The 245657-nt window shown below is 40.8% G+C and overlaps 6 protein-coding genes across 9 annotated transcripts; 2 read left to right on the top strand and 4 right to left on the bottom strand.

Annotated features, from left to right (window-relative positions):
* The first annotated feature begins 17187 nt into the window (after positions 1–17187).
* Positions 17188–143660, top strand: atxn1a (ataxin 1a). 4 transcript variants are annotated; one of them, XM_052135426.1, is made up of 5 exons: positions 17188–17351; positions 59287–59473; positions 136470–136549; positions 136651–138532; positions 139979–143660. In XM_052135426.1, exons 4-5 carry the CDS (start codon positions 136781–136783, stop codon positions 140540–140542), a joined length of 2316 nt encoding a protein of 771 aa, XP_051991386.1. In that variant the 5' UTR covers positions 17188–17351; positions 59287–59473; positions 136470–136549; positions 136651–136780; the 3' UTR covers positions 140543–143660. The 4 variants fall into 4 exon arrangements, with proteins under 4 accessions (XP_051991386.1, XP_051991385.1, XP_051991388.1 ...); XM_052135425.1 differs by having other exon boundaries at positions 136470–138532; XM_052135428.1 differs by lacking the exons at positions 17188–17351; positions 59287–59473 and adding an exon at positions 111249–111343 and having other exon boundaries at positions 136470–138532.
* Positions 143661–151948: 8288 nt separating this feature from the next.
* On the bottom strand, positions 151949–160283 carry gmpr (guanosine monophosphate reductase). The gene is made up of 9 exons (XM_052136218.1): positions 159924–160283; positions 156384–156503; positions 156062–156145; positions 155617–155790; positions 155428–155509; positions 155182–155288; positions 153713–153755; positions 153213–153372; positions 151949–152985 (listed from the first exon to the last, which is right to left on the bottom strand). Exons 1-9 carry the CDS (start codon positions 160008–160010, stop codon positions 152805–152807), a joined length of 1038 nt encoding a protein of 345 aa, XP_051992178.1. The 5' UTR covers positions 160011–160283; the 3' UTR covers positions 151949–152804.
* A 180-nt stretch (positions 160284–160463) lies between these two features.
* LOC127650669 (tissue alpha-L-fucosidase-like) lies at positions 160464–165852 on the bottom strand. Its single transcript, XM_052136251.1, has 8 exons — positions 165271–165852; positions 165054–165188; positions 163561–163698; positions 163273–163378; positions 162987–163187; positions 162553–162743; positions 162129–162228; positions 160464–162010 (listed from the first exon to the last, which is right to left on the bottom strand). The coding sequence occupies exons 1-8, from the start codon at positions 165621–165623 to the stop codon at positions 161879–161881; spliced, it is 1356 nt and encodes a 451-aa protein (XP_051992211.1). The 5' UTR covers positions 165624–165852; the 3' UTR covers positions 160464–161878.
* A 2706-nt stretch (positions 165853–168558) lies between these two features.
* Positions 168559–178249, bottom strand: zbtb8b (zinc finger and BTB domain containing 8B). Its single transcript, XM_052136498.1, has 4 exons — positions 178149–178249; positions 176020–177068; positions 175751–175908; positions 168559–169498 (listed from the first exon to the last, which is right to left on the bottom strand). The coding sequence occupies exons 1-4, from the start codon at positions 178196–178198 to the stop codon at positions 169181–169183; spliced, it is 1575 nt and encodes a 524-aa protein (XP_051992458.1). The 5' UTR covers positions 178199–178249; the 3' UTR covers positions 168559–169180.
* A 21180-nt stretch (positions 178250–199429) lies between these two features.
* heyl (hes related family bHLH transcription factor with YRPW motif like) lies at positions 199430–208623 on the top strand. Its single transcript, XM_052136367.1, has 5 exons — positions 199430–200020; positions 201740–201806; positions 203710–203793; positions 203905–203986; positions 204459–208623. Exons 1-5 carry the CDS (start codon positions 199941–199943, stop codon positions 205067–205069), a joined length of 924 nt encoding a protein of 307 aa, XP_051992327.1. The 5' UTR covers positions 199430–199940; the 3' UTR covers positions 205070–208623.
* An 18369-nt stretch (positions 208624–226992) lies between these two features.
* On the bottom strand, positions 226993–228527 carry LOC127651067 (uncharacterized). Its single transcript, XM_052136773.1, has 2 exons — positions 228323–228527; positions 226993–227928 (listed from the first exon to the last, which is right to left on the bottom strand). The coding sequence occupies exon 2, from the start codon at positions 227895–227897 to the stop codon at positions 227067–227069; it is 831 nt and encodes a 276-aa protein (XP_051992733.1). The 5' UTR covers positions 227898–227928; positions 228323–228527; the 3' UTR covers positions 226993–227066.
* Between the last annotated feature and the right edge of the window lie 17130 nt (positions 228528–245657).

Genomic DNA, 245657 nt, shown 5'->3' with positions numbered 1-245657 from the left:
AAAAGAAGAGCCACTCCCTGTTGTTTGGCAGTCTCCTGGCCCGAGTAGAGGATTGACCAACCCTCATGATGGCAGGAGCCATAACCGGTCCACAGGACATCCTGAATATCACAGAGATTGTAGTATTCACCAGTCCAGATCCCGACAAATGAGTGGCAGCCTCTCCTCCGCAGTGAGCATTCTAACGTTCCATGTGGCCATCCGAAGTGGTTTTTTGTTGTTTCTGGAGGAGCCCCGAGGGTAAGAATTCAGTCTCCTGGCTCCACCAAATGGGGTATGGCCAGGAGACATCATAGACGCCTGTCCCCCTGAGGCCTCCGGCACAAGCTTAATAATTTCTTTACATAGTAGTTTTGTGGTAGTTACACACACACACACACACTTAACTGCACATATTTAGTGAACCATTTCTTGAAAGGCACATACCACTGTATTTATAATAATATTTGTCTATTGCCACATCAGGCAAGCATGAATAGGTCACCAGTGCTTAACTCGCTTATCCTTTAAAATTCCTTCATCCCACCACTAAACATCAGTTCAGCCCATAGACCCCATTGACACCCGGTCACCTCCAGTCAGTCCAATGGAATTTAAAGCTGCCACTGAGAAAGATGATTCCTGCTTTGTTTGCCGTTATTTCTCTCATCCATAATTCAGCAACCCCTTGCTCGACCCCTCTTTCATGGAAACGCACTCTGCATACTGTAGCGTGCTGATGTCACTCAGCAGTGTAAGAGTGTCTACATGTACTGTGCATTTGTGAGAAAGTGATGGGGGTGTTAATGTCTCTTCAGGGCTGCTCTCTCCATATGTCAATATTTAACCAGCAGCTCTATCTTTTTACTCTTTTTCTCTATGTTCTGAACACAAACACATAACAGACCTGAGTTCCTACATTAGTTTTAATATAACTTAGTGAGCTTTCTGAAAAGTGAGCATGATATCAAAATGGACCATATTTACTTTCTCCATCTATGTTCCTGGTCTTATAATGCACAACTAATCAGTGCATGTTAGTTCAAAGAAAACAATGTTTGTCTTTATAATCTTTTACCATATGTAATAAACTGCTCTGCCTTTGAAATGACCTTTATTTTTTGGCTGATGTCACTGAACCCTATTATCCGATTGGATAATGTTAACCACTAGTCCTCCATAATCAGTGTTGGGTGTTGTATGATTACAAAGCAATTAGTTAATTTAATCTATTTACATTTTTAGCTTGAAAAGTTCTTTTAAATGTATGTAATCATCTCAAAGTTAATGACTATCAATGAAGTTGACACATTTTATATTACTTGGGTTACACATATTTCCAAAATAATATTAACGTAGAATACATGTACCGTAAAACATGAATTATGTTCATGTGCATGTCTTTATCAAGTTCGGTTTTCACTTTTCACTGTCCAATCAATTCCTGATGGATGAACTTAAAGGGGTAGTTCACCCAAAACTGAAAATGTACTCACCCTCATGTCATCCCAGATGTGTATGACTTTCTTTCTTCTGAAAATAATTAAGATTTTTAGATGAATATCTAAGCTCTGTATGTCCTCACAATGCAATTGAATGAGTGCCAAACATTTTGAAGCTCCAAAATCAATAAGGCAAGACAATTTATTTATAAAGCACTATTAAAAACAACAGTTAGTTGACCAATTCTTATAAAATATGCAAAAAGTAAAACATACCGTACACACCGATATTATACAACACAGACGTCTAACTACTCAACATAAAACAACAAGATTTCAACATGTCATTAAACAGGGTTCGATATAAGTTGCCAGGGACAAAGATGAGGAATAGAGATTTAAATGTGGAGGCAATTTTGATGGGCAAAGGCAAACTGTTCCAGAGCTTCAGGGCCAACACTGCAAAGGCACGGTCCCCCCATAATTTACATCTAGACCTAGGAACAATCAAGAGGTTCTGGTCAGAGGACCTAAGTGATCTGAATGGTGAGTAAAATTGTAGCAGATCTGAAATATAAGATGGTGCAAGGCCATTTCAAGATTTAAAAACATTAAAAGTTACTTCTAACGAATTGTGTTCATGCAACATGGTTTTTACTGCTCATTTAACTTAATTTAATTAAGTTAATGCAACACATTTCTTTAGCTTTTAGTCTCAATATTTCATTTCATTGTGTACAGTCAAATTAAGTGTAATTTCAATGTAATTTTACACAAAATGAGACAAGTATCAGACTTGATAGTGTTTAATACAGTATACTGTTATGCTTGGCTTTAGAGGAGTTTCTGTCATGTTGGATATTTTTGGAGATTTCCATTGTGGAAACAATGGAGCTAATGGTTATTTCGAGCATGGGTTCTCTACCATTGAATTGTCAATGTGTAGTGCTTTTCTCATGAAGCAAATACTGTGGGGTTATCCCAAGTCAGTTGTTATACTTACTGACTTGGGATCTGTCAACCCCCAGCTGCATCATACTTGTAATACAGTTAAAAATGATAATATGTTTATTGTTATCTAACAGTTACTTGAACAGATCAAATTTAAGTTAGGGAAACTCAAATAATTTATGTTTTGCTACACAAAATATTTCAGTGGAGCCTATTTTAATTTCAATTTAGAAAACGTATTTTCTTTGTGTGGAACCAATGTCCACAATATAATATATTTAAACCAACAAATTATTTTATGTGTTCCCATACCTTTTGACCAAATAATGACCATTATTTTTCCATGGCTTTAAGACCTTTTAAAAACTATTTTAAAGAGATTGAACTCTTTGCTCTTGATTGAACAAAGAGCCATTCTAGCAGATTAAATATTTTAGAACTGAGTATAACAAGAAACATTTATGAGTTTTTAAGATTTAAATACATTTGAATTAAAACTTTTTCAGGCCTGCAAATCACAGTTTTAAAGTTTCCTTATAAACTCAGCAAAAAATTACACTGTATTTTAAAGATAATTTTGAAAAAATCAAAATAAATCATAAACAATTAATGAACATACACCTGTGGAATGGTCGTTAAGACACTAACATCACTAGCTTACAGACGGTAGGCAATTAAGTTACTATTAATAAAAACTTAGAACACTAAAGAGACCTTTCTACTGACTCTGAAAAACACCAAAAGAAAGATGCCCAGGCTCCCTGCTCATCTGCACAAATGTTCCTTATGCATGCTGCATGGAGGCATGCGGACTGCAGATGTGGCCAGGGCAATAAATTGCAATGTCTGTTCTGTGAGATGCCTAAGACAGCGCTACAGGGAGACAGGAAGGACAGCTGATCATCCTCACAGTGGCAGACCACGTGTAAAAACACCTGTACAGGATCAGTACATACAAATACCACACCTGCGGCACAGGTACAGGATGGCAACAACTGCCCGAGCTACACCAGGAACACAAAATCCCTCCATCAATGCGCAGACTGTCTGCAATATTCTAAGAGAGGCTGGACTGAGGGCTTGTAGGCCTGTTGTAAGGCAGGTCCTTACCAGACATCACCGGCATCAACGTCACCTATGGGCACAAACCCACCATCACTGGACCAGACAGGACTGGCAAAAAGTGCTCTTCACTGACAAGTAGCGGTTTTGTCTCACCAGGGGTGATGGTCGGACTCGCGTTTATCGTCGAAGGAATGAGCGTTACACCGAGGCCTGTACTCTAGAGCGGGATCGATTTGGAGGTGGAGGGTCCGTCATGGTCTGGGGAGGTGTGTCACAGCATCATCGAACTGAGCTTGTTGTCATTGCAGGAAATCTCAAGGCTGTGTGTTATATGGAAAACATCCTCCTCCCTCATGTGGTACCCTTCCTGCAAGCTCATCCTGACACGACCCTCCAGCATGACAATGCCATCAGCCATACTGCTTGTTCTATGCATGATTTCCTGCAAGACAGGAATGACAGTATTCTGCCATATCAAGTGAAGAGCCTGGATCTCAATCCCATTGAGTACGTCTGGGACCTGTTGGATCGGAGGGTGAGGGCTAGGGCCATTCCCCCCAAAAGTGTCCGGGAATTTGCAAGTGCCTTGGTGGAAGACTGGGGTAACATCTTACAGCAAGAACTGGCAAATCTGGTGCAGTCCATGAGGAGGAGATGCACTGCAGTACTTAATGCAGCTGGTGGCCTCACCAGAGACTGACTGTTACTTTCCATTTCTGTTACATGTCTGTAAAACTTCTTCAGTTTTTGTCTTAGTTGATTAATATTTTTATGTTCATACAAATATAATTTGCTGAAAATAAAAGCAGTTGAAAGTGAGAGTGTAGATAATGCCAGAAGTATACTACGCATCACTTCTGCATCAGTTCAAAGGGACCTGAAGGTTAAAAAGTGTTGTCTCTCCAAGGACTTAGACAAATTATTATAATTTTTTTGGTTCTACTGGAATTGCAAGGTTCCTCACCCAGCCTCATTTCCATGTGCATTTGCTATTGGGGGCATTTACCATCCAATTGAAGATCAGAATGCTCCAAGGAGCTGGAAGGTTCTGAAGGGGATTTAACAGTCTATAGCTCCTGGATTTCTCTCCCCTTGAGTTGTTGGGTGTGGTATGATAAGTGGAAAATGAGTAAGCTTTGATCTGCTGGGCTTTGCAATATTCAAATGTCATCGCTTGCTTGCTCTATCTGGCTCTCTGATGGAGAGGGGCAAGATTTCTTACTGACTCACCACATGGATTTTCCAACCACTAATTAAGGCTAAACTTTCTAAAGATCATACTAGGCATAGCAATATTATAGCTAATCGGTCTGTGTCAAACAAGCTGATTAAATTGGGTGCTCTAAATACTATGATTTGAAACACGCCATGTCTAATCTGGGAAATACATTCCTCTTAGATGTCTCTGAAACCAGTTATATTGACAATTTTTGGTCTCTAAGGAAAATAGTTCCAAATAAAGCTAAAGCAGGATCAGTCGTTGCAGGCTGCCTCACAAAACACAGAATTTCAGCACTCTTTTTGAACTTTTGTAATGCTACTTGGCCAATCAGATCAAAGAGCCAGAATTACTGTTGTACAGCATACTACACTAAGGTTTAAGCTACACTTTCATCAGATAAATATCTGCCAGTGAATTCCCGGCTCTGTTTGTGCCTGCCTGTCAGCTCATGTCACACCAGTCTGGTGGGGGCGCTGTGCCAGATATTAAAGGAAAAGGTTCTGGTCAGTCCCAAACTTCCATTCGTGCCATTTCATAGTTTTGTTGACTTCACTTTTATTCTAAAATGTGGAAAGTAGTAATTATAAAGACTGAGTTTGTGTGTCAATTTTTTTTACTCTTACTGAAATGAGCACATACATTATTTATATTTATAAGCAGACAACAAATAAAAGCTCTTAAGATTTTTTTTTACAGGACTTAAATAACACTTGTTCATATAGGCACATTGAGCGTTCTGAGACTGTTCAAGCTGTGGATTTAAGGATATTGCCTATAATAAATCCCACTCTTCATTTGTTGAGTTTGCAAACACATTTGCTTACAAATGATCATGGTGCACTATTATAAAGATCATGAATACAAGTAAAGTCCCTTTCAAGTGAATTCAGTCCATTCTATGGCCAGCAAACCTGGGCAGCTATTTGCTATACAAGCGGCATAAAACTTGAATGTTGAAAGACCGAAATCTCCAAAACAGTTGGTCAAGATTACATTCAATTAATAGGTTTCAAACCAGCAGTAAAACTACCAATGGTATCAAAAATTGTGCTTTGTAAACTCTACGCTACACAATTTTTATTTTTCAGGCTGGTCCAGTGAGTTGACTGACAGGTGATGCCTGTATCTTAAAACTGATTGGCTGTTTTACCTGTTAGGCAGGACTTCCTTTTCTATATCTGCCATATAGGGTGTTCAAATTTCTCTCATGCATTTTAATACAAGTGCTCTGTCTTGGGATAAATATTCTCTGCAGAAGGGGTTTGAATTTGTGATGTATCGCCCACAATCACTATAAGACAATCTCACTTTCAATAAGTTGTTATTATGAGGAGGACGGGGATGGATAAAGAATAGCAGCTGATAAAGAAATATTTTTCACTATCAAGTTTGTACAACAGATGAGTCTAATTTAACGAGACATTTGTGGGCAGTTTCTGTTTGCTAAAAGATCAAACTACAGTATGAGATTTCTATTATTAAGTTCTCTATCAAGATTAACTGTGAAGTGAAGAGTGATTTATTTTCTGTCAGATATTGCAGTCACTGTCATAAAAAGGACATCATCATCACTGGTTTCATGTTATTAACATTACTGCTCGCTATGGCAATCGTCACAAGATATTGCGCATCCCTAAGGTGATTTTGTTTTTTAAATGTGAAGAAAAAAACAAACTCTTAGGCGAAAAATATACTTTACTTTATAGTGTTCAAAAGCAGATACAAGCACTTGGCCAACTTGTGGTCCCCTGATCGAGCCGGGATGTACCGCATACTGGTAAATATTAAGGACAATATATACCAAGCCCTGGTGGATTCTCGTTGTATTCAAAACTTGATTCACCATGGTTTGGTTCATGAAGTAAAACACAAGGTGATGGTTAGGTGTGTGCATGTGAATGTTCACGAATATTCAATTCTGAGGGAAAAAGCATAGAGTGGAGGCCAAGGTAAATTCCTGCTTACCCTTCCACTGATTTTGGGGTACCTATTGGCTGGGGTTTAAAAGATTATTAAAAGCGTTGTTTGTGGATTGGTACTGTAAACCGGAATCTCGGTGTGCGATGTGTGACACGATGGCTGGAGAGGCAGAGCCAGGGCCATCCACATCTGATCAGTGTCAGTATGAAGCAGGATTGGAGTCCTCCGGCACTCCCGCCCTGAGGGAGTTTCCGGAGGGGGATTTCCCTCTAGAGCAGTCACATGAAAAATTGATGGCCAGCAGCTCCAGTTTGATGTCGCCCTCACATATCCGTATTTTTCAATTATTAGGGACCGGTTGTATCGAGTAACACAGGACAATCAAACCCATGTTAATAAAACCCAGTTATTAGTCCCGAGGAGCTCTGTGGCGGGTCTCCTAGGGCAAGAAAGAACACTGCACTGGTTAATGACCCACTTTTATTTATTGATGTGAGCAGATGTTGTGCTGCATTCCACGAATGTCAGTTGGTGAATCCACCGGCCACCCCAAGAGTGCCATTGTGCCTGATACTGTTAATTGAGGCCCCCTTCACAAGAATTGGTATGGACCTCATCAGGCCATTAGAGCGGTCAGCATGTGGATATATGTTTGTATTAGTTCTGGTGGATAATGCAACGTTATATACGGAAGCGGTGCCTTTACGTAACATCTCAGCATGCAGTGTTGTGGAGGTACTATTCAAAATTATTTCCTGGGTGGGGATTCCGAAGGAAATCCTCACCAATCAAGGCACAACCTTTATGTCTCGTACACTGTACAAACTTTATGAATTGCTGGGGATTCAATTGATTCGAAGTATGGTATCTAGGCTTCCACTTGTGTCATGGGCAGGTATGGCCTCAAATTGATAAGACTGCAGTGATAGCAGCCTGCCCACGTACCAAGACCAAAAAGGAGGTGATACAGTTTATGGGGCTGGCTGGCTACTACCAAAGGTTTGTGCCTAGTTTATCTGATGTCACCAACCCCTTGACTGATCTCAATAAAAAGGGGGCACCAGATCCGGTCCAGTGGGTGGAGGTGTGCCAACAGGTTTCACGAGAGTGAAATCTGCACTCTGCGGTGGGCCACTTTTACATGCTCCTAACTTCTATCTCCCCTTCATTTTGCAGATTGATGAATCAGAGAGTGGGTTGCTCTCACAGTTGGCGGGCCTTCATCTTCTGCTCGGATCACACCCCGCTTCAGTGGCTCTACCGCATGAAGGATACGACACGCGGATCAACAGTCGGGATGTGGTCATGTGTCTGGCAGTGGGGAGAAAGGAAGCGGTAAGGACCATCACCTGGTGTCTGCTGATATTAAACACATGTGTAGTCCTTAGAAAGGTCTCTTTAGTGTCCTAAGTTTTTATATCTGTGACCTTAATTTCCTACCATCTGTAAGCTGTTAGTGTCTTAACAACCGTTCCACAGGTGCATGATCATTAATTGTTTATGGTTCAATGAACAATTATGGAAAAATTTCCATTTTAAACCCTTTACAATAAAGATCTGTAAAGTTATTTGGATTTTTACAAAACTATCTTTAAAATACAGTGTCCTGAAAAAGGGATATATTTTGCTGAGTTTATATATGAACTATAGTCATATTGTATGGATTAAGTATATTTATATGAATTGCCTGTAACTTTGGGTGCACAATGGTCCGAATGCAGGAGGTTGTGTAAAGTGACAGGGAGCCTGTATTTAAAAAGAGTAATAAGTATATATTTGGTCTGTAAAATAGCAAGTGCTTTAGACAGAGAGGACTTGTTTTGAGAGAGACATAATGTCTAGGTTGTAAAACCTTGCTAATGTGTTTTGAGAAGACCATCCTGCTGCAAAACATGTCTTGTAAGTTGTGTACTTTAACACCAATTGGGCAATTCGCACCCTGCGACTCGTAAGCCAGGGTAACCGTATCAACGATCCAATGAGAAAGTCTTTGCTTGAAGACGGACATTAATTTGTGCTTCATCCATCACACACAAAGAGTTGGTAACAATCTCTGTTGCATTCTTTGAGAGAAGATTGTGTATTTTGGCTCATAACGCCGGTGCGTCTTCAGACAGAACCGTGGAAGACAGAACACTGTTGATGTGCATTGGGAAGCGGATGTGCAAAATGTGTGAGCTTTGGGAAAGCCCTTTATTAAAAAAGTGTGAGCATCACTGTACTCTTTTTGCAATCGCTCTGTGTTCATACATGATATAGTGCGCCGCTCACCATTGGGAAGCGGTTGTGTATAATGTGCGAACTTTATTGCAAGTCATTAATGTGAGAAACAGAAAACAACATATTGAACAACATTTTGAAAAACAATATTCCTTTCCCGATAAACCACAATGGGGAAGACTGGAACAGTATTTTGTGTCAGGAGCACACAATGCTGCACGTAGGGGTTTTTCCTGTCTGTGCGGGGCTTGCACTGAGGTGGCTGCCTTTGTTTGGGTCACGGCTTGCGTGGCTTACCAGCGGCTCAGCGGCAACAGATGGCGGTGCTGAGGCAGCAGGTGTGGGGATTTTAGCTGGACGCCGACCCGAGACAGAGCAGGAGCAAGCCAGTTGTCATGAATTACTGCTCCGTTTTGGCATAAAATGTCTCATAACCTGTAAGTGTTGCTGAGTCATGATGTAATCTATCCACAGCGTCTCAGAAAAGGCTGGCTGGAGCATCAAAATAGACTGGCTTTTCCTCCATCACGCATTTCTGTGAGGGTCAGCCAGATGTGACTATCCAAAACCACCAGGTTGCTCATTGACATTCCAATGGCCTGTGCAGTGATTTTCGTGCTAAGTATTTAGTGGTCAAGTCAAGTCAAGTGGTTTTTATTGTCGTTTCAACCATATACAGTTAGTACAGTACACAGCAAAACGAGACAACGTTCCTCCAGGACCATGGTGCTACATAAAAACAACAAAGGACCAACATAGGACCACATGAGACTACACAACGAAATAAAATACCTATATAAACTACCTATATATACCTATATAAAGTGCACGTGCAAACATGTGCAAAAAGTACAGGACAGTACATCAAATTACTGACAATGAACAGGACAATAGACAGTGCAGCGCCGACCAGTACTCAGTAGTGCAAAAAGATGACAGTTTCTAAAATGTAAACATAACATACTATGAGATAATGTTCTATGCACATAGCAGTTATTTAGGTAGCAGACAGTTATAAAGTGACAGTTATTAAAGTGCAACTCAGGACACGTGTGTGTCAAACCAGTCTCTGAGTATTGAGAAGTCTGATGGCTTGGGGAAGAAGCTGTTACACAGTCTGGCCGTGAGGGCCCGAATGCTTTGGTACCTCTTGCCAGACGGGAGGAGGGTAAAGAGTTTGTGTGAGGGGTGTGTGGGGTCGTCCACAATGCTGGTTGCTTTGCGGATACAGTGTTTTTTGTAAATGTCTTTGATGGAGGGAAGAGAGACCCCAATGATCTTCTCAGCTGTCCTCACTATCCTCTGCAGGGCTTTGCGGTCCGAAACGGTGCAAGTCCCAAACCAGGCAGTGATGCAGCTGCTCAGGATGCTCTCAATAGTTCCTCTATAGAATGTAGTGAGGATGGGGGTTGGGAGATGTGCTTTCCTCAGCCTTCGAAGAAAGTAGAGACGCTGCTGGGCTTTCTTGGTGATAGAGCTGGTGTTGAGGGACCAGGTGAGGTTCTCCGCCAGGTGAACACCAAGAAATTTGGTGCTCTTGACGATCTCCACAGAGGAGCCGTCGATGTTCAGCGGAGTGTGAACATCGTGGTGCGGAGATCTTTGAACATCTCTGGATTGTTGCCTTGCTTGTCCATTTGTTTTCGGAGCTAGCTTTGAAAACCTGGAGCACCGTCATCGCGTGGAGTGCTGAACCTGCTTGTTTGCGTGATATGAGCGTGAAGCGATAAATGTGTTCCGCAACTGCTTTTAGGTCTTTGAATAACGTATAACATGCAAGTAAGGGCAGCTAGTGGACTTTCTGGTGCCCTTCTAGGGTAAGATGGTGCCCCCCTAGGTAGTTGGTGCCCTACTCAGACTGTGTTGTCTGCTTATAGGGAGTGACGTTACTGCATTCGACCGACCTTGAAAGGACGCAAAGCATCACCTTTTCAGTGGTGCATGCACTCTCCTCGCCCACAATGGGGGAAGGGGCAGCAGCGTCATCCACTGACAACTCACCAGATGCAGCAAGAGACAAAACATCATCATGCCCAGCATCAGAACCGGCAAATGTGACAAGTCAGCACACTCCTACAGAGGGTTGAAGCTCGTTACGCACATGCTGTATCAGCATAGATGCTGTACATGGTGATTGAGATCTACCTTTAGACTCATGCCCTCACAGTGAACCTACCTGCTGACATGGGTATATCGACGGCAAAGTAGTAGAGAGCTTCTAAACGAGAGATGATTCGCTGTCGTGAAAGAATAAAATTGAGGAATGGTGTTTGTGGGCCTGCTTTTATAGAGGACAGCTTTGCGCCTAAAAGGGCCAGGCTCAAACATCATACCCAATATTAGAATATTGCCGTTATTGTAGAGAGGTTTCAATTAGGTTGTGTAGAAGGACACTCCCCAATGCATTAACATAACACAATGTCAAGTGTACTGAGTCGTAAGGGAACTGCTTTTATTCAACTTTCACAGCAATAATTCTCCCTGTGACCAGTAGAAGCAAGTGCGTAGATTTGGCTTGAATATTGGGGGGTTGCAGCGTGAAGTATCTACATGTTTCCATTGATCATGGTATGAACATTGGGGGGAGGGGGTTTGTAATTGCTTGTTTTGATTATTAGTAACCCCAACCCCCTGGCAGAACACTTAGTAAAAAAGCATCTGACAACAACCCTCTTACATTTTCCACAGACATGCTTAGAGGATTCAGATCACATTTCTTCCTCAGACAACCCAAACTCTTCTCAACTACAAGAAAGCTGTGGCTGCGAGAATAGAGCAGAAATAAGGAATGGGAATCAACATGTCCTTCCATCATAGTGAATACAACTTGACAAGATGCCTACTGAGCATGACTGTGCTTGCAGGCAGAGATGACTGGCATAAAGTGCATGGCTGATCTACAGATGAAGAACTGACATGCCAGGGGAAGAAGGAGTGCTGTGCATAGTGTGTTTTGGATTTGAAAGGCAGGTATTCAGAGCTTGGGTGTGGTTCAAAAACAGATAGAGACAACTCAGCCTGTCGGTATTAAGAGAAAGTGGAATGTCAAAATGCGGCCCATCTGTATCCCACATTTTCATATTGAATGATGTTGCATGGATTTTTTTTGGCAGGCAGTTCATGATTGTGTGATCTCAGCCTGTGGATGTGGGTTGGAGAAGCAGTGGCTGATCATTCCGGCACTAAGTTTAAACTGCAGCAGGCCCTCAGGGAGGGACCTTTCTTCCCCTCCACACAGAAGATCAATAGCCCAGCCATGGAGGACAGCCTTACCACTTGTGCACACATGCAAATGCAAGTACACACATAGAAAACACTTGCACACAGTTATCTTAGAAATGTTCTGACAGATTTACCATTAGACAACTGATACTAGATTTGCCTTAAACCACAGCATCCCAACAGTATATTGGGGGATTGAAAACAAACTGAAAATGTCCTGGTCCTATTTTACTCCAAATAAAAAATAAACGAAGAAAGTAATTATATTTAACATATAGAAAATTAAGCCTATTTTTAGGGCAATTACATTTTTTACATTGTGACATTAATTTAATTAAAGTTACATACATTTTAACTATCATTTCTCACTAACACAATGCAACAATAGATGGCCATCATGATTTTCTCATTAATGCAATGTGAAAAACATGATATTTAATTATTTATTGAAATAATATTCATTCATATTTAAATTGTGAATTATACAGAACATATCATATTAGCATTTCATTGCTACTACCTTCATTTTCACAGATTTTAATCAGTACTTTTAAAACAGTATCTTTTTTACTGTAATACTGTACAGTAAAAACATTATGTGTTATGTTAAAGGTGCAGTATGCAAGATCCAGAAATTCTTGTTATTAATGACACCTGTGGCCATTAAGTGAAATGCAGCCAGCTACCTGTTGCTCTTGCTCCTGCACACAATCCATAGGCAAGCATCGACCAAAACAATGACATAACGTACAAAGAGGCTGAAGGTGATTGACCAACATCATGCTGACAGATGAGGTAGTATAATTAAGATTACACAGTTATGATGGTTTTACCACAAACTTTGAGATTGCGTATTATATTTGACTCTCCAGTGCTCGAACAGGGCTAAAAATAAGGTGTGGATATAGGTCTGACTATGCAAGACTGTAGTTTGAAGTAATCACTTTTCTTTGCATGATACATTGACTGTATTTATACGATAGCCTATGTCGGCATTAGCTAGCTAGCCAGCTTTATCAACAGCTGTTTGCTAAATTTGGTGGATGATGACAGTAGCTGTTTATAAAATAGAATGTACATTATAAATATGTTGACACAATTCAGTATTGATGTTATTCCATCACAACTGTCATTTTGATATATTGATGCACTATTGTTTTATAATAATAGAATGTTTATATTTTCCAAGTTACGTTACACTAATGAATGGAGATTTCGCTGAGTTTGTTTAGGAGTTGGTGCTGTGCTGGGAGCCGGACAATTGCTGGATTCCATCTCTAAGATAATTTTACCTTCTTTCAGGAGCCTTGGATACCTCTGAATATGAAAAAGGCCAACGGCAAATTGGCGAACAGAATTTGCATGTCCAGCTCTAGGACATACAGGTATAAAAGGCGGGATGTGCCTCTGTTCAGTCAGGTTCTGCACTGAGGAGCCGAGAACAAGGTTCAGCCATTACAGTGGCTTGGTACAGTGTTGTGGCAAGGGGGACACAACGTCTCGTTCCCTCCATCAGGACATGAGCATCAGACTGCACTTAACCCTCCCCGATGCCCCACTAAGACGTCATATTGTTTTTATTAGGTTCCCGACATCCAACCAAGGATTCTCTTAGGGGGTGGGAACAAGCGACGTGAGAAGCATGGGAGCAGGCCGCACCATCCGTGGCCTTTTCTCTATGTAAATGATCTGCACATATATAGCACCTTTTTTAACATTAGCAGTATTCAAAGCACTTTACACTGTGTCTCATTCACCCATTCAAACACAAATTCACACACCAATGACAGCAGAGCTGCCATGCAAGGTACTAGACTGCCATTGGGAGCAGCTTGGGGTTCAGTGTCTTGCCCAAGGACAATTTGCTCTATCACCTGAGCCACAGCCATCCATAGAGTTTCTCCATGTTTCTCCTCATAAAGTGTTAGATGAGGCTGGGGCCATGTAACTATAACACACATCGGGAGAGGCGTTCTTTTCCGACTCATATTCTTTCAGGGGGAAAAGACCCCGTAGAGACCACACCCTGCCCAGGTTGGGGGAGGTTAAATGTGGCGAATACTTCACATGGGTTTTTTAGGCTACATGTGGAAGTGGCACGGTGGTAGATCCTACCTGCTGAGAGGGAGGAGTTGCTAAAAACACAGCGACCGGGGGGCAGAGAGGACTGCGCAAGGGAGACGTGGGTCCGCCGGTAGGGGGACCGTACCACGGAAAATACACACAGGGGGATTAATCCATGAAGGCGAATCCTGTGGAGCACCTATTCCATTACAGTGTAATTAGTACCCGTTGTGGGTCTGGTTGGGAATTCCTCCACTGAATATCAGAGCAGAGGGCTAGGGAGGAAAAGGCATCCAGGGAGAAACAGCACATGTGATCGTCTCAGTGAAGGGGAAGGGCGCTAGCGCAAGTGGTACACCTGGTTAGTTGTTCTGTGTTACAGAGTTCTACATGCTCGGCCTGAGAAAAAACAGGTCGAGACGGACTCAACCCGGAGATTGTAGAATCTCGCAAAGGTATTGGATGTTGCCCAGCCTGCTGTTCTACAGATGTTTGCTAGAGAGGTGCCGTTGGCCAGTGCCCACGAGGATGCCAAACTTCTTGTAGAGTGTGCTCAAACCCGCAAGGGGGCAGGCACGGCCTGGGTCTAATAGGCCAATGCAATTGTGTCAACTACCCAGTGGGCAAGCCTCTGTTTGGAGACAGCCGTCCCTTTCCGCTGTCTGCCAAAGCAAACAAAGAGCTGCTCAGAGAGTCTAAAGCTCAGTGTGCGGTTCAAATATGTACGCAAAGCACGTACCGGACACAGCAATGATAAGGCTGGGTCTGCCTCCTCCCGGGGCAGTGCTTGTAATGTAGGTTCATTACCTGGTCCCTGAAAGGGGTCATAGGAAATTTGGGCACATAGCCCGGTTGTGGTCTTAGGATGACATGAGTATCTGCCGGACCGAACTCCAGGCAAGTTTCGTTGACAGAGAACGCTTGCAGTTCTCCATCCCTCTTGATGGATGCGAGCACAATCAGGAGGGCCGTCTTCTGGGAGAGGGCACTCAGCTTAACTGATTCTAGAGGCTCGAAGGGGGTTCTCTGAAGGCCCATAAGTACCACAGAGAATTCCCATGAGGGGAACAGGCATGGCCTGGGAGGGTTCAGCCTTCGGGCACCTCTTAGAAACCTGATGATCAGGTCGTGCTTTCCTAGGGACTTATCGTCCACCACGTCTTGGTGAGCCGCTATAGCGGCAACATATACATTCAAGGTGAAGGGATACAGCCACCCCTCCAGCTTTCCATGTAGGAATGAGAGCACTGACCCGACTGCGCACCTCTGTGGGTCTTCAGAACGGGAAGAACACCAATTTGCGAACAGGTGCCACTTTAGGGCGTAAAACTGCCTGGTGGAGGGAGCTCTGGCTTGGTTGATGGTGTCTACGACAGCTGGTGGTAGACAACTCAGATCTTTCGCATCCTGTCCAGGGGCCAGACGTGGAGGTTCCAGAGGTCTGGGCGCGGATGCCAGAGGGTGCCCTGTCCCTGAGAAAGAAGGTCTTTCCTGAGGGGGATTTGCCAGGGAGGCGCTTTCCCGAGGAGCATGAGATCCGAGAACCAAATGCGGGTGTGCCAATAAGGGGTCACTAGAGTGACATGTTCCCCGTCCTCCCTGACCTTGCACAGCACCTGTGCAAGTAGGCTCACTGGGGGAAATGCGTACTTGCGTAGCCCCCGGGGCCAGCTGTGTGCCAACGCATCTGTCCCGAGGGGACTTGCCTTGAGTCGGGGTTTATGACCTATACTAGGACCAGTCACCGGGGGCAATCGAGATGTTTTGGCTAACCATTTTTTGACATTATCAAAACATAACAGGCAGATTTGCAGTCACAACACTTTATTTAAAACGTGACAAGTAGTATAAAATATACAGAATGACTTGTGACGAAATCTAAGTGCTCTCATATTGATTATGACTTCTGAAGACTTTAACTAAAGCCCTTGAATGCAATACTTTTATGAATATTTTATATAAATGTATCTCTGAAGGGAACTGATTGTCTTCAGAAAGGTTTCGATGGCATTTTCTTTTCATCTTACCTCCGTATAATGCCTAATAAAGTATTGTTTATAAGCGCAGGTCTGCTTTGTGTACAGGCGTTATTGTTATATATAACACATTAAACAATTCATATAAAAACAATTATGTAACGATATGTATATAAGATCATCTTTTCATAGCAAAAATAAATATTTATAAAAAAATGAACCTCTATTTATTTTAGTACTGTGGCTTGAATCGACTTGACTTGAAACTTATCAGGACTCGACTTGAATTGCTTGATGTGAGTCACTGACTTGACTTAACTTTACTTGCTTGATTTGTCTGCACTGCACTTGAGACTTGACTCGAGACTTGATGGTTAAGACTTGAGCTTGCTTGTGACTTGAACATGTGTGACTTGCTGATATATATATATATATATATATCAGCAAGTCACACATGTTCAAGTATATATATACTTGAACATGTATATATATATATATATATATATATATATATATATATATATATATATATATATATATATATATATACTGTATATAGTTTTAGAAGATTTAACCACTGAAGTCAGATTAATTTTATGCTGCCTTTATGTGCTTTTTGGTGCTTCAAAGTTCTGCTCACAATTCACTTTCTTTGTATGGACCTACAGAGCTAAGATCATATTCTAAAAATCTTCATTTGTGTTCAGCAGAAGAAAGTCATACACATGTGATGGCATGAGAGTGAGTAAATTATTTTATTTTTATAGTTTCATTTTTGAGTGAACTACTTGAAATAAGAAAATGTTATCAGAAGATGTGTACCATCACGTGATCATATATTCATATTTGTTTATAGACTGAGGGCTATTCAGTATTCTTGTACAATACAACGTCTATTATATCAGTAGCAATTACATTATTGTACTTAAAAACCTCATATAATATGTTTGTTTATGGAGCCACAAACGTCAGTTTTTTTTTTTCTGCGTTTTTTTTTTATGGAATAACCTCCGATCCATCTGCCCTAACTGGGCCGGCCAACTGCTCCATATTTGGAGTACACACACTCCTACTCACACACACTTACGCTCGCACGCACGCCTCCACACACTCACTCTCTCGGTCACACACCCGCACACTGGAGGTTGTGTTACGGAGCGCTATTAGCTCCGCTGCAGCAGACATCATTGTACTAGCGGAGGGGAGACGTTTCCACCGGCAGTGCGCGATAACGCACGGAGCCCTGGCAACACCGAGAGCCTCGCGCTTCCCTGCCACCTATACCGTACAGTAAGTGCATGCATTGTTTTTTTAATCAGCACCAAACATTCTGCATCCTTTGGATTGTGTTGCTATCTGGGGATAATATGGCTGGGAACTGAAGTACGCAGGAGGAGTATGACGTTTATTTAAAAACCTTTAAAAATATTTACTGTGACATTTGCACTGATTGTTATCTCAACATGTCTGTGATCGACTGGGCGAGACGTGCACTATGTGGTATTTGTCATGTCGATTAAAAATTATATAACTACTTTGAAGTCGCGCACGGGAAGCGGGGCGATTACTTGTGCGCCGTGAGACCGAGCATTGAGCGCTCTCGCTCGGGCTGGAGCAACTGCTCCACTCCGCCTCCTCTTATATCTTCTGGTTGACTTTGACTGTGTATTTTTAAACCGTAATTTAAACAGAAACCTAATGTCCAGTCAGTTGTATTGTTTTTTAAGAGACTGTCACTTGTCGTAGCTGTGCGCACTTCTGCTGAGTCAACACTGTTTCTGGAAGGGTTTTTATGTGAAAACACAATCGCGGAAGTGTTAGGATGTTGAGTTTAGTTTCAGCCCGTTCGAACCGTTCAATTCACGGTGACACGTCTCATGCAAGTGTATTATTATCTGTATGGAGTATAACCCGTACTAGTAAAACTAAACAAGGCTGTGTCTCAAACCCTAGTGAGATGCCTACCAAAGCGGCATTTGTGGGCATCATATCGTATGATTCCTCAAAATGCTGCCTTTGATACCCCAAAATACTCCAAACGCGCCTTTGATACCCCAAAATACTGTCTGTGTAGGAAGCTTACTGTCTGGGAAACACAGTCATTGAGTAAATCCCGTTGTGATGTCACTTAGTTCATCTCTGCTGGTTATATAATGAGCTGTTGCTGTGTATATCTCATGTGTTTGCGATGCTGGTAGTACTACTGTACGCATTTTGACCGATGTGCAACGCCGGCTTTGGTTGCTTTATTAAACCAAACACTTTTTCGGTGGTTATGTAAACAGTTTGTGGAGTCAGCCCGAGGCACATATGATATTTATTTTAGGAGTATCATTATACAAGTCTACAATACTGTAGTACTGTACTATACTAAACTATACTATACTATAATGTACTATACTATAAGGTACTATACTGTACTATACTATACTATACTTACTATACTATACTCTAAGGTACTATACTGTACTATACTATACTGTACTTACTATACTATACTATAAGGTACTATACTGTACTATATTATACTGTTCTATACTATACTTTACAACACTATACTATACTATACTATACTAATACTATACTATACTTTTATTTGTGCACCATACTTAATTATTCAGCTTATAGTCTTAACTTTAAATGAACATAAATGTATTTATGGCTCATGCATGAGTTGCAGCATATACAGTACTGTACTTGCACATTAATGCAACATTATAATATACTATACTATGCAAAATATATCGTATGAACTGAGTTCACTGTGCACAGGTTTTTCACTTCTAATATTATTATACTATAAAATGCTATACAGTATAGTACATGTACAGTAGGTTACATGTCTACTAATCTAATATTTTACTATATACTATAATAATATGTACCATACACTATTCATCTCATAGACTTTGAATTTGAATAAGTTGAATGTGCACACTTATGGCTCATATTACAGTTGCAGCACATAATAAATAATATTGTACTATAATATAATACACTGATTTTACAATTTTGTAAAGTACATTTAAAAGTATACTAATACTATACTATACTATACTACACTATACTGCACTATACTAAAATGATCTGTACCATACCATACACTATTTGTCTTATAGCCTAGACTTTGAATTAAGTTTATTGTGGACATTTATGGCTCATATGACAGTCGCAACATATACTAAAAAAATATTATACTGTAAAACACTATACTGTACTGTGTAGTACATTTACAGGTATACTATACTATACTATACTATACTATACTATACTATACTATACACTATTCTATTCTTATATTCTGCAAAATATAGCTGCCACAGTTCAATTCAGTTCATTGTGTGCAGGTTTACAGCTCATAGGACTGTTAAAATGTAGCAAAAAAAATGTAATGTAGAGGCATTGTTGTTCCTGAAGGGCTGAATAAACAGTACACACAGTACATAAATAAAGGCAGATTTTTTGCATGGTCACTGTGCTTCAGTTTCAGTGTTCTGCTGAGTATTGTTGTTGCATGCTCAGTTATCATGCTTATTATTAGTTTACATTTCCAAGGCTCTTGGATGATTAAGAAATCCTTGGGCTTTTAATGAAAATCCTATTGTTTCTGAGAGTGGCTGGATTAGTATTTCCTCTTTTTCTGTATGTTTGTAAAACATTTCCACCCGCACGGGCTGCCCTTTGCAAACTTGTACTTGGGGACTTAGCTGTCTGCTCTGATTATGCAGTGAATTATTTTTCAGAGGGTTTTGCGTGGAAGGGAATTGCTCAGTGCTTCATAACTCAGTAAGCAAATCTCTTTTTGATGGCCCCAGCACCATTTATTGTTAAATGCTAATGAGTAGTAGTAATTAAGACACCAAGTATGGCCTGATCACAAATGCTCTGTTGTGTCTGCTCATTTGTTCAGTTTTTTTCGACAAACTACACGCACACACCTGCCACTTCTGAAGTGCCCATTTTTTCCTCTTAAAACTATGACAAAGTCTGTGGAGTTGAGTTTGCCGTACACAACTGAGCTTGTGATAGGTGCAGGTAAGTCTAAATTTACATGCTAGAGTGCCAATGGAGGGACACACCTCTACCTGCAGACACTGCTTACGTAATACTTCTGTGATTGACAGAGACAGTATCTGCCAATGGGTGAGCAGAGCCAGCTGGACCAGAAATTTGTTTACACATTGAAGGGGTGGAGCTGGAGTCAACCAGATTTCACCCTTTGTTGGAAAATGAGTGTTAAGTTAGGCCTATCCAGGCAAGCTCTCAAAGTACACTCCTTCTCAGGCCATGAACTCTAGATCTGGGCCACAGTGTTCTGCAGCATAAAAGGCAAATTCATGTTATGGACTTTTTTTTCACCATTACTCAACATTAAGAGCTCTGACTGTCTTGGCTAAAGCTGCCTTCTTGGATTGGAATTGGAGGAATGACAATCCACTAGAGATGGGTTACTATGGCCAAGTAGTTATCCAGGAACCGACTAGATGATTAGTGTCCTTGTGCATTGTCTGCACATGTGCCTGTCATTGACTGTCCTAAAGAGTATCACATAGCAGTTTTTGTGTAAGGGTGCGAGTCGAGTATGCTTGCCGTACATACGGGAAGGGGGGGTTACCTGGCTACATTGCAGATCTGATGAAACAGGTGTAATAAGAATGTAGCAGCTTGTGAAATGTCCTTGTATTTATAAGTATAATGTTTTACCATCACTCCATGCTGTGTGAATATGTATGTTGTTTGAGAAACAAGTGTTGAACTGAGGTTGGCTAATGCGCTAACGCTACCTACAACACATCACATGCGCTTGAAACATCACTTCCATCAGCTAATAAATTGCGAGCGCTTCCATGTAGTAACAAATTGTTAAGTGTTCCATTTGGAAAATTGGACACTACACGGCTGAGTGCATAGTATATTTTGTAAGTGCACAGTGTATAGTGTGTCATTTGGACACAGCTTTTGTCTTGTTGGCTAAGTTAGCGCTAGCTAACTTAAAATTGAATGGGACAAGCCTTTACTGTCGGCGTGGTGCAAAATATGCTTTATTGATTTATAATGGGATCTAGGCTATTTGCTTTTGATGCAACGTTCACTTCCAATGTAGACAGGGTGTTTGGCAACCCACCGATGAATCGATTTTGAAATGATGTTGTTTTGCACATTCCTACAGTCCACGTTTCTAGACCTTGAATGTAATACTTCAAGGAGACATTACATTGTAACACTTCTAAGAGTTCAGCGTCCTTTCACAGTGTCAAAGTCTAGCAGTAGGGAGAGACTATAGGGAAGGGAATGAGGAAAGGAAAGGGAGGAGATGGGGATTGAATGAGCAATGCTGTTCCAGACCTTTATAGTTCTTTTCTTTCATCTAAGCTCTATTCATTTGCTCTCTCTCCATGGGTGCAGTACATGTGCCTAACCTGCTTTTGTACTCCAGCGCTCAAGAGCTTTTTTTTATATTGAGATGAAAAACATTCCTTTCTTCAGTGAGTGGATGTCAGTGTGCAGGCTGCTCATCTTCCGTGTGACTCCCCGTGACGGAGAGAAGCTTTCGTTTTACCTCAGAACAATGCAATGATTGTAAACTTGCTTGAAACTGTTCAGTGTTCAGCAGAAGTGTTGACTTCTCAGACTGTATTTGCGTATTGCATAATGTGGAGCTTCAGTCTCATTAATGAATCTCTTCATCCATCCAAAAGCAGTTGATTCTGTTCATTATTTGAATAGTTAAAATAAAGCACTTGTATGAATAAATCACATTCAAGCCTCTAGAATTCCTGTCAAATCAAGCTCTACAGTGCTGCATTAGCTCAGAGAGTAACATACATATGACTTCTAGACCGGCAAGTTATTTTAAGTATTTGAAAGTCAAGAATAATAGGGTCATGCCTTTAAGCGGCATGGGCATATTGTAATTTCGAGTTATGTGCATGAAAATGACTTTCAGATTATCTTTTTCTGAATTATCGTTGATGAGTTTATGAGCTGTGATTTCAAAAGCGTCAACACCAACAATGGCCAAAGTCAATTCTACAGTTGATTCAAGTGACTGATTTGCAATTTCCAGAGCCATACTTCAGTAATATTAAAGTGTTGCTTACAACAGCACTGAAGTCAACTAATGTTCAGCTGATGACTCACCCTTCACATCTTGTGTAATGCATTTTTTTGTTTACTATCATGCATAAATAAGTCATATACATTCTAAAAAGCGATGCAAGCATATTCAGTTTGCTTATTTCCTTTACAACAGAAACAAGGGCCTGTCAGTTTGCTCATTGTTTATTTGTTAAGGCTACATCTGTATTATATTTCCGACTTGAAGTCATTATCATTATATTGACTGCCTAATTTGGAAGAAGAAGCTTACCAAGTGCACTTGAATGCAGTATTGGGTCTTGTCAGTCAACATATCTGAGGCTTTATAGTGAAGATGTGACAGAGTCAGATATAAAGGGAATCAATGCCTGAAGTCCTGAATGGCAGAGTGTGAATTGTGGAGCAGCTCTGTGTCAGTGTGGGGGGACGATGACCCCTCTATGGGTCGCTGTCCTCCTTTGGTGTGGATATCAGAATGCTAGCTGCTCCCTCTGGGCATATCCAGACAGTAGAGCCACTATTGATGCCACTCTTTATCCATGGAATTAACAAAGAACAGCAAAGCTTTTCACTCATGTGCAACTGGTTTGGAACACAGTGAAAAAAAAAACACTCTTGAAGCCAGTCTTGTTACTGAAAGCCTTAAGGAGCACAATCATTGTCTTTAATGCAGTTCATCAGCGATAAAGAGGACGATGGTTCTTTGTATAACTACCCTCAGGAAAACGCCAGTCTGAAAAGCTCAATTTGCAATGGATATTGCAAAAACATTATGTATAAGTCAATTATTGAGGCAGTATACAAAGCTAGTTCTCTGTGTGCTTGATGTTAGTGTACATCCATGTCTCTCAACCTTTTTATCACAACAGTTGGCCTTCATTTATATTTAATGGTATTCACAGTGAAGGTTTTCTCTTGAATTGCCTTTCTTGTTATGAGGAACTTGGTGGGAAAACATGATAAAACTGCCCACCTATTTTTAGACTTTATATTGTCAGTTTCATATCTGTTATAATTCTTTTAGTATTCAAATGTGATAATGTGCTTGTATATAAGTGTGTTACAGCTGAATATTTTATCTCTTCTCTTGCTTCAAAAGAAAGCAGAGTGTTCTTTCTTTCTTTCTGAAATGTATTACATTATGCAGCTGCAGTAATTTAGCTTGTTTTGCATATACTTGACAAACAAAGGACAGTTGGAAGAATTTTACCAGCTTTAGAGTTACAAACTCTAACAAATATTAAAAAAATATGACCATTCTTTCGGTGGCAGAATGCCATTCTTCCTGATGCACTTGGCAGATAAATAGGACCAGTTGGACCTTCAGACCCCCACTTCAGATTCTGTGAGGATTGGCCAACAGAGGTCTGAAGATTGCTGGATGGTGAATGAGTGTTCTCATTGTCAGGTGAAAGTGATGGATAGGGACCTGCCAAGCAGCACATGTCTCACAGTGGGTATCAGAATGGAATACATCCAGCACAAAGGAGGATACGCAAAGAGAGAGGAATTCAATAACAGGAAAACTGCATGGATACAAACAATCTGTTGAATACCAAAATCCACCCTTACCACTGTTATTTTTGGCATGATATATTCTTTCCTTATTATTCATGCTTTATTATTTAGATGATGTGCAATACCCAGGCCTGGCTCCAAAAATGAGCTAACAAAAAAGTACCACTGAGTGCTATAACACCACCATTTTTGGACATGGTACCCTGGTAATACCATGTTTTATAACAAGCTCAGCCCACCCTTGCAACTCCTGCCCCCTTTCTTGCATGGGGTACAGTACAGTAAACATACCATCGTACAGCTATTGTGTCAAATGGTAATACCATGGTATATTGGTACAGTATATACCATAGGATTGTTTTTGGATGGAATTTGAGTGGTACAAGTCCAAAAAACCCAGGGTAACAGGGTAACATGGTACTTATTATTTATTTTTTGCTACTGACAATTATACAGCACACCCTTAGAGACCTATGGCCCATCTTACATCTTACAGCTTCTGCTGGGCCTTGCAGTCCCTAGCAACCACTCACCTTAGCTATCGTGTGGACAGAACATGAAATTTGTGGAAATACACAAAGTTTTTGGGCTGGGTGCAGGGACTTAGGGAATTTATTTCAAGCTGTACTTAGTGCAGTTACAGTAGTTTGAAGGAATTTCCTGAAGTTAAGGTTGGCCTTGAACAGATGAAGTGTGGTTATGATGAATGGGAGACACAACAGAGAAAAAGCAGGGTGATGCAAAGCAAAATACTGGGTGCTGAGATAAAACAACTAAACAGCCACCCCAGTTCCATCCCATTTCCCCTCTTTAGTGATGTCATTCGATCGGTGGAGACTTGCCGGTGTTTAGAGGGAGAGACACTCTCCTCCTCTTGTGGAGTTATCCCATAAAGTCTTTCCAGAGAGGCTCTCTGAGGAGGCAGCCAGACAAGCATTCCTACATCTCACATCTCTATTGCTCATTTATTTATGTTTTTTCACAAATCCCTCCAACAATATGTTTCTGAGCTTGTGTTCAATGTGGGAAAACCCTAGACAATGAAACAGGGACTCAAGCCATATACAGGGACCAGAACTTGGGGTGGGCTCTTTTGATTTGGGCCAGTGAGTAACTACCTAGCAACCATTCAGAACACAAGTAACCACATACCATTGCGTTAAAAACACTTCAAAAACCTTAGCAACTGCATAGAAATGTCAAACACAAAGAACAATATGTCGTCATGGTGGCTACTTTTGCAAGGGCAATCATCGCTTATAATGGTTAAACGCTATTTTAGATCTTAGCTTAAGAACTAAGCTCCAAAAACCCTGTCAGTGATAAATCTGAAGGTTCTAGATAAATAGGCCATCTCCTGGACTTTTGTACAGAGTCAACAGCTGTCAGTACGCTGAAACAGCTTTGGGATGAGGAGGTTTGCAGGTTGAATGAGCAGCAGGCACTGTTCTGATCAGCCTTGACACAGATGAATGAGGTTAATCTGAAGGCCACCGTGTAAAATACTATAACAGGTTTCAACAGTGACAGAGAGAGTATTTACCCAAAAATACTGCATAGGGAAAGTCCAGCTATCTAATTTTGTATGGTACTTCTCTCTTTATCATTACCCAACCTAAACTGCCATGGCAGAAACTGAATGCAAAAGGGCAAATGGTTCTACAAGGCATGAAAATGTTATTGATTTTGGAACAAGCTATACTTTGCAATCGCTAACCCTTGTATACTTTTACCAGGGGTTAAATTATGCTGGAATGATCAGGAGTGGCATATCCAGACTTTCGAATAAAAAAAGAAAACAACATTGGCAGTTTGTTTGTCATTCCATTTAATTTCCTGTATGCTCCAGTTCAGTTTTTCCATTTAAAAGTCTTAATTTAGTGAGGGTACTTCCGTAAGATCTACACTTGTTCAAAAAGGTCTACTCTTCCCAGCTTGCACTTTGCATTGGTTTACCAGGAACTTGAAGCTTGTCTGGATATTCTGAAGAACATCTCTGTGTTTACATATCTGACAGAGTATCCATGAGGTCATCCAAATCAAGTTCATGGCCATGAGGTCACCCCAATAAAGTTCACTGGGCCATGGCATTGCGTATCAACAGAAGTGTCATACAAAACTAGGCTGCAACAAGTCTGTTATGAACCATGCAAATGATATTATGTTGTCAACTCTTTGAATTTACCATGATGGGGAACCATTTATGTACTCTGTACTAAGGACATAATGGAAATCCATATTGAGCGTTGTAAAATAAAGTCTCATTGTAGCTGTCACTGGATATCGCCTCTTGAACATTTTTTCCCAGACACACAAATATATACTACAGCCTTGCCTGTGCTGCTGTTAAACATTTCATGTTATGTCCAGAATTGCTATTTATTTATTTGATTATTCACAGTTTGAGAGAAAGTGGAGGAGCCTTGGTGGGAAAGGCACCGAGAGGGTTTGTTCAGCAGTAAGGTTTCTTGTCCAACAAGGAGCATTTTGAATGCAGCCTGGTATCCATCTCCTGAGAAAACACCTTCTAATAACAGAAAACATTTCCTAGCTAATTGCAGAAAGGCCCTTGCTGTCCTCACATTCTTAGCTACCCCTTCCTTGACAATTGTGGGTGGGGCATATTCATTATCCTATAGCATGAGTATTTTTCTATAATCTAAAAAGCGATGGTTTGGTTAAAGGGATAGTTCACCCAAAAATGAAAATTCTCTCATCATTTACTCACTCTCATGCCATCCAAGATGTTTATGACTTTCTCTATTCTGCTGAACACAAATAAAGTTTTTAGAAGAATATCTCAGCTCTGCCGCGACCCTGTACACAGGATAAGCGGTTGACGATGGATGGATGGATGGATCTCAGCTCTGTTGGTCTTCACAATGCAAGTGAATGGTGACCAGGACTCAGAAGGCCCAAAAAGGACATAAATGCCACATAAAAGTAATCCATAAGACTAAATGTATTTAAATCCATACCTTCAGAAGTGAAATGATTGGTGTGGGTGAGAAACAGATAAATATTTATGTAACACTGTGGTGTGGAAGTGACTTTCACTTTTACATTAAGCCACCTACTGGTTGGGGCTGGTAAAACGTGGTGATTTATTGTAAAAAAGGAATTAAATATTGATCTGTTTCTCACCCACACCTATTATATCACTTCTGAAGACATGGATTTAACCACTGGAGTCATATGGATTACTTTTATGTTGCCTTTATGTGATTTTTGGTAAATGATGAAAGAAAATTATAAAATAATTTTCATTTTTGGGTGAATTTTCCATTTAAGTGGTTAAGATCCATGGTGATTGATATTTATTTATTATTAGTTGGACTTGTTCCTGGATCAACATTTCTGTCAAACAGATTTTAGGGTTAGGGTCAGGGGTAGGGTCAGGGTTAGTGTTAGGTCTGGGTTTGGGCCTTGGACAACATTCTTATCAACCAGTAATTTATCTGTGATTTTAGGGGTAGTTTAAGGTTAGGGCTTGGAATAGGGTTAGAATTATATTTTTTTGACACAAAGATGTTGATCCAGATCAGGAACATGTTTTTCTTGACAAAGTCACAGTCACTCTGGATTCTTCTAGTTTTGCTAATGTGACATGACATGTCAGTTCTGAGCTTTCAATGCAACCTTCAGTGTGTGTAGTGCTTTACTAACTGGATGTTAATGTATGTAAATTAATGATGTGCTTATAAGTAGATTGGCATGGTATGACTGAGTGAAGCACCAGCCATGGATGTTACTGTAAACCAAGCCAGTCTGACACCTTCCCATGTTCATTGCGATAGTTGTAATTATTGTTAATGCCTTTACGAGATGCATAATGGCACTAGATGCAAGCTGCTGCTTTTCATGGATCTCTCAGACTGTAGGACCCAATCAACTTGAAGGAGTTATGGTTCAATACTTGCTATTTGACAATGGGCAAAGAGATGACCTTAACAGGATGCCCATAAACAGGGAAGCACCTTGAAGGAGATCTGATTGTAGGTGGATCATAGAGAAAGTGTTTCTGAACTATGCTTTGGTGACATGTTCCACACCAAGGCAATTTGTTGGCCATTCTGAAAGGACAGTTCTTTTGCTGAGCATTCTCCTGTTGTTCTGGAGATTACATCAGCAATAGGCATACCAGAATGGGGCTGGAGGTTCATCTTTTTTCTGTTGGAAAAGGATTTGAATCTGTTGCCTGTGTTCTCAGGAACCTATTCATAATGGTTTCCACAACATTTGAGTACAAGCCAAGCTCTGGATTTTTCCTCTCTGCTGGTTAGGGAGAGAGTCCGGGGTTAAATATTGGGCTGTGTTGTGGAACAGAACAGCACTGTATACATTTTAGTATTTGACTTTGAATGGCTTCACAGAGGAGCCAGGGTTTTTTGAGAATTCTCTAACAGAACCCACCCTTGGAGAAACATTATATGGTAGACTCACAATTTCAAGGATAGACTGCTTTGAGCACAAAGAGATTCCTTGCCTTTTATCTCCAAGGCTTCACACTTTCAAGTCCAAAGACAAGGGAACATAACTGTTTCCAAATACTTTCCTCTGTGAAATATTTTTGCAGATGATGTCCTCTAGACCTTTGTCTTACTCCCCAGAAGTTGCTAAATTAGCAAGTTCTTATTAAATTCTTGCAACAAAAACTCTCCATCTCAAGTCTGTTTGCCAAGTGTAGCACACAACCGTTTCATAATATTTTGCTGCTTTACTACTTTGGTCAGATATGTACTGCTCAGAAAAAACATATCTTATGTACCAAGTCACATGTTCAGAGTCTAACTTTTCAACCTCTTTTGTTTGAATCTCTTACAATTAGTCACTATGACCAAATGACTCAAGAGGCATTCACACTGAAATAGATCTGAAGTGACTACTCAACTGGAATTCATTCATTTTCATAATAGTTGGTGGTTTGAGGCAACATAAGTGACAAAGACATGAGTGTTAGCAATGCAGCGAAGTTGAATTAGTTAAAACTGTATGCAAATGACCAGAAACGCAATGTGTTAACTACTAATGGGAGTGCATTAGAGGTCAAGTGATTTGCCAGTAGAGTAGGAATTCTTACTAGCAACCAACTAAACAGCGACTTGCTATGTGATCACATTTACTGATTGCCAGGAGTAAAATGCCCAAGGGTATTTGTGACTGATAAGAATTGTTTTTACATTAGTTAGGTCAGTTGAAAAGCTCTGTAACACTGCATCTAATTTGGGAATTCATCTTATGGGCTTAGCCGTATCCATTGCTCTGTTAGTTTCAACTGTGCAGCGTTTCTCTTATAGTTAATTAAAAGACCCTATATCTTTTTTGCGATTACTTATCAATTGACCTAGTGCTTCTCTGTGCTTCTGCAGGCCAGACTGGCTCCTTTCCCTGGTTACATTAATTTTGAATGGGACGGTGTAGCCTAATAAAGCAGAGCTGTGTTTGTGTGTTTTTAATTATGTGAATGGGAGGGGGAGAATATTTCTTCGTTTCTACCACTGCAGTTGATTTATTTTTATTTTTTTCATCTCCTATGCCCCACTTTCTATCTTTCATCTTCAGAATGTACTGTCAAGGATCTTTATGCTTGAGTGGGTCTGTGACACCTTGTGTTTATATGTGCACATTGGTAAAATGCATTTGAACGTGTTTATCTTGTGTCTCAAACAAGTGTGTACTCTGCAGTTCATAGGGGGAAGAGTCTGCAGGGAAGAGTTATTTTGGGCCTCTTGTGTTTGATTCTGTACGTGTTGTGCAGGCTAGAGGCAACATTGTGAGCTTCAACCAATATGCTGTATGGAAAATAGTTGGGTCATTGGTGAGACTAAAGCTGGGAGAGCCCCTTATCCCTGGTACCTAGCAGCAGTCTGATAGCTATTAACTGTAGGGTCAAAGTTCAGTTGCATTACATACAGGGTCCAAAATGAACTTTTTACCATATCAGCAAAATAGCATTTTTTAGAAAATATGTAGATTTTTGGGGAAAATATTTTAAATATATATTGAGAAAACGTACTGGCCATACATATTTTTACTAGCCATGAAACTGTATTATGCATTATTTCCTGAAAACACATATTTATGTGTCCATGAAAGCTGTTATACCATATATTTGCATCAGACAGGAGGTTATTGTTTCATTTGGATTTACATTGACATTTATGCATTTGGCTGACGCTTTTAGCCAAAGCAACTATGTGCTTTAGCCCACTACGCCACCACCACTCCTTGTGCAAGGGATTTGCAGCATCCCTTGCAAAAAAAAAATTAAAAATGTCAGGATTGTGATTTTGTTCCTCATTGTTGGATTGTGATTTTGTTCCTCATTGTTGAATCGGTGGCTTAATGCCAGGAATGCGTCACTACATGAAGTTCTAGAGAATGTACATATAGTGCATAGTGAATAAGACATTTACTGAGCACACATGAAGTGCTTTTATTTGAAGTTGCACCAGAGACTATTTATCAGTGATGGGGCACTTCTATTAAAGTGAATGTGAAAAATTTGAATGCTGAACTGCAGCCAACAGTCAACAGATGTAGATAGGAAGTCCTGACTTCCAGGTAAAAGATCCAATCACATTTTAGATACAGACATCGCCTGTCAATCAACTAGAGAACGCGCATTAGCTATAAAAGCTGGGAAAATTGTGTGTTTTTGTCTTTTAGCATAATCCGAGGTAAAGAAGCACCATTTAGGATACCAGTGATGTCAGATTTTACTGCTGATTTGAAATATGTTCTTTGATCGTAATCTTGCTGCACTGTCATGACTGCAAATAGCCTCCTGAGAGCAACAGTGGACTGACTTGCTAGAAAGACTTTGGTTGCACTCACAGGCTTGTGCGTATCCAGCGCGAGCAGCAATCTCCTGACAGTTTAAATGGCCTTGTTGCCTGCTTGGATTGCCCTCATGATTTGTGAATCTGAGGAACTTTTGATCCTGATCCTGAAGTTTTGATTCTGGCTAATAGAATACACACTTCAGAGGAAGATATTAGATCGACAGGAAGAAAACTATGGTGAGGTTTGTGAAATACATATGTTTAAATGCAATATCTGCACATTTGCAGATGGTATATAAAATAAGCATTATTTATGTTTGCCTTTTATCATTAGAAAAGTGACAGGGAACTGTTGAGGACAGACTGTTAGAATACATGCTTCAGAGGAAGATTTATATTAGTTTGATTGATATTTTCCTTTTTATCATTAGACAAGACAGTTGAAAGTTACAGTGATCTGTTGAGGAGAGAGTGGGAGAATGAAACAGGCGAGCACTTTTACGTGCTCAAACGTGTCTGCCGTGGCTCTGATATGCGGACGGTTTAAATGAGACTGTGTTGCACACCGGTCTATTATTGTAGAAACACGATGGCACATAACAACAAAATTAACTGTGACTGGTCGGTTACTGGTTGTTTACATATCTCAGTCACTTCACGTGCAAGCAGGCGATTCTCTGCACACTCAAGAAACAAATCGGCCAAACGGGAAAATTTATGGGCCGATTTATTGGCCTCAGCATTATATCGGTCGACCACTCAAAAAACAGTGTCAGAATATCATTATTGTGTATATTGCAATATCAACCATGTATTATTTAGTGATTCCTAGAAAGTTTACAAACCAAATTTGGACTTGGCAAGTGTTCATTTTGGACCTGATTACCTGTTTTACATATAAACAATTAAAACAAAAATGGAGGGTGGGGCTAGGTCGTGATCCTACACACCCGGTCCCGTATTAGGCTAATCAAGCCCCCGAGAGGGATAAAGGTCGACTGCAGAGGGTTGTGCGGGAGAGAGAGATCGTTTACGGACATGTCCGTCATGTGTTTGTTTATGTTGTCTTTTAATTTGATCATTAAACTATTATTTATATTGAAAAGCCGGTTCTCGACTCCTCCTTTCCATTGATCACTTTACAGGGTCATTTCATTCATGATCACATGGACCGAAAACAATGACGCAGTATTGAAATATCTAATTTGGTCTTAGTATGGTTCATTATTTGTTTTGGTTTGTGATATTTCGAAATTCAATATATCGTTCCATCCCTAATTAATAGACAACTGCCCTATCCTTTCTACAAAATGTCTTTGCTTTTTTCCTCACACATACACATCTCTCTTGTTTTCAACCATGGCTGTTGTTGATCGCAGAGGGCCTGCGTTCCCCCATGGGATTTGAGAATGTTTTAAGGACTTGGTGTGTTGGCTGGGCTCCAGATGGCCTCATATCTCACCAGATATCCTTAGACCCAGTGTGCATGAAGGAGCAACAGTGTTGAACAGCCATGAATGCAAGAAACTCTCCAGTGTGAGTCTGTGTGTCTGTCTCAGCATCCATTATTACATAAGCATTGTCACCGCAAACAGGGACCTGTAGAGACAACAAATGAGGGCCCCTGACATGTCTGGTACATACACTCACACATTTTACCTAGTCTATTCATGCACACATTTGTTTTTTAAACGATACACATCGCAATTCATGTTTCTCAATTCAATACATGTTTGAGAAAGTGTGAATTGGCATTATATTGTAAATCTCTCTCACACAGTTCACTTGAATTTTCTCCAGTGCCTCATAGAAGCATCTATTTCTGCACTGACAAATGTCGGTTTCAAAGTTAACTCTTTTTAACCTGCGTCTTGAACTGAATTTAATAATATGAGTGTGCACATAAAATAAAAATATCAATGCAAGGATCTAATCTATTAGATCCAATATTGTGAGAAAAAGAAAACCACTGACCTACAACAAAATGACTATAGTAAAGCATTTTTCACCTTAAGCCTGCAGGTCTTGAATATCCATCCTGATAAAAATCACAAGGTTGGTCACATGACATGTATGCTCAGGTCACCGGGTAGCTATTTGAAATATAGCTTCGCTCTGTTAAACAGGTTCTGTCTGAAGAATCACTCGTATCTTGTGTTGTCACCCCACCGTCAACAAGATTATTTTGAGGGTCATTTCATTATTTCTTATTTGTTTCCTGTATTTTTGGCGAGGGAGTTCTAACTGCTGTTGTGCTGTTATATATATAAGAGTCTTCACTGATTTTGAAAGGTTTCGGGACCTTTAGTTCAGATCTAGGGCACTCCATGGATGCAATGTTGAAAAACTGTTTGCAGAGGAGTATGGGGAGGCTAAAAGGTTTTGCTGTCTGACTCAGAAAGGAGATTTTTTAAATATTTTGGTCACTTGGATTGAATCGGCAAGTCCAGATGCATACCCTGTTGACATTATACTAGGTCTGGGCAAATATATTGAATACTAATTATATAATCGAGATAATTTTGCTGAAGATGTCAAATTTACCAATTTCGTGAATATTGTGATGATTTTGATGTGCTTTAATTTGGCCGTTCAGTTTCATAGAGTGCATCAGTAGAGTAATTACATGATCCTTCAGGGCTGTAGAATTAATCAAAATAATGAGTTTGTCATATGTGATTTTTATTCCACAAAAGGCTGTGATTTAAAGACAGAAGTAAATAGGACAGTAATATTATACTTTTGTATAACGCAAATTATTGTTTGAGACACGCATTATATTATAATAATAAAACCTGACGTGTCACACAGTAATAATTTTGTATTATGCAATGTTCAAATGAGGTTTCAAAAATAATTCAGTGAAGTAGTTTTGCACTCCTAATTCACAAAAATGTATTAGTAAAAATGTTTAAGGATATTTTAAATAATGCTTTTTATTAAGCTACTTTGTATCATTTTAAATTAAATATAAATATAAAGTGCATATCAGTGAAAATTATTGAATTTCATTCTCCCTTGTGTTTATTTAATGAAAAACTAATTCTTTTTAAATAGATTTTTATTTAATGTCTTTATAATATTGAATCTACTTGGCTATAATGTGTGTTTGGATGAAATGAAGTTTTTTCTGATTAAAAAATACAACAACAACAACAATAATGTCCTCATAAACCACATTTATTGCATAATACCCATGTAATTACCAGTTTGTAACCTAAAAAAAGTCCTCGGAAACCACCCACAACCACTATTGTGAACAAATTTCAAATTATAGCAAAGTGCACACACACACACACACACACACACACACGTGCGCGCGTCAAACTCTTTTATTTTTTACATACGGTACATATACATGTGGTGCATATGCATTGAATTTATTTTTCTAAAGGTCACCTGTAGTTAAAAAAAAAAAATATAACACTCTACTACTTGATAGACTTGAGACTAATAAATCAAAAGACAATACATTTTAAGAAATACAATAATAAAGAAATACAAATGTGTGGTATGTAGAATTATTGAAACAGAGAGATAAAGGAAAGGGAGGTGAATTGAGATACATTTGAAGTGTGTATTTTGGATTGTGATACCTTGCAGCTGTAATACCTGCATTATACCCAGCATGATGATTTGCCCATGGTATTACCCTTTACTAAAGATCTGAGTGAGTTTGACTGGGGCACTGGTGGGATAACGGTGGACAGACGCTGGTAAAAAGCTGATGGAGAGGTGGGTTAACTCAGAGTGATGTTCTAGCAGAGTGGCGGAAAGCCAGAGCTGCAAGAGAATCTCATTGCATGTGACAGTGTTGTGAAACAAACCAGCAGCAAGTTAGCAAGTGAATTACAGTAGCAGAGGCCTGGTGCCTGGGAATGGACTGACTGCTGGTGTGTGCGAGTATGTGCTTGTGTGTGTGTGTGTGTATGTGGAAGGACTGTGTGTTGGCAGATTCACAAGTGTGTATGATTATGAAGAAGTCAGATATGGTGCATGCAAACATGTGTATGTTAATAAGCTATTGTGAGTGTATGCATAGATGAAGTTAGAATAAGTTTTAAATTACCCAATATAGCAGAATCTTAACTCTGATTGGTTAACCCAATCAGAGATCTGATTCTGCTATATTGGGTAAATTCCAAGCTCTCTCTTCAGCAAAAGGACCTCTCTGGTCTCATAGAGACACGTTACTATACCTATATTTTTGCTAAAAGATTTAGCAAAAAGATGAACTGCATGCATTTTAAGCAATACATGAAAGCCTTTTCATAAATAAGTCTTAAATGTACAGTACAGTACAGAAACTTCTTGACTATAGACCTTATTCACGCTATTGTCATCTTTGATTTTTAATGGGAATGAAATCAAGGCTGTGAGGGATAGACTTACAGTCTCTTCAATGGCACGAACAGTATAAAGCTGTATAAAGCTTCTAGATCACATCTGATTTTCCAAGACTCATGTTGTCTAGAGTTCTTTTTGTACTGAATGTTCTTGGACAGATATTTTATCAATGTTTTGTCCACAGAACGATCCAAAAACACTTTAAACTGCAGTACAGCCCATTGAAGAGACTGTAAGTCTATCCCTCACAGCCTTGTTGTCATTCCTATTAAAAATTACGCAAAGATGGTGCTCGCGTGAATATGGTCTATATTCCAATAACATTTTGCTCTGCAAAGCCATTTGATTGAGTCAGTAAACATCTTCAACAAGAATACCCTAACCCAGGTGCCCTTGAGATGAACTGTATCTGAATGAAAACATTTCATAGATGTATTAAGTTCAGCAAATGCAATACACATGTCATAAAAGATCTAGGTTCACTCAGTCTTATGATCATCTGTGGACTGGATGATTAGATTATACTGTAGGTATTCCCTCAGAGCTTCGGCCTTATATTACTCCTGCATAAGGCTCTGCATTACATTAACATGTCTGTGACGCAAGTAGGGATGTGCACGAGTAGTCAAATATTCGAATATTCCTTATGCAATAATTATTCGAATAGTAAAAATACTATTCGAACTTCGCAAAGTTTTGCTTTGCTGGTCATATATACAGTGAGATGCATGTTAAATCCTGAACACACAAACTAAAACCGGCAGTTATAACAGAATGCACTGGGTGGCGCTGTTGAGTGCGGACACAAGTTGATCATATTTGTTGAGCGAATGGTTCTGTCATTACGTTCAGATGGACACCAGAAAAGCGGGTTATTGTGAGAATGTGGCTTACTGTGAGAAAGCTGGTTCCCTTCCGAGGGAACTCGCACTGCGTCGTTGAAAACGACTCTTTGGGGAACGCTCCTTAGCGTGCGCCTCTGAAGTATGAATGAAACTATTCCAATCTTGATTGGTGTTGCGTCATGACGTAACATGTGACGGCATAACCGGATGCATAAAAGTGACGCCGGCACACATACACATTAGCTTTCGCTCTTCAGCAAGCGCTCTATGTTGAAATTGTTTGTCTTATTTGGTGTTGTTTGTCTGATTTAAAAATATTATGGCCACCGAACAGTTCAAGAAGTGCGTGCACCCCTGCCCTCGTTTCATTACGGGTAGGGACACGCACGCTTTATGTGTGAACTGTTTGGGAGCGCAGCACGCACAGGCAGCTCTCGAGGGATCTGCCTGTAAAAGTTGTGAAGCACTACCCATGAGAGTGCTGCGCTCCCGGTTGGCGTGCTTTGATGAGCACGGTCAGGCTCGCGTTCCCCACGGTTTTGGTCCCGCGTCTGTTGAGGCAGCGCGGCGATTGAGATCGCGGGGTTCGCAGCGGGATTTTGCAGATGAGAATGAGACTGCTGCGGCACTTTCTCATTCTTCGTTTGAGGATCCCGAGCCTACTGTGTGTGGTGCAGAAGCCCGCGTCGCGGCTTCTTCTGCCCATGATCAGGTCCCGATGCTTGAGCTCACTGCTTCCGAGGAAGTGGATATGCTCAGCATCGATGCGGACGACCGTGAGCCAAGCACGCCGGTTTTTGGCCAAGCTTATGAGGAGCTGATTGAGGTTATGACGCGTGCCGTGGCCAGACTGAATATCAGCTGGCCACAAAATGAGCAGGGAACGCAAGTTGAAAGCAAATTAGACGTGCGTTTCCTGCGGCACAGATCACAACCTCAGCGCCGGGGTTTGCCGTTTTTCCCCGATCTCCACAGAACGAGATCGTGGGGTAAACCGCATTCGTCCCGTATCTCCAGCCCCAGTGTTTGATTACAGAACGATGTTTTGGGGGCACGGGATATGGGCTAAAACCCCGGCGCTGCCTAGTAAGCCCTGCAGAGATACATCTGCTTTAATAAGTAGGGCTTACATGGCGGCACACAAGCGGTGTAGGTTTCCCGCCGTCTCTGACGCTTCGGGCCACATCAATTTCCACCGAACGCACACTGTATGTTCGTGTCAAAAAAAAAAAAAATATATAAAAAAAAAAAAAAAACAACAAGCATCAATTGTGGTCACAAGAACCATATCGACTAAATCCTGCCGGTCTCTCGCTTCAGGAAGTCGAGAACAGTGCTTGAAAAACACCCGGGAGGCTGGTTCCCTTAGTTGAAGCTTCGGGAAAGAGGTCCTACCGAGGTGGTAGAACCTCGGAGGGCTGCCCCCCACTGCAGAGCAACCGAGGTTGCTCTCGCAGCGGAGTCCTCAGGAAATCGGTGTCGGTTCCCGCCGTCTTTGACGCTTCGGGCCACATCAATTTCCAGCGAACGCACACCGTGCCGTTCGTGTCAAAAAAAAAAAAAAAACAAGCATTAATGGTGGTCACAAGAACCATATCGACTAAATCCTGCCGGTCTTTCGCTTCAGGAAGTCGAGAACAGTGCTTGAAAAACACCCGAGACCAGCCTCGAGAGGCTGGTTCCCTTAGTAGAAGCTTCGGGAAAGAGGTTCTACCGAGGTGGTAGAACCTCGGAGGGCTGTCCCCCGCTGCAGAGCAACCGAGGTTGCTCTCGCAGCGGAGTCCTCAGGAAATCGGTGTCGGTTCCCGCCGTCTCTGACGCTTCGGGCCACATCAATTTCCAGCGAACGCACACCGTGCCGTTCGCGTCAAAAAATAAAAAACACACATCAATTGTGGTCACAAGAACTGTATCGACTAAACCCTGCCGGTATCTCGCTTCAGGAAGTCGAGAACAGTGCTCGAAAAACACCCGAGATCAGCCTCGAGAGGCTGGTTCCCTTAGTAGATTTTGTTGAGGCATGGAATCATCTTCCCAACATATCTGCATGGGTCCTGCATATAATAAAATCAGGGTACAGACTGCAGTTCGGGCACCACCCCCCCAAATTCTCTGGGGTGGTGCAGACTACAGTGGTTCCGGAGCAGGCTCAGGTGATGGAACAAGAAGTGCAATCTCTGCTGCTGAAGGAGGCCATAGAACGTGTTCCTCATTCAGACAAGGAGTCCGGTCTTTACAGCCGGTACTTTATAGTTCCAAAAAAGGATGGGGGGTTGAGGCCGATTTTAGATCTCAGAGTTTTGAACCGGCCTTTGAGGAGGTTCAGGTTCAAAATGCTTACCATTCCTGTCATCGTGAGTCAGATCAGATCCGAGGACTGATTTGTCACGATAGATCTAAAATACGCCTATTTTCATGTACCCATCCTTCCATGTCACAGGAGGTTCCTGAGGTTCGCTTTCGGGGCGAAGCTTACCAATATCGGGTTCTTCCGTTCGGCCTAGCACTCTCTCCCCGCACATTCACCAAATGTATGGATGCAGCTCCTGCTCCTCTGAGACTTCAGGGCATCCGCATACTGAATTATATCGATGACTGGCTCATTCTGGCCCAGTCTCGAGAAATGGCGGTTCGGCATCGAGATGTCGTCCTTGGCCATATTCGAAGTTTGGGGTTGAGACTCAACACAAAAAGAGTGTGTTACAACCATCCCAGTGCACAACATTTCTGGGTGTTGTGTGGGACTCGGTTACGATGCAGGCACGCATGTCTCCTGCGCGTATCGAGTCCCTTATGGCGATGGTGTCCGGGTTAGAGCTAGGCCAGGCCATCACTGTAAAGCAATTTCAAAGACTGCTGGGCCTCATGGCAGCGGCATCCAACATTGTACCGTTGGGCCTTCTACACATGAGGCCCCTCCAGTGGTGGCCGAAAGCCAAGGGGTTTTCCCCAGCGGGAATCCATTTCGTATAATCAGAGTAACGCGCAGGTGCCTTCGTTCTCTGCTAATATGGAAGAAACCTTGGTTCCTGTCCCAAGGGCCAGTGTTGGGAGCGTCATGTCGCCGGAAAACCGTTTCGACAGACGCCTCCCTCACTGGCTGGGGCGCGGTCATGGACGGCCGCTTTGCCAGGGGTCTGTGGCAGGACCATCATCATTCTTGGCACATAAACTGTCTAGAGATGTTGGCTGTGTTCAGGGCTCTGAGGAGCTTCCTTCCAGACATCAAGGGTTACCATGTCCTAGTACGTTCGGACAATACATCAGTGGTAGCTTATCTGAACCGACAAGGAGGACTCAGATCGCGCCCTCTGTGCAGACTGGCGCATCAGATAATTCTTTGGTCCCAAGGGAAAATACTGTCTATCAGAGCAATGTATATTCCGGGGTTCAGAATCAGGGAGCAGACATCCTGTCGAGGCAGGGGCTGAGGCCCGGGGAATGGAGACTTCATCCAGAGGTGGTGAAGTTGATATGGGACAAATTTGGACCATCAGAAGTGGATCTGTTCGCGTCTCGAGAGACGTCCCACTGTCCACTTTGGTTCTCCCTCTCACATCCAGCCCCACTGGGGTTGGACGCCATGGTACAGGCTTGGCCGAGGCTTCGCCTGTACGCATTTCCCCGATCGCTCTGCTCCCGGGAGTCCTGGAAAGGGTCCGCCAAGAGGGCATCAGTCTACTTCTGGTTGCCCCCATGTGGCCGGCCCGAGTATGGTTCTCAGACATAATTTCACTCCTGATAGCTCCGCCATGGCAGATTCCTCTGAGGAGGGATCTGTTGTCTCAGGCGGGGGCACAGTCTTCCACCCTCGTCCAGAGCTGTGGAAACTGTGGGTCTGGCCCCTGAGGGGGTTCAGTACCTAAATGCTGGTCTATCAGTGGGGGTGGTTGAAACCATACTTAGCTCTAGGGCTCCGTCTACTAGGAGATTATATGGCCTCAAGTGGAATGTGTTCTCCACTTGGTGTAGAGAACATGAAGTAGATCCAGTTAACTGCCCGGTGGCTTCAGTTCTGGAGTTTCTTCAAGATCGTTTCTCTGCGGGTCTCTCCCCTTCCACACTCAAGGTGTACGTGGCTGCCATTTCGGCGTTCCATGCACCACTGAGTGATGGGCCTCTGGGGAGGCACCAGCTGGTCATTCGTTTTCTCCGTGGTACATGGAGGATGAGACCGACAACCAGGTCCAGGGTTCCTGCCTGGGACCTGGCGGTGGTTCTCGAAGGGTTATCCCTGGCCCCCTTCGAACCCCTTCAGTCGGCTTCGCCCAAGGACCTGACGTTCAAGATGGCTTTTCTCTTAGCTATTACCTCTCTAAAGAGGGTGGGTGATCTTCAAGCCCTGGCAGTGACGCCAGCTTGCTTGGAGTTTGCCCCTGGCGGAGTTAAAGCCATTTTACACCCGAGACCTGGCTATGTGCCTAAGGTGCCGTCTAACACGGCACGGTCTACGGTCCTGCAGGCTTTTCATCCTCCACCTTATGTGTCGGCAGAAGAAGAGAGGCTCCATTTGCTCTGCCCTGTCAGAGCTTTGAGCGTTACCTCGAGAGGTCCTCTTCTTGGAGGAGGTCGGACCAACTGTTAGTGTGTTTTGGGTCACCTAAGAAGGGGCTCCCTGCCTCAAAACAAACCATTAGTAATTGGATTGTTCAGGCTATTATCTCGGCCTACAAGGTGCGCAATTTGCCTTCACCTTTGGCCGTGAGGGCTCATTCAACTAGAGGCATGGCGTCCTCTAGGGCTCTCTTATCGGGAGTACCCCTCCAGGAGATCTGTGAGGCAGCCGGTTGGGCTACCCCGCACACTTTCATCAGGTTTTTACAGTCTGCACCTCCCTAGTACGCCTGGCGCACGTGTGCTCTCGTCCTAGCTGAGTGCCTGAGTTCAGTTTCACCCTAGGGCAGGCCTTTTTTCGGTGCGTGGCCTAGTGGGCATTCGTTCCCCAAAGAGTCGTTTTCAACGACGCAGTGCGAGTTCCCTCGGAAGGGAACGTCTCGGGTTATGACTATAACCCTTGTTCCCTGAGAAGGGAACGAGACACTGCGTCGTCCTGCCACGCCCCTCAAGGCCTGAGAGCGGCTTGCTTCATCGCTAGGCTAATGTGTATGTGTGCCGGCGTCACTTTTATGCATCCGGTTATGCCGTCACATGTTACGTCATGACGCAACACCAATCAAGATTGGAATAGTTTCATTCATACTTCAGAGGCGCACGCTAAGGAGCGTTCCCCAAAGAGTCGTTTTCAACGACGCAGTGTCTCGTTCCCTTCTCAGGGAACAAGGGTTATAGTCATAACCCGAGACGTTTCCTGTTTAAATGTATTGGATAAGCGGTGTACACTTTACTCTTGTATATGTGCAGCTCGTCAGAAAGCATAAACGTAAAGTGTAGTAACGCTTCTGTAAACATCAAACATGGCATTCGAGAAAGACAATGCTAGCTGGGGTAAGGGACATCCCATCATTTAAACTGGTGTGTATAAATGAGTATAGTTTACTGAGCACATGGATATGCTTGTTTTTTTTCATCAAAAACATGACATGAGATACAATATAAACATGTTAACTATTATATGCCGAGTGTTCATACTCGTCCTGTACATTAACTGCGTCAGTCTATTTCAATAGCGGTTTCTTTTTCTTCAGTTTGCGTGAGCTTAAATTCTTTCATTCTGTTCTTTTTTTGTTTTCACGCATTGCTTGTTTAAATATAAAACAAAACATTAGTTTTTTTATGAGCTTAAATATTTGAATACCAAATTATTGATAAATGCCCATCCCTAGACGCAAGAGTCAATTGAGAGTTCACTGGAGTGTCATTGTCTTGTCATAAAGTTGTTATGGGTGGTGTGTGTTCTCATTATCTGTGTTAGCTTTGTGCTGCGTGACTGGCTGATGCACACAGGCAGGTCAGAGGTCGGGCCATCTGTGTTGAGCAAGTGAACTTTGAGCAGGCCGATAGAGGTTTGTGCTCAAAGTTATGTAACCGCCACTGAGCCAACCGTGTGTGTCACAGAAGATACGTAACTTCTGGACTCCTCCATTCATTCAATAGCTTCAGAGTTCCCACAGTCCCAAAAAAACAGGAAATATCAGGGAATTTAACATTACCAGGACTGTAAAAGTCATGGAAATTTCTATAAATTTGGAAACACTTTAGTTTTCTCACAGTTTATCTCTGTTAAAGGAATAGTTCTCTCAAAAATTTTAATTTGCAGATAATCTACTCATCCTCAGGCCATCCAAGATGTATATGACCTTCTTTCTTCATCAGAACAGGACTTAAGATTTTTAGGAAAGTATCCCATGTTTTTAGCTTCATCAAATGCAAGTGAATGGACACCAATTTTTGATGGTCCAAAAAGCATATTTAGGCAGCAGTAAAGTAACCAGTCAATGAATTAATGTCTTCTGAAGTTAATCGATACATTTGTGTGAAAAACAAATTGCTTATTTTTAGAGGTATTTAAAAAAATATATTTTATCCACATTATTGTTAGCAAGCACATTTAATACAACCTTTTAATTCAGGGCACAAGCTGAATAGTCGGAGCAGAAGTGAGAGCAAGTCACACATGTGCATGTCTCAAGTCTTAACGATCAAGTCTCAAGTGCATTGCAGACAAATCAAGCAAGTCGAGTCGAGTCAGTGACTCATCTCAAGCAAGTCGAGTCGAGTTAGTGACTCAGCTCAAGCAAGTCGAGTCGAGTTAGTGACTCAGCTCAAGCAAGACGAGTCGAGTCAGTGACTCACCTCAAGCAAGTCGAGTCGAGTCAGTGACTCACCTCAAGCAAGTCGAAGTCGAGTCAGTGACTCACCTCAAGCAAGTCGAAGTCGAGTCCGTGACTCATCTCAAGCAAGTCGAAGTCGAGTCAGTGACTCAGCTCAAGCAAGTCGAAGTCGAAGTCAGTGACTCAGCTCAAGCAAGACGAAGTCGAGTCAGTGACTCACCTCAAGCAAGTCGAAGTCGAGTCAGTGACTCACCTCAAGCAAGTCGAAGTCGAGTCAGTGACTCACCTCAAGCAAGTCGAAGTCGAGTCCGTGACTCATCTCAAGCAAGTCGAAGTCGAAGTTAGTGACTCAGCTCAAGCAAGTCGAAGTCGAAGTCAGTGACTCAGCTCAAGCAAGACGAAGTCGAGTCAGTGACTCACCTCAAGCAAGTCGAAGTCGAAGTCAGTGACTCACCTCAAGCAAGTCGAAGTCGAGTCAGTGACTCACCTCAAGCAAATGTCGAAGTCGAAGTCAGTGACTCACCTCAAGCAAGTCGAAGTCGAGTCCGTGACTCATCTCAAGCAAGTCGAAGTCGAGTCAGTGACTCAGCTCAAGCAAGATCGAGTCGAAGTCAGTGACTCAGCTCAAGCAAGTCGAGTCGAGTCAGTGACTCACCTCAAGCAAGTCGAAGTCGAGTCAGTGACTCACCTCAAGCAAGTCGAGTCGAGTCAGTGACTCACCTCAAGCAAGTCGAAGTCGAAGTCGCAGTGACTCACCTCAAGCAAGTCGAGTCGAGCCTGTGACTCATCTCAAGCAAGTCGAGTCGAGTCCGTGACTCATCTCAGGCAAGTCGAAGTCGAGTCAGTGACTCACCTCAAGCAAGTCGAAGTCGAGTCCGTGACTCATCTCAAGCAAGTCGAGTCGCTGATAAGTTTCAAGTCAAGTCGAGCCAAGCCACAGTACTAAAATAAAGAGGATCATTTATAAATAAATATTTATTTTGCTCTGAAAAGATTAACTTATATACATATCTTACATAATTTAAGAAATTATTATTTCTTAAATAATAACAGTTAACTTAGTGTATGTAAACTTCTGACCCATTGGAATTGTGATATAGTCAATTAAAAGTGAAACAATCTGTCTGTAAACAATTGTTGGAAAAATGACTTGTGTCATGCACAAAGTTGATGTCCTAAACAACTTGCCAAAACTATAGTTTGCTAATATTAAATCTGTGGAGTGGTTAAAAAATGTGTTTTAATGACTTCTGACTTCAACTGTATAACCCAAGCCCCTTTTTGTCCGACTCAGCATTGACGAACAGTGGTTTAATTTCACTTAGTGTTCAAAAGAGGATGGGGACAGTCTGATGCTCGGTCTACTTTCAAACAAATCATTCTGCACAGATAATAATGTCAATGCTCATCTGAACTTGAACAAGTTAATGCGTAACTCGCGTTAGAATAGACCAGTGCCGAAACAACGCCTATTTTGAACAAAATCCTAAAGACTCTAAAAATGGAAAATAATATGTCTCTAGCATGAATGCCAACAAAGTAACCAAACATCTAATACTTCACTATACTCACCTGCTATTATTTTATTAATGTGTTTCATGGTCTAGCGAGGTCTATTAAGTTGATGCCTTTACGTATACTTCACTGACAGTGGCAGTCCAACACCATGGTGGGGCGGTTGTCACAGTGATCATAGCAGACATTTTTAGGTTTCTTTTAGTAGACCATTGCGGGCCCCCTCTCACACACCCTATATAGTAAATATTGCCATTAATGATTAAGCGAAAGGTATTAAAATAATACTGTTGCACCTTGAATACATGAGTGTACACAATTTGATCATTTCATTTTAATCATAAAACAAACAAACAAACAAATAAAAAAAAATAAAAAATCAGACATTTTAAAGGTGAGAAACATTCTTTACTAATAGACTGCCAATTTGAACCAGTTTGGCCATTCTCTGTTGATCTCTCTCATCATCAAGGCGTTTCCATTCACAGAACTGCCACTTGCTGGATGTTTTTTGTTTTTGGCTCCATTCTTAATAAAGTCTAGAGACTGTTGTGTGTGAAAATCCCAGGAGATCAGCGGTTAAGGGAAAGTTGAGGTAAAGCCATTTTAGCCTCTTTTTTTGTAATGTAAACACAGCTGCTTTTTTGAAGGGGCAGATGCCCTTGGCGTTATGAATTCTTTACAGAATGAAACACAGGAACACACACAGTTATGCCAATAAATGGGAGTGGTGATGGTCATGTTGTTTATAGGAAATTAAAGTTATTTGTAAATATTTTTTTTTCTTTTAGCATTATTTTCTGCTACTCCAGATTGTTGTGAAATACGCCTAGTTGTATGTCCTAGAATTAATTTGGCTGAGTAGTATCTCAGTCAGCCAATATAATACTGGATAATTCATAGAAGTCAGTGTACCAGTTTTAATAATTTGTTGTGTTAAAACAAACCATTAATCTCTAAATATCGTGACTCACAGGACACATTATTATCGGCATACACGAGATATACTCAAACTGCCTGTGTAGGACAGGTGCCATTTAATGAGTCTATAATGTGAATTACATTTTACGTCACTGTAGAGCTCCTCTGCTGTTCATTTATGGGAAACAGAAAGTCATCTTTGTCAAAGAAGGTGGGGAAGTGACTCTTTTTAGTGTTACCTAGATGCTTTACAGTCAGAAGTGCAGCTTAACATATAAAATAGCACGAACCACCATCAACAGGGAGAGATAAGTAAAAAGAGTCATTAGTGGTGATTCCTTTAGCTGCAGTGTTGCTATTGCTGGGACCTAAAGTATGTTTAGATATTTTTCAAAATCCTTAAGACTTTTCCTCTTCTACCACACAAAACTTTAGTATATTTCTCAGACAATGTTTGCTCTGTACATGATAAAATCATGTGGCTTATCGAGGAGAGGTGGGCTGTGACTTTTCTGAGTGTTCAAACTTAAGGGGTGGACACACTAGGCTTTGAGCACACACATTTTTAGCAGACAATGTGATGGGCTTCTGGTGTAAGTCAATAAAACATAACAAATAATATTATTAAAATTTTTTTTTAAATATATTGTCTACTCACTTTCCTGCAACAATACAACATGCAGCTTTAAAATATGTATTCTTTGTCTTGAGCCAAGAGGTCAGGGTGTGACATTTCGATTTTTGATTGGCCAGTGGCCACACATCCTCTCGTATGGATTTGCGTTTCAGCGTTCATCAGGCTTAAACTTTGGTATGCAGTATTGTACTGAATTTCTTCACATGTCTGCTAGGATCACTGTGACAACCGCCCCACCATGGTGTTGGACTGCCACTGTCAGTGAAGTATACGTAAAGGCATCAACTTAATAGACCTCGCTAGACCATGAAATACATTAATAAAATAATAGCAAGTGAGTATAGTGAAGTATTAGATGTTTGGTTACTTTGTTGGCATTCATGCTAGAGACATATTATTTTCCATTTTTAGAGTCTTTAGGATTTTGTTCAAAATAGGCCGTTGTTTCGGCACTGGTCTATTCACAACACGAGTTACGCATTAACTTGTTCAAGTTCAGATGAGCATTGACATTATTATCTGTGCAGAATGATTTGTTTGAAAGTAGACCGAGCATCAGACTGTCCCCATCCTCTTTTGAACACTAAGTGAAATTAAACCACTGTTCGTCAATGCTGAGTCGGACAAAAAGGGGCTTGGGTTATACAGTTGAAGTCAGAAGTCATTAAAACACATTTTTTAACCACTCCACAGATTTAATATTAGCAAACAATAATTTTGGCAAGTTGTTTAGGACATCTACTTTGTGCATGACACAAGTAATTGTTCCAACAATTGTTTACAGACAGATTGTTTCACTTTTAATTGACTATGTCACAATTCCAGTGGGTCAAAAGTTTACATACACTAAGTTAACTGTGCCTTCAAGCAGCTTGGAAAATTCCAGAAAATCATGTCAAGCCTTTAGACAATTAGTTTCTGATAGGAGGTGTACTGAATTGGACGTGTACAAGTGAATGTATTTTAAGGACTACCTTCTTCAGTACCTTCAATACCTCTTTGCTTGCATGGGAAAATCAAAAGAAATCAGCCAAGACCTCAGAAAAAACATTGTGGACCTCCACAAGTCTGGTTCATCCTTGGGAGCAATTTCCAAATGCCTAAAGGTACCACGTTCATCTGTACAAACAACAGTATGCAAGTATAAGCACCATGGGACAATGCAGCCATCATACCACTCAGGAAGGACATTCTGTCTCCTAGAGTTGAACATAGTTTGGTGCGAAAAGTGCAAATCAATCCCAGAACAACAGCAAAGGACCTTGTGAAGATGCTGGAGGAAACAGGAAGACAAGAATCTATATCCACAGTAAAACGAGTCCTATATCAACAAAACCTGAAAGGCTGCTCAGCAAGGAAGAATCGGCCATAAAACAGACTACAGTTTGCAATTGCACATGGGGACAAAGATCTTACTTTTTGTAGAAATGCCTTCTGGTCTCATAAAACAAAATTAAACTGTTTGGCCATAATAACGTTTGGTTACGTATGTAACCTCCGTTCCCCGAGGGAGGGAACGACACGTTGTGTCGGAGAAGCGACTTTAGGGGACCCATTCCAATCTTGCCATGTGCTGAACCGTGTACGTGAACTGCCGATACAGAGGCGGGCAGGGATTCATCCAGTGCCACGCATCGTCTGTACCCGGCTACACATACCCTTCCCCAATGCCCCATACGAACATCGGGATCCTTCTAGTTACCCTGAGAGGGGAACAAGACGATGTTTGCCGACATGGGAATGGGCCAGCCTGGCTGGGCCTCTTTTCTCTCTATGTTTCTCGCATAGAGTAATCACGGCCGGGGCCCTTACACGCATATAGGGAAGGGGGTCTTACCCAGACCCTGCGGAGACCACACCTGCCCTTTTTCTTGGGGAGGAAAAGTGGTAGACACGCCACACGGCCGCCTTAGGGCTCGTGTGGAAAGTATGGTGCAGTGGTAGATCCAGCCTCGAAAGGGGGAGTTGCTACAGCACGGCGACCGGGCAGCTGTAACTGCCTAAGGGAGACACGGGGTCCACTCGTAAGGGGACAGAACCGTGGAAATACACACAGGGGGAGTCCGAGCAGGAGGCCTTACCTGTGGAGCACCTATACCAGTACAGGGTAGCCATCAGGGTACCCGCAGTGGCTTGGGTCGGCGAAGTTCCTCCGCTGAACCGCGGACCTGGAGGGCTGGGGAGGAATTGACCAGGGTCCCGACTCGGAGTGGGGCTCCTGGGAAAAAAGGCGCACTACTTAACCTTGACGTCAGGAAAAGGGTGCTGGGCGCAAGCGATCCACCCGGCCGGTCAGTCTACGTGTTACCGAGTTCTACGGGCTCAGACCTGACAAAACACGAGACGCAACCGACTCAACGCGGAGGTTGTAAAACCTCGCGAAGGTGTTGGGTGTTGCCTACAGATGTCTGCTAGGGAGGTGCCCTTGGCCAGTGCCCACGAGGACGCAACACCCCTTGTTGAGTGAGATCGGACCCGCAAGGGTAGGGGCACGGCCTGGGTGTGATAAGCCAGTGTGATGGCGTCAACAACCCAGTGGGCGAGCCTCTGTTTGGAGACGGCATTCCCTTTCTGCCGTCCCCCAAAGCAGACAAAGAGCTGCTCAGAGCGTCTGGTGCTCTGTGTGCGGTCCAGGTAAATGTGCAGGGCGCACTGGACATAGCAACGAAAGGGCTGGGTCTGCCTCCTCCCGGGGCAGCGCTTGCAGGTTCACTACCTGATCTCGGAATGGTGTGGTAGGAACCTTGGGCACATAGCCCGGTCGCGGTCTTAGGATCACAGACGTATCTGCCAGACCGAACTCCAGGCAAGTGTCGCTGACAGAGAACGCTTGCAGGTCCCCGACCCTCTTGATAGAGGTGAGCGCGATCAGCAGGGCCGTCTTAAGAGAGAGGGCCCTGAGTCCAATTGATTCAAGCGGCTCGAAGGGGGTCTCTGGAGTCCTGCCAAGACTACCGAGAGATCCCAGGAGGGAACTAGGCCTGGCCGGGAGGGATTCAACCTCCGGGCGCTCTCAGGAACCTGAGGATCAGGTCGTGCTTACCCAAAGACTTGCCGTCTACAGGATCGTGGTGGGCGGCAATGGCGGCAACATACACCTTGAGGGTGGATGGGGACAGCCTCCTGTCCAGCCTCTCCTGTAGGAACAGGAGCACTGACCTAATCACGCATCTCTGCGGGTCTTCAGTTCGGGAAGAACACCAATCTGCGAACAAGCCACTTTAGGGCGAAGGTGCCTGGTAGAGGGGCTCTGGCTTGTTAATTGTATTCACAATGGTCGCGGTAAGCCGCTAGCTCTTCCGCATCCCGTCCAGGGACCAGACGTGGAGGTTCCAGAGGTCTGGGCGCGGGTGCCAGAGCGTGCCCCATCCCTGAGAGAGGAGGTCCTTTCTCAGGGAATTCGCCAGGGAGGAGCTGTCACGAGAAGTCTGAGTTCCGAGAACCAAGTCCGAGTGGGCCAGTAGGGGGCCACTGACGTGACTCGCTCCTCGTCCTCCCTGACCTTGCACAGCACCGGTGCAAGAAGGCTCACTGGGGAAATGCGTGCTTGCGCAGCCCCGAGGGCCAGCTGTGTGCCAGCTGCCTGTCCCAAGGGGAGCCTCTGTTAGGGCGTACCAGAGCGGGCAGTGGGAGGTTTCCTGGGAGGCAAACAGGTCTACCTGGGCCTTGCCAAACCGTTCCCAAATCAGCTGAACCGACTGGGGTGAAGCCTCCACTCCCGCCGGGCAGGCGTTGTCGTGATAGCGCGTCCGCTACGACGCTGAGCTTGCCGGGGATGTGAGTGGCACGCAGCGACCTGAGTCGCTGCTGGCTCCATAGGAGGAGACGGCAGGGCGAGTTGTGACATGTGGCGGGAGCGTATGCCGCCTTGGCGATTTATGTATGCCACCACCGTGGTGCTGTCCGATCTCACGAGGACGTGTTTGTCCCGAACTAACGGGAGGAACTTCCTGAGAGCGAGAAGGACGGTCAGCAACTCCAGGCAGTTGATGTGCCAACGCAGCGGGGCCCCTTTCCAACGGCCCGCTGCTGCGTGCCCGCTGCACACGGCACCCCACCCGGACCGGGAGGCGTCGGTTGTGACCAGAACGCGTCGGGACACCTGCTGCAGGGGCACTCCTGCCCATAAAAAGCCGAGGTCTGTCCAGGGTCGGAGTGTTTTGAGGCAGGCGGGTGTGATCCTTTCCCGATGCGCGCCGTGGTGCCATGCTTGTCTCGGGACTCGAGTCTAGAGCCAGTGCTGGAGTGGTCTCATATGCATCAACCCCAGTGGCGCGACCACCGCGGAGGACGCCATATGCCCCAGGAGACTCTGGAAAAGTTTTAGAGGTACCACTGTGCCTGGCTTGAAGGAAGCGAGGCAATCCAGCACCGTTTGAGCACGCTCGCTCGTGAGACGTGCTGTCATTGAGACTGAGTCTAACTCCAACCCGAGAAAAGAGATGCTCTGAACCGGAGTGAGATTGCTCTTTTCCCAGCTGACCTGAAGCCCAAGCGGCTGAGGTGCCGGAGCACCTGGTCTCTGTGTGTGCATAATAACTCTCGAGAGTGTGCTAGGATAAGCCAGTCGTAGTTGAGAATGCGGATGCCGGCTACTCGTAGCGGGGCAAGAGCCGCCTCTGTGACGCGAGGGGACAGAGACAGGCCGAAGGGGAGGACTTTGTACTGAAACGCCTGGCCGTCGAACGCGAACCGTAAGAAGGGTCGGTGTCGTGGCAGAATTGAGACGTGGAAGTACGCGTCCTTCAGGTCTACCGCTGCGAACCAATCTAGATGCTGAACGCCAGCCAGAATATTTCTCTGCGTGAGCATTTTGAACGGGAGTTTTAACAAGGCCTGATTGAAAACTTGCAGGTCCAGGATTGGTTGTAAGCCGCCGCCTTTCTTGGGTACAATGAAGTAAGGGCTGTAGAAACCCTTCCTCATTTCGGTTGGAGGGACGGGCTCTACCGCGCCCTTGGCTAAGAGCGTCGCGGTTTCCGTGCGCAGGGAACAGTCATGCTCGCTGTGTACTGTGGAAAAGCGGACGCCCCTGAAGGGGGGCGGGAGCCGGGCAAACTGAATTGCGTAACGGAGTCGAATGGTCCGGTGCAGCCAGCATGATGCGTTGGGAAGCGTAAACCACGCTCCCAGCTCTGCGTAGGGGCACCAAAGGGACGAGTATTTTGGACGTACCGGGCGGGCCTCGCAGCGGGCGGAACAGGTAATGCAGCGTCGGGCGGCTTCGTTGCGGCCTGAGGCTGGGGTGCCGAGAATAGACTCAAAGCACTTACCTTGCTCGCGCGCACCCGGCAGGGGGCGGGTTCGTGACTGAGGAGGAGGTCTGCTGGCGTCCTCTGGACTCGTCTGAACCGGCCGGCCAGGGGGCAGTCGTAGGCAGGCGGAAGGCGGGATCGCTGCGTCCGGTGTACCGGGACTGTCGTAATCTGAAAGCAGATTGCCGTGAGAACGGCATTTGCGGGCCAGGTGACCCAGAGGCAAAGTAAATAGCTCTTTTATTGAGAATTTGGGTACCACAGCCCCGCCAGGGGTGTGGCAAATGAAAAACAAAGGATTCTCCACCCGGCCCTCCACCAGGGGACGGAGCGGTCTTACCACCTCCGGAGCTAACGTCTTCGGCTCTGGGTCGACTGTCTCAGGAACGCTTGGGAGCCTTCCGGGTCCTAGAGGGGGTTTGTGAGACAGGGGGCGTACACCGCCTGTGGGGTGCTCGACGCTGGGGCTGAGAGCTGGGCCCGGGTTGGGGCGGAGCAGGAGCTGGTTTCTTCGCCGCAGGGGGACGCCCTCGGCGAGCAGATGGGGCAGGGCCCGTAGCGGCAGGTGTGTGGCGGGGCATGATGTGAGAGATAGCCTCCGTCTGCTTCTTCACCCCGGAGAACTGTTGGGCGAAGTCCTCGACGGTGTCGCCGAAAAGGCCAATCTGGGAGACAGGTGCGTCTAGGAAGCGGTTCTTGTCGGCCTCACGCATATTGACCAGATTGAGCCAGAAATGGCGTTCCTGGACCACTAGGGTGGCCATTGCCTGTCCGAGTGCCTGTGCTGTGGCCTTCGTTGCTCTCAGGGCGAGGTCAGATGCTGAGCGCAGTTCCTGCAGTACATCAGGATCAGGTCCACCCCCGTGCATGTTTCTGAGTGCTTTGGCCTGGTGGACTTGCAGGAGGGCCATCGCATGCAGGGCGGAGGTAGCGCGTCCAGCCGCACTGTAGGCCTTTGCGTTGAGCGAGGATGTTGTCCTACAGGGCTTGGATGGGAGTACGGGGTGACCACGCCAGGAGGTAGGGCTACCGGGGCATAGATGGTACGCAACTGCCCTATTGACCTGGGGAATCGCCCCGTATCCGTGGCGCGCTCCGCCGTCGAGGGTGGTGAGAGTGGAGCGGGTGGCACCTAGACAGGCGGAGATCGGGGCTCTCCACGTAGACGCCAGCTCGCCATGCACCTCTGGGAAAACGGGACCGGGGGGATGCGAGACCGCGAACGGCGCGCTGCCCCCAGGAACCAGTCATCCAACCGTGAAGGCTGTGGGGAGGATGGAGGGTTCCAATCCAACCCCATGCTCACTGCGGCCCAGGAAAGCATGTCAGACATCTGAGCGTCGGCCTCAGCCTGGGCCTGCTGGCCCGAAGGCGGCAGTCCAGGGGAGTCCTCGGCATCAGACATCACACTCTCCGATGCAGCGGCGAGCTCATCTGCTTCGGGCTCGGGAGAATAGACAGCCGGGCCGTGAGGTGAGCCGCTATCGCCGCGAGCGTAGACAGGGACCAGCGAGCGTGTAGGGGAACGGGAGGTTCGCGGGGGGCTAGCTGGGGTGGCTTGCTCTCTGTTGAAAGCAAGCCGCGACCGCAACATGGTAATGGTCATGTTCTCGCAGTGAGAACATGAGCCATCCGCAAACGCCGCCTCGGTGTGATCGCGGCCCAAACACACGAGACAGCGCCTGTGGCCGTCTGAAGCGGAGAGCACTCTACCGCATCCAGGAACAACACAGGGGCGGAAGGGCATCTTGAAAAAGACACGTCTTGAAAAGGACGTTCAACGCCGCTGTGTTTTGCTCTTTTAGAGAAATTCACTCTTTTAATACACAATATGTGTGTGTGTCTGCGCTGTCGAAGCGCTCAGGGGCAACAATGCACGCCGTGCAATGAGAAGAGAAAGCCGCTGTTGTGCGCCGTCAAGATCCAACAGCATGCAGATCGTCAGAGGAAACAGGAACGTTTTAATGGCATGTAACTCGCAGCAAACTGCAGACAGACCATCAGCTCAGAAGAAATTTTCTGACTAAACTTCCGTATTTGCCGTACGTTTAAAATACGTATTTGTATTTAAATACCCGTATGCGGGGGCGGGGTATGCAAATACTGACTGCCAACTCTCATTGGCCCTTCTCAATAGGTCAGAGGTGAATATCGGCGCTGAAGAGAGACCCCTAGTGTCGCTTCTCCGACACAACGTGGAGAGAGCGACAGAAGGGGAACCATCATTATGTTTGGAGGAAAAAGGATGAGCTTTCAAGCCGAAGAACACCATCCCAAACGTGAAGCATTGGGGTGGCAGCATCATGTTGTGGGGGTGCTTTGCTGTAGGAGGGACTGGTGCACTTCACAAAATAGATCGCATCATGAGGAAGGAAACTTATGTGGATATATTGAAGTAACATCTCAAGACATTAGCCAGAAAGTTAGATCTCGGTCACAAATGGTCTTCCAAATGGACAATGACCCCAAACATACCTCCAAAATTGTGGCAAAATGGCTTAAGGAAAACAAAATCAAGGTATTGGAGTGCCCATCACAAAGTACTTACCTCAATCCAATAGTACATTTGTGGGCAGAACTGAAAACGCGCGTGCGAGCAAGGAGGTCTACAAACCTGACTCGGTTACACCAGTTCTGTCTGGAGGAATGGGCCAAAATTCCAGCAACTTATTGTGAGAAGCTTGTAGAAGTCTACTCAAAATGTTTTATCCATGTAAAGCAATTTAAAGGCAGCACTACCAAATACAAACAAAGTGTATTTAAACTTCTGAACCACTGGGAATGTGATGAAAGAAATAAAAGCTGAAATTATTCTCTTTACAATTATTCTGACATTTCACATTCTTAATATAAAGTAGTGATCCTAACTGACCTAAGACAGGCAATATTTTCTACAATTAAATGTAAGGAATTGTGAAAAAACAAAGAGTTTAAATGTATTTGGCTAAAGTGTATGTAAACATCTGACTTCAACTGTATGTGAGTAAATTTGTGTCTTTATGTTTTTGTGGCTTTTGTGATTGTCCGACATCTAAATTGCATGTTTTCAATCAATTCTAAAGTTTTTTAAGCACACCCCTGTTTGTGGAGCTAATGATCCAGAGTAGGGTTGCACCAGCTGTGCGTAAGTTCTCATGTAAGTTAGGACGTAAAGTTCACACTTTAGGGTTTAGTAACAACTAGTTAGTTTGTAACTAAGTCAGTGCTTAATTTGGTTGCACCACCTGTTCTTAAGGCAAGACTTAGCTAGTTTTTAAGCTCTCCGTAAAGTAACGTGTAGTCGCATAATATGACGTTTACTTGTATTGATCCAATAAACAGCCTTCAAATTTGACACAAAAGTGTTAAAAAGCCGTGAACTTCAATTTGATCTTGTTACGGTTGATGTTCAAACCTTGTTTGCTCACATAACTGTCAGCTGTAATAAATTAAATCCCCATTGAAATATGACTTGTAATAAAACAAGATTTCATTAAATGTAAATTATGTAAATAACAATATTTAATAACTGTATCTAAAATGAATAAGGGGCAACAAATATATAATTACTTATACTATAATAGGCTGGAAGAATAGACATTTATCCATTTTAATAACTTCTATCTATTGTATATGTTGGAACTTGACACCGGGTGGAGTACATAGGAAAGTGCACTGTTAGATCGGTTTCATGCTGAAGTAGTACGTTTTTTTTACATAATCTTTTCTCCAGTAAATATAAACAAGTGTAAATGTCAACATCATACTGTATGTCGAAATGACTGATGCCTGTCAACTAAAACATGAGCTCATTGATGTCATTAAATGAGTCTGATTTTATTCCATCCGTTACGCCTGGTCTGAGGCTTCCGAAAATATTTAGTTTATATGAAGGGTTACGTTCTACTTAAGGTTAATGGTGCAACGCTCAAACATTTAGTAGTCCATAAATTGTGACTTAGTGCCCATTTACGCCACAACTCACATCACTGTTTCATTAAGTAGATCTCATAAAAACAGCAAAAGAAAAACGGCAATGCTGAGCTTACGGTCATGGCTAAACTTTGTGTTACTTTTGAGGTCTTCAGATGTGCAATCAATTAACACGTTATATTTTTAAAGAACATTTAATGTGCACACATTCTGTATTCTAAAAGTTCTACACTGGTTGAACATCCTGTGACCTTCATGTTACCACAGTGACTCATATGCTTCTGCACACTAGTGTTTGTTTTATTTTGTGTGTTGCCCTTTCATTCTGATGTGAGATCAGCCTGCACATCTTGAAACCAAATGCAATTTAAATTTCGAACTGATGTTAGAAATCCTTTAGCATCAATGCTCATGTGACTCTTCTACTCATAGGAATATGGGTTGCTCTGCCCTGGTTGCCACAGGTGATGGCATCTAAACAAGATTACTGTGGTTAACCCAGACAAAATGCAGCACAACAATATTTAAAAGCACAACAGGTACAAACACATTGTCTATTGCCTTGCCAAAGAGTGACTCCACTCTGCCTCTTGATTTGGAGTAACATACAGTATCAGACCAAAATTAGACAACTTAAGGCATCGTTCAGCCAAAAATGAAAATTCTGTCATCATTTACAGAACACAAAAGGAGATGTTAGCTAGAATGTTAGCCTCAGTCTCCATTTACTATTATTGTTTGTATCTGGAACATCTCCTTTTGTGGTATTTGTGATTTGAAACAAGAATTAGACTTGACAGAAATTAAACATTTCAAAGGAAAAAGGGAGAAATGGTTTTGGATTTGTGCAAACAAAGAGTGGTTGCCATGTCGACAGGCATCTATAAATAGTGTCCAGTGTTTGTTTTGAGAATGCGGTCTCCCACAGGGGCGTCCGAGACCCTGAGAGTGATTCTGATTAAATAGCCATTCCTCATCATAGCGGTCAGCCCTGGGATGTACTATTAAATTGGACTAAGAGGTGGGGGGCAGACTTTTTTTCATGGGTTGCAAAACAAACCTTGTTGTGTAAATACACAAAATTCACATGCTTGCACTTAGTTTTACTCACTTGCATATGATGAAATGTATGCTTGCTAATGGCAGAGGGTATTGTTCGCATGCAACAGCAGAATTTTTATGAAAGAGAAACATGCAAAAATAGCAGACAATCTAATGTGGGTGCGAATCATAAAATTCAGAGGCACAGAAGCGAGCTAAAATTGTGTGTTCCATTCTGTTGCTGTTCTAACTGTACAGGAGGGAGGGGTCTAAAGAGAAAGTTGGTGTTTTTAAGAAATTTAAGTTTTTGTTGTTCAGATTTTAGATTTGTGTTTTTAGTATGAGAAATGGAAATCCCAACCCTAAGACGTCTTTCTGGTTTATACACTGCAAAAAATGAATTTTTCTCTTATTTTACTGTAAAATTATCTAAAAAATTTTAAAACATGATTTATTTACTTGTCAAGCAAAATGGCATAAGATATTAAGTCTTGTTTTATTTGAACTTTAGACTTAAAACTTCCAACGGGGTAAGAAATATACATTTGTTTTCCCTTTGAATTAAGTTTATTTTTCTTTCTCCATTGATAAAAAGTTTTTTCTGGTTTTCGGTTAGATTTCTCTCAAAATGAGATTTAAAATCTTATGCCAGTTTGCTTGTCAAGTAAATGTAAAAAATACAGTAAAAATTTAAACAACTTTACAGAACAGCTTGTACATTTTACAGTTTGAAATTCTGTTAAATTTACAGTAAAAAAAATCATAAAATGTATATTAGCCTTCTGAAACTGTATAAATCTTCTTTTAAATTTAAGGTGTTTGTTAATCACTATAGTAACTACAGAAGCGCACATGATGTCATGAAGTTCATCAATAGTGGCTCTTCCATGAGCATTGACCAATAAACGTATAGAGACAGTGCTCAGTGTCACTCACACAAACACTTAATACCATCAGGGTAACGCATGTGAAATTTAAATAATGCAGTTAACATAAACTAAATTACATGAAATATAAAACAGGAATGATGGTAGCATTATGAGTATTTCAGAACACAGAGATCTACAGAAGATCTACTATTTATTACTTAGCTTAAAGCTGAAGAGTGTAATGTCTGTGCTACTAGTGCCACTAAAAATAATCTTTTTTTTTAACACTTTCACCGTCTGCTATTGGTCAAACAAACAATTAGTTCTGCCCCAAACTCATGCCATTGGGTGAATCACTTGCAGGCACTCACACCAATTATGCTTAATAAACTAACAATGAGTATGGTCATGTTAACATTTAAATGGCTTTGCTTTATTGGGATAAATTCATAAAACGATTTAAGCAAAAAACAATTGGCACATGTACATTTTTGCCCATTATCCCAATTTAGAATGGCATGTAAACATCTTTACCTTCGTTCTTACCAGCTTTTCCAATGTGTGCAAGTGTTGTGCACATGCCTGTTTACGTTTTGATGGGAAAAGCAAATAATCCGATGATTTAAAGCTAGCGTAAATGCTAGGAACATTCAGACCAAACAAAAACCTAAAAAGCATCAAGAATAGAGGAGAATGCTGGTGAGTCGAGATGCGTATTTAAAAGTGACGTGGCACAATGGTCAAAGATGTCCATCTGCCTGAAGTTTACATAGGAAAACAATTGAAAAACAGCACAGACTGATGCAAAAACATGTTCAAGTATGTTCAAACTGCCCCTTTAGGTGAAATCAATCTACAAATGGCTTACTTTTAGTTATTTTTCTTTTATTTAGAAAATGTTGATGCTAATTTGATGCTAACACAATATAGTGACAGATAATATATCACTGCCTATACACATAGTGAACATGCTAAGAAATAAAATATTATATAAATGTTAAAGAACATTTCTATCCTCAAAAGTTTTATTATGTAGTAACCATATTTTAAAAGCAACAAGGCACTCAAAACCATGCTCAGTGTTGGGCACGCTACTTAAACAATGTAGCCAGCTAAGATAACTACAAGGGTACTACCATGGTACTTCAACATATGATTACCATATTCACATACCATTTCATTGATATGGTGCTTCAAGGGATTGGCACATGTCCAATAATCATGGTAATGCCATGGTACTTTTTTTATGTGTTTTCAGCATCAAATAAAAAAAAAAAATTATTTACTAGGCTACTAATTGTTTTGATACTCCAGTAGTTGTTTGCAAGCAGCACATACTGAATGTTAATAAAGACCGTCTTTATCACTGGGAAATGACAGGGCACATTTGCTTCCATTGATTGTAGATAAATATCCACTGCAACCAGTGTTGTCTATGTTTTAAAGTATTCTGTTAGTGTGTTGGTGAGTGAGAAACCGCTCCAAAAGATTCAGTGCATGCATGAGCAATCTGAGTGTTTCGATTGAGTTAGACCATTTTGCAATCACATGTTATTAATTCATTGTGAACAACTGACTCGAAAGAGTGATTCATTTGTGAATCAGACATTTGTAGTTCTGATTCAAAACTAGTAAACACCAGGTACACGGCATGATGTAGCGTTGTAGCTTAACCCGCTACCTAATCAATAAAATTACTTTGCTCAAATTTTTTAAGCTCTAAAAATTACAGACAGTCAGCATAAATGCCATCGATACGACTCGGTTAAATGAATATCTTTTAAAGTGATACAATCACTTTTGGTGCAAAAAAGATCAATATTTAAGTCATTTTTAACTCTACATCATCACTTCCAGTAAGCTTCATGAGAGGGTGGAGATCACGGCATCTCTCGTGTGACGTATTACCGTTGCCATGATACCGACGTAATCTCACATTCTCCACTTGGTTGAGACATCCAGGATAAGAACACAAACGCACCATTGTGAGAAAAGAAACAGATAAATACAGATCTTAACCAAAACCAACCAAGCTACTATTTAGTGTTTCTTCAACACAATTGTAAACATTTACATTTATGCATTTGGCAGACGCTTTTATCCAAAGCGACTTACAGAGCCCTTATTACAGGGACAATCCCGTTGGAGCAACCTGGAGTTAAGTGCCTTGCTCAAGGACACAATGGTGGTGGCTGTGGGGTTCAAACCAGTGTCCTTCTGATTACCAGATTACCAGTTATGTGCTTAGACCACTACACCACCACCACTCCTGCAGTAAACAGCGCTGCTCTTCCGGCTGTGAGGCACGTGCGTCATTTCACATGTTTAAAAGATGGATTAGTATGAATGATGTTTCTATTGACTGTCTGCTGATTTTTGGAACTTCAAAAATTGGATCACCATCCACTTGTATTTTAAGGACCTACTGAGCTAAGATATATTTAGAATTTTCTTCAAATGTGTTCTAGTGAAGAAAAAAAATCATACACACCTGGGATATCATGAGAGTGAGTAAATAATGAGAGAATTTTCATTTTTGGGTGAACTCTCCCTGTAAGCTAATAGCATCACTTTTTGTAGTGAAGCTATGCCCATCCCTCACCATGCTAAAGACTATTGTGAATATAGTACTGACAGTAGTACTGAAAGAGTTACAGTCCCTTTGTTTAGCTCTGACTATATTTACAATATGGCACAGCCTCTTCACCTTATTGCTAAAGTGTAAACTCCTTTGTCTTTGAATGTGGCAGGGAATGGTGAGGGTAGTTGGAGCCAGAGAGACGCAGATGTGGACAGACGGAGCGGGAATCACGAACCATCCCCTCAGACAGCAGCTGGAGAGATTGAACCAAACCCCTCACAGTGTTTTCAACAGGACACTTCTGTTCAATTAAGAACCTGCTACCTGGTCGACCTCCACCTGTGTACTCCTGTTGGGTAAGACAGCATAGTTTACTTTCTTTTTTCTTTTAAGAAGATTTTTTTCTTCTTATCATTTTAATGTGGCTCTTTTAATGTGATACGTTCTCTAAATGCCCATAATATTTAGTTTTTTTGTTAATTGAGATTGCTGTCTCATAGCTCAGGAGACTTCAGATCTCATTGCAAGTTTTTTAGTTTCAACATTGTCTCTGATGTTTCTCTTAAAATTCCAGAAGAATTTAAAAATAGACATAAATGAGTATATGCCTGCAATATAAAATATATTTGTTTATAAATCCATTAATTCAGAGTTCATATTGAAATCTCTGACTCCCAATTAGTTTCACATAATAATGTAAATATTTTCTAAACTGATTATGCAAAAAAGCAACACTGTTGATTTACGATATCAAAGTCGGATTGGAAGAGAATATGTGGTATTGGTGCATCCCTACTTTGTAGGAGAAAAATCTTAGAAACAGGGAACTTCAGCAAAAGACTCCATATTTGCTCTCCATGTAATATCATTGCTGTGTAGGAGAAAAAACGATTTAAATAGTAGTGATTTTTCTTTCCGATGTGTTGTGTTTCACTTGGGGCAACAGCAAAAATGAGGATGTGTACTTATACGGATAAATGGGTTTGGTGTTCACCAGCCATTGTTTCATGTTTCTCAGGAGCGGCTGTGTGTAAAGATGGACCAGCCTCATCACACAACTGTGTGAAAATGTATCTATTTTCCTCCCCTCTCACTCGATACTTTGATAACTTTTTTATATCTCCCTTTCGCTGACTCATTACAGTCTGAACACTGGACTTCCTCTTTTTCAAAGTGCTACCAAAGTTCACTCACTCCTTTGTCTTTTAGCCCTATGTCCACTTCTCCATGTTGCTGTCTCATATTTTGTCTGGAATGCTCTCCATTTTATTGTCTTCTGAATGTTTTCCACAGACCATTCTTTAATGTTCATCTGTGACGAACTCCTTTTTTAATGTTTCTCTACCATATTTCCTATATTTTGTTCTGCTTGCTGCCTGTCAGTGAATGAGTCATGACTAGGCCTGAATGGAATCTGTGCCTGCAGAATTCTGCTGAAAGCTTCAAAGATTTCCAGAAAATTCTTGAGAAGTTTTACACATCCAACACTGTTCATTTATTTAATATTTGGGCAAATAAGATAACACTGTCAGCCACTAACAAAAGTGTGCTTCTTGACTTTTTCAGCTTTAAATCCATTCTGTGTGGGCCTTGTCTTGGGATACCTTTTCATCAATGAACGTTTCAACTCCATTATATATATATATATATATATATATATATATATATATATATATATATATATATATATATATATATAAAACAAGCAAAATAAATATACTTCTTTTCCTCTAAATGCATAAGACAGTGGAATTCATTTTTCTTTTCATCTTCTCATCAAGCTCCAGTTCAGAATGAAGAGCAGTTTCCGGCCTGTCAGAGTGTGTTAGTTGACATACAGACTGCAGACTGAATGTGAATCTGAAATGTCTTTGGGATTGGCTGTGTGTGTATGCATGTAGTGTGTCAGTAGGTACAGGATCTGATGGTGGTAGAGCTGTAGTCAGGCCCAGCAGTGCATGGATAAACCCGTCACGAGTGTCTGTTCAACTCTGGGTTCTGACAGAGATCTCTCTCTGCCTTGCATGCCATTTCACACTCCCTCATTTTCTCCTTCAGTCCCCCTCATCTGTTTAAATGGAAATCCACTCAGAGTATCTTTCCCCTTCATTCGGTCTCACTCTCTCTCTCCCACACTTACACCCTCCTCCTTCACGCCTTATCTCTCATCCTCTTATATTAGTCTTCAGCAGTCATGATTGCTAGAAAAACAGCACCTTCTTCCAGAATGTTCTGCTCAAAATATCTTTGATTTCAGTTTTACAGAGAGAAAGACATTTCATGTCATTTTGCTCTGTATTTTACGCAATACATTTATACTAGGGCTGTCTATTTAATGTGTTCATTGAGTGCGATTAATTATATAATAAACCGTGTGTAAAAAACACAATTAATCATAGGAATAAATATGTAATAAGGAATATTCCTTCCGAGCAATTCAAGTTTGAAGTACCTCCTGTATTCTCCAGGGGGCAGTATGTAAAACTTCTATACGGAGAACAAACCACACTCACCAACAGCAGACAGCACAAGATGAGAACACGATCTTGCATTCAAACACAGCTTGATGGAGCGCAAAGATTTCTACATTTCAAATTATGTTTAACTTGACACAGCGACCTAAAAATTGTATGTTTATGACATGACGCAACAGAGACTCTCCAAAAGCATCTGTCCCATGTGTGCACGAGTCCTTAGACAAGCCCTCATAATAAATCTATCTCGGACTGATTGAGGAATTCAATTGCAAAATGGAAATGTGATTAATTCGATTAAGTAATCAGCATACTATGTAATTAATTGGATTAAAAAGTTTTAATTGATTGACAGCCCTAATTTATACATCAAAAACTTTTTATGATAAGCTTCAATTTGCACATGGAATGGCATGTTTTTTTTCTTCAGTAAAATTAAGAAATGAAAATGTGGCTTTTTTTTTTATATATATAATTTACAGATTAATTGATAGATTAATGAAACGTATAGAATTAATCGAGTTGATCGAGTTGGGAGCTACTGTAGTTACATTGATATAGCAAAATGCTAGCATCATGAGGGTTAAGGGTTAAATTCCCAGGGATCAAACATACTAATAAGATGTGTACATTGAAGTACATGTAAGTTGGTCTCATAGAGTCATGTTACTACAGTATATCTACATTTTTGCAAAAAGATTTTTATATGGCTCGTAGCACTTATCGCAGCAGTTTCCTGTTGAAATGAACTCTAGAGGCGCTACAACAACAATGTCTTTCATACAAAATCACAAGTTAAACAGCAGATTATCAATTCAGAAACACTTACTTTTTGCCCTGTTTCTCACACAATGCTCTCTTATGACAACCAACTACATTTACAAGCTTGTCTGAGTGAGATCAAATTGAAACTAATAGAGTGTTGCACTTACATGCAAATGACCTGGAGTCTTGGACTGCATACCAGGTGACATGTAAGTCGAAAGTGTCATAGAAGCACCACAGACTGATAAAGTAGCTTTAACAATTGTGTTTTTCACACTTCGTTTTATGACACTGTCTCCACACACAATAATTTCTTCACAGTCACATATTTTCAGGCTGAAAATAAATGAATGTAAATGGTGGTATCTAAATTCCTGCAATCGTCCTTCCTCATGGTTTTTTATTACCCATGTTCTCTTTATTCTCTCTCACTTTTATTCTCATTCTTGTTCTCTCTCTTCTGATCTATAATACTAAACAATGAGTTAATTACCTCAGTCAGAGCTCATATATTTATTCATACACTCTCTGGCACTCTGGTAATTACCAAAAGTTTGTAGAGTGTCGAGCTGAAAGGTTCTGTCCCCTCAAAGGGGCTGTTCACATCTTCATAACAACACTGAGTGCCCCTTATTCATTCACTGACTCTTTATGGGAAGTGAATGAATAAGGGAAAACCCAGTGCTCTTAAGAAGAGGTGACTTATCATTTCAGTTTTGTATCACATGCAAGTCATGTCTGCCTCTCATAGATAAATGTTTACCATTTACTCTCAAGAGCTTTTTGGAATGAGTGACTAAACCAATCTTTGCATCACCATTGTTTACAGCAGAGATGTGTTTGGAAAAGGATGTGAAAACTGGGACATTAGTCAGTTGTGTTACTGCCTGCACGCTCAAGGTAGAACTCCATAGATTGGCTTATTTCCATTTAGTCCATCCAGAAGGGTGTCTGTGTGCCTATGCAACAAGCTCCACGTCAGTCCTCTCCACAGCTCTCGGCACAAACTGGATAACAATGCAACATGTCTATAGAGATACTCTGTACAAAAAGCATTACATAATGATCTTTGATATCTACAGCTTATTGGGAGCTAATTTCTGCTCTGTGGCTGAATTGCATTAACGGAGGGGCGACTGTGGAAAGAATAGCTTTGAACGGCCCAAGAGTCAGCCTTTGAGTTTTAAGGTTTTTAACGAATTTTACATGTTGTCGCACTCTTGGCTGTTACCCGGCAGCTGCGACTTACAAGCTCTCTGGCAGCTTAACACTACTGTGTGCTCGCTCTGTTCATCCGTGATCCATGCCGTGAGATCTGCAGGTCGTAGCAGTTTGTTGAATCATTTCAGCAGGGACCTCTTTTTTGGACATTTAATTTTTTTCTTGCACTCATTCTGTTTCAACTGTCTGGTAGAGCACAATCCTGCTGATCCATACGATCACTCTGGACTATACTGTTGACTTGGGCTCCGTTGGTGTTTGTAGTAAGTATTTTGTGTTTGTTGCTATATTGTTTGGTTTGCTTGTTTTGCTTAAACGTACTTTTATGTTTGCATTGTGTGAAAGCACTATATAAAGTAAACATGTTATTATTATTGGTATTACTAGTGATAGTAAATCGGTCAGTTGCAAGACACAGGTTGTCATGGCTGTCAATCAAATACGGGGTGACCTTCTAAATGTAAAATGAAACAGCCTTTATTGGGTTACTGATATTACTGGAGTATTTATCTAATCTGAATGTACATTATTTTTCTATTTCTAAAAAATACTTTTGTGTAAAACTTTTTTAAATGGCAAAAACGTAATGCACCTTTGAACCCACTCAGAAAAGTTGCAACTTCACATTCATCCCCTTTACAGTATCCCCTCTACAGCTGCAGTATACACATTCAGACAGACGTCTTTGGTGGTTGTCTCCCACCATTTTTTGCATGTCCTGTCACTAGCATTGTATTTTTAAAATTGCTTTTCAAGCCCAAAAACAGCCCATTTTTAAAACATTCTGTTCCATTTCAGGCTAATCTCACTGTGAATTTGGCTACAGTAGGTCAAAGGTTTTTCAGCTGAAATCAGTCTTATCGAAATTCGAACCACTGCCCCAGTGGCTGAAACTGGAAGCGTTGTTGAACGAATAGGCATGTGTGAGCTCCACTTTCCGGTTTAAATATCCACAGTGGCACCAAAAGCATGTGGTAAAGCGAGTTGCTTTTTTGTTGCAATGCAGATTTATTAACCATACACCCTAACCCAAACCCCAACTCTAAACCTAACTCTCAGTGGAGTGAAAATGAAATCCTATTATGAAAATGCAACCTCCGGATTGTGCACATTATTGATTATTTGAACTAATGACTTCCTTGTTTTCATGGGGCCATACAGTTTTAGGAAACGATTTGCTTTAAACATGTTTTATTTATTTATTTGCATGTTTACTAGGGGCTACTAGTTACAAATCAAAATGGGAAATGAAAAATGCACACCGCAGTTGCACTTGGGTCTCAGGAAGTTAATGCAAGTGACAATCCTTATGTAAATGCCGTATTAGAAACCTATCCAAATGGAATACTTGACTAGTCGTTTAGGCCACAAACTGACTAGTTGATTTTGGAAACATTTAGTTTAGCTTATCCATCTGTATTTCTCTCTCTGTAGTTTATACAATTGTGCTGTTGAGATGTGGATGAATGGGATTTGAAACCGGTATTGTGGGTAAGACGAGGCCAGTGTCACGTGAACAGACCTTAACCTCTTTTTTTGTTTCTGCTGTTTTTTTAAATGTGGGTTGTGTAGTATCACTGCTTATACAGTTTGCAGAAACATGCTGGATGCACTGAAGCACTGTCATTTCCTACATGGCCTTCCTGATAAAGATAAAAAGGAAAGGTCAGCAGTGGGCAGGATGTCTCATAGACAATGTGTAATGTGTTCAGAGGGGCTGCTGTTTACATGGAAGATATTATCAAACAGGTTTTTCATTCTTGACCTTTGTTCTCCCAGATACTGAAACAAAACAATTTAAGCATCCTGATATGTCATGCCTTGCAAATCCACCTATAAGGAATATTATATTACTGTTACATCTTGAAATCAATGACTACTATATCTGGATTATAATTAGATTTACAGTGTATTATGTTTCCTGTCCACTTTTTCCTTACTAGTGTTGTATTACATTTTATATGCATATCCTCTATAAAAAGTCAAGTTAATTAATTGGCCTGAAGAAATAGTTGTTTGATATGTTACAACAAACTGGCATTTAGTCATTGCCACTTGGACCATATTGTCTGCAAAATTAATTTGTCAACCATTAGTCTACAATAAGTTTATTTGGGAAAATGAACTGTACTGTAATTATTATTTTTCTGTAATTATGTAATAGTTTCATCTGGGTCAGTGACATTGGCCACTACACAGCAAGAAAGAAGAGAACAGAGCAAGTCTTTCACCAAGGCAGGGAGTTATGATTCATTTCTCATGTGAGATTTTGAGGAACAATAAAAGGGAAGCCTTTGGTAAGAACACATCAGGTCTTTCTGCACTTTGAAGTTGTAAGAGAAAGGCATGTGACAGATAAGGTGCAAGGAGGGGGAGGTGATGTGTTTATCATAGGCAGAGTGTGCATGTGAATGTTTCTCCCAGGTCGGACAACTTCCATAATGTGCGTCAAGATGCTGAAGTCACTCTGATTGACAGATTCTAGTCTGATGGATCCACAGAAGGAGAATGTCTCTACTCAGTGTCACTGCTTTGTCTAGCCTTAGCCTCTTTTTTCTCTCTCACTCTCCATCTATTTTTCTTTTCTGTTTCTATGTTCCAAAACATTAAGGCATCTTGCTGACGTGAAGACTGTAAACTGATAATACGGTACACTGAAGAAAAGTTGCCTCCAAAAGGCAGGCAACATAATTATTCTGCCTTGAAAGCAGGTCGGACAGAAGAAGAAGCAGACAACACACAGGTATCGATTTGGGTCGAATTTAATGGAAAATTATGAAGCACAGTAGAATTTTGTGCAGCCTCTGAAGTCCTTGCTGGACACTGCCGTCAGAATCCAAGCAGCGGCACCATTGTGTGTTGAATGTATTTGTATTTGAAAGCAATCACAAATGCATTGCAACATGAACAAATAAATCCAAGATACAGGGCTCCAGACTGCAACTAAAACGGCAGCAAAAAATTATATAAATGATCATTTCGACAGTAATTTAAAATCTAGTCGCCATTGGTGTCAGTCTGGAACACTTTGTGTGCGTTCATATGTTTTTCCCCCTTTCTGTTGAGATGAGTTTGCGGCAAGCAACAACAAACAGTGCGAGCCATGATGTCAGATTCATAGGCAAATGACTCCTTTGAACCATTTTTATGAATTAGCTGAAAAGATTTACAAAACAGGTTTAAACCAGAGATTATGTAGCAGAGACAGGGAGAAATTGGAACCCCCAGTGGTCAAAGAATGTAGAAATGTCCCGCCTTTTAGGTAAAAAGGCTAGTCACATTTTAGATACAGACACTGCTGTCAATCAACCAAGAACACGCGCGCCCATTTTATTGTGGGTGGGGGTTGGGGGGTTGTGGCAATGTGTTTCGGTGTCCACTTCTGCATATTGTAGCCCCTTTCAGCATATCGCCACACTGTTTCACGACCCCCTTCCACTTATCATGGCCCCCTTCTTCATATCGCGTGCCGTTTTGCGGCACACCGGGTAAAGTCCTGGTTCTCCTGATGGCCAGTCCGCCTCTGTAGTCAGATTTTACTGCTGATTAGAAATATGTTCTTTGATCGTAATCTTGACCAACCGTTTTGGAAGTATCGGTCTTTCACCATTCAAGTACATTGGAGCTTGCAAGCTGCTTGTTTACATAGAAAATAGCTGCCCGAGAGCATTCCTAAAATGGTTGCCGAGTGACCTGACTTGCTAAAAATACTTTGTTTAAACTCAAGAGCTGAGGTTAGCAGTTTGAATGAGAGTGACTTTCTCAGAGTAAAACTGGATTCATTTTACTGAAAGAATGTGTCGTTTTTGGAATGCAAACCTGAGCATGCACATACAGTATCTGTCACACCCTTGTGAAAATACAAACATTGCATAGCATTGTTTCATCAACACATACAAAACATAATTTCACAAATTTACACATAGCGATCCACACATAGTAATTGCTAGAACGTGTTTTCAGTAGGCCCTAATCCATTTTTGGAAAATCATGCCCCCTCTTTCTCTGTTCCCTTGCTTTCTCTTTTGTCCTTTTACATTCATACAGACAGTGAGCGAGGGATCAGTTGAGTAGCTCTCTGTGGTTGAATGATTCATCCCAGCACACACACACAGATAGGGAGAGATTCTGATGCAGATATTTTTAGAACGCGTTGGCAGTGGGATCCAGGGAGATATGTGTGTCTGTGTGTGTGTGTGTTTGTGTATGTATATGTGAGTTAGTGAGTGAGTACTACAGACAGAACGTGATCAGAGAAGTAATGTCACATCAGAGCACAAAGATAGTGAGTCAGTGAGTCTGCGCTTCTCCTACTATTGCAAACTCACAACCAGCAGACACCACTGTACAACCACAGAACTCATTATAGATGACACTGACTAACCATGACTCATCTCACTTTACTGAACAAATGAATATACAGCAGGAATGCCAAAATTTACGCCAATTTTATGCAAAATTGTATACGATGAATACTGCCTTGCCACAAATGGAGGAGCTAGCACATATTACAGAGACCATATCAGCCCGCTAATAGAAATACATTTCAATTAGCATGGATGTACTTCCAGTTTTACTTGCGGTAGTTAAATCATTATGAGTCATATGTCAGATATGGAGCTTAGTCTAGGCAGCCATTCTTTTGTAAATGAGCCCAGAGACTAAATAATCAAAATGCCTTTCTAGTTCATCCCTGGGCCCATTCTCATAACTAAACAACAGTGGAAAAAAAGTATTTTTTAAATATATTTTTGTCTTGTTTTCCAGCAAGCATCTTAAAATAATGTACATTTACTTGAGTTGAGAAGTAAAGTGGCATAAGAAATAAAATATCCATCCATCCATCCATCGTCAACCGCTTATCCTGTGTACAGGGCCGCGGGGGGCTGGAGCCTATCCCAGCTAACATTGGGCGAAAGGCGGGGGACACCCTGGACAGGTCGCCAGTCCATCACAGGGAGAAATAAAATAAATAAATACATATAAAATACTATTTTAATAACGGTGTAGGAAAATATACTTGTTTTTCCTTTGAATAAAGTTTATGTTTCTTACCCCATTGGTAAGAAACTTTATTTTCAAGCTTTATTTTCTTGCTTAAGAGTAAAGATTGTCAAATCCATGTTAACATTAATCCATTTAATATTACTGATGTTCCATAACTATTAATGGAACTAATAGTAATAGAACTATTCTGGCAATGATTTGTGGCAAATTGTTTTGTTTGCTAAAAATGGACCACATATTAACTGGCACTTCTGCATACTTTGAAAAACAATTACGTTACGAAACTGAAAACATATTAGAGTGGATGTGGCCTACATTTCTCAGAAAAGAAGACTTAAGGCCCCTGCATACTCATGTAGAATTATTCTTCTTTATTTGTTCAGATGTTAAAAGAAGTTTGAAACAGATGAGCAATGACTTACTGTTTACAAACATTATAACAAACAGGTGTTTAGAACAACATTAACATATGAGGACTACATGTTTAACATCAACTAATTTGACATTAAAATGTGTTATCAATGACTTCATGCCTCATTCTATAAGTAGAAGTCATATGAGATCAGTAAAAGAAGCTGTTTTAACTACTCAATGATTTGAAATAATATACAGTACTGTGCAAAAAGTTTTAGAAACTTGTGAAAAATGTCACGTTGTGAGGATGTCTTCACAAATAATGCCTTAGATAGTTCTCCTAGGTACACCTGAGCACAGATAGTATGTTCCAAGCTTCTTGAGACCTTGCTACAGATCTTCTATCTGTTTAGGCTGTCTCAATTGCTTCTGTCTCTTCATGTAATCCCAGACTGACTCAGTGATGTTGAGATCCAGGCTCTGTGGAGGCCATATACCATCTGTCGTAGGGCTCCTTGTTCTTCTTCTATTAAGTTCTGTTTGCAAAGGGAATGTTGTATAATATATGTATAATATAAATAGATATTTCCTACTGATACACTAAAAGCAGAATATATCAAATAACCATTTTAAGATAAATGTTTTCTGAAAAATATAATGTGCCTAAGACTTTTGCACAGTACCGTATATTTGCAGATGTGTAATTTGTCTTGTGTCCATTCTACATTCATGGCGCTTATGTGCCAACATGTTATACATGGCCATAATATGCTGATTACACTCTGTTATTCTAATTTATGATGACACTGACACTACTGCAATTGCAAAGATGGGTGTATAAAAGAGTGTTAATGGGTAGAATACAGACAAGGAATGATGATAGGCATCTTGGGCACTTAAGAGTGTTTGAGAAGATTTGATTCCTTTTGTAGACTAATTAAACGAAGAAACAAACAAAAAAAATGTTCTTGGAAAATGTCTGTGCAAACAATCGTACAGATGTAGATACATTTGCACCAGCTTGCTAATAACTCTACACACCAGTGTTCACGCGTTGACTGAGCTTAACTGACTGAACTGAGCTGTCAGCCTCAAAGTAGGTGGAGCTCCAGGTCACACCTACTGATGACATTGACCAATGGCAGAAAAAAGGTGTTTAGCAGCAGGTAAGATGTTTTCTGAACTTTTTTTTTTTTTTTTTTTTTCTTGTTTTTAATATGTTTACACTTCAGTACATTTTTACTGGAAAACAAAAACCCTGAGTAAGAAAATTCTTTTTTTGTAGTGAATACGTAGAGTACTGTGGCTGATTTTTACTATTAATGCTTATGCATGCAGCAGAGACTCATCCTATTGTCATTCTGATGGACGACCTGTTCTCATCAGCCAGATGAATTTATTGAGTCTCACACTTTCTCAGGTGTTCCACTTCAGTCATAAATCTATGAGTGAGTGAAACTTGTTCAGTGATTGAGAGTGCACGGTTTGTAGGTGTAAATGCCAAGTCTGTGTGTCTGCATTCACACTTGAACATACATCCTTGCATACAATACCTTGCATTGTATTTAAGAACATCTATTCAGTAGAGAAGAGCTCTCTGTTCTGTGATACAGTAAATAGAAGTGTAGTTTTCATTGTATGCAGTTGGTATGTGTATTTGAACTACAGTTATTGATTGTGACGTAACCATGACAAGTGTCAAGAAAAGAGAAAAAAGAAAAGGAGGATGTCAGAGTATGATAATGTATTCTAACTAGACTCAATACAACAAGTACTTTGTCCAAATTGAAAACAAAAATGATACACAAACTGATAAAATCACAACCAATTAGAACTTGTTTGTTTAATATACAGTAATGTTGATTGGGATTTTGGACCAATGATATTTCGCCATGGGTGTGGTTACCAAGTGTGATGCCACAGCAATAAATTCACCAACAAAATCTCCTCTTGCTTTTCACAGTCTCGGCTGGTTTGGACAAAGAATTATTTATATCAAAGGAATTTATTTGAAAGAGTTGGTTAGAACATTGTGTAAGACTCCCTTGCTTAGCTCATTCCAGACCCCTGCCTGTCTCTTAGTTCATGAAGTCTCACTATCAACACAGAAAATGTACACTCACCAAACTTCCCTAGACTTTATCCAGTCATGCCTCCTCGCATTTCACCCTGTCTTACTGTCAAACCTGTTTTGCGGTTTCTATACCATTCAAAACACATTTCATCACCCGACATTGAGGAGCACCTTGGCTCTTATCAGTATTCTGTTCTTTTGGGTGGTTTTTCTGCCGGTTTCTCTCCTGACAGTCTTGGCTAGTACAGGGGCAGGCTGCTGTCACTGATAAGGCAGGTGAAAAATGAGCCAGTCGCTGCCTACATCGGTTTTACATTTAAAAATGGCTCAGGCCATCTTTTGGCATGCCGGCATGAGAGATTCCCACTCCACACTATTGGAAATAAATCTTGCTGAAATAAGCTCTTCGTAACTGCCCCATTTTCTTTGGTGGATTGATGGAGAAGTTACACTACATGGCCAAAAGTATGTTCATCAGAGTAGGCTTTCCACTAGAATGGTTCCATTCAGACACAAGAGGTGTTGGCTCATACTTGACATTCATCCCAAAGGTGTTCATTTGGGGTTCAGATCTGGGCTTTGAGCAGGATAGTCCAGTTCCAGACCTTTTCTTTATAGAACTTGATTTGTGCACAGGGACATGGTCATACTGGAACAGAAAAGAAACCTCTCTTGACTGTTTCCACAAAGTTGGAAGCACACAATTCTTTGGAATGTCATTGTCTGCCTTATCATTAAGATTAGCCTTCAATGGAATTACTGGTATAGTCAATACCCATTAAATAGAAGGGGGTGTCCACATAATTTTGGGAATGTAGTGTAAATTTGGCTGAGAGGATAAGAAATTGAGGTGCTATTATAAGAGCCAGAGATGAGTTGAGTCACAATTGTGAGGACTGCCACACGCACAGCAAGAGTTAAGAGAGGAGTGTTGTTATTTTATGCTCAACTCATCTCCATGGTCACAGGGCATATTGGAGTGCTAGAGCTGTGTTGTGTGATTGCAGCTACTCCCTGATTGCGGCATGACTGAAGAGAGAGAGAGAGACAGAGTTGTAGGAACCTCTTGTGAACACTAATATAGTGTGCAATATGGTTGAGACCGTACAGCAATGGAGCAATTGACGACCAATCCATCAGAAGTCTCTCATCCAGCATGATCCGTTTCTCTGTTTCTCACGTTTTTCTATTTATTGGTCATCAGCTTCCTCATTTGTTATTTTGTTCTATCCCTAAATTGATTTCAAGGAGACCCCTTTCTGAGCGTTGTCCAATTCCAAGATCCCATAACTAGTCCTGTGGCTATGTAAAGCACGCGAGGACACTATAGCATGTATGCCCAGTGGCATTATGGTGTCATTAGGGGCCTTTATAGTAGTCGTCAGCTCTGAGATATTGGATATGATGCACTGCACAAATTATGTGCTGTAGTCTAGCATGGGGATATCTGTTATATTTAATAGTTACCTTCAAGTGCTGCTTGCATGTTGCTATTTTTGAATGTTTAAAGTCAAAATGAAATGAAATTGACCTCACTGAATGGAATTGCAAAAATAAACATTGTTTAAGTCTGCTGTTAATCGAACTCGCGCCATTGGTTGAATTTAAGTTGTTTTGTCAGACTGGACTGTTAATTTTATAGCATCACAGATACAGTGTTTACAGTTTTCAGGAAAATGTACCTACAAATGACATACTTATAGTTGTCTTTAAATATTAAGCTGGGATAGGAGGAAGCGTTCAACAGAAAAAGTTACACTATTCATCCGTAATATATTGAAATTTGTTTCTGGTTTTAACTATGCATGATTCAGAGACAGAACAATGTTTGTCTTCATAATTAATCATCAAAATGTAATAACCTTCGCCTCTGTTTGACATTTCAATATTCTATTGGTGACACGTCTTAAGGTTAGATGTAGATGTGGCAAAAATAGCACCCGATAAATTGAGAATACTCAAAACTTTTGTTGTAACCGATTACCCAAGAATATTTACCTTATGAGCCAGGATTCAAACGCTGGTCGCCCGCAATGCATCAGCACCACATGTCATGAGCGCAGCCCACTAGGCTATGGCTCTGACATCCATAAATGTAAAAAAGAAGTTGGTGACCTCAGACGCTGCGTGACTTTGTATGCTCATAAATTATGATGCAGTTGACAATGTTTACTCAAAAACATAGACTCAAATAAAATTAAAACATCATTACTCATTAAGAAAATGTAGACGTTTATTGTTGGGTCAACTAAATAACTGGTTTTGATTGCTATTGCTACACCGATAATGTTTATAAGTTTGTAGTACTGTTCGGGTTTACAGTGCAAATATTGATCGATTTGAAAAAGAAGTTCAATATTTGTTATTTTTGGCATTTACATCTAGCTCCATTGTTGTATGAAACGTTTTTGATATCCAATCCACTGGATAAAACTTAGTCCCATCCTACGTTTTTCTTCTTCTCGTTGGATATTTACTAGTTTCACTCAGAAATATGTTGCATTATGAAAGTTAAATGGGGTGTTTATCGTTTCATGTTGACTTTCAGGGTTTCCATAGTTTAGTTTTGAATCTAATGTACATTAGTCTTGATATGACTAGTGAAGAACTAATCTGCAATGGTGCAAAAGATTACAAATATTCCTAGCAGGCCAATGCTGGGAATTTACACCCAATGATCTGATAGGTCACAGTATCTTTGAGGATGTGGCCCAGGCAGTCAGTACAGTAAAAAATGCCCAGTGCTGTTTAAATCTTCGGCTTGATCTCTGTTCTCATAACCCCCATCCTCGTCTTGCATGGTCTCAGTTCATATGCTAAACATTAAGCACAGGCCTTTTTTAAACACATGCTGAATGACCACAGGGCCTGGTACTGCCAACTCATTTCCTATTTAACTGTGCGCATGTACGTATAATACGTGTTCAGTGAGTATCCTGGTCCAGGAGGAATTGAACCACACTCATGTGACGAGAAACAAGCAGGGATGAGGTGGGGGCTTTGGGGAGCACAGGAAAAATTATGAATGTCCTCATTTGGTCAGCTCATTAGATAATGCGAACTGCACTCAATGTTGGTTTATCGCATTAGGTTATTGACTGTGCTTTGAACAGCATATGCTGTATCCATTGTGTGTGTGCTTAAAATCTGTCTCTATGCGTCGGCATGAGATCTGTGTGTTTGGAGAGCTGTTAAATTTAGACCTAAAAATACAAGCTGAGTTCACAGCTGCGATGGAGGTTGCACATGTATTAATTTCCTCATAGGGTGCAGGGTTTGCTGCAAAGCATGATGAAGGGGAGAGAAAAAGAAGAAATGGTGAGAAATGGGAATGCCTGTAGGGAGAGAACGATTGAGAGATGTTCATTGTGAAGTCTCTTTGACAGTGTTCTTGCTATTTTTTGCAGTTTCTATGTTACATTTGCAGTATTTATGTATTTATGTATATCAGCATTTCTCGGATAAGCTCGCTATTGATTCAAAGAATGTTAAATACTGTAACTGTACAAGGAACAAGCAGCATGTAGCATCCCAAAGCTCTGTGATGAGGACTTGGTAGAAATATTGATTTTCTAATCACAATTTTAATTTGAATGATCCTGATATTGATTCTATAAACCCAAGATCAATTATTTAAAATTAAACTGCATACTTTAGGCCCTGTACTTAAATGTTAAAATACATGTTTTCATAATAAACGAGTTAGAAGGTTCCCTGTATAATTTACAGGATTAACTAGGATTAGCTATATGTAAGTAAAATAGACAATATAACTTAAATAAATCCAAAGGAATTAAAGTTTAATTAAATCGGAATTGAATCAAAACCTTGTAAATCAGAATCGAAACATTGAAAATTGCATCTGCAATTGATACCTAACTCATGCTATGAGGATACCTGGTGATTCCCAATAGGAAATGGGGACTTTCTAGAGGAAAATCTGGATGACTCTAAAGACCCTATGACTTGAATTGGGTCCCTGATGCACGTTTACATGTGAATTTGTGTTGTTAAGCAATAAAAACAACTCAAACTGTCCTTTGACCATTCTTGTCACTGTGCGCGAGGATCTCTCATTCTCTCATGACTTTAATTTTGAGTTGTTTCTCACCAAAACCTATCGTATGTCTTCAGAAAACTTGAGATGACGGATGAGCTGCATGGACTACTTTTCAAATACTTTGTTACCTTTGTTAAGCTTTAAGTTAGGGCTGGGCGATATGACGATATAGGCGGTGGTGACAATATAAAGTGTCAGTCGACAGAGATTTTGCTAAATAGTGTATATCGCGATATGTAAATATCAGTGTGCGCAGCGTGACCATGTCTATCAGTGGGCATGCTTCACGTGAAACTGAAACCAGGCTTGAGCAGGAAATGAATTCGCTGGTTATTTGTGTGCGCTCGTTTAATGCCAGATTCACTGAAGGCATTATGCATATCAGGCAACGGCGCAAACACGCCCACAAATGCGTGGCTGATTATTTGCAATTCTAATTTTGCGGGCTGGTTCTGAGTGTGCTTCAGCGGAGGAGGCAGAAGTCCACCATGATCTGACTGACAAACTGCCAGGACAGCATCACTGTGATCCAGACACATGAATCATCTCTTTAACATGCCGAGGTGCGCTTGACTACACCGCACATATGAACGTCTCCATCATTTGATTAATTTTTGCTGATGTGATCAAAAGAAAAGTTAAGAAATGAAGGAGAGCTTGTTATTAAAACAGGTGTGATATCTGGTTCACAAAAGATGACACAGATTAGAAAACAATTAATCTGCAAACTATCACGTGAAGATAATCACTTGTGGTAATACAAATAATCTGTTTTAACACCTTAAAATTAAGCACGCTAAAGAATATTATGAAAGCCAAAAGATGCACTCCGCATTAATTCTGTCGTTTTAATCTTTTTTTTGTTGTTGCAAGAAATGTTTATATATATATTTTACATTTATTTTCTGTAAGACGTGTTATTTTCATTGTGCATTTTCTTTTTTACTAAAATTATATAATATTTTCTTTGTTACTTTTGCTTTAAAAAGATCTTGAGTTTCTTGAGGAAAGTTTATAATAAATCTAATCAACAAACATATCAGACTGAAATGTGGCATAATGTGAAACTGAGTATATGGTAAGATTGATTTAAAACTTAGTGTTTGTTTTATTTTTAACTTTGTCAAATTCTAAAAAAAAAAAAAGATTAGATTATATAAGAGGAATTAGTTTTCATTTAAAAAGTATTTATTTCACTGACTAGGTTTTCCAAAAATAGGCATTACAATATAGTTATTTATTATGTTAACTGATTTTTATTGGTTTTCCAAAAATAAATTACTATATTGTGATATTTATATGATATGATATATAATTTAGGTCATATCGCCCACCCTACATTAAGTGGTCTCTATCAACTGCCATTGTATTGAAAAGCAAGTGAATGTGCATTGTTAGGTGTCTCCGCTCTACGATCTCAATATCCCACTCCTCCTCTTAATAGTTTTTTTTTTCCCCAACTGATCATTCTGTACATGTACTGTATTGGCCAGCATACAAAAAGGTCTCTGCTTGCATATAATGATCTGAACCTATAGTGGAAATGCATTTCTCTGAATCTATAGAGGAAAGAATTCTTCTCTCGTTCTAATTTTCTCATATACTCTGAGCAGAGGTCTGCTTTCAGTCAAGGTTGTGGTTTATATGTGGTTCTCCATCCCCCCGCAATAGGGCAACAGTCAAAAGCTCAATAGCTTGTTCTGTAGCTGCCCTGTTGTCAGTGTAAGCATAACTACCCATAATTACACTGACCCATTTTCAGTTCCCTAAAGAACCTTTCAAAGAAAGTTCCTCATAAGAACCATTTTAAATAACCTTTAAATAACAAAGAACCTTTTGTGCAATGGGAAGGTTCCATGGATGATAAAGGATTTTAATGGAACCATGCATGCTAATAAAGACCCTTTATTTTTAAGAGTGTTGAGGGTTGGCTACAGTCAATTATCACCAATTATTGTTTGATCTAAAGCTCAAATGGCATATGTGTGGTAAACAAATTAAAAGATTAAGCTTTAATCAAAGTTAAAGGAATAGATCACCTAAAAATTTAAACTGTTTTCATTTACTCACCCTCATTCCGAACCAGTATGACTTTCTTTCTTATATGGAACACAAAAGAAGAGGTTACACACCACTGTATGCAATAACAGAGCAATAGACTTGCATCAGTCTGACTATTTATACTTATAATTTACATTTCCTCTGAAACACTTAAAGATGTGCATATACAGTCACATTAATTAATCAATATTTGATTACTTCACATGACTGATCACCCAAAGACATTGCCATGATCTCGATACTCCACCAGACTTAGGCACGGATAAATGGATCAGGATGCTTTGCTGAAGGCACTGAAAGGACCGTGAAGAAGTAGAACACATTGATTAGGAGAAAGCGAGTCTGAATGCTGAAAAAACGGACTAAACTTTGGGAGTAGCATACTGGCACTTAGGCCTGCCGTTAATGAGAAAATGGGAGTTAATATTGCTGCAACAGCAATGAATCTTTATCATTGCATATATCATGGAATCATAAGTGAAAGTTGTAATATGGTAAAAGTGTGTATATAATGTGTTTAATGAATTCTTTGTTGGAATACCAAATAATCTGCTTATTTTCCCATACTGTGAAAATTAAGGGGTGACTGGTGTGGCCATTAAGCTCTATAAGCATACCATTGCTTATAGATGCAAAGATCCAAGATGGCGGCGCGGTAGCACGCAGCGGCCACTCCGGATCCACAATGGTGCTATTTTTGTTAAAAAAGCCCGACTTTTGCAACACATGGACATCGGAGCAACCAGTGTTTGTGTCTACCATCGCCAGACACTACTCAAATATAAGACTCATGCAAAAACCAAGCTGCATGATGACCTGCAGGAGGCGCTACGCGTACTCGGCTTGCTGCGGAGACCAGGCCTCCAGCCCTCGGCGTCGCCTGATGCCGGTGGCCGGGGAGAGGACGTCGTAGCGGTGTGCGAAAGCGGAAGCGCTGAAAGAGGGCGGGGTCCATGCTAGGCTAAAACAAACCCTAGCCGGCCGGCTCTCCCGCCTATCCTGCTCTCAAATGTTTGCTCCTGGACAATAAACTGGACTATATCCGACTCCAGCAGGCTACGCAGCGTGAGTTTAGAGACTGCTGCGTCTTTGTTTTCACGGAGACGTGGCTCAGCGACAGAGTTCCGGATGCCGCCATTCAGCTAGATGGGCTCGCCTCGTTTCGCGCCGACAGAAATACAGCTCTCTGCGGTAAGACTCGCGGTGGTGGCTTGTGTGTTTACATCAACACGGAATGGTGCAAGAACTCTATGCTAGTCTCTAGTTACTGTTCATCGCTGTTGGAGCTTGTGACTGTTAGATGCAGACCTTTTTATCTACCACGGGAATTCACCACTGTTTGCATAACCGGAGTTTACATTCCCCAGCTAACGCTAAGGAAGCGCTCTGTGAACTGTATGGGGCTATGAGCTGAACTGCAGAACGCTCACCCCGACGGACTGTTTATTGTCGCCGGAGATTTCAACCATGCAAATCTCAAGACAGTGCTCCCTAAATTCCATCAGTATGTGGACTTTGCAACGAGAGGGGCTAACGGCTTGATCTTGTTTACACAAACATCCCAGGCGCTGCACGGGCGGAGCCCCGCCCCCACCTCGGCTACTCAGACCACATCTCTGTTATGTTAATTCCAGCATACAGACCGCTCGTCAGACGCACAAAACCGCTTCAGAAGCAGGTGAAAACCTGGCCAGCAGGAGCCATCTCTGCTCTTCAGGACTGTTTTGAGTGTACTGACTGGCACATGTTCAGGGAGGCTGCAACATATGGCGATTCTACCAACTTGGAGGAATACACTGCATCAGTGACCAGCTACATCAGCAAGTGCATTGATGATGTCACTTTCTCCAAGACCATCACCACACGCTCCAACCAGAAGCCGTGGATGACTGCGGAGGTGCGCACGCTGCTGAGGTCCCGAGACTCCGCCTTCAGAGCAGGCAATAAGGCAGCCCTAAGAACAGCTAGGGCGAAACTGTCACGGGCAATCAGAGAGGCAAAGCGCACACACGCCCAGAGAATCCACAGTCACTTCCAGGACAGCGGTGACACGCGGCGCATGTGGCAGGGCATCCAGGCCATCACCAACTACAGGACAACATCAGTTGCCTGTGACAAAGATGCCTCCCTTCCAGATGCGCTGAACGACTTCTACGCTCGGTTTGAAGTGCAGAACGACGTGATGGCGAGGAAGTCCACCCCTCCTCCCAACGACCAGGTGTTCTGTCTTACCACGGCAGATGTGAGGAAAACTCTACATAGAGTCAACCCACGGAAGGCTGCTGGACCAGACAACATTCCTGGCAGAGTGCTCAGAGGATGTGCAGACCAGCTAGCAGATGTTCTTACCGACATCTTCAACATCTCTCTGAGCAGCGCCGTTGTTCCAACGTGCTTCAAGGCCACCACCATCATCCCCATGCCAAAGAATTCTTCAGTGTCCTGCCTCAATGACTACCGTCCCGTCGCGACTTACACCCATCATCATGAAGTGCTTCGAGAGGCTCGTCATGAGGCAGATTAAGACCCAGCTGCCCCCTCACTAGACCCACTGCAGTTTGCGTGATCGCTCAAACCGGTCAACGGACGATGCCATCACCACAACCCTCCATCTGGCCCTCACCCACCTAGACAATAAGGACTCATACGCTCGAATGCTGTTCATAGATTTCAGCTCAGCATTCAACACAATCATTCCCCAGCACCTGATTGGAAAGCTGAACCTGCTGGGCCTGGACACCTCCCTCTGCAACTGGATCCTGGACTTCCTGACTGGGAGACCTCAGTCAGTCCGGATCGGGAACAGCATCTCCACCACCACCACACTGAGCACTGGGGCCCCCAGGGCTGTGTGCTCAGTCCACTGCTGTTCACTCTGCTGACTCACGACTGTGCAGCAATGCACAGCTCGAATCACATCATCAAGTTCGCCGATGACACGACCGTGGTGGGTCTCATCAGCAAGAACAACGAGTCAGCATACAGAGAGGAGGTGCAGCGGGTGACGAACTGGTGTAGAGCCAACAACCTGTCCCTGAATGTCGACAAAACAAAAGAGATGGTTGTTGACTTTAGGAGAGCACAAGGTGAACACACTCCGCTGAACATCGACGGCTCCTCTGTGGAGATCGTCAAGAGCACCAAATTTCTTGGTGTTCACCTGGCGGAGAACCTCACCTGGTCCCTCAACACCAGCTCTATCACCAAGAAAGCCCAGCAGCGTCTCTACTTTCTTCGAAGGCTGAGGAAAGCACATCTCCCAACCCCCATCCTCACTACATTCTATAGAGGGACTATTGAGAGCATCCTGAGCAGCTGCATCACTGCCTGGTTTGGGACTTGCACCGCTTCGGACCGCAAAGCCCTGCAGAGGATAGTGAGGACAGCTGAGAAGATCATTGGGGTCTCTCTTCCCTCCATCAAAGACATTTACAAAAAACACTGTATCCACAGAAGCAACCAGCATTGTGGACTGACCCCACACACCCCTCACACAAACTCTTTACCCTCCTCCCGCCTGGCAAGAGGTACCGAAGCATTCGGGCCCTCACGGCCAGACTGTGTAACAGCTTCTTCCCCCAAGCCATCAGACTCCTCAATACTCAGAGACTGGTTTGACACACACGTGTCCTGAGTTGCACTTTAATAACTGTCACTTTATAACTGTCTGCTACCTCAATAACTGCTATGTGCATAGAACATTATCTCATAGTATGTTATGTTTACATTTTTAGAAACTGTCATCTTTTTGCACTACTGAGTACTGGTCGGCGCTGCACTGTCCTGTTCATTGTCAGTAATTTGTTGTACTGTCCTGTACTTTTTGCACATGTTTGCACGTGCACTTTATATAGGTATATATAGGTAGTTTATATAGGTATTTTATTTCGTTGTGTAGTCTCATGTGGTCCTATGTTGGTCCTTTGTTGTTTTTATGTAGCACCATGGTGCTGGAGGAACGTTGTCTCGTTTTGCTGTGTACTGTACTAACTGTATATGGTTGAAACGACAATAAAAACCACTTGACTTGACTTGACTTGATTGTGCCCTTGAACAAGGTACTTGTGTCCTTTGTACACCTGGTATAAAACATTGGCCTCCCTGTTGCTCTCTAAATGTACTTGAATTTTAATTTCACCACAAACATAAAATGTTGAGCAGAATGTTCATTTTTATTCCGGTATCAACTGAATTTCAAATGTGTGCACTTCATATAGTTTGTCTTAATGCTTTTGGGATTTGTGCATTTATACAAATGGTTGTTTCTTTGAAAGTCATACCAAACTGGCCAAGTTTAATCCACCTTTTTAAGCATGTGATTGATGTAGTCTCATACATTTCTGTCTATCTCCAAAAGTAGTGTGAGTGATCAGATCACAAAATGTTTTGAATCCCGTTTACACCTGTCCGCTGTCCAATTGTGAATGGATCACCATAGATGGATTTTAATACCATGTTGGTGCATCATTTGTTTATTGGTCCAGCAATGTACACGTGTGCTCCGGTGTAGATGTAGCCCAAAAAAAACTTTCAAAAGGCCAAAAGTTAAAATTGGATATGCCAATCCATTTATTTTCAAACTATAACTCAAAGTATCCTCAAAATAAACACACCGACTTTACCCTGCACATGGTAAAAAAAACAATAGACCTCACTGTGCGCCACACCTGTAACAATTAGTCCTACACTTAAATAGGTTACCATGGCTACCCTCAGCACCGCCAATAGTCACCAGTGAAATGGCTGCAACACAACCGGGCCCTAATTGATTATGGCTGTACAAAACATAAAAATTACAATTATGTACACATGGACCCATATACATAAAAATTCAGAATCAACTAAATGACAATGTAATTACCTTATAACAAAAATAAACACCCTTTTTTCATAATTAATATGTCACATTTTTATGCTGATAGTTAACCATTTTCAACCAATAGACACAGTTTTGACACTGGTCTTTCAATAATATTTGTGTTTGTTTTGATTTGAACAGATCTGACCATGCCTGCTTTGTCAGTTCTATCATCCAGGAATTTTGTGGGGCAGTGGCATCTGTGATCAAGACGATGTCCCCTGTTACAAGATTTCATTTTGTTTCGTTCCAATTTTGCCTTTCCTGTAATGCAGCAACTTCCTTGGTCAAATTTCCATTGGGCCATCATAGGAATCGAAGAAAGTCCTTGTCTTCCTCTGCCGCTTTGACTTGTTAAAACATGGATTTTACATCTGACATAAAGGCAACAAGTTCTTGTCTGAATCTTAAGAGCACTCTTATTAAGGAACTTGTAAGGTCTTAACCTAGGTTACTCCAGGAGTATTTTCCATGTATTAAAGGGATAATTCTCCCAAAAATGAAAATTCTCTCATGAGTTACTCATCCTCATGCCATCCCAGATGTGTGACTTTCTTTCATCTGCAGAACACAAATGAAGATTTTTAGAAGAATATTTCAACTCTGTACATGCATACAATGCAAGTGAAAGGGTGCCAAAGTTTTAAGCTCCAAAAGTCCAAAAGGGCAACATAAAATTAATCTGTACGACTCTGGTGGTTAAATCTATAACTTCTGAAGCGATATGATAGGTGTGGGAAAGAAACATCAATATTTAAGTCCTTTATTTTCCTTTACTTTCACTTTCTCCTTCTACTTTTGGTGATTTACATTCTTCTTGCATATTGCCCCCTACTGAGCAGGGAGGAGAATTAATGATAAAAAAATGACTTAAATTTTGATCTGTTTCTCATCCACACCAATAATATTGTGTCTGAACACATGGATGTAACCACTTGAGACATATGGATTACTTTTATGCTCCCTTTATGTTGATTTTGGAGCTTCAAAATGTTGGCACCCATTCACTTGCATTGTATGGATGTACAGAACTGAAATATTCTTCTAAAAATGAAGAAAGTTGTACATGTCTGTGATGCCAGGATAGGTGAGTAAATCATGAGAGAATTGACATTTTTGGGTGAACTATTCCTTTAAGTGAAATACCAGGTTCTTTGTATAAAAGATTTGGTTTGGCAGCAGTGGCCACAAGTAGAAGACATCAGGAATACCAGGAACCCATCTGGGTAGCAAGTCTCAAAGCTCCATTGTGGTCAATATAGCCAGACCACTATTCACTCTCCCTATATTTGTCTATTTGTCGCTGCCTGATGGTGTGGTGTAGTGGCACTTAAACTCCCACTCAACTGGACTGTCTTCTCTATCATATGACTAGTGTATAAACAGATGCACTGTGTCCACAAACATTATCCACAGGCCAAAGCTGATCAGCTTCCTCCAGAAGTACTAATGCTTTTCAGTTGTACTCTAACTCCCGCTGGTGGTCTAGGTCTGTTTTCAGGAGGTATGGAGAGTGAGAGTACTACATCTTTCTTCTATAGGACACTAGTGTGTAGCAAAGCTCATAATGAAAGCTCAGTTGGTCAGAGCCTAAAATGGGCCATAGGTCTGCTCTGACAGCCGTGGACAGCATGGAAAAACAATGCTAAATGCAAATAATAAAATGCAACTTACCATATAACAGACAGTGTATATTTAGGGAAGCAAAATAAATAGGCTTATCAACTTTTAAAAAGGAATACAAAATGTTCGCCAATATATTTTGTCGTTGACGACATTAAAGGCCTTTCATCCAATTCGTACAGAAGCTAGACATTTTGGCAGATGCCAACATGGACGGGTTGCTTGAAATGCTGCTTAAACGAAAAATGAAAAACGAATTTAAGTAATTTAATATATATATATACGTATAACCCAGACTACATTAAATAAGGTTCACATGTAATAAGGATAAACATGGCTTGTGTTGGCAGCAGTAAGGTGAAAGATTTTCTGATGAAATCGGGTTTTTAGTTTCTGTATTTTAAGCTGTATTTCGTCATGCAAATAGCCACAGAATCTGGCACGGAGTTAAAAAACAAACAAATAAACAAAATGATGAAATTGGTCTGTGCATACCGAAATTTGAATTACTTCTGTACCATAGGCCAAAGCTGGAAGTGTTGTTGAACATATAGCTACTTGTGAGTGACAGTTTCCGGGTGAAAGTAGAACTAAATGCGAGTTGTATTTTTAGTTGAAATTATATAAATACAGTGAACAAGAATGCATATTTTATTAACCCTGCATCCTACACCTAACAGTCAGTTGAATAAAAATATACTTTTTTTTATGGGGTACACGATTACTATCTGTTTTTTTATGGGGACAGAACACAAGTTTTAACAGAAAATTGTATGTAATTGATTTGCTTTTATAAAATGATAAGCTTCACATTTTTACCATAATACCCACTGTAAATGCCTCACTGTAACCTCAAAATTATTTTTTTTGTGGTAATCAACATTATGCCACAAATGCTGTCGAATGAGCTTAGCTTGTATTTAACCCAGAATATACAAGTCTTTTTGCATTCTGCCCCACTACAAGCCAAGCAGAAAAACATTGCATTTGTGTGTGTGTGTGTGTGTGTGTGTAAGCTTGTGTAATTGATTTGTGCGCAAGTGTCAGATTTGTGCAAGAGCATCTTGATTTGTGTGTGTTACGTGCTTATAGGCGCATGCTTTGGTGTGTGTCTGTGAATGTGTAGCGGATTCGATTGATTGAGAACTAAAAGCCCCGCTGAGGGGAGCAGACAGCTGCGGGGAGGGAATAAGCAGTGTGCTTGCGGAATGTGTGGGCCTTAATGTAGATGTATTATCACAAGCACTGGCCCATTAATAATGACATGTGTAATTTGCTGCCTCTCTTGTGCCCTTCCTCCTCCTGCCCAAAATGGGATAAAAAGCCATGATTGGTGCGTTCTGTAGAAAGCTGTTTGTCAAACTGTGGATAGCCTTAATCTGTCACAAATAGGAGAACGACACGGGTAACGCTAACTGATTATGTCACGTCCCCGCACTCCCACACGGATCTTCATACTAGTCCATTTAGAGCAGTTTAACTGTTGGTCCTACTGGGACTTTTGTGTGCAATTGAAACATATCAACTGGCAGTAATATGAAATCCATTTAAATGTGTTGAGCATTTCCTACATTGTTTTAGTGTAGACTGTAACCACACCTAATTGGTAGCAGATGAGTGTTGGATTTTGTGAGAGATGTTCAGCAGTCTTTCAGTATATGTAAATGTGCATTTTGTTTAGAAAATGCTAAACTAAATTAAGGTTTATGCTTAAAACAAGCCAAAAAAGGTAATATACAAAATACAATTCTGAAGTACTTTAAAAGTATAGTTCACCCAAAAATGAAAATGCTTAGGGTTAGGCTTAAGGCCCAAACATACTTCATGCAAGTATTTAAATGTTGACACAAGCGGTTCACCAACGCATGGTCCCGTTATACATACATTACTTGCTGTCTTGCATTGCTCTGGTGATTACAAACCTTGGACCACAAGGGGGCGTAAGAGTTTTTTAAGGCGCCACGAAACCGGATGTGGTGGGGGAAACATGCTGACCATTGAGGAGTGTGCTTTTGTGTTTGCGAAAAAGATGACAGAAAAATATGTTTATATAATCAAAATTTTCAGCAAGACTCCTCAAATTACTTCTCCACCATAACAGTTGTTGATTGAAAAAATGTAATCCACTGTAGTGCCACTTGCTGCAACGCTAAGAATACAACACGTATTCACGATTGGATTTCTTCTGAAGACATGGATTAAACCACTGTTGGTGTTGGTGGAGTCTTATGGATTACGTTTATGCTGCCTGTATGTGCTTTTTGGACCTTATGAGTTCTGGTCACCATTCACTTGCATTGTAAGGACCTACAGAGCTGAAATAGATACAAATCTTTTATGTTCAGCAGAACAAAGAAAGTCATGCACATCTGGGATGACATGAGGGTGAGTAATTGATAAGAGAATTCTTTTTTTTTGGTGAACTATCCCTTTAATCTTATTTTAAAGGTGCAGTAATTGTGTTTTTATAAAATATATGAATCAGGTTCAGAAAATTAACAGGGGGTCTATGTCAGGAATAAGAGAGGCTCAAGACCCAAACGCAGAGTTACATTTAATTAATTTATTAATACAAAGAAAAGGACAAAAATCAAACCAAAAACTCTAAGTAAGTAATCCATACTGGGGAAGAAGGTAAACGGTGCACAGCACCAACCAGACCAAACAGGAACAATTTAGGGGAACCGGACCGCCAAGCAATGTGACCAAAAAACACATACATGTCTGACTAGATCAAAAGACTGGAAACAACACGTACTAGCACTGGACAGAAAACACGAGGAGATTAAAATAGGGAGAGAAATCAACAGGTTAACAAGACCTGTTAATAATGGGCAAACAAGGAGGCGGGGTATGGAGGCCTCAGGGCAGAGTTAGGGTCTGGCGGCCTGGGAGGCAGCCTCAGGGCAAAGGCGGGGTCTGGTGGTCTGGGAGTAGGCCTTAGGGCAAAGGTGGGGTCTGGTGGTCTGGGAGTAGGCCTTAGGGCAAAGGCGGGGTCTGGTGGTCTGGGAGTAGGCCTTAGGGCAAAGGCGGGGTCTGGTGGTCTGGGAGTAGGCCTTAGGGCAAAGGTGGGGTCTGGTGGTCTGGGAGGCAGCCTCAGGGCAAAGGCGGGGTCTGGTGGTCTGGGAGGACGCATCAGGGCATAGGGGACAGAGAACTGGGTGGTGGCCACTAGACATGGGTTAGAGTACTGGGTGGTGGCTGCTGGACAGGAGTCAAAGGACCCCGCCTTAGACCTGAGGCCTCATCTGCCACTCCGCTGAAGCAAAACTTGCATGTTGAGCGTCTTTATAGGATTTTATATATCTTTAATGCAGTTACTGTATATTTAATGAGTTATAGCTTTATTAAAGTTCAAACAATAAGGAAGCAGATCATGTAAATAACTCCAAACTCCAAAACTGGCATTTCTCTATGTGGTCAGTTTTCTTCTATGAGTTGCGCGAATGTCCCGATCTAAGGGGGGAGAGATTGAAACTGCACCCAGCTGATGCACACTCTGTCACAGGGATGCTCTTCCCCCTCATGCGTGCTTGCTGCAGCTAGATTATAACGTGATGGCTGGCGACTTTTTTGAATCATTATATATGTCACTGTGCATTTTTTATCGTGAAGAAAATTGGCAATATGCAGCTTCATTTATATGAGAAAGGTTTTTTTTTTAGTTAAAGATGGATTGAAGTGAACAGAAATGAGAGAGACGGTAGTCTTAGCCCCTTTATACACAGCAACAAAATATGTTTTTGATTTGTTTTTCAATAAAAAATATCTAAAACTCCTTTTAAAACAGGAACAAATCTCTTTAGCAGCTATATTGCAGAAGAAAATTAGAAAATCTGAGAATGTTGAATATAATATTAAAAAAATACAAATATTTAAAAAAAATATCTAAAAATCCTTTAAAAAAGATGCATTCACCAGCATATAAGATATTTATACTTGCTTTTAGAGAATAGATCTTGAATATAAGTATACTTTGTCTTTACTGCACTTGCAGACGTATGAACAAAGTGAAAAAATACACTTTTATACAAAATACACTTACTGTATATTTAAGATACATTCTCTTAAAGCAAATCTAAATATCTTATAGGTTGCTTCTCAAGTAAATTAATCTTGTTTTAAGGATTTTTAGACAATTTTAAATGGAAAACAAGACAAAAACACTTTATAACAATAGGAGTTTTTGCAGTGAATTGTTTTACTGAATTCAATGTAATAAAAATATTTTTTTCCCTTTAATTCAGTGAATGTCATTTAGAGGTATTTTTAAAAGAGGATTTTTTCCTCTATATTGTTAGTAAGCACGTTTAATACAACAATTTAAGTAGTGGCACAAGCTGAATAATCGGTTAAAAGCTAACGATTAATCGTTGCTATAATCGTAGAATAGTCGAATAATCATTCTAATAATCGTTAGATTAATAAATTATCAAAATAATCCTTAGTTGCAGCCCTATCGCCAATACAATGAGGCAATATACTGTACGCCCATGCCAACTGACAAACAAGATGCCAAACAAAGCGATGCCACGCATTCTCACACTAAACGAAACCTGAGCGTACATCATACAACAGGCGACAAAAACAAGACAGGACACCTGTGTGAGAATTCGGTCATACACACACCCGACAACTTAGACCGAAATAACCGAATCTCAGCACAACATGAAGACAGCCCGCAACCCGGGCACGTAACGCAACGTGTTCGCAAGAGACAAGTAAACTATTGAAGCCAAGATGACATAAACGTAATTCACCCACCTTAATAACAAATAGACATGGAGTCCCAACAGAGACCAAAACCGAACCAGATAGGAAGTCAGGATCCAGACCTAGTGCTCCCGACATGAAACAAGACAGACCGAAGAGCACACTGCAGGGAATACAACCGAAACCGTGCGCGCACACAAAGGCAGACAACGAAACACAAGACAGACATGGGACGATAATGCCATGTGATTAAATAGAAGTATTTGAGATGAAAAGGATTACTCACAGTATATTTTTAATGATTATGATGCTCTTGTAAAGGTAAAAAATGCCCCTGAAAATGAAAGCCAAAAGGCAAATATTGCCCCGTCAAGTTAATTTCTGACACTGATGAATGTAAAAGAGATAGTGTATGTCTTTGGTCCTGTAACTGGTCACCATTTATTTTAAGCTTTTGACCAACTTTAATCAGCTTATATTTTCACTGTTTCATTTAAAATGGTCCTGTGGTATGACATCACATGTCAACTTCCCAGAAGTATTTTATGTCAAAAAGGCATTCAAAAAATGACTTAGTGGCCCTTTAAGTTGAGAGAGCTTTATGGGAAAACAAGACAAAGATAATAATTAATAGGATTTTTTGCAGTGTGCAGAACAATCCTTTTCAGCTGTGGAAGTGAATTTGAGTGTGTATGATTTCTAGAAAGCATCTGTTCTCGTGTGTGTGTGTGTGTGTGTGTGTGTGTGTGTGTGTGTGTGTGTGTGTGTGTGTGTGTGTGTGTGTGTGTGTGTGTGTGTTAGGTATGTACCTATGATGGGGATAAAGTGCATGGAGCAAAGGTGCTGTTGACTCAGCCTTTTAGACTTAAGTTTGTGAAACCATTTGGTTTCACCTGCTTTCTTGGACTAGCAGTGATACTAAGCAAGCTATGTGCAAATGTTTGTAAAATGGACGAGCGTGCTGTAGGCTGCTATGATTCGCTGCCCACAGAAAGAGTAAAACCAGCTGGGCTCCTAGTCAAGGTTGAATGTATTGCAAATAGACTTTATTCACGCTGGCATCATCTTTGATTTTTAATGAGAATTATAGTGAGGCTGTGAGGGATAGACTTACAGTCTCTTTAATGGCACGGATGGTATTAATCTGATTTCCCACAATTCTTGCTTTTATACTGAATGTTCTTGGACAGATATTTTATCAATGTTTTGTCTGCAGAATGATCCAAAAACACTTTAAACTGAGTACAGCCCATTGAAGAGACTGTAAGTCTATCCCTCACAGCCTCGTTGTCATTTATATTAAAAATCAAAGATGGCGCTACTGTGAATAAGTCTTTACAGCATCGGGCGGAAGGATTGCTCCACGTCAATGGCTATCACTGCTAATGTCCTCTAATTTGTGCCTGCATTAAAGTGTGGGGCAGGGACTGCCTAGTACGGTTAAGTATTAAAAATATACTCTTAAAGTCAGCCTTACCTAACATATTTCTACGTATATGTGGCAGCATAATCATGCAATCATTTTACATTTTTTCTTTATTTCTTAAAACTTTACCGTTCATCTGCACAGAGAGACTCTGTGAATGCTCTTTGAATGCTCATAATAAGGAAAAAAAGACACATGGGACACACATTTTGGGTGTAAGCATAATTATTTTATACTATATTTTAGTGATACATTTTAGTTCTAAAGGAATAATAAGTGCTGTGTATTTTTATTCAATACAGCATTCCTCTCATTTTTTTTCTTTTTTAAGTTGACGCAGTATATTCTGGAATTATTTTTTTCCATGAATAATACATGCAAAGCTGCCTTAGGCCATGACCACAGACTCCACACTAATCCGTTTTCTTTTGAAAATGCCTTAATTTTTGCCATGTTTACACCTCTCTTCTACAGTGAAATTCTTCCTCCACTGAAAATGAACAGATTTGAATATGCTAACCTGTAACCACATAAAATGATGTTAGGAATTTGAAAAGCAAGGTTTCGAACTTAAAGGGACAGTTCACCCCAAAAAAGTAAATTCTCATTATTTTATCACCCTAATTTCAACCCAGATGTGTGACATTCTTTCATCAGCGGAACACATATTATGATGTTTAGAAGAACATTTCAGCTCTTTAGGTCCAAACAATGCAAGTGAATGGTGATCAGACCTTTGTAGCGCTAAAAATCACATAAAGGAAACATAAAAGTAATCCATAAGACTCCAGTGGTTAAATATCTTCAGAAGCAATTTAATAGGTGTGGGTGAGAAACAGAACAATATTTAAGTCCTTTTTTACCTTAAATATCCACTTTAACTTTCAACTAAACAGGCACAACATGTGACTTTTAGATGTAAAATTGAAAGTGAAATGGAGATTTAGAGATTTATGTTTCTCACCCACACCTATCATAACACTTCAAAAGACATTCATTTAACCACTGGAGTATTATGGATTATTTCTGATTCCTTTATGTGATTTTTGGAGCTACAAAGGTCTGATCACCATTAACTTGCATTGACTGGACCTACAGAGCTGAAATATTCTTCTAAAAATATGAATTTGTGTTCTGCTGATGAAAGAAATTCATACACATCTGGGAGTAAATGATGAGAGAATGTTAATTGTTGGGTAAACTATCCCTTTAAACTGATTAGTGTGGACATGGCCTTAGTTTTTAGCCAAAACGAGGTATCTTAGAAGGTAGTATACTGTAACCACCGGTATAGTCACATCCACACTAATTTGTTTTTGTCTGAAAACTTTTTATGTTTTTAAGTTTTATGTTTCCTTGCATCATTATTTTCCAAAGTATGCAGTAATGGAGAACGTTTTCTAAATGCCCTGTTTTCATGAAGGAAAATGCTGTTGCAATGTGAATAAGTGGTGTAAATGAATCAAAACTAATGTGTTTTAAAACGAAAACGGATTATTGTGGACATGGCCTAAGGCGCCTGCCTTTTTTGAAAAGCTGTCACATGGGAAGCGCACCTACTGTATGATGCCTTAAAATGCTGCCTCTGTAGGTGGCTCATTTGGTTTTGGAGCAAAGCACTTGTATCAGAGTGACTATCGTTCAAAGTACATTCACCTGATACAAGTGGAAAAACTACAGATGTGGTCTTTTACTTAAACATGGCCACTGATACGCATGCAAATTCTGACATGCGCTCTTACGGATGTTCACCCGTTGTAACACTCTCTCTCATACACACAAACACACGTGTGCATGCTCACACACAATAGTTTAGTGTAAGTAATCCCCCCTGCTGTTTCAATTAATGAGTCATCATAAACACTCTTGTGGCAGGCCTCATTGGTGCACACACACACACACACAAACACACACTAGTAATGAGAAATGAAAGCACACTGCCTGACAAACACACATGCACACATAAACGCTGTCTTAGCAATTATGGTTACGATAGTGACTGCCACATAACACAAACACATTTGCTCACATGTATGTATACACATACAGACGCAACTAAAGCCAGCAGCATGATTACCCACAGCAGGAAAACCACACGGCATATGTAAATGAGATGCGAGGAAGGTGTGAGAGCACGGCTTTCATGCAAATGTAATGGAGACCTCAAAGACAGAGGTTATAAATAGACTCGCAGTATGTGGTTGCCTCACTACGTCGCTCTTAAAGCGATACGCTCAAGCCATTCTCGCAAGTGTGAACACTTCAGGGCTATTCAAAGGATGATTTTGGGTTCACATCTGTGAGTGTTCAAATCGACAAGTAACCCATTTAAATGGAGGCTTGCAAAGTCCAACGTTTTCGTATCATGTGCAGTTTGTTCAAAAATAGTCAGACTTTTACTCTTTTTGTAAAGCTGTGTGTACACTGTGAATTGTTTTTTGTTTTTTTTCCTTTTCTGTGCTTTACATTTGCAACTAGTCAGATTGTATGGTATGAGTGCAATAAGGTCCTGCATAAAAGCCAAGGTAGACTGCAATTTATACTGACTTTGATGTCAGATTGTACAATATACATCTTAAGCCCCGTACACACATGCAGTGTCTTGTGTCTGATGTCGCTAGTCTCTGTACTGTGAAGTCGCTAGTGGGCGTTCCTACTGCTGTCATTCTAACGTTATTGGTGGACTGCACATCTGGCCATATCTTTTGAAAATATGAAAATCTAAGTAAAACACACATTAGAGCAACCATGAGGAGGTTACCCCATGTGACTCTACCCTCCCTAGCAACCGGGCCAATTTGCTTAGGAGACCTGGCTGGAGTCACTCAGTATGCCCTGGATTCGGACTCATCACTCCAGGGGTGGTATTCAGCGTCAATGCTCGCTGAGCTACCCAGGCCCCCTGGTCTGAGTATTTCTGTAACTGCTGATCTCCTGGGATTTTCACACACAACAGTCTCTAGAGATTACTCAGAATGGTGCCAAAAACAAAAAAACATTCAGTGAACGGCATTTCTGAGGATGAAAATGCCTGTGTTGATGAGAGAGATCAACAGAGAATGGCCAGACTGGTTCAAACTGACAAAGTCTACGGAAACTCAGATAACCGCTCTGTACAATTGTGTTTAGAACTGATTTGGCAGCACGAGGGGGACCTACACAATATTTGGCAGGTGGTTTTAATGTTGTGGCTGATTGGTGTGTGTGTATGTATGTATATATATATATATATATATATATATATATTACACATATACACAGAGAGAGTTTACAAACTAAACATATTAGTGCGGACATGCCCTAAGATTTATTGTGTAGCATATCTCACTAAGCGTTCAAAGATCAAAGATTGCTGATTTTGTCCTAAACAAAATAAATATTAGGATTCCCAAAATTGGTCTTGACAGCAAAGTCTTGGCCAAAATTGTACAGTGCATATCAGCCTCAAAAGAGAGAAAGTTGAAGAGGAGGAGGAGAGGAGAGAGACAAAGAGAGAGAGTGTTTATGATAGAGAGGTAATAAGGCATGAGATGTCATTACGTGAATATCTCAAATAATGGCTGCGAGTTTGCCAAGCGTGCGCTGTAATGTAAGCATTATACAGTACACCCATTAGTCTGTTCTCCTAACAGTGTCAGGCTTTGGGACGCCCATAAAGCTGCTTGTAAAAATGTCATATTTAAATGTATTGTTCATAATGTGATGTGACTCTCGTTCTCTTGCATTCTCATGTGCTGGGGTTTTCTTAATTTGAAACATTTGGTTTCTCTCCTTTGTTTCACTCACTTCATGAATTGGAGGTGTTTAATAAGCTTTTCTGAGGTTTAGCCAATTGTAGTGGTCTAAACAAACCAACCGCCTACCCAACCACTTCAAACCATTTGTATACAAACTAGATTTGTCATTGCAGAAAGTGCAGAACTTGAAGGTTTGATTCTACATTCAATAAGTCTACATGCGCAGTTCTAATTGAGTTACAGCAGGGTTTTGTGTTGTCAAGCTACTGTCTTCTTCTGTCTGTACAAGTATACAGTACATGACATGATATATAATTGAATATTTGAAGAAAGGACATCAGCTGAGGAACCTTAGGAGCATATGCATTGCAATGCTGAGGCCAATTGTGGCTCTAGGTGTACACATGCTGGACAAAGCCAAGCTCTGGGTAGCCCCACCAACAATTAAATTTTATTGTCACTCTAACTGTATCACTGTACCGCATATATGTTTTGATTAGCTGTGATTTTGCCACTTTGGGCAGTATTTCCACTTTGAGTGCTGGCAGAAAAATTACTTCTTGCTGGAAAATCATTGTGTCGCACATGGTTAGGACTTTAATGTTATAATAGGGTGTTTTACATACATTAGACCAGAGGAACACAGCCATATGTGTAACTAAAAGACTGGGAAAATGTTTTTGATAACGAAATCTCTCTGTTGTCAGGCTCAGCAGCACTTGTTCAAACACAAACTGAGACCATATGGTAGCCTAACCACATGGAGTTATCATACAAGGGGTTCTTCCCATGATGAATTCCACTGATCTGCATTGGCTTCAAAAATGATCAGAGCCTTGACTTCTGTCGAGATGTAGTTTGCCGAACTGTTATCCGTTGTTTTAAATGTTGTATGTGTAAATGTTGTGGTAATGCTTTGCTCTGTAGAATATAGTCATTATGATTTACTGTTCATAGTGTGGTTCTACTCCATCTTGAGATCTGATTAGAAGAGACACTCCTAAGTAAAACTGACAGAAAATCAGTGTTAAACTCAGTATAAGAAAAAAATGATCTCTGATCCTAGGACAGTTCTTGATTCTTCCCCACCCCCTTTTTTATATTTGTATCCACTTTTCTCCCAATTTGGAATCCCCAATTTCCACTACTTAGCAGGTCCTCTGGTGGCATGGTTACTCACCTCAATCCAGGTGATGAAGGACAAGTCTCAGTTGCCTCCGCTTCTGAGACCGTCAATCCGCGCAACCACTAATTGTAACCAGAAGGAGGTTACCCCATGTGACTCAATCCTCCCTAGCAACCGGGCCAATTTGGTTGCTTAGGAGACCTGGCTGGAGTCATTCAACACACCCTGGATTCAAACTCATCACTCCAGGGGTGGTAGTCAGCATCAATACTCGCTGAGCTAAACACCCCCCCACCAACCCCCTTTTTAATTTTTTTTGGGATGCAGTGCTATACATTACTTAATATACTGAATATACAATATATTATTCTGTATTAGGGATGCACCAATATGAACATTTCTGCCTGATAAAATTTTAACAACAAACTATATTCAAAATATTTTGCCACATTTTGTAATCAGATCCAGACTGATGTCACATTGAAATTGGAAAACTTTAGGGTGACTTTTCTTTAGCTAAAATTGGTCTGTGCTTACTGAAATTCGAAACACTTCAACTAATGACCAATGTGGTATGTCTTAGGCACATGTGAGCTCCATTTCGGGATTTAATGTCCATGGAGGGGCGCAATAACAAGTTGTTTTCAGCTTTACATGCTGTATTCAGTGAAAGGAATGCATATGTTATAAACTGTACCTCCAACCCAAATCCCAAACCTAAACCACCTATCCATCAGTGGAGTAAAAATGTAAGGGAATAATTTTAGTAGGAAAAATGCAATATAAGAAATGTGTAGTATAATACATTTAAATCTATCTATCTATCTATCTATCTATCTATCTATCTATCTATCTATCTATCTATCTATCTATCTATCTATCTATCTATCTATCTATCTATCTGTCTGTCTATCTGTCTATCTGTCTATCTGTCTGTCTGTCTGTCTGTCTGTCTGTTCTTTGTACTTTAAGCTGAAATACAATGCCACCTGGTGTCCAGAAAAAGAATAGCATCAGAAGCTTCCTTTTTTAATCTTATTAATATGTACTTCTGAATAAATGAAGTCAGTTATCTATATATTAAACTGTTAATGTAATATCCTTAAGGTATTCAAAATGTATAGAGTTATTGAATATTAATAATTCTGCAAAGCCCTTATTAAAGATCAATTATGTGTTTTTTTTTGCTAGCAAAAAGCAATAATCTCCTTTTTGAGGCTTGTTTCACCGTGGGGGGTCGGTAGGAGCAGCGCTCGGTCCCATACAGTTCAGGCTCCTATGGACCCCCTAGGAGTCATCAGGGGCTTTGTACGTTTAAATATCTGCAACAGACTTGCGCATCTTTCCTTTCGTGTTCTACCACTCATTCCCTCTCTTTACATTCTCCCACTTTTCACTCTGTATTTTGCTCTATCTTTGTATCCATCTGCTTGTGTACCTCTGTAGCTTGATTCTGTCTTTTGCTTAGAAATGTTGCTTTTTTTCAACAGTATTTAAATATTTTTTGTCCATCTGTTTTTCTCGCCCTCATACCAGTGTGGTTTGAGTGTGTTTCTGAGCTTGTGTGTGTTTCAGGGCATTTGAATGGGTGAGTTAGTAATTGGAGATGTTCTCAAAGTGTATAGAAATAATCACACACACACACATGCGTGCACTCACACACACACAGAAAGCCCACGCATCACAAGCATATTTGCTTGGGTGCTTGATTAATTTGCTTGTTCTCTCATACTGCTGATAAACAGATCTGAACAGGTCTCAGATTCGGCATTTCATTTTCTCAGGGTCTGTGCCAAGCCATTTATATTTTTTAACTGTAAATAACAAAATCAGTGCTCTGTGTGTCTGAACCATTTCATCCAGTGCCAAAACACTGTGCAAACATTGTGGTCAAAAAGAGCACAAATGTGCAATCTCTTAACATCTTTTCTGCAAAAATTCAAAATGGGATTTTTTTTTGTTGTGGGTTTTAGTCCATGTCTGACAGCTTTGAAGTCATCAATACGCTAGTATACACATTAAAGATGACAATCTTTTTCTTCCAATGAAACGGACCAAGAATATTCATCTTGCGCTCACAATTATTGTCCAATAAAAAATGTTCACCTTTCTTTGCGATCCTTTTCATTTATTCACAATCCTGTTGTTGTACAGGTGGCGGCAAACAAATCTTGACAAAAAAGGAACCATTTCATACAGGTGTCAAATGAGAGCACACACCTATTATGCAAACAACTTGCCGTGATTCGTTGACAATAATGCCAGTCAAGTTGGCAGAGAAAGGGAGCACCTATGAGGCCATGCGCACTGAGTGAGAGAAACAGAGAAAGACAGAATTTAAGAGGAACGAGATCAGTGGGGGTACGACACAGAAACCTGAGAGAAGTGCCTGCCCCTTACACTATCCACTTACTGAGGCATTTGTCTCAGCTGAGCTGATATGCTAACACAGGCAGGTGAAATGCAGGAAGCACAAACCTATCTCTCCATCAGTCCGTCTGAATGACCCATAGAGCCCAGGTCTGAATGAACCTGTCAAGGATTGAATTTTACTATTTTGAGTGTAACGAAAAGCTTTGAGTGGCTTTATAGGCAGTTGTAAATTATTTTGTGTGTGTGTCGTATTGTCTGCTTTCTCGTCTCTCTGTGTGTGTGTGTGTGTGTGTGTGTGTGTGTGTGTGTGTGTGTGTGTGTGTGTGTGTGTGTGTAGAAGAGATATCCTCTTCTACACCTATTGTTTTACCTCTCCAGTAGTTTAGCACAAAGGGGAGGTATTGAATGATGATTGTCAGTTGAATGACAGGCTTTGTGATTGTTAATGTCAAGATTGTGCTTGCCATGATTTATTTGTGTCGATATCTACAGTACAGGTGGGGAGTCAATGGGCACCTACCCTGGTAAAGGTTCTCAGGATTATCCGGGGTGCTTTAAGGTGGTCTGAATGTCTGATGAATCTGCTAACAAGTCTTATAATTAAAGAAATATTGTTGTGCTAGTAGCACTATATTTTCAGAAAACTGACAATATGTTTTGTATTGTGTGGTACAGAAACATAACAGTGAATGGTATATGTATAGTATGGTACAGTGAATGTAAAAAAATCATGCAAAATCGTTTTTTCTCACAAATTGCCCAATTTACTGTGTATATTATGTAAAAATATAAAAAATAGGGTATTATTTTGAGTTAGTACTATGAATAAATAAGCATACTGTATATTAGTAGCCTACATACTGCATATGTAATGCATACAGTTTGTGTAAATATGAATCAATATCTAAATCTTAAATATAAATGTTAAATCTATCATTTCTTTATATGTTGAAATGAAATCTGTATATTACTGTATTTATTGTGTCAATATACTTCTTGTATATTATTTTGTGTAAATACTGTATTTATTTTATACACACACACACACACACACACACACACAACAACAACAACGCCATTCACCACTAAGTGGTGGTGACGCTTGTGCCAGGCTATGTGCAGGTTTAGGCCACGTGAAGTTTCGAACGCCCGCTGGCAGGAGGTCACAGGACAGATCCAACAGGTGACACGGGTCAACTGATTGAGATGACTGGCTGATGCACCACCTGTTCCCCCTAATGTGCCAACTTGCTGTGCTTTAGCCACCCGGCTCTGCTCGTTGTTGTAAGCATCGCTCCTGGAAGGTGACTGCCTCCAACTGGCCAGCAGCATCCTTCACAAGCCTCCTCAAAGAGGCCGATCTTGGCACCGCTGGTACCAGTCATCGGCAAGTCCACACAGCTCCACATCCTCCTGTACCACATCACTCCATCTCTTCTCCAGCCCGTGCTGGGTTAAACCCAGGATGGATCTTAGGCAGGCCAGCCTAAATGTTTCTAACCGGCGAAGATGTTCCATTAGGGGGGTCCACGTTTCGCAAGCATAGAGAACGGAGGGAATGACCTTGGCCGAGAATACCTGAAGCTTCGTGCGGAGTGACAAACCGGGTAGCTTCCACACAGTGTTACGCAACCGATGAAAAGATAATGCAGCTCGACTGATTCGGAGTGAGACCTCTGCTGTAAAACCGGAGCTGGTCATAAGCACACTGCGCAGGTATGGAAAACACTCCACTCTCTCCACAACTGCCCCATCACCAATTGGGAGCTGTGGGGGTGGAGTGTCCGATGGTACATAATACCCAGGCAGGTGCTTAGTTTTGGTTGGGCTGATGGTAAGGCCCCATCTCTTAGTGACAAGCTCCAGGTTCATCAGCAGCGCCTCCAACTCCTCCTCTGAGTGAGCAGCAATCACCAGATTATCAGCATACATAATATGGTTGAGCAATAGGGAGCCATCCCTTGACCTCACCCGGGCATCGATCAACCTCCCATTATATCTGTACCAGATGGAAATTCCTCCAGGACAGCCATCGAAGGCTTCACGAACCACGTGGTCGAAATAGAAAATGAAATAATGTGGGAGCCAGAGGACATCCCTGTCACATTCCAAGGTGAACAGGGAATGGCTCCGACTCCCGGTCGTGTAGTTTTACCCGGGCCTGATCGTGAAGGTCCTTAATGATCACGAGCAGCGGGTCTGGGACTCCGAAAGCACGAAGAACAACCCAGAGCCCACGCCTACTGATGGTATCATAGGCCTTGACCAGGTCAATAAAGCAGAGATGTAGGTCTTGCTGGAATTCCATACACCTCTGCTGTAGCAGACGGACAGAGAATATGGCATCTGTGCAAGACTGCCCTTTCCTGAAACCACATACAGTATATATTTTATATATATATATATATATATATATACATACATACATACATACATACATACATATACACACACACACACTGTAAATAACATGTCCATATATAATCCATTTATACTGTATAGTGTAAATATGAATCTAAATATAATTAATCTAAAATTTGTTAAAATGTAAAACTAAATCTGTTGAACTAAATTCATTGAGTTATCATTAAAGTAAATAATTACTATACAGCGTAAAGAAGAGAAATGAAAGATTAAATCACTTAAGACTCCTTCAAATTGTACTGTACATGCTGTAAAATCTATTAATTTTATACATAACAATCAGTAAAATGATGTAATATTGGCTTCTATATATATATACCATATTTCTCTGGTTGTCTCCTTTCATATTTTCTCAACTATATCATTATAGCTAAAGATAACATTGTTTTAAAAGTTTGTCCACTATTTATGTATTTTTTGCTAAATTTGACACAATTGGACCATTTTTTTTAAAGATTCTTTATTTTACATTTAGTACCCCATAATATATGGTACTGTATACTTTGCTATCCCCCCCATATAAATATTGTTTTTCCCTTGCTGAATAAGCTAGTTTTGTCTCATTATGTTAAATAATGGAATGAATAGACTGTAATATTGCTGTGGAATCAGGCAAGGTCCCTCAGCACAGGGCCTGTGTACAGTAATTTTAATTTCTCAACATTAAAAACACAGTGATGAACGTAACTGCCTAACCTGGTTTGAATAGTTACAGTGTGTGTGGCCTGGTTTTGCATGAGGGAAATTCCCTTTTGCCAGGAACTCTGACTCCAGTGTTCGGGAAATCGGTTTGAAAACATTATTTTTGCAATTCTATTTGATGACACTAGTAGCACTGAAATTACACACTTTAGATTTTAATTTGTAGCTGTTTATGGTCTGTGCGTGTGTGTGTGTGTGTGTGTGTGTGTGTGTGTGTGTGTGTGTGTGTGTGTGTGTGTGTGTGTTTGAAGAACACACACATTCTTTCACATTGGGTGGCTCCAGCCATCTGGTGTTGTCTGACATGAGCTCATTGCTTCTTCTCTATTGAACAGTGAAATAACAGAGCTGCTGTAGTAATGATATCATCACCTACCTCTCGCTCACACACCCACAGGACTGACCTTGAATTAATCTTGCTACTGAGCATGCTCAATGCAGGACTGTCTCTCTGTGTGCGTGTGTGTGCACTGGATTCTGCAGGTTGAGAAGGAAGGAAGGCTTTCAACCTGGAGTCCTCTGATGCGCAAACACGCACCTGCTGCTGAATTCCTTGTTTCCTCTTTGTCTGGTGAGAAAAGAGAGAGTGTCTGGGTGGCTCTTCCATATGTAGAAGAAAAGGATCATGATTACTCCATGTGTAATGCATGCACAAACATATGGTGTACCTTAAGATAGTGGTATTAGGCATTCATGCATCATTATATTTTTATGTGTGGATGGCTTGGTTTTGGCATAAAGAAATGCAATAGGTTTAGTGAAGCATGTATCATGGATTTAAAAAATGAATACACCGTTTCAATTGCATTCCCTTTTGGTACATGTATAGTGACAGGAATTTATGTCACATAGAACAAGTTTTTGGTACAGATCTGTGTTTCCGTAACAGACAGATAAGAAATGTACTTTCTGTGCTCTGCAGGCACAGATTTCAGGTTGGTCCCTTCACCCCTGTTTCTCCTCATCTTCTCTGTTTTCTACCCTACCTATCTTATTCTGTTCTCTGTGCTCTCTTAACCCCTCTAACTGAGCTCGTCTACAAGGATTGGCTTACTGCTTGTCCTTTATCTGTTCATGGGAACTTTACACGCTGTACTGTGCTGTGTAACACACACACACACACACACACACACACACACACACACACACACACACACACACACACACACACACACACTTCTCTATTCTAAAATGTATTTTGTGGAGCAGACTCTGAAAATATGAGCTTGTTTTAGGAACAACAAACAGGTATATGGAGCATGGGTCCAGTTTGTGTGTGTGAGAGTGCTTGCACGATTGTGTTTTTTGCAGTACTGGCAATATCGGGTATCTAAGATGCATCTAAATTAGATTTCCCCTTCTGTCGCTCTCTCCACGTTGTGTCAGAGAAGCGACACTAGGGGTCTCTCTTGAGCGCCGATATTCACCTCTGAACTATGAAAAAAGGCCAATGAGAGTTGGCAACCAGTATTTGCATGTCCCGCCCCCGGACATACGGGTATTTAAGCGACGCAAATATGGGAGTTCATTCAGAAAATTTCTTCGGAGCCGATGGTCGTGTTTGCAGACTGCTGCGTTTTACACACCGAGTTCCTGCTATCCTCTGCTGCATGCTGTTGGATTCTACGGCGCACAACAGCTGCTTTCTCCTGTTTGCACGGCTGTGCACTTCCTGCCCCTGAGCGCATCGACAGTTGCAGATAAGAAAGATCTCTCACTAATTCTTTCATTCATAAAAGAGTGATTTTATTTAAAAGAGTAATTTCCTCTAAAAGAGCAAAAACACAGCGGCGTTGAACGCCCTTTTAAGGACGCCGTCTTTATAAAGATGCCTTTCCGCCTCTGTGTTGTTCCTGGATGCGTAGAGTACTCTCTGCTTCCGACGGCCACAGGCGTTGTCTCGTGTGTCTGGGCAGTGATCACACTGAGGCTGCGTTTGTGGATGGTTCATGTTCTCATTGCGCAGAACATGACCATGACAACGTTAGGTCGCGGCTTGCTTACAACCGTAAGCAAGCCACTCCAGCTCGCCCGCGTCGCTCCTTCTTCCCATGGGATTGAGGACGATGCGGCTGGCGATGGAGGCGATCCGGGATGGCAGCGGGTGCAGCTCCGCCGGTACGCCTCGGAACACCCGCGCCCCGGCACGCTCGTTGACTCCTGTCCCCGCTCGAGGTGGCGGTGACTCGCCTCACAGCCAGTCTGCCTACCCTCTTGCGATGGAAGCAGATGAGTTCGCCGTGACATCGGAGGGCGTGGGCTCTGATGCTGAGGGCTCCTCTGGGCTGCCGCCTTCGGGCTTGTACGCCCAGGAGGAGGCCGACGCACAGATGTCCGATATGCTTTCCCGGGCAGCCAACAGCGTGGGCCTGGATTGGAACCCTCCATCCTCCCCACAGCCATCATGGCTGGACGATTGGTTCTTGGGCGTGGGGCGCCGCTCACAGCCTCACCCCCCCGGTTCCTTTCTTCCGGAGGTGCATGATGAGCTGACGTCTTCGTGGAGAGCACCCCTCTCCACTCGTCGCACCGCCACCTGCTCATCCGCCCTCGCCACCCTCGACGGCGGAGCGCGCCACGGGTACACGGAGATCCCCCAGGTGGATAGAGCTGTTGCGCTCCACTTATGTCCCGGAAGCACTACCACCTGGCGGGGCCGCCCATACTCCCTTCCCGGTCCTGTAGAGCAACATCCTCGCTCACCGTGAAAGCCTACAGCGCTACCGGACGCGCCGCTTCCGCCCTGCATGCCATGGCTCTCCTGCAGGTCCACCAAGCCAAGGCACTTCGCAACATGCACGGGGGTGGCCCTGATCCCGACACGCTGCAGGAACTGCGCTCAGCGACCGACCTCGCCCTGAGAGCAACGAAGGTCACAGCGCAGGCACTCGATCAGGTTGAGATGCGTGAAGCTGACAAGACTCGCTTCCTCAATGCCCCTGTCTCCCAGTTCGGCCTCTTCGGCGACACCGTTGAGGACTTTGCCCAGCAGTTCTCCCTGGTGAAGAAGCAGACGGAGGCCATTTCGCACATCATGCCGCACCGCAAGCTTGCCGCCACGGCCCAGGCCCCACCTGCTCGCCGAGGGCGTCCTCCCGCGGCCAGAAGACCTTCTGCTCCGCCCCAACCTGGGCCCAGCTCTCAGCCCCGGCGTCGAGCAAACCACAGGAAGCGTACGCCCCCTGCCTCACGGACCCCTTCGAGGACCCGGAAGGCTCCCAAGCGTCCCTGAGACAGCGGACCCAGAGGACGAGAAGTTAGCTCCGGAGGTGGTAAGACCACTCCGTCCCCCGGTGGAGGGCCGGGAGGAGAATCTTTTGTTTTTTCATTTGCCGCACCCCCTGATGGGGGCTGCGGTACCCAAATTCTCAATAAAAGAGCTATTTCCTTTACCTCTGGGTCACATGGCCCGCAAATGCCATTCTCACGGCAATTTGCTTTCAGGTCTCAACAGTCTCGGCGCCCAGGATGCAGTGCTTCCGCCCTCAGCCCCACGACTGTTCCTCGGCCGGCCGGTTCAGACGAGTCCAGAGGACGCCAGCATCAGACCTCCTCCTCAGTCACGAACCCGCCCCCTGCCGGGTGCGCGGAACAAGGTAAGTGCTTTGAGTTTATTCTCAGCACCAGAGCCTCGGGACGCCACAGCGCCTCCGACGCCGCGTTACCTGTTCCGCGACCGCTGCGAAGCCCGCCAGGTACGTCCAAAATACTCGTCCCCTTGGTGCCCCTAGCACGGAGCTTAGAGGCATGGCTTTCACTGCCCAGCTCGTCACGGTGGCTGCACCAGACCATCCGACTCGGTTACGCAATTCAGTTTGCCAGGTCTCCGCCCCCCTTCGTGGGCGTTCGTTCCTCCGCAGTGCACGGCGAACATGCCCACTCCCTGCGCGAGGAAATCGCCTCCCTTCTAATCAAGGACGCGATAGAGCCTGTTCCTCCGACCGAAACGAAGAAGGGTTTCTACAGCCCTTACTTCGTTGTACCCAAGAAAGGCGGTGGCATACAACCGATCTTGGACCTGCGAGTTTTCAATCGGACCTTGTCCAAACTCCCGATCAAAATGCTTACCCAGAAACAAATTCTATCTGGCGTCTGGCATCTAGATTGGTTCGCAGCGGTAGACCTGAAGGACGCGTTCGTCCACGTCTCAGTTCGCCCTCGACATCGACCCTTTCTACGGTACGCGTTCGACGGCCAGGCGTATCAGTACAAGGTCCTCCCCTTCGGCCTGTCTCTGTCCCCTCGCGTCTTCACGAAGGCCGGTGGAACCGAGGCCCGCTGCGCTGGCACATCAACTGCCTAGAGCTGCTGGCCGTTTTTCTTGCCCTGAAGAAATTTCTTCCATTGATTCGTGGCAAGCATGTCCTAGTCAGGACAGACAGCACCACGGTGGTGGCCTACATAAACCGCCAAGGCGGAGTACGCTCCCTCCACATGTCACAGCTCACCCGTCGTCTCCTCCTTTGGAGTCAGCAGCGACTGGAGTCACTGCGCGCCACTCACATCCCCGGCAACCTCAATGTGATAGTGGACACGCTGTCAAGGCAAAACTTGCCCGGCGGAGAGTGGAGGCTCCACCCCCAATCGGTCCAGCTGATTTGGGACAGGTTCGGCAAGGTCCAGGTAGACCTGTTTGCCTCCCAGGAAACATCCCACTCTCTGCTCTGGTATGCCCTCACAGAGGCTCCCCTTGGGACAGATGCTCTGGCGCACAGCTGGCCCACGGGGCTGCGCAAGTACGCTTTTCCCCAGTGAGCCTTCTTGCACAGGTGCTATGCAAGGTCAGGGAGGACAAGGAGCAAGTCACTCTGGTGGCCCCCTACTGGCCCAACTGGACGTGGTTTTCGGATCTCACGCTCCTCATGACAGCCCCTCCCTGGCGAAATCCCCTGAGGAAGGACCTTCTTTCTCAGGGACGGGGCACGCTCTGGCATCCGCATCCAGACCTCTGGAATCTCCACGTCTGGTCCCTGGACGGGACGCGGAGGATCTAGCCGGCCTACCTTCGGCCGTCATAGACGCTATTAACCAAGCCAGAGCCCCTTCGACCAGGCATATTTACGCCCTGAAGTGGCGTCTGTTCACGGACTAGTGTTCTTCCCGAGCCGAAGACCCGCAGAAGTGCGCAGTTAGGTCAGTGCTCGTGTTTCTTCAGGAGAGGCTGGAGAGGAGGCTTTCCCCCCTCCACCCTCAAGGTGTATGTTGCCGCTATCGCGGCCCACCACGACACGGTAGACGGCAAGTCTCTTGGTAAGCACGACTTAATCGTCAGGTTCCTAAAAGGTGCCTGGAGGATGACTCCCTCCCGGCCTAACCTGTTTCCCTCCTGGGATCTCTCGGTCGTCCTTATGGGACTCCGGAGACCCCCCTTCGAGCCGCTTGACTCAGTTGAACTCAGGGCCCTCTCTCTCAAGACCGCCCTGCTGATCGCGCTCGTTTCATCAAGAGGGTCGGGGACCTGCATGCGTTCTCTGTTAGCGACGCTTGCCTGGAGTTCGGTCCGGCGGACACTTTTGTGATCCTAAGACCCCGACCGGGCTACGTGCCCAAGGTTCCTACCACACCCTTCAGGGATCAGGTGGTGAACCTGCAAGCACTGCCCCGGGAGGAGGCAGACCCAGCCCTTTCACTGCTGTGTCCAGTACGTGCCTTACGTATTTACCTGGACCACACACAGAGCACCAGACGCTCTGAGCAGCTCTTCGTCTGCTTTGGGGGACAGCAGAAAGCGAATGCTGTCTCCAAGCAGAGACTCGCCCACTGGGTTGTCGACGCCATTTCCCTGGCTTATCACACCCAGGCCGTGCCCCCCCCTTTGCGGGTCCAAGCCCACTCCACCAGGAGTGTTGCGTCCTCGTGGGCACTGGCTAGGGGCATTGCCCTAGCAGACATTTGTAGAGCAGCGGGCTGGGCAACACCTAACACTTTTGCGAGATTCTACAATCTCCGAGTTGAGTCAGTATCGTACCGTGTTCTCTCAGGTACCGAGCCCGTGAGAACTTCGGTGGCACGTCCACGATCTGACCGGGTGAATCGCTTGCACCCAGCCCTTCCCCTAACCAGGGGAAACAGTGCGCCTTCTTTCCCAGGAGATCCCAGGTTTGAGACACTGGTTGACTCCTCCCTAGCCCTCGTGGGTCGCAGTTCTGCGGAGGAACTCGCCGACCCAAACCACTGCGGGTACCACTAGCTACCCTGTACTGGTATAGGTGCCCCACAGGTAAGGCCTCCTGTTCGGACTCCCCCTGTGTGTAAAACCACGGTTCTGTCCCCTCACGAGAGTTGACTCAGTGTTTTCCTTAGGCAGTTACAGCTGCCTCGGGTGCCGTGCTGTATGCTTCCCCCTCTGCGAGGCTGGATCTACCACCAGCACTACTGTTCCGCATAAGACCTAAGTATAGGCCATGCGATGTATTTGCCACTCAAAATTTGCCTCCCTCCCAGGTAGGTGTGGCCTCCGCAGGGTCTTCTCCACCCTAATAAGGGCTAAGACCCCTTCCCTCAATGCGTGTAAGGGCCCCGGCCGTAGTTGCTCTATGCGAGAAACATAGAGAGAAAAGAGGCCCAGCCAGGCTGGCCCGCTCCCATGTTGGCGGCCGTCACCTTGTTCCCCCCTCCAGGGTAACGATAAGGAATCCTGATGGCTTAAATGGGGCATTGGGGAAGGGTACGTGCAGCCTGATACAGTTGGTCGTTCTGCACGTAGGAATACCTGCTCACTCCTGTATCAGCTGATCACGTACACGGCTCAGTGCATGGCTCTTTTTAAGTGGACCCCTAGTGTCGCTTCTCTGACACAACGTGGAGAGAGCGACAGAAGGGGAACGTCTAAGTTACGTATGTAACCTCCGTTCCCCGATGGAGGGAACGAGATGTTGTGTCTCCCCTGCCACGTCGCTGAGCCGAGCCCCTGTTGTGGCCGGACCATTTCTGGCTCCTCAGAAAAATCCTGAATGAACTCCCGTATTTGCGCCGCTTAAATACCCGTATGTCCGGGGCGGGACATGCAAATACTGGTTGCCAACTCTCATTGGCCTTTTTTCATAGTTCAGAGGTGAATATCGGCGCTCAAGAGAGACCCCTAGTGTCGCTTCTCTGACACAACGTCTCGTTCCCTACATCGGGGTATGGAGGTTACATACGTAACCTAGACGATTTTCCTCCAGTTTGTTGAATTTCTCCATGTGATAGAAGGTGGATACTGATCAGGGCTTGTGATTGCAAAGCAGCATTATAATGAGATGTGAATCTTTAAATGGTAAATGTAACACCAATACATTTGCATCGTGAACCCCCTGTACAACAGACAATGAGGGAATCACAATTGCTCCCTTTTCAAAATAGGGATAAATAACTAGTTGAGTGATTTGCCCATGCAAAACACACCATCATTATGCAAGGGTGTTACCAGGGCATTGTTATGAGGTTGTTATGGTGTTAAAATGTTGCTATGTGGTTGCTAGAGTGTTCTGGGAGGTTGCTAGGTGATGGCTGTCTGGCCTAAGTCAAAAGAGCCTAACCCCCAAGGTATTGATATTCTAGTCCCTATACAGTATATTGCTTTGGTTACTCCTTCAATGTAATTCTTGGGGATTTATAAAAAATGTTTGGTATTGTATCATCTTCCAGTACAAAATCGGATCGATTTTAGTTATCGTCCATGTCTGCTACATAAAGAGTGAGTGCGATGAGTTAAATGCTGAAGTTTAATACTTGGAATACTTTGGAGGTTGGTAAAATCCCTAACCCTAAGTAAGAGCATATAATAGTAATCATGATGCTTGCCTTACAAGCGCTATAGTAATAGTAAGAGCTGTTCTGCTGAAATGTGTACAGTAACACTTTCACATTAATCAGAGTTAAGAAGGTCAGATTCTGTGCAGTGATATCAGTTTGACCCATGTAATCGGATCCCTGTCGTGTTCAGACAAAGATCTGGTGAGTAAAACTGGAGAATGTATGGCAATTTCTTTTCAAATCTGCTGGCAAAAATCATTTGGAATTGAGAAAGGGTGTTCCACTTTCTATATCAAATTTATATGTTTCTTGTCTTAGTTCCTTTAATTAATTTTAGTCATAGGAAGAATCAAACGTCTCGTGTTGGTGCTCTCAGACGCTCAAACGTACTTTAAACTTTTTTTAGACTCTTTGTAAAGTGTGAAACAGTGTTGCCGTGAGGTGATAAGGGATTGCTATGTTACAGTGGTTTGAAAGAACTTCTGTGGGAACATGCTAAAGAAAGTACATCAGGTTTGAAAACACATTTTTGTGGGGGCCACAAAAGCATGAACAAAATCAGCTGCTACTTAGAGGTTTGTAGTACTTGGTCAGTTGATCAATTGTGTTACTTTTATTACATTAAAATAAATTATAATCACAATGAATAGTTATTGGTTAAATTGAAAGATTTAGTGCCTAAAAATGATGCCAGGTTCAGAAATTAACCAGGGCTCTTGGCATTTGATATAATTCATATCTGTCTATCTAGTTAGTGCAGAAATTACACTGACCTTTATCTGGACATTGTTGTTAAATGTGGAACTAATATAAAGTGCTGTTTCGTTAAAATCTCTAAAAAGCATTAATCACAAAGAAATCAGTCCAATATCTCAAATAATTCAAATAGAAATCTAAATACATCAAAATACAGTGACAGACAGCAGTGATTATCATGTAACACAGGAAACAGCAAATTGTTTAAAATGTATTTTAGTAGAGCATTCATAGTAGAGCGTGTCATTGATCTGCTTGAGAATTTGTTTCAATCAATTATTTATATTGTTTTTAAATAAATGTATGGCAAGCTGTGTTTTATATGGTTCAGAAAATCGCTCATAAAGGGAAAAAATAGCCTTAGACAATCAATTCCAGGGAGCATATATTGCCCTCTAAAACCCCTCAAAAAATTACTCTGGCACATGCATGCCACCTTAATCACTGACCTGATCTATCCTGTCAGTCTTGTTTACTCAACACAGAAACAGCCTTGGATAGACCTCCCACAGCTGATAGTAACTTTGAGGGAAATTACATTCAGGGAAACGTTTAAAGAAGCTGGCACTGTGAGCCTTGTCTCAAAAATAGCTTGCAAGAGTCATGCCATTGCTGTTTATGACTTGTGGCCACAGCCGCAACCACGTGACACATCAGGACAGAAAAAAAGAGAAGAGTTAACATGATAGGAATAGCTTTTAGAAAGGGTGCCTTTTTTTTCTTGCACGCTGTAACAAGTGAAACAATCTTATGCAAACACTGAAACGAGATTTCGTTTTAACCCCAGATTTCTGCAAATTCTAAATAGATTCAGTGCAATTAGTATCATGCTTGGTTACTTATTGACATACAGCACCTGGTGTAATAATTGTCTCACTGTAGTAACACGGATATCCTCAGGACTCTGGGTTTGACTGATCATTCACAATGAGCTTGTAAGAAAGGCTCTGAAGCTGATCCGAATTGTGGAATAGATACATGTGGTCTTCTGCTGTTGTAGCCCATTCGCCTCAAGGTTCGACATGTTGTGTATTCTGAGATGTTATTCTGCTCACTACAATTGTGTTTTGTGGTTATCGGAGTTATCGTAGCCTTTCTGTCAGCTCGAACCAGTCAGGCCATTCTCTCTCATCAACAAGGCATTTCCGTCTGCAGAACTGCCGTTCACCGGATGTTTTTTTGTTTTTGGCACAAATCTGAGTAAATTCTATAGACTGTTATGAATCTCAGGAGATCAGAAAATACTGAAAACACAGAAATACTCAAACCAGCCCATCTGACACCAACGATCCTGCCACAGTCGAAATCACATTTTTCCCCATTCTGATGGTTGATGTGAACGTTAACTGAAGCTCCTGACCCGTATCTGCATGATTTTACTTTCAGCATTACACTGCTACCACACGATTGGCTGATTAGATAATTGCATGAATAAGTAGGCGTACAGGTGTTCCTAAGAAAGTGGTCGATAAGTATATTTCCAAGTGACACAAAGTGAAAAACTGGGAGTCAAAGCAAAGCGCCATGTTTTGATGCCACAGCGTAGTTTGTATGTCTAGAGATTTGTGTGAAATGTCTACAGCGCTCATGCCTTCAATCTCTGTTGCGTTCAGGATTCTCACTCGTTCCCTACCTCATTCACATGTTCACACATCCCACTATCTGTCTTCACTCTCAGACTCCTGAAGCACTAATGGCTGTTGTCACAAGTTTTGCTGCACCAACACGCTGTTACCATCTGCCTGGTCTCTCTCTTGCGCGCTCTCTTGCTCATCAATGATGCTTTATCAGCACGCCTGCCAAAATATAATGTTGCCAAAGCAGTACAGAGTATAATTAATCTGCAGAATAGGGTACTTGAAATGTGTACTTGTTAAGCATTGCAAAGAAAGCATGAAATGACATTGACATGAAACCATGATCTGTCCTCTTCATCATTTGCTCCAAAATTTAAACAGTAAAAGTGGATCTACTTCTTAGTTGCAACACAAATGCTACATAAGCTCTGGGTATGTCACTTGGAAATGCTGCTATGTAATCCTCTGAAGGCAACAGTTTATCTCACACATTGTACCCCAGAGATACATTATGCATGGCTTTCTTCTGTAGCTGCAATCTGTGATGTGGAGTTCTTTTTGGGCCTATTTATCTATTTGTCTGTCTGTCTGTTCGTCCCTCCGTCTGTCCATCCGTGAGATTAAATGAACACACATTTTACACTATATGTAATCTAAATTCTCAGAAAAATAGAAAATGATTATTCTAAAATTATTCTACCTAAGGCTGTGATACAGCAGGGTACTACCATCTCTATTTATTGGCCAAGCCGGCACAGTCTGGGAGTGAGAGGATTCGATGTCATTCGTATTATGCCTTATGGAATACGGCAGGTGGTTACTGAAAAAAAAAACAATACATCCTGAATGAACTCTCAGACTCAAATTTGAAAGCACAGAGACACATCTTTATTTAAACACTCATTATACACCCACACTTCCTCCATTGTGTTGTCTTGTTACTCCGTTTCCATAATGGTATGTTCTGTGTTGTGTGTATCCAAAGGGTGTGGAGCGTGTTGCAAAATGACAGAGATGCAGAAGTATGAGTGTGACTATAGTAAACCCACCTGAGTGCAGCTGTACGTCGGGCGTTTTGATTCAGGCTTATGTGGATCATGTTCATTTATCGCTATAACGCTCCTTACACTGCCTAAGGACAGAGACGAGAGTAAAAGGGTAGGAATATTATACTGTATTTTATTATTGAGTAATGTGTGTGTGTGTGTGTGTGTGTGTGTGTGTGTGTGTGTGTGTGCTCTGCAGGCAGTGCTGCAGGCCTGCACTGAGTATATATGCTGAGTTGGGATTGTAACAACCTCAATGGTCCGCAGCACACTCTGAAACACTGGAGGGAGATAGGAAAAGCTGAATGAGGCATGATGACAACACCCCCCCCCCATATATAACCCCCCACACACACACACACACACACAAATATCACGGGGACATTCTTTGAGGAGACAGTGTGATATGGTATATTAATGACTATATAAATATCATTGATTTGAAAAAGCATGTTGAATTGCAATAAAAAAAAAATGCATTAACATTGCTTGCAATTTTTGAGCTGCAATTTAACATGGTTATATGTTTAAGCTGTGAATGTTTCTGAAACTGACAACATTTTGCACAAAATTCTATGACTAAAAATGAACTAAACTAAATATTCATCTTAGACAAATTTCAGTTCAAGCTTGTATTTCCAACTGAATTTATACCACTGAAATATACCTGTCAAATAATAAATATGGCATTTAATAATAACAATATCTTGGAGCTGAACTTTGGAAGGTGAATATTTATTATTTGAATTTAATGATGAAATTTGGTGCAAAATATTTTCAGTTGAAATAGTAACAGCTTAAATATATAACAACATAAATTGCAGCCCCTAAAACAGCAAACACTGTTAATGCAGTGTTTATTTTTTGCAATTACAAAAATGTTTCATACATTTTTGGAACAAATACATTCGTCATTAATATACTTTTAGACTGTGACTCCCAAAATTGTTAGAAAATTTTGAAAATAATTACGAAAATAATTAAGAGTACAAAACTAAAATATTACTACATTTGAGATCAACTAGTGCCTTCATTGCACTATGCTTGGCTGATTACCCTGTCAATTCGAAAATGCCCGTTGCTCTCAACAGGTCACAAATTAGTAGTATTCCTAAAAGGTGAAGGCTGAAATAATAAGTCTAGGGCTGAAATAATAAGTTAATCATTTAGATTTTTGTTGTCGAATAGTCGTTTGATCTCATATAACGTAAAATTAGATCCCATTAATGATGGCACGCGAGAGCAGCACTGCAGTTCACACCTGACTGAGGAGAGGAAAAAAAACAGCTCACAGTCCAGATGAACTCTAAACTTTCCAAACAGCTTCAGATGATGTAGATCACAAAGTATGAGGGAATTATAATGCAAAAATACCAATAAATAAATACAGATGAACTCTTGTTGTGAAATAAGTGGAGCCGGAGCTCTTTAAAGGAAACACCCCTGCATTACATCTTTAATGTATTATTTATCTTTATTAAAGTTCAATTAATGAGGAAGCAGATCATGTAAATAACTACAAACTCCGAAATTGGCATTTCTTTGTCCAGTCAGCTCCTCTTCTATGAGTTGCTTGAATGTCCCGATCTAAGGTGGAGAGATTGAAACTGCATCCGGCTGATCCCATTCTGTCGTGGGTCACTCATCTCTCGAGTGCGAACACTTAATGCAGCTAGATTATAACGTGATGATTGGTGACTTATTGAATCATTATATATGTCACTGTGCATTTCTTATCGTGAAGACAATTGGCAATATGCAGCTTTGTTAAGAAGAGAGAGCTTTTTTTGTGAGTTAAAGATGGATTGAAGTGAACAGAAATGTGAGAGAGTCTTCACCCCATTATACACAGCAACAAAATACGTTTTTGTTTTTGTTATTGCTTGTTTTTCAATAAAAATATCTAAAACTCCATTTAAAACAAAATACATTTTTGTAGCAGCTATACTGCAGAAGACATTTTTTTTATCTGAGAATGTTGAATATAATATTAATAATATATTTTAAAAATATCTAAAAATTCAGCTTATAAGATATTTATACTTGCTTTTAGAGAATAGATCTTGAATATAAGTATACTTTGTCTTTACTGCACTTGCAGAAGATGAACAAATGAATTAATACACTTTTATACAAAATACACTTACTGTATATTTAAGATACATTCTCTTAAAGCAAATCTAAATATCTTATATGTTGCTTCAAGTAAATTAATCTTGTTTAGACCATTTTAAATGGAAAACAAGACAAAAACATTTGTTAACAATAGGAGTTTTTGCAGTGAATTTCTTTACTGTATTAAACTTAGGGATTTTTTCCCTTTAATTCAGTGAATGTCATTTAGAGGTATTTTTAAAAGATGATTTTCTCCTCTTTATTGTTAGTAAGCATGTGTAATATAAACATTTAGGCTGAGCACAAGATGAATAATCAGTTAAGAACTAATGATTAATCGTTGAAATAATCAACGAATAGTCGAATAATCGTTCTAATAATCGTTAGATTAATCGATTATCAAAATAATCCTTAGTTGCAACCATAGTTGTAACCAATAAAAGCTACATGAAATATATTTTGTTCTGCTTTATTGCAGTTATTATTTTTGTATATTTTTAATATATTTTTTAACAATCTATAAATGTAAGATTTTTATATAAAAATATACATAATAAATTGTATGTTAAAATAAACTTACAAAAATGTAAACTTACAAAAATTTGTAATTGGACTACAAATCAAAAACACAGACATTTGCCTTGTCATTTCAGTAATCCATTACACTCCACTATCGCACATGCAAAATTATGCCTTCAAATGTGACATTTGTTTATGTCACATTTTACTACTTGTGTAGTGACATTATCTGCTTGCTGTGTCCTGCTCACCATCAACTCATCCCCTGATTGGTGGAGCAATAATACAGGTCTGCCTAGCAACAGGGCTGTTGTTTACCAAACAACACAGCTGGCTCTGAAAGCTGCATTTTCACGTAAAACACCTTTTTCCCAGGTGTGCCACTCAGCCACTGAGAAACCACATGGGGCAAGATGTCCCATAATAAAAAAAAAATTCTTACTTTTTCTAAAAGAAATTCTTCTCCATTTCGTTCTGCTTTCTAAAGTCTGGTTGGAAATTATGAATAATAATTTTATTTCTACTGACAACCATAGTTATTAATTGAAAGAAATAAAAACATACCTACGTGTATATATGTTACAATAGATTATTTTTCAGGTCCTTAGCATCAAAAGATTTGAGGGAATAAAATCAGAAAATCATGAAAATAGAGAAACATATGCTCACATATTCACGGAGAAAGAGGAATAAAATGTTATACTGGAAAAAAAGGCCTGTGAAACACTCGATATGAGCTCATTTTGAGGGTAATTAACTGAGACTTCAGACATAAAAATTTGTACTTTGTGAGCTGAGCCTCTTTTTTCCCTGTCTGTTTCTCGCTGTCTCTTTCACTCACTCTGTTTTTCAGCTCAGACAGCTCTACTATGCCAAGGGCTCCTCTAACAAATCAGGGGCTTTTAGAGTAAAAGCTCTCCTCCAATAAAATGTCATAGGCCGCTTAGTGTGCGTGGTGAAGCATAGCAATTCATCACACTCTCGCTGCTGTTTTGTTAAAGTCCAAATGTGTTCTGAACATCCCAGTGTTTTGTTAAGTATTAATGTGACAAAGGTGGGGTTCTGCAACAGGATTTTCTTAAGTATACCATTGCCTCGTCCACAAAAGATAAGTTCTTAAATAGCTGCCCTTAAGTTAACCTGGAGAGATGGAACTTTTTACGAAATTGATGTCTATGCACTTATCCCTTTTGAATGAATTGAAGCTCATATATATGGTGTAATGTCATTATTATAAAGCTGCTAGATCAAAGTGCAGTATACTTATGAAAGTATTCAGCTTGCCATCTGTCATCTTCTTAATGGTATCGCCGATTCAAGTCATTTTGACTGCACTCATGACTCCTTTGAAGTTCTGGTGGTGTGATGCTGCAAAAGCCACGACCTTATGTTTGTTTTGTGTGTGTGTGACTTTGGTGAGTTTACGAGGACAGCAGTGCTATTCTTGGCTACTGGGGGAAGTTTTGGCCCCCCGGCGCATGGGAAAAGTGTTTTTGACAGGAGTTGCAGTGGCATTCCATTGTGCCTAAGTCTCTCTCCCCCTCAACACATAAAACTGTGTCCTTTCACACTGGGATCTCAGTGGAGCGCTTTCTAGAGAGAGAGAGATAGAATTAATAAATTACTATTATAAACACAAAAGCACCTCGCAATCACACGTCTACGTTTTCGGCCATCACCGCACCCGTTTATACACGTTTACTTGTCAAAGCTTTTTCACTCGTTCTCTTAAAGAAATAGTTCACTCAAAAATGACAGTTCTGTCATTCTATCTATCCAAACCTGCATTCATTTTGTACCTTTTTTTAATGAATATTCTGGTCCGCCTTTTCAATACAATAGTGTCTCACATTAAAGCTTAAAAAAAGGACCTAAATGTACATGTGTGTTATATTCCAAGACTTCTGAAGGCATTGTGAGAAACAGCCTGATTTTGGTAATTTTTCAGGGAAAATCTTGACGTCTTGACTTGAAATATGATGCATAGACTACTTTTAGGTCCTTTTTTGACTCACTATCAACTGCCAGTGTCTTCTGCGCCACTAGAATGCCCAAACAGATTTCCTGAAACTCCCCCTGATTGTCATTGGTCAGAGAGAGACAGATAGCTGCGCCCCAAACTCATGCCATTAGTTGAGCCAATGTTGCTATATCAGGCAGGTTGGGATGCTCAAACAATGTTTTGAAATTGCAACAGAGCCACATTGTTTACACTCTAAGAGGAACTCAACCTAAAAATGATTTACTTATACTGCCATACAAAAGCAAAACATTGTATTAATTTTGTCAAAATCAGAATTAGATCTCGTAGAGTATCTGTCCTGTGACAGACAGGTTTGGCTCAGCTATACTCAGATTTAGAGTAAAGAAGGTGTGAAATTGTTATATTCCACATTTGGTTGGACATTCAAAAAAATATTTAAGAAATGTTTTCAGTTTCAGTGTTGGCGTCATTTGGCTTTGTGTGGCAGAAGATTTGTCTCTGCATTTTAAGCTGAGATAGGAGAAAGCATTGTAGTGTCGAAAAATGTACTTGCTTCATCTTTAATTTAAAACATTGTATAACGGAATATATGAATAACTGTATAAACAGTTTCGAATGGCTGCTCAAGGCTCTTGCAGTATCTAGTATTACTCATACTCATCCTCAGACTGCTGTCATAAACATTTCTCTCAGTACATTGGCCCTCATTTACTTGAACCGCTTGGAAGTCAAAGGTTCTGGAACATTGAAAGGAGGTCAAAGGAATAAACATTGAGCTCTCAGACATGATGGGAAATGACCCTCCTCTGAAACCAAAGGAAGTAAGGTGATAGAAGAAAAGTTAAAAATATGAACTCAAAACTTTCTTCACTTTCAGACTGAAAATGTGTCCAAAATCAGATGTCATGAAATGGCAGGGGTTACGGTGGAGTTACGGATTTATTCTCTCATCATTTACTCACCCTCATTCTATAAGTCCTTTTTTAATTAAATGTTGATCTGTTTCTCACCCACACATATCATATTACTTCTGAAGACATGGAATAAACCACTGGAGTTCAACGTTTTGGTCACCATTCACTTACATTGTATGGACCTACAGAGCTGCTATATTCTTCTTAAAATCTTAATTTGTGCTCTAGGGAAGAAAGAAAGTCATCCACATCTGGAATAGCATTAGGATGAGTAAATGATTGCTCAGATGCACAGGTAGATGACTAAACCTGCTGGGCATTACTGCCTGCCGTACCTCCGCAGGTGCCTTCAGTTGCCAGCTACGGGGTCATCAGCCGAGATCCACCTATCACGGATGTTTCGCCCTATTAATCACCCCCCCATGAGCAGACCAACCCCACAACAAAGGCCTCCTCTCTGTTAAAAAAAAAACACAAGCTATAAATCTCTGCCTACCACCCGTCCAAATGATTAGAGAATTTTCCTTTTTGGGTGAACTATTCCTTTTATTTCTCACCTGGTGTGTGGCATATACATTTTCTCCATATTATCCATATCTTTGTCCAAATTCATATTTATTGTCTGAATCCTTACAAAAGTATTAGGCTACATCAGAGCAAACCAGCCAAAAAACTGGAATTATTCCCTCTTGGCTTGTACTTGTGGCTTTTTACTTAAGGATACACTAATAATGCACACTCTAATAATAAAGTTATTTTTAATACACATATAAACACGCTCATCCTTCATCTAAACAACCTCTTACACTAAATGGATTTTAAAGGCTAGGAGCACAAATGTTTGTGTTTGCTATTTTAATCCAAGTTTCCTTACTGGTACTTTAAGCTCTGTCTCAATCAAACAAGCATTGCTCTTATTCTAAGCTGGAGCTGGTCATATGTCTGGGGACAGATTAGGTCAAGAGGTCTGACTCCTGTGCAAACAGTTTGAATTCAATACGTGCATTCAGACCCCAGACAGAATGGATTTGGCCCAGGACACTGAACATTGTTTTTACAAGGATTAACATTCTATCAAACGAGACATAAATGCTGATGTTATCTTTATAACTCTAGTTACATGTTAAATTAAGCCTCATGCAAGACTGTTAGTGGATACAGAAGCCCCAATGGTTTTTGGCTGCAGCTTGTTCTGAACAAACCAATTATGTTATATTATACATCCAAACAAGTTCCAAGAGGCAAGGTAATTGATGCTATGTGTGAAAGGTGACTGGGTGACCCTGTGTGGGTTTAGATGAGCTCAGGGCAGCTTTGAGGTCAGGCACCTGATGCAAAAGACACAAGTCATGTGCTCTGTCATGTTACGAGTTGCGTGACAAACTCCTTCCCTGCTTAAGTTAACCCTGACATGTTACTGAGTGCATGTTTTGTTAGGGTAGAAACATACAGGTTCATGATGGTTATTTAAAACATCATCTTACTTTGTAAACAAAGTCAAGGTGAAGGGAAGGCAAGTGATGAATGTGATGTGGCAAAATAAGTTTCCAAGAAATGTTTCTTCTTTATTCTTCCATTAAAACACAGGTCACTTAAAGGCAATGTCAAACCTGCAGTATTGAGTGTCTGTTTGACATTGAATGCAGTTTTGTTTAACTGATTAGTACTCTGTGACAAATAATCAGCAATGCCTTGCTTTGCAACCAACATCAAAGGCCAAAAATAAAATATTCTGTCATCATTTACACAAAAGGTGTTCCTCAGTCCCCATTCACTTTACTTGTTTCGAAAAATAGCAGCGTCGTTGTTCTTCAAAAAGTTATTCTTTTGTGTTACATGGAAAGTCATATGGGTTCGGACCGACATGAAGGTGAGTAAATGACCACAGAGTTTTTATTTGTGGGTGAACTATCCATTTAAGGGGGGAATTCATAGAGAATGAATTGCGGCAGCTGATACTATGGTTTTAGCACCTTATTCACTAAAGGAATTATGCAAATCAGGTAACAGAGTAAACATGCTCAAAAAAATATCTAACGCTATTTGCACAGTGTAATTCCCCTAGATTGTGAAGGATGCAGCATACTACCACGAGATGACTTGCACAGCATCACTTTGCAATTGAATCAGCTCTTGAAAATACAGAAAATGCGCCCAATAACACCATTCTGTATAAATGCCAAGTCATAATGCTCTTCGTCCTCATTTAATCAGCATTGGTTGAATTACTGCTGCCGTGTTTACTAGAAAATGTTCAAAAGCATATCTTTTAAATAAAATTCCATTTACTGCATGCATTTCACAAGTACCACACCAATTGCAGCAGGCAAACAGCACTGAGTTTCATGAATAAAGCTAAATCTATAGTGAGTCTAATTTACATACTATAGAAAGGAGATGTGTTTGCGTTTAAAAGAATGACAATGTAATTTAAATGTAGCACCTTGTTAAACTTGTGGGTGTTTGGTCAACATGATCACACAGGAACTCGGCTTGTTGCTAAAGAATTTTCCAGTACCCTTACATCGACCCGCTTGCTGAGATCCCGACAAGCGGGATCCCCTATCTATCAGACGTCTTTGCATTAATAGCAGTGGCGGATTTAGGCATGGGCGACAGGTGGCATCTTGCGGGTGGGCGGCACGAGGCGGCGCAATTACTGTGCCGCCCGGCGCAAAAATATCTAGCATGATTTGTTTGCAGATGCCTCTTGGTTTCATATTTTGTTGTCTAATGCAATGACATTTATGCATAGTTTTTGGAGCCCCTGTCCGGTTTCTGTCCCAGGCTTGGTCTGCACAGGACATGTTGAGCCTGTGTTGTTACTGCCCTTTGCAGCAGTGTCCTCAAACTGACCCTTCAGTCTGTTTGGCCGGCACTGGAGTCAAACAAGGCCACGCCAAGCACAATTGCACTTCGTCACATTCCATTTTGCCACATTGAGAAGCACCCCTTCCCCTCATAGTTCTGCAGTCCTGCTCTCGCAGGTACATAAAGACTTCTTTTCGGCATGGTTCACAGTGTATGAATGGCTTTGGACAGGGCTTCACGCTGTGCTTTGTTTTTAATTGTATGTGTATGTTCATTGGAGGTCAGTTTTTTTCATTCTAAAGTTCTGTCTGTGTGATACAGCTGTAAGTGGAATTGTGGAGGTGGTCTTCTTATCAGTACAGTCATGATAATGCTCTGAGGTTTGTGCTGCTTTGCTGCATGCTGTGACATTGTGTGGTGCTCTTTTATACAAAAGGACAATGTTTGGAGTGTGTCTGTTGAGGTGCATTGAAGCAGAATGCTCTAACAGTGGTCCAGCCATCCAGCTGTATGTACATTTCCATAGGTGTACATACATTGTTTTCATGGACACACTAAAATGAGCGAGAGGTGTTTGTTTTTTATTGTCTGGTTAAAGGCTTGAGGTGCCACTATGATAAAAGTACCATCAACAGCAGTTACGTAAAGAATTGATCTTAAAATAGAAATGCATTCTCTACTACAGTGGTTAGAACAAGTGCTACTACATGCTGAGTTTTGGTGCTCAAGTGGAAAAAGTGAGCTTGAGTCTAGGGCTGGGTCACAGTGGTTGACTAGTTGAACTAGCTGCCCAACAACTGACTAGTCAACTAGAGAGGTCAACATTTTCTTTTACTTTTTTTCAGTTTTCATATTTTTAGCAGCAACACTTTGGCATTCTGACAGAGTGCTGTGCTTTAGATAATAGACAGTTTACACAGTAAAACCCTCTTGAAAAAATTAGCATCTTTAAATTAGTCCCCTTTTAAACAACACAGCCATAGACATTCATACGGACATAGGATTGCCAACCATCCTGTATTAGCCTTTATGTCCAATATTTTGGCCTAAATGGCAACATCCTGCACAGTGAAACGTCTGGTGAAACGCTTGCGGTGGACCCCGTCCCATATGAAAGCGTTCAAAATGATCATGCGTCCTGTATTCAAGTGGCAAAAGGTTTGCAGTCCTAGACAGACATCTTTGGCTGTTGTGTCACATCTGTTGTGTTGTTTCGTGAGACCCTTGCATTTTGTTCCGTTCCATTGCGCTTCATCTAAGTGTTTCTGAATGCAATAACACATTTTTTGTAAATGCCAACTATAACCCCATTTACACCTGGTATTAAAATGTGTCTGGGGTGATCAGATCACGTGCTCAGACTAGACACATCGCTGTTTACACCTGGTCATTTAAATGCATCTCTTGTGATCACTTGTGTTTGGATTTGGAGAGGAGGGTCTCTGATTTCATGAAGACACACTATAATCACTATCTCAATGTGTTAATGCATGATAATAAACTGCAAAAAAGTCATAAAGACAAAGACAGCGCAAATAAAATCAGGACACTGTTTCTCCCAGATGCAGCTAAAATTGACACAAAGCACAAACGCAACATTTCGAGCAGACTCTTCAGTAATTGTAGTGGATTACCTCTATTAAAGGAGCTTCAAATGTTTGTGCTTCTCACCTGTGTTTCTGTATGCTGAAATCAGACACATTGAAGAAGATCTGTGAAGTTCTCATGCTTGGGTTTGTATTCACTTTTTTTAATTTTTAATTTCCTATTAAGCCGCTCATAACTGGCAAAGTTTAAACATTTGTTTTAGCACAGCGGTTCATTGATAGGCGAGAGGTGGTGCTTCACTGCCATACAGGATGCATTCAGGATTAGTGTTTGCACGGCAAATGTGATTTGGTCACATGGTTTTTTGACAACCTCCATATACGTTTTTGTGATCTGATCATAAAACGTTTTGCAACCTGTCTACACCTGTATTTAGCGCTGACTACATGTGGTTAGATCACCCAAAATGCATCTTAATACCAGGTGTAAACGGGTCTTAGAAACGTGGGTTTCATTATATTATCTAGATAAACTCCTTTCTTTCTGCCTCACAGACTCAAATTCGATTTAGATTAGAGCCACATCAAAACAACATTTTCAGTTTTCTCACATCATTCGTTTCACGAAGTCTCAATTTTTTTAGAAACTTTAGTGTGGATGTGGCCTGTACGTTTCATATGAAAAAGAAGTGAGTGTGTTCAGACCTTTGTTCTGAAATTGGCTTGATCACAGCTTTCTGTTGATATATTTATGGTTATTTATGATCATGTAATTGAGTGTCTTCTTCAGTGTGCATGCTAGTTTGAGAATTGACCCATCATGCATGAAGAATGCACTTGTCATGTTTGAATCTCTGTGCAGGTTTATTAAGGATTATGCATGTGAAAATAGGCCCTGTCTCATAAGCCTGTTGTTCTGCCTCTTATTTGTCGCAGGCGCATGTATCTTTAATGTGTATTTGTCAGCACCTCGGCGTATTCTGGGAGTTGTGTGTACACACTCCTGTGGGATTATCAAGTAATAGAGGGACTTAGTGGTGCTTTGCTTCAGCGTAATCCATCACACACACACACACACACACACACACACACACGCTGAAACACTCCGCAGATAGCGGCGGATTTAGTAGTGTTTGTGAATGGAGGGAAAGTGAGAAGGATACATAGAGTGGTTGCGGCGAGCAGTACACGAAGCACCACCGACAGTTTGTGCTATGGACAAACAAATGCGTGAAATCGATTTTTAGCTCTAAACCAGACTCCAGTGCACATCTGCAATTATGTGTGTCTAATCTGAGCTTTTTGAGCGCAATAGAATGTCTGTAGAGCTATCTCTGAGGAGATAGTGGAGCTATTCATTTCTGTGACACAGATTTGGAAGTCATTCAGTGATAGGATTAGTTCAGAATGACAGTCAAAGCCCTGTGGCAAGGTTACCTCCGCTTGGACACGATCATTAATACAGGACCGTGTCGTAGATAGTCATCTATCATTCTTGTACTATCAAGGGAGTTCAATCTGGATTTCACTCTAAATTACTTTGTTGTCATAGTAAAACTTTCATAATGTGTTCCTGTGCTGTAAAACATTTAAAGATTAAAACAAGGTGGCATTTCCTTGGCAAGAACTTCCTGTGTGGGGGGTTTATTACACTAGGTTAGCTTAATCTGACAAAAGCTCCAAGGGACATCATCAATAGTTAAAATTATTAATAAATAAAGTAAATATTTTTTAATGTTGTTAAAATACAGACAGATTTGTTTTAGGGGTAGGGCAAGGATTTGGGTTGCAATTGTAATGAAGGATTTTGCTTTTTTTGTTGATGCTTTTATCACACTTTAAAGTTCTGTAGGTTGGCGCTGGGACAACAGAGATTGTGTTTCTATATTGTCAAAGATATTTTTACCTTTTTTTATTTATAGAACAAAAGTCAGCAAGGAAAGAAACTCCCTAGAAAAAAACAATTCAATACAAACTATACTTCAATGAGTAACAATAGCTGCATAGAGAAACAATACAAAGTCTAATGTATGTCGTCCTTTTGATAGATGAGTGTTTGTGCATGCGCACATGTGTGTGTGTACTGTGACAGGTTAGATCTTGGAGCCCTCCCTCCATCACATTTATAGTTACGTCCGCAGACTTGGCAGAGGGAGAGAATGATAGAGAGAAATTGAGGAAGTTAGAGAAGGAGAGCAAGACATTTTCTGTTCTTTCTCCTCTCTCTGTATTCTGATCATCAGCAAGAGAGTATGAGCTCTCTCCATGGTGGAGAAAGTAAATGAGAAATATATGGTTTTATATAAAACGAATTATAATTACTGTAGACTAACCCTTCCCCAATACCCAGTCCAATTGAGGATGTCCCCATAGGAAGATTTAGTCAACCAAGTTAACTCCAATGCACCCCAACGGCCCCCACCCCCATTGTCCAAGAAATTATTCAGGAATATATTCTTAGATAGAATAATTTCTAGGACAAAGTGGGTGGGTTGGGGCATTTAAATTCAAAAGAAGGCGAAGATAATATATGTATTGGTACTTCTGCTGATGACAAGGCTGCTTGTTTTCAAACTTTTTAAAGACACATTTGGAGTGTCCGTCTATTAAAATAATTCACTGCATTTAATTATGTTATTCAAGAAGTTTCAAGAACTGTAAGTTCTTCAGTGGATGAATTAAACTACTAATATGATGTTGGTATACATTATTCTTATCTTTAATAATTTTAAGACATCTCACAGCCCCCTTGGAAGTTTGCTGAGGCCCCCTTTTGAGCCCTGCACCCCTGTTTGAGAACCACTGAAGCCACAGCCTAGCCCTACCCCTAAAAGTAAACTGTTTGTATTTTTTAAATTTCACTAAATTGTATTTTCTTTATTTATGAATATATAGTCCTCAAAGGGCTGTTTTGTCAGATTTACACACTCCGACACAACTAAGTGCTTCTGCTCTCATTGACTCCTCTAAGCTGGTATCAAGCATTAGTCCATCACATTTGGCTGCAGGGGCTACAGTAAAAAAGCATATAAAGTTAATCTGCAGCCATTCTACTGATCTTAAGGCACAGTATGGGGTTAATGCTCCCCTCTATAACACTGCTGGGCATGCTGAGCACGACTGTGGCGCTGCTCTTCCCGTGCCAATCTGTCTATTCACCCAGCTAATGAGTCATTGTTGGGTTGTTAGAGCTCAGAGCCAGATGATGCTGATACAGGCAAGTGAAGAATGTTCCACATGATTATAGAAGTGATAGAGTGATGTAAAAAAAAGAAAGACGTACAGTGTGTGTGTGTGTATGTGTGTGTGTGTGTGTGAGAGAGAGCGAGAGAGAGAGAATCCAATCCTCAGTTAAAAGTAATGTACTGTATGTAGTGTGCATAATTGGAGTCTAGTGTGGGAGACCTCTGTGATGCACATACTCTATGTGTGCGTGGGTGAGCACATGTGTGTTTAATGTAAATGCATAGAGCCTTTGATGTTCTTGGCGATGTGTCTCTTGAGTTGATCCTCGCTTCACAGAGAGACAGAATCGGAGAGAGGGATACTGCAGCTGAAAGGATTGAAGAAAGAGACACGTCTATTCTCTGACACGCAGGTGCGATCAAAGGCTCCTTGCCATTCGTGTCTGCTGTAGAAATGCATATCACTCTGAAACCATTCAGTCTGTATGTGTGTGCGAGAGAAAAGACACATCTGGCATTGAGAGAGTAGTTAGATTGTGGTTACATACCACTGAATGATGCAGAGTTTTTTCTGCAGTGTTTAATTTGAGTGAAGTTTCATTGCTGTGCCATCAAAACGATACCAAAAAATATTTGCAACCTCTCTTGGCAGCCCCCAAGTGTGCATCACAACTGATCTTCAGCTAGAAAGTAATCATAATTTGCATTATGGAAATAGAAGTATAGATACAGAAGTATGAATATGAAAGACATGCATGTATATGCACATTGTTGTATAAACGTATATAAAGGGAATAAATTGGCAACATATGAAGGGGAAGTCTGAGTGCATCAGTGTCCGCCCACTTTTCAGCCGTCTTGGTTCCGGAAGTATTTTTCCCATTCATTGCTTCCATAGTTTTTTCACCCCATAAAAGAGTTTTTTTCTAAGACAAACCAACCATCTCAGAGGTGAATCGCAACATTACAAATTTGTTTTGAAGCAAAAGGGTATTTAAACATCATACAAAAATACTTTCATGAGGGCATAAAAGTCCCTGAACTAAAATCCCATGAAGCATTGTGAACGACAAACTTGCACAGTGTATGTTTCAGGCTTTAAAAGAAACTACGTTGAAATTACAAGTAGGGTTGTTAATCGGTTAAACATTTTTATCAAATGAATTACATGGTTTCCCTATTAATTATTTCAATTAATCACAATATTTGCTTAGAAAGCCCCTCAAATAAAATAATTCAATATATATATATATTAATGAAATACTATAATTAAAATGCATACATCATTGTGGCTCAAGAGTTAAGCATTAAAAAAAGATGGTAAGACTTTATAATAAAGTTCCATTTGTTAACATTAGCTAACAACATTTGTTAATATGAACTAACAATGAACAATACAGCTTTACAGCTTTTATTAATCTTAGTTAATGTTAATTTCAACATATACAAATACATTTCTCAAATCAAAAGTTGTGTTTGTCAACATTAGTTAATGCACTATGAACTAACAATGAACAATTGTATTTGTATTAACTAATATTAACAAAGATGAATAAATGCTGTAAACAATATATTGTTAACTGTTTGTTCATGATACCTAATGCATTATTTAATATTAACGAATGGAACCTAATTGTAAAGTGTTACTAAAAAGAAAATTCAAAAAGTGGCTTTAGTATGCAATATATTGTTTATTTACATATATTTTAACATAAGCCTATCATTGGCCTACAGTTCACAGCAATACATTTTGCAATTTATTTATTTGTATTTTATTTTTCCCAATTTGAAATTTTACAGAATCCCAGGAATAGCCCTTAAGAGCATTGCCCAAACAGCTGAAGTTTCACTCACTACCCCCTGGTGAAAACAGGAGAAACATCAAGCTTGAATTGCTCAGAAGAAATATTCCTTATTATGGACTGGGGACACGATTAATTGTGATTTTTATATAATTAATCACACTACGTTTCTGTGTTAGATCAACAGCCCTAATTACAAGGGTTAAATACTGCTTAACCTAGGGTTGAAAAAGACCTGGATCAGGTCAAACAACTTCCCTGTTCACCAGATATAATCATCATTGTATGTTGTTGGATGTTCTTGTGTATATTTACAAGTAGGTTCTTTTTTCAAAGAACTGAAGGCTTTTCTTATTGAATAATGTTGCAATAGAACACAGTTCAGGAAGTATATAGCATCATTCCAAGAAGGATTAAAGCTGTTACGGGTAAATGGTAGCGCTACACCTTATTAGATATTTGATATCTTTATATTGTCAGGTTTTTTCCCCTTATTTAATGAGCACAAGCAGTCGAGAGGGAGAGGAAGATGTTCTCTGCTGTAAATACCAGATTTGTTTCATGTAATATTTTGTTGTCAGGTAGTTAGCGGTTGCATCCTTGCAGAACAAAAGACTTTAATCTACAGTTTTACCTCCTGTTTCTGTTTCAAATTGTCACCATTTTTTTTATCTGTTTCTGTCTTCTTCATAATCTCTTTCTGCTTCTCTTTGTCTGTCTATCTTTCTTGCTCTCCTCTATTATTAAGTCTCTCAGATGACTGCACGTGCTTCAGAGTAAACACACGGAAACTAATTTAATTACCCTAAAGGCCCAGAAATGGGAGAGCATAGCTAATTTGTTGCCATGGCAACAGACAACCCTTCCCATGCCGCTTGTTTTGCTGGCAGTGTGCCTTTAAGGCATTCACTAAAGTACAGGGGTTTCAGTACAGCGACGCACAAGGGGCGTGGCCATGACATAAAACAAATTTCAGGTCAGCGCACATGCGCATTATAGTGCCTTCTTTCCGCGGGCTTTTCATATTTTCATCGCAGGCTTTTCATAACAGCGACAGCAAACTGATGGAACAGCCATGGAGAATCTAAGACAAAATAGGGAAATCGGTAAATGTTTTTGTTGTTTTACTATGATACAGAGGCAGATGATTTTGTAAAAGATGCGGTAGCATTTTAATGTAAAGAACGAGTAACGATAAATAATTTTTGTTACCGTTTGCAATATAAGTGCATATGAACTATGCAAATTTTGAATTAGGAGAATCCTAATTCACGCTGCACTCATTTTTACGCTGCACTGAAACCCCGGGAAATAAGTGACTGCCGTTTCTTTAAACAACATACACTCCCTCGCTTAAAAAGGGAACTCCTTGCCTGCCCATCATGCGTTTAAAGGTTGACTCGTATTAATGACCCTGGCCACTCTGGAGCCTGAACTAAAGCACTGCTTCAGACGTTCCATAAAACAGCCAATAGGGTTGTGTTCACTTATGCATTAAATTGACTCATAGATAGGCCCTCAGATTATTGAAAAAGTCTGCAGAATCTAAACGAACATCATACACAAATTTCTACACAATGCATAGGCCAATATAGGCGTAACAAAAAAAACAAAAAAAACAAAAAAAGATAGATAGATAGATAGATAGATAGATAGATAGATAGATAGATAGATAGATAGATAGATAGATAGATAGATAGATAGATAGATAGATAGATAGATTTGATTGATTGATTGATTGATTGATTGATTGATTGATTGATTGATATTTACCAAAGCCAATAGTTAGAATTTAGCAGTGTAGACAATCCAAAAAAGGAAAGAAAAACAAATTCCATAGATTTGTTCTGTGGCCTTCTCATAGGGTTAGGTCAGGGGTGTCCAAATTCAGCCCGCGGGCCATCTGCGACCCTCCGACTGCTCCGATGCGGCCAGCGAGAGACTTTAGAAATAGAACAGGTTAGGCACGCTATGGACAAATGATAGGAAATTCATATTCTGGGCACTGGATGTCGCTATCACGTGCAGCCGTGATTCACAGCGCATTGTCTCCGAAAGTACTTTCTGTGTCATCGCCAGCTTTATCCAATGACGGAGTTCAACTGGAATAATGTCCAATGATGAAGTGCCACAGACAGAATTATGCTTTTATTGACATCAGGTTAAATATTTTACTCATGTATTTGTTCTTGTTAAAATGACTCGATACCTCACATCATGCAACTGAGTAGAGCTGCTGTTGTGCAAACAGCTGAACAGAGTTTATTGAGCACGCACTAAGACGCACGAACCGAACATACTGTTCCAGAGCGTCCTGTGTAGCACTGGGAAGTACATTGCAATTAACCGGTTTGTTCTGATATTTTGTTGAAAAATGATTCACAGGCTTCACAGTTCCATTTGAGTGAGGCCATACTTTGTAGGAGAGAGCGCTTAAAACACTTTCACATCTGTGCCTGATGCGCGCGCTCAGCTTGCACATGCACGTCTACAAAATAAAATTATTTTGAGCAAATAAAAATAGGATTTGTAATGCAAGTAACAACAGAACAGAAGTTATAATTGTATAGTAATTCCTTGAAAAATAAAGAATAATTCCTTGCATCACTTCATAAAGTGATAAAATGTAATCTGATTCTGATTATTGTGATGGTCACACCCAACACTCACTAGCAGATCTATATGTTCTTTGCAGTGCCACTGAATGGACTTCAAAAAGATACAAATGTGAATAAATGAGTATCATATTTTATGTAAGATGCATCACTGTTCCATTATAATTCACATTATAGTTCTTTGTGAGTGAAATACCCTAACCTTTATTTACATGTAGGACCTACGCATACTATAGAGCACAAATTATGATTAAAACTTGCATAATATTAAGCGTACAATATAAAGATTATGTATAGTGGTAATCTAATAGCTTCTAGCCATGGCACTTTATTTTTTTTCTGTATTTGGCCCCTGACCGAAAAAGTTTGGACACCCCTGGTTTAGTTAGACAATGTCTGCTAAGCTATTCTTAACATTATCTTAGTGGACATCAAGAGATGTGAGCAGAAAGTTTGGATTTTTACCCCCTTTCTCTTCTTTTTGCAGTAATTTCTGCTGTCTGCTTTCACTGCGCCATCCTCGCCACTGTTGAGCAGAATATATATTTATCAAAACTGCTTAGCTAACTAGGTCAGCTAAACAAATTCTCTAGCCTAAAGCTATGAAGCTGAGACGTTGCTGTCTCTTCCGCCACCTGCTGGTGAGTCCATAGAACTGCGCAAAAATTTACCAAGAGGTGCTATAGCAACAATTCTTTAATGCTGTTTTGTAGTATTTTAAAGATTTTTTTTTTTAACGTTGTTCATTTACACAGAACTCCAGAGACCTCAGATTACATGAGTTTAGACCTGTGATCATTTCGTTGTATGGCATTAGCATCACATTGTCCTTGTGTTTTCAGTGAGCTGACCAGAAAAGTGCTCCCAGGAACACTGTGAATCGCATACAATTGTGGAAGTATGTTTGTGTGGGTCTGTGTTTGTGTGTGCTTTTCTGCTGAAGTGATTACTCTCTGCAATGAATGGGAGTACATATTGCACATACAGTATTAGGCAGTGACCAGGGCATATTTACTCATCTGAGTAGTGTGTGTGTGTGTGTGTGTGTGTGTGTGTGTGTGTGTGTGTGTGTGTGTGTGTATGGGAAGTTGACATGAAATATAAAGGGAAGTTGATATTTCCTGCATTTTTACATGCTGTATTCCATCTTAAACTATTTTAAAGGAACAGTTCACCCCAAAGATTGAAAAATTTAAATGATGTCATTATTTAATCTCTCTTATGTTGTTCCAAACCCACTTGACTTTCTTTTACTACAAGTATATATTGGTTCTTGTGTTATGACTTTTGGTTTTGAGATGCACAAGAGCCAATTATGATTGATGATATTGACATGCCACCAAACCCGTGACAAATAATTAATTAATAATGATAATAATGATTTGATTTAAGAGTAAAAAAATGCTTAAATTACAGTCTCTCCATCATAATAAGTGATTGTATGCCTTCAAAAGACTTGGATATGACAGACGAGCCGTAAAGACTAATTTTATGATGCTTTTGGTGTTTTTAAGCTTTAAAGTGAGTCAACATCATCTGCTATTATTTGGAAATCAACTATCACAATATTATTTAAAAGATTTCCTTTTGTGTTCAGCAGAAGGAAAAAAGTCATATGGGTTTGGAACATCATGAGTGTGAGTAAATAATGACAGAATTTAAATTTTTGGGTGAACTATTACTTTAAACCGCATTTTGCGCTTGATTTTATTATTATTATGCATGCAGCTGGAAAATATATACTTGTAAAAAAAAAAATTTAACATCGCAGGAACATTTAAAATAAACTAGTGAAAGTAAATGGTTAATTACTATGGTGGAAACCCAGTCACAGCACCTGTGAAAAAATACACTTTACCTTGTACATTAAAATAAATTGTAATCTAAAATCTTGAAGAAAAAAAACCCCTCTGTGGACATGTTATGCGTCAGCCACCCATATATCTTTTCATCGCTGTGTGCTTGAATCTCCATCGCTCACTTTATGACACCCCCCTCCCCCTCTCGATTTCCCTTGTTCGCTCACTATCTTATTTGGTCTCCCTCTCTCTTATGTCTTTCTGTATATCCCTCCCTCTCTCTGGTATCTCCTCCCTCGTTCTGTGTCTCTCTCTTACTCCCTTTCATTCTTTCGCTCTGTCTTTCTTTAGCAGTGTGGTCTGGGCATGCTGCCAGCTGACATGGGTCTTTTATGAATGAATACCTGATGAAGTTAGTGGTGCACTGTGAGGTGAGGAGTGGGTGGAGCTGAGCGAGGGAGCGAGTGAGTGAGAAAGAGAGATTGAGGGAGGGGAGTGCTGGCAGCCCGGCGAGGCCTTGCATAACACACATTTGAGTGCTGCAAGCAGGGCTCAGAGCTCAGTGTTGCCAGTGTGACACTCGGGCCCGTCGGGGCAGGGGGGCAGTGCCTGATCACAGCCATGACCTAGAGCAGGAAGGGCCTCTGTACATGCCAGGCACACAGCTGTACATCCATAAGGTGTCATGACGGGGGGACAAAGGAACTCACAATAAGGGAGAAAGAGAAGGCTCGCTTTGTGTCTGTTTGCCTCTTGTGGGCGCTCTATGGGAATTAGGGAATGACAGAGGGAGAGCAATGTAAATGGCCTCTCTGAACACTAAGGTAAGCTTGAACACTACCACATTATCTGTGTATGTTTGAGAGTGTGTGTCTTATTTTTGTTTGTCTAACTGTGTTTAACACCTCTTCATGTTAAGACCCCTTGAAATGGCTTGAAGAGGAGAGTTTTCTTTCCAATGTTGACGAATTTCCTATTGAAACAGGAAGGTGGTGTAGGATATATGGAAGGGTTTGTCCCACCTTATAAAGGCCAATAGTCTTTAGTTTATGCCTCATTTCATTGGACAAAATAAGTGATTGTGAGATGAGTCATCAATAAGATTGGTTTGCTTTCCTGGAAGAGAATAACTGTAAATTTGAAATGTGTCTATCTGCTAATACATATTTTTGTAAATGTTTAGGAGTACACTAGCACATAGATGATTTCAAAGTGAATAGACATGGACTAAAATCCATAAACTCCAATCTTGATTTTATCAGCTTTTAAAGTTGTAGCACAGTTCTTTTCTCTTGCTCTTGTCTTTTTGATTCATGAGTATCGCTGAGACTTCAAGGGTCAGAAAAGTCACTCTGCTGCACTTTTTTGTGCAGATGCAAATCCATTTTCTCCTAAGAGTGTTCTGTTTTATTTTTTTATCCCTTTCTCTGCTTTACAACCTGTCTTTGTTTCACTCTGCTTCTGTGCAGTATATTGTAGAGAACAGGCAGTGATAGTTTGTGTGCGGAGTGTCTGCCCACCTTTTAAAGAGACAGTACTCCAGAGAATGGAAGGGTGCTACTGTAGGGCTGCCTTAAAACCTTGTGAGCTGCCTACACTCTCAGAAAAAAGGTACCATTTAAAGCACAAGGCCGTCATGGTACCTGTGTTTTAGGGACATATTTGTACCCTTAAAGAGACAAAAGGTTACAGTTTTCAGAGGAGCAAAACATAGAAATGTACCTTTAAAAGTACACAATAGGTCCTTATGGTTCAATTATGGACCCATTCCAAATAGGTTCCCTTTCAGTGTACCACCCCAGTGATGGCTCTTGTACCTTAAACAGTACATTTCTTTCTGTCTACTGTAGAGTGTGCATAACATTTTTGGGCATTGCAGGGGCATTCTAAATGATGGGACCCATCACAGATGCTCTAATGATGCCCAAAATGCAATCAAGTTAGGCTACTCTCTAGGTTTGGAGACACAGCTTATTTGTGAATAAAAGACTGAAAGAGTTTTATTTCACGTTGAGAATCTGACACTCTGCAAAGTATTCGGTATCTGGGTAGTTTCTTTTCAGGAGTTTCACCATTTGTGATCACCTTTTTTTTTCCTTTTCGCAGTTTACTTAAATAGTCATGCAGTGTAACACACAGGAAATAAGGTGTATTATAAATTCTCTCAGATGGAGACTGAGTCAATATGCAGAATGTACATCAAACTGAGAACATTTAAGCTTTTAATTTTAACCAGTTTAATGCATGAGATTTCAACCTTTACAGACCCATGGACCCCAATAGACTTTCTCGATAATTAATTTATATAGTTTGAAATGGCATGAAATTAAATTTTATGAAATACAAATGGCCATATTTGTACAAATACATTTTTTAAATGTATAAAATGTCCTTGTGGTTTTTTTTAGTTAATATGAGGTCATAAAAACTGTGTATAATAATTATATAAGAATTAAACAAATGTTATGAAGTATAACATATCATGCTGCAGAATGTTGTTTTTACTGCTTGATATGTAATGTCAACTACCCATTTACACTGTGAGAGTAGGCCTATAGGTAAATGTATTTCCCATTAAATGTATTTTTTTTCAATGTTTTTTTATCTGTCCCTTTTTGCATTTTATTTATATTATATATTTATATTCTGAACTTAAGTTGTTCTTGCATTTTTAAGTCAATGTGGTCGATTCAGTACATTACTAATAGACTTGCATTCTTGTCAATAATGCTTGATTATATTGACTTTAACCTTGTTGTCCTCATGCTCATTTCCCATTGACCCACTAACTCACCACACACAGAACGTTCTGCATAACACCTATCATTGCAGTACATCGGGTGCATTTTTGCAGCGAGAGGGTGGTTTTCTGGAGGAAAAAAGCCCAATCTTTCTCTCTCATTCATGTCTGTGTCTGTGTATATTCACAGTGAATGTCTCTGATTAATGCCTCTGATTTGTCTCTGCTGTTCTCAGTGGCTCTGGGGCCCTAGGGATGGGATTCATAGTGTTACCAGGGCTGATGGAGGACAATAAGTTTAGGTTTCAGGTCATCTGATACTGTTCCTAGTGTGCTCAGCAAGATACAGCTGACAAGGCTTTTACTGCTCTCTCTCTCTCTCTCTCTCTCTCTCTCTCTCTCTCTCTCACACACACACACACACTCTCTCTATCTATCTATCTAGCTCTCTCTCACTCTCTACTCTCACTATGCTCAGTTTTCAGTGCTGAAGCAGTGGTTGTACTTCATTATGTGTGTGTGCAAGGTTGGGAGGGTTACTTTTGAAATGTATTCCACTACAGATTACAGAATACATGCTGTAAAATATTATTTATAGCGTATTCTGGTGATTACTCAAGGTCAGTAACGTATTCTAAATATTACTTCTTCAGCACTGGTAGATTTTTCACATGTTTTGACAATAAAAACTAACATGTAATTGCACATGTTAAAAATGTATTCTCTGAAAAACCTAAATATCTTATGCTGTGTTGTTTCTAAAACAAGATCAGTCAAATGTATCTTGTTTTAAGGATTTTTAGATATTTCTACAGGAAAACAATAAAACATTTTTTATCAAGAATAAGATTCTTGCCCTAATATCAAAGGTTTTACTAGAAAAAACAAATATGATCGTGTCTGGTAACATGTGCATGTAAAATGGCTAGAAATAGCATTTTAGCTTAGCATAAAGCTGACAATTTACACAAGGTTTATTTCTATTTCTTCTGCTCCAAACTTAATTCTCTGTCTGCTCGTATGAATGTAACACATCATAAGAAAGTGTTTCACCGCTGTTCAAATGCACTTTGGATCGCATCATTTATATGTATAAATGTTTTCCATCTGAAACGACTAAATATTAAATGATACAAATGACAATAAAAGGCAAAGTAATCTCTTCAGTAATCAAAATGCGTTTTGAAAGTAACTGTATTCTAATTACCAATTATTTTAATTGTAACTGTAGTGCAATTTTTTTATTTTAAATACGTAATCCCATTACATGTATTCTGTTACTCCCTAACCCTGTGTGTGTGTGTGTGTGTTACTGTATATATGAATGCGCTTCTGTGCTGATTTTCTGTTGCTGCATGCTTGCTGTTTTACAAATGTGTGTGCGTGCGTGTGTGTGTGCGCGCGAGTGTGTGTGTGCGCGAGTGTGTATGTGCGCGAGTGTGTGTGCGTGTGTGCAAGCGTGTGTGTTTGTGCTGCATAGTGTTCTCTCTAATGTAGGTCAGTAGATTGTTCCCTCCATCCCTACTGTGTGTATGAGTGTGTGTGCAAAGTTTAATCCTAAAGGATAAGCAGGCAAGCCTAAGAGAACACAACTGTGAAAGATTAGGACTTGGCTTTCCCCAGGATACCCCTGAGACACACTGGGGCATTTTTATGAGTAGTGTGAGTGTGTGTATGAGTGCATAAAACACCAGTCATTGGTATCAGTGTCATTAATCCTGAATGGCTCCATGCAGTATCAGACATTAGTTACAGAATGGTGTGTTACAGAAGCGGCTGTGATTTGAGTTGACAATATATTACACTCTTCCTCTCATTCTGTTGTGCTAGCGCACTACTGACTTTGCAGTTCAGTGTCTTTGAGTGGATATGCTTTGATTCATGGAAAATGTGGTAAAATGTATGCCCTCTCTAATGGAGACAGGAGACTTATAACTTATATATAAATCTCTCCTTACCTCTAATATAAAACATTCTCTGAAGATGTGAATTTCAACAGGTTCAGTGATGGTATCAGATGGTAATACAATGGTTCTTTGATACAACCCATAGTACTGAATGTTTTCCATTTTTATTACTGAATGATTTCCAAAATCATGGTATTACCATGGTCCATGTCTAAAACTCTATAGTATTTCCATGGAAACATCTCCAAAAAAAACATGCCAACATGTCCATAAAACATGATATTATTATGGTACATTTGCAAAACACAATGGTACCATGACCAAATAAACTTGATATTATTATGGGATATGTGCAAATCATCATGGTACCATGTCCAAAGAACTATGGTATATCCATGGTACTCTGTCCAAACAAAAAAACAAACAAACTTGGAACTACCGTGGCACTACGTCAAAAACAAAAGCGTGGTATTATCTTGTTACCATGTACAAAACGCCATGATACCATGTTCATAAAACATGGTATTACCTTGATACTATGTCCAAAAAAACATTTTATTATGTTATATGTGCAAAACATACACCATATATTTATAAATACATACATGTATTTCGCTTTCCTGTGTAGCTCAGTGCTTCTACTCTTTTATTGTACTGCAACACTTGTTAAATCATCAGGGTCCTGTTTATCATGCTAAACCACCCTCCTCCTACTAGTGCTGGACAACAGTTGCAGCTGAATGGGTCCAATCAATAGAGCTCAGGGAGGAATGTCAAACAAGCCATAACACTGCACAAAATCACTGTTTGATCACGTGTTTCCATAAACACCGTGGAGTAGAAGGGACCCGAAAAAGAGACTGCTTCCCTTTTTCCTGGAGAGCTGTTAAAGTTTCTGGCTCTGAGTGATGAAATGATTAAGTGTGATCTTTAAGGTTTTTGTATCATTTATACTGCAGTGCATGAGCCCCATATACACAGGAGTGTATGTACAAATGTGAATGTGCGTTACTTGCCACTGTGTGGAAAGTTCTGTTTCATTATTAATGATGCTCATACTGTGTGTTCCAGCTTTCCCTGCAGGGGGTCCACTTACACACTCCACACACATTATACATGCAGAAGACACAAGGACACAGCCAGTACACCTAACCTCACATGTACAGCCATATTTTTAAAAGCTGTTGAATGCACTGAGACAGCCAGAGTAAAAGGTTGTGAGACGCCCTTCCATAGTGCCTTCTTTGCAACCAGAAATAACCTTAATGATTATGTGAATGTCTGTGCATGTGTTTTCCAGGTTCTTCTTGCACTCCTGGAGACTCGCTCTCAGAGGGAAATGATTCCACATGAATTGCATGGACCGCACTTCCACAGCAGGTGTGACTTCCGTTGATTACGACTGAAATTTGTGTCTGTCTAACCATAGGCACAGGACACACTGTCCAAACACCACTCTCCTCTCTTACCCCTATCCCCAGTCTCACCGTAAGTCTATCAGTGGGAGGGTGCTCTCTGTTATCAAGACAAACATATACAAAGAGAAAAGAGCAAAAGATATAAAAGGGGGAAGAAGCATCCAGAAAGAGTGGTACAGGATACAGAGACACCATGAAGTCAAACCAGGAGAGGAGCAATGAATGCCTGCCACCAAAAAAGCGTGAGATCCTTGCCAGCACTCTGCCCTCAGAGGAGAGGCCCATGATTATGGCGCCTGCCAATGAGAGCCAGCGTGGTGGGAACCTGGCCTGGCTTGCCAGTCTGGCAAGCGGGCATGAAAGAGGGCGGCAGCACACCAGCACCTCTGCAGAACTTGTAGGTCCTCAATATAAGCTGCTGTCTACCCCGTCTGAGAGTGCCACTCCATCATCCACGCACTCAAACAGAGCTCCAACTGCAGTGACCACCCTACCTGCAGTGTATACGTCACCCCTTACTCAGCCCACTGGCACCATCCAGTACACATCCCTGCCTCCCAATGTACACTTCATCAGCTCTCCATACCCTGCACCTTACACTGGCTACATCTCTCCACTAGTACCCCATTCTGTTGCTGCCACCACACAGCGTGAGTCTTATGCCAGCACATCAAGTTCTCATTCATCTAAAATTGACCAGCATCATCAATTGGGCCGACCACCAGGCCTAGTCACATCAGACAGCATCTCTTCTCCCCACTCCACCCAGTACATCCAAATCACCGGTTCTCCTCTAAGTCTATCCCCCCGGACTGCTCCATCACCCCATGCTCACTTGCCCCAACACTTACAACCTCACCACACGCTGCCCATCAGTGGTGCCTCTCAGGTCTTAGTTCAATACCCAGATGGAATTTTACCCAAGAAGGAGGAGACCAGGCCCAGAGAGTTGTTGAATGGAGAGCTGGAGAAAGACAGGCGCTTTGGTCCATCTCCAGATTCTAGTGCAGGGAAGCAAGGCAGCACTTTTAAAGGGGCCTCCTCTGCTCAACAGCACCATATCCACCAGCAACATAGCCCACATCACTATGAGGCTCGACATGTAGTCCTCCCTACCGAATATACACAGGACTGCATGGCCATGCGGCCCTCATTGTTGCTGGTACCCAATAGTCATAGCTCCAGTGGTGTTGATCCTAGAAATACACCGGACAAGCTACCTCCCCCAACATCACACACTGAAAAAGGAGGTATTTGTGCAGGCAAACCTGTGCCCCGCATTTCCTCCACCTCTACGTCCCATACTTTTCCTCCACCTGTGGAAAATCTGAAGGGAGCTGTTACAACATTGTCACCCCATGCAGTAATCCAGACCATGCACAGCACCACAGAGTCACTCTCATTGGGCCTCCCCTCTGCCAACTTCTACACCACCCAACAACCCATCATTGGTTACATTGCCGGCACAGGGCACCAGCAACCTTTTAGCTACCACACCAGCCTACCCCAGCACCTGGTCATACCTGGAACTCAGCCGGTCATCATCCCAGTGACTGGAACAGAAGCAACTGTTACATCGACCACACCACCCTTGCCTGGGGCACTGCCTGTGGAAACTTTTGAGACTCCGGCCCCATACTCTGCAGCAGCGGTTGTTCAAGCCCAGCTGCACCTGCCTGTGGTTACAGCCTCTGCCGGCCTGCTGACGGCTCCACCTCCACCCTCTGCCCCCTTATTGCCCCCTTACTTCAACAAGGGCTCCATCATCCAACTTGCAGATGGGGAGCTGAAGCGGGTGGAGGACCTAAAGACAGAGGATTTCATTCAGAGTGCTGAGATTAGTAATGAGCTGAAGATTGACTCCAGCACTGTTGAACGCATTGACAACAGTCGTGCATCTGACTTCGCCATTATACAGTTTGCTATTGGAGAGCACCGCTCACAGGTGAGATCTCAACAAAATGTAAGATCTGATGTAATAACCTGAATGTAAGACCAGATATCGCTCAATGTTTCGTACCACACTTAGTACAAGGATGGAAATTATTTGCCTTACACCTAAAGTATATACAAACTTATTTTTAGTTTTTAGTAGGCATATATAGTACCTGTACAGATAACCTACAGATGGCTTACTTCAAGTATTCTCTGCTCATTAAAATAGTAAAGGAAAAGTATTTTTGCATCAAAACAAATTCGCATATCAAAGTTGATTTGATACCATGCTGATGAATTTCAGAAAGAAAAAGTAAGATGCAAATTAATTTCATACATAACAATGCTCATTGGCAGATATCTTTTACACTTTTGACAACTTTTACATATGCCTTTCTTACTTAGTCTTTCTTTATCATAACGTTCATTCATCTATCATACATCTATCACTTTCATCTCAATTTGATTAGCCAAACGGTAACCATGAGATATATATTTTCATATGCCTTGAGGGTGCGAATGTCCTCCTATATGAACTTCACCTGCACTGCTGCATTCTTACTAGATGTGGGGTAAATTAGCAGCTAAAATCATCTCCCTGTTCCATAATGCCTCCCATGGCTGTCCCCATGGCATCTTTGTTTAGTTAGTGTTGGATTCACTGGCAGAATTGACTCATTTCTTATTTTTGCTTCCTTCTGTTGTACTGTGAGTGGGCTGTTTGAAAAATCTGTTTCATTTGTCTGAGAGTTGACATGGAGCCACCCACTCAAAAGCATCACCACAGTCTGTCAGTTTGAGATGAGCTGATTAACAGATGCTATTTAGCAAAGACATTTATTCATACCATCATGCATTTGTGCAAGGAGGGGAACCAGCAGGGACCTGGCGAAATTATATCATATCGATATCTTGGTTGTGATACAGTAATATTGCAATTCAATATTTTAATGTATTGTAATTTAAGTTATATTGCAATCCTTTACGCACTAATTTCTCAATCATTAGATTTCTGTTCTTAGCTCAAGTGATAAACTTCCTGTTTACTTTGTCATAGAGATAAAGACGTAGCATAGAACATCAGTGTAAATAAAAAGTGGGTTTATCGTTTACGAAAACCCTTGCAGTTCAGCTGTAAAGAAGATATTTTCTGACATCCCTTCAAATAAAAGTTATAGACTTACATTTTAGCTCGTTCTTAGTTAGGATTTAGGTCAAATAGAGTCTTGTTGACCTACTGCAGCAGGACATTTCTCACTCACATTCTCTTAAAAGTGGTTTGATCTCTGTTTCTTTTCAAATATTTCTATGGAAAATGAAACTAAACATATTGATTCTTGGTGTTAGAATATTGATACTCTGTTGTAAGGTAATATATCTTGATTCTTTTCCTCCCACTTCTATTTGTTCATGGCTTTCCGTGTTGTCTTTTTCTACCTCTCTTTTTCTCTCGCAGGTCAGCGTCGAAGTGCTAGTAGAGTATCCATTCTTTGTATTCGGCCAGGGCTGGTCATCATGCTGTCCAGAACGGACCACCCAGCTGCTAGAGTTGCCATGCACCAAGCTTTCAGTGGGTGATGTCTGCATCTCCCTCACCCTGAAGAACCTGAGGAATGGCTCCATCAAGAAAAGCCAGGGGCAAGTCTTGGATGCACCAACCCTTGGTCCACCATTTAAGCATCCCAAAGCACTCTCAAGTGGGGCACGAGGGGGTGTTCGGCACACAGAACAGGAGAACGGACTTGGGCGGTGTGCAGATCAGGGAGGTGGAGGCAATAAGGGCAGTAGAGAGAATGGAGTGAAACTGAAGTTTGGGGAGAGGGACATCTGCAAAGCCCCACTGGCCTCTGCATCGGAGCCTAGCAGGAAACACACAGGCCGCAAAAGAAGGTGGTCGGCCCCTGAGGGCCGCAAAGTAGAAAATCCAGACGTAGAGCCCCCGTTAACGTTCCCTAAGCCTTCTTTCATTCCTCATGAGGTTAAAATCAATATTGAAGGCAGATCAAATAATGGCAAGTGAATGACCATTGGACTGTCAGGTTTTTAAATGCAAAATTTGCAAAAATCCCTTTTCTTTTTTTTTACTTTTTATTTTACTTTTTTTCTTTCCAGATTATTTTACCTTAAGACTAATTTTACTCCGTTTGTATATTATCACTTCACATGTTGTAATACCATTGTAATAGTACACAGGCAATTGGTTGTTATACCATATTCAATATTACACAGGCAATTGATGCAATTCATTTGATTGATCAAATTCAGTTCAGATGTAGTGCAAGGTGAGAAGGTTGTGGGACACCTGAGCACTGCATGATATCTTGAAGACTGTATACATTCATACATTCATAGCTAACCAGGCTAAGACTTCTCTCTAGTCTCTTACCTATGACATTGTTTGGCCTGGACAAACCTAGTCCAACTACACTTAGTGGAAATAAAAATGTATAGTGTAAGCTTGAAAATTATAACATTGCTCATAGTAGCTGAATGGAAATGACTCCTCCACTGGATGCAGGAGTTTACATGTCTGCCATACTTTTAAGGCAATCTAATGTTTAACTGCGAATATAGAAGACTATTGAAATCATGAACAATGTTGAGGGATATCATCAATGCAGTTTGTCCAGATTATTAAGGAACAGGACAAGAGAGATGTCATCAAGCAGTGCCAGTTGCTCTTTAGAAAGATCTTATGAATCTATCATGTTAAACAGGGAAGATGGATGATTCTATTTTTATATATCCAACTGTTTAACATTTTATTTGATCATTTTTGTAGTTTTGCATGTTTTAATTTTATGTCTAAATTTTCAAACCCTCCTATCACACCTGATGGGTAGATTTTTGTTCTTATTTTGTGATGAATGTTTAAATCTTGCAATCAGGGGTCATTTATTACATAGACACAGGATGGGTCCTTGTCTGTGTGTATGTGCATGGATGTATCTTAATGCATACAAACACAATGGGTCGATTTTGGTGAGGAAATTGACCAGTCCCTTAAATGTAGTGCTCCGTCTCATCTGTTTTTTGTTTTTTTTAATGTGAGAAAATAGATTATTTTGAAAGAAAGAGAGCTAAAGTTATATGAGAAAGACGAGCGAGGGGTTGTTCTGAAGCACTGAACACACTTGGTATGCTCACTAGCTAATATTTTTAAATCAACTGATTCAAATTATTATGCTGATAAAGATTATTGTAATATTGATTATTGCTATTATTATTATTATTATTATTATTATTGCTACTACTATTTTCTGTTGATCTCTGAACATGAACACAGTACTTTTTGCTTAGTACCCTACTGAGATAAACAGCTTATTCCTGCCTAAGCTGGCCATAGTTTTAGAGGACATTTAGCACTTTTCAGCTTGGCCAGGCTGGGAGACCAGCTAACCAGTTTAGGCTGGTTTAAGATGTTTTTGCAGGGTAATGAATTGGATGTTGTGTGGCACTCTGTGGGAAGGTACTAGCTCACAAAAGGGTCACGTGTTTTGTGAAGGGATGAATGTAATATGTAATGAAAGAGAAGAAAAGGAGATTTTATCCCCAAGGGGACTGCTTTTAATGAAGCACTTTTCTTGTTGATCTGATTGGCTCAGCCTAACGGCTTGAGTTAAGACTGGCACAAAGAGGGCGTGGCCTTTAAAACAACTGCCATTTTAATTATTCAAAGCAAAAAGTGATGTAAGAAAGTATGAATTCAGGCAGAAAAAAGTACAGAGACTGTTCAAATATATATATGTGTGTACGTGTGCGTGTGTGTGTGTGTGTGTACGAGAGATATGAGAATGAGAACGTAAAAGAGTAAGTGAGAAACTGGCTACAGAAATCTAAGAGGGGTTAAAGGGTATCATCTACATGTTTGCAAGCAATGTACTTGGGCAGGCATGCATGCAAGTTTGATTGTATGTGTTAATGAGCACTCGCATATGTACATACACGTACACATAATCTGCAATTATTTTGAACTATGTCATGTATTTTTATTTGTATTTTTTGTACCTTTACATGTATAGAACTGTATATGCTATCTGTCTTAACGTATGAGAGCGCAAGACTACATGAGCACATTTTCAGTCCCGTCACCCAAAGACACTGAATCATTGAACGTATGTGAAAGCCATCATGTAGTAATTTCGGTGATTTGTAATATATGCGTTTGTGAATGTTAGAGAGAGAGCATGCGTGAGTGTGTGCGCCATGTGTTTGTGTGTAAGTGTTTGTGTGTGTGTATGTATAATACCACACACATTATAAATAGATATTTAAGTTCTACTTAAAAGAATATTGCAATTTGCACATCTGGAGAGATAGTAACATGATTTTTATTTTGTTTTCAGTCAGCACAGAACAGGGCTGAAAATCTGATTTTACTGAAATGTAGCAGTTTCTTGACAAGTTCGCCTGGCTCACAGGTCTGAAGACTATGTCCCTCAACTCTTTCAATTAGGAAACCAGGAAGCCCCTATTCAAGGTCCCACCAGCGGATTGAGTCACACACAAACACATGAACACAATATTGTCTGTTGTTGAGGGGTTTTTGTGGGGTGTTAGGTGCCATCCCTGCTGCAAAAACCCAGCTTAGACCAGCATGAATTTCCATTTTAGGCTGGCTTATGCTGGTCTTTTTAACAGGGATGACCTGTAGCCTGCACGCTTGTTGAGTTCTTTGGTTGGCCACAACCGCTCAAGTTAGATTGAGTGAGTGAAGATCTGGCAGTAAGGTGAAGGTAGATAGAGGTAGTTAATAAACGTTGAATGGCTAAATGAATGAATGAGTAAACAGATAAAATGAGTGGTGGTGGGTGGGTGAGTGCAACCTATATACAATTTGAAAATGCTTTATTTTTTATAATAAAACAGGGGTTCTTAGATCAACACCACAACTGTGTTTTTTTCTTTTTTTCATTTGACATGGCATCTTGTTACCTTGATTTGTGTGTGTGTGAGTCTGTCTTACTTGGATTGTATGTATGTACTGTATGTATCTGCTTCCACCAATCAAAATGTATATTTTTGTTCAATACATTTGGGCCAAAAGGTAGAAAGATGATGTGATATTGTTTGCCCATTGGCATGCATACAATGAACCACCCCATGAACATGGCCATCAATGGCAAACCAGTCTTGCATTCATTTTGTCATCTTTTGCTATGCCGTTCACCTCTATTTTCCTTCTCTTGTAATTGTCAGTGTTTTCACTCGTACAGTAGAATTATATCACTTTGATCTTTATAAATTCTGCCTCCTTCTGGTTGCACAGTGCGGTTCCATGTACACAGGAGAAGCATTCCGAACAACAGCACGTAGCAATAACCCTTAGTTTTTAGTGCTGAACCACAAAAACAGAACCGAACATCAATGCCAGAGCCCAGTCATTGACCTTCTGTTCCACCTCAGCAACCTGTTTTTATTCTATTTAGGTTGATTTGCGGTTAGCAAAACAGGGCCTCTGTAACTTCAGGGAAAAATTTAAATGAATATGCAGTGACAGAGTCTGTCCCCTCCTTGCCGTCTTAACCCGTAATCGAATAGTGACCTCCAGATTCTCTTCAGGTGCCCATACAGTACACCTCTCACAGAGTTTGTTTACCCTGTCGCAGCTGCAACTGCATTCAGTTTCACCCCACTCAGCACATCTGCTTTGTGTGAGAACAGTATAGTTAAATAATCTCTTTCTCTCTATCGGCATAGAACCCTGACAGTAACTTTTTGAGTTCCCTATTGCCTAGCCATAGCCTGTCAAAATTGTTTTAAGAGATAACAGTGACTCAAGCCACACTAACCTGTGTGTAATACATACTTACAGTAACCAATAAAGGGATAGTTCATCCAAAAATGAAATTTCTCTCATCATTTACTCACCCTCATACCATCCAAGATGTACATGACCTTTCACCTGCTGAGCAAAAATAATTTGTGTTAAAAAATGTCTCTGCTCTGTAGATTCATACAATGTAAGTGAATGGGTGCCAAAATTTTAAGCTCCAAAAGTCACAGAAGGGCAACATTAAAATACTCCAAACAACTGGTGCCTAAATCCATATGTTCTGAAGTGATATCATAGGTCTGGCTCAGATATAGGTAAATATTTAAGTATTTTGTTTTACTATAAATTCTGCTCTTTGCTCAGTCAATCTCCATTGTAACTTTAACTTTCCCATACATTTGGTTTTGGTTATTCACCTTCTCCGAGCATATTGCCCCCTACTGGGCAGGGGGGAGAATTTATGATATGTGGTTTCTCACCACACCTATTATATTGTGTCAAAATATATAGATTTTACCACTGGAGTCATATGGATTACTTTTATGCTGACCTTATGTGGATTTTGGAGCTTAAAAAATTTGGCACCCATTCACTTGCATTTTATGGACCTACAAAGCTAAAATATTCTTCTAAAAATCTTAATTTCTGTTCTGAAGAAGAAAGAAAGTCATACATATCTGGACTACTATGAGTGTGAGTAAATCCTGAGATAATTTTCTTTTTTTGGGTGAACTATCCCTTTAAGTCTCACAAGTCTACAAAATATTAGTTCACTCAGAGCAAGTATTTAAGTGTATGTTCTGTACTCTGTGTTGGGTAGTAATAGACTGCATGTAATCTACATGGAATGCATAATCAGATTTACAAATAACAATCAAGTATTTTTATTAAATTACATTTCATGTGTAAATGTGCGTAATTAGATAAATTACTTTTTGTGGATTATATGATTGCATATTAATTGCATAACTGATCAGTCTTGACTTTCAAACAGTCCTTCTTAAAGGATATGGAGCATTCCTTTAATACACTAGAAATTACATTCTCATCAAAACATAAAGTAAGTAATCCAAAAGTAATCAGATTAATTTAAACAAGTAATATAAGTAATCTAAAATATCATGTTACTGATTATAGTTTTGTTGTTTAATAAGTAACAGATTACATCACAGAAGTAATCTAACCCAACACTGTTTTTACTATCATATTGTCAGGTATGTTATCCATTTGCATCTTGACTATTCCCCTATTGAAGATAGTTTGCCACTCATTTGAGTGATTTTGATGTCGATACCTCATTGATTATACAATATCTTCTAATATTGAGATATAGTCCAATAGCTAATTAATTAAATATGACTGCCATTGTAAGTCCTGAATGAATTAATCTTAACGGAGGGTCTGTAATGTCACATTTGATGGTTGTCACATACAAAGAGAATAAAAGATGTACCAGGTACAGCTGGTGGGTTATCTATTAACACACCTATCTCATGATACTAAAACCTCATTGATGACTAAACTCTGCCCAGTTCTTTCAGTGTACCCCCCAACCCCCATATTTATTTACTTGGGCTTACTCAGGGATGTTAAATAGGTGTGAATTTGTGTGTACTGTATGCTGAAGGGTGTGTGAGATTGGGGTTAATACCCTTGAAAGTTTAATATATACACCAATCAGCCACAACATTGAGAAAATTCTGAGACTGTTGTGGGTGAAATCCCAGGAGATCAGCAGTTACATAAATACTCTAACAAGCCCATCTGGCACCAACAATCATGCCACGGTCAAAATCACTGAGATCAAATTTTTTGCCCATTCTGATGGTTGATGTGAACATTAACTGAAGGCCCGTATCTGCATGATTATGCACTACTGCCACACGATTGACTGATTAGAAAATCACATGGATGATTATTGGTGCCAGTCGGGCTGGTTTGATTATTTCTGTAACTTCTGATCTCCTGAGATTTTCACACACAACAGTCTCTAGAATTTACTCAGAATGGTGCCAAAAACATCCAGTGAGTGGCAGTTCTGCAGATAGAAACGCCTTGTTGATGAGAGAGGTCAATGGAGAATGGCCAGACTGGTTCAAACTGACAAAGTCTACAGTAACTCAGATAATCACACAATTGTGATGAGAAGAATATTATCTCAGAATGCTATTCTGAGATGCAGGTTGGCGCTGTTTTGGCGGCACGAGGGGGACCTACACAATATTAGGCAGGTGGTTTTAATGTTGTGGCTGATCAGTGTATATACAGTACATACATACATATTGTGTGTGTGTGATAAAGCTGCTGTTACCAAAAGCAGTAATTTTGTTGGCCCTGTGCTTTGGTTTCCCCATATCTCTACACTATATGAGGCCTTCCTAACTTTCTGTCTGTCTCTGTGTTCACCGTCTGTTTCGATCTGTTTGTCTGCAATGCAAGCTGTCTGTTCATCTGCCTGTTCTCCCTCTGACATCACAAGCCCAGATTCTCACACATGCAAGAGACTGAAAAAGACTGAGATATGTATTATCCACCTCATCAAAGTGGGGACCACTTTTATAGACACAAACAAAAAATGCACATTTTGTCATTTATAGAATATATAGACTCTATTATACTGTTTCAGCACTTTCTTATCCCAAGGAAAACTTAGGGTGAGGGTGAGGAGTTATAGTGTCATCATACTTTCTCCCCTCCATCTTTACTCATTCCTGGGTCCAACGGGTTTAGACAAAGAGGGTTGAGAATTTAAATCAAGTTTGGATGGTCCTCTATGAACCTGAGACGACTTTATATTTGTTGTACTAATATGTACAAACACCATTGTTCTGATTGTTTGGTTTTTTATTATTATTTTCATGTTGGTTCTATATTTGACCTTGCTTCATGTATTAGGACTTTGTACTTTTGCTTTTGTCTCCTCTGAAGCACTATTGTATTGTGGTAGGAGACGAGAGAAGTAGTTTAATGAATGTTTTTAAGAGTTGGGGTGGCTCTGTGACAGCTCTCTCATTAGAGGAGCACCCCTGACAATTTCCTGTTTCTTTTTTTTTTGGCACAAATGACAAAAAAAGAAGAATGTTGATGGAAGTTCCAGCATTTTGAAAAATAAATCAAAGTTTCTTTTATTTTTTGTGGCTCTCATTGGGGGGTTGGGGCTAATAATATTATAATTTCTTTAGCTATTTTGCTGCCTTTTTTTGTCTTTTATTAGCTGAAAATCAGTCAGGATTCCTCTGTTTAACTTGACTGTTGCTTGATATCCTGTCAATTGTCTAAACCGCTGGATTTAAAACCTCAGGCTTTGACTTTGTTTCACATTATATGATGTATGCGCTGCTTGATATGGGTATTGTAATTAGCCTTATTGTTATAAATATTGTTAATCATATAATTATTATGACAATTCAGCGATATCAATGCTGGATAGTAAAACAATGCACACTCCTTAGGAAAGGAGGCATGCCCGACCCTGGTCTCACTTGTGGTTTTGTTAGGCTGGTAAATGGGAAAACACTTCCTCAGAGAGAGGCAGCCTACATCCTGTGTTCCTTCACCCCAACCTAACCCTTCCCCCCTCTGGCCAGGCCTAACACAGCCTGTCCGGCCAAAACACTGGAAGAAAGACTTATGAAACCCTCCTCTATTGAATTCTAAGGGAGGTATTTCTCACTGTTGGGTCGTACTGGACACTCAGCCCTGGTTTACCACTGAGAACTAAATGACAGGGACATTACTGACCATCATGGGCTTGAACCAACTTGTGTACAGATGCTGTTCATCTTACACACCCAATATCACCCTCACACATAGCAATCAACAACCTCTTAATGTGTGTATTTATCCTTCAAAATCTGTGCAACAACACTCTTGAGATAAACTTTAACATATCATCAAGGTCATTTTGATTTGTTTCCAATGAATGCTTAATAAGATGTCTCTGTAAAATTGTACTTGGAAATTACTGACATGTTAAAATTAGGCCAAAAAAGGTCATTTCTAAGTATTGTTTGTGTTGAGTTCTGAATTTAATGTATAAGCCACAATTTCTTTGTTGTAAAAGGACATGCTTTTAGACGAATCATTGGCCCATGTTGAAAGGTTAAAGCTGAGGCCAGATACACAACATTTAGGAGCTCCCTCTAGTGAGCCGGCAGTGAAATAATGCCATTTGTCAGGCGAATGGCTAAAACTTGGTGTTTGGGTTATCATTGTGCGCACGCATGGCCTACCGCCTCTGGTTCTATTTCTCCCGTTTGTTTTCCCTCTGTCCTTTTGAGATTGCAATGTTAGGATTGTGTTTGTGATACACAGGAAGCCATTGTTCATTCCTCAGGAAGGAGTGTGTTTTAGCAGCAATCCAAGGCTTGCTGGACTAGAGGTGTTGCAGGTCTTGTCATAAATATATTTGAAGTCTTCCATTGGAAGGAAAATGGAAGCTGTTTCTAGTTTCTTTTTCACTTTCCACTGGGCAGAAAGATCCACGAGTCAAGTAAATTTTATTTATATAGCGCCTTTCACAACACACATCGTTTCAAAGCAGCATTTCAGATCAGGAATTAACAGACGATAAAACTGTAATGTCTATAATGTTGATGAATCATCATTGTGTAATTAGATAAAATACGATTGTTAATCGTGTTTAAAAATAAGTAATTAAATATTAATACAGTGAGCAAGCTGAAGGCGACTGGCAAGGAACACAAAACTTCATAAGATGTTGATTAATAGAGAAAATTAACCTTGGGAGAAACCAGACTCACTGTGGGGGCCAGTTCCCCTCTGGCTAACCTCATGAATATAATGTAATTATTACTTATGTATAGTTCAAGTCATGGTTTAAAATTATTAAAATAAGTAAGTGTTAAGGGTCAGTGTTTAAACATCGATTTTGTTGAACAAGTCCATCCTGGATTAACTGCAGAAGTTCATATTGATGCAGTTGTCCTTGTTAATTGGCTGATGAAGGCTTTTGTTGGTAATTGTTAGTCTATGCATTCCACTTCAAAATCGTAGTCCATCAATAGGTGATGCAGGCAGAGATCAGGGATGTGAAACGCAGTTCAGCCTGGCCGGTAATTTCGGTGAGGTTTGGTGTGGTCCATCTTAAATCCAAGGTTCAGACAATGGCATATGAAGTATCCCATGTCTTATGGTTGGAGTTGGCATCAGTTCATCCTCTGAAGTCCATCATAATAGACTGAAGTGATGTTTGGCTGGCACCGGCTGCATTTAGTCATCATCATTCAGTCATTCACGACCATAGAACTACTGGATTGGATTCTGTTATTGAAGCTACTGTTCAAAAACACTGACTGAGTGGATGAAGGTTGCCATATTGCTGAGTCAGTGTTGTTTCCATAGTTTCACAGCTGTGATTTAATGGACCTTGTGTATACGATGCCATGCAGAAATGTTGATCAAGACTGCTAGAGAATGATTTTAATGGCATATCCAATACTGAAGTCCTATTTTCTGGAATTACAAAGGATAAGAGGATTCTGGCCAATAGCAAGAGATGGGAGAGGAAGTAGTGAAAAATATTATAAATATAAATGTATATATTAAAGAAAATAAACGTATAAAGCCCAAGGTAGGAAATAATTGTAAAAGGTGGTTAAACCATCGGTTTATTTTATTTCCATATGCGTGCATACTCTGTAAGTTGTGTAAAATATTGTACTTGCACTAGATTTTTTAAAAAAGAAAACTAATATGAAAAAAAAAGATAATTTAAATTCTATTTTCTATTTGTGGTGTGTCTATTTGTAGGATACACTCACTTTGTTTCTTCAATTTTTTTTGGTCCTTTTCTTTGATGGTGCTTGCCAGTTTTCTAGTTAGAAGTTATTTCATTATTCTTAACAACAAAACAATATTTGATTCAGGTTGTGAAAAAATTTGTTTAAAAAAAGAAATTGTCTGTATACCAGTACAAGTTTATTGTTGCAGTATACACGTACTAATAAAAAATTACAGTGCCAATTGCAAAATGTGGGCTTTTCTGGAGTTTGTGATAAGCATGTTTAGCACATGGCAAAAGCCTCCAAGACTTCTCAAGGTGTGTTTGTGAGATTGAGTGGGCCCTTTTGCACATTCAAACATCCATACAATCACAAATCAATGCACAAAGAGGTATTCCACAGGTTTGACTCAATGTGCACCTAGTCAATGGAGTGTGGGTGTTGGCGGAGTTGGATGACCTTGAGTATTAGCTTCTGTTTTGAGCTGGATCATTCATTCGAATGTGTCAATGTAAGATGCATTCAGATCTAAACAGACACTGGCAATCCCACACTAAACTGGGGAACAGCTATCAAATTGAAATCTGACTCATATCTTTTCATACAAGTCTCTCTACAGAACTGTCTTCATGCCAACCATTTTAGTTGTAACCACAGCAAAATGGTGTGGAAAAGAAAGCAAGTTGGATTATACCAGTTTGTATATCCACAATTAAATTGTGTTGGAGAAATAAAAGAAAACATGCATGTGTTTAATGTGTGAATACTTCCAGTGAAATACTGAAAACTTCTAACAAACATTTAAGGAGCTTGTAACAAACTTGTGCTAGTATAGTACAATTTTCAAATATATATATTTGTTTTAGGCTTACACTAATTGACAAAATCATCACATACTAGTATTTATAGGGTATTGTCACGATTCCCTTGTTGTCTGCACTGTGTTTCACTAGTCTTTGTTAAAAAACTCCACTTCCCACAATTCCCGGCCCTCATTAATGCCAGCACTCTGTCATTGTTCGCACCTGAATGTCGTTTGTGATTATCCTGTGTCTATGTATTTAAACCCTGCTGTTTCTCCATTCACCTGTCGATCGTTGTTTGTGCATGTTATGTTAGTCTGTGTTTATATCCTGCCTGTTTTCTCCATTGATGATTTTTCATGTTTATGTTGTGTTTTCCCCTTGTGGTTGTTTTGTTTGTTCCTGGTTTTGTTTTATTTTAGTTATCCCGTTCACTCTTTTGTTCATATCATTAAAAGAACTGCAAGTAGATCCTCACTCCTCGTCTGCCTCCTGCCAAACCTAACAGGTATACTTCGTTTTTTCCGCATGCCATTCTGTCTTGCGCAGTCCAGCGCTCAGCCTTTCAAAATACACTCTTTTGATTGCGAGGCATACAGATGCATTTCAAGCATGCACACAATGACTGCTTTATGAAATGAAGGGGAGGTCACGCTACACTTCGTGCTCCATTCATTCCCATTGAAATGCATGTTCATGAGAATACATTTTGTGTTTGGCTGCGGACAAAAGTTTGGTGAACTCTGAAAAATCAGTTTAACGAGAGGATGCATGAACAATAGAAGATCGAAGAGTTCCATGCTGACCTCTTGGCTCAATACGAATAATATGTATATTTTAAAGTTGTGTGTTTTATTGTTATAGGAAAGAAGACAATAAATGTTAACATTTTGAAGATAATATTGTTTACTTACATCAGAAGCCCTCCCATGTGACATCCCGGTCTGTGTTGTCTGAAATAAATTTGCATGCTGAAAGCCTAATGTGACCTTCCCTTTACTAGTTAATGGCAGGCGTATATGCAGATGAAGTGCACATACAAGCAGTAAACAGAAAACCATATATACTTTGGCATTTAGGCATAAAACAATCACATTCTTTGTTCAGAAATGTTTATTCCTCCATATGAAACATTATATTCACATTTCACAGATTTAATAAAGTACTTGCAACCTCATCTAAGGTTTTGAACAAATGAGGTACAGCAGTCTTCACATTCCTCTGGTCTGAGACGACATCTCACAACACCTACAGTACTGAACATTCACAAAGGAAGCAGGCCAGCAGAAATAGTTCACAACAGCACACAATGCACAAATCGCCGTTCAGATCAACTCGAAGTGCTACAAACATGCTGGGGCTAGCTAACAGTGGCAGAGAATGTTCTCTGTTGGTATGCAAGTTCTCTGTGCACTCGCAGCAGAGAATGGGTTACATTAGTACAAAGAACGAATCAATTCCTCCAGTATTTTCCTGTCAAGGGGCTTTCCCTTAAGAGTTTATGGGGTGTATTCCCATTCAACCTCTGTCTTGCAAAGACAGAATGCCACTGCATATTGAACAAATCTAAAAAGCTTTAAATTATTGAAACTGAGCCATGCTGTAACTTTGTTGGTTTTCCAAAGTAATGTACAGGTTCCTGAGTGAATCTGTATCTGTGAGTGTAATTGTGTATGAGAGAGTTTTTGAGGAAGTTAATCAGAGATACATGCATTCAAGGAAGACAGAATATGGGAAGAGAATGGGAATTATGTAGATTATGAATGTGTCTGTCTTTCTCTCCTCTCTGTTGCATATCCTGTTTTTTTTTCAAAGGAGCAGGATAACAGTTGTTACTGACACTGCAACAGAGATGTAGGACAGATGAAAGAATGTAAATGTTTTCTCATTGACCTAACTGGTAATGGTGGATGTGGGTCAAAACCTTAGATGAGGGTTTGTGTTGTTTAGTGTGCATAACTAGGTGAACATTTGGCTGGACTGCTGTGTGACTCTGATGAAGGTCGTTCTGCGGCTCAGTTCTTTAAGTTTGGCAGCTCCTACATATGTGCAGGTGGACCGCAGGCCTCCCAAGATGTCCCTGATGGTATTTTCCACATCACCTTTGTAGGGCACTTGGATCGTCTTTCCCTCTGATGCCCTGAAATCACATAAACATAATGTACATAAGATACACTACTAACATCTTGGTTACATCAGCAACCTACCACCACAAATTTTCAGCAAGTAAAACTTAAGCCCAAAATGAATCACCTAAAATATAAACTAAAAATGTAACCAACAAATTCAACTTTAACCACAAATCTTGTGATTTATTCAGAAACTGCTATTCAAATTGGCTTTCTACTAATATGAAAACATTCTCACCTGTACTCTGCTATGCCTCCTACATACTTATTCATGGCTGTGTCTGAGCTCATCCCATAGAACAGTTTGAATTTCTTGCCATATTTCTCAATGACATCACCAGCAGACTGATCATGACCTGCAAGCATTCCTCCCAGCATGACAAAATCTGCCCCAGCACCTAAAATAAAATTCATAAAAACAATAATAAATTAAAGATCACCTTATATATAACATAATCACATTAGTAAATGCATTGGCATTAATTAATCTTGGTTAGTGTAACTTATTAATATAATTCTGTTCATTTTTTAGTTTGTAATGTAATAACACACACAACTTTAAAAAGTACACAGTGTGTTAGTAAATACAGAAATGAATCACCAAGATTAAAAAATGATGTAATTTGTTCACTGTTAGCTCATTTGTTAGCTAATGTTAATATAATACAAACTAATTATAAAGTGGTACCAATTAAAGTTTGAGGGTTATCACACGAAGACCCTGAAAACTAAACTTACCGAAAGCTTTGGCAACATCTCCAGGGCAGCTACAGCCTCCATCCTAGAGAGGAAAATCAAAAGTTTTACTACGAACTGCCGCTAAATAGTCAAGATTGGTTTAAATTAGTGCATAGAGTTAGTACAGGATTGAGGATGCTGCCATCTTGTGTTAATAAGATGTAATTGTAGCTTTCCATCTGTCAGCCAGTGTACTTAGCGAGTCGACTCTGATTCCCAACTCCAGCCGTTGAAGTCGATGGAATCGACTCTTCAATTCAGCTTATTTTCAGTCAGGATAGTTTTTAAAATGTGTGACATGAAGACAAAAACTCCTGCTATTATAATTAGAGACATTGCTGTCATGCCTTAAAATGACTGGTATCAATGGCAATCCATAGTTGCTGCTCATTTCTAATTTTAAGAGGGAAAATAACAAGAAAGTGACTGGGTCGGAAATAATTTCATTTTCATATAGAAACTAGACTAATTGGGAGAGTCCACCTCTCCAACCACTGTCCCTTGCATTGATGTAATATTACAAAAAACGTCCAAACGTTTTAAATATCGTCACCTTCCTAAAATAATTGCCTAAGTCATTTTTTCACTTTTCTCAGAAAACACAAAAAACTGAACCAATAATTGAATATATGATATTTATTGATAAATAAATCGTTTCTAGATGTTTGATTACAATATGTAAGCCTATTCAAATCTTTCTTAATTAGATCATGTAATGTGGAAAAAATTAGACAAAAACTAGATGAAATATTGTTTAAAAATACAAAAAAGAGTTAACAGAAAGCCTAATGCTAGCTTGACTTAGCTATTTTTCTTGACTAAAATGCTGACTAAAAAGACTAAATAAAAAGACAAAAACACAATATTTTTATGCAATATTTATAGTCTATATTATAGTAAACCTCATCACTTACCAGTAGGGGTAAAAAACTTGTAAAATTGTCTCATTGCCTTTTGACTTAGGCAAAATAAAACGGCCTAAGTCACACACTTGACATAGGCCATTATACTATAGGGGTAGAATTGCATGATCTGTTCAACTGAGGATGTGGGCGATTTTACCAAAGGTGGCCAGCATCATGAGGAGATGACTTATGCAAAAAAATCATTTTTGTCAAAAAATGACTTAGGCAATTATTTTAGGAAGGTGACGATATGTCACACCCTCTCTCTCTTTTGCACACGCACATTATCTCATTCAAACGCACATGATGAATGAGGTGGTGTCCCACCAACCAACAGGTGTTTGTAGAGGATGTGATTGGTCCTTAAGAACGCCAATTCATTATTTTGAGGCAATCACAATGTCCTGTTCATAAAGTTACGGAGTCGAACAAAAGAATCGATTCCTGTATCAGAGTCGACTCTGATTCTATGAAGTATACAGCACGAGTGAATGTTAACATGCTAATAAGAGTCTTTTTTTTTTTTTTTTTTAATAAGAGTCATTTAATCTCAGGCTGACTCACAGAGATGATGTGTCCTTTGAGTCCGTGAGCAGAGTCGGCACATTCAATGACAGCGCTCAGCTGTGGATAACCCACACCGGTCTTAATGCGTGTGGTGCACACAGAACCTAAATTATCAAACATATTAAACATGCTTCAGAAATATGTTTTTATGTTGAGGGATGGTTTCAAATGTATAGTGTTTTGTGTTACAAATACTGTATGTTTTTACAGTGTTAGGAAATTGCATGAACCAAAAGCTGATACCTGGCCCAATGCCCACTTTAATGATATCAGCTCCAGAAAGGATTAGCTCCTCCACCATCTCTCCTGTCACAACATTTCCTGCCTAAATGATTAAAACCATTGTGTAAATATATTTGTAGTTATTCAAACACACTAAATGAATGCATATTTATTTAATACATTAACATAATGTTTGTTCTTGCATCTCACCATGATGGTGTGGTTTGGAAACTTTTCCCGAACTCTTTTTACAAACTCGACAAAGTGTTCAGAGTAGCCATTGGCCACATCCAGGCAGATGTATTTGATGAGAGGAATGGCCTCCAGGATGCTGCACAGCTTATCAAGATCAGTCGCTCCACTGCCAGAGCTCGCCGCAACATGCTGATGATGAGAAGAAAGATGCTAAAGTAAACAGCAAACTGACATGTATGCGACCTTCAAACATATGGTACAACAAAATATGCTGACCAGATCAGCATCTTTCAGCCACTGAAAATGCATATTGCCACTGAAGTTAGTTTTCCAGCAAAGACATATACATGACTACATATGGCATAGGTGGATGGATGGATGGATGGATGAATGGATGGACATTACTACTAAATTAAAGATGACTTTTACATTGGCTAGAAAATCATTTTTGGAAATTCACCTCTAGGCACTCTGGATGACTGACTGCAAAAGTTTTCCACTCCTCCAGGGAGTAATGCTTTTGAATGGCTGTGAAGACAGTGTGCTGAAAGACAGAGCAGAGAGATGTTTGAGAGCCCAGCAAGAGTCTGGCACTGAGGCAGACCGAAATATAAGAGCCCCTTAATCCCAATTCATGGTAACAGGATACAGCTAATTATGTTTCAGCGAGATCATCAAAATTTAACAGTGAACAGTAAAACAAGACTTTCTCTGGATTGGATTTCAAAGACTTAGCTACTGTGTTTCATCACTTACAATGCTTTGTTTAAAGAAGCACTCACCTTACTGAGCACCTGTGCCATCTCAAAAGTGCCAGTGGTGTCCATATTAGCTGCAATGATCGGGATGCCATTGTACGTCTGCTTGGAGTTCCGGAATGTGAAAGTCCTCTGCAGATCAACCTGCAAGAACAAAGCATGCAGAGTAAAATACTGTCCATTCAAACTATAAATACACAATACCCACACTTAATACTTCATAGATCAATCCAATGCAGAGCTGTATATGTAAAGGTGTAAAGAGCTTCTCGTAATTTTAATGGATGGGGACATACTGTATTCAACCGAAACATCCTGTGCTCCTATCCCATTTCAAATTTCCCTGTTCCTGTAACCCATCAAAGCATGTGTTCAATAATATAACCACTGAATCATATTCAGACACATTTAAGAGTTATGCATATCCACTGTAATAAATGAATTGGGGTCTTTCTCCATTTGTAATGAATGTTACTTGCAGACAGTGTAAATACTAGATTTTTAAATTTTCTAAAGAATGATTTGAATGGTGCATGCAAAATTTGCAAAGATGTCAATAAGATGTTCTGAGTGGATTTTAGCATGTGGCTGTGCAGTTGCTATGGAGTTCTAGGTGGTTGCTAGGTGGTTTCTTACTGGTCCAAGTCAAAAGCACCCATACCCAAGTCTTCATGATATTCTGGTCCCTATATGGCTTAGCTCCATGTCAGTGCTTGTTGGTATATCATCCAGCTGGCGAAAACTTATAAAAGTAATAGCACACCTCTCCTCAACAAGCCACACAATTTGAGGTATCATTAATGTCCATAACACAGACACTACAGAACAAGTTTAGTTTAATTCTTCAAATACTATAAATTTGTTCAAGATTGGGAAATCATAAGATATTCAAAGACTTTGCTCATAAGAAAAGGTACCTCTTTTATACCCATATAGACCAACCAGTCAACAAACAGATTACTAATGCATGCTTTAAAGGAATTACATTTGAGTTAGCCTCCTATTCACTTTATTTTAAGAAATGAAATGTCTGTGAACACATTTGGTTACTCTAACAACATGTATTTAAGCAATACAAATGACTGGTGTGTGTCAATAACCAGTATTACATTTCCATCGTCTTGTTCCAAACCCTAATGTTCTCTTTCTTCTGTGGTTCACAAAAGTTTATTTTCCTATTTAAATCATGGTTAGATTTAGGGTTTGGAGACGTTAGGTTTAGGTTTGGGGTTAAACTGAATAACATTAGTTTAGTTAGTTAGTTAATTTTCTCTATGGGAGTAAAAGTAAAACAAATTGTACCGGTTTGAATCAAGCTTGAATCGGTTTTAAATGAAAACTTAGCATCTAAATGTTACATAAGCCACCAAAGTGGGAAGTATTCTCAAGATCAGATACTGTATATTGCATAAAATATACAAGGTTGTTGTACCAGCAGAGGCTTGGTAACAACTGAGAATGTAAAATGTGTGTAAAGCCAGGCTGTGACTGTTTGACAGGCTCTCTTTATAGATTTCTGTGTAGAATCTTAAAAAGTCCATTAAGTTCAGCTGCTTTCCTTTCTCTGGTTTTATCTTGAACTACATCCACTACGATGACCATTGGAAAGCAATTTTTCTTCCATCATCCACACCAGTATGATGGGCATGAACGAATTTGTGCTGAATCATTTATAGGTTTGTTTAAAAAAAATCTCTGCAAGTTGTAGCCTGATACACACAGTGTGTTATTTCTCTCCCTCTCATGCTTATATGCTCTCAGGTTCTCAGAATTGGTTCTTGATCAGTCATTTCCAGTTCCTGTAACTGCTGCACCTACATCAGTTACATTACATTGCTCTGTGAATGTATAATTATTTTACTGCAGGGGTTTTCAAACGTTTTTGATGGCAAGGACTCCAAATAGGATGATCGGCGTATACGGGACCAGCCTCCTAAAATATAAATGCAGCTAAGTATTTCCATGTATAAAATCTGATCTATAGTGTATGTTAAAAATATTATATATATATATTAGTTATTTCAGTCAATTAGATTTGGATCCCCTTGCTTACTGATGCACTTTGAGGCTAGACCAGTGATTGAACACTGCAGGTTAATTGAAGGCCTTTATCTACTGTTCCATCTCAAAGAGCCTGTATACCATCACAGTCACCGTTGCTGCCCATATGGTGACAGCCATCAAATGAGCCAGCTGCAGGGACCAGCCATTTACGTCATCCTGCAGTGAAATGCTCTAAGGGAAAATTCTCCTCAGAATTCAACAGTCATTACACTGAAAGCCTGAAAGTGAACACTGAAGAAAAAATGTAATAAATAAATAAATAAAATGAGGAAATGGTAACACTTTACAATAAGGTTCAAATATTGTTATCATTAGTAAATGCATTAGTTATCATGAACTAAGCATTTTAAAATGTAATGTTAATGTTAATTTATATATACACAAATACTCTCCAATTGTTCCTTCATAACAGTTGTTAGTTCATAATACATTAACCAATGTTAATTAATACAACTTTATTGTAGTGCTAAAAAAACAGTGTGCAAATGGAAAAAATGATTAAATATATAGCGCTCTTTGAAAACAAAGTCTTAATATCTTATGCAATTTTGCCTGTCAAACAAATATATCTTGTTTTGAAGATGTGTTAGATATTTTAACTGGGGCAAAAAACACTAAGAACATTTGACAGAATTCTACAGATTAAGAAATCTACAGATTTTAATTTATTTATTTGTTTATTTTTTCCAGTGACCAGAATAGAAATTAATCAAAGGTGTATCATTGTTGGGACAAAAAGGCTGACATCTTAAGATATGCTAAAGCAATGCTGTTGAAATATGGGGGGGAAAGCAGAATTAGCTTGTACATTCTGAAATAGCTTCTGTAAACTAAATATGAAATACAGAAATTTAGCAGGAAAAATTGAAAACAAAACCAAAAAAATCAACTGTTGAACAAACTTTTTTTTTTTTTACAATATTATAGAATCATAGGCTTACAAACCTTGCAGCTCAACACTGGTCTTTTATTAACCTGTGTGGAACAGGACCCTCCATAAATCCAGATGATCAATAAGTGTGTGTGTGTGTGTGTGTGTGTTGGTGCTGACAAGTGTTCAAGCTCAACAACACATTGGAATCTACCTGACGTTCAGCACACAGCTCTCCACAGGCCTATTTTTAAACATGTTTTAGGGCACTAGCTCTCAGGTTGCCTTTCCTTGGTCTGGTCAGTTGGCTCTGCATACCACAAACACTGCTGGGCTTGTTTCAAGAGACCAACCTTGATAAGCTGGCACAGATTGAAGCCTAAACATGGGCCCCATATATAAAAACTAGTCCTGCCAGCCAGACTTCATCAAGGTCATTTAGATTTCCACTGTCACTCTCTGCCGCTTACACACTCACACATAAAATTACATTGTCACAGCTCCCTTGCCTCTTAGAATAAAAACCACCCTCCTGAATTTAAGTGAATCCTTCAAGGTTTAACAAGACAAACCCTTTGACACAGTTTTCATCTCATACACACAGTGTGCTTGGTCACGGTCAACCTTACCTCAGACCTGCTCTTCAAGCTGCTCCTTTTTGGCCTGAAAAGGACATCTTTGAAGTCCAGTTTCAGGTCAGCATCCACACGGGGCATTGTGACAGGCCTTTGAGAGGAGGATAGTTTCCTGAACCGGGCTGGTGCAATTACTGGTCCAGAGCTCCAGGCACCAAACCCGATCCGGCAGAAGAACAGCGTATTTATAGTGTAGAAAGAACTGTCACTGTCCAGGCCCCCATGGCTTTATTTGGCAAGGCCCGTACTCTCTCTCTCCCTCTCCTCTTTCTCCATGGTTTCCCCTCCTCTTGCATTCAGTCTGTAGTGGCAGCAGCAGCGGCAGTAATAGAAGTGTTTCCTGTGAGGCTGCCTGACACATATAAGCACACGCACACACCCCACACATAAAACGCAGTGACTGTAGCGCAGCACTGCAGTATGTGCACACAGCACCTGCTGTCCAGCTGGGGTATTGCTGTAGTGAATCAATGAGAAATCTCAAGAGGAAGTGGAGGGAGGAGAAAAGATATAATTGAAGATTTATTTGTGTCTTCGACATAAGGTGATGTGCTTTTGCCTAATAAAAATAATTACATATGTGGTCAAGTGTGCCCCACACGGTCAATGTATTGCTACTTTGACAGATATGGCATCCCATAGTTTCACAAAATTATTACACTGAAAATGTAATAACAGATCATTTTCATTTGTAAATGTACATTCCTTGCATGATTTTTTTTTTTACCAAACTAGAATTTTAAAATTTTCTGAAGAAAATGCGAGTGGTGCTTGCCCATGTAAAACTCACAGCCACAATGCTGCAAGGGAGTTCATGGTGTATAGTTAACAGTGCTCTATGATATTCTGGTTTCTACTGTATATGGATCGGATCCAAACTCCAATATTAGTTTAATCGATATTTTACCAGTTTTATCATCCACCTGGTAAAAACTGGAAGTCAAATTACACTGAAAAGTAAAAAAGCCCCACAACTTAAGGTATCATTCATGTCTGTAGCACAAACAAACATGATCAATTCAACATGTTGCTACTGAATTTTCTTGTACGCTGACATCGACCCATTCTACAGAGTTACTGACATGTGCCATCCCCATCAGACATTTCTGCATCAATTTAAATATGTTTACCTTTTCCTATGGCACTACATGAAGTCTCAGAAACACAGGTGCTTTAGAGGTTGCATTTTTGCTCTAAGATTAAAAAATTTCCTCCAATGACATTTAGGTTTAGGGTAGGATGTCTGGTTAATAAAATGTGCATTCCCATTGACTTACATGTTTTATAACTTAAAACAACTAGATTTAAAACTCTGTTTGATGTCAACAACACTTTCAGCTTCGGCCACTGGGGGCAGTGGTTAGAATGTCAGTTAGCACAGACCGAATTGAGTTGAAGAACATTTGACCTACTGTTGCCGAATTCACAGCAAGACCAATCTGCACAAACCATGCAGGAAGTGCTTAAGTTAAATATTTCGGTTTAAGGTCTTTATTCAGATTTCTAACCCTAGCTATGAGCAATAATGATAGTGATGCTTACCTTAGCAAACCACACTTATTACATTGCAAGTTACACTGAAGACCCAGAAAAAATAACATTTCATTCCACTGTATTCATGCATGTGGCTGAAATGGCAAACCTCATTTGCCTATTTAAAGAACAGTGACTATTGCATCACAAAATGATTAATGTTGCTAAGGAATTTGTGAAAACCACATTAAATAAATATAATAAGCTTTGTGGTTTACATTTCAGTTTCAGACACATAAAATATAATGAAGCATATCTCATTAAACAAATGTTTAAGTAAAAACAAAAGTCTTTTTTATTTGGTTCTTCTGTGCCATTCAGTTGTTAATTTTAACAGCAATCAACTAAATTCTATGCCAGTAAAAAATGTATTTATACAAAACACAAAAAAAATCCTCACATTGGAAATGAGTGGTTTAAGCCACTCCATCCAGTTTAAGGGTCCAGACTTGAGCAGGTGAGTAGGGCAGATCAGTTATTAGCACAATCAGTCCTGTTGAGTGCAGAGGATCCCATTTCAAAGGCTCAGATATCCCCAACAAAGTCACCTAAACACAGAAGCTAAATTAACTCCAAGACCTCCTTTGATATACTGTAGAAGAGGTATTTTAACCGGAACAAACATTTCCATGACATTACATTTCTAATGTATTAATAAATATTTACCACAGTTTTGTCTGATGTTTTGGGTGCAAAGAGCTGAAAGGTGTACTGCATGGGATTTGTAGTAAAGATAGCATACACTGTGCTGCCTTTTGAGGTGTACCTAGAATTGAAGAAAAATGTAAAACACTAAAACCAATGAAGCATTCACAGCTTTAATATAAAAACACCACAGGCTAACTAAAGCTAAACCAAGATTCCAGAAGAGCGACTACTGTTAACTCCACTCACAAGAACCTAGTTTGTTCATAAACAGACCAGAAATCATTTCGTACAATTGTCGATCCATATACTGAAATGTCAAGTCATTGAAATAGATTACATATTTCACTACATTCTACACTGGTCTATAACGCTGTTTTTAAAAGGAACAGTAATACATGGAACAATCACTCTTAAAGCAGGACGTTTAAAAAGGTCAACTCACCAGACAGGGACAGTGGCGTTCTCAGTCTGCACTCTCCAAGGCTTAGTTGCATAAATGGCTTCCCCATTGATCTTCATCCAGGCCCCAATATCTCTGAGACGTTCCTCAAAAACAGGTGGAATCATGCCGTCTGGCTTTGGCCCCACATTCAGCAGATAATTGCCCCCGAAGGCTACTGTGTGGACCAGGTCCTACAGTCACATGATATCAGAGGTGGAATGATGCATTTCATTGATTACCAAGGGTGAATTCAGGTGCAACACAGCAGTGAAATCAAATGTGAATTGAAATTTACTCAATTATTTATATACACAATGCAAGACATTACATACAGTGCAAGAAGTTAAATTAATGATGTCTAATGATGCAAACTTCTCTCATTGCACTCATGATGGTGCAATGAATGAAAAACTTCCATTGGATAAACATCACACCTTAATTATGAATGGAAGATCCATCAGTTGGCTTAGCTCCATATTACGACGATAACCCCAAGAGTATGTGTCCACTGATGTGCATTTCTCCCACTTGTGACTGGGTAATGTCCCTGGGGTGAATTTGTCAGCACAGTTGTAATAACCTCCATGTTTACAGGAACACCCAGCCCCCCATCTGTCATTGACCACTACTACTTCCTGTAAAGAGTGTTATAAAGTAGTTATTATCATTTGAATTAAAAAACTGTTCCAAAATAAGAATGACATCATGTGTTAGTCTTACTTTGACTGGACTATCATTGTAAAGCCAGGCTAGAAATTCTGTAGAGTTCCAATAGGTGTCATTTGCTTCCCAGTCCCCATCTGACCATATCAACTCTGGCTCATACCTAAAAAGAAACAACACGTCACCATCTTAATTAAATGTCCCATAAAAATAAAACCATATATGTAGGCTTTAAATGCTGATGTTTAGACAGACATAAATAAGTCCGAAATTTAGGCTTAAATGGAGAGCAATTTACCTTCCTTCTCAAACCCTTGTCTCAATCATATGACTTATGTAATTTACCTTTTGACCAGATTGTAGAGCTCTGGCATAAGTTTGTTGTTAACAAACTCCTGGGTTTTGAAATCAGCCTGCTTGTCACTCAGGTAGAGGGGGTTGAACCATTCAAACAGAGAGTTATAGAGTCCATAATGCAGAGACCTAAAGACCATAAACATATCATGTAACAAACTTAAATTAATCTTAATTTCATCAAACAATCACAAAACTGTAAACACAGATACACAAAGGTAGTTCACATGTCACATCAAGCAGTGACAGGAGTGACCTAATCTAAATCTTCTAGTGTTGTTCTTTTTATGCCCTCATATTAATTTGAATATAATACAAAATATATACATAACACAATATATATGCATGTAGTACGTGCACTGTAAAGGGATTGTTCACCCTAAAATTTTATTCTCACAACATTTACTCACCCACGTGCCATCCCAGATGTGTATAACTTTCTTCTGCTAAACACAATATTTCAGCTCTTTAGGTCCATACAATACAAGTGAATGGTGACCAGAACTCTGAATGTCGATAAAAGATATAAAGGCAACATAAATGCAATCCATAATGGTTTAAAACACGTCTTCTGAAGTGATCCAATTAGTTTTGGATGAGAACGGACCAAAATATAACTCCTTTTTTTTTTACTGTACATCATGCAATTGCAGTCTCTAGGCACGATCATTATTTCAAGCTTGATTACACTTCCTAGTGCATGAAGCATGTGCAGAGTGCTACATGGCACAAGGAAGTGTAATCGAGCTTGAAATAATGATCGCCAAGGAGACCGCTGTCAAGATTTATAGTGTCAAAGGAGTTATATTTTGGTCTGTTCTCACCCAAAAAACAATTGCATCACTTCAGAAGACATGGATTTAACTACTGGAGTATTGTGGATTATTTTTTATGTTGCCTTTGTGTGTGTTTTGGAGCTTCAAAGTTTTGGTCACCATTCACTTGCATTGTATGGACCTACAGAGCTTAAATATTCTTCTAAAAATCATCATTTGCGTTCAGCAGAAGAAAGTCATATACATTTGTGATGGCATGAGGGTGAGTAAATGATTAGAGAATTTTCATTTTTGGGTGATCTATTCCTAAATACAAAAACGTTTATTTATATTTTTTCTTTTAGATAACTAAAATTATCATGGGGTGTGACAAATAGATTTTACAAACTATACTCTCCTTTTTCTTTTCTCTCTCTCTCTCTCTCTCTCTCTCTAAAATATAGATGTTGAAAATAAAGTTATTAATTAAATAGTAACTTGAGGAAATGCACACCTTAAATTTAGAGGTGCAAGTTATGTAATTAATATACAGGGAACAATTTTTTATATTACTGCAAATCTCAAAATGCAAGCCTAATTATTCTGTTTTGAGCTACAATTTCATCACAAAGAAGAACGAACTTAAATCGAGTCAAGTAATGACATCATCACAATAGATGTTGCTGATACAGATTTGACAACTACATACAAACAAACAAACAAACATACTTTTTCCTAATTGCAACGCCCAAATCTGCAACAAGATCCCTGCGCGGTCCATTATCCACAGAATTCCAGTTCCAGGAGTTCGGTGAGCCCCAGTTTGTGAAGCCTTCATGATGTTTCGACGTGAGAACCACATATCTGCGCAGAACGAAACAACAAACCATATGCAAAAACATACACATAACATGTAAATGGTAACTATCCTGTCCTGAATACACACTTTGCACCTGAAGCTTCGAAGATGTCTGCCCACTCATAAGGATCGAAAAACTGTGCGCGAAAGTCAGGTGCGAAATCAGCATAGGTAAATCCAGGTGGATAGTTTTTGGCCATGTACTGAACGTACTCAGATATTTGTGCGCCCTGCCAGTTCCACCAGAACCACTCGCTGCCGAACGCGGGCACAGAAAACACTCCCCAGTGAACGAAGATCCCGAACTTCGCGTCGTCGTACCATTCAGGCAGAGGTCTGGAGTCCAAACTAGCCCAATCGGCAGTGTATCGAGACCCGATTAACGACACGCATGATAACATACATAGGAACAGTGATATGTGACTCCGAGGCACTTCCATGATTTAAATAAACTACCCTTGGTTTCCTTTGAAAATGCCCGTGCGCTGCGGTTAGTGCATTAATGACCAAACTCGAGTCTAAACCTCGAATATCAGTGCACAAATGTGAATACACACCGACTTCTGCATTAAAGAGGCATATTTCTGCCTATATCATTTCACTGAACATAGTGCGCTCATAAAATCCGAATAAATCAGTTGGTATTTCCTGACTGATCATATGACATCAAACATGTGACTATAAACATATGACTTACCTGCAAAACATCCAATCACACACTGGCGTTATAAAAGAATGCACGTGCTTTGAAATTATTTTTGTCACACGCTGACACCAACGCGTATTTAGGCCACGCCCACACCGGGGGAAAAACAATTCAACCGTCTCCATTGATTTGCATTGCGAGAGGCTTCCTCCTTGTCATTTATGACTTATAACAAAAAACAAACAATGTCTAAAAGCTGCTGTGTGACAAGGTGTACAGCAAACAAGCTAAATAACCCAGAAATAAATTTGTATAAGCTGTCGACCCCAAAAAACGGTTTGTTTCAGGACATGAAAGTGGATAAATTGAGACAGACCGCAACTAGTTCTCGAACTACTCTGAGAACTACGCCCACTGGAACGCGACATGATATTAAAGGGTAACTAAACACCTGCTCAGAGTCTGACTCCACCCACTAGAAATATTTGAAAATGCTGGAAAAGTGGGCAGACCCCGGCGGGGATAGAGGGAACGAACCGAGTGCGGGGGGCACCTGAGACTCGTAGTGACGGATTAATTGACAGCTGCTGTCAGACTATGTTATTATTATTCCTCAAACGGTCGCAAGACGACATGTACATGAATCTGGCTTGGTGAGCTGGATATGGAACCTGCTTACGTCAGCTGTCACCGCTTACGTCACGAAGTACCGCAAACAGCCAATAGGAAAATTCAACTGCAGTAGCCACCGTTCAACCTGAAGAGGGCAGCACTCAGACGTTTTTACACCATATATTGTAGAATTAAAACACTTTATACACAAATGTCAAAAAAATTACTTGAATCAATGACCAGTACTAATAAAGCCCCATGCTTACAGATCATTAACTAAAAAAAGTTGGTTGAGGGTTTAGTTACCCTTTAAAAAAAAAAAAACATTCAGAATTTTAACCATGTCGATTGCTTATTTCACCACCCTATGTGAACCTGAGAGGAGGAGATATATTGATTAGTAAAATTGTATTGGTCTATGTCAGTGCCCCTTTTCCTTACCTTCCTTTTTTTGGAAACATGATCCGACTGAATGGCCCAACGTGAAATACCCTGCTATCTACAACTATTTGATCGAATCACCAGGTAACAGCATCATTTCACCTACGATCAAAACACACACTGTTACTAAAATAATGGGACAACTTAGCTATTAGAATATAATATATATATATATATATATATATATATATATATATATATATATATATATATATATATATATATATATATATATATATATTAGCTATGTGCACACGTAGACATACTGTGTGTCAGGCAGAGGCGCTGCAATAGGGCAGGCAAGGCAGGCAATTGCCTGGGGCCCCGCATTTTGAGGGGGCCCCCGAGGGCCGATCATTTAAACAATCAGAAATGTTCATATTAATATAACACGCAGTGACGCCGCAACACCTCCGCATCCCCCTTAGTGGGCCCCCCTCTCTCGCAAGGCTGCGTATGCTTTTGCTGCTTCTGGCGCCTTTTTCAAACTGTCGCAGCGCTTACTCGCGTTTCTGTCTTTCTTTTACTGTCTGTACCCGAAAATGCATGAATTCGTGTATTAAAAATGAAGAGGACATATCCATCTGGCAGCCAGAACCGGAAAAAAAACAAGATGATGGGGAAAAGAGAAAACATGACTGCGGTAAGTGATGGAGAAGGTTTTCAGCTTTAAAGCTGATTAAATCATACCTCAGGTCAACAATGAACCAAAAGAGGCTCTCAGCACTGGCACTAATTTCCATTGAACGGAACACACGAAGGTCTTTGGATATGGAGGACATAGTGACAGCATTTGCCGTAGCTAAGGCTGGTAAGCAGCGTTTTTAAGGTGACAATACATTATTAATATGAAGATTTATGTACACTCCAAAAAATTATAAGTTAATTTATGGAACCTGTTGACATAAAAATGTTAATTAAAGCCAACATATCATTTAAGTACTTTAATGTTGTAAACAATAAACAATTTATGTTCTGTTAGATGTGTTTTGACTACTTTTTGTATGTTGTATAATTATATCTCTAGGTAACAAAGATATATTTACAAAAAAATATTTTAGAAGGGCCTCATTGATTAATTTTGCCTGGGGCCCCCACTCAATGTTGGTTCGCCTCTGGTGTCAGGATCCCACTCACTCTTCCTGCTGATGCTTCACGTCTTATTGCCTGTATCCACTTTTGTCTCCTTAAATGCTGGCTTTTACGATTCGGAAGCTTATACAAATTTATTTCAGTTTTTTTTAGCTTGTTTGCTGTAGACCTTGTCACACAGCAGCTTTTGGGCATTTTTCTGTCTTTTGTTATATGCCATAAATGACAAGGAGGCAGCCTCTCGCAATGCAAATCAGTGGAGACGGTTGGATTGTTTTCCCCCCCGGTGGGCGTGGTCCTCAGATTATGACGCGTTGCGCTCTGTCTCTATACCTGTTTTACCTCAAAGTGAATTAAGTGTTTTTATATATCCTGGCTTTACTTTTATATATGATATATATACATGTAAGAATATATAAGTTATGATGCAATGACCACTGTTGCTTTTTTGTAAATTAAGCAATGCCAGTCATATGAGAAATACCAATTATAGTAGATGATAAAAGAGAGCCAACTGTGAGAGTTTTAATCATTTTTATTTTACTATATTCTTCTTTAAATATTTAAAAACAAAGAATGTGTAGTTGCTTCTCAACGGAAGACAAATGGAATAAAAAAGCAATATGACTTCCATCAATTCTTTGCAAACAGCTATGGTAATGAATATATAGGATACACATAACAGTTACATAAACACAATTGCATAAATAAACATATGTTTTTTCCCAACATAATTGTGTATTTCAGTTTGTGATAACAAAACAACATACTTCTTGGACAATAATAATTCTCACAACTATACTGTTAATCAATCAAACAAATTACAAGACCACTGACTTGGTCCCTGAAAAGTGTTAAAGGCAGATCACATAAGATACTGTGCTTTTCAAAAGCATAACAATATTCATTCCCACAACTGCTATGGCACATTCAGTAGTCTGTTGGGCCCTCATTGTCATACAGCTGAATCTGTAATTTCATAATTAACCACTGCAGATTTACACTAAACCAATACCAAATGCCCAAGTGAGAAGGCAATTAAGTGATTAACCTTCTTTTCTAACCCCATATAAAATCTAGAAAATTGCTAAATGAAGTTTAAAATGGAGAACACTTGGTAAACTTGTGTTTTACCACTTACCGAAGACCTTTCTTTTAAAAATCATTTGGTAAGCATTCAGAACAAGTGCAAAGGTGTAAATCAATCTAGAACAGTGGGCCATTCTCTGCAAGCTGCCTTGCAACAATTTGCTTATCATCCTGGGTATCATCCTGATCAGCAACACTAGCAATGGGCTCTGCTTCATCCCCTTCCACCATGAACACGGGCCAGTCAGAGTCTCTGTTGGCCCTCTCCATAGCCTCTGATTGGATGCTAAGGTTCAAGGAGGAGGGGTTGTCATTTGTTGTGGTCACAAAGGTGCAGCCATCACAAAGTCCATATCGCTTCATTCCCTGGGATACAATGCCTGAGAACACTTGCCGACAGCCTTTGCAGACTATGGGCCATGTGGAGCGATGGACCTGTCAATGAGACATACAAAAGCAAATATATTTAAACATGTTGAGATAGGAGATAAGACTCGCACAGCAAAATTATTGACTGAGATGAAAATAATGACAATCAATCAATCACATGATATTTTGGCATGATTAATCTCTAATTTGAAGTTTGACAAATTGTTGTAAATTCAGTGTTAATGCACTCCTCTATAAAGTAAAAATCATGTGTATCAAATGTTTAGGTCACTAGCATGCAGCAGTTCTGTCATTTATGGGGTTCAAAGGGGATTTTTCAGACTTTAAATTTGGAAAATACACTTTCAAGGTTCGAGTCCACCTTAGTCGAGTCTTTAAACAATCGAGTCTGAGTTGTGTCAGTGTCCAAAAGGGACAGAGTCTAAATATACAATATTATTTTAGAAATGTGTAACTCAATATTATGTGAATTACTTTTAAATGAAGTCAATTACTGTAACCTCATTACACAAATGTAATTTGTAATACACTACACTACTTTTTGTACTAAAAAAGTAATTTGGTAACACTGCATTTACACTTACATTTGAAGTCAGAAGTTTACATGCACTTTAGCCAAATACATTTAAACTAAGTTTTTCACCATTCCTGATATTTAATCATAGAAAAAATTCCCTGAATTAGGTCAGTTAGAATCAGAATCAGCATTATTGCCAAGTATGCTTACACATACAAGGAATTTGTCTTGATGACAGGAGCTTCCAGTGCACAACAATACTAATAAGATAATAATAAAAAAAAAAAAATATATATATATATATATATATATATATATATATATATATATATATATATATATATATAAAATTATACATACACATACGTATTGCAAATCTAAAACAAATCCGTTATATAAAGTTAAAAAAATACAGTATGTTATGTTAAGTGCAAAAACTTTTTTTCCTTTTTATGTAATGGCAGAAGATGATATGTTAGATAATATAAATAGACTTAAACTGTCTATTGCACATAATTATTGCTCAATGGGGCGCCTTTAACAGTTTATGAGATGGATAGCCTGAGGGAAAAAACTGTTCCTGTGCCTGACGGTTCTGGTGCTCAAAGCTCTGAAGCGTCGGCCAGAAGGCAACAGTTCAAAAAGGTAATGGGCAGGGTGAGTGGGATCCAGAGTGATTTTTCCAGCCTTTTTCCTCACTCTGGAAGTGTATTGTTCTTGAAGGGGGGTCAACCAATAATCCGCTCAGCAGTCCGAACTGTCCTTTGTAGTCTTCTGATGTCTGATTTAGTAGTTGCACCAAACCAGACAGTTATTGAAATGCAGAGGACAGACTCAATGACAGACTGAGTGTTTTCAGCTCCAGGTTGTTATGATTGCACCAGTGAGCCAGCCGTTCAACCTCCTTTCTGTATATGGACTCATCGTCATCTCAGATGAGGCTGATGACAGTAGTGTCATCTGCAAACTTCAGGAGCTTGACAGAGGGGTCCTTGGTGGTGCAGTCATTGGTGTAGAGGGAGAGGAGTAGATGGCAGAGCACACATCCCTGGGGGGCACCAGTGCTGACTGTACAGGTGCTGGAAGTGAATTTCCCCATCTCACATGCTGCTGCCTGTCTGTCAGAAAGCTGGCAATCCACTGACAGATAGACATGGGAACAGGGAGTTGGTTTAACTTAGTCCGGAGAATAGCTGGGATGATGGTGTTAATCCTTGCATATGTCCCGGTCTGTCCAGATGTTGCAGTACATTAATGCAATCCCATGTTGACTGCATCATCCACAGACCTGTTTGCTCGATAAGCAAATTGATGGGGATCCAGAAAGGGTCCAGTGATGTCCTTCAGGTGGGCCAACACCAGTCTCTCAAATGACTTCATGACCACAGACATCAGAGCGACAGGTCTGTAGTCATTAATCCTGTGATTTTTGTTGTCCTTAAGCCATTTTGCCACAACTTTGGAGGTATGCTTGGGGTCACTGTCCATGTGGAAGACCATTTGTGACCGAGCTTTAACTTCCTTGCTGATGTCTTGAGATGTTGCTTCAATATATACACATCATTTTCCTTCCTAAAAAATGCAATCTATTTTGTGAAGTGCACCAGTCCCTCCTGCAGCAAAGCACCCCCACAACATGATGCTGCCACACCCATGCTTAAAGTTTGGGATGGTATTCTTGGCTTGCAAGCCTCACCCTTTTTCCTCCAAACGATGGTCATTATGGCAAAACAATTACATTTTTGTTTCATTAGACCAGAGGACATTTCTCCATGTGCACTTGCAAACTGTAGTCTGGCTTTTTTTTTTTTTGGCGGTTTAGGAGCAGTGGCTTCTTCCTTGCTGAGCAGCCTTTCAGGTTATGTTGATAAAGGACTCCTTTTACTGTGGATATACACTCACCTAAAGGATTATTAGGAACACCTGTTCAATTTCTCATTAATGCAATTATCTAATCAACCAATCACATGGCAGTTGCTTCAATGCATTTAGGGGTGTGGTCCTGGTCAAGACAATCTCCTGAACTCCAAACTGAATGTCAGAATGGGAAAGAAAGGTGATTTAAGCAATTTTGAGCGTGGCATGGTTGTTGGTGCCAGACGGGCCGGTCTGAGTATTTCACAATCTGCACAGTTACTGGGATTTTCACGCACAACCATTTCTAGGGTTTACAAAGAATGGTGTGAATAGGGAAAAACATCCAGTATGCGGCAGTCCTGTGGGCTGAAAATGCCTTGTTGATGCTAGAGGTCAGAGGAGAATGGGCCGACTGATTCAAGCTGATAGAAGAGCAACTTTGCCTGAAATAACCACTCGTTACAACCGAGGTATGCAGCAAAGCATTTGTGAAGCCACAACACGCACAACCTTGAGGCAGATGGGCTACAACAGCAGAAGACCCCACCGGGTACCACTCATCTCCACTACAAATAGGAAAAAGAGGCTACAATTTGCAAGAGCTCACCAAAATTGGACAGTTGAAGACTGGAAAAATGTTGCCTGGTCTGATGAGTCTCGATTTCTGTTGAGACATTCAGATGGTAGAGTCAGAATTTGGCGTAAACAGAATGAGAACATGGATCCATCATGCCTTGTTACCACTGTGCAGGCTGGTGGTGGTGGTGTAATGGTGTGGGGGATGTTTTCTTGGCACACTTTAGGCCCCTTAGTGCCAATTGGGCATCGTTTAAATGCCACGGCCTACCTGAGCATTGTTTCTGACCATGTCCATCCCTTTATGGCCACCATGTACCATCCTCTGATGGCTACTTCCAGCAGAATAATGCACCATGTCACAAAGCTCGAATCATTTCAAATTGGTTTCTTGAACATGACAATGAGTTCACTGTACTAAAATGGCCCCCACAGTCACCAGATCTCAACCCAATAGAGCATCTTTGGGATGTGGTGGAACAGGAGCTTCGTGCCCTGGATGTGCATCCCACAAATCTCCATCAACTGCAAGATGCTATCCTATCAATATGGGCCAACATTTCTAAAGAATGCTTTCAGCACCTTGTTGAATCAATGCCACGTAGAATTAAGGCAGTTCTGAAGGTGTAAGGGGGTCAAACACAGTTTTAGTATGGTGTTCCTAATAATCCTTTAGGTGAGTGTAGATACTCGTCTACCAGTTTCCTCCTGCATCTTTACAAGGTCCTTTGCTGTAGTTCTGGGATTGATTTGCACTTTTTGCACCAAACCACGTTTATCTCTAGGAGACAGAATGCGGCTCCTTCCTGAGCGGTATGATGGCTGTGTGGTCCCGTGGTGTTTATAGTTGTGTACTATTATTTGTACAGATGAGTGTGGTACCTTCAGGCACTTGGAAATTGCTCCCAAGGATGAACCAGACTTGAGGAGGTACACAGTTTTTTTCTGAGGTCTTGCTGATTTCTTCGATTTTCCCATGATGTCAAGCAAAGAGGCACTGAGTTTGACGGTAGGCCTTAAAATACATCCACAGGTACACCTCCAATTCAGTACACCTCCTATCAGAAGCTAATTGGCTAATTGTCTAAAGGCTTGACATTATTTTCTGGAATTTTCCAAGCTGCTTAAAGGCACAATTAACTTAGTGTATGTAAACTTCTGACCCACTGGAATAGTGGTAATGTCAATTAAACATGAAACAATCTGTCTGTAAACAAAACTCGTGTCATGCACAAAGTAGATGTCCTAAATGACTTGCCAAAACTATAGTTTGCTCATCTGTGGAGTGGTTAAAACTGTAATTACTTCAACCTAACTTCTGACTTCAAATGTACATTTGGGTTCCTTTGGAGTTGGGAGATTTAAAAGCACTACAAAGACTATTTAGAAATTTCGCCAACCTTGAATATCTTCAATAATTCAAAGCTGTGATATGTTTGATGAATAGAGCAACAGAATGAAATAAAACAATACAATGGCATTTTCAATTTATTGTCTATAGTTTCTGATCAATGTAATGCCAGCTTGAAGAACAACATTATGAATGTATATTAAAACATGAACATTTCTGTGATATTCCAAACTTCTGAATGCTAGTGTATATATAAACAAGCTGTTAAGAATGTCTTTCTTTATAATTTACTGCTTAATGATGACTTAAACCCATAGTATACTTTGGTCAGGACGCGTGACACAAATCTCCTTATCTAACCGCATGTCTTTGAATGCGCAGAATGCACATGTGCCTGGAATTATTTGCACTAATTACTGGCTCCACAAGGTGGCAATACTCACATTTGAGCCATTGCGGTCACTAAGGTATATTAGAAGATGTAATTGCCAGTAAATATCAGGAGACAAACAACAGTGGATTTGCACAACAAGAGCGTGAGTGTGTGAGGAGGTCAGGAGATACCTGCACTTGTATAACTCAAGTCTGAAGAAATATAAAGTAATATTTATGGGTCTAAACTCCTGAAGAGAAATAGCCCGGTGTCTTATGACAGTTGCACAGGCCGCTTGTGTATACGCACACCATCAAATGGAGTATCCTTTTACAGGCTCACTTTCGACTGTACGAAGATGCTGAGCCTGTTGCCTTTACTGACCACACACTTGTACGGAATTACAAAAGTCGAGAGTTCACTGCAAATATGCAGCAAATTCACCACAGAACGTTTTCACATGCAAATGAGCTTTGCGGAAAACTTGCGGCAAATTGTCCATTGTTGCCAAAGGTTTGCCGCAGGCTCACCACTAGATGTGAAGAGCTGCAAACGTCTAGCAAACATTTGTGGCAAATTACAAGCTCATTTGCATGTGACTTTTTTATCAGGGTGGTCCTCTTATTTGGAGTTGTCTTTAGAAAAAAGAGAAATCACAATGAAACAGTTTCAGAAATGTCAAATAAGGTGAATGTGTTAACTGTGTAAAGTAACTTTAATGGCATTTATGTTGAATCGTTAATGTTTTGTTAACTTGAATGAATGTTCCAGGTTCAAAACAAGTTAAGCTCAACCGACAACATTTGTGGCATAATGTTGATTACAACAACAAATAATTTTGACTCGTTCCTTGTTTTCTATAAAAAAGCAAAAATGGAAGTAACAGTGAGGCACTTACAACGGAAGTGAATGTGACCAATTTAAAAGCAGATTCACATTACACGAAGCTTATCATTTTATAAAAGCACTTAAATTAATTCTCATGATAAAATGTGTGTATTATTTGAGTTTTAAAGCTGTTTAAATTGTCATTTTTACAGTCATTTTAAGGTTTGTTGACATTACATTGTGATGGTAACTAAGTTGTAAAATTATCTATAACGTTACATAGAAAAGGTTAGAATGCAATTTCATCACACTAAAATCATGTTAACACGGATTTCCTTTATATCTTGTGGCTATACTTTTAACATTCAAAAATTGGCCTCCATTCACTTCCATTGTAAGTGCCTCACTGGAACCCAGTTTTTTGCTTTTTTTAAAGAAAAGGAGGGACGAGTCGAAATAAAGTTTTGTGGTAATCAATATTATGCCAAAAATGCTGTCAACTGAGCTTAACTTGTATTCACCCAAAAATGAAAGAAGAACTTTTTAGGTAAGATATTCACCCTCATGTTGACTTTCTTCCTTGGAACACAAAAGGAGATGTTAGCCAGAATGTTTGGAACTGAAAAAATATAAAAAATGTATGAAAGCAAAAGGTAACTTCTTTAGTGTTCCAAGGTTGAGAGAAAGTCAAAAGGCTTTGAAACAAAATTAGGGTGATTAAACGATAACAACATTTTCATCATTGGTTAAACTTGTTAACTTAGGCAGCCCTCATAAGGGCTTATGAGGACTTACAGAAATAGCATGAGTGCGAAGATGTTCTTGACGTGTGAACCGTTTGCCGCAGACCTCACAAGGATAGGGCCTTTCTCCTGTGTGACAACGAATGTGCCTCTTCAAAATACCCTTCTGTTTGGCCGTATATGGGCAGAACGGACATTTGTGCAGTCTCCCTGTGTAAACGCACACATCTTTTACATCACATTCCTACATATTTTTGGTGGAGTCAAGTACTCAAATTCAAACATTTGAGATTTTCTCTGTTGCAGTGCAACGTCTCTTACCTGGATCATCCCCATACCAGTCAATTTGAATCTCCATACCACAGGGACCCCCATGGCCAAGTGATTCATCCATACGGCCAAATCCAACACCATACCCCAAGCTCTGGGATAAGTGTTCATCACGATTATAGTTGCTTCCACCTCTTAAGAGCACATCTGGAAACTGTTTCATTGGAAATGATATGGAGGGATGTTCAGAGCTTGGAGCTGGACTAGTGTTGACACCTCTTTCCCCATTGTGATGTGGGCCCTGATAAAGAGCAGTGTCTTTGGATTCCCGTGAAGACTCACCCTCTTCATCAGGGTCATACTCAATTTTGGGGTGCACCGACCCCAAAAGCAGACCTGGGGTGGATGAGTTGACCAAATCTGGTCCTGGACTGCTCTTTATTGGAGCATTCATGGGAGGAGGGTTAGGAAATCCTCCTTGTGAGCTTTCGCTCTCTGAGTCTTTGCTACTCGTTGCAGGTGGTGTGGAGACCACAGCCATTGGAGCGTCATCAGGGCTAAGGGCCTCGGTCACCTGAGCTGCCCTTTGATCTCCTTCAGAAGTGGTAGCCACAGGGGCGCTAGTGACAGAAACAGGGGTTCCTCTGTCATCCAACCCCTCCTTCTCCTTTAGTCTCTCTCTCTGCCCTTCCCTGTTACAGATCTCCAGGGATGATTTTATGTAGCCCTTACAAAAGTTCACCACATCAGTCATTTGCAGGTAGCTTGCAGCTGACATTATTTCAATGACATTGTCGCTGCGCAGGGCGAGCCGACCGGAATACAGAAAGTCCAGGATGAATGAAAATGCCTCGGCTGTGACTATGTCCAGGGACGCTGTGCTGTGTCGTTGGCCATTATCCTGCAAGTAATGTACCAGGAGGACCCGAAAATAACCACTGCTGGCGAAAAGAATATTACGGTGTGCCTTGAAAACGCGTCCCTCAACTATAATGCTGCAGTCACAGAAGAAGTCCCTCTTTCGCTGCTCATTCAGCTCAGACAAGAGCCTGGACAGGTATGAAGGAACCTCCATCTTTACAGTAGAGCCATGCGCTTCTCTGACAGGGTAGAGATTAAATAATGAATGAAAAATCAAGATAAAGGCCACAGAAAAAAGTCCATATTCACATGCCTTTAAAGTGTTAAAAAAAAGGAACCTTTGATTGGACACATAGTCTTTGATCACATTAAGAAAAGATATGGACGAATTTTCTCCCTTTTTAAAGCAGGTATGCCTGTTAAAATGAATGTTCAGAGTTCAAGACAAGTTAAAATTTGTTGATTTTGGTTTGTCCCTTTTAATAAAAAACTAAGCAAAACTCAGTTCCAGTAAGGCACGTTCAGTACAATGGAAGTGAAATGAGCCAGACTGTAAACATTAAAATACAGTTTCAAAAGAATGACCACAAGATGCAAACATAAGACATGTTGACATGATTCCAGTTTGATAAATTATGGATTTAGCTATGTTACAGCCATATTACAGGGTTTAACGTCTGTACATCACCATGACGTCGAAGTTGTAATGTTAAATATTACCTATATGGTTACACAGATAACGTTAGTAAGCGATGTGATCATGTTAAAATAATATTGACACCTATAATGTTTCAGTTTTGTAGCCATGATTTTTAAACAGTGTGTATTTTAGTGCTTATGTACTGGCCCCTTTCACTTCCATTGTTAGAATTGTAACGCAGTTTGTTTGTTTTTTGGCATAATGTTGATAACATAACATTACGGTAATCAATATTATGCCACAAATGCTGTCGGTTGAGTTTATCGATCCCGGTACATACCTTTAATTTCCTATCCTCACTATGCACGATTATGGAAAGTTGCATAATTTGTATTTGACTTTGTTTTTTCACTGATGTCCGAGAGGATTCAGGCTTGACTCAACATTAACGAATCATTCGGACTCGTGAAATTGATCAATGCTTAATCTGATTCGGCTAGCAGCCCTCATCATAGCACGAGTACTTAGAAACACGGTTTTATTAAGACAAAAGATTTTCACAGTAATAAAGTTGAATGATAAAGTCAACCTTAGAAAGAAGCGAACAATAGAACGATCCGTCTAACAAAAACAAATACAGCACACACGAAAAAACGGTGTATTTTAAAACGTTTACTACCTCTGATAAGGGACACGTTGATTTTGGACGTCGGTAATCTGTATATACATAAATTGTATGTTTACTATTTGCTTGCTCTTCTGGGTGGTCTTTTAAAAATGTCTCCCTGATTGACTGTTTCCTGTTTCTATGTTGTGCTTCCTGCCGGTGAACAGAGCGAGGAGACCTGTTCTCTGCACAACTTGATGAGTGTGGTAAGGGACCATCTGAAAAGTCCACACATGGTGGTAAAACGGGTTTTTCTATATACATGTTCAATAAGATCAAACAATGTATGAATACAATCATAAAGACAAGTACAGGTGAAGGAAAAAAATAAACAAATAAAACAAATTAAAATTATTCAATTAAAAAATATATATATATTTATAAACTATCCCAAAATTATTCATAAATAAATAAGATAAAGCAGAAAAATAATTGATTTTTTTTTACATATAAATTACATATGTAAGTTTTTTTTTTTTTGTAAGTCATGGGTCAGGAAAGTTCTCATTTTAGCATATAAGAAAGGATATACAATTTGTATTAATAGCACATATTAACTCAATGCATTTATTGCTAAAACTGTGGAGGATGTGGTTAGGGGCAGTGATTTCTGGTCACTGTTATATATTATGTATATTAATAACAACAACAATAATAATAATCGCTTAACTTGTAATATAAATTCATATTTATGAGTATTTAAAGTGTGGACCAATGAGAATTAGGAACAGCGATCTGGGCTGAACAGTGCACAACTGTCCTGTATCTGTGCTAAGACAACATTTTTAAAGCTTAGCTTGAAAATGTTGGTACCCATTTACTTGCATTGTGAGGACCTACAGAGAAGAGATATTCTTCTAAAAATCTTCAATTGTGTTATGGTAAAGGATAGAAAGTCATACATATCTGAGATGGCATGAGTAAATGATGAGAGAAATTTCATTTTTGGGTGAACTATCCCTTTAAATAATTTCAATTGCAGATGTACTAGGTTATCTCCACCAGATGGAGCTACAATCAAGTGTAGCTCAAGGAAGAGGCTAAGGACCCCCTGCTAAATGGGAATGTGCAGCAATATGTCACTGATACTGTTGACTAATTTAATCCTGATGCCATTAGATCTAGCTAACATACACTTGTCATTAAGGCAAACCATAATTTTGAATTGTTGCAAATCATGGTGCTCGATCGAACACGATCGTGAGGGTAAGATGGTGGTCTCCTAGGGAGTCGGTGCCCTAAATAGACTGTGTAATATGCATATAGGGAGTGGCGGTCCTGATCATATTGCTTCAGAAGACATGGATTTAACCAGTATTATGGATTACTTTTATATTTTATTTACATTGTCTTTATGGTTGTGTTTTTTTTAACTTCTGCGTTTTGGCCACCATTCACTTTGTACTGTAAGGACCTACAGAGCTGAAATATTCTTTTAAAAATATTCATTTGTGTTCAGCAGAAGAAAGAAGGCCCTAATTTAAGAGCACAGGCATTAAGTGCAGTGATATGCAATAACTCATAAGTGCAAAATCAGTGGCCATGGCCATGAAGTTTTGTTATTTTCGTACAAGCATGCGCTGAGTCTAGGCACAAGGTTTGGTGAAATCACCCACACAACACGCAAATGGGCTGGATCAAGTGCAATTTAATTCTGAGGTTTCTCCGCTTATTCCACCATCTGCATCCTATTTTATAGTCCATTCCCTCATGCACCATTAATATAAACAGAGACAGTCAGAGGCGTAACTAGAGGGAGGGCAGGGTGGGCACCTGCCCTAGGGCCCGAGGTGGGAGGGGGCCCTCAATGGTCCACCAAAAGAAACCATAAAAAATTACAGCGAGCCTGAGGGGTGATGAAAAACAACCAAGGCCCCCGAAGGAGGGGGCCTGACAGTTTCTTTGCACTTGGGCCGCAAGATCCAAGTTACGCCACTGGAGACAGCACGCTCATAAGAATTTGGTAGTGTAAATGGACTGTATGCACTTAATTAGACTTAGTGAAAAGTACGTTCTTTTGTGCTTAACTGCGTCCTTGATGATTGTCAGGCATATTTCAGTGACAGTAACACACTCCTTTTATATGGATGGAAAATGTGATTCATGACAGAATTTGGATGTAAACTACATTAGATTACATCATCAATGTAAATGTAATACAATTGTATCATAAATACAGTTGTAAATGTAAACATAATAATAATTGAATAACAAACCATGACCTATAGGTAGTTTAACACAAATATCTAAAATAATTTTTGTTTCAGATGAGAACATAATGAGTGGCATAATCTATGTTCCAATGTATTTTCAGAGTTTGGACATTAACTTTATTTCTACCTGCTGGTAGAATATCCAAACTGCAAATGCAGGAACTGAGTTTAGACTTTACACAGTTTTAAAACATGGTTTTCGAATGTAGCCAGAAACAAAATTTTGGTTGTGGTAAGAGAAAACTGGGTGTGCAAGAACTTAAGCACAATTAAGTGAAATCTAATACAATTACCATTAATAACCATTGCATCAATTTCTTTCTGGCTATAACCTTTAAGCTCTGTGTTATGTTTAAATTACTTTATAAAAAAAATAAAAATATGAGGCTTAATAATTCGCCATAAAAAAAAGTATTTTTGGAGTGATCATTTGTTTCCACAAAATGCTAAAGGCATATGCACAATAAAGAAACATCAGGTTTTAGTTACATTGATTAGTTTAAAAACTTAATTGTGAATAAGAATCAGTATAGCATTGTGTTGAACTAAAGAATGCACAACTGTATTTTTCTTTGTATTTAAGGAGTACAGGGAGGTTTGGTTCATAGTAAATAAAATAATAATAATAATACTGATACATTAATTATCAAGACAATATACAGTAAATAAAGGATAATACCATGTCTGACATGATGCAAACAGATGGTATGTAGACCGCTGATTATGTGCAATAGATTTCCCCTGATCACCAGTGAAAAATTCCACAATATGCATACTATATCGTAATTAAGGAAGAAAAGAATAACAATTTACTTTTTCTGCTTGAATGGACACATGCAATTACGAATAATGAAGCATAAATCCAAACGTTCTTAATTTAAAATGTGCTCTTGTTTGAGAATTTTCATTTTTGGGTGAACTATCCCTTTAAGATCTGCCTGCCCTGCCATATGAGCTAACATTATTGCAGGGACCGCAATGATGTATCATGAAAGACTTTATAAACATTGATACATTGTGACATTCAGGAGGTCAGATAGTCAAGCCAGATCCTTCTCTATTGCTGCCCAATCAAGATCTATGTCAGTTTTTCACCAGTGCCTGGAAAGTTTATCCATTTCAAAAATTGTACAATCTAATGTCTGGAAAAGTTAAACAAAGACATGCCTGTATTTAAAAGGAAACATTTTCCTCCAGTTGATAATCTGTAACAATTCACTGGCATTTATAAAACTGAACACTGGCAGTCTCAAGCTCATCATGTCAACACATTTATCATGATGCAAAACATTTATCTTACAGCATTACATGAGGACCAAAAACTCCCTAAAGCAGTTGGCACTTCCAAGTGTTTCAATGAGTGCAAATGTACAGCACTGTCACAGAGAACACAGGGCAGTGAATAGCACATCACTGAAAAGCAGTTTATGTATCAGCATAGTTGTCAGCTACCATTGTGAAGGCAAAATGACAAAAGCACATCTGCTCTGAACTGGATCCTGAGTTTGTAGAAGTGAGGACTGATGTCTTCACAATGGCCATATCCTAACATGCCCCTACCGCCAGATTGTGGTAAAGTTGTCAGACCGTGTGCCCTACCCCCATTGTCTGTTGTGGAATGTGTGTTTATTTGCTTTCTTTAGCCTGAAAATAGCTGTTTTTGTTTGTTTTTATATTTGGACCAAGAGAAAAAAATAAAAACACGCAGTTCCTGCAGGCTGCGGCGCACCCATGCAGCACAATCCACAGATCTCAAAAGTGATTTTTACCACTTATGGGTCACCGGGTAAGTTATTTGTTTGGTGAATTTTCCCATGGTAAACCCATAGAGCACAAAGGCTTCATGGTGGCCCCTCTAAACCACAGGGTAGGAGAGTGGACATGAGCTGCCATACACCCGCTTTTGAAAATGAAATTTATAGCACCTCACACAACTCTATTCAACCTTATAAATCCTATATACAAACCAGAGTGTTGTCCCCACCTTCTGTAAACTACTCCAAATCAAACACTAATGCTCATACATCAAGGTGTGATCCCAAAAATTAATGCTTTTGATTCTTTGCTTCGGGGGGGGGGGGATAAACATAACAATTCTCAAGAGCAATTTTTGAAGGGGACACCAAGTTTTTTTTTGTTGTTGCCCCGTTTGCATTTGTATTATTTTATTTCTTAAACAATTATTTTAAGAATATATCATTATATTATTTACAATACACATATTTTAATGATATTTTAGGGGGGACAACCCTCAGATGGGGGGGTCCTGACTCCCCTGACCCCCCCACCCCCCACGCGATTTCCGCCTATGCTTTGCTTGTATATGTCTCGGAAGAATGGGGAAGGGCTTTTCTTATTACTACTCTCAGAAGGCAAATTCTAAATTGAATAATTTATTCCATCGCAATTCAAAAGTTGAAAAATTAATTGAATTGGCCACACAGAACAGAATGTCGAATTTAAATTGGAATAACAGGAACACTGTCAGAATTGGCAGAAAACTGTACCTTTGTGGGTACAACTGCTCGTCACTGGGGCTGTACCCTCAAAGGTACACCCACTGTACCTTCTTTAAACCTTTAGGTACTAGTATGTACCTTTTAGGAACAGATAAGATAATTAGGGTACAAATATGTACCCTTTCTGGAAAGTTCAGGTACATATATGTTCCGATCAACATATAAAAGGTCTGTTGAGGGTACTGCCCCAGTGACAAGCTGTTTTACCCCTAAAGGTACAATTGTTGCGCCTATCTTTTCTGACAGTGAAGAGGAATTTACTGATTTGCAAATAAATTCAACACAATCATGAATAATTACATGATCATTTTGGCCTATTAATGACTATTTATTTCCTAATACATAAAATAGAATGATTAGACACAATTAGACCTATTTCTTTTAAAATTTGAATTGTCAATTAATACAACTATCAAAAATTTCAGAATATGGTTGCCATACAGCACACAAAACATGTCTACCACATTGTGAGGTAACCTTATAAAAAGTGGCAACCTGCAATTTTACCTTGAGGAGCTATTTGTTTTCCTGATCTGACCCTTAAAAAAGTTTTTGTTGGTGTAACTTAATGGTTTCAGATTCATTCAGCAATGTTAAATAATATTTCTGACCTGAATTAAACCAGTTAATTTAGATGTTACCACTTGAAGCACATAATTTAGGTAAACATTTTTTTTTTTCATTTAATTAACATTCCAATTAGAATTCTGCATCCTGATTGCTACCTGCTTGCTTATTAAAAGAAATTCTTAATTAAATTCTGAATGGAGCGCAACCGTCTCTCCTACGCAAGATTGAAGGACGTAAGTGAATATTTGCCTATGACCATATGACCGATCAACGCAGCGAGACAGACAGTGTGGTGTGATGGCTTGTTTCAGCCGGGGCAAAGAGCTGCATTTTCCCAGGCGTAAATACTCACCACAAGGATATTTAGAGCCACAGAAGAGCACTGATTAAAGAGAAGACAATGGGGAGAGATTGCCATGACATAGTGGCATTTTCCATTTAAGAGTGCTGCCTCTCATTGGCGCGAAATCTGCTCCGTGTAATGTTTAAATGAACCCAGAATCTCATGAATGTGTTTTGTGGCACCAGCGCAGACCCTCGCACATTGATCACAGGATTGAAGACAGATTCATGACTGTCTCTTTTGTGTGCATGCATTTTGTGGGTGGGTAGGTGGGTGTGTTTGTTTGAGGTGGAATGGTCATAGTATACCACAGTCAACAACAGTCTGGAGGATTAGACATTAGATGGAGGGAGGGTTTGGGGGTCTTGGTGATACAATCACAATTTTAGGGGACTTAATAAGACAGGCGCCCCTTTTCAGTCTGAAGACAGCACTCTCCTCTGTGGTCAAAGGGGAAAACTCCTCTCTCTGTAATTACCACTTGATGTCCTTGTGTCATCAAGAGATGATGTCCCCTAGTCCCCCTTTGCGTTGTTTCATTCTCTCCCATACTGATGACTGCCTGAAATAAACATGTCAGGCTTTTTTTTTATTGTATATTTAGAGGCAGAGGATCATAATAATTGCTGCCCTTACAACCACATGCTTCCGGCTGGAGCCACAAGCAGAGCTTTACCATCTAGTCATGTAGCAGCAAATGCTGGCTCCTTTCCCGTTCTTCAAGGTACCTGTACTAGTGTTTAAATTCTAAATTTCTTGAAGCTCAACTCTACCAATGCAAAGATGATGGAAGTGATTCCAAGGGAATGCCTTGCCTTAAATGTGTACACCAAATGCACCGTAAGCTTGCGTAAATGTAAATAAATTCTGGAGAGTCCAGTAACAAGCCACCTTAGATAATGAGTTGAAACAGCTTAATATTAGTTCAACTGGTTCCACTGATAGAGCAGAATTAACTTAACTTACTTAAGATACTATTTGCACCCATATTTAAATACTAACATACAGTATATGGGCATCACTGCAGTGTGTTTATTGTGTTTATTTAGAGTCCAACAGACATATATATATATATTAACCCTACCCTAAACCTAAACTTACCTTAGGAAAAAAACCTTGTTTTTACTCAGTTACCATAGTTTCACCATGGTATTTTTTTGTAAATTTACAGTAATCTTAAGATTAACCGTGGTTACTCTATTAACAACATATTATTGTAGTACTGTAACGCCATAGTTAATTGCATTAAAACTATGGTTTATGCCAAAAAAAATAAAAACCTGCTACTACCATATTACTATAGTAATAGGCTACAGTGATGCAATCTACACCCAAGCAATGCCGAGCTGTGGGAATGAGTAGGATCGACAGACCCCACCTCCGGATAAAACCCTTCTCTGCACTGTTGGCTCAGTTGGTAGAGCGGGTCAGCTGCCAATCGCAGGGTTGGTGGTTCGATTCCCAGCCCACACAACTCCACATGCCGAAATGTCCTTGGGCAAGACACTGAACCCCAAGTTGCTCCCAATGACAGGCTAACGCCTTGCATGGCAGCTCTGCCACCATTGGTGTATGAGTGTGTATGTGAATGGGTGATTGGGAAATAGTGTAAAGCACTTTGGTAACCTCTAAGGTTAAAAAAGCCATTTAGTATTAAAGGAAATATTAAGAGTCGCTAGGACAACAGTACACATTCACACCACATTACACCCCACACCACTGCAGCAGCACCTATTGTCTAGTTTGTTGTATATTTGTGTGGTTTCATCAGACTATTTGGGTGCAAATACCTGCACTGTGTGGCAGATGCTATTTACACCGGGGTGCAAATAGACACTCCGTATAAGGTATGGCCCAAAAGCTGTTTTGGATAGAAGCATCTGCCAAATGCCTAAATTACATGTAAATGGTCTGCACTTATATAGTGCTTTTTTATTAACCTTAGAGGTTACCAAAGCACTTTACACTGTGTCCCAATCACCCATCCACACTCACATTCACACACCAATGGCGGCAGAGCTGCCATGCAAGGCGCTAGCCTAACACTGGGAGCAACTTGGGGTTCAGTGTCTTGCCCAAGGACACTTCGGCATGTGGAGCCATGTGGGCTGGGATTCAAACCACCAACCCTGCGATTGGTAGCCGACCCACTCTACCATCTGAGCCATAGCCGCACGCATGTAAACAAGTTCTGGCAGTCCAGCAATGAACCATCTTTGATAGGGTGCAGAAATATTGTGTTTTACTGATGTACTGTACATGTGAAAGTATGTGTCTACTGTAAGGTAAGGATTTTGTTTGTGTTAATGTGGAGTGCGTGACAATGTTCCTACTTGCATCTGTGTTTCTGTTTGTGTCTGTGTGGTTTGGATAAGTCTATATCCATTCCAGTGTGTGTTTGCTGTGCCCAAGAGAGTGAGCCAGTGAGTTTGTGACAGCATGCTGTTGTTTGGGATTTTGCTGCCACTACCTACGGGCCGGCCATCGCTCAGCTGCACTGGACTGTAATGACAGGGCCGACTGGCTGTAATTAAGTTCAAACATAGCAGTGTGGTGGACAGAGCTGGAGGCCTGCAGCCCTCAATATAATGCAGGCTGACCACAGAGAAACAGTTCTCCAACACCCACCAAACACTACTGAAACTAAACCTAAACAAAGTCTAGAACTCAGAACAGAAACAATGAGGTATTGCTAAACTAACTCACAAACAGACTCTGATCCATGTAATAACACAATGTTATTGAACACACTTGGGGACAATGTTGGGGAAGCTACTCTGAAACTGTACAGTAGCTTCCCAAACTACAATTTACTCATAACTTAAAGGGGATATATAATGAGGAATAAAAATGTCCTTGATCTTTTAACATATATAATGTCATCAACACAAAACTTCCTCCTCACTGCAAAAAGATAATTTGTTGAAAGCAAGCTGTAAAAAATACTCGTTCTCTATTTCCTTCTCATTGTGATGTCATACTGTGGAAGACATTTGCATCTGACCTCCTCCACAACAACACCTCAATGGAGTTGTGTTGAGCATTGAGACATAACTGCCAACATCAGAATGTGAAAAATAGGTGTGGGTGGGCGGGGGTGGGGTGACGTGGGTCATATGTGCGAGGAACGGCAGTTGGTGGAGTTTCTGGTGCCCCCATAGGGAGTAGGTACACTACGCAGACTGCATTATATGCGTATCCAGTCCCATCCCATGATGCTTTGCGGTTGGAACTTCCATTTAAGTTATGTACTAACACAGCATTAATAATGACAGAAACATTAGAACAAATGATCACAGATCTTTAGCGAGTTCTGTCTAATATGCATATCTGACTATATCTGTTAATGATAATGGGTTTCAGGATGATGGCCAAATATCGCAAATAGAAGCATTTTAGTTATTTTGTCGAGTCTTTATCCATTGATGGAAGAACCTGAGCAGACTAACCTGAAAAGCTATGAAGCCTGTTATGAAGCCTTCACAGCTGTAAAGTTGGACATGTTTTGAGAATTGTAGATAATTATGTTTATTTTAAAGCATATATTAGTCTAGTAAGAACCTGAAGAGTTTGTTGTACCGAGATTATGTCCTTACTGCAGATACAGAGGAGGTCCAGACAGCAGGATGATCCTGTATTGCTGGATTCAGGCGATGATACTGTCATGCTGCCATTTTTCAGATAAAATACAATTATTTAGCAGGAGATGAATGTGAAGTAAGCTCAATCTAGCTTTATAATTGTTAGTTTACATACATAATATTTGTATCTAAATTCTTTAACCTGAAATGTTTTAGTGAACATCTGATCCTGTTGATTGATTGAATATATTGTTTTCATGTAGAAAATAACGATGTATTAGCAGCCACACAATAAACTATACTGTACAAAAAGAACTACATGCAACACACTAAACATATTTATTTGGATATCAATTATAAAGTTCAAAGTTCTCTGTAAAGCAACAATAAAACAGTATGTATTATTAAAATTAATTTATAAATACATTTAATTGATACTGAATTAATGTCCACACTGTTTTCCAAATCACCTTTTACCCTTAAGAGAAGACATGCATATTCTGCAAAGACACTCAAAAGAAAGTGAATTGCAGGCAGAAAAAATGCAGGAAAGAGGAAAATCACAATACAATTAATTTAAAACGTAATAAAACATCACTACATGTGGCATGGTGGGCGTGGTCATGTGTCGGTCTGCGGGAGAGAGAGAGAGCGGTAAGGCTCGCCACCTGGTTCACAATGATCCCTAACACATATCTCTCATTATAGTGATGGCGAAGGGAGACTTAAGAGCCACAGCATAAGAGAGAGACTGGAGAGTACAGCAGCCAGAGTGTGCTAAACTTATATGTGTTTACGTTTATTTATAACAACGGTTACCGTCATTCCAAAGAAAGGAATTGGAACCTTGAACTTGCTTTGTTATCTCCTGACTCCTCCATTGCCTGAAATAAAGACTTTGTTACAGTGGTGCCCGAAACCCGGGTTTGGAGGAGAAATGCTGTTATGGAGTCTTCACCACTGGGCAAAGTCTTCAAGATCCTCTCCAGCATCCAGCAATCCCAACATCAGTCCCTCATGGAGATACGCCTGGAGCAGGAACAACGTTTCCAAATCCTGCACCAGACACAAGCAGAGGACCGGCAGGTGCTCCGGAGCCTGGTCGCCAGAGAGGGGGCTGGTGCTGCTACCTCCTCGGAGCCCATTCTACCTGTCACCCTTACCAAAATGGGGCCAAATAACAATATGGAGTCCTTCCTCGACATCTTTGAGAAAACCGCAGAGGTTTGGAAGTGGCCTCTGATCAGTGGGCGGCCCTCCTGTTGCCCCTGCTCTCCGGGGAGGTGCAGATGGTGGCACAACAACTCCCCGCCGACAGCCTCCTGGATTAAAAACAACTGCGAAAGGCCATCCAGCAATGGGTCGGTCAGACCCCGGAGCAGAGTCAGCAGCTCTTCCGCTCATTGAGCTTCGGGAAGGATGGCTGCCTGTTTGCGTTTGAGCAGCAGCTACGTGGCGCCTGCCTGAGGCATGTCCGAGTGGGTACCGTGCCACCGCCCAGTGTCATTGGAGGAAACGTCCAGCTGGTAGAGGACTGCATGGCAGTGTTCCAGGAGACCGCAAAGCACTTCCCTCTCTTTCTTCTCTCTCTCTCTCTCCCTCTCTCTCTCCATCCCCTGTTCCTCATGTGCCTTCCCCTACCCCTGTTCCCCTCACTCCCACCCAAACCCCGCCCTCGGTCCAGTGGACCCTTTCCCTTGTTTGTCTCTCCTACCCACCTTGTCTCTCTCTGCTATCCCCTCCAGGTTGGGGAGACCACCCCCACGAGTGTGGAAGAAAGACCTGATACACATCAAGCTTTGGTTGATACAGTTTGTTCTCAAACCTCGATCCACCAACGTTTGGTGCAAGGTGGGGCATTAGATAAAAATAAACTGGTGAGGGTGAGGTGTGTGCATGGTGACATTCACAAATATCTGGTGGTTACCACTGAGATAAGATTCAGGGGAAAAAGAGTCGAGGCCGCGGTTAATTCCCACACCACCCATTAGCTAATTCTGGGAACCAATTGGCCTGGTTTTAAAAATCTATTGAGGGTAATATGTATGGATATGTCCTGCAAAGTAGTGGGGTGGGGTGTGACTTGCGATACTATGGCTGGTGAGGCGGTGCCAAAATCGTCTCCGTGTCAGGATGAGGTAGAGGATGACGCAGAGGGGGATTTCCCATTCTCAGGGGCTTCCCTGAAGGGGAATTCCCTCTGGAGCAGTTGCGTGACGAGTTCCTCAAGCATGCCTTCAACCAACTGAAATGAATTGATGGGCAACAGCTCCAGCCTGGTCTTGCATTCACAGAACTGTACTTTTCTATTATTAAAGAGCGGTTGTATTGAGTGACTCAGGACACTAAATTTAAAGACAATACAACTCAGCTGTTAGTACCAAAGAGCCGTCCGGAAACACTCTTCCAGGCAGCTCATTATAATCCAATGGCTAGCCACTTAGGTCAAATTTTTTTAACCATATAATGGCCCATTTCTTTTGGTCGGGCATTCATGGGGACGCTTCGCAAGTGGTGTGCTGCGTGCCGTGAATGTCAGTTGGTGAATCCACTGGCCGCCCCAAAAGCGCCATTGCACCCACTGCTGTTGATCGAGATCCCCTTCGACAGAATTGTCATGGATCTTGTCGGGCCATTAGAGTGACCTTTATGCGGCCATCGCTTTGTATTGGTTCTGGTGGACAATGCAACGCGATATCTGGAAGCAGTGCCCCATCTCAGCACGCAATTCCAAATGAGGATTCCAAAAGAAACCTCACTGATCAAGGCACAACTTTCATGTCACATACACTATGTGAACTCTATGAATTATTAGGCATTAAGTCGAATCGCACCAGTGTTTACCACCCGCAAACCGACAGGTTGGTCGAACGATTTAATAAGACCTTAAATACCATGATTTGTAAGTTCGTACACGAAGATGCTAAAAACTGGGATAAGTGGCTCGAACCCCTGCTGTTTGCAGTTCGAGAGGTCCCATAAGCCTCCACCGGATTTTCCCCGTTTGAGCTACTGTATGGGCACCGGCCGCACTTTGGGGCAGGTAACACAGGAGACTTTGCTCAAAGCTCAGGAACATCAACGCAACTGTACAACAGGGGCACTCGACTACGGGAATTCGCACAGGGAGATAAAGTGCTTGTTTTACTGCCCACTTCGAGCTCCAAACTACTCGCCAAGTGGCAAGGACCCTTCGAGGTCACACGACAAGTTGGAGATCTCGATTGTGAGGTTAGGTGAACGGATAGGAGAGGGGCACGTCAAATCTACCACCTCAACCTCCTCAAACCATGGAGGGAGGCAGTACCTGTAGCCTTGGCAACGGTAGTTCCGGAGAGGGCGGAGCTCAGCCGGCGGTATTTCCCAAATTAAGTTCATGTCCCTTGCGGAATTAGAGGCAATGCTGAAAATGGGGGTAATACAAGAGTCGCAAAGTGATTGGGCCAGCCCTGTAGTTCTGGTACCGAAGAGTGATGAACGCGGTGTCCAAATTTGACGTGCATCCAATGCCGCAAATGCTCGATCGATTGGGCACGACTCAATTTTACTCGACACTGGACTTAACAAAGGGTTATTGGCAGATCCCTTTAACTCCAATATCCTGAGAAAAGATGGCTTTTTCCACACCGTTCGGATTACACAATTTGTGACTCTTTCGTTCGCCACATTTCAGCACCTTATGGACAAGGTCCAGAGACCACACACAGCATATGCTGCCGCATACCTAAATTATATCATAATTTACAGCAATGATTGGCAGCGGCATATGCAACATCTACTTACTGTTCTTAGAGCGTTGAGACATGCGGGACTCCCTGCCATCCCGAAGAAGTATGCAATTGTGCGGGTGGAAGTTAGGTATCCGGGGTTCCACTTGGGGCACGGGCTGGTGCGTCCACAGGTCGACAAAACCGCAGTGATCGCAGCCTGCCCGGCTCCCAAGTCCAAAAAGGTGGTAAGGCAGTTCTTGGAGCTGGCTACTACCGAAGGTTTGTGCCTAGCTACTCTGATGTCACCAGCCCGCTGACTGACCTTACTAAAAAGGGGGCTCCCGATCCGGGCGCGGTGCTCTTGCAGGAGGTTGGAGAGGAGGAACGGCCAGTGCTATTTATTAGTTGTAAGCTCTCCTTCAGGGAGACAAAATACAGTACTATCGAGAAAGAGTGTCTTGAGATTCAGTAGGTTGTTCTGACCCTCGTCTTCTTCCTGCTGGGTGGGCATTCACCCTCTGTTCCGATCACGCACCTCTGCAGTGGCTCCACTGCATTAAGAATACTAATGCGTGGATCACCAGTTGGTATCTGGCTCTCACGCCCTTTAAATTCAAGGTGGTCCACAGACCGGGAGCGTAGATGTTTGTGCCTGACTTCCTCTCTAGAAATGGGGGATGGGGGGGCATATACATTTAGTACAGTACACAGTGAAACGAGACAACGTTCCTCCAGGACCATGGTGATACATAAAACAACATAGGACAAACATAGAACCACATGAGACTACACAGACTAAATAACATACCTATATAAAGTGCATGTGCAAATGTGCATTGCCAGAACTAAAGACTTGTTACACTACAGTACTTGTCTCATCTAATAATTATGGTCTTTCACTGTATTTTTATCCATTTAGCATCACAGCATGAAAACAGTTGAAAACATAATCACACTCACAGACAGTTCAGGAAAAACACCTTTTTATACTCTGTAATAATGCCATTTCAAAACATGTGAAGAATTCTCAAAGGCAAACACTGAATAGAAATTAACAAACTAAAATTAAATAATGAATATCAACTCAAAATATTTCATGAACTTTCAGCAAGCTCACACACCTGTTAGCACGATAATGCTTTCATTTATATGTAATTCATTGCACTCCGTTTCTGGATGTCTATAGAAGCCGTACCGTAACGGTGGATAATGTAAGTAATCCCCGCTGTTGACTTCTTGCCAATAAAGTGAAAAGAGCACACAAACAAATTATTCGAAGCTTTTTCAAACAGATGTTTCTAAGTCAAGCCTTCTGTAGGCAGCTGATGGAAGAAGCAGCATCTGGGACTGGAACGCTTTGCTTTGCGAGTGGTTTCTGATCATATCATAGCTGTTTCAGATAAAACTTTAGTTTTGCTTGATTATTAGGATAACTATTAACTGCACACATTGTCCAGGGAATTTTAAAGACATCTTACAATATTTAAAGCGCAAGAATCTAACCACATGGCATGCAAGCTAGCAGAGACCGGCGACACACAAAACGCCATCCAATTGCACTTCTGCTAGCCAACTGGAAATTCCGCCCACCTTGCGAAATACAGTGGACTCGCTGAGAATATCGTGGATAGGGAGCGGCAGTACCTGTCAGTAATACTACATTGAACATGAATAATGTTGGTCCCTTACAACATCCTTCACAGTAGTGATTAATAATGAAAAGTGTATATTCTTTCTTATATGCTGAAAAATTTCCTGATCCATGACTTATAAAAAATAGAATTATTTGTATTTCTTTGATTATTTATCTACTTTATCCAACATCTGTATTGGTTTATATGTATTTTTTATTTTGACTTTATATTAATTCTATATTTTTTTTCTTCTTGTCTTTATGACTTTCATTAATTGTTGTATCTGTGTAATTTTGTACATTTTATTGAACATTTATATTGAAAATTCAGTTTTTTCAATAAAACAAAACAAACAGTTTTAGCATAATGTATGGTGCTAAATTTCAGATGGTCCCTTACCACACCGTATACAGTATTATAACGTTTCAGCACAATGTGTGGACTTTTCAGATGACCCCTTACCCACTGTATAAAAAATGTGCAACTTAAATCAATGATAAATTAACGACCTAGAACAATTTAACCATGACAGAATGATTCCGTGTTTTACGGGATAGGTGGCAACTCTATCTGGAGGTATAATAAATACATTCTCATGAGCAAAGTGTGGATGCAGAAAATGTAGAGTTTATCACGAGAATTTGTAAATCAGATGTACAGCGGGAGTAGGGGTGGAAAAATGGGAGAAACCTGGTAAAATCAGGAGTGTTGGCAGGTCTGGTGAGGTGGCAAGAAGAGAGCAGGTCAGTCAGGAGCAGAGAGCCAATAATAACAGTGGGTGTTTACTGTCAAGTTTTAAAGGAGAAGCAGCACCAAAACCGAATATTTCTGACAGAGGGTCAAAATTAGGGTGGAAAAAGATCAAGTCTATCTGTTTGACTGTCTGTCTGTCGCAGGCGACTTCCTACTGGGAAGGGATATTACAAATATATCTTGAATTAAATGTATATACAGTAAATACAGAAGATAGTACAAACAGCTATGAGTTGTTACAGTAAGACGATCTGTCATTTTACTTGAACGTCTGTAACATTAACTCTAATAATCCATAGAACAATTGTAAATTACTTGACGGAATAACAAAATTTAACAAAATTGGAACACATAACCAAAGTTACATAAAACACAGCAATTTGTGTCACCTTAAGCGAAATAGTGGCTGCAAATTCTGATGAGCATTTAGAGTAACATTGCCTAAATAATGCTGTGGCATTGGCTACAAGAGGAAAATAAATTACTCTAAGTTGTGTTTCTTCCCTTCCTCTTGCCCAGGTCATAAAAGTGTGCATACTGCTTATGATGTGGTTGATGATCTTAGTCAGAATGAACTGATTACCATGGAGTTGCAAATCCTTTGAGTCATGGCACACAGTGACATTCTTTAACATTCTAAAATAGAAACAGTTCCCTTTTCTCCAAATTTGTTTTTGTCATTCGATGTCTGTGGGGCATCCTCTCAAAGTATAGAGACTTGAATCATAACCAGATCTTTTCTCCTTTTCAACTTTCAGTTTTTCCTTCTGTTGTTGGAGCTTGTTTAATCTTGAAAAGAAAATTGACTTAGCATGGGAATGACAGAATTCTTTCGGGATCAGTTTTGTTGTTTTTGAGTGTCTTATAGTCAGCTTGCGCCAAAACCTCATAAAGTAAGAAAGAAAATAAATGAGAGCGAGCTAGACCATAACACCATGACAAAGATAGGACCTGCCTACCGCTGAAGAGCTTTACAAATGACGAATAAATGTGGAATAAAAAGAGATAGAGTTTGAGAGAGAGAAAGAGAGAGGGTGGAGGACAAAAATTGAAGGGAGAAGAAAAAAAGGACAGAAATGTGGATGGGTTGGGGGAGAAGGGAAGGAAACATTCCCCTGACCACATTAAAGAAAAAAAAAAGAAAAAAGAAAACAAACAGCAAAACATGTCTGACATGAAGACGCTGGTTTCTGTGGCGACAGACAATGGCTGCTTGTGGCCTAGTGAGGCCTACCCGGCCCATCTGGTCCCCGGCACCAGTGAGAGTTACCGCAGTCAGGCATTCTACCGGGCCTCTGCGCTGTGGAAAAAGAGCTTGAAAGGGACCTCGCTCTGGGCCACAAAGGGCCCTTTCTGCTTCCTCTTGTTAGCTTTTGCTCTTCATATTTATCTTTTTGGAGCCGAATGAGGTGGGCATGACTGAGTGGGTAAACAGGGTTGCTGTCTTCCTTCTGACAGAGATGAGGGAGGAGGCCACCTTTCTCACTCCCTTAAATCACATGCTTCTTTTGATAGCAGAAGACGCTGTCTGTCATCATGAGCTTGTAAATCATGACATCATAAACTTGTTTTAAATGTAGTTTTAAAATGCTAGGTCTAGAGTGGAAGAGATATTGAGCGTAAAAAGTAATGTGCAGAAAGTCATTTGTAAATCTCATTTGTTTTTTAATAATTGGGGTTCAGTCTATTTATTCTGCATTTAAAAGCATAAGAAAATTGGATATGTAGAAACAATATAAGGAACAAGCAAACAAAAAGAAAACAAAAAAGGTAGGGCATAGAAAACCAAGGGGCTTTTAGTTGACCTAGCAGATACAGTAAATACTGTAACATCCAAAGTAAAAAAAATAAATACATAAAAAAGGTATTGAAACAAAAATAATACAAATTAAAACAGAGAAAAGAATAGAACATAAAACCAGACATACAAATGCAGAACATTCATGATTAACAACACAACAGCTTGTTAACAATGACATTTATTTTTCTTCAAGCTTGCCATTGAAAGAAGAATAAAATAAGATTCAAATAAATTATGTTAGTCCGTTTATGTAGATTCAAATACATTTATATTTTTTTAATAAATAGAAATTAGTATTATATTTATTACTGAAAATATCTGTAGAAAATATAAAGAATAAGTAGTAAAATAATTATATGAATGTACAAGAATGGTAATCAAAAATATAAGGCCATAAAACTATACAATTATAAAGTGGTATTATGTTCCACAATGATAACATAACATCATATTGTTACATACCATTCCATGAGAGAGGAAACACAGGGATCCCCACCTGAAGAACAAGATCAAGATCAAGTCAGTTGTGACGTGTCATGCATTCAATATATTCATTGAATATGTATAACTAGGGACACATGCCCATGAATACACATAGAGTACATACATACATAAAATGCAGAGTCATGTCATTTATTGGCCTTAAAGTGGGCAGTTGTGAGTGCCTGGCATTCCAGGAGAGATAAGTCATTTTGGGATTGGACACCGCTCGCAGTGGGGCCTCCACTCTCAGTGATTCAACACTCAGCGAGTCAAATGAAAAGGAACATCAAAACATGGCTTGATTTTGGGGTCAGCCGCTGAGATTTACACATAAAGGGAATAAAGTCTTGCAAGATGTGGTAGAACTGGTTAAGTTGATGTGGGTGTGGGGGTTTGTGTTTGTCAGCAAGCATTAATACATGATTACCGCTTGAGGAAGAGCATGTGGGCTTTGGTTGCAGCCTTTGGCAGTGTGTGTCATAGAGCAGACTAGCATTTAAAGGACCAGTTTTCTTTTTTTTCTCCTCTTTTCTCCCCAATTTGGCATGCCCAATTCCCAATGAACTCTAGGTCCTCTTGGTGGCGTGACTCACCTCAATCCGGGTGGTGGAGGAAGAATCTCAGTTGCCTCTGAGACGCATCTTATCACGTGGCTTGTTGATCGCGTTACAGCTGAGACCTAGCACGCGGAGGCCCACACTATTCTCCTCGACATCGACGGACAACTCTATATATATATATATATATATATATATATATATTACTAGCTATAGGATTACTTTTTCACTGTATGGAAGAGAGCAGCCCAGACATTCTAATCAACATCTTTTTTTGGTGTTCCACAGAAGAAAGACAATATAACATCATGAAGGTGGGTAAATGATGACAGAATCCTTATTCTGGGGGTGAACTATCCCTTTAATATTTTAGCTGTACATTAGCTTATGTGTGTGCGTGTCACAGTGTGCGAAAATGAAAAGTAAGTGTGTGTATGTGCGTGCGCGCCTTTCTATGAGAGAATTGTAAAATATGCATGTTCATTTCAATTGTGGAGTTGTTCTTGTTGTGGTGAAGCGGGAGGGACTTGCAAAAGCACTGAAAGTGATCATCCAAGAGTGTAAGAAACCACTCTGTTCAATACCAGCATTCGCTTTGTTCTTTGGATCTGGTTCTCCATTTTTTCCCCTTTCAAACTATATTTACAGATAAATTATTTATTTATTTACTTAATTTCCCCCTTTGTTTCTCCCATCCAATTTCCACTGTGATTTTCCCCACTTAATTTGTCATCAGAAGAGGAAATGTGCCATGACAAAGAACAAAAACTCAAAGAAAGGGGTGGAGAAAGGGACAAAAGCAAAGGAGGCAGAAAAACCATGCAGAGGAATCAAAATCAGAAAGGAGAGCAAGAAGAAAGCTCAGCTTTGAAATGGGTGGACAACAAAAATAACAGCAGAGACACTGAAAGGCCAACTTCATAGATGTTTCTCTTGCGCTCCTTTCTTCTCGCATTCTGATGGAGCATGTGGAAATGAGATCCAGACCCGAATGAAAGAGGGATTGGTAATGAAAGGAGATGGAGTCGGGGGAGAATGGCAGGATAAAGGGATCTCTTACACCCGTTTTGACTCAAACACCAAACCATAAGGCTCCCGCGATGGTCAAACGCCACACGTCCGCTCAGTGCTTATTGCTGCCACCATGGCATGTGTCTCTAAAAGCAGCACAGAGAAAGGAGATGTTTGAAAAAGCACAGGCATGTACAGTGGCCCCAAAACGGATTTGGACACTTAAGCTACTCTTAAAAATGTATGAAGGTCTTTGCATTAGTTAACTAAATATCAAACCAAGTGAAATCTGCAAACAATGATGTTCATCCCCATTGAATCAGAGCAACAGACTGTAAGGAAGGCATAGAGGTGGGTTCGAGAATTATGTTGCTGCAGTTCTTGGTAAAGCACTGTTCCTGAGCAAACTCCTGCCATGCACTTGGAATTCAAGTTACCATGGCTGCATTTTCCCTAAAGCTTCCCACGATGGTGGGCAGGGGGTGAACACCTCTGTGTGTTCAAGCTTTTTGTATGTGTGATAGTGTTTGTGTGTTTAAGTATTTAGCATTATAGTGTGAGCTGAAATTATTGTTTTGCAAATGCAGTGTGTCTGACATGAAAGTCCTCTTTCGACCCTTGAGCTCCCTTCATCTTTGCTCAGATATACAGTACAGAAGGCATCAGTTCAGGTGCACTATCAGGTGCTTAGAGCTTCTTTATCACTTAGTTTGGATACAGGAAGAGACTATTTAGCCTGAGACAGAGCACTTGTATTAAAATGAATGGGAGAAATTGGAAAGCACATGCACATTAGCTGGCCTGGACCAGCCTAAGAAGTACAGAGTAGCAGAAGCACAATTTATGACACCATTGTTGTCAGATTTTACTGCTTATTTAAGTTCTTTGATCATAATCTTGACCAACCATTTTAGAGATTTCAGCCTTTCCCTATTCAAGTAGTTAGGAGCTGTACTTTTATGCCACTTGAATCCATTGAGCAAGATTGAGCCCGGAGCAAGATGAAGGCCGAGAGGACTGATTTGCCTTTAAAGGGACCACAGACATTGAGAGGGACACCTCAGATTGGTTTTCAACCAATATGTGTATTTCAATGGTTGATTCTTAAATTATTACATTTGGTCCCTCCAACCCTGAAAGCAATGGGCCCAAATAGGTATTTGGATACTCAAGCCACATTACAAAAATGTTTTAATTTTGTAGCATAGATAACAAAATATCAAACCAAGTGGCGTTCACAGAAATTATGCTAGAATTTGATGCACTTCACTTCAGCCAAATCTGAAATGACTTTTAACCACTGGGTCACAAGGTGATTTTAGAGGGTGTATGAAGTCAGTCCCCCTAAAGTTCACATAGATGTCCTAGCAGAGTAACCAGAGGTGTAGTTCCTCACATTAAATATGGACACATTCCACTAATTTTGACAACCAAAACATTTTCAAATGCTTTTTGTCTTAATTTTAAACAGTTTATGTATTGTTCCATCATTTAAAATCTATTTGTTTTTGTTAAAAGTTTTGCTTGAAAAATTTACTTGTGCACTCTTTCCTTAAAATACAGTCACTTGGTTTGATATTTTGTTATCTACTGCAGTGATATTCATACATTTTTCAGTGTGGCTTAAATGTACAAATACTTTTTGAGTTTAATGTATATGATTATGTCCCTGCTCTTAACAACATGAATAACTGCCAGGGCACTCAAGGAGTCATTTACAACCACCCCAGCCGATTTGCAGACCTGAAGTGAGTGATCACTACCTAGACACAATAGCTCACAATTACCTGACTAAAGGAGGCCATCATCACATTCTCATGTCCACAGACTGAGTATGTTTCAGTTTACTGTATGTGTGTGTGGGTCCAAATTCAAGGCAGTATTCCCACAGCTCTCTTCCTATTGTTTGGGAAAGAGAGACTAATTAAAAAGACTGGCAAAGAGGAGACAGAGAGAAAGAGAAACAGAGGGGGGTAAAGATAGAGCAAGATGAGACAGTGAAGAGAAGAGGCTAATTGAAAGGAGAGAAATGACAGAGATGAGAGAGAAGGGAGGGTTGATGAGGGGATGGGAGGTTAAAAGTAGGGAGGGATATGGGAGGGTAAAGGAAGAGGGAGCCAAAGCTGGCAACTTTGCCAGAGAGACGGACTTTAGTGTACACACTTGTGTGGCTGAAGAGGACAATTGTAACCAGGGTGATTGGACAGAATAGGTGGAAAGGGCCAGGAAAAGCTGGAAAAGTGATATTGTACATTGTCAGAGTATCTAAGGACTGTCTCTCTCCGGTTTGAATTCAAGGGGGTCTGGCAATGTCAAACACAGGTACACATAACAGCAGAAACAAGAGAGTTCTAATAAAGACTCCCAAGCAATATATTTTTATTGTGGTCTGAAGAGAGAAGGAGAAATAGAAGAGACAGAAAAGAGAAAAAAGAAAGGAGAAAAAGAAAGGGAAAGGGAGGGGCGTTCTTGCATTAGAAGGTGCCTGGTTTCCTTACAGTTGCATTTGAAGGGTGGAGGAGAAATCCATCATCTAAGATCATCTCAACAGGACAACACGTCTCCATCGCTCAATCTCACTTTATTGATTCGTCAGTCCATTGCAAGGATAAAGGAGGACCCTGCTGCGATGAAGAGACCTCACGATTACAGTTCCCCACACTCAGACACAGATGAATTGATCGATGTCGGACAGGAGGACAGCTACTGGTGAGGTCTTTGTGTGCACACTAAGAATTAATGTCCTCTGAACTCTCTCTCTTAAATGTATGACATGGGCATTGAGTAAAAGGTGACTGCCACTTGCTATGCTTGACATTATTTCAAAGTAAAGTGTGGAGGAGTGCAGCATTAAAACTCTTAAAGACTGAAGCCACATTTTATGCTTCATGCAACAAACAAAATTGTATGCTAATGAAGAGCCAATATGCAGCTTGCATTTACTCAAAATTTTGTTGAAGCTCAAATGTTGCTTGTCAATGCAAACAATGCAAAATCTACTGCATGGTCAAAGAAACTATGTGCTTCTTAAGAGCAATACGTCCTCTATACAGGGGCCTTCAGGATTTATGATGCACTGTGCTGGCTTAGAAAAATAATAATTGCATGTCTAATATTAACAAATCGAGGTATTACATGTAAAAATAATGGTACATATTGTAATTCCAGTTTTTTACATTTGCAAGGATAAACAGTTTTCTATTTTTTTTTATTTTTATTATTATTATTTCTATTTCTTTGTCGTCATAGCATTTAGCAGAGGTTTAGTTTTATATATGCTTACAGATCCTGGTGGGAAACCATCAAATTGTTAATATTACAACCAATATTGTAAATAATATTTGTGGTCCCCTATAAGCTGAAATGCAATCTATATTTCTGGTTTAATTGTGAGAGTTTAATTTTGGCGTATACGTCAACATTTGCGCAATATAGTACATACCAGTACACCAGAGTGCTGTCATTCATACACTCATCCTGCTTTTGGACATTGTCATGACACAGGAGTTTATGAGAGCGGACACATGTGCCAAAATCACACATAGGGCCACTTTCAGGCAGGGATGCTGATGGAGGCCCATACTGATCTTATCTGACTTGTTTTGAGAGGCGTGTCTTCCCATTCCCATTACTGTTGCAATGATGAGTAGTTGTTTTGCATAAAGCTCTGTTTGCTTTTATCCTTCTGTCTGGTTTCATTTTGAGTCTTTTGGATTTTTCCAGTAAAGCTGTGACACAAATCAAGAGCAGACTGGGGACTCATGCATTCGTTATTGTTCCCTTTCAATTGCACCCTAGAATGACCAACCATTTCTTAGCTTATTGCCTCTTAACCAGGACACAAAACTTTATACAATATCAGAATGTCTGTTTTATTCCTTAAACTACTTTACGTTTTGGACTAGATTGTTTTCCTCTGACCAAAATCAATGTTTTCGGCTTAGGTTTCTCAGTGCTAAATGGATGCAATATAAAAATATTAGTTGTGCGTGTAAGTCAGAATAAAAGGAATGCCATTCTCCTGTCAGTGTGCAGAGAGTACCCATGCAAACCAGATCCATATTGAAGGATAATACTAAGTATTAATGCACTCAAAGTGCATGTGAACCCCACTTTTTCAGCGTGGCCTGCAGACATGTAATTATCGAGTCTTCTGAGCTTTAAAATATATATATATATATTTTTTGTATTCACAAATCCTAACATATCAGGCATCTGACAATAATGTCCAGAAACACGTTAAATCAAAAAATCTTGTTTTCTGATTAACCCGGCGCTCTCGTGTCTAGCTGTTCCCCAAGACAAATTAGATTGGGTTTGATGATGTGCAACTGTGTTTCTGCATTGTATTAAGTAAAGTAATGACAACAATATGCATTGACATCAAAGCTTTAATCTGTCCCCTTCCATGCTCTCTCTCTCTTTCAGCCCTGTCACTGGGTCCATGTCTCCAGGCAGTGCCTCACAGATCCTGGCTCGGAAAAAGAGAAGAGGGGTAAGTTAACGTCAATCATGCTCTTATTTTCCGTTCTTTAATAGTTTCCCTGCTGCTTGTAAAAAAAAACAGATATAGCATATAATTAATATACAAATTTAGTCAAATGTTTGTACACACCAACTATTTCTTTATCATTAGCGTTTTCCACAGTTTAGAATTATTGTATTTAAAGGAATTTACCGGGTTCAGTACAAGTTACAATGGAAGTGAATAGGGCCTTTTTTTTTTGTTGAGTTTAGAAGCAGAAATGTTAAGCTAATGATTTTATAAAAGCACTAATATTAATTGTTCTGTTAAAAATCATGTATTATTTGAGCTGTAACATTGTTTAAATCACCGTTTACTTACGTGGTTTATGGCCTTATGTCATCAAGGCAATATAAATTTTGTAAAATTGGCTATAACTTTACACACACTTTTTAACTTTTAGTAAGCAATTTTATCACACTAATGTCATGTCAACACACATTGTTTACAGTCTTGGGGCTATGCTATTGAAAAAGTTATTATTTAAACATTTACAAATTGGCACCATAAACTTCCATTGCAAATGCCTCACTGTAACCTATATTTTTGTTTTTCTTTTTTAAAGAAAAGAAGGGACAAGTCAAAATATTTTTTTGTTGTAGTCAACATTATGCCACAAATGCTGTTGATTAAGCTTACATTTTATTGAACCTGACTTTCCTTTAAAGCCATCAAAACTATCAAATAAAATAAATGGAATTATAGGAATTATGTAATCACCAAAATAAATAAATAAATACAAATTATTACCCCCCCCCCCATATTTTACTATTCTACAGTCATGATTCACATGGGAAACTTTTGACACCGTATATTACTCTTATTTTGTTTCTTTCTTTCTTTCTTTTTTAAGTCTTACCAGTAAGGATTTCCCATCTATGCAGGACAATTGTTGGCTATGTTTCCTGCACTAATTCAATAAATTAATATTAAATAAAAAAATGTATCTTATTTTAATCTTACTGTAATTCGAATTTTGGTTTCGTTATGAAACTTATACATAGGCACACTTTACATTTGTCTATAATACAAATTTAAATCATTTATCATTTAAATCTATTTTTACGTGGAAAAGTATGCAAAAACTTTTCCTATTCCCTTAAAGATATTAATGAAATAAGTGTCCTGAGATATCTCACCAGTCTCTGTGACAGCTGTAGACTTTGTAAACAGCAAACAAAAATGTGTCCGCAGACCTCTGACATTGACAATTTTCACCTGTCAATCATTTTGCTCGTTATCAGTGTTGTATTTGAAGCGGGTCATAAAGTCTGTGATTCATAATATTTGTCAGTTTGAGGGTGCTATTGTGCATCTGTTGAATTTGACAGCCACAGGAACAAACAATGCTGCTCTTTTGCTCTGTTTTGGTCTCAAAATTATCTTTGGAGGGCAGGGTTTTGGAATGAGGGGGCGTGGCTAATTCAACGGCTCAGTCATGTGAAAGATTCAGAACGCTAAAATCACTTATAGCACTTTTAAGCATAAGTCTTTAGATTGAAAGGTTTTTAAGATCATGAGAAAAATACTGGAAATTCAGTCATGTGTGTCTAAATTTTGAATGTTTATCTAAAATTGTGGGAAAGGTTCTGGATGGACCCATTTGCAAGACAGGAGTCTCCACTGTTTTCTTATTCTTATTCTATTTTCTTAAAACTGCAATATGACTCTCTATAGCAACATAAGTTTTTAGAAGGCTAAGTCCTCTTGTCTGACTTTCATTTGTGTTCCTATTTGTCTTGTTTTTTTTCTTCCAAAATCTGATTTTAAGAATTCTGTGACTAGGCCTCGCCCACAGAAATAATCCATTTAGCGAATGCTTTCCATTTCAAATCTTGTTCTTTCTTTGAATTTATTCCTCTGGATTCCGCAGATAATTGAGAAGAGACGCAGGGACAGAATCAACCACAGTCTGTCAGAGCTGAGGAGGCTCGTTCCGAGTGCCTTCGAGAAACAGGCAAGACAATTACACTGAATGCCACAGGTTCAGTTAGAATCTTATTCTCAAAACAGCTGACAAAGTTCAGTTGACAAGGTCTAAACCTGTTCTTTTTCCCTTTCTGGCCAGGGCTCGTCTAAACTGGAAAAGGCTGAGATTCTTCAAATGACAGTGGATCATCTGAAACTGTTGCATGCCATGGGTGGCAAAGGTAAGATCTTCTTTTTTTCTAGCAACAAGACTTTCTTTACAGTATGTAATACAGGGATGATGCAAAATTATTTATAGTAGCGATAATAACTAAACTACAACTTACTGTAAGTGTGTAACTCCTTCCACAGTGTTTGTTAAGATATAATACCTCAAATCATGCACCTTTTCAGGAGAGGAATTATTACTTGTGATTTTCATCTAAAAATGAGCAGAAAATCCCACACATTAAAGTAGGGGCCTGAGCCATATCTAGGGTCTAGAATATCATAGTATCTTGGAGATGGGCTATTTTGACTTAGGTCAGGAAGCAACCACCCAGAACATGGTGTTCTGGTTGGTTGCTTACTGACTTAAGATGCTACGGCACCCTCATTAAGGGATAGTTGTGCCCCTGTCTCTATAGAGTTTCTTGTTCAAATTGCTTATATCAAACACAATTGTAAATGTTTGATTGGATCTCTTTCTCCCAGTCTACCTTGATGCTCGTGCCCTGGCGGTGGATTATAGGATGTTGGGGTTCCGGGAGTGTTTGGGAGAGGTGGTGAGATACCTCAGCTCTCTGGAGGGGGTTGCATCCTCAGACCCCATCGGCGCCCGCCTCGTGTCCCACCTCAGCCACTGCGCCAGTGAGTTGGACCCTCTCCTCCAGAGCCCCGCTGCTCTGTCTTTCCCTCCCTGGCCCTGGCCATCCTTACCTCCAGCCTCCTCTGCCCCCTTTCCCCCCACTTCTCACCAGGATCTGGCCCCCCATTCCACCGGCACCCTTCTGGGCTACCCTTCACTGAGCAACCAGGGGGCGATATTGAGTCCAGCTCTGACCTCTGTGCGTCGATCGCCCTCTATCCCCAGCCATCCTCATAGACTTCAACAGCATTTACCAAATGGACCCACAATCCCATCACCTCTCCAGTCTGTTACACCACCCTCATCATCTTGCTCTACCTCCTCCTTTTCCACTGGCCCTTCCCAGGTTTCCTTCAGACCCTTTGCCCCTCTGGGTTCTCCAGTCTCATCTCGCAGGGGTTTGGGTAACTCCAGTAAGCCCGCAAAGGCATGGGGCACAGAAATAGGGGCATTCTGATGAATCTTTATGGAACAACTTGGAGTTATCACAGACCATAAGGAAAAATATATTATTTGGACCCACACATGACTATTACCAATGATCATTAATGTAAGCATTAGGAAAAACATGCTGTGTTGTAAACTTTAAATTACATTGTTTATTCAGTTCTTTCCACAGTTCTCCAATGGCATTCAAGACAGAAAAAAAACTTTAAACCAGGCAGGAATAATATTATCTGCAGAACCATAGGTTAATGTCAACCTTTGAAAAAAATACATGCAATGTAGACTCCAAGAGAGACCAGATGAGATTAAATTTGAAGTGTGTACACTGCAAAAAATGATTTTCAAGTAATTGTGTCTTGTTTTCCTATAAAATTATCTAAACATTCTCAAAACGTGATTTATTTGCTAGTAAAGCAAAAAGAAAAAAGAGAAATTGTAAGAGAAATCTGACAAAATTAAGCAAATTTTAGACAAAGAAAAAAGAAACATGTTTTTCCTCTGAATTAAGTTTAGTTTTCTTACCCCATTGGCAAACAGTTTGTTCTCGTTTTAAGCATTTATCTTACTAGATTCGGTTAGATTTGTCTCAAAACAAGACTTAAAATCTTAAGGATGTTTGCTTGTGAAGTAAATAAATCACGTGTTAAGAAAGATACAATTTGTAGATCATTTTACTGGAAAACAAGACAAAAATACTTTTTGCAGTGTAATTTCTGTATCACTACCATCACTAAACAGAAATGCAAAAAACTATTTTATCAAAAAGTTAGCCCCACCCCAACACTCATGCCATTGGATGAGCCAATGTCGCTGTGTCTGGATGATTGGGATGCCACAGTATTTTCACTTTTCGGGAAATCAGTTAACAGTCATCTCCATATTAAACTGGCATAGGAGAAAATATTTTAACATCGAAAAACTAAACTCACTTCAGCTTTAAGGAACTGCTCAAAGCATTCAGTGCTTTGAATTTAGGATATTAAGTCCTAATACTGGAACTCTGATCATTTATGCATATATACATACGTGACAAACATAATAGATCATACATTTCACATGAAAATTCTTGAGAAGATTACATAAAGAGAAATGTGCCTTATCAAAACTTTGTTCCTCCTGAGCTATATTGTGATGCTTTTATGTGACAGTGCTCACTAATTTGTGCATGTATATCAGGCCTGCAGTAGATGTCACCACTTGAGCACAATCTGAGTCATACACATTATTTTGTGAGCATTTAACATCTCTCTTTTCCTGGTTCACAAAATCAATAGAAAAGCAATTGTCTGTTTTGTTTTTGTGTGTATGTGTGTATTCTGTACCCAACACCAGCTGAGTTATTTTACTGAAAAAAGAAAAAAAAACTATGTGAGAAATTAAAAGCTGAGAGATCCCATAGTACACAAATGGCTTTTCATCTGAAAGACTCCACTGGGTGCCATAGAGCAAGGTGCCATTTAGAGAGCATGTTTTCTTTAGCTGTCTCCAGAGGGGGTGACGGGAACACTGCGGTTAGGCAGCCACTCAGTGAAAACATGGTGGCTATTGGCCCTATTCCTGCAACAGCAAGAGGAAACCAGGCGCACTGGGTGCTCTCTCATTCCCTATCCCAACCACCCTCCAACTACAGGCTGTAATTAGAGTGGAACTTCACTAATCCTCACTCTTCTAAACACACACAGGAAATAAACTAGATATCTAAGCACATATCGTCACACTTTTACATTACTGAAATGAATGTGTATGTAATGATACATACAGGTACTGTACAACAACAAGAGATAGAATTGTGCAGTTACACTCACCAAAACAAGGGCCAATTATTAGCCAGTTTACACTTAGTCACTTCATGTGTCTTGATTGTGGGCATGCACATTCCATTTACACCTGGTCATATATATGCATCTCTCCAAAAATATAAATCCAATCTATATTCCTGCACTATATGCAAATATGACAGTTTACTACCACAATGACGCTAATATCGGGCCGGTAAATCTTGCTGTACTTGATGTGGTTTATGACAACAAAAAATAGGAGGTGGCTAAAATTGCTAAAGTTGCTTTGGCAATTATGGTACAAAAGGCAATGCTCAAGTGTGGATTGTGGGGCTCCAAAACTTCAGTATACTGATGTAAACTTCTGTTTTGGAGGAGTTTACATTTGTGTCCTAAACAACCAGATGCATTTACACTTGGCCTAAACATGTATTGTATGCATCTCTAACCACAGCATTAATATGTCTCCTTTCCCGAAAGTATCATTTACCCTGGGTCATTTCATGTTCAGATAGCTATCCAGTAAATAAAAAGTTAAACGCATGAATTAACCAAGTCTAAATACCCTACCCTCTATGTCTTACTTGAGGACACCCTTGGAACACAGTGGCACCTTTCAGACAACACAATGGGAGATACAGTATGCATCATTAATAAGACAGTCTCAAAAAAGGATTGGCGTTGTTGACCATGAAAACTGAATAATGCTGTGTTCTACCAACAAAAGAGCAATAACAACAAAACAAATCAAAACATCAAAGTGTTAGGCTATGGAGATGTTATTTGGAAGTGATGGTTTTGAAGGCATGCAAGACTGTGTTTGGTTCTTGAGTTGTTATTTGTTTGGTTGTGTGTTTTCCTCAGTTTATACTTTAAAAGGGGCATGGAATGTGTGTATGCTTGTTGAAGACTGTGGTGGGACTCTGCGTCTGTGAGGGTTATGGCGCAACGAGGAAGCATGTGGCAGATTCCCATGCGAGTGGCATGCTGGATGTGTGCGATAAAGTGTAGATAGTCTCGCATGTGAGTGTGGTGCATGTTTATGTTAGTAAATGTTTAGAATTATGTGTGTGTGTGTGTGTGTGTAGTTTTTCTTTGTTTTGGCACCAGCAGATTCAGTGCTATAACTACAGCTTCCAGTATGGGCCACCACAATCACAGGAGGCCAGCTTTCCCACGGGGAGGGGCCAATGAAAAGAAAAAGAAGGAATATGCGGGAGAAAGGATTAACCCAAACACAGGAACAGGAAATTAAGAATTCTGTAAAGATTTTACATTTGAAGATTGGGGCTAGTTTTCACACAGTGAAGTTGTCACAAGGGCTATATCCCAGTAGCTAGATACAAAAATGTGTTTTCTCTAGAAGGGATTTTGCATGTTGTTTCAAACCCTCTTAAGTTAGAATAATTTTGTGAATTCTATTCTCTAAACTAATATTTCAATATCATCATACAGTATTTTTGTAATAGACATTGGGTAAACTAGTGAACAAAACTAAACCACTCTTACATATATTCAGGCAAGGGTCAACTTGTAATGAAGGAAGATTTTAACAGACATATTTAACTATATTCTCAGGGCAAGGGCATTTTCCATAAATGTCAGGTCAGGGCAGGTTTTCACATATTCATAGGGGCTGGTTGTCACATGTGCTTAAATGTAATGATTTTTCAATTACAATATTTGTTGACCAAAACAATGGCTTGATAATTTTGGTGTTTCATTAATTATTTTGTTCTTTATAATTATAACTGTTTTATTTTCTCAAAAGCCTTAAATAGGTTGTTTATCGACAAGGGAGGCATAGATTTTATTTACATGAAATCTATGTCTCTGGTTTAATGACAGGTTCCATTGTGACAATTTACCTCATATTGTGTGACAAAAGGTCAATGGCGAATCTCAAGAATGGCCTATAAAAGGGTCAATCTGCACATGAAAGTATGCATCTTTTAAATCAACTGTTAAAAACCAGTCCAAAGAGCAGACAAAAGACAGGATTTTTTTCTGAGTTACCATCTTGAATGGAGATTCATGAGTTTCCGATTCAGAGTGGTGGTGGTGTAGTGGCTAAAGCACAGGGCTGTTAATCAGAAGGTTGTTGGTTCGAACCCCATGGCCACCACCATTGTGCCCTTGAGCAAGGCACTTAACTCCAGGTTGCTCCGGGGGCATTGTCCCTGTAATAATTGCACTGTAAGTCGCTTTGGATAAAAGTGTCTGCCAAATGTGTAAATGTAAATTTCAAGTCCACAATGGGCCACAATACATTACTCTTTTTGGTGATCAGAAAATAGCAGCTGTAGAAGCCTTTGTGTTCTTTGTCTGCCTTTGCATTCTCTATCTCTTCTTTGGGAGGAGAATCTGTACTCTGAGCATAGAATCGCAGTGTACCATGCTGATACAATGGCTGAACTGTGTCCTCTGTGGATTAAGTGCCGCCTGCCCTTGGGAGGCAGTCACTCAGAATAACCAGGCTGGTTAATGCTGGAAATTTGCCCAAGTTTTTTTTTGCCTCAAGCAACTGCATGGAGGTAGTTTGACAAGCAGTTGGCACAGAGTCCAACAAAAACAGATATTTTGTCTTGATTGTTTGTGAGGAGAGTGAAAGTAATGTTGTGGTGACTCAGAGAAGCATTCTGAGCATTCAACGCAGGTTTGGAGTGGTTCGTGCATGTACGACCCCTCTTCATTGCTGCCCAACCATAAGGAACGCTTGACCTGCACATAAGGAGCTTTTCAGCTCAGATGAGGTCCAGGAAGTGCCACCTTCTTTTTGGGCACGGCCCACTGTGTCTGTTTGTTAACCAGTGCCTCTGTGAGGCAGTTGATATCTCTCTGCTCCTGATGGTCATAGACGCTGCCTTGTGTGTCTGGGCCGTGATCACACTGAGGTGGCGCTTGTGGATGGTTCTTGTTCTCACTGCGAGAACTTAACCATGTCAACGTTGCAGTCATGGGTTTCCTTCCTAAAAAGGAACGCCACTCCAGCCGCCCCCCGCATAGCTCCTTCTTCCCACAGGATTGAGGATGACCTGGTTGGCGGTGGAGGGATTTGGGGATGGCAGCGGGCTCGGTTTCGCCGGGTAGATGCCCACGAACCACCCACGCCCTGGCACACTTGTTGACTTCTGTCCAGGCTCTAGGTGAGAGTGGCTCGCCTCATGGCCAGTCTGATTACTCCCTCAGACCCGCTGAGCTGGATGATGAATTCGCCGCTGCATCGGAGAGCTTCCCGGCTTCTGACGCGGAAGACTCAACTGGGCTGTCACCTTCGGGTCGGCCCGCCCAGTCTGAGGCCGACCCCCAGATGGCTGACATGCTTGCCCGGGCCACCGTGAGAGTGGGGTTGGACTGGAATCCTCCATCCTCCCCGCAGCCCTCACAGCTAGAATATTGATTCCTCAGGTCCGGATGCCGCTCACAGCCACGCCCCCCTCTTTTCTTCCCCAAAGGTGCACGGTAAGCTGACATGGTTGTGGAGGGCACCATTCACTGCCCGCAACCGACCTCCTTGATCTTCTGCTCTCACTACCCTTGACAGCGGGGCGGCCCACGGGTACTCAGAGGTCCCCCAGGTGGACAAAGCTGTTGCGATCCACCTGTGTCCAGAAAACACCGCCACCTGGCAGGATCGCCTGGTGATGACGTCATCACTGACCACCAAAGCCTACAGTGCCACTGAACAGGCCGCCTCCACCCTGCATGCCATGGCCCTCCTGCAAGTCCACCAGGGAGCGGTTCGGCAAAGCACAGGTAGACCTCTTTGCTTCCTAAGAGACCTCCCACTGCCCACTCTGGTACTCTCTAGCAGAGGCTCCCCTCGGGATAGACGCATTGGCACACAGCTGGGCTGCACAAGTATGCATTTCCCCCAGTGAGCCTACTTACACAGTTAGCAAGGTCAGGGTGGAGGAGGAACAAGTCACTCTAGTGGCCCCCTATTGGCCCACGCAGACTTGGTTCTCAGATCTCACACTCCTCGCGACAGCCCATACCTGGCGAATTCCTCTGAGGAAGTACCTTCTTTCTCAGGGATGGGGCACCCTCTGGCATCTGCGCCCAGACCTCTGGAACCTCCACGTCTCAACCAAGCTAGAGCTCCCTCTACCAGGCAAATTTATCCCCTGAAGTGGCGCTAATTGGTGTTCTTCCCGATCTGAAGACCCACAGAGATGCGAGGTTGGGTCAGTGCTCTCGTTTCTGCAGGAGAGGCTGCAGGGGAGGCTGTTCCCTCCTTAGGGAAGCACAACCTAATCATCAGGTTCCTTAGAGGTGCCCAGAGGCTGAACCCTCCCAGGCCATGTCTGTTCCCCTCATGAGATCTCTCTGTGGTCCTTTCAGGTCTCCAGAGACCCTCCTTCGAGCTGCTAGAATCAGTTAAGCTCAGAGCCCTCTCCTTGAAGAGGAGCACTTCCATCAAGAGGGTTTGGGTTCTCTGTCAGCGACACTTGCCTGGAGTTCAGACCGGCAGATGCCCATGTCATCCTAAGACCTCGACTGGGCTACGTGCCCAAGGTTCCTACGACCACCTTCAGGGACAAGGTAGTGAACCTGCAAGTGCTGCAGCGGGAGGAGGAAGACCCAGCCTGAGCAGCTCTTTGTCTGCTTTGGTGGACAGCGGAAAGGCAATGCTGTCTCCAAACAGAGGCTAGCCCACTGGGTCGTTGATGCCATCGATTTGGCCTATCACACCCAGGCCATGCCCGGCCCCTTGCGGGTTCGAGCACACTTGATGAGAAGTGTGGCATCCTCGTGGGTACTGGCCAACGGCACCTCCATAGTAGACATCTGCGGAGCACCGGGCTGGCCAACACCCAATACCTTTACGAGATTTTACAATCTCAGTGTTGAGTCGGTCTGTCCCGCATTCTCTCAGGTCTGAGCACTTAGAACTCGGGAATACAGAATGTCTGACCAAGTGTTCTGCTTTCACATAGCACCCTTCCCCTCCACTGAGGTGATCACATGCTAAAACTCACTAAACTCACGCTCCCTGGATGTCCTTCCTCCCCAGCCCTCTGGTCCGCGAATTTCCCGACCAGACCCACTACTGGTAATTATTACTCTGTACTGGAATAGGTGCTCCACAGGGTTGGCCTTCACTGATTAATCACCCTGTGTGTATTTCCCACGGTATGGCGGACCCGCGTCTCCCTTGGGCAGCACCTTCTGCTGTGTTTGTAGCAACTCCTCCCTCTCAGCAGGTAGGATCTACCACCGCACCACTTCCACATGTGGCCTGAAAACCCATGTGATGAGGAATGTGGCATGGTGGAGGGCGGGGCCGGGTCATGATTCCGCACACCCGGCCTCTAATCTGGCTAATTAGCCATCGAGAGGTATAAGGGCTGACCGAAGACAGCAGTGTGATGAGAGAGAGATTTACGGACAGCTGTCTGACAATTGTGTGTGTGTTTTTGGTTGAGTTTTATATTAAACTATTATTTATATTGTCAAGCTGGTTCTTGATAGGCTGTTCTCATTGTTAGCAGCATGCTCAATGGGATAATTGTGGTATCCTAGTGTATCAGCAGCACAATTCCACCTGAGACCCAAAGTTGGCTCCATTGGATCAGCCCTGTTCTGCCCAAGAGTTTGTTCTGCAGCTGTAAGGCGGGGTGCCAATGTGTTTGCATTCAAAGGCAAAGAGCAAATGTATGATCTTTGAGAAAATCAACAAATGAACTTTCTGACAATTAGCAACTCTTCCTGAGGCACCACACCCCACTGAGCGAAGACTGCAAATTCACACCTCATTGTTGCCCTTCCACATCTGTCCCATTCTCTCCCCTCTCCTCCACATCCATTCCCTTTCAGCCCAGAATCACCTCAAACTCACCTAAGATCTGTATGTAACAAAATACCATATCTGATGTATACAAATAATGTAACTAGTGTAATATGTTTGGTATCATTTAAAATGTCTCGGTGCGTCTGGTATAGTGTTTTGGCCCCAGGTTTATAAAACTTAATGACAACAAAGTTATAAGGTCTTTGCCAAATACTGAATAACTCTGGAGGTCTATCCCCCTCCTTGAAGGTTTAACACCAGGAAGCCAAGAACCAATTCACCCACAAATTCTCAAAGGATAATACCATTTGGTAAACAATGTGTATTCTGTCTGGATATTTAAGGAAGGCTGGCCCAGAGCTCAGGGTTCTCTGTAGTCAGATGATCCCACACCTCAATGTGTGTAACTGTAATAATTGGAATCTGCATTCAGATTTCCCATGCTTTGCAATTACATGTAGTTTTCTCAACTGCCAGGTATGTTCTTTGACTAGTTTCTTTAACTTGTGTTTTAAATCCTACCTGGAAAATAAATTGTTGCTTTTTGATTCATTCTGTATTCCTCTGAAATCATTTATATCAATACTGGGTCTTTAAAATAGGAGAAGCCGCTCTGGAGGAACCGAGCAGGAGAATCCCATTTTAAGAATCATTTCTATCATAACTGAAGCTTTAATGTAGGAGGAAGCAACTTAAAGACTATCAGTTTGAATCTCATTAGAAACTGATCAAAAGGTAAATGAATAGAAGAGGATTCCGAGTAATCAATAACGTAAATGATTAAAATAAAACAATGATCAGAAAGTATTTAGAGCTTTAATCTAAATTAGAGGTCAACTTAAAATTGGAGTCAGATTAATATAAAATTTGAGTCAGATAAAATTTATTTTGGGATGAATTTGTAAAGTGCAAATTATTAACAATAATTGCTTTACTTCAGTGCTCAGAAAAGACAGAACAACGAGACCTTCAAGGGACAAATCTATATATTTTTAGCAGTTTTGCTTGCCATTTTACACAGCCAAGGATCTTAATTCACTGGATAGATGTGATATCACTGATAGCTGGTTGCTATCCCATTGTCTGAGGTCAAATCCACCCTCCGCTAACAGACTGCACAGTTGATCAACTGTTAGCTTGGCATCAGACGTAGCTGGAAAGCTTGCCAGATAATTGTCCACATAAAAACTGTGCTGCACTGTTTGCAGAGCACCTGGGTAAATCTTTAGGTTATTGCAAGCATGCAATTGCAAAGCAAAAATTGCACAACATGGGCTGCTGGTTCTACCAAACAGTAAGACTTGCCATTCATAGGTGCCTGGACAGTTCTTACAGTGCAAATCTTGCCAAATGAAGTGGAGAAGAGGTCTGTCCTCGAGCAACAGGCGGGCCTGATGGAACATTCCACGAATGTCCAAACTTACTACCACGTGGTATTGTCGGAATCTCAAGATGACACCCAACAATGATGGGCCAAGTGCAGGCCCTTGTTGGAGCTGGTCATTTAGAGACAGACCTTGATACTTAAATGAGCAATTTAAAACCAATCTTGGATTATCATTGTGGCACGCCAGGTGGTGGGGAATGTACCAGGCCTCCTCTGACTCTGTGACTTCTTCAGGTTGGAGCTTAGTAACATAGCCTGCCTTGATGAGTTTATTAATCTCACCAGAGTAGACAACAGCTTTCTCTGGGTATCTCTGAAGTTTCCTCTCTGTGCATCTCTGAAGTTTCCTTTCTGTGCTCCTGAGACTAGGCATGATGGATTGACTCGTGCTTACGAGTTTTGGAGCACCAGGTTTGCGCTGGAGGGGGGTGGCATAACGCTGAACTTCTTTAAACTTAATCCTCTGTGTTTGGCATTTGAGAAATGTAAGGCAAGATGTCAAGTTGCTATAACTTCTCAACATTACAGTAGAGCAAGACATTGGGACAGGCGGTTGACACGAAAAGACACTGCTGCACTGAGTTGTGGCATGGTGTGCCCTCCTCAGCCACTTGTAATGCCCACCCAAGGGCTGTGTGCACTGCAACTGGACCACCTTTGGGTCCTTGATGAACTGGCTTATTTGCTGTTATAAGATTAACATGGTCTGATCCAATCAATACCAGTGGACGCACACTGTGGAATTACTGTAACAGAAGACCTTTGAGGTGAGCGTACCGTTTCTGAAATCTCTGCACTGGATATGATTGCTCTACTAAGTCCAGACCCGAAGCTGTGAATGCACCAAGTATCAGGAAGCACCTCCTTGGTTCACTCTTTGGAGAGATTTCCAAGTTAATCTTGGACCCAGAAAAGTGAGTTATGTTGGATCGTACTGTGCGTAGAGCCAGTGTTTCAGGTTCACCCTCTAACTAAAGCTTGTGGATGGCTATTGGCAAGATCATGGTTCGGTGCGCTCCATCGTCTAGTACATCGTAAGTCTCCACTGATTGAACTTGCTGTGTAACAACACTGGTGCCACTTTAAGAAGCACTTTGCACGTCGCACTAGCGGGTGAGACTTTCTGATGTGCTGATGAACAGTTTGTTGGATCATCACATGCTATATGGTGGAGCACCTGGAGATGTATTCCACCACAGTCACTGCATGGCTTTTTGGGGTTGCATATCTTGGGTACGTGTAATCATGCACATCGCCAGCATCACTTTCCATCAGTAATCCACCTTTGTAGGTCAGCAACCGACTGCTCTCTGATGTTGTCACAACGTGTAATGTAGTGCACTTTACCATTGCAAAATAGGCAATGTACCTTGAGTAGTTTCTTTTGCTTGAGCTCTTTGGTACTGGTAGAGAGTACAGTCTCAGCAGGGGATGCACCATGATAAACAACTAGACTTGGTCCCTTTGTTTTAGCTGAGGTTTTCTCTTTACCGACACCTGAAAGTCTCTCATGTTGGTAGCACTGTACCAATTGAATGGACAATCTCTGCTGCTGCTGCTCTACTTTGGCAGCTTTCTAAGTAGGCAATCTACATGTGAGCAGCAATTAAGCTCCATCCCTCTGGGTCCCTCTAGGAACAGCAACATACTGACTAGGAGATGAACTCACAAGGCAAAGCTCTGTAAGCTGCGGAAATCATTGCAAATTGTCCAATGCCAGCTTCATATTAACAAATTCTCTTTCACTGTCACTTGTGAAGTATGGAATTTCAGGTTTAGGGAGGCTATACCAAGTCCGCTGAGGTATACTACCACCCGGTGGAGCTGCAGTCTGGGCTGGTATCAGTTGTGAAGGAGGTGTGACAACTGCTACAGAGCTCACTGAAGGCAGTAAACCAGGAATCATGTTTTGAAAGGGTAATGTTGATGGAATTATTGTTTGATAAGGAGGGACATAACTGAATGAAATAACTGAATGAAATAGGTGCAATCACCAGCTGTATCTGCGAATGTGGTGTTGCAAGGTTGCCATGAGGTACCATGGGATGAGGTACCATGGGATGCCAATGGGGCTGAAATAATCATTCAGCCTCATTAACTACAGTTTGTACATGGTTTTATTAATGGACCGGCAATTTAGAGCACCACTACTTTTCCCGGCAGGCCGGTTGAGTATTGGGCCGGTCAGTTGCTCTACTCTTATTTATTAAGCACTGCCATTTACTGCTGTGCATGTAAAAAAACAAGTATTCAAAAAATATGATGAAATGGCACTATCCAATTAAACCACGCAGTGCAAGAGCCGTGTGGGACCACCATCCCGCACAACGCATCGACCAGCTGCTGCGGGAAAGACAAACCAGACTGGCCCTCCTGAACCTGCTTTATGCTCGTAACTTGCAGTCCAGTGGTAAACACATTTTATAGTCTCTGCCCTGCAAAGTGTGGTGTAAACTGCCAGACACATCATCAGAGGTGAGCTTCCCTCCCTCCAGGACATATATACCAGGCAGTGTGTGAATAATCTCAGAGGATCATCAGAGACTCCAGCCACCTGAGCCACGGGCTGCTCTCACTGCTACCATCAGGCAGGCGGTATCGCAGCATCAGAACCCGCACCAGCCAACTACATGACAACTTCTTCCCCCAAGCAATCAGATTTTTGAACTCTTTATCTCTCATGATCAATATACATCAGCACTGCACTTTATTAATCTCACACTGGACTGTCATAAATTGTATTCTCTCTTAACAACACACTTGCAATTGACCATCAACTGACAGCCTGACTGTCAATACAGCACAATACAACCTACTGTATACTTTATATATACTATTTTTATTGTATACTGTGTATTCTATATTGTGTGTATGTGGATTCTATATTGAGTGTATTGTATACTGTACATTGTAGATTATTATTTGTATAGTGTATTGTGTGTAATTATGTGTATATTGGATATGTGTAAATCTGATGTTTATTGTAAATTGGTATATGTCTCATTACTGTCAAGAGAGCGGGCTCTTCCCCTAAGGTGTCCTGTGCCAATCAGAAGTGACTTTTCAGAGTCAGATGGTCAACTGGGTTGTCTTTTCCTACAGTTGATTTATGGTCCTTTGTTTCAGATTCTTACAAATCTCCCACTTAAAATAGTGCATATTTAATCATGAACTTTTATATCTTGAGAATAGTACAAGAGACATGATATTTGTTGTCATCAGCTTCCTCCATGTAACTAAGCGAGTGTTTGCATATCAAATTTGACATTCTTTCATTAATATGTTTACGTGTAGGTAACAAAACAAGAAAATCCCTGGTTACAAATCATACTGGCTAATGCCTTGGTTATACAACATGGATTAAACATTACACACACTTTAAAGAAATACATCAGGCTATAATCATTCATTTGTCAGTTATACAAGTTACCACAATTCAAAGCAATTTTCTGAATTCCCTAGCAAGCCTAGGTATTGTATAAATCGTGGATTTAAATGTAGTCTGTACATTTTATAAGGTTAAAACTGTAAAGAACTGTGACTTTGTGTAGAATGTTCCTGGATTAAGATGAAATGTGTTAGTATTCAAGTCATACTATTCTGATGGTCTTTTGGAAACCTTTCAAAGAGAAGTCTGCTTTAACTCTGTGTGGAAGTTCATGAGGTCCTGCAGAGGGGCCTTTCTGAGCAATGTTGATGCCTGTGCCGTCTAATTTATGACATTGTGGGATTCCAGGATTATGATTGGGTAAATCCTAGATTCAAATCATGTCATTTCAATTCTTCTGCATGTATAATACTGCAAAATATACCACAGTCAAAAATATCTTTAAAAGGGAAACATGAATAATTAATCATAACTCGTTATAATTAATTATGAACATTTGGATTGGTTAATAGATTTAACTTGATGTAGCTGAATTAATATTACAATCAATGTATCTGTTCGTCCAGCGAACACTCAGAATTGATTGTCTATCAATTTTCAGAAAGGATATTTTTCGTGGCCACACAAAAATAACTCTTTCTTAGCATGGAGCTGAGATCGAATCATTACATTTACGTTGATTTACAAGCAGACCAGAATCAACTCGCAAGAATGTACATAAAAGTTTATTTAACTAAAACACGAACACATAACTAATCTAAACAAAAAAAAACACACACAAAATCACTCATACATGGGAAAGGGAAAAGTGAAAATAAAATGAAACCGGAACAGAATTGAGGCAATGCAGTTATGAAGAGTCATTTTGACCATCTGAGAGAACCATCGAGCTCTTAATTCAAAAGCAAGTCAAGTCAAGTCAAGTGGTTTTTATTGCAGCTTTGTTACAAAGGGGTTTTCATCTTATAATAAAACTATGTTCAGTTAGTTACTGGTACGATACTTGCAATTGCCTTGGCTGTTGAGAAAGCCTGGATGCAGTCACAGGAGAATGTCTTGATGGTTCCTCGAGTCGATGGTGTTCTAGTTGCAATCGATTTCTTCCATGTTGAATGAAGAAATTAGGACGAACTCTGGTGTTCATTGACTCTATGGTCCAGGTAGTTGCACATGGCTTGAGGCCTGCAGCAGAGGGGCAGGGAAAAGATCCAGGGGAAAAGAGAGAGTAAGAGGCTGGACGTGCCCTTTTAACTTCTGTTGGAGGTCCCTCCTCTCGAGTCAGGCTTGAATAATGAGAAAGGTGCAATTCCCAAGTGGGAAATGTTCCTTTGTTTGGAAGCTGAGTCATTTGCATGATTTGTAAGTTGTTAATGTGTGTCCCTTTATGGTCTGATTAATATAGCAAGCATACAATGCATGCTATCAGGATTATAAATATACCACTTTGCCATGTGTCACACAAGGATTAATTTGATAGGAAACATGGCAGAACTAATTGTACATGATCTGGTAGTTATGTCATAAGGCATGCATAAAACAATATACAGTACAAAAACACTTTACAAGACAGTAATTATCCTATACACAATGTCCTGGGGATAATAATAAATGTGTGTCTGATTGGTCCAGATGCTACAAGTGACTTTAAAGGGATTTGGTATATGGTTATTGTATTATTTATAAATTAATTAATAATTATATGTATTAATTCCAAAGTTTGTTTTTAGAAACCATAAATACATCTGATAAGGAGCATGGCTTTACCAGTGATCACCACATTCTTACTAATGCCGCAGTTTAAGACTGGATACTTTGCAAGAACTGTGGCAAATTTTCATAAGCACAGGTACAAAGGAGAATTTAACAAGAGCTTTAAAGCCTGCCCTGACCCCCATGAATTAAGGTTTAAAAAATAGTTTTTCCATCTCTGTAAATATGTTCAGTTCTAATGAACTTTAATGGAAAATGTTAATTCAATTATTAAGATCCTGGTGAAAGAGAAATATCAGTTATGAAGTCCTACTGTCATAGCCTTACATTGATTACTGTTTACAGATTATGTTGTTGTTTATATCAGTAAATTCCTGTCTGCCTCCCAACTGAATGCTTCACAGTCAAATGTACAATTCTATGCGACAAAATATATGTGATTAATATTTATAATATTAATTGCATTTGCAATTCTAGAATATCATCACTATATACAGAAAAACACGTGGGCCTGGTTGGGCTAAATTGTTCCAGGGTCGATTTTTTGTCCTGGTCTGTCAAGAGGCCTGTGTCTGTGCCCAATGTTGCATCTAGAAATACACATTTTCACATTTTAAGTGTTGCCTAATTCCCCAGTGGGGGCTTTGTTGTTGTGCAGCCTGGGATTTCATTAGTTTTTTCCTCCTTTGTAGTGAGTTGAGATATGTGTGTGCATGTGAATTGTGCTGTGAATTTGTAAAACCCTTGAATGTTCATAAATTTAGCTTGTGTTTTGCAGCTGGAGTTGCACAACATTGTTCAATAATATGCAGCCCATTCGCTTGTGTGGTTCCTGCACTGTGTGTGTGTGTGTGTGTAGGTCTGAGGGGCGGTATGTCTGCCATCTCCGGTATTGAATGGTATGAGTGCCCACAATGCAATGTAAATCCAGGCTGTGCTGCTGTTTTGTCTTCCTTTTTGTTTTGTTTTTTATTTGTTTTTCTTTTGGGAATGTAATTGTTTAAATTGTTAGTTAATCCTGGTATGTGGATGTTTGTTGGCTCATTTGAGCATTTTGTTTTGTGGAGTCGCTGATTGTGATAATTGCAAAACCTTCCTTATATATTGCTGTCATTTTGTTGAACTTCTTGATCTGTTTAAATATTTATTCTTTTACAGATTGCTTGTTTGCCACAGGGAGGCTTGTCTAGACACTTGGGGCCTAAAAAACATGGAGATAAAAACAGTGTTTAGGCCGTCTTCACTGTTTGCTGAGAGTATGGGTTTATCAAGTTCTGCGGTGGGAGCAGTAGTGTGTGGGTGTAGTGAATGGAATTCTTTTTTGGGTCATTGTTCTCCCAGTGCAGCAGCAGCTCTCCCTGTTTTTATCTCCATGTTTTTTAGGCCCCAAGTGTCTAGGTAATTATAAAGCATGTGAACAGTATTGTATGTTTTCTTGAGTAACTCAATGTTGCATGAGTGACTCTCTAATGTTGTTTAGTTTTGTATTAAGAATATTTTTTTAATATGCAAAACCGTCTCAGTCTTCACTGTTTAGAACAAACCTGTGCAATTGGTTCCCTCTGAGCTAAAAACCAAGGTTATTTTTATAAGATTAGGTTTAGGGGTAGAGGTTAATTTAGTGTGTGGGACTCAAAACGCACTACAGTTATACCCATACTGTTAGTATTTAAATATAGGTACAAATATTATCTGACACTATTTGCTCCAGGGTGATTAGTATCTACCATAATATGCACCAGGATTGGGATGCAAACATTATCTGCCACTATTTGCACTGGGGTGTAAATAGCATATACCATTATTTGCACCTGGGTGCAAATAACACAATGTTCATGGGGCTCTGAATACTTTCTGTAGGGAGTGTTTGAATATTTCATATGCAGATCAGAAAATGGCTCTTCATGATGATTAACTAAATCAGATAATGTAGGTCACAAATGCTTCGCAGTGTAAAATAATTTATGTGATCGAAGAAAAATTTAAAGAAACTCCAATTTAAAAAAAAAATTTGCAGGGAGTTTCTGTTACTGATCACACACACCTTTCCTTGAATCAGTGTTGGGGAGTAGCTAAGTACATGTAGCGACGCTACTAACATAAGTACATTTTTCAGTAGCTTGACAGTAGCTCAGCTGCTTTTAAAACAGAGTAGCTTTTCCAGTAGCGAACTACTTTTTCCAGCAAGTAGCGGTGTAGCATGACCAAACGCTACATCAAGTTGGTCAGATTATAACTAATAGCCTTCCTTATGGTGTAGAAGCCAAACTTTTACCGGCAAAACATCAGACGATCTGGCAGCATATTTCTGTCTGCTGATCAGAATCAGGCAGTGTTGTCTTCTTCTTTTGTAATGGCAGATCACAAACAAAATAGTGAATTACCGTCATCTACTGTGAGCTTATTACATCTCACTTGGATAAGAAGAGATTGACTGACGTTATGTAAAGAACACCGTTTTATTCTTCTATGTAACACAAAATATTTCAGATACTTTGTTCTTAATAGATCACACAACAGCATATTTACCTTTACTATTTTAAATAAAATAATTCAAAAAGTGATTATTGCCTTTTGAGGGAGTTTGTTTCTGTTTTAAATATGTTTATTTCACTTATCATCTTTGCATTATTGGGAGCAGCGAGTGAATTATTAACATAATATTTACAGAATATATTATTATAATAATTATTATCATGCAGAACTGTTTGATTTCTCAATTTCTTAGCATTAAATTAACTATTATTTTCATGTAAAATAACTAAAATGCCAAACATTTTTTGGTTGATGCATTTTATCGAAAGAGCCATACCATAAACAAATAATTTACTATTTTCAAAACAAAATTTTTCAATCAAATAACATTTTTATATTGCCCATAGACTACTCAAAATCAAACAAATATGCAAAAATAATAGGTAACATGTTGCAATATGGAATTGAGTGTACGCACTTGTGCGGGTCTCCATAAAATTACTTCTGTGGCAGCGGGGGCGTGGTCAAGCGCCCGTCCGGGAGAGAAAAGGGGTAAGGGCGCTTACACCTGGGCTAAATTATGTCTAACACCTGTGTCTAATTTCAGGAAGCATGGGGAGAGCGGCATAAAAGAGCAGCAGCGACAGAGCCTCGGGGAGAGAGAGAATGACAAGGGAACCCAGTGTTCCCACGAAAGACAGCATTGTGTACCCAATAAAAAGAATAAAAACCCCGTTACCTGAAGAAGTTTTCCAGTGTTTTCCCTCACTCAGAGCGAAAGCGTTCCACAACTTCATTTAACAATTGTTCAGGAAACGTTAACTTCACTTTTAGAATGGGCAATATGTAAAAACTATTTGAATGATAATCGCCTTCAAAATATTGTGATATCCGATTATATGGTCAACTCCCTAGGTCGGTGAATATTTTTGCTTTATTGATTTTTCTTTAAAAATTTTATTGTTTAATTGAAACACAAAAAACTTAAGACATTTCTAAATTAAAATTGCACTTTAAACTAAACAAAAAAAAGCAATAAAAAAATAATGAAGTGATTAAATTTTTTTCATATTTAACCACCTACCCAAATCCAAACATTTACCATCTCCAACAGCCCCATTTGCCATCACGCAAGCATCACAACAGGTAAAAAATGACTTAAAGCCTACAAATTAAGAACTAAAGACAATTATACATGTAAAGATAATTATAATAATCATCAAAATAAATAAGCCTAATAAATTCTCCTGTGTTTCCCCAAACATTGCTGCCAAATGTGTAACAGTTTATAACATGCTGAATCAGAATAAGAATGAGCTTTTTTGCCAAGTATGCTTACACATACAAGGAATTTGTCTTCGTGACAGGAGCTTCCAGTGCACAACAATACAAAAAAACAATACAAAAACAGCAACAAGACATAGATAATAAAAAATATATTGTACATACACACAGACACACACCTTCATACATACACACATATACATAAGTAGTGCAAATCTAAAACAAATATGTTATATAAAGTATAAAAATACAGTATGTTATGTAAAGTGCAAAAAGTTTTTAGTTTTTTTTCCTTTTTATGTAATGGCAGAAGATGATATGTTAGATAATATAAATAGACTTAAACTGTGTATTGCACATAATTATTGCTCAATGGGGCGCCTTTAACTGTTTATAGGATGAATAGCCTGAGGGAAATTGTTTTTACTGTTCTTGACGGTTCTGGTGCTCAAAGCTCTGAAGAGTCGGCCAGTAGGCAACAGTTCAAAAAGGTAATGGGCAGGGTGAGTGGTGTCCAGAGTGATTTTACCAGCCCTTTTCCTCACTCTGGAAGTGTATAGTTCTTGAAGGGGGGGGGCAACCAATAATCCGCTCAGCAGTCCGAACTGTCCTTTGTAGTCTTCTGATGTCTGATTTAGTAGCTGTACCAAACCAGACAGTTATTGAAGTGCAGAGGACAGACTCAATGACTGCTGAGAAGAACTGTATCAGCAGCATCAGTGGCAGGCTGAACTTCCTCAGCTTGCGAAGGAAGTACAACCTTTTATGGGCCTTTTTCACAATGGAGTCAATGTGGGTCTCCCACTTCAGGTTCTGTGAGATGGTAGTGCCCAGGAACCTGAATGACTCCACTGCTGCCACAGTGCTGTTTAGAATGGTGAGGGGGGACAATGTTGGGATGTTCCTCCTAAAGTCCACAATCATCTCCACCGTTTTGAGCGTGTTCAGCTCCAGGTTGTTATGATTGCACCAGTAAGCCAGCTGTTCAACCTCCTTTCTGTATGCAGACTCATCGTCATCTCGGATGAGGTCAATGACAGTGGTGTTGTCTGCAAACTTCAGGAGCTTGACAGAGGGGTCCTTGGTGGTGCAGTCATTGGTGTAGAGGGAGAAGAGAAGATGGCAGAGCACACATCCCTGGGGGGGCACCAATGCTGATTGTACAGGTGCTGGAAGTGAATTTCCCCATCTCACAAGCTGCTGCCTGTCCGTCAGAAAGCTGGTAATCCACTGACAGATACACATGGGAACAGGGAGTTGGTTTAACTCTTTACAGTCCTTACAACTGGCTTAGCTGATTTTAATTTCTACTTGTAGGTCAGAATAAGATGATCCAGACAGTGATCAGAGAGTCCCAAAGCTGCACGTGGGACAGATCGATATGCATCCTTTATGGTTGTGTAGCAATGATCCAGTATATTCCTGTTTCTGGTGGGGCATGTAATGTGCTGTTTGTATTTGGGCAGTTCACGTGTGAGATTTGCTTTGTTAATATCCCCAAGAATAATAATAACTGAGTCCGGGTATTGTTGTTCAGTGTCTGTGATTTGATCAGCCAGCTGTTGCAGCGCTAAGTTCCCTGACACGTGTGGCGTGATATGCACACTCACCAGAATAAACGAGAAAAACGTCCGCGGCGAGTAGAATGGCTTGCAGTTAATAAAGAGCGCGTCCAAATTAGGACAGCACATCCTCTTTAACGTTGTTACATCTGTACACCAACTTGCAATGATGTAAAAGCATGTTCCACTGCCTCTCGTTTTCCCCGTTAACTCCACGATACGCTCCGCTCTGAACAGCTGAAATTGTTCAGCCCGGCAGATGTAATGCGCCGAAACAAGCAGTCAGTTTCACGCCAAAACAGCCGGGGCTCAAACACCACAGCCAATATTAGAAAATTGCCGTTATTGTAGAGAGGTTTCAAATAGGTTGTGTATGAAGGCACTCCCCATATGCGTGAGTAAACGCAATGTCAAGTGAACTGAAGTTGTAAGGGAACTACTTTTTCAAAAGAGTAGCTGCACTGTAGCTTAACTACTTATAATTATGAGTAGCTTGTCAAACGACTCGGTTACTAACGTAACCTCGGTTCCCTGAGAGGAGGGAACGAGTATTGCGTAAGTAGCTTACGCTATGGGAAAACTCCGTTTCTCGAGAAATATTGAAGTCTTTATGTAAAACACATTGCAGCTGCACAGCAGACAGCAATGAGCGAGGCAGCTCGGTCATTGGCTGTGCTGCGGCAACTTGCTCGAACCAATGACGGGGCGACTCTGAACGCGCGACCAATGAGCGCGCGCTCCGCGCCCACGCGCTCAGGGCCAGCCAAGATTAGCATGGCTAAGGCTATATATTAGGCGCCCCGTAATGAGAGTTCTGTAGGTTCAATCGACTGAAGCGAACTGACCAAGCACAAGCACGGCAGCTTACGCAATACTCGTTCCCTCCTCTCAGGGAACCGAGGTTACGTTAGTAACCGAGTCGTTCCCTCTCGAGAGGTCTGTCCTATTGCGTAAGTAGTTTACGCTATGGGAACACCATGCAAAACGCCGTGCGTGCTGACTTCGCTCTATAAAGCCAGAGGCGGATGCCTGAGCCTTAAAGCAAAGTGATTATCCAACAAGCCGGCCAACGGCGAGCTATATAATGGGAAAATACAGAGCGCCTTTGCCCCAAGGAGGTCCATGGTGGGGCGCTCATTGTAAAAACACAAGCACATATCTTATGTACTGAGTTTTCTATGTACTGATATGCATAAAAAATCCTTTAAGTCAGTCAGAGACGGACCTATAAGGGAGGAGATAATGCTCAGCATATACATACTCCAGTCCATTCTATAGTCAGGCTGATAGAATGTTGGAATGCAATGACGGGACCTGTAGATTATAAAACCTGATAAATGTCGAAGGTGAGGCCCAGCCTGCCGCCGCACAAATATCTTCAATGGGTATCCCACTCGACCATGCCCACGAGGAGGCCATGCTCCTCGTGTAGCGGCCCCTTGGATTTATTGATCAAGACGCAGAGAGTTTCAAAAGGGTGTCTATTTATTTCTTCCTCTCAACGTGCACCATAAGCACCATGAACACCGTGAAAACTACAGAATAAAACAGAAGAAATACAAAATGCTTCTATGTAGCTTCACAAATAATTTGCACATAAATTGCTTTCACATATTAATCATGTTTACACCCAATAAAATAATTTTAACTAATAACCAATATGAATATGAAATTAAATATTTTTAAGCCTTTGGCAAATACATATCACATGCTTTTAAATGAAATACAATATATTATAATTGTTCACAGAAAGAATATATTGCTTTTATATTGATGACATGTGCAATTAACCCATAAACAAATGAAGTAATGACATTCTCTTTTCCTTAAACAAAATCCCTTCTGATAATAATACACTAGACACATTTTTTCTTTCATACCTCATTCCGCTCTCCAAGGACGCTAATCAAATAGTTTCTGCCATCAACTATCATGCTCTCTAGCTCGACACACACTCACAGTTCGTAGCTCTTAGAAATAACATGTACAAACAATACAAAAATAATAAAATCACAATGTAAACTCTTTCTTTACAAGATTCAAATGGATGAACATAATAAATAACTAACGTGTTTACAAGTTTTTTACCGTTCTTCCGACGATGCGTGAGCGCCACATTTTGAAGAGAGAGTAGCAGGAAGTTTAGCGTCACAAAAAAAAAACATCAGAAGAAGAAAAACCGCGCTTTTCAAAATAAAAGCAGAACAGACAAGGTGACACTGTAGAACTACAATGTCTTAGTATTATATTTATATTTTAATATGTAGGACAATATTAATGTGATTTATCAGACATTTACACTCCCACCAAATCCTAGTACAATGAATGAACAAATACATAAAGAGTAAATTAATTGTACAGGATTTCTTGACTGAAAGGAATAGTCTGAAGTTAAGCTATCAGAGGTGTAACTATATAGCCTCACGCATAATAAAGCGGTGTGTGCAGTGTTGTCAATCGCTTTCTTCTAATCAGTTCTCAAGGAGGAGCACCAATTTTTTGATTGGTCTCTCAATAACTGAGGGCTTGGAGGGAGGATCTTGTTTTTTGGATCTTGAGGTTTCCTCTCCCCAACTTGCACTTTAACTCGACGAACTAAACCATCACTACTTTGAACAGTCTCAATCACTCATCCAAGTTGCCACTGATTTCTTGGGAGGTTGTCGTCTTTAATAATGACAATATCATTCACTTTGAGGTTGCGCTGAGGTGAGTGCCATTTCTGTCTTATGGATATGTTCAGCAGATACTCCTTTTTCCAGCGGCTCCAAAACTGTTCGATAAGATACTGAACTCTTCTCCACCTCTTTGTCGCATACAGGTCCTCCTTGACAAATACTCCAGGAGGAGGAAGAGCAACTTTAGATTTCATCATTATGAGGTGATTCGGTGTTATAGGCTCCAGTGCCTGAGGATCATTGATTCCATCCACTGTTAATGGGCGGCTGTTAACAATATCCATGGCCTCATATAGCAGTGTTCTGAGGGAGGCGTCATCAAGTCGACCTGGGCACTGTGCAAAGGTGGCATTCAGCACGTTTCTAACAGTTCTGATCTGGCGTTCCCAGACACCGCCTGCGTGACTGTCAGAGGGAGCACTGAAGACAAATTCGCACTGCTTCTCAGTCAGGAAGATTTCCAGTAGCTTAGTGTCACATTGTTTAAGTGCTTCTTTTAGCTCATTCCTGGCGCCAACAAAATTAGAGCCTTGGTCACAGCGTAGTTGTTGAACAGCTCCTCTCAGGCTGATGAAGCATCTCAATGAGTTGATGAATGAGTCTGTTGACAAATCTTCGAGCATTTCAATATGAACAGCTCTAGAGTACAGACATGTGAAAATCAAGCCGTATCTTTTGTATTCTTTGCGGGCTTTCTTTATAATGAAAGGACCGAAACAGTCCATTCCGCTGCATGTGAAAGGTGCTGAGGCTTCGACGCGTTCTTTGGGAAGTTCGGCCATTTGCTGTGTCTCTGTCGGCCGTCGCAGTTTCCTGCAAAACACACAAGTGTGTATCAGCTTAGCAACCAACTTGCTCCCACCAATTACCCAGAATCCATTGGCCCGAAGCTCCATTAAAGTCTGGCTTCGACCCTGATGGCATGTCTTAGCGTGGAAATGGGACACAATCAGCTTGGTGATGTGGCTGTTATTTGATAAGATGACTGGGTGCTTGACTTTGTGACAGAGCGATGACTGTTTCAATCTCCCACCAACACGGAGGAGTCCTTCAGACCAGATAGGGTCGAGACGGAAAAGAGAGTTTGATTTTGGAAGGTCTTTTTTGCCCTGAAGCATCTTTATCTCCTGGGGGAAGGCTTGCTGCTGTACGATCTTAATCACTTCGTCTGCAGCCTTCTCACGTTCCTTAACAGTCACATACTCACTGTGTTGTTTCTGTTTAGACCCCAGCCTCTTGATTCTTGCTACCACCTTAAGAATTGTTGTCCAGGAGGAAAACTGACTCAAACGCCTGAGGATGTCATTGTAGTTTTTGACTTCAGTTGCAAGCACCTGAATTGTCTTGACTTCAGGATCACCAACGAGTAATTCTGATGGAGCGCTGGGTGTTAGAAGTAATTTATGCTCCCAGAGAAACTTCGGTCCTCGCAGCCAGTTTGTTGAATGAATGTCTGAAGCACGAAGACCTCGGGAAGCATGATCTGCCGGGTTTTCTGCGGTGTCCACATAGTGCCACTGACTGGGAGCACTGTTATCCCTTATCAGCTGAACACGGTTCGCGACAAATATGTGGAACCTACGGGCATCATTGTTAATGTACCCAAGCACAACTTGTGAATCTGTCCAGAAAACCTCTTCATCAATCTTTATGTCAAGTTCACCTTTTAACATGACACTGACTTTCGTAGAAACCACAGCTGCTGCGAGTTCTAGTCTCGGGATACTTGTGACCTTTGAGGGTGCAACTCTTGCTTTCGCCAACACGAGACTGCAATGGACTTCATCCTTGTCATTTTTATACCTGAGGTAAGAACATGCACCGTATCCCACGCAGATGGCATCCGAAAAATGGTCCAGCTCTACTCTGACAATGTTATGGAAGTCATGTGGGTGGTAACATCTCGGAATTGAAACCTCTTTCAACCTGTGAAGCCCATTTAGGGCTTTTAGAACATCTGTCGCTGATGGAATTGGCAGTTCTTTTACTGTGAGCCGATGCACAAAGCTCTGACTTCCTTGTCTGTCTAGGTGAGGGTTTGATGAGCCTATGATACTCCATCCTAGTTTTGATCTCTGTGCAAATGGTTGATTTTTCTCCCCAATGATAACCTCAAGAGGAGCCAGTGCTGATGGACAGTCATATCCAATCAGGAGCCCTACATCACAGTCTTGAAGGGGTGGTAGCTTATCTGCCAAATGTCTGAGATGAGGCCACAGTAATGTTGTTTCCTTTGTTGGGACATAAGACTTGTCCACCGGGATAAAGTCACGGCTGTAGGCCTGCTGTACTTGGATGTGGTTCTTAGAGTGCAGTCCTCAAACTTGTAGACCATGGACGTTCTTGCTAGATATGATTGTATCAATAGCCAGCATAGTACTCAATTTTAGTTTTACTGGTTGGGCATCAACATTCAGTTTGTCAAGTACATCTTCTAAGACAAAAGTTGAGTCACTCTGTGTGTCCAGTATTGCGTATGTAAGTACTTCTCTGTGTGGCTCTTGTATTGAAGACACAAGGACTGGGACGATACTTGAGGTAGCGGAAGCACGTTGTGTTGATGCATGGGATACGACCTTGTGTGTTTCCAAGCTTGCATGGTTTTCTGTGGAAGTGGAGCTATACGTTGTTGCTTCCACAGGTATTTGTTTCCTGTCTTCGTGCAAGCAGGTTGGGTGACGACGGCTGCATAAGTTGCATGTGTGTCGCCTCTTACAATCTTTGGTCATGTGACCCTTCCTCAGGCACCCAAAGCAGAGCCGATTTTCACAGATGAATGCCCTTTTGTCTTCACCACTCTTTGCTGTGAAGGTGGGACACTTGGTGATGTTATGAACTTCACTTTTACAGACGGAGCAAGGTGATTTTGGTTTACTGCCGTTTGTTTCTCATTTCTCCTGAGCGAAACACTTTGTTTGTGTATTTGTGTTTAAAGCTTTGGCTCTCTTTGGTGATCTTTCATCTGTGGTCTTGAAATTCATCAACAATGGAGAAGCAATAGGGTTACAAGCTATCCGTGCCTCTTTGCTCAGGAACTTTGTGAAGCATGCAAGATCTGGATAGCTGCCGGATGTGTCAAGTTCCTCTACAACAATTCGACTCCACTTGCGCACAATCCATTCTGGTAATTTTTTGAGCAACTTGTGGTTTTCCTCACAATCGTTAAGGATAGCTAGTCCTTTGACATGTGGGATCGCCTCAGTGCAGCCTTGAAGGAAGTCAGCGAACGCTTGTAGTGCTAGTGGGTCATTTGTGTTGATTTTTGGCCATCTCATGAGCTTATCTCGGAAAGCCTTTTTTTATGATGAACGGGTTCCCATATCTGTCTTGTAAGACTTTCCATGCTCCATTGTATGCGCTCTCTGAATCTCGATAAAAGAAACCTTCTACAGCCTTGCACGCCTCTCCAGCAAGATAATTTTTGACATAAAACATCTTCTCACTTGGTGGGAGGGGTTTTCTGTCAATAAGAGCTATGAATGACATCTTCCAATCTGTAAACTGTAAAGGGTCACCACTGAACGTGGTTGGTTCAGGGACTGGCAAGCGGTTCATGCTTAATGAGCTGGCGATTGCTTGGGCTAGACTGACAGACTCCTGGGTCATTGTCACTTCAGGAGCAGCTTGGTGAGGTTGGAAGGACGCAGCATCAGGATTTAATCGAGGTTCAGTTTCCGTTCTGTAGCAAACAGAGTTAGTTTTGTCAATCTCCTCATCATGGTTCTCAAAACCTTCAAAATCGTCATATGCTCTCACACGAGCTGTTGCTATGGCAACGTCTTTTGCTGCTTGTAACTGCTGCAATTTGGCTCTCTCTTGTTCCAACTGTTGTTTCATTTCTACTAACATTTTTGCCTCTTTAAGTTTCCATTCGTTCTCTAACTTGTGAAGATGTGCTTGCTGTGTTTGGATTTCTTTCATGGCTTTTGATTGTTCCAGCTTAGCCGCAAGCTCTGCTTGTGCATCTACTCTACTGCTGTGGGTACTGGCTGAGCTGGAGTGGTTGCTCAATCTCTCCGGTGACTCTGCTGAGCTTACCGTTTCAGTTTTAGTGTGGCCAAAGACAGACCCATATTCATCTTTGTTTAATGTTTCTCTTACCCTTTCCTTCTCAAGTTGGTCATTATAATCTTGATTAATAGTCTCTAGACGGTTACTTATGAGGTCACAAATGTCTTTTGTTAGCGTAACACAGGCATCCATTTTCTTTACAATCTCTGGTGTGGTGTTATTGTTACGTAGGATAGGTTCATACTGCTGGCCTACGTCATCATGCTTTGCTTGAATATCTTGCTGTAATTCATTAAGGTCTTCTGATGAACAGAGGGTTTTTAATTTTTTTCTAGTCTCCCTTGCTACCAGCTTCCAAGAATCATAGGTCTTGTTAAATGCTTTCTCACGTTTTCTGGTGTCTTGGTCATGCATCTCTTGGCCTTTCTCTGTTAGCTTTCTTTCACGTGAGCTGGACCTGCATGGTGTGTCTTTACGTGACATCTTGTTTGTTTGTGCTGCTGCTTTAAGTCGAGTGTAGCCTTTGATTGTCCTACGCCTGAATTTACACTTGTAAGCTGTAGTTATCTTTTACCACAGAGTAATGTTAATACCAAGCACTAACAGATTATGACATCCAAAAGGATTTTTGCATAAAACAGTAACAACAAAATTCACCCTTCAAACTTTCCATAAATAGACATGACACAAGCACATTGGTGAGTTTCTTGAAATAGTCACAATTTTTAGAAGCGTTAGGAACTGAGAATTAGCTCGCAAGTTATTTTGACCTTATAATACCATGTTATTATTTAAGTCACTTCAGTTATGCTGTAAGCTTGCGTGTGTAGAAATTGTCCCTTTTTTTAGCCTTTTTGCTCCTTGGCATCTAGTGTCTCTTTTTGTATCTCTAGTTGTACATTAAGCATGCTGTCCATTTCAAGTCTTGCCTGGGTGCAGGAGTTGGATGGAAGCGAAGTAAACTGGCTGGTATCAGGTTGGTAGTTGGACCTCGGATGTGATGGCGTCAGCTTCTCACCAGGGATGACAGGGCTGGTGCAGCGATGAGTTTTCACTGTAGCGGCCCCTTGGATTTATTGATCAAGACGCAGAGAGTTTCAAACGGGTGTCTATTTATTTCTTCCTCTCAACGTGCACCATAAGCACCATGAACACCGTGAAAACTACAGAATAAAACAGAAGAAATACAAAATGCTTCTATGTAGCTTCACAAATAATTTGCACATAAATTGCTTTCACATATTAATCATGTTTACACCCAATAAAATAATTTTAACTAATAACCAATATGAATATGAAATTAAATATTTTTAAGCCTTTGGCAAATACATATCACATGCTTTTAAATGAAATACAATATATTATAATTGTTCACAGAAAGAATATATTGCTTTTATATTGATGACATGTGCAATTAACCCATAAACAAATGAAGTAATGACATTCTCTTTTCCTTAAACAAAATCCCTTCTGATAATAATACACTAGACACATTTTTTCTTTCATACCTCATTCCGCTCTCCAAGGACGCTAATCAAATAGTTTCTGCCATCAGCTATCATGCTCTCTAGCTCGACACACACTCACAGTTTGTAGCTCTTAGAAATAACATGTACAAACAATACAAAAATAATAAAATCACAATGTAAACTCTTTCTTTACAAGATTCAAATGGATGAACATGATAAATAACTAACGTGTTTACAAGTTTTTTACCATTCTTCCGACGATGCGTGAGCGCCACATTTTGAAGAGAGAGTAGCAGGAAGTTTAGCGTCACAAAAAAAAAACATCAGAAGAAGAAAAACCACGCTTTTCAAAATAAAAGCAGAACAGACAAGGTGACACTGTAGAACTACAATGTCTTAGTATTATATTTATATTTTAATATGTAGGACAATATAAATGTGATTTATCAGACATTTACACCTCATAGAGTGAGCTCTGACTCCTAAGGGGCATTGAAGGCCCTTGGCTTCATAAGCCAGCGCTATAGCATCCACTATCCAGCGCGATATTCTTTGCTTTGAAACTGTGAGACCTTTAGTCTGTCTTCTAATTGACCTTTAGTCTGTCTTCTAATTGTTCCGTCTGTCTGAACAGGGCAGAACGTTCCAAATATACTCTGAGCGCCCTGACCGGGCAGAGTAAATTAGCATCGCTTTCGTCTGCTGGGGACGATAGCGCTGCCAGAGATATCACCTGTACTCTGAAGGGTGTGGAGAGCACTTTAGGAATATACCCGTGCTTGGCCTAAGGACAACTCTGCGGTCGTTAGGTCCAAATTCCAGGCAAGCAGCGCTTGATGACAGCGCGTGCAGGTCGCCCACTCTCTTGACTGAGGCGAGTGCCAGCAAGAGTGCAGTTTTGAGCGAGAGCTGTTTAAGGTGCACGGTTCGGAGAGGTTCAACTCTTGAGTGCGTCCAGGACCGTGGCCAGGTCGCAGATCGGCACCGAGGGGGGGCGAGGAGGGTTCATGCTCCTAGCGCCTCTTAGGAAACGAATGATTAGGTCATTTTTCCCTAATGAGCGTCCCTTGTCAGGATTGTGTGACGCCGCTATGGCAGCCACATAGACTTTGAGCGTGGAGGGTGTGCGGCCAGCCTCCAGCAGCTCTTGCAAGAAGGCGAGTACACTTGGTATCTCGCACGATTTGGGGTTCAAGCTCTTGGTATCACACCAGTCACTGAACACTTTCCACTTTTGGGCATATAAGCGCCTCGTAGAGGGTGCTCGCGCCTCAGTGATGGTTCTCAAAACTCCACTGGGGAGGTTCTCGGGAACCCGTTGAGGGGCCATGCATGGAGGGCCCACAGATCGGGGCGGGGATGAAGAATCATCCCGTTGGCCTGCCTGAGGAGGTCTAGCCTCAACAGAATCGGTCATGGGGCAGATTGCATCATCTGCATCAGTTCTGGAAACCACGTCTGGTTTTTCCAGAGTGGGGCTACCAGGAGCACTGCACATTTCACTTCCCTGATCCGACTGATGACCTGAGGTAGCATCGCGATCGGGGGAAAAGCATACAAGGGGCGGCTCGGCCAGATTTGGGCGAGCGCATCCGTGCTCTTTGAGAAGAAAAGGGGGCAGTGCGCATTTTCCCTGGAGGCAAAGAGGTCGACCTCTGCCTCGCCAAAGGTTTGCCATAACCACTGAAACGTCAGGGGGTGGAGAGACCATTCTCCTGGGAGAACCTTGTCTCTGGACAGCATGTCCGCTCCCTGGTTCAGGGCGCCTGGCACATGCGCTGCTCTCAGCGAGCGCAGGTGGTGCTGTGACCATAAGATGAGCTCCCTGGCCATAGAGTGCAGGGAGCTCGACCTGAGTCCACCCTGGTGATTTATATACGAAACTACCGTCATGTTGTCCATTCGGACTAGGACGTGTTCGTTTTTCAGGTACGGAAGCAGGGCTCTGAGAGCCAAGGCGACCGCTTTCATTTCAAGACAGTTTATATATAGGCGCTTTTCCGGGTTTGACCAAAAGACGGAGACAGGCCTGCCCTCGTAAAGGGCCCCCCATCCTATTTTGGAGGCATCTGTCGTGATAATTTTTCTCAGCGTATTTACACCCGACTCACACCGGTTTGATACCAGTTGACGGCTTTACAGGGCGTCAGGGCTTTTATACAGCCGTGATTTGCTCTGATCAAAAAGTGGCCCGAGCGCCACGCGTGAGTGGGGACACGGCTCTTGAGCCATCGCTGGAGAGGACGCATGTGCAACAATCCTAGCTGGAGTACAGCTGATGCCGAGGCCATGAGACCGAGCATTCTTTGAAATCGTTTGACAGGGTGCGCGCGCCCGTTCTGAATGATGTTGCAAGGCGTCGAATAGAGAGCGCGCGCTCTGATGAGAGGCGTGCTGTCATCTGCACTGAGTCTAGCACTATTCCCAGAAAAGAGATATTCTGGCTGGGGGATAGCACGCTCTTTGCAAAATTGATTCTCAGACCCAGGCATTCTAGATGGCTGATAATCCAAGATCTGTGCGTTGTTAACTGACCCTTTGATTGTGCTATGATTAGCCAATCGTCGAGGTAATTCAGTATCCGCACTCCCCGCTGTCTCAGGGGGGAAAGTGCCGCGTCCATACATTTCGTGAATGTACGGGGGGCCAATGATAGGCCGAATAGTAGTACTGTGTACTGGTATGACTGTCCCTCGAAAGCGAATCTCAGGAAAGGCCTGTGATGAGGTGCTATCGGAATGTGAAAGTAAGCGTCTTTCAAATCCACTGATAGAAACCAATCCCCGGGGCGAACTTGCGCGAGGATATGTTTGGTTGTTAACATTCTGAATGAGCGAATCATTAAAGCTTTGTTCAGATGTCTGAGATCTAGGATGGGGCGGAGGCCACCGTCCTTTTTCGGGACGAGAAAATAACGGCTGTAAAAACCCGCCTCGCTCATAGAGGGAGGAACAGTTTCTATAGCGCCCTTCTCTATCAGTTTGAGCACCTCGGTGCGTAGAACATGTATGTGACACATCTTTCCTCACTTTCGTCTCGACCACCGCTGAAAAGCGGGGTGGTCTGCGAGCGAATTGAAGTGAGTAACCATGTTTTATTATGTTCAAAACCCATTTCGGCATGTCGGGGATTTTTTCCCAGGCATTTGCTCGCACAGATATGGGCTGAATGCCGGCTGTGGGCGTGTCGCAGTGACGTATGGGCCCCACCGGCAAATTGCCTTGTGCTAACACTGAGTTTACAGCTCTCAGAGGCGCAGGTGCGCGCTGAGCAGCCGTGTTGAGTGCCGAGTGCAGGGGTGCGTGTGAGAGTACAGGCACGCGCGCTGTCTCCGAAATGCTTGCAGCATGAGTCGGAGAAATGCTTGAAACTGTATGGACAGAGTTTTCGGGTGGGGGTGCATACCACGTAATAGGCACGCGCGCCACATTCATAAAGCTTCCCGCTCTTAGCGGGGAGTCTCTTGGCTCGTGCATCGCATCTGTGATGCTTGCGACATGAGACAGAGAGATGTTTGAAACTGTATGGGCAGCGTTTATGGGTGGGGGTGCATATACTGTAGTAGGCACGCGCACCACTTTCATAAAGTCTTCCGCTCGCGGCGGGGGTTTTTTGGCTATGCATACAGTGTTTGTGTGTAGGGGTGCATGCAGTACAGCAGGCACACGCGCTACATTTATAGTATTTCCCGCTTTTACTGGGGAAGTGTTTATAACTGTGGGAACAGTGCTTGTGTGTAGTGGTGCATACATGACAATAGGCACACGATCTACATTTATGGGACGTCCAGCTTGAGCTTGGGAAGTATTTGGCACTGTTTGGACAGTACTGATATGTGGGAATGCGCACTTTAGTGTGGACATGTGAACCCTTAGTGACACAGGCAGAAAATGACTCTTTTCGTGATTTCTGTGTGTCGCCGTTAAAACGGCGTTTGATTGCAGGTGAGCGAGTTCTGTGACTGGCCCATTGACTGCTGTACAGACATTTCCAGCCGCCTGTAAGGGGACTGGGTAATGTTTTACATGTTTTAGAGAGAGCGGTCCGGCCTTTGCGAGACACATACTCTCTCTTTTTCTTCCTATTGCTAGGAAGACTTACGAGGCTCCGGTTTCAGCACGATCTTGGGCCGAGGACCTCGTTGCTCAGAAGGCTTTCTTCGGCCAGCGGAATGCGAGCGGCGTCGAGCGTCCGTTTCAGGTCTGCTCTTTGGCTGGGAGACGGGAGGCGCCGCCCTGGCTCGCTGCTGCTGCTGAGGCGGTCTCTGGTGAGACGAGCTGGAGTGCTTGGGCAGGAAGTGACGCATAGCCTGCGAATCCTTCTGGGCATCAGTAAAGCGTTCAGCGAATTCTTTTACCACCGGTCTGAACAGGCCGCTTGGAGCGATAGGCGTGTCAAGGAATGGCGCCTTATCCGCGTCCTTCATCTCCGTTAGCGTCAGCCACAGATGGCGCTCAAGGACAGTCAAGTTAGCCATGGCCCGACCGATGGATTGGGCGGTGGCCTTCGTGGCTCGCAGGGCTACGTCAGTGGCGCTGCGCAGGTCCTTGAAAGCCTCAGGTTCAGGTCCAGACTCGTCCATGGTGCGGAGAACTTTGGCCTGATAAACTTGTAAAACCGCCATTGAATGAAGCGCTGATGCAGCTTGGCCGGCGGCGGCGTATGCGCGACCGGCGAGAGCTGAGGTGGATCTGCAGGGCTTCGAGGGATGAGAAGCTTTGGCTTTCCATCCAGCGGTGGAGGGTGGGCACAGATGGTTGGCCACAGCCTCCTCGAGGGGCGGAGTTCCCTCGTAGCCTCTTTCTCTCGCGCCGTCCACTGCGGAGAGCGAGGAAGAAAAAGAAGGCTTCAGACGAGCAGAGTGCGGGGCTTTCCACGACTTGTGTTCGTCGTGAACTTCAGGGAAGAAAGGAGAGGATCTCTGTCGAGGGGCCTGCCGGCGCCCCTGCAGGAACCACTCGTCCAGCCGGCTGCAGGCGGGTTCTTCCGGAGAAGACCAGTCAAGCCCGAGGTCTTCCACGGCCTTGGACAGGATGCGGACGATCTCAGAGTCCATGCTGGTGCCCGTGCTCGTGTCCGCTGATGTCGATGGCGCGAGGTCAAAAGCCGAGCCCGGCCAGTCGTCGGATGCAGCGTCAATAGAGAGGCTGTCATCTTTTTCATCGTCGTCTCCTGACGCGCCGAACGAGACGAGACCCACCGCTCTGTTCCCAGCGGGGACTGGGCCGGCGTGATGACACTGAAGTCTACGTGCTCTGGCAGCCTCTCTGAGCGGCACTTTTTCTTGCGTGGCTCGAGCGGAGGGGGCGGCAACACGGTGGAAGCAAGCTCGTTTGCGGCGAAAGCGGCAAAGCGAGCGTGCAGCTCGGCGAGGCCCAGGGAGTCACATTCGGGGCATCCGCCCTGAGTGAGAGCAGCTTCTGCGTGGTCCGGTCCCAGGCAGCGAGTGCAAATGATGTGACGATCCCCGTCAGGAAGAGGGCCTCTGCACGAGGCGCAGGCTGAAGGCATTTGCAACAACACCTTGAAAATTGCAGAGGCGAGCGCTTGTAGTAAAAGGATACAGTGATGCGCGCCGGATGGCGTAGCAGAAGGCTTCGAAGGGGGCTGAAGGCGCCGGCATCCTCTTAGCGGTCCTGCTGTAGGCTTTTCGACGGCAGGCGAAAGACTCCAACAATCCGGAGGATCCAGCGAAGAGAAGGTCTTTGCTGAAGGAGATTAAATCTAAAGAACTCTCATGACGGGGAGCCTAATATATAGCCTTAGCCATGCTAATCTTGGCTGGCCCTGAGCGCGCGGGCGCGGAGCGCGCGGAGCGCGCGCTCATTGGTCGCGCGTTCAGAGTCGCCCCGTCATTGGTTCGAGCAAGTTGCCGCAGCACAGCCAATGACCGAGCTGCCTCGCTCATTGCTGTCTGCTGTGCAGCTGCAATGCGTTTTACATAAAGACTTCAATATTTCTCGAGAAACGGAGTTTTCCCATAGCGTAAGCTACTTACGCAATAGGAGAGACCTCTCGAGAGGGAACTACAGTTTCGAAGTAGCTTCCCCAACACTGCCTAGGACGTAATCCTTCCGTGGTCTTGAGGAACTTTCGGACCCATTTAGAACCATTTTAAAAATGGGTAAAAATTAACCACAATATCATGGAAGGGGTATTTTAGTGTTTCAATACAATGAATGGCAAAAACTTTTAGTGTTTTATTGAACAGATTTACTGCCTTGTATGGACAAATTCAGTTTATTGACATAACACAGACATAAGTCATTTTTACTTTTCAAGCGCTTTTCACAGTAGGCCTACACATTGTTTCAAAGCTGCTTTACAGAAAATCATGCTGTGATTGAAACAGCATGAAAATTTTAACTGTAATATCTATAAAGTTTTAGTCATAATTGTGTAGTTTGATCAAATATGATTGTAAATTGTGTGTAAAAATTTAATTAAATATAAATTGTATGTTAAGTGTAACGGTTAACGAACTGGCCATGGGGACCGTGTTAGGATCCATCCATGTGCAGGAAGTTTATTAAAAGAGACACAAGCAAACAATCCAAAACAGCAGGCAGAATGACGTGGTCGTAAAGCAGGCAGATAAATCAATAAACCAAATAGACAGTCCAACCAGGCAAACAAAACAAATGGTTATCCAAAAAGTAGTAATTCCAGAAAAACAGGCAATGGTCATAACATGAATCAATAAACAATGGCAATGGAAAAAATGCTCGGTAAGGCAGGGTAAACTGACAACACATCACATAGAAAAACGATTTGGGAGAGGGCTCTCTCTGGTGGTTGGTAGGAGCCATAATAACCTCAGATGTTACACCCAGTAATGTTCCAAATTCACTCAATGACTACAGGACTGTAGCACTTACCTCCCTAGTTATGAAATCATTTGAGAAGATTGTGAAGGATGCTCTTCTAAAAAACATGTTTTTTTTTTCTGCCAACAGGTCAGTCAGGGGTATTGACCTTGCGACAGGCACCCTATTAAACATTCGTTTTGTATTTCTCCTCAGCATTTATTTTTATTGTATCTAGCCTCATATATTACCAGAAAGGTTTGGCAGTATCCACAGCATTGATCCTGGCATGATATGTTAGCTGATGGATCTTTTAACTTGGAGGTCGCAACATATGAAGGCAAATGGTGTCTCGTCAGATTTTCTCCTCCACCGGATCGCCCTGGGAATGCGTCCTTTCGCCTCTTTTATTTGTGCTATACACTAACGAGTTCCAAAGCCAATATGTGAGGTGTCATATTATTACATTTGCCGATGCTTCAGGGATCCGTATCTCCTCAGTAGTGATGACCCTGATCATGTCCCTGTAGAGCAGAAAAATTGCTGGCATGACCTTGAACGACTCAACTCGTCTATACAATGTCAGGGTTTCAAAGAAGGCCTAGTCAATTTTGGCTGATTCTAGCCACCCCCTGTCCAATGAGTTTAAATTGCTTCCGTCTGGCTGCAGACATAATCTGCCAACATGTAGGACAAATAGACTTAAGATCTCATTTGTTCCAGCTGCCATTGACTTTTTAAATAATTCAATGCGTTTTCTACTTTTTTATTTTTGTTATTTAGTTTGTATCTATCGTCCTTTTATTAATGTTTGTCTGATGGTTGTGTGTTTACTGCTGACTGTACAACAAATTGTCCCTCGGGGACAATAAAGAAATCCTTGACCAGTGAGCAAGCTGAGGGCGACTGTGGCAAGGAACACAAAACTCCATAAGATGTTGGTTAATGAAGAAAAATAACCTTGGGAGAAACCAGACTCACTGTGGGGGCCAGTTCCCCTCTGGCTAACAACTTGAATATACTGCCAATATTTTTTATTTATGTGCAGTGAAGGTCAAGTTTTAAAATGAGTAAAGTGTTAAGGTCCAGTGTTTAAACAAAGGTTTATTGTATATTATGTAGGTAAAATAATCATGTATTCACGTACAGTATATATAATGTTCCATTTAAAGGTAGTGAAAAGTGACTAAGGCTAACAATCAGCCTAAAATCTACTTTTGTATTCCACAGAAGAAAGTAAATCATATGAGTAGTAAAGGTGAAGACGCAATAAAGCACAAACGTTACGCAATTGAGGGTGCTTTAACATTCCTAGAACAGGGCCTGGTTTGGATTAACACAAGGGTGATTAAATGATGACAGAATTTTCATTTTTGGGTGAACTGTCCCTTTTAACGCAAATGAACAACAGTCATCAATAACCATGCTTGTGTTTCTTGGTCATTCTGAAAAGCAAAAAAAAGGAAAATAATTAAACAAATTAAATTAAAAGATCATATGGCTTTATGTTTTATTTAGCTTCTAATTTCAAATAATAAAATGTAGATTTTTTACACTGGATTAATATACTCACCGTTGTCCATTGTACATTTAATCCAGTAAAGATAGTGAGAAACACGAGTGTAAACTCCTGGTTTGTTAGCTTCTGCACAGCCCAATCCCCAGCTAGTGATCCCTGTTATGTACCATGTGTTATCAGCCTCACACGCAAGTGGACCTCCAGAATCACCCTGAAAGTCGAGAGCAAAATCAAAATGAAGCTACTGTGACCTTCTGGACTCTAGGTGGTATGAAGTAAGGACATAAGTGTAGAACTGACAGCCTGGGTCTGCCTCACAGAGAGATTGACAATAATCAAGATCAACCATTTCAATAGAGTGGGCATCAGATCTGTAAAAGTCAACACCATCATACGCTGTAGTTGCCCAATCTATGAAGAAAAACAACAACATATGAGATCAGAAGCCTGTATCGCAAGAGTCACAGAGTAGGTTTCTGATTGAAAAACCAAACAAATCCAACAACAGGTCTTGTTCAGAGGTGACATGACAGTCACCAAAGACAAATCCCCCCAGGAATGAATGTAAATTCAGCCATTTGTTAATTTATATGCGGTATCTTGCAATTTTGTATAATTTACACAATTTGATCCCATAAACAGTGAATTTGAAGTAATCCAATCACTTTTCTCCATGTATGACAGAGGAAAAACAAATGCTTGAAAAGCCTGACACAGTTGAGACATGCACTGCCGCCTTTCTAACATCTCCGACCGACCGCACACGAGACCTCTCTCAGCACAGCTGAGAGCGTGTGAAGATTAAATGGTAGCTAAAATGTACATGCACAGTCTCTATGGTTCCAGGATAATTTAGAAAAGGAATTTGATAGTAAACGCGGGTTGATACACATAAGACACCAAAAATCAGTGTTCATGGCATATCCAAATTCGCTTGAAATTCTCTTATTTGGATGGAAAAATGTGATTAGATTTGAGTGCTCAATCACGGTTATCTGAAATATTTGCCAAAAGGCGATGTAAAAATAACTGCTGGCCTAATGTAGAATCCTCATTTGTGTTTTTAGTTAACAGTTTTATTGTAGGTCTACTATTTTAACCTTTAAGTTTACTTGCATTGTCTGAGGCAGAAAATAATTATAGGTCTACCAGTGAAGTTGTATATTAGCCATCTCACAGGTTTTACCTCTTAAATGTATGGTATATGTGTAGATTTATTTTTTGCTTGATAACTGCATATTCATGCAGTACTTATAGGTACACTGCAAAACAAAACAAAACAAAAATTGGAAATGGCACGAAAGCTGAAGCAAATTCAGTGATTTTGGGCTGCAAAAAACAAGAAAAAAAATCCTGGTTGGACTAATAGAACTTTCTCACCTTTTTCAGAAATTGTAACTAAATAAAGAATGATAAAACATTTTTTATTTTAGAGATAAATGATCGGGGTACACTCTAAATGTGTGAGAATCCCCTTATTAACAGCTCTGCAAACTGTATTTTGCTGAGGTTCTCAGTATCACCCACTGCTATATAGGCCTACCAATTGCAAGGGTAAAACGCAATAATTGTTTTTTAAGTGTGGCTCATAATGCAAATAAAAATATGAAGTTCCTTTTGCCAAAAACCTACATCTCTTGAATTAATAATCATCAAGAAAATGCAGATGATTTTATTGATCTCTAAAATTATTTCCTCTCAAAGCCCATCTCTTACGTCTCTTCTTATATGAATTTCTCACCATATGAGGGCACAGAATGATGATTCGGCAGTCCAGAAAACACCTCATTCTTAGTGACTTATATCTCACCGGACTGTTGTGTACGATTCAAGTAGCAACGCATTGGATACCTGCAACAGAAATGCACATTTAGCCACAAAGAGGTTTAGATTTTGTGGGAAAAGCATTGAGCAAAGTATTTATTGACCAATGTGGACTTTGTTCAAGGGTGCATTGGTAATTATAAGGTTTGCGATCCCTGTAGTAAGCGAACAAATCTTTAGCCACTACTCACCCTACTCACCGTGTATCACTTGTTTTAAATTTGGAGTAGGCGTATGAGAAATTGGTGCATTTGGGATGTTCAGTGCACAGGAACTGACAGTGCTGAGGTGACGCATTAGGGACTTGCTCAAAGTCATCTCCTGGGAAGTAAATATGAGCTCGAATCTGATCCTTGCATGCTTTTAAAGTACATTAAACACAAAAACAGAGGACACAAGTAACATGAAGCAAAAATTGTGTAACAGTCACAAATAAATGAAAATGAAATACAAAATGATCAAAAAGTCCACATTTACAGAATACCGTCTTTTTTTATGCCCTGTAGCTTGAAAAGTGGCTTTGCTTGAAAATCCAGACACAAGACCAGGCGTGGATTTAATGATTGGGGTGTTGGAACAACCCAGTTGTATTTAAGAAAGCATTTTTGCTGCCAAAAAAAAGAGAAAAGTAATATTCTGAAAGAGAGAGAGCTCTATTCTAAACTGTCCAAAGATGACAAAAAGAAGGAAATGAAATATGTGATTACATATGTTCTTTCTTACCGAAAATATGGATAGACTGAGAATTCTGGTGTCAAAAATGAGTAAAACTGACGGCATGGGTCACTGGTGCAGGCGCTCTGACACTCTTCATAAGTGTTGAAATGAATGTTGTGATAGTCTGAGCCTGTGAAGTCCACATTCTTATAGACGGTGGACAAACAGACATCTAATCCAAATATAGAGGAAATATGAGAGTGAATGAATACTGAAATGAGATCAGCCTGAAACAAGAGCTCTAACATCTTTAAATAACTTGAAATTAATTGCTTGGCTTAACAATGAGATCTTGAGAGACACTTTGGATGATTATCTTGGAATTGAAGGGAAAGCTACTCTGACACACACAATTTAGTATTATTTAGAAATTTGAAGAACTGGTGGATGATGGCGGAAGGGAAGAAAGACACCCATATAAGAAAGCCAGACCAGAAAAGTTCAATTCATTAAAGGAGTCATATAGATTACTTTTATACCGCCTTTATGTGATTTTTGGAGCTTCGAAATTCTGGCAACCATTAACTTATATTGTGAGGACCTACAGAGCTGAAATATTCTTCTAAAAATCTTAATTTGTGTTCTGCAGAAGAAAGGAAGTCATCTGGGATGGCATGAGGAGGAGTAAATGATGAGAGAATGTTCATTTTTGGATGAACTATCCCTTTAAAAGGCAGAACTCTCACTGAAACTGTTGTAAGTAATAAAATATGGGGCATATAAAAACATTTATAGCTTTTACAAATTTTCATAGTGAAAATATTTCTTAAAAACAGAATAAAGCACCATTCCATCACTTTGTGTCCATATTTTATAGCTAAACAAAAGACAGAAAGATATTACATCCTTTCAAAATAAAGGGACAAAATGTACGGCTAGGAGTACAAACTCTGTTTTTTGAACACTATTCAAATGTAATATTAGAATATTGCAGCAAAAATCCACTAGCCTGCCAATAGGGGAGATTTTCTCTTAAGGGTCTGCCAATAGGGGAGGCAAAAGGGTCAGAAGGGCCCTCGAGGGACCATAATTTGGCCCTACCAAAATGCCATATAATTCTCCTAGACAGTTACCTCATTATAAGCACATGAAAAATACTTTAAATTAAACTCTGAGCTTACTTGAAGTTACTCCTTTAACTTCTTTAACAACTGCTGGGAATCCAGATGCTGCGTTCTTCAGCTAGCAGTAAAACTGTCTAAAACATTCAACATTTGAACAGGTGTTAATGCTTAAAAGGCAAATGTAAAGAAAAACAAATAAATGATCTATAAAACGGAAAACAAACCAACTGAGTGAAATCAAAACTTTGGATACTGACCCAATAATCTACAGTTTTTCTTTACAGAATGGAGGGGGCTATAGAGATTTTTTTCATAATTTTAAAGCAAATTGCTAAAAATGTTAAAATGGTCATTATGTTATTAATTTCAAAGTAATGTTTATCAGATTTGTTAGCTGAGAATGTGAGAGGATGTTTGTTCTCCAGACAGTCCTTTAAATAATTTATTTTCAGTAGCTTGTATATGTTTGATCTTTGAATAAAGAAATTCTTCATACATTTACAAAACTGTTGTAATTTTGACTGTTGACACACATTTTTGTCATTTTGCACATTATCATCAACTAAAATATATTTTTTAATTGACTAGAATTAGGATTAGAATTATTAATATGCCATTTTAGTTGACTAAAATTAATGAATGTAACTTGACAAAATATTGACAAATTTTAATGAACATTTTCTTCAAAAGAATAAAACTATGACTATAACAAACAAAAAAAAACGGTGTGAAAATGAATACTGGTCATAGCACGTAATTATCTAAAACATGCAACAAGTGCTTAAGTACATTGCATTTGTAAATCTTTTAACTCATTAGCAAACACATGCATTCTAAGACTAAGAAAATTAAAATAACATTGCATATCCAACCAATTTTCTTCCTTCCAGTCAGGGTGCAAGAAGGTAAAGAAAAGACATGGTGCTGGGTGCAGGCAAGCTGACAGTGGTAGACATCTGGAGAGAGAATCTGAAGAACATAATTTCCAGGGAAGTCCACATCCAGCCTAAGGCCTGGATCCACTGAGGTAAACCCACACAATGCATCAGACAAAAATCACTTTCAGCAGTAACATAGGATAACATATTTTAGTAAGGCTAATAAGTTAATTCAATATTAAGTGAAATAATTA

This window comes from Xyrauchen texanus, chromosome 10 (genome assembly GCF_025860055.1).
Source record: "Xyrauchen texanus isolate HMW12.3.18 chromosome 10, RBS_HiC_50CHRs, whole genome shotgun sequence".
Classification (NCBI taxonomy): Eukaryota; Metazoa; Chordata; class Actinopteri; order Cypriniformes; family Catostomidae; genus Xyrauchen; species Xyrauchen texanus.
This window is presented reverse-complemented; position numbering and strand designations above follow the sequence as displayed.

Coding starts and splice junctions, on each gene's coding strand:
- atxn1a (XM_052135426.1), top strand. CDS start 136,781: ATGAAGTCAAACCAGGAGAGGAGCAATGAATGCCTGCCACCAAAAAAG. Junction 138,533..139,978: donor TTGGAGAGCACCGCTCACAG/GTGAGATCTCAA, acceptor TTTCTCTCGCAG/GTCAGCGTCGAAGTGCTAGT.
- gmpr (XM_052136218.1), bottom strand. CDS start 160,010: ATGCCCCGTGTGGATGCTGACCTGAAACTGGACTTCAAAGATGTCCTT. Junction 155,510..155,616: donor TTCCAAACCACACCATCATG/GTGAGATGCAAG, acceptor TTAATCATTTAG/GCAGGAAATGTTGTGACAGG. Junction 153,373..153,712: donor AGATGTTGCCAAAGCTTTCG/GTAAGTTTAGTT, acceptor ATTTTATTTTAG/GTGCTGGGGCAGATTTTGTC.
- LOC127650669 (XM_052136251.1), bottom strand. CDS start 165,623: ATGGAAGTGCCTCGGAGTCACATATCACTGTTCCTATGTATGTTATCA. Junction 163,379..163,560: donor CTCTACAATCTGGTCAAAAG/GTAAATTACATA, acceptor GTTTCTTTTTAG/GTATGAGCCAGAGTTGATAT. Junction 162,011..162,128: donor AAACATCAGACAAAACTGTG/GTAAATATTTAT, acceptor TTCTGTGTTTAG/GTGACTTTGTTGGGGATATC.
- zbtb8b (XM_052136498.1), bottom strand. CDS start 178,198: ATGTATATACAGATTACCGACGTCCAAAATCAACGTGTCCCTTATCAG. Junction 175,909..176,019: donor CTGGTATGGGGATGATCCAG/GTAAGAGACGTT, acceptor GCGTTTACACAG/GGAGACTGCACAAATGTCCG. Junction 169,499..175,750: donor TTCGCACTCATGCTATTTCT/GTAAGTCCTCAT, acceptor TCTCATTGACAG/GTCCATCGCTCCACATGGCC.
- heyl (XM_052136367.1), top strand. CDS start 199,941: ATGAAGAGACCTCACGATTACAGTTCCCCACACTCAGACACAGATGAA. Junction 200,021..201,739: donor GGACAGGAGGACAGCTACTG/GTGAGGTCTTTG, acceptor TCTCTCTTTCAG/CCCTGTCACTGGGTCCATGT. Junction 201,807..203,709: donor CTCGGAAAAAGAGAAGAGGG/GTAAGTTAACGT, acceptor TGGATTCCGCAG/ATAATTGAGAAGAGACGCAG.
- LOC127651067 (XM_052136773.1), bottom strand. CDS start 227,897: ATGGCCGAACTTCCCAAAGAACGCGTCGAAGCCTCAGCACCTTTCACA.